This window comes from Cupressus sempervirens, chromosome 9, assembly GCF_028749045.1.
Source record: "Cupressus sempervirens isolate cs-2001-9-10 chromosome 9, ASM2874904v1, whole genome shotgun sequence".
In the NCBI taxonomy this organism is placed as follows: Eukaryota; Viridiplantae; Streptophyta; class Pinopsida; order Cupressales; family Cupressaceae; genus Cupressus; species Cupressus sempervirens.
Window position 1 is genome coordinate 316,562,021 of NC_143126.1, and position 288,358 is coordinate 316,850,378.

The window sequence follows — 288,358 nt, forward strand, 5'->3', positions numbered from 1 at the left end:
ATAGCTTCTTGTCTCACATGAGCACACTTTCTATGGCCTTGTGATTTGATGAGAAGTTAAATGTTTTTCGGTTATATTTTTGTTCCCATCGATGATTGAATCAATGGAATTGAGGAAGTGTTGATCCTATTTTTATTAGTTTCCTACCTAGTCTTTTCTACAATTTAACTCACATACATGTTATTACCGTGGTTTATGTCCATTAGGAATTTCTCTTTCAAGTTATTTGCTTTAATTTCTTATTACCTTATTTTTTTATTTTCTTTGCTGACACTCAGTTAAAATAGGAATTCATATAGTTGCATCGATCATAAAATATAAAATACCAAAAATATATTAATTTTGTGGTTACGTTTGAAAATAGTAGATCAAACATCTTATCCAAAATCAGTTGAACTAGGAAATGCCTCCTCATGAAGATACACATTTATCTTCAATTAAGTGGATTCCAGTAGGTTGCAAGATTGCCCAAAACCTTGGAGTTGATCCTAGATTAGCTTTCCAAGAGAGGAGTTCAAAAGGATTCCTTTTGTTAAGTATCATGCAAAATGACATCTCAACATGTAGTAAACGGGTTTTTTGGAGCAAGAAGAATTCTTAAGGAGGTTAACTCTGCCTTCTTGTGCCTAATTCCTAAAAATGTTGGAATGGATGCCCCAGAGCACTTTAGACCTATTAGCTAACTCAATATATAAAAGTATATCTAAAGTTTTGACCTTGTGAACCCTGGAGATTCTTTTGAATTAGATATCAAAGCAACAAAATGGATTTGTCCCAGGAAGGAAAATGTTGAACTCTATTAAAGTGGTGCATGAAAACATTCAATCTATGGTTTTCTCCAATACCCAAGGATTTGTGATGAAAGTGGACATTGCAAAAGCTTATGATAGAGTGGAATGGAGCTTCCTCTTGAGAGTACTGAAGACTTTTGGATTTGGTGAAAGATTTTTACAATTGATACCCCAATTGGTTACAATTGATTTTGTGGTTGTCTCGATTAGTGAGGCCTTGTCCAATTTTTTTAAACCCTCTAGAGGGTTGAGACAAGGGGATCCCATATCTCTGATTTTGTTTACTATTATGGCTAAATGTTTGGAAAGGTATATTAGAGGTATTGTGGAGATTGCAGATATTCATGGTATATATCCCTCCTCCCAACCTCTATCCTACTCCTATGAATAGTTTGTTGATGATAATATGTTTTTGGGTATGGCTTCTATTAAAGAGGCTAGAAAATTTAAAAGGGACAATAAAAAACCTAGGATTATATGCATATACACATAGACAAAGCTTAATTGATTCACTATTGTGTAACCTTGGGTTACATCTAAGCATAAAGAACTCAAGGTCCAAGTGTGGAACCAAGAGCTCTAGTGCTCATGGTGACAGATCAAACACCTGCACCCAGACATGTTTGTAGACATTAGCATGGTAGCACAAGACCCTAGGGTTTAAACACTGCTCTAAAACCATATGTAACATCCATGTCCTACTAAGAAATGCCACATCATCAAATGTGCAAGATATGCAAAATTTCAAATAAGAAAACTCTAGTTGACTATTCAACCATCCAAGTAATTAAACCATAATCAGGATTATCAATTAGTTATCCATGTTTTAGATCAAAATCAAAAATCAAAAATATTGTTTGTTAATTAACAAATTAGGATGTCAACTCAATGATGTTGACCTATACTTCATACATCCATGATATAACAATAAAAATCATATGTTTGGTTGTATAATGTACCAATAGATGCCTCAAATTATTAATTATAAAAATGAAATGATTTTATACATAACATCACTTGAAGAGTTTTTAAAACAAGTTGCTTTAAACATGTGGCCATCTGCAAGTCCCAATCTCCTCAACCATCAAACATTGTCCATCCACTATCTAAGATGGGAGTGTGGCCTAGGCACTTTTACCAAGCCAACCATAGAGTATTTAGCTCCCTCAAGGTTCTTCCTTAAATGAAGAATGCCTTTACCCTAGCACAAGAAGTCTAGCAATTCAAAACATGAGGATCAAATGAATCTGGTGCAGTCATGAAACATACCACTTTCCACATATGTCTAAGTAACCTAATCACACAATGTGGAAGGGAAAAATGTAACAAGATATCTAATCATATGTAGAAAATAAAATCAAACCTTATCTACTCATATGCAGAAATGAAATATGACATATCTATACATATGTAGTAAAAAAAAATAGATTGGCCAAGCATTTTTAGAGCCAACATTAGCTAAAAGAAGAAAAATTAAAACATAAAGAAAAACATAATGTATCCATCTCTAACCCTCCCTTTTAAAGCCATATTACACCCATCGCATTAAGTAGTAAGTAAAACACTTAAGACAATAACAAATAGTCATATCTCAAGGAAACAATGTGTAACCAAATATTATAATATAACTTAGGGAATTCTCTTCTACAATCAACATAAGGATTTCAATGATGTGTAACAACTCATGGGGTGGTACCTTAAATCTAGAATTTAATCAAATCCTAATGTTTTATCTAAGTATCCCAGATATGTTTCCAAAGAAAGTACTCATTTCTTAAGTGGACCTATCATATCACAATAATTAAGATCAAAATTTTCACAATCCTATATAAGAACAAAAGAAAGTATTCATTTCTAAATTTGTAATGAGTTCAATGCTCAAGACACTATAGGCTGAAGTATGAACTTTTCTGTAAATATTTTCCTCTACCAAAAGAAGTTTATGAATCACAATATCAAAAGATGTATCTTTTCTCAGTACGAACAATGTATTGACATCTTCTTTAATCATATTGGCACTCAAAATATGTATACTGAGATGCATTAATAGTGACATATAATCAACACTAATTATTTATAATGCTTTATAGACCTCAAGATGGAGTAAGAAAATTCACATAGGATTACAATTTTCTTAATTAGAGTGTTGGAGCAACAAGGAAACCCTAAGTTGTTTGTATCAGGACATAGGGTATGTAAAGATCAGTGTTAAGATTAAAAAAATAGAGTTTGTTATAAGCTCTGAAGCATAACACTACTTGTAATGTCAAATGGTTCCTATATGCTACCCGCTTAGGGTTAAGTTCACAATTGATAATCAATCTAAGCCTACACACTAATATAGGTTCCTCAATTCTTATCCATGAATAAAGATAAAGTAGAAGTATAGGTGTCACATTCAATGGAAGATGTTCCTATGTTACGTTGTCAAAAAAATAATAGTGTGATTCAAACAAGCCATCATATTCATGTGTTTCCTAGTGATAACAAGGTTTAAATTTTCTAAAACTTATTTAATCCTCATTGTTGGTGGTTTAATCCCAGCCATTTCCTTTTCAATTTGAAGATGACAATGGAGCAGGGTATTTATATAGAGTGTTGTTAGTATAAGAGTTTATAGCCATCAAGTTGAATAAAAGGGTTAATCTTCTTACTTCATTCTTGATTCATAACCAATAATGCATAGATAATAATGTCCTTGGTTGTTTTTATGATTGTTTCCCTTACTGAGATTTTGAAAAAAATATGGTTTCTATTCTTTATTAAGTGACATTTTACTAGTGTTTTCCTATAGGCATGAGTAATGGTTCTTCAACCAATAGTAACGGCATTCTCCCATCTTATATGATAGTTACGATATATTCTCTATATTTACTTGATGTGTACATCCCAGGGAGTGTGGGGGAATTACTTTAAGAAGAAATATCACAAAGTTTACGCATTACACAAATATGATTCACAAATTTTCCTTACTTGACGTTGTTGCGTAAGCACATCCTTTAGTGGGTTTAAAGGTTATGTTTTCAATTATGTTTTCAACAAATTACCTTTCCCTACAAGATCATTTGATTTTTTTTTTAGGGTTCACAATGAAAGTCACTATTATAACATTTGAAAAATGATATTGGTGTCTCCCTTTCACAAGTTTTGTGATCGAACCTTGAATGAGAATGAGCCAATATAGAGGTAAGATATGGTTTTTGGGTCCATGATTTCACTAATTAATATTCTCCATCCAATGATGGTTCCAGAGTTTGGTGTTAGGTTTTCCATTGATTTTTGTTTGAAGCTAAATACAATCAAATACATTTTCTCTAAGGTCTATCGGCTTCTTCTAATCAACAAGAAGTACTAGTAATCTTCTAAAAAATACATAAAGATTAAAATGATCTGATAAACATTTATATGTGAAAGTAAGACAACCATTAACAAATGCATCATAACAAGGCCCAACAAGCATGAAAACAAAAACATAGTAATGCATTCCAAGGGAAACTGGTAATTCGAAGGTTGTCCAATCAATTTCCCAGAATCTCTAGTTGCCAACACTTGTGGTGTTTCAAATCACAAAAGTTTATAATTAATAACCCCTAAATGAACAATTGGCATAGTTTCCCCTTTCCTTATCTGATCAAGATGATTACATCAAACTAATTATGTCATTAATGAAAGAAATAAGATTATTTATTAAATCAATTTGCTTAACAAAATCCACGTGGCAACAATTTCCCATCTTATTCGAGTTATGGAGTGACAAGTTCTTATACTCCCAAACATTAAATTATTACACTCCCAAGTCCTATGATTACTTTATATTGATTCCATAATTTCTAAAACTGAACAGAGAGCCTTACCAATTTCTATGAGCAAAATTCTTTTTCAAAATGAAGGTATGCTATGTTCTCTGCTTACGTGAGAATTTCAAATTAGTAATTCTAGCAATAGAAAATTTAAACTATTAAAAAATATATAAATTAAAATGTTTAAGAATTCATTTGTATTTTCAAATAATATTCATAAATTTAAATTTTAAATATCACAAGTTTATATCTTAAAGAAAGTAGAGTTATCTATTCATCTCTAATATAATTGACTAATTCCTTGTTGTTAAATTTGCCTAATTTAAAAGGAGATGATAAGTTTAATAAATATTTAAAAATAATTTATATTTTTCTAAAAATAATCATAAACTCAAATTCAATAATGTCTGTATGAAATGAGATCTGTACTAAAAGTCAATTGTATAGAATAAACAAAATCAATTTTGTTTTTATTTTAGTGTCTATTATATATATTTTATTTTAAGTATAATAAATCCATATATTATTATTTATAAAATTACATTAAAATTGAAAAATACAACAAAAAAATAAAACAACAATAATTGAAAAAATTAAACAAGTTTAAAAATACAATTTGTAAATTATATTTTATTTTAATGATTTTTTAAGTTTTGATTATGTAAAAACAAGTTTTAGAGGACCTGAAACCTTTAACAAAGTATCAAAGAGAAACTAGCTAAAGAGTTCAAAAAATAAAAAGCCTCAATGAACAGATAGACTAACACATAAACATGAGGCCAAGTACAACTATGCATAAAAAGACAACAAAAAGAAAGCAAAAGGATAGCACCCAGACAACTATAGAGTTTTCAACAGGTTCTTTGTTTGATATGCCAGAATGTTCATATTTTCTATAGTGGCTTTCATTTCCTCCAAATTTTTCACTCCCCCACATGCATTCTTCTTAGAGTTGGCACTGGTGCACTTGCTCAATCCCTAATCCTTGTTCACAACTAAGGAGTCAAGTCCCCTAGCCTAATCCATCTTATTTAGCAATGTATTGAAGTTATCAGCCATAGTTTTAAGAATGTTACAATTTTTGTCACCCAAATTCTTGATCATTTTTTCCATATTGCTTACTCTAGCTTCTAGGCTCTCCACCCTTTTTTAGATATATTTATTAACCTATTCCAAATTCTTGTTTTTGGTTTCAATTGAAGGCACCCTTTTCATTACTTTTTCAAACTCCTTTGCATTACAAATGACTTATGAAAGCCTATCAATATGTTGGCCTAGTGTGCACTCCCCCCTTTCTATCTTATTGAGCTGCTCAAAATCTTTTGAAATCGCCTACATTTTCTATTTAACGGTCCTAATCTCCTTCAAAATTGACCCTAGGTTACCTAGGATTCCCTTTAGAAAACCCTTCTTGACCTCCTCTCTGTTATGGTCCAAATGGTGTTCATGCTCCCCTTGTCTGTTGATGCCTAAATCCACCTCTTTTGGGACATTGTTCTCACCCTCATTTTGAGTTGACACCAGTTTTCTTTTTCTTTCCATCCTTTGAATTAATGGTTCATCATCAAAGGGATCCGAGACCCTATCCACATTCAAACCCTTATAACCTGAGCCCTTCCCTACAATTCCTCTCTTTTGAGAACGCTTTCTCATTTCCTCCTCATAGTCGTTGTCCTGATCTAACTCACTCCCCTTTCCTTTCTTTTTCTTCTTGGAACTGCTACCAAAATCCCCTTTCATACTTTTCTTAACATCCACCTCATCCCCTTCATCCTTAGTGTCCTTATCTAGGTCCTCCTCCAAATCACTGCCCTCTGTCTCATAGGCCTATCCACCTTTTTAGACTTCAGAAGGTTCATATTGATTTTTTAAGTTAGTGGTTTAAAGATAATACGTTTTAATTTAAAAAATCTATTTTTACATATATAATTAAAGAGGAAATATCTAATCGAGACATGACAAACAAATAGAAATAAGTCAAACTAATCCCCAACAAATAGAAATTAGCAAGTTGTAAGATGGAAGAGCAATCCAAATGTACCATCAATTAGCAACAGAAAATAAATGCTAAAAAGCATATTGGAAATTTAGAAAAACAAACATACCAAGTTTAGTGTATCATAGAGTATATATTACTATCGTGTAACCATTGCATCTCCTTTTGGTGCAAGTGCTAGTAATAACAACCATTTTAAAACACATTATTCCATTATGGTTAGTTTACTCTTTACATGCTCCTCTAAAGGTAAAACATAAGTCCATACATACACATATTAAACTTAATATGTTGTAAATTGGTACATTGTAATAGATTTGTTGTAAATAGTATTAATTTATTAATATTAAGTTTTAATTACATATTTTATAAACCTTAGGAATTTATTACAAGTTAGTAAATTATAGGTTCTAACATAAGCTCTATTTAAAGTAACAATCTTGATTTTTTTGTTTTACAATAAACATTATTTATTTTACTTTTCTTTCCACTATATCTTATTTTTGTATTTTGTACAGTTGCAACCACTATTTGACATATCAATTAAAGTCTACCTTTCAATTTAAATATCAACTAAAACTAATTTTGAACTTCTAAAGTAACCATTGTCTTTATTAATATTATAATTATGTTATTTAATTGTCATAAAAAATATCTAACATAGATTTGATTTTTTTATTGGCCATATTTGATTAGTTCATGAATTTGAAACTCATTCACTCTCAAGTGTAGATTTATAATTTTTTATAGATTTATAAATTTTTAGAGATTTTGTACAGTATAGTATTTTGATATAATAAAGAGACTTTAGAAGTGGAATGAAATAGATTTAGCATATTCAAGTCTCTTTTACTATTCAACAATCTAACATTGCATGTTGCTAGCTTAACTAGCCTCTCCTTGTCCCCTATAAAATTTTATGTTAATAATTTTAAAAACCTCATAATACCTAGTTGATGCCAATTTTCTCCACAAGCATATAGTATCTGACAAATTAAAGTGTTGGAGAAATCAAACATATTTAACTTTAAAAGGCTAACCTATTCAAATATATTTTGTCATCACCATACTACTCACTAAATTGATAATATAACTTCACTTAATGTTGCACTCTAAAATCTAAATTGAATTTATTTTCTTAAAATTTCATTTTACATTTCAAATAATATTTTAATGCATTTAACATGAATTTGATAATCACTCTTTTATGAGTTATATAAGATTTTTGTTGGAGATGTTTTAATTTCTCGAGTTAGTTCAAGTTAAAAAATACAAACACAAAAAGAAAATCTAAATGAAAAAGCACCTATAAATATCTTTGTGAATAAATGATATAATAAATTAAAAATTTCCCTCGTGACAAAAAAATAAGCATGTAATTTTATAACTTCTTTAGAAACCAAACATTTTACTAGAACCAAAAATTTATTATTTTTTATAGTTGCACATCTTGCACATCTAATCATAGTAATAATACTTCTCAACAATCCTAAAATGGTTTCTATTTAAAAAACTTGACCAAGAAGAAGAAGAAGAAGAACAAGGAGGAGATCAAACCCAAGATCCAACTACCCTCCATGAAGCTTTAGAAAACCTCCTAGATTTTCTGAGCTCACTCATGACAAGATCCCAGATCATCATAATGGTCTTCATCTGGTTTGCTTGTGCAATAGTTTACTACAACCAAGGCTTAAATGTGGTAAATATCAACAATAATTTGTACTTGAATGCTTAACTCAATGGAATTGTAGAAATTTCCTCCTTCACCCTTATGGTCTTATTCCTAAATAAACTGGAAAGAAAAGTAATGCTCGTTTCCACCATGTTGTTAAGTGGGTTTTATACTTTGCTTGAAAGTTTGATCTTGACACATTTGCACAGTTCCAATGTTGATTCTTCATTGGTGGGATTTCTAATAGCAGGGTAGCTTGCTAATGGTTTCTTAGGTATATCTAAATGGAGGGCATATATAATTTGTTGTGCATTTATGCTTCTGAGCTAATTCCAACAATGGCAAGAAATGCAATATTAGGGTTTACAAGCCATGCAGGGCATATTGGGGCTCTGATTGCTTTGTTGCTAGTTGTAATGGTAGGCATTTATCATTGGTTTTCTTTGGCTATCATTTGGGATTACAAGTATGGTGGGAGGAATTATGTGTATTATTTTGCCAGAGCTTATGAATTGACCCATATTAAACAATGACGAGCATGGAATATGGAGAAATATCAAGTACATAGGGTTATATATACATACACTAGAATTCATTATATAAAGTTTGAATTAAAAAGCCTCCTAAAATGGAGAAGATCATTATATTTTGAGATAATTTTGATTTAAAATAGTAGAGAGTAGAATAGGCAGTTCAATTGACTCTTTTTTTGTATATGTGCTTTGTAGCTCAACTAACCCTTTTTGTTATCTTGCTTTAACATATAATGAGATTCTAGATAGGTAGTTGAGTATTTCCAACATAGTTGATGGCAAGAACCCAAATGTTGTGCTGGTGGAACAAATGACATAAATGTCATAGATTTTAAAGGATTTTGAATGTGACAAACTTTGAACAGATTATTGCTTTACAACATGTTGTCAGCGGAGAGGTGTAACATTTTGCAAAGATGTGGTAGATTTCAAGTAACGGGTAGTTATTATTATTTACTTTCTACTTAGATATATTAACTAATAATCAGGTTCATGTGAGATAAATAATAATAATTTTAAGAGATTTATATTTATTTAATGTGAACAAATATTGACCATATAATTTTCTCCCCATTTGTAGAATTGGATATACATATCCACAATCTTTAATTTATAATTTAGAGATTACCTAAATAAAATTATGTCAAGGTTGAGTTCTTGATGGCCAATTGGGGCTGGTTGAATGAACAATTTAATTTTTCTCATTTAAATTTTTGGAATAAATTTAGATTTGACATATGAAAAGAAGGTTTTGTAGAATCAAATCGAAGACCTCCTCAATAAGAAGTTCACAATTTACCATTGCATGTTAGGCTCTTGCCTAATATAGAATATTAACATTTATAATAATATTATCATTTATAAAAAAAAAAACTTGAAATTATTTTAATAATAATAAATGAATGCTATTGTAGGAAATTAATGATGATTTTTAAATTTTATTAGAGAAGATTGCTAATAATACACACACATATATATGCTTTAAAAAAAGGTTGAATTTTAAAATTTAATTTACAAATTAAAATTAGAAAATACTTAGTGAATAAATAATAATTTAAATTCATGTAATAAAAAAAAGTTGTTATTGTGTGGGATTTATTTCTAAATATTAATTATGATCTTTTTATTTAAAAAAGGTGAGATTATTTAGATTGAACTTAGGCTAAAGTGGGAATAAAGGAAAAAAGAACATTTATAATGTAATTAAATATTATTTATTTTTAAAAGTAGTGGAATATTAAATCATAAAAATCTAGAAGAATTTATTTTAGCTACATTTAAAAGAACAAAGATTCCTTACGAGCCTTCATAACAATAATGGAAAAGGTTGTTCACATGTTATTAAAAAATAGCGTGAGCATTATAGGCTTGGGTCATGACCAGTAGAGGCGCATCACAAAAAATCATAGACATTTTGAGTAATGCAACAAAGACAAAAATGCCCCCACTTACAACACATAAAGAGGGGACAACACCAACTAGCTATTCTTCAATTGTGATTCACCCTTTTCACCTCAAGTAAAACAAGTTAGAATTGAGATTCTAAAAAATAATATATTTTAAAAGTAAATTATCTAATATAGTTTAAAATAAATATTAATTTAAAAGATCATTTATGCTAGAAACCTATTAATCAATGAATTGTTTGTAATTACTAATGTATTAATAAATAAACGAAAGAACCATTACATTATTAATCTCAATCGTAAATAAATTAACAACCACAATATAAAAATAGATTTATACGTATCTATGGATCATGAAAAAGTTGTTGTCCACTGAAGAAGATTGACATGCACATGATTAGTAACAAGTCTCGGTTATTTCATGGGAAAGAAGTATTCACAAGAGGACATGGTTCTTAATCAGAATTGCCACATACCTCCACAATATGAAATGCATGCCTCTTAATATTAAAACATCATGACCCTAGCCAAGCCACTCTTAGGTGTATGTTTTACCTCAAGTTTGACATACATTGTATGCCCCTTCTCCAATGCACAACACCCAGCCAGAGAACTTAAATATTTCATCTTGCAAGCCCTTGTTAATTTCCTCTTCTTTGTAATATTCTTCAAATTTCTTTCTCCTAAATTTTTCTCTCATGAATCCTCTATCCTTTCCAATCTCACATATTAAATTATATAACCTTTTAAATGGTGGTTTCCCAAATCATCATATCTTTTCAAAAAGGCTACCTTTATTTAACCTTTCATAATTATAACTTTTCTTTTTAAAGTAAGTTTTTATTAACATTGTTTTTTTTGTCTTCCTTTTAAAAGAAATAATTATAATGTTCTTAACTTTTATATCTTGTTTGATAAATAAAGGAATTTTTTTCTGAACTTTATCTTCTTTTGGAGAAAATTGTAAGAAAAAGTTGCATAACATCAGTGTAGTCGTTGGGTAAATGTTGGGACAATCGTGTAGGCCTTGCTAGCAAGATCACTTTGAATAATCTTGAAATAATGAAGGAAATTAGATCAACAAGCAAAAATTTACAAAATGTTCAGGACAAGAAGATAGAGAAAGTGGAAGAAGCAACACAATAACAAAATATGATGGGTGTGTTGATAGACACCTACTGCAATTTACAAAGAGAAATAAAATATAATGGGTATTATGAAATGAGAAATTTAACAACATTGAAACATGCGTTTCTTACCTTCTTAGAAGATGTCTAGAAAAAGGATATCTAAATAGATTGTACAGAGAAAGAAGCTCATTTTTTGAAGCTAAGAACTAGTATGTCAGAAAACTAACAATTTTTGGTGGCATAGAAATGTGTAAGATGAATGGTTTATATAATGTAGGGAATATTTTTTTATTGTACTCAAGATGAAAATGGAAAGAGATGGAAGTAAGAGTCATTTTCAATGTCTATCCAACATCTTACAACATCCTAGACAAGGACTTTGATAAATTTGAGTTGTATTGTTGGACCAAATTACTTCTATGCAAGTCATTTCAAAACATAGAGATTGAATTCAGACTTAGCAGGGATTCAATAATTACAAATTGGAGGCAAATAATAACAAGTGGGTATGAAATATGGCACATTAGTTGCATCACTAAAAAGGAAGAAAAATAAGAAGATGAGAGCAAGAACATTGCATGCACACATAAATCAATGGATCTAAATGAATCACAATTATTTTCATAGATGTGGCTCTTAAGTAGTACTAGCTTACATGAGCTTGATATTTTTGGCAGGCATGATTTGCGAGAAGAAAAGATCAGATCAAAATGCAATACCCAAGTATTTACATGCTATTTCAACCTAATTTTTAAATATGAAAAAGAAAAAAAAGAGTGATGGGAGCATTTTACATGCCCTTGGCACTCTACAATATACAATTTCCCTAGAACAAGAGAATGCACTAACACAATCATGGAACACATAAATGTTCATCTTCCCAACCATTATTAATGATCATCTAAGGAATGATACATACATGAAACTCTTATTTGATAGTGTGAATAAGAAATGCACTTAATAATGATATGGTAGGGGGGAAATGCAAATCCTCACATTGGCCCCTATGGGAATTTTTGCATTCAATATACAAGAAACAACTATACATTTAGTGCTCAAAATTCTTATTAAAAAAATGCAACCATTACAAGGTCAAGCATTGAAAATATTTTAAGAAGAATTAAAGGACACAATATACATTCTAATAGATGAACAAAACTTCATTAGGCCAAAACTATTATTAAAAATTGATAGCAGATTGAAGTAAGCATTCATGTACAATCAACACAAGTACTTTGAGGGAATGTCCATAATCATTGTCGGTGACTTAGCACAATTACCACCTATACTAGACAAGTCAATTTACATATCACAATAAATTGCAACAATAATATGGGAATAATTTAAGACAATAGTCACCTTAAAGACTACATATTTATAGGAATGTGAAAGTGGAAAACAAGAAAATTTTTAGTAGCTACTAATGTGAGAAGAAAAACCAAGACAAGAGGAATGGGAACTCTTAATGAAGTGCATAGACATACATATGACATTAAGTGAAAAAGAAGAATTTGGAAAATCAATGCACTTATTTTCCACTAATGATTTGGTCAAGCTACATAATTGGAAAATGTTAAAAATGTTAAATTGTCCAAATGCAGTAGGTGTTTCAACAAGCACAATAGAAAATGGTGTCATTTATGAATGACTAGAGAAGAAGATCCTACTTTGTCAAGGCCAACCTATAATGCTAAAAACTAACATATGGACACAAGTAGGGTTGGTAAATGAAGCTAATGTTATTTTTTTACAACCCTGGATCTAGCCCATTAGATGTTTCGACATACGTTGTAGTGAGGATCAATAATTATTGTGGTCCACCATAGAATAAGGATGACCCCAAGACCATACCAATAATTCCTATGTCACTAGGTAGTTGAAGCAAAATACAACTTACCATGGCAGGGGCTATAAAAATCCATAAATCCCCAGGGCTAACATTACAGAAAGAAACAATCAACATCATTGCACAACAGAGGGTCAAGGTTTGACATTCACAACTATGTAAAGATTCAAATCATTAAACAACCTTTGCATTCAACCATTGTTCTCCTTCGACACATTCTCAAAAATGAAAACTGGTACATACACAGTTCTAAGAAAAAAGGAGGAAGACCAATTGAAGAATCTTTCTTTGTAGTAAAGCAAAAAGTAAAAATTAAAAATTGATGCTATAATAAATAATGTTAAGGGGCTATATTTTATGTCGTGAAAGTGGGAAGATTCCTCCAACAAAGAACCAAGCTAGATCTAGCTCATGTTAAATTAGCCCTCAAAATAGAGGGACAAGTATATATAAATGCAAATTGTAGCACTAAACTTGAAGAGGAGTGGCTAGAAAGTTTAGCAATAGAACGTACAACTATTGATGGGGACACAACCCAAGCATAGAATGGACACAATAGGAAAGGGAAAATTTTATTAACTATGAAAATATGCTAGTACACTTAGTGTAGAGAAACAGACTCCAAAACATGCCCTGTGGGCTTACAATAGCATAAATCTGGAGATAAATTCTTCTCCCAGTACCTTCTCTCAAACTCCACTCCGAACTGCCTTTTACAATGCCAAAAATGTTCTTAAATAGACCCCGAAGGGTTAAGGATTAGGAATACATTCTAGAAAGTGCTATTTGGCATCCACCAACCAAATAGTAGGCTCCAAAAGTCGCATTAGAAGTCAGCACAAAATTAGAAGAATCCAAAAATGGTAACCGAACTTTCGAGAGGCATAACTTTTGAACCATAGCTTTGATTGACAAACCATTTACATTTTCGAAAAGCTCTCAAAGCACTCTATAGCCCTATGGACCAGCTTCACTCGTCCCCCATTTTTGGCCCTATTTGAGGTCATTTAATGCCCCTAACCTGACTTTGAAGCATTCTTAGGAGGTCTCCAAAAATCGAAAAACTGCAATAACTTTCAAACCGTGGGGCCTTTTGACCTAATTCTTTTTCTAGAATGCTCTAAATTACAATGACAATCATCCTACCAATTTACACCTTCTAGTTCACCAAAATGATGGTGCAATTACATAATCCTATTTTTCTAGCATTTACATGTATCCTAAGGTGATTAAAAACTCTAACCCAGAACACTAATAGTAGAACTGTGAGAGTTGGAACCTTTATTTGACCCAAATGGGTATCCAAAAATGAAAACACATGAAATAGAAACTAAGTTTAAGTACATTGTTTTTTGGGTGACACAGGATTGCCCTTATACCTCTGGATGCTCTTGCATCAACTATATTTTTTTCCTGATTACTCCGAACATTCAAAGTGAAATTTTGGCAATAGTTAATTATTTACCCCCTTGCTACCCAACAACACAATCTTGAATCCCACATAAGAAATAGGTTTCAACAAGGGGTCTAACTATGAGGAGAGAACAAAAAGAGACATCTCTTTTTGTTCTCTCCTCATAGTTACCAAAGAAAGGGAAATCTTGAGGATCCAAAAAAGTATTAAAAGAATAGAGGCGATAGAAGGGATTTAGTGGCAGTGCTGGAGAAAAAAGGCCTAGATTGGAAAGTATGAGAAGATAATTATCTAAGTTGGAATCAGCCATCAGTCCCATGTAGAACCACAACAAGTTATAACTAGGTATTAGTAGCCATATTGATAGAGTAGTTGGCCCTATGGCGGCTCTGTTGGGGGTTTTTGAGGTTGTTCATGGCTTCAAGAGGTCTAAGATTACCTATACACATATTGTCAAGTCTAAACTTTTCAATGACCACCAAAAAAGTGTCTAGAGTGAGACAATAACCTATCATCTTACTAAATATTTTATTATTAACTATTTTGAAGAAATTAGAGCTAAAAAATAAAGAATCTTAAATTTATTTTAAAAAATCTAACTTTTTATATTTTATTTGAAAAAATATTCTAAAGAAATAACTATAATATTATGTGATAAATATAAAAATATAAAAAACTCATAAAATAGTAATATATATATATAATCTATAAAAATATACTTAAACCATTTCAATATTCATATGATTTATTTGAAAAGATCCTAAATTTAATAACAATATGCATATAGAAGAAACTCATGGCAAAAAAGACAAAGAGAAAATCCTACAAAGTGATCTTTGATTTTGACAAAAGTGATCTTCGATTTTGACACTAACCAAAAAAATAAGGGTCATGGAGGAAAAATTAAACCTCAAACTCACTCTCATCCATATACAAATTGTTAACAGAGGCTAAGAAAAAATGCATCCTACAATCCTAAGCAAAAATAGTTTCAAAGCCTTAGCAAAACTTCATGAAATCAAAGAGAAATAAATAATTAGGGCATTGAAAGTAGAAGGAATCCCTTAGAACATTACCTAGGTAACTAGCATGGACATTAGCTCAAAGAATAATGCTAGAAAACAAGACCCCCTCAAAATCTCATGGATGAAAATAACGAAGGAAGACCAAGGAGAGGGATGGCAGATCATCCACAGTAAGAAAGTAGCAAAGGTGTTTAATTCAAAGCAAGAAAAGGAGAAAGATTTAGGATCATCTTTGCATTGTGATCAACATCAATATTACAAAATTAAATATGCAAAACAACCCCCAAATCTTGATCAAACCCTAAATCTTATTGGTCAGGAAATCTCCTTCCAAAGTCATGTAGAGTATCATGATTTGATATTAGCTTCAACTTTCCAAAGCTCTATCTAGTATCAAATAAAAACAACTCCAAAGTAGTGCTAGAAGCTTGGGCTAAGGAGCTTAATAAGCCATAATATGTGAACTTGGAAAAAACAAGTCTGTCCTCAAAAACTTTGGTAGGTAAATATTTTGAACATACCATATATGCAGAGAGCACCAGAGAAAGGAATGTAACTAGTGAGGATGGATGACAATGAAAAAAAAAATTTCTAGGGGGAAAAGAAAGTATCAGTCCATTCCCATATTGGCTAGCAATCAACATTCTCAAAAATTTGATAGGGTTTCACCAAGATCTAGGAAGAATTGGGTAAAAAAATCTTTTTAAATCATAGCTCTAATATGATTTTGAGAAGGACCCAACCAACTTGGAAACAAAGTATCAAAGCCCTAGCCATATCCATCCCCAAGCCCCTCTCCATATTAGAAGCAAATAAAATATCCTAAGGTCTAAAACTCCATGTCATTACTCTAGACAAACCTAGATCCCACATAAAAAAGGATTTCACTTGAGCTCACCCAATAATGACACAAGGAAAAGCCCTAGAATTGTTGAAGTTGATGAAAGATCAATCCCACAACTCCCAAGAATCACTTGCATATAAAAACCTATCATAGAAAGAGAGAAGCAAAAGCTATGGAGGCAAGAATTGCCAGATCCATAAATGAGACATTCTTGATGAGAAAAAAATAGATTGATATTATAAAAAAGTGAATTGCCTCAATTCTCAATGAATGTTTACAATGAGAGATTGTCCTTATAAAGGAGATTGAAACCCTAAAAAGGTCTAACCTAGATTGCATCATAATAATTAATAAAATAAATTAAAAAATAGATTGTATTCTTAGTATTCACCATATCTTGTGCCTTATTATACATGCACTACTTTGATTAAAGTGTCATGGGGGCTTGATATATTGCCTCTTTTTGCCATCTTCCTTTGCCCAGTGAGTGTCCCTTCTATGACATTAGCCTCATGTCATGTCTAAAATTGATCACCTTAGTACACACATATGTACTATTTTGTGCATCTTGATCATGGTTCCTTGACATACAGTTCTTTTGGCCCACTTTTCCAGTTGCCTGTCACCTACCCTTGTCTACATTTGGGGGGGGTTCTTATGTTGATTCTCATGCTTCTTTGGTTTGATTGATTAGCTCTTCAGGCTTTGGTGTTTTATGTCATTTGTATCTTCGAGTTCAGTTATTTTCTTTTATGTGCCTCCTAATTCAATGTACATTATAGTCTTCTCTACTTGGTCAAGTTCTATTTCAATGGAGATTCTTCAGATCAGTAGTTACTTTTGACAGAGATTTACATCTTCTACATGCTTCAGTGGTGTTCTTCATGATCATCTTTTGTTCCTATCTTCTAGGACATTCCCTAGTTTGAAGGCTTCTTCAATCCTTCACTAGTTTATTTTTAGCATGCGTTCCATCTCTTTTTGGAGTAGGGTTTTTTCCATGTGATTTTCTCTATTTCTCCTCTTTTTAGAGATATGTTGTGCTTGGGTACCTCATCAAACTTTGTTGATGGGACCCAAATCTACTTTCTACAATAGTTTCTAGGATTTTAGCTACTCCCTAAGATTACCTTAAGAGTGGGGGGGGGGGTATTAGAGTAATTATATATTTCCTAATTAACTCTAATTTTCTTAAGCTAAATTTTAAATATCTAATAATTAATTTCTTTTATTAATTATTATGATGCAACCTAGGTTAGACCTTTTTAGGGTTTCAATCTTCTTTATAAGGATGATCTCTCATTGTAAACATTCATTGAGAATTGAGACAATTCACTTTTTGATAATAGCAATCTCTTTTTTCCTCATCAAGAATGTCTCATTTATGGATCTCGCAATTCCTGCCTCCATAGCTTTTGCTTCTCTCTTTTTGTGACAAGTGTTTGCATGCAGGTGATTCTTAGGAGTTGTGGGGTTGATCTTTCATCCCGATGCTAGATCTCTCAAGAACAGAACAAGGGCATGAAGATCTAGATCTCTAATACCAAATTTGAGCTTTTAGTAGTTTTTTACTGGATGTAGGGGTCACTAATTTTTGAGGCACTTTGAGCAAAAATTGACATCGTCGTTGAGCTCAAAGAACTCAAAAAGCCTATTTCCATATAAAATACATCCAGTTTAGATGCTGTTAAAATCTAAGGATTATTTTTTGTACCCAAGCCATTTTGATCTGGACATGCAAACCAAGGCAAGGTATTTTTCCTTGATTTCATTTATCAAAGAAAACAATTTTCAAGGCATTACCCTATGGTACCATCTCAAAATTGCATTATGTTCTTGGTCAACGATTCTTGGAAGGTGCAGTTTTTTGGAGAATCCTATGACAATCTCTAGTTTCTTCATTTGGTTTTAGTCTAGAGGGTGCCATATTTATTTGGCATTGAATTGCATAGGTGATTCTTCGGAGCTATGGGGTTGATCTTTAATCAACTTCAACAAGAACCATATTGGAAACCAAAGATTACCTCAATACCTAATCAAACCTCAAACTCTACTTTCTGGAATGACAATGAAAACCATAACACAATTACATTCAACAACTCCCATGGTGAAATTTGTTGGTTAGAATGTGAAAAGTTGGGAGTTTTTACCTATTGGAATGGACCTCAATCTAAAAACATCAAGTTATTTGAATGGCTAGAAACTTTTTGTAGTGAATAGGTTAGTAGACTTTCCTTCTCAAATCATTTGATATACATTCATTGTAAGAGCATAGTAATAAAAAATAGTTTACTTTTAGGATCTTTACATTTTTTCAAAGGTTTTAGTGTAATTTTTTTTAATGGATGCCAAACTGTAATCAAGAAGTAATTAAAATATTAACAATGTTGACCTTGGTAGAATTCAAAGAGATCCCAGTAGAGCTTATCAAATTTCACAGTCTTCAAAACATAGGCTCCTCATGAGGAGAATATTTAAGTATAGATGCCAACTACAAACTCTCAAATGAGGTTAAAATCTAAATCAATCTAAAACTTAGCCTAGAAGATCTCATTCCAATTAAATTAATAACCAACGGATCAATATATGATCTAAAATATTCAAAATTTGAAAAAAGCATATATGAAATCATTTTTCTAGAACATAAGAGAAGGTCAGAGATATAAAGCTTCACATATAAGGGAAAAACCTTAGATTTAAGCCAAGTCTTACCAAGGCTTACAGTTTGGAATGAAAATTTTTATGTAGAACAAAGTAAAGAGGAAACCTCAATAGGTACGCTTATGAAGAAACCTTTAGAAACAAGAAACATGTGTAATCAAAAGAAGTCTCATGAAAACAAATCAAGTGAACTCAACCAAGAAATTGAAGAAGGAGAGATTATTAAAAAAAACCACTGACACTTAGCCACATGTCTCATTTAACAAAGAGCGGAATGGAGAACACAACAATAGAGCAATCTCAAGACAATGAAAGAGAATGGATTATAGTAAAAGATGTGGAAAATAGAACATATGGAATTCAATAATGCATGTAGTGTAAAGGTATTAATTCATAGAGTAAAGAAATCAAGGAAAATATGAAAAGATGTAGGCAATTGATTCATGAGAAACTCTTATTGGAAAGTGACTTAGAAGACCAAGTGACACTTTGAGAAGAAGCTCACCACGAGCACTAGAAGTTGGAAACAATGGGAAGTAATCTAGAAACTCTCAAAAGTTTAGTAATTAAATGGGAAACTAAAGAAAAATAAAATAAAATTCAATAAATAAAAGGATATATTAGAGATAAAATCCTACACTTTAGCGGATAATAAGGAAACTCAATCTTTGGATGAATAAAGGAAGGAATTAGTAAAACAAGACAACCCCGTGACAATTTAAAGAAACATCCCAATAGAAAGTAGTGATACAAATACCAAACAACTAAATAACATGGAAAACAAATAAAAATAAGAAAGAGAACTATGACAAAGGATTATAACAACATCACCTCTGAAGATACTAATTTGCTAATAAAACTAAGAAAGGAAGACATCATAAATAGATCTAAATGTTTGATGCTGACTCTAAATCAAGATATTGATTAGAAAGAGCTTGAGACTATTAGAGATAAGACTTAGCATAAGAAAAAAAAACAACAACAAAGAGGGGAGAAGTGAAATCCCCCTGGCAACATCAAAACAATGGGAAAATATAACAATCAGGAAAAGAGAGAAAAAAAGAAAGAGCTACAAATTTTGGAAAACATTGTTGGATGGGAAAGATCCCTTTTCCACACCTCTTATGTCACTAGAAAAAGAAGATAGGGAACTAGCAGTAGATCCTACGAATATACTCATACCTATAGAAGCAGAACAATAATGAGAAAATTGAATGAAGAGAGCCAAGAATACTTTGATTTATATTTGAAATATGGAAGTATACAAAAAAATAGGAAGGATATAACACAACACTAGGAAGAATATGAGGTACAAGACATACAAGAACAAAATAAGGGAAAATGGACTATAAAAAGTAATATGGATCAAAGGAAACCCTGAAGACAAACAAGAAATGAAGATATAGATGTAAGTGATCAAATTTTAAAAGAATTAAGAAAGGACGAAGGGGGGGCTCTTAATGAAGAAATAACATGAAGTATATGAAATGCAAAAGAGAAATCAGACAAATTAGGTATAGAAGAAAACATGGAAGATATACTAGCCCCTAGATGTGGAAAACAGTAAAAAAGGAGCGGTAGGAAATTGTAACACGCCGACAAGGGATCCAAAAGAATTAACCTAAAGATTTGCTAAGCTTGCCAAACATTTTTTTTTTGAAAGAATAATATACATATCAAACATAAAGTAGCGGAAGCAATACTATACAATCATAATTAAGAAAAACATAAAGTAGCGGAAGCAATAACATACAGTCATAATTAAACAAACATAACAGATTACATTCCTTAAGGATCCCAAGATGTTGAATCACATTTAAATATAATTAATACTAATTCTAATAAATACCACATCTACATGAAAGAATAATTAAAAGTCCAAAGTCCATTTAAATAATATACATTTGTTCTAAATGCCAATTGGCAATAAAATTCAGAATGCTTAATCATCCGTTGTACATGTCACAGGGTATGAAAGGCTAAAAGAATATATATCTATAAAAATAGAATTACATCATCCTCCTCGGATCCATGATACAAAGTACAATACAATAAATGAAATCATCCATCATAAAAGATATAAACATCCATCATAAGATATAACCATACATCATAATGATACAAAGATAGAATGAAACGAAATGTAAACAAGGAAACTCCAGCCACGGTATCAATGGATGGGTCTCGATGGTAAGAGTAAAAAGCTACACCACTCAACTACGTGGAACCTAAATGGCCCACTCCCACTGCGCTGAGGAGATAGTCTCAAGTCCCAAATAGGATATCAATCCAAATATCAAAAGTACTCTCTAAGTCTAGGAAATCCTAAAAGTAATCTAACTCAAAGGTACCAAGATAAATCAACATCTAGACCCAAAGGCACACAAAGACATGTAGGAAACCTACCATGTAAGTGGGCAAGTGTCATTGCACGAATCATGCTAGAGTTACCCTAGCAGTCTCTTAGGACCTCGGCCCCGAAGTGATCCTATGCGACACTAGTATCCTCTCATACTAACAAGGCATACTAACGATGCAAGGTCACAACCAAGCATTCTCTCTACTCCCATCCTAGTTTATACTAGCACTCAAGGCATGAACAAGAACATACAAAGACTCTTATTAGGTTCATTTTACTCTTATTTAGTGTAGTGTTTTCACTTACTAAACAACTTATAATGGGTTACCTTGGTAGCCACTTAGGGCCCCGGCCTCCATTGCAAGCCACTTCTCGACATTACATATAGATAACCTACCCTAGGCTCATAAAAGTACAAATCAAAGAATCATATAAAATCACCTCAATCCTATACAAGTGAATAGAAAGTATCAAAAGATAAATCACAATAACACATCAATTCTCTATGAGCAATTGGAAAGCATCCCAAAAATACTGATCAAAGACTCAAAATGGTTAAGTCAAATATGTCGTAACATGACATCACTAAGAAAAAATCATACCAAACACCTCATTCCTATAAAAGTGACTGGAAAGATATCCAAATACAACTGATTGAAGATTCAAAATGGTTATATCAGATAGGTCACACCTTTCACCTTAGTTTCACAAGAGAACACTGGAAGCAATAACAATCAATAGATCAACACAATTCATAAAGCATACCAGACACATTACCATGGTTGAGTATAAAAGATTGAAATCAAATCATTATAAAATCACAAACACAAAACCCCCATGCCTCTAGTAACATCCTAAGACTGGTCAACACTCTAATCAACCCAAACCCAAAACATAGACATCATACAGATAAACAAAGTGTAGGTTTCATAGTTTGGTTTGATTTTGAAAACACATGGTTGAGTTAAAAGTAAGGTTTCAATCTTCATTTCAATATAAGTTTTCGAGTAGATAAGATTAACATTTTAACCCTTACTATTTATCCCATTCTTGTATTAAAAAATCATGAGATGGCTTAAAAGTAATAATAATAATCATTTATTAAATTATTAAAATAATAATTATTGATTGTTAAAATAAAATACTCCCAATTCAATTAATAATCAAATTATTAAATAATAAATATAATTAACATTATTAATTGATATTTATCATTAATTCGAATCAATTTCAATAATAATTTTAAATTACTAAATTAATAATTATTAATTAATTATTAATCAAAAACTATTAACAAAATTCTTTAATAAATAATATTTACTAGCCATTAATTAATTTAATAATTAATAATAAAACTATTAATAAAATTAAATAAATAATATTTACTAATCATTAATTAATTTAATAATTAATAAATTAAAACAAATTTAATTAAAAGTAATATAAAAAATAACTTTTTTAAAAAAATAGTGCATATAATGAGGTGTTTAAGGCTTGTCGGCCAGCTTTTAAAGGTTGTCGTGTGGCTACCATGACGATTGTTGCCACAATGGTATGTGGCTTGTTGCAGGCCTACTATAGTACTCATTGCAAGCAACAGCATCATAACACCGCCGAGAGAAGTTAAGGGGAGTGGGAGGTGGGGGTTTGGTGGCCCCGCCTCCCCACTAAATTTATTTTATTTTTTATTTTTTTAAAATATTTTGAAATGAATTTGTTAAATAACAGCCCTTCCCTATTCATTTTTTTAATATAATTTTTTTTAAATAAACATAGCAAATTTAGCTTGATAGGGAAAATACAGCTAAATTTTTTAATCTAATTTGCAAATTACTAAATAGGGAATTTAAGATATATTAATCTCTATGTATGCAAAAGAAATCTACGTGCACACTAGTAATTCCAAATTGAAATACTCATCACAAAGAATTATTCAGATAACCATTTCACAGACACGAAGAAGATAGGAAAAGAAATAGCATAATAAACTATGCAAATCATCGCAAGAATCTACCTAGACTCTGATGCTAATCACTACATACAAAAAGATTGTGAGAGAAATTTCTCCTTTCAAAACCTTCTCTCTTCCAAAATTTTCTTCTTCCAAGATTTGCGGTCCCTCGAAAATGAACCCTCCAATTGTGATATGGAGTTCTCTCCTAAAATCGGGGCACTAATTGTGCGATTACCTAAGAGAACTCCTTCCTCAGCAAACTTTACTCTTTATTATCTTTCTTTATCTTTTCCATGCATGACTATTGAATTATATAATAATTTTATTTAATTTTTACTTGACTTCTCTTTTCAATTATTTTATTAAATTTTAATCTCATGCATACTTCATGCAATCTTAAAACTTTTAATAAATGAATATCTTTTCACTTTTTAATTTATTTTTGAAACGTTAATTAATGAAATATTTATTAACTTAAATAATAATAGTATTTAACATTTGTTTTAAAAATAAACTCTAAATATATTATTATTAAATTAAATTAATATTATCACATTCTAAAATTAAACTTATAACTTTTATCTTTAAATTTCATTCTTTTTATTTAATTAATTTCTCAATTAATTAAATATTAAAAATACCATAATAAATTTTTATTAAATTAAATCATTAATTTAATAATTTAATTTGACTTAATAAATAGAAAATCACCAAAGACTTATAAAATAAAATACGAAAACTCGTCATAGAAAAACACATACAAGATCAAACTAAAGGGTTATAATCACGAATTAACGTCATTCGACGTATTGGGAAGGTAATTAACTCAGATATGTGTCCTAATTTTCTAGGAAAAATGGGTTAAAGGTTTAGGATTTGGACTTAAGAATGTATCTCCCCTCTCTTACCATTGAGATAATGTGATAGGATATGCTCATCTTGGCAATTCAGAGAAGTTGATACCTGGTACCTGTAATATGCATAAATTCTACGCATGTACAAACACAATATTCTAAACTAAATAGAAAATGGAAGGAAGTGGTGCATCGTGTAGATCCTGACTAGCAAGTGACTACAACTCCCTTCCTTAACCACATCAGAAATACCATACATAAAGAAAACATACACACACACCATACACATGCAGTATGGGGTAAGTATCCATAAGAAAACACATGATAATCCATCTAACTAATCATCGTCAATAACTAAAATCACTAAATAATCATCATGTATACATGAAGTATGGAGTACTAAGTAATCTCATCATATATTCAACTAAATGTGAAACAATATCTGATAATCTCAAAATAATACTACTAATAATCAAGCATAAAACTGGCCTAAAAGAGTACGGCAATGATAACAAAAGTGTAAACTAGGGGCAAGCACTACATCCACCCCCCCTGGACTTAAGTGTACTCCTGGAAGCCTATAAAAAAGTAGGGATATAAATCATGTAAGCCAAATGCATCCTCTCATGTAGCTGATGAATCGTCAGTAGGGTCCCATTGGACCCTTACCTGCTCTATGATTTGACCCCTGAGGGTCAACTCCCATTGCTCCAAAATGCGGACCGACTCCAAAGTCAACTGCCCATCCTCTACTTGTAACACATTCCAATCAAGAACATGTACTATATTATAAATATACTGCCTAAGTATTGAAACATGGAAAACATCATGAATGCAAGCAAGGTTGGGCAACAAAGCAAGATGGTAGGCAACTGGACCAATCCTCTCAAGAATCTTGAATGGTCCCATAAAACAAGGTGCTAGCTTTGAACCCTTTCCATAATGGATCAAACTCTTCCATAGACACACTCTCAAGAAAACCTTCTCTCCCACATCAAACTACTTATCTGTCCTATGAGCATCAGTATACTTTTTTTTCCTATCATGTGTCGTAGTCATGTGCTCTCAGATGCGCACTACCTATTGCTCCATATCTTGAAGCATCTTCGGACCAATAGGATGTGATCCTCAAGACTGTCCCAAGTCAAAGGTGTACAACAAGGATGATTATACAAGGCCTAAAAAGATGCCATGCCAATAGAACTGTGATATCCATTGTTGTAAGCAAACTCCACCAAGTATAGATAGCCCTCCCAAAGAGTCTGTCTATCCATCACATACATCCTCAACATATCCTCCATTACCTAATTCACTCTCTCTATCTACCCATCTATCTCTGGGTGATATATTGAACTAAAATTCAACTATGCTCTAAGATCATGCTGCAATAATATCCAAAATGTGAAAGTGAATGCAAGATCCCACTAATACATTTGGTACCAAATTGCAACGGCAGTACCGTTGCAGTTTTTCTGTCACAACCGATGGTCTACTGTCGCAATTGCGACAAGAACAAGGTTGTGACAGAAAAACTACAATGGCACTGTCGTTGCAATTTGGTACCGAATGTATTAGTGTCCCTATCCAAAATGATCTAATGGGGAATGCCATGTAGTCTCGCAATGTCAAGCATGAAGACATTAGCTACAAAAGTTGTAGTGTAGGATGGCCTCATCAGTGAAAAATGTGCCACCTTAGTCAATTGATCAATGGTGACCATGATAACATCATGTTGACAAGCAGTCATAGGTAATCCTACTATGAAATCCATAGAGATGATGTCCCACTTCCATGAAGGAACGAGATTTGGCTATAAAAGCCCTGTCAGATGTTGTGCTCTTCTTTGACTCTCTAACACTCATGACACCTAGCCATAAAATCAACAATGACATGCTTCATCCCTGTCCAATAGAATAAATGCCACAAGTCTGCATGCATCTTCTTGACACCTAGATGTGTCGAGTAAGGTGCATGATGAGCCTCTAATAGGATCAATGTATGAAGCTCATCCAGTAGTGGTACATAAATCCTTCTTGAATATCTCAAAAGGCCATCTAACTCTAGAACATAGTCTAAAAACTTACCCTCCAATGGTCTCCTTGAATCTATCTCTCTACTCACCTCCTAATACCAAGTATCGGTAGGGAGTGCCTGAAGTATCTAGCTCCTCAAATCCACACTAAGAGTCATAGATAATGTCTCATGTCTTTTGTGACTCAAAGTGTCAGCTACCACATTCTCCTTCCCCTGAATATACTTCCCCTCAAAGTCATACTCGCATAGAACTCCATCCATTACCTCTGCCTAGCGTTAGATTAGGCTACATGAATATGTACTATAGACAGTGATGATCACTATGAAGTTCAAATCTATGTCCTAGCAAGAAAAGTCTCCATCTCATTGAGGCATGAACTACCAATGCTAACTCAAGATCATGTGTAGGATAATTTAGCCCATAATCCTTGAGTTTGCACAATTTGTAGGTAATCACCCATCCATCCTACATCAATACCACTCCAATCCCCTCTAGGGAAGCATTTGTACACACCATGAAATCACCTACTGGATCAGGTACTGCTAAGATCGGTGCACTAGTCAAAAGCTCCTTGAGCTTCCAAAATGCTTCCTCGCATTTCACCATCCATAAAAACTTATTTCCTTTCCTCTAAAGGGAAGTGATAGGATGTGTTATTCTGGAGAAATTTTGGACAAATCTGTGATAATAACTAGCTAGACACATGAAACTATGAATTTCTGACATGGTAGTGGGTGTGGGCCAAATCTACCATAGCCTAAATCTTCACAGGGTCTATAGAGATACCTTCACCTAATATGATGTGCCCTAAGTATTATATCTTTGATTGAAAGAAATCACACTTTGCCACATTGGCATAAATTTGATTATCTCTCAAGCACTACAAAACCAAATGTAGATGTTTCTCATACTCCTTTTGGGATCTAGAATATATTAGTATATCATCAAGGAAAATGAGTACAAATCTATCAAGGTAGGAACAGAACACTCCATTCATTAGATACATGAAAATTGATGGAGTGTTCATCAACCCAAAAGGAACTACTGTGAACTCATAGTGCCCATAGTGAGTTTGGAAGGAGGTCTTATGAATATCAGCATCCTTGATACGAAGTTGATGGTATCGTGACTTAAGATCGATCTTGGATAAAATTGTAGCTCCCTTAATTTGATCAAATAAATCGTTGATCCTTGGTAAAGGATACCTATTATTTATTGTCACCTTGTTTAGTTGTCTATAATCAATACAAAGGCACAAAGAACCATCCTTCTTCTTCACAAAGAGCATTGGAGCTCCCCATGGTGATACACTCGATCTGATACTACCCTTAGCCAAAAGGTCCTCTAGTTGTGGGTGTAACTCACTCGATTCTTGAGTGGTCATACAATAAGGAGCTCTAGAAATAGGTTTCACTCCTAGAGTGAGATCAATGCTGAAATTGATATATCTCTTTGGGGGCATGCCCAAAATCTCACTTGAAAAGACATCTACATATTCCTATAGAATAGGGTGGTCTAAAGTCTTTCCCGCAAGGTCTTCTTCTTCCATCTCGTTTACCATAACAAAAAATACCTGACATCCCTTACGAAAGCTTCACTTCAACTACATAGTAGACATCATCCATAGAGATATAGGCCTTGGTATACCCACAATCTTCACATCCTTCCCTTAGTCATCCTGACATACGATGGTTTTTTTCCTACAGTCTATACTAGCTCTATAAGAGCCAAGCCAATACATACCTAAGACCAAACCGTAGGAGCTAAGAGGAATAACCCAAAGGTCAACTGATGTCACAAATCCTCCTATTCTTAGCTCACACTTCTAAACTATAGAATCTTTGGAAACCTTAGCACCTAAGGCTAGTTCCACTTGCCTACCCACATCTTGCTTAACCACTTCCAGCTTACATTTAGCAACTAATGATGGTGAAATAAAAGAATCCATGGCACCTGAATCAAATAATACAGAGAGATTTGTACCTCAGATAGCTCTTGTAGTCTCAACCATAGTCCCCTAACTACCTGATGGTGCTCTACTATCACAAATACCTTGTGAGCTCTACCTGCATCTCCAACTGTGAGCTCAGATGCTCTTGGCCTAAAACCTGAATACTGAGATGCACGTTGTGGACAATGGGCTATAATGTGTCCAATTTTCCCACAAGAATAGCACCATGTGTCTCTACTAGATCCCCTTCCTATAGGAGTTGCACTTGACTATTGGTGGCTGCCCCTACTAGCAAAAGACTAGTTGCTCTATGCAGGCTGAGTGTATTGGTTTCACCTATTTTGTTGTTCATTGTGATTGTTCTTAGAGTTAGAAGCATCGCCACCACTCTGTGCTTGAGGGTATGATCCCTTTTTTTGTTGTGGCTACTGAGGTTGTTGCTAGTTCTAATTCCCTTTAGGAAAAGGAGGCTTCATGTTCCCACTTGAGTTATGGTTGCCCTTAGATCCTGATGTTGTAGGCATACCCACAAAACCCCCATGTCCTAGGTTGACATTCTGCTCTACAAGGATGGCTCAATGTACCACATCCTTGAGGGTTTTAGGCTCAAACACCTTAACACCCCCAACTAGACAATTATTCAAGCCTCTGATGAAATTTTGTGCCAACTATGTTGGGTTATCACTAATTCTTGAAAAGGGCATGAGCTCATAGAACTTGTGCCCATACTCTACTATAGTCATAGTGAACTGTCTCAGGTTGTGGAATTCATCTACTCTATGCTACTTCCATTCCTCTGGTAGGAATCTCTCATGGAATTTTTCCAAGAATAGCTCCCATGTGACATTGTTCATGTCTATGCCTAGCTTATTCTCTTTGATAGTCCACCAAGTGGCTCCAAAGAGTTCTAGGTTGGTAATAGCAAACCTTGCTTTAACATTATTGTCAAAGTCCTGAATAGAAAAAACCCTATCAAGAGCAATAAGCCACTACTTGGCTACATATTCTAAACCATGCCCATTAAAGGGCTTGACCTTGGACCTCTGAAGGTCCTTCATCTGAAAAGCTACTATGGATCTATGTCGATCCCTCTGAGGGCTCCTAGACTTAGGTCTATGCTCATGTCCTCTATGTTGTGCTCCATCCTAATTCTAAACAGGAGGTAGGCGATCAATGATGGTTTTCATCATTTTCTTAAGGTCGACCTCCTCAAAGTCAACCTACTACTCTCTATGGTTCTCCTCTTGATGCTCACTGACATACTCTTCCCTATTCTCTTCTTGAATAGGGTCTTCATGGACAGACTCATGTACACTGATGGCTCTACCTCGTCCATAGCCTCCACCATGGCCAAGGCTACGACCTCTAATAGAAGATCTTGTCCCAGATACCATCCAACAATAATATCCAAGATACGAGATGCTATAGTAACCATAAAACATACTACTGTAAAGCATACATAAAAGACACATGTTTTGAAAATAGTACGTTCAATTTTCAGTTTTGCCTAATTTTTAGGTTTAAGTAAATTTCAATTTTGAAGTATAAGTGTTCAAGTTTTGAAAATATACAACTAAAAGTTTAAGTTATGTTTCGATTCAACTAGTTCAAGTTTCAATTTGATATAGATATACATAACAGTTTAAATTTTTAACTAGAATAACATACACATCAAACATAAAGTAGCACAAGCGATAACATACAATCAAGTGATAACATACAATCATAATTAAACAAACATAACATATTGCATTTCTTAAGAATCCCAAGACATTGAATCACATTTAAATATAATTAATACTAAGTCTAACAAATACCACATCCACATGAAAGAATAATTAAAAGTCAAAAGTCTATTTAAATAATATACAATTGTTCTGAATGCCACTTGGTAATAAAATTTGAAATGCTCAATCATCCATTGTACATGTCACAGGGTATGAAAGGCTACAAGAATATACATCTATAAAAATAGAATTACATCATCCTCCTCAAATCCATGATACAAAGTATAATGCAATAAATGGAACCATCCATCATTAAAGATATAAACATCCATCATAAGATATAACCATCCATCATAATGATACAAAGATAAAATTAAAAGAAATGCAAACAAGGAAACTCCAGCCACGATATCAACTAATGAATCTCAATGGTAAGAGTAAAAAGAACTACCACTCGACTGTGTGAAACCTAGATGGCCCACTTCCACCATGCTAAGGAGATAATCTCAAGTCCCAAACATGATATCAATCCAAATATCAAAAGTACTCTCTAAGTCCAAGAAAACCTAAAAGTAATCTAACTCAAAGGTACCAAGATAAATTGAAATCTAGAGCCAAAGGCACACAAAGACACATAGGAAACCTACTATGTAAGCGAGAAAGTGTCATCACATGAATCACGCTAGAGCTACCCTAGCAATCTCTCAGGACCCCAGTCCCCTAGTGATCCTATATGGCACTAGTATCCTCTTGTACTGACAAGGCATACTAACGATGCAAGATCATAACCAAACATTCTCTCTACTCCCATCCTAATTTATACTAGCACACGAGGCATGGGTGAGAACTTAAAAAGACTCTTATTAGATTCATTTTACTCTCATTTAGTGTAGTGTTTTCACTTATTAAACAACTTACAATGGGTTACCCTAGCAGCCACTTAGGGCCCCAACCTCCATTGCAAACCACTTCCTCACATTACATATAGATAACCTACCCTAGGCTCATAAAAGTACAAATCAAAGAATTATATAAAATTGCCTCAATCTTATACAAGTGACTAGAAAGTATCAAAAGATAAATCACAATAACACATCAGTTCTCTACGAGCAACTAGAAAGCATCACAAAAATATTGATTGAAGACTTAAAATGGTTAAGTCAAAGATGTCGTAACATGACATCACCAAGAACAAATCATACCAAACACCTCAGTCCTATAAAAGTGACTGGAAAGCAATCCAAATACAATTGATCGAAGACTCAAAATGGTTATATCAAATAGGTCACACCTTTCACCTTAGTTTCACAAGAGAACACTAGAAGCAATAACAATCATAGAGCATACCAGACACATTACCATGATTGAGTATAAAAGATTGAAATCAAATCATCATAACATCACAAATGCAAAACCCCCAAGCCTCTGGTAACATCCTAAGACTGGTCAACACTCTAGTCAACCCAAACCCAAAACATAAACATCACACAGATAAACAAAGTGTAGGTTTCATAGTTTGGTTTGATTTTGAAAACACATGGTTGAGTTAAAAGTAAGGTTTCAATCTTTGTTTCAGTATAAGTTTTCGACTAGATAAGATTAACATTTTAACCCTTACTATTTATCCCATTCTTGTATTAAAAAATCATGAGATGGCTTAAAAGTAATAATAACCATTTATTAAATTATTAAAATAATAACTACTGATTATTAAAATAAAAGACTCTCAATTCAATTAATAATCAAATTATTAAATAATAAATATAATTAACATCATTAATTGATATTTATCATTAATTCGAATCAATTCCAATAATAATTTTAAATTACTAAATTAATAATTATTAATCAAAAACTATTAACAAAATTATTTAATAAATAATATTTACTAATCATTAATTAATTTAATAATTAATAATAAAACTATTAATAAATAATATTTACTAATCATTAATTAATTTAATAATTAATAATTAAACTATTAATAAAAATTACTAATTAGTAATAATTTATAAATTTTAAAAAACTAAATTTAATTAAAATAAAATAATATTTAAAAAATAACTTTTAAAAAAATAGCGCATATGATGAGGCGTTTAAGGCCTGTCGGCCAACTTTTAAAAGTTGTTGCGCGGTTGCCATGACTACTACTATCACAGTGGTCTGTGGCTTGTCGTGGTACTCACTATGAGCAGTAATGTCATAATGTCATCGAGAGAAGGTAAGGGGAGTGAGAGCTGGGGGTTTGGTGGCCCCACGTCCCCACTAAATTTATTTTATATTTTTTTTTAAAATATTTTGAAATGAATTTGTTAAATAACAACCCCTTTCCTATGTCATTTTTTAATATAATTGTTTTTTAATAAACATAGCATATTTAGCCTGATAGGGAATTTAAGAAATTTTAATCTCCTTTCATTCACTTGTTGAACATAGATCAGCAACAAGAAACAAAGGCAATCAAAGAAAGATCAAAGATATTTTAAAATTGGGAAAGCAAAAGTTCCCTCTCAATGAGCAATGAGGATAACCATGTGGAATGTTAGGGATTAAATGCCCCTAACAAGAGATGCTTTCTAAAGAATAGTGTATCATTATTTGAGTCAAAAGTTACAATAATCCAAGAAACTAAATTGAATAAAGAAGATGAATAGAATTTGTAGGAGCTTAAGGAGGCATAGGTACAATATGGGACCCAAGGAAAACCAATTATAGAAAAATAATGTCAAAGCTACAAAACTAATATTCAATTTATCCTTATCAACATATATGGACCAACTATAAGAAGAATGTATAGAGAGAGATCAACACTTTTATGGAAACTAACAAAACAACCTACTATTGCATAGGTGGAGACTTCAATGCTCTTCTAAATTTGGATGAAAAAATTGGAGGAATAAAAATAATAACACAAACTATGATGGATTTCAAAGGCTGGTTCACAACATAAAATTTAATGGATATCATGTCGTCCAATGGTTTATTCACATGGAACAATAGAAGAATAGGCTTCTGTTACATTGCAAAAAGTTTAGACAAGTTTATTTTAAAAGGGGATATAAGTAAGTTTAATTACACAATACACTCAACAATTTTACCCAATGCAGGATCTAATCATTTCCCATTTAGATTAGACATAGAAGAACAAATCAAACCTACAAGAAATCCTTTAAAATGCGAGAAAACATGGTTTCTCGATGATAAATTCATGAGCAACATCAAGCAATGGTGGATAGAGTGTGATGTTGAGGGACCAAAATGTTTTGTTTAGTATCCAAACTTAAATATCTAAAAGAAAATATACTAAGATGGAATATAAATCATTTCAACAATATCTTCAAATAAAAATTAGATGATGAAGAAGAATTAAGAAAACTCAATGAAGAAGTAATAAAAAATTATTTTGACAACAAAAAGTACAATAAAGAAAAGGAACTTCTTACAAAACAAGAAAATATATTGGCAAAAGAGGAATTATTTTGGAAGTAAAAATCCAAGGAAACTTGTCTCTTAGAAGGGGATCAAAATACTAAATTCTTTCATAATAGCACTATCAACAACATAAATATCAATATATTGACATGGTTCATAGTATGATGGTGAGTGTTGGAAAGGGAGGGAAGATAGATTTTCAAATTTTGAATTTTGTTTAGGGTGGGATTTCTCAGGAATGTTGGAATCGAGCCCCTAGCTTGGGGCACGAGTCACAAGAGGAGGATGGTCAGGGATCTTTTGGTACAGGGGACCAGGTGGAGAAAGATGATGGGGACCTAGTTGCCCGCCCCCCCCCCCCACAAAAGGTTTTGGAGAAGATTTTATTTGTTCCCAAGGTAGGCCTTCTAGGATTTGCTAAATGGTTATTTCTTTTTGGCATTAAGCCTATAGGTAAGTCCTCTTTTTCAATATTTAAGATTCTCCTAGAGGTGAAAAAAGGATCTTGTGCTATTGCCATTCCAAACAAGCTGGTGGATCATAGCATAGCATCAATGGCATCAACTCTAGTGGGCAAGTTTATAGGGCCAAGGCCAAATATTAATACGGTTAGATCATTCACTAAGAAGAAATGGGCTCTCAAAGGACAAGTATCTATTACGGCTATGGCAAAGGGATTCTTTTCCTTTGATTTCTCTTGTCTAGAACACCTCACAAAAATTTTGTGGAGGGTATGTGGACTATTGGTCATTCCATTCTAGTTCTCCAGAAGTGGACTTCAAAGATGAATATGAATGATTCATTTTTTGTGCAAGCATTGTATGGGTAAGGCTTTTAGAGCTTCCCCTAGAATTTTGGAATGAGGATATTTTTGTGGGGCTGGCTAGCTCCTTTGGGGAGCTCCTATCAATTGACTTAACTACAGCCTCTAAAATATGCCTCACCTATGTTCATATTTGCATAGGTGTAAGGAAAGGAGTGGACATGCCAGAAGTTGTGACATTCGATTCAAAGCTGGGAGTGCATTTTCAAAAACTGATTTATGAGATGGTGCCTTTTGCATGCTTTCACTATTTAAAATCTGGGCACAAGGCCAACCATTTTCCTAAAGCCAAAGCAGAGAGGAACAAGATTAAGCCTACCGCTACTATAGGGAAGGAAAAGAAATTGGTCTAGAAATAGAAGAAGACAAAAAACCCAGAGAGCTAGGTAGAGGCTGAGGGAAGACAAAGGCTTTTGAGCAAGAAGGAGACCCGAGTAATGCAGATGGTAAAGAGGAAAAGGAGTCAAAAAATGGGGATTAGGAGATTGACCCCTAGGCCAAAGTAGCAATAGAAAAAGATTCATCAACTATGCAAGAGTAGGGAGCTAGTATTTTGGGGGATTCTTAGATGGTGAACAAGTCCAAACCAAAAACTATGGACACAACCAGTGGAACAGGAGGACAATCTAAGGATAGTGTCCCCCCTCTCAATGTAGGAAGTAAAGGAGCAGAGGTGAGCCAGTCAAGAGAGGGGCAGGAGACAGTGGAAGAGGTGTAGGACCAAGGGCTCTCTTTCGATCTCCCATTGGTTCCTCTGGGGAATCTGCTAGTTTCTACTGATCTAGGGTTGAGGTTTTTGGAACTAACCAATAACTCTTCTCCAGAAAAGATTTCAAAATTAGAAGAATGGATAGATAGTTGTTCTCAAGAAAACAAAGGAAATTGGATTATGTTTAAAAGGAAGAAAAACTAAGACCATCCTCTAGTGTCACCATCAATGACCAAAAGTAGGGTCAAAGCTAATGTTGGGGTAAAACCTAAGACACCAGGTAGAAAAAGCTTAAGCCAAGCAATGCAAGAGGAGGCCAGAAGGAACTTGGTAGATGGGAGCCAAAGAACATTAAGGAATGCTCTGTTAAAAAGAAATGAAGATCATATCTTGGAACATAAGGGGCTTAAATGGTGCCCATAAATAGGAGATAGTAAGGAATATGGTTAGAGACCAATGACATGATTTTTTACTAATCCAAGAAACAAAAATGAGAAAAGACATGGTAGGGAAGTTATCTTTCAGTAGCAATATGAGTAGTGAGGCCATAGACTTGGAGGGAGCTGTAGGGGGGGTGCTTACACTCTTCAACAAAAGGCTTACTATATCTCCATAGTTCTCAATGAAGGTAATGCTCTCCTTTGCAAAGTTTTTCATATCCATAGCAATGACACTTGGTTTCTCTTAAATGTGTATGCTCCCAACTCCAAGAGGGAAAGAAGATTTTTTTGGGCAAAGATTGTTGATGCAATTGAAAGCAGTAATATTAATAAAGGTTTTATTATGGAGGATTTCAATACCCCTCTCTCAGATGATGAAAAATCAGGGGGCTTGGCCCCAGATCAGGATAGCAAACTGGATCTTTCAAATTTTATCAACAGACTAGCTTTTATGGATGTTGATCTCTTGAGGGGGCAATTCACTTGGTCAAGCAGGCACTCTAGAGGGGATTGTATCCAAGTTCATCTTGATAGAACTCTCATTTCTCCAGACTGGATGCAAACTTACATGTGTAGACTCTCTCTTATCCCCAGAGTTGGATCGGATCACTCGCCCATCTCGCTCTCATTTAGCCCTCTAATGGCCAAATGGAACTTCCCTTTCTATTTTGAGAAGTGGACTTTCCACCCATATTTAAATACTATGATTTCCTCCTGGTGGAACATTGAGGTAGAAGGTACAGCGATGTTTAGGATTGCTCAAAAAATTGAAAAATGTGAAAATAAATATCAAAGCCTAGAACAAGATGGACTTCAGTCATATCTTTTAGGACAAGGAGGAGAATACAGACTGACTTTGAAAAGTCTAGGAGATGATACAACAAGAAGGGTATAATGATCAGAATAGAATCAAAGAAAGGTCAATTCTTATAGAACTCCACAATATCATAAGTAGGGAAGAGCACTTTTGGAAGCAAAGGTCTAGAATCAACTGGCTTAAAGAGGGGGATCAGAACACCAAGTTCTTCCATCTCTCTACCTTAAAGCACCAAGAAAATAACAAGATTTTGGGCATAAAGAAGGGTTAGGCCATTTTGACAAATGATAGAGAGATTGTGGATGAGGCAATGCAATTCTTTTCATCTCTTCTTTCTAGGGAATCTTCATTATCGAAGAAGGACCAAGAGGAAATTTTGGCTTCAATCCCCAATCTATTACAAGACCATCATAATTTCATGTTAAAGACAATTCCTACTATGCATGAAATTAATCAAGCCTTGTTTTTACTCCCAGCTGATAAAGCTCCCGGGCCAGATGAATTTCGAACCTTCTTTTTTCAGATATATTGGGAGGTGGTCAAAGGGGATGTGGTAAAGGCAGTGCAAGAATTTTTTGGGGCCAGGAATCTATTGAAGGAACTCAATGCTACCTTCATGGTGCTTATTTTGAAAACCCTGAGAGCTGATTTGATGGATAAGTTTAGACCCATTAGCCTATGTAATTCTTTCTATAAAATCATTTTGAAAGTGTTGACCACTAGGATTCTCAATGTGCTCCCTTTGATTATCTCCCTGCAACAAATAGGCTTTGTCCCAGGAAGATAGATCCTAGACTCAATAATGATGGTTCATTAGGTGATCCATTCCTTAGAGGCATGGAAAAGGGAGGGCTTCCTCAAGTTGACCTCTCCAAAGCCTATGATAAGGTGGACTAGGACTTTCTTAAGGTTGTTCTCCTGGCTTTTGGATCTGATGCCCAGGTATGCAAAATTATTTTTCAACTTGTCTCTGCCCCCTCTCTTGCTATTATAGTTAATGGTGCTCCCTCCAATTTTGTCTTCCCATCGAGAGGAATTAGACAAGGTGATCCTTTGTCCCCTATTCTATTCATTATTATGGAAAAGTGTATTGAGAGGTTAATTTAGAGGAAAATACATGAAAGGACCCTGCATGGTATTAAGCCCTCCTTCGGACAGGTTTCTTTCACCCATCAACAATTTGTGTATGACACAATTATGGGTGGGGAAGCTATGGTTCAGGAGGCTAAAGTGTTAAATAATTTTTCGGACACCTACATGAGGGGTATAGGCTAGTCAATCAATTGTGAGTTTTCTTTGTTAACACCCCAAATGACCGACAAAGAAAGATTGCTCACATTCTTGGATGTGAAGTGGGATCTCTCCCATCTAGTTATCTTGGAATGACCCTAGAGTTAAAACCTCTGAAATCTTTCTAGAATGGAATTATTGATAGATTCAATAAGAAGTTGGTAGGTTGAAAGGAGCCACCCTTAGTTAGGCAGGAAAATGCATCCTAGTGAAATATTCTCTTCAAAACCTCCCAACTTATGCCACTGACTAGGGGAAAATCCTTAGGCCACTCTGGGGATGCTTCGACGGATACTGGGAGCTCAAATTTTTCTGACTCTAAGGAAAACCAAAGTCTTAGCTTGAAGGAAGAGGATAATACCCCCTTGACGGGTAAGAAGCCAAAGGGGGGTGAAAAAATTTCTCCCTCCACTAGTAATGTTCCAAGCAGGAAGAGTCCTAGAGGATTAACACCCAAGCCTGTGGAACAGGGGGAGGATGAGTATAATGACGATGAGGAGGAAATGGAGTCAGAGGATGAGAAGAAGGGGGAGGACATTACTATTTTTCCTGGCAATCCCAAGAAGAGGAAGGCTGAGGAGGATATGTCTTTGAAAAGGAGAAGTGATGATACACCTAAGATTCTTGGCCCTCCCCCTTCCCTCCCTTCACCCCAAGGGAAGATAAAGGAGATCTTGGTGGAAGATAGTGGTGAGGAGGTAATGAAAGAAAGGAGGAGGTCATGGAGAAACTTTAATACTAAAATTGTGAAGATGGGGATCGTTAGAGAGACCATGAATCCTCAAGCTCTCAAAGACAAGGAGTTTGAAAAGTTCATTTCAAGGAACTCATAGACCCCACTTTGGTTGCAATTTCAAACAATTCAAGGGAGATAGGGCTCAACCTACTCAATAATGCCAAAAATAGTATGATAGACAACTTCCACTCAATTAAGTGGTTGTTCCATGAGATTGAAGAGCTTAAGGAGAAAAAGGGCCAAGACGAAGGCCAAAGGAAGAGTAGCAACTAGGGTTTTTCAGCTAACCAGGAGGATTGTCTTTCTAAGGTTGAGAAAAGGGTGCAAAGGATGGAGATATCAAACCAAAATCTTTCCAATCAGGTGATTGCCACTCTGAATACTCTTAATGAGAACATCAACAACTTGGGCGAATTGTTGAAAAATGTGGGCATTGGTGGGGAAAAGGATGAAAGGGTCAATGAGGAATCCAAGCACACTAAGGGGTAAATGAACAAGACCAAGGGCCCGGTGGAACGTTCTAATGATCTAAACTAGGAGCATGCGACTGAGGGGATCCAAAGTGCTTATGAAGTAGCTGAAGAAATGCAGGATCTTGATAGGAAGACTGAGTAATAAGGGTTTTCTTTCTTGTCTTGTCCTTTTTTTGTTGGGTCTTTTGGCTTTTCCTTTTTGGTCGTTGGCCTGTCTTTTGTTATGGCCTTATGTAGGTAGAATTACTAGGTCAGGGCTTTATTTAATATTATGCGGCTAGCTTATTTGTAAAAACTTTTGGGTTTTAGGATCCCTGTAAAACCTATTTTTCTTAATCAAAAACAACATTAATATTAATGGAATAACTAAAAATAAAAATAATGCACGAGTCATGGTAAAAGAGCCAAACCAAATATTTGAAGTATTTGTAAACTTTTATACAAATATACTCAATAATTATGGAAGTTGAAACTTAATCACTCAAAACACAATCAAAAGAGCCATACCTCAAGTAATAACTAAATAAGATAACAAAAAATTGAAACAATGTCATCTCAATGGAAGAAATTAAAATACTAGTGTTTAGTCTCAATCTTGACAAGTCCCTAATTCTAGATGGATTATAAGCCTTTTTCTTCCAAAAATGTTGGGACATATTAGGGAAGAACCTTTGGGAAGTTTTTGAAGCAACTAGAAATGTGGGATCTTTACTTTTAGAAATTAACAACACCTTTATAGTGTCAATCCCCAAAAAGGACAAACATGAAGAGTCAGGTGACTTCAGACCAATAGCTCTTTGCAACACTGAATATAAAGTATCATGAAAGGCATTTGTCAATAGACTCAAAACAATCCTTCCAAACTTGATTTCAAAAGAAGAAATGAGATTTGTACTAGGTAGATCAATATTAGATTAAATCATTACAATTTAGGAAATAATCCATTCAACACAGTCTGATCTGAATCATTTAGTTAATTTAGAGAACAATACCAAAAGAAGAAATAATGTTATTATAAACACATAATAAACAATATCAAGAATTCAATTTACTCATAATATTAAATAAATGTTCATACAATTGTGGATAATCTCGTAAGTGAGATGTATGCCTGCAAATCAATTAAATTTGGACAAAATCATGGAGGAGTTGTGTCTGAGCTCATAAAAGTTGGGCTATACCATGAATGAGATGTGTGCCCATGAACTCTATAGGAGTTGGACAATCTCATGGTTGAGATGTGGGCCCATGAACTCTGTATATAAGATCTGATACAAATTGGCAATCTTAGCAAATGAGATGCATGTCCATATCATTCTCCCTTGTTCAATTCATCTTGAACCTCTTTATACATCTTCATGGAAGTTGAAAGGTCACACCATTTAAATCCTCATCAGAAATTGAATGAACAATTCAAAATTGAAAAGTCATTACTTAATATAATATACCAGCTTAATTTTGATCATTTCTCCCCTCTTACAAGGAAATGGACCTCATTGTTTGATCACCTTTTGCAAGATATATTCTCAATAATGATGCTGCCACGTAGATTGAAAGTAACATTATGCAAAATATTAATTCTTCTTTTCTATAACTGTTGAAAACCTATCTGATCACATGTAGCTTTGTAAGTGTATGTATAGACATTATTTTTAGCTCTGTAAATCCACCTCTAACTCATAATGACACTTCAAAACCCATAATTTTCCTTCAAATATTTATGTTTGAACAAACCCCCTACTAGAGTTTTGCCATTATGCAAATCATAGTCTCTAATTGCAAGTTTTACTATGGTTGCCTCCGTCAGAACATACTTTTTTTGGACATATGGAACAAAAACTCCATAAATTTCCAATAACACTATAAGAGATCCATAGAATTGGACAAAAAATATGAAGCCACTTGGGAATGAAGCAAGAGCCTCGGGTCGACATTCAAGAGATGTTCACCAACAATGGTATTGATCACTTTCTCCACTTCTAGGGACACAAAACAAAAGATTGTTTTCAGCTTCTCCAAATCAATGTAACCATTACAGGGCGGGGGCCCTAGCTCGGTTGGCTAAATCTTCCCTGTTGCAGGGGGTTGGTCGCGAGTTCTAGTCTCCCCTGTCCTCGTGGTACCGATGGGCGTGTCGCGCCAGCACTACCGGTCACATTAAAAAGTTTACCAGGCGCACTGCAATTTATAGGGGGGCCGTGTTGCACCGATTCCTGCAGTCTAAACAAAAAAAAAAAAAAAATGTAACCATTACATGGATATTCACCTTTAGAAATTGGAAGAGATTCTTTTGTTGATTTGAGTGAGTTCCAATTAAATTAAAGACAGAAGGGATGCATGTAACATAAGATCAAATGAATGAATGAGAAATCTTTTGTGTTCCCATTTGGTGAAGCAACTTCCCAAGAATTTTTGGGAGAGGGTAAGGATTCCCCCAATGGTAGAAAAGGAAACAATCATGGAGCTTGTTCTCTCTTCCATAATGTTGTTTCCACCAATAACTCCACTAGGTCCCCCTAAAGTTGGTGAAAGGGCGGATGAGAAGCACCTGACTGAATTTGAATTATTTAGCTTCCATATTTGAAGCCCCTTTTAGACTCCATTACTCAAATCCAACATTGTCAAGACCTTATATAAAAGGGAAAGGGTGCAAAATGAAAATTTTAAACAAATCCCCTTCATTTACAAATCCCCTAACTAGATCATTTACTAGCTCTTAAAATATCTTTTTAAAAAAGTACCCGATAGACCAATACCAAATCTTTAGCAATCTTTGGCAAAACATAAAAATAAATTCTTAGGCCACCGATTAGCAATAGAATTGATTAACATTATAACCAAATCTTGAAAACTCGCTTTTATTGTACATTTGATCTTCTTTTGAATAGATGCTTCTTCTTTGATGGCAACTACTAGAAAAATGGAAGATTCTTCATATTACAATTTGCCACAACTAGTCTGATATCTTCTTCTAATCCACTCATTCCAACAATATTTAGATGGAAATGATTGAACTTGTCTTTGATACCACTGATCTTAATCATTTTGCCAATTAAAAGGATAATACCAAAGGAATAAATAATGATATTGTAAACACATAATAAAAAATATCAAGAATTAAATTTACTCATAATATTAAATAAATTTTCATACAATTGTGGATGATCTCGTACGTGAGATGTATGTTTGAAAATCAATGAAATTTGGACAAACTCATGGAGGAGTTGTGTGTCTGAACTCATAAAAATTGGGCTATCCCATGAATGAGATGTATGCCCATGAACTCTATAGGAGTTGGGCAATCCTATGGTTGAGATGTTTGCCCATGAACTCTATATATAAGATTTGATACAAATTGGCAATCTTAGCAAACAAGTTGTGTGTCCACATCATTCTCCCTTGTTCAATTCATCTTGAGCCTATTTATACATCTTCATGTAAGTTGAAAGGTCACGTTATTTAAATCCTCATTAGAAATTGAATGGACAATTTAAAATTTAAAATTCATTACTTAATATAACATGCCAGCTTAATTCTGATCATAGTCTAACAAAGAAGCTTGCATGCTAATGAAATTGGATATACAAAAAGCTTACAATAAGGTAGATTGGTGATTTATTTGTAAAATATTAAAGGCATTTTGTTTCTCTCATCAATGGATCAATTTAATTTATAATTGTGTAGCAACCCCCAAAATATCAATCCTAATTAATGGTACTCCAGAAGGTATTTTTAGCATTTCAAAAGGAATAAGGTAGGGTGGCCCAATATCACCATTTCTCTTCATCATAATGGTTGAGGAATTTGGAAGAGCAATAAAAAATTCTCAAGTAAATGAAAAAATTAAAGGTGTCATGGTGGTAGAAGGAATCCCAAACATTACTCACCAATAATTTGCAGATGACACTATCCTCCTAGCACAAAGTACACTAGAAGAAGCTCAAGACTACAAGTAGATAATCAAAACATATAATGAAGCTTCATGATAATTGGTCAACACAGAAAAAATAGCAATCCTTATTCTATTTATAAAGCAAGAAATGGAAAGAAGAATATGTAACATTATGGGTTGAAAAAAAAAGAACCTTCCCATGTAAATGTTTAGGAATTCAAATGGAAAAAGATATGAGGGAAACCAAATCGTGGAATCCCATAATAGAAAAGATAGACAAAAAATGGAAAATTGGAAAGGAAAATGGTTAACAAAAGTTGGGAGAGCAACACAAATCAAATTAGTTCTATCTGTCATCCCTACATACCAAATGTCCTACTTACCACTCCCTAGTGGAACAAAAAAGAAAATCGACTGCAAACTCAAGAACTTCTTTTGGAGTGGAATCAAAGAAAAAGAAATTAGCATTAATTAAATGGGACACAATATGTAGACCTAAAGACAAAGGAGGACTAGGAATTAAAAATCTGAGCTAGAAAAATGAAGCATTGGGGGCAAAATTAGTCTAGAGAATGTATCACAAGTATGAAAACAAATGAACCAAAATATTATACCAAAATTACCTAAACAACGAAGACCCTCTATTTATATTTTTTTGCAAAAATCCACTAAAAGATTCTAAAACCCAGAATTTCAAGATGCAATGTAGACCTCTAATAAGAAAAAACTTAACATGGGATGTAGGTAACAATGAGGAAGCTCTTTTTTGGGAAGATTCGTGGGATAGGTTGCCCTCCTAGGACAACTAAAATCTCCCTGCAAGCATAAAATATACTATCACCACAATATGGGGAAAATCAGTCAGCAACTATAAACATAAAGTAGAAACCAAGTAGAAAAATGGGAATGGAAGTCTATAGAAGAAGTTGTTGGAATAATTTAGAATAACTGGGGGGGTGAATCAGTTATCCAAGGTCCAAATGTATAAATAAAACTTTTCACAGCTTAGTGGACCCATAAAACATTTGACTTCATGCATGCATCCTTAAGATTATACAGTCACTTAAAACTTGTAGGTTACTGTTAAATCAACTTACAGAAATGTAAACATAAAACATAATAGATTCATCAACACACTTGACACAATGATTTATGTGGAAACCCAATTTTGGAAAAACCACCAGTAACATGCTACTACTTTTCACTCTTCTAAAGTGATGCCCTGTGAAAGGTCAACCCTATTAAAGGTTACAATACACACTATTAAATGTGTCCCTATTAAAGGATTTCAATCACCCTATTAGGAGTGAACCTTGTTAGAGAACTTTAAACCATTCACTTGGAATGTCACTCGGTTAAAGGATTTACAAATGACTAGTAGGTCAACCTTAATCCAAAGGATTTATCCTAGATTGATACAATTATTAGAGAGTAACAGTAAGGCTTGATATGATAACAACTTACAACTCCATTTGCAGATTATAGATCTCAATTTTAGTCCTCCATTATGCTTGGCCTTCACTCATTGTAGCTCTAATAGCTTGTCCACCCTTCAAGCATTCATACTCTTAAGCCCTCTTGCTTAACATACCATTACAAACTTTTCTCTTAGGTCACTTGATGAAGAAAAACCCTTTGTCTCCTTGACTTTTTTAGGTTCTTGCACATGACAACCTTGCTTCATGATCAACCATTCCTATAAATGGGGAATTAATATCTTTTGTTGCTCATTCTCCATCATCCAATTTAGGGTTAGGATGGATTAGGTAGGATACAATGAATCTATCCCACATTCCATATCTCTTCTTGAAACTTCTCCTTGAATCCTCTTTGAATTTGCCTAAAAATATTTCACCTTGAATTTTGTGCCTCCAGCTCACCAATATTATCTTCCGCCCGGTTCACATAATCTAAGACAACAAACTTGTCAGCTCATATCCATCAAATTCATGATCTTTTAAATAATGTAGTAGCTCAACATTATCTAGCTTCTAATGCTTGGCACATACTGCATTGCTTGGCATCCTCTATAAAATCACTTGGTACAAACTAAAGTTTACTAGTGCTTGGCATCAACTAAACTTTACTTAGCATCCATTGTTTTGCTTGGCATACACTAGAATAGATGTTTACTCGACTCCAACTAATTTTCTATTCGGCTTGCACTGACTTTGCTCGGCACCTACTATCCACTCGGCCAAGCTTGGTAGACAAACTTTGTGTAACTTGTTCTTCTAAACTTTCTTAGTGTAACCGACCTTTATAACCTTAAGTAGATTAACAATACATCATAGTATCATTGTCTTAACTAATTCTTGTACTCCTTTACATAATCATAACTCAACCTTTCCTCTAGGTGTTATTGTTACATTTTTTGATCAAATCCTCTTCATTAATCAAAGAAACAATAATACTTAAGTCATGTAAGCAGTTTAGAAAATAGCAAGTTTGACATCAGTGACAAAACAATGATTGAAACATATTGATCATACTTGTATATTCTTAAAAATCTCCCTCAAACACTCTCCTTCTTCAACAATTTCTTTTCAATCAATTATCAACAATCTCCCTCTTTGGTATTGATGGCAAACCAAATTGATCAACCAAACTGACTAGGTTAAAATAGTAAGACAATAACAAAAAGAAAATGATTCCTTGTATTGAAATCTCTCCCTCTATCAGCAACTTTCATTTTCTGAATAGGTTACAAAATTCCTCCTTATAACTCCCTCTGAATTACTTCTTGTATCTCCCTCTTACTAGGCAAATGTTAAGATTTCATTTTCTGTGTTCTCCAAATCAACAACTACCTCTATCTTTCTTGTATTTATTATCTCCTTCTTTCCTACATTCTCCTTTGATCAGTAAAACTCTCCCTCTTTGACAACAATGCCAAAGACTTATCATCTTAGCATGTAGATATAAGCTTCTTTAGTTTCTCTAGTTTCTCCCTCTATCACCTTACATGTGACTGCTTTTTAGTTTTAGCTTTTTGATTACTTTAGGCAGCTCCTAAAGTAAGATCCTTTAAATCAATGTGTAACATATGAACATTAGCTTGTTTGATGTAGGGCACTCCTCTTGTTACTTAGATAGCCTTTGACAGGAGTATCACCCCTAGTTTACCTCTTAGATACTCATGAGCATCCTTAGGTAATTTTTTTGTGGAGATATCAACAATTTACTCTTTAGTGTTAACATATTCCATCTTCACTTCTTTATCTTAAACTAATTCCCTCAAGTAATGATACTTGATTGCGATGTGCTTAGTCTTTGTATGCATCACAAGATTCTTTGATATATTGATAGCACTTGTATTATCACAATAAAGTGTCACTGGTTCTATGATCTCTTCCTTCATACCTTTGAGTAACTATTTCATCCATGCAATGTTTGTACAATTTACAACAGTAGCAACATATTTAACTTTAGCAATAGATCGTGAAATGTACTTTTTTTTCTTGCTAGTCTATATAACTAGCCTCTTGCCTCAGAAAAATGCTCCTCCATCGGTGTTCTTTCTTTGATCAATATTTCTAGCCCAATCAGCATCATTGTAGGCTCTTAATTCAAATTTTTCATTTTTCTTGTAGTATAGACCCTACTCCTCTGTTCCTTTCAGATATCTCATTATTCTCTTCACAACCATCAAATGATTCTCTCTGGAATTAGCAGAGAATCTTGCAACTATCCCTATAGATAATGCAATGTCAGGTCTACTATGTACTACATATTGCACTTTCCCAATCATAGACCTGTACAATATTTGATTCACCTCAGGTGAATCATCATTCTTTAACAACTTGTGTCCTATCACCATAGGTGTACCTATTGGCTTAGAATCCTCCAATCCAAAAGCTTTCAATATTTTTTTGACATACTTTGACTAAGTGATGTATATACCATACTTCAACTGATATACTTGCAAACCCACAAAGAACTTGATCTCTCCAAACATAGACATCTCAAATTCTTGCTTCATTTGATTTGCAAAATCCTTACATAAAGCATCTTGACCTCCAAATGTGATAACATCAACAAAAATTTCAAACAACAACATACCTTTTCCTTTCTCCATCTTCATGTACAGATTGTTGTTATCATTAGTCCTTTCAAATCCAATCTTCACAAGATACTTATGAAGTCACTCATACCACGCTCTTGGTGTTTGTTTTAAACCATATAAAATTTTCTATAATCTACATACCATGTTCTTGTTGTTAACATCAACAAATCCTTCTGGTTGTTCTATGTAAACTTCATCCTCTAATATGACATTCAGAAATGCAGATTTAACATCCATTTGATAAACTTTGAAACCTTTGCATGTAGAATAAGCAAGTAATGTTCTTACTCCTTCTAATCCAGCAACAGGGGCAAATGTCTCTCCATAGTCAATTCCTTCCTTTTTTTGCATATCCCTTGCAAACTAATCTTGCCTTATTTCTTGTGACTTCACCATTTTCATCTAGCTTGTTTCTGAATACCCACTTGGTGCCAATCAAATTTTTTTCTTCTGGTCTAGGAAATAAAGTCCATGTTTTGTTTTTCTCAATTTGTTCAATCTCTTCTTCCATGGCTTTACTCTAGTCCACATCTTCTAAAGCATCTCTCACTGATTTAGGTTCCTTCATACTTCACAACCATGTATCATTTCTCAATCTATTTCTTTTCATTGGTCTACCATCTTTATCTCCAATAATTTGTGTGGTAGGATGATGTCTTTTGACATATTTGGACAATCTTGGTTCAACTCTAGTTTCCTCATTTTGTCTTTCAGCTTCAGAGTCAATAGGTAGTTTAGCATCTCTTTCATGTACACTAATATTAGAATCAAAATGTACATTAACTTCATTCTGTAACTCAACATCTGAATGTAGCTTGGCAACTGAATACAACTCGGCATTCATAGTCTATGATTCCACAATCACTGAAACTTGTTGTTGATTTGTAGCTTGATTTGCATCATCTTCTTCAGCAAGCATACCTTCATAAAAGTATACAAATGATCTATATTCTTTTGGTTCTTTCATAGGTTCAGCCTCATGTACTTCTTTCTTGACTTGCACACAGTTCAAGATATAGACAGCTATACTTATAGCTTCTCTGCAATATTTCAAAGAAACATTTTTCTCCATCATGAGTGTTCTAGCACAGTCCATTATAGATGTGTTCCTTCTTTCAACAATTCCATTTTGTGGAGGGGTTCTAGGGGTAGATGTCTATCTTTTGATTCCTTTGTCATTACAAAACATCTGAAACTAATGTGATGTGAATTCTCCTCCTCTGTCAGATCTCAAACACTTCAAAATTTTACTTTTTTCCATTTTAACTCTTGCTAAGTACCACTTAAAAACTTGGAAAGCATCAGATTTATGTTTTAAAAATATAACTATCATCATTTCAGAATAGTCATCAACAAACAACATAAAGTACTTATCTCCTTTGTAGCTTTGCACATCATTAGACCATAGAAATCAATATGAACAATCTTCGTCATTTCTTTAGAGGTATAAGCTTTACTCTTAAACTTGACTTTTTCATTTTGCCTAACTGACATTATTTGCACATTATATTATTAGGCTTCTTCAACTTAGGCAAACCTCTAACTCTTCTCATGTTACTGATACTAGCCAAGTTATCAAAATTGACATGACATAACCTTTTGTGCCACAGCTACACATCATCAAATTTTACAACTAGACAAGTAGCATCCTCTATATCAAGATAGAATAGATTACTCCTAGTTTGATCACCCTTTCCAATTAGTTTTCCATTTGTGTCATTTATCTTAACAATCTTGTTTTCAAATTTAACCTTAAATCCTGAATTATTCAGTCCTGACATACTCAAAAAATTATAGTTAAGTCCTTCAACATAGTAAGTATTGTCACATAAAATCTTATCTATGAGTTTGATAGAACATTTTCTCTTTATCAAACATGGTGCATCATTACCAAATCTTACACTATTTTCATCATACGATTCAGAGTAATGAACTTACTTTTGTCTCCAATCATGTGATGTGAACACCCAATGTCAATGATCCATTTGTCATTCTTGTTCACACAATTCACAAGTAAAATTGCCTCATCTTCATCAAATTTTTCCTTCATTGCAACATACACCACTTCATCATCATGTTCATTAGATTCATCTTTTGTTTCCTCTTCAACAATGTAGCATGACTTCTTACCTTTGTCTTTGTAGTCCTTGTTGTCTTCATCTCTTCTGCTCTTCTATTTGTCACCATCTCTGTAATTCTTCTTCTTTGGACATCTAGTAGCAATATGACCAACCTCATTGCAATTGAAACAAATTATAGGTAATTTACCTTTGAACTTGTCTTTACCTTTGTGGAATCTTCTTGCTAGTAGTGCTTCAAGTTATTCTACATCCTCCTCATTTGTATCACTGTCACTGGACACGTACTTCTTCTTTTTCTTCTTTTTCTTTTCATGAGGTTCCTTCAATGATACCTTAGCTTTAAAAGTAGATTCAATATTCTCTGGTCTATAATTATCAAAGCTAGATAGCTCAAAAGTAATGAGTCTACCTATCAGACCTTCAAGTGATAGTTTATTCTCTGGTATGCATCTTAGTTCTTGTATTGCAAAAACTCTAATAGCATATATAAGCAACAGTGTCCTTAAAACTTTTCTTAGTACAATATCATCATCTATATTACCAACAACTCCTCTTATTTCATTAACAACTTCTTTTATCCTTTCAACGTATTGAACAATATTTTCACCTTCTTCCATTCTCATATTATCAAACTAACCTTTAAGACTTTCAACTTTGGCTCTTAGAACATTTTCATCTCCTCCATAGATATTGGTTAGGGTATCCCACATTTTCTTTGCACTATCAAGACCTTTGATATAATCAAATTTGGCATAGCTTAGGGTAGAGGTAATATGCAACATTTCCTAGTTATTTTCTTTCTTCTTTTTTATATCCTCAACAGTTGGGGCACCAACAAGATCAACATGCTCAGCAGAAATAGTAGATTTTGCATGATCTCCAAGTCCTCCAAGGTGTAGCTTCATCAAACTTTTCCATGTAGGAAAGTTATCTCTATTAAGCTTGGGTACTTCTCCTTTTGACATCTTGATCTTTGTGCTTCTAATACCTTCAAGCTAGTTCTCTTAAGAAGATGGCTCTAATACCAATTGTTGGAATACTTTAGAATAATTGAGAGGGTGGAGGGTGAATCAGTTATCCAAGGTCTAGACGTATAAATAAAATTTTTCATAGCTTAGTGAACCCATAAAATATTTGACTTCGTGCATGCAAACTTAAGATTGTGCAGTCACTTAAAACTTTTAGGTTACTATTAAATCAACTTACAGAAATGTAAATATGAAACATAATAGATTCATTAACACACTTGACACAATGATTTACATGGAAAAACTACCAATAACATGCTACTCTTTTTCACTCTTCTAAAGTGATGCCCTGTGAAAGGTCAACCCTGTTAAAGGTTACAATATACATTGTTAAATGTGACCTTGTTAAAGGATCCAATCACCCTATTAGGAGTGATCCTTGTTAGAGAACTTTAAACCATTCACTTGGAATGTCACCCCATTAAAGGATTTACAAATGACTGGTAGGTCAACCTTAATCCAAAGGATTTATCTTAGACTAATACAATTATTAGAGAGTAACAGTAAGGCTTGATCTGATAACAACTTACAACTCCATTTATAGATTATAGATCTTTGTTTCAGTCCTCCATTATGCTTGGCCTTCACTCATTATAGCTCTAATAGTGTGTTCACCTTTCAAGCATTCATACTCTTAAGCCTTCTTGCTTAACATGTCATTGCAAACTTTTCTCTTAGGTCACTTGATGAAGAAAAACCCTTTGTCTCCTTGACTTCCTTAGGTTCTTGCACATGACAACCTTGCTTCATGACCAATCATTCCTATAATTAGGAAATTAAGATCTTTTGCTACTCATTCTCCATCATCCAATTTAGGGTTAGGATAGATTAGGTAGGATACAATGAATCTATCCCACATTCCATATCTCTTCTAGAAACTTCTCCTTGAATCCTCTTTGAATTCACCTAAAAATGGTTCATCTTGAATTTTGTGCCTCTAGCTCATCAATCTTATCTTCCACCTGGTTCACATAATCCAAGAAAAAAAACTTATCATCTCAGATCCATCAAATTCATAATCTTTTGAATAATGCAGTAGCTCAGCATTATCTATCTTCTAATGCTTGACACATACTGTGTTTCTCAACATCCTCTATAAAATCACTCAGTACGAACTAAAGTTTACTGGTGCTTGGCATCAACTAAACTTTACTCGACATCCACTATTTTGCTCGGTATACACTAGAATAGATGTTTACTCTATTGGTCTTAGGTTGGTTTTCACATTTGAGTGTCAACGCACTTAACCTATTCTTAAGCTGATACCAAGTATAATATAGTTGTCGAGCTATAGTGTGTGTCGAGCTAGAGATTCAATAGGTGCCAAGTGAAGTTCAAGTGTCGAGTGATAAGTGATGTCGAGTCACTATAGGTGTCAAGCAAAACAAAATTACTATAGGAGTCGAGTGAGATAGAATTCCAATATGTGTCGAGCATCAACAACTAGTAAGTGATGAGTAACACAGGATCAACATATGAGTTTGTATCTTCACAAACTCAAATGTAAACCATTTTTGAGCTGACATAGGATGAATCTCAAAAGATCTTGAAGATAAGATCGAATCTTTTGCATTACCTATGTAATCAGCATGCAGCCAATGAGAAAAATGGAGAAGGCATGCAACCAATAGGAAAAGTGAATGAATTGAGCAGAAAATGAAGAATGAATACAGATCGTAGATTCATACCTAACCCTAAGTCTTCGAAGCTTTTAAAATGAGGATGAAACCCCATTGTGTATACATGAATAAGAAGTGTATGGGTGAACTATAGTGAAGTTCAGAGGGGTGTTTAAAGACTTAGAAAGAGCATAACAACATTGTAGAATTTAGTTGATCAAGAATAGAGTATCAGAGTTTCAAAAAGAGACATATCAGATCAAGCAAGGATTAGAACAGACATAGCAAAACAAGGATCTAGAATCAATAATTGAAGATTGCAAGTCATCAGGTCAAGACTTTCTAATACTCTCTAGCAATTGTATTAGGAATGAAAATCCTATGATGATAGGTTGGTCTAGCAGCCATATTATAGATCCTTAATAGGATTGTAAAACCTTTAACATGGTAACGTTCCAAGTGAGTTTTTTGTAAATCCTTTAAATAGGTCACTTTTAACAGGGTGTAAAGTCTTTAACAAGATAGGCCTTTTATAGGGTAGACCATTGGAAGTGGTCAAACTTTGTAACCTTAAATAGTTACATATTGTTGCAGTGATACTTTGTGAGTGTCATCCCCACCCTAGTTTTACCTTCTCATTTTGGAGGGTTTCTGGGTTACCAAATTCTTATGTTATTTATTTTCATGCATGTCTTTACTTTCATGTTTATGTTTATTAGATGAATTAGATGCATGTGAATGTTTTCAGCTAAAAAAAATTAGAGGTTAAAGTTAGATACTTCTAATTCACCCACCCCCCCTCTTAGAAGTATATCTTCCCACTTGTAAATTCCAATAATTGGTGTCAGAGCCAAGTTCTCACAAGAAGGAGCCTTATAGCTTGGAGAAAAGATCTAGAAATAGAAGTCTACAAACTTGGGAAGATCATAGAGAATCATGTAATAGATATACAACTTGCTTTACATGCTTTGGAGGAAGCCAAAGAAGAACTGAGAAAATCCTTAAAGAGAAGAAGAGAGATTGCCATAGCTAAGAATGATACACTATACAAGGAGATTGACACCTCAAAATAGTTTGCAAATGGAGATTCCAAAGAGTTTGATGCAGCAATAGTAGACCTAATGGAGAAGAATAGAGCTCAAGTAGAAGAAATTAGAACACTCAAGATTGAACAAGAATCACAAGTCATGATTCTTTGTGAAGTGACTGAACAAAAGAAAAGAGCCACTGAAGATAAGGCTATGCTAGAAGAAGACAAGAGAAATCTTGCCAATAGATTGGAAGAAAAGTCCATTGAACTTGCAAGAATTTCAAACATGCAGCTAGACACCCTAAGCTAGATGATGAATGCACACCATGAACTGAATATCAATGACATTGAGATCTCTACACTAAAGATGCAAAATGAACAACTGCAAAATAACCTGAAAAGAGAGAAGGAAATTGCAGAGAGCTTCAACAAACCCAATGAGGCAATCAAGTACTTTGAGTAGCTACTGAAATCACCAAGGGCTAGCAATGATACATCAGGACTAGGATACAATAGCATTGAACAAGGAGAGTCATCCAAGATTGCAAAAGAAAGAAGTAACGAAGGTAAGAACACTAAACCTATTTGTCAATTCTGTGGTAAAAAGGGAATAAACCTAAGAATGTGGGTTACTATCATAAGTGTAAAAAAAGGACATCAAGCACATGACTACAAGACTATGACTATCAGAACACCAAGATTTGAAGGTCACTACTACAATTGCAAAAAGTATGGACATAGAGCTTTTGAGTGCAGATCAAAGCCTATGTGGACACCTAATTAGTCAGTAAGAGGAAATAATCATGGACATCATTACAACTGGGACTACAACACTAGGTATAGTTGTCATTACTGTCAGGAATATGGACACATTCCTAAAAATTGCATAAGAACACATTTCAGAGGAAACTACAACAGATGGCTTAGTCAAACCACATGCTTCAGTTGTTTGAAGACTGGACATATCAGTAGAAACTACCCAACAAGGTCAAAAGCACCCAAACCAGAGATCAAAAAAAGGAAAAGAGAAGGTGGATGTTGAACACATCAAAGGAGAGATGAATAAGACATGGAAAAAGAAAGATGGAAGCAGCCCATCAAACGAAGGGATCACTTCACCTAACAAGTCAAGTGATCACACTTCATCAAACTAAGAAAAGAAAAGGCACGAGGGACTGATATACAAAGATTTATCATACATCAGTTCCTAAACAAGCAAGTACTGAAAGGAAGAAATCAGCATGAATAGAGATGCAAAGTCAAAATTTCAAGATTTCACAAATGTTGTTGAGTTGCCCTTAGATGTCAAGTAAAATTCTAGTGCATGTCGAGTTGATTGTCAAAAAAAAATAGTAGAAGTCGAATGATTAGTAGCACCCAAGTTGGTAGCGGAAGCTAAGTAAAGAGAAAATTCAATTAAAGCCAAGTGAGTAATACACTTGTGGATGTCGAGTGATGAAAAGCCAATGGAAGCTGAGTAATGTAGAAATCCTTAACAAGCTGAGTGGACAATTGTAAATGCACTAAGCATTAAATGCAATGAAAATAGGGTATATTATTGCGTTTTGAATCATTTTTCTTCATCGTGAACGAAGAGCAAAGATGAAAAAGAGTGTAGAATGACTTCAAAGTAGAGAATTCAGTGTTTTAGCATATTTCAACAACAATTCAACCAAATTTATCAAATTTGAGGTATTTACATTTGTGTCGAGTTACGTAGTTTCACATTTTCTTTGAGTTCAAACCCTAGATCACACAAATGGCTTCTAGCTCTAGGAAAACATAGGAGAAAGAGTCATTTGAGGTTCAACTAGTGTCCAATGAAGTAAAACAACCAGATTTTTGGCTAATTCGAAAGGTAGCATATAAGAACGACCCAATTAGAGCTCTATTTGTCATACCTCCTAAGGTAGTTATGGTTCAAGATGTTAGACAATGTTACACTTGCAAAATTGGAGCCATAGGTGACATGGAAATGAGGGAAGCATACAAGAGATTGTGTGATAATGGAGTTTTGAAAGAAGAGTATCAAATTGTTGAGAAAAAGGGGTTGACGCATGCCCTAGAATTCCCTACAATTTTCAAGACTAAATGGATTAGGCTAGTGGTTAGTAGAATACATGATGGAAGCATATGGCTAGAGGATGGTCCAGTCAAAAATCACCAAAAGAATTGTACATAGAGTGACAGGGTACCTGATGCGGGAGCATCTTGACCCTTCATACATTATGATGAATTGCATAATATTATAATATTTAAATCATTTAGATCTCATATAACCATGTTGAAAAAATGGTTAAAATGTGTAACTTTGCATTGTGATGTATTAAAAAGTAGAAAAAAAAATACATTTTCATTGTAATGGGAGTGCTTCAAAAAGCATTGAAAAATGTACAAGGGTTAAAAGATTGTGTTGGGTTGGTTAAAAAGGTGGTTGGGAAGTTTTAAACCACCAAAGACACTTTAAAATCATTTTATTGGTCGTTCCAAATAGAGAGGGGTGAATGAGAAAAAAAAAAGTCATTTTGAAGCAATTGGTTTTCAAGAATTTGCCATTTTTGGTTGGTTTTAACTGTTTTAGTGCTGGTTTCAGGCCTTGTACGACCATGTACAGCCTGGAACCCTTGTATTTTCTATATATTTGAAGATTAGGATGAATAATATTCTCTCTCCTTTTTTTTTGGAACAATTTTATTAAGTTTTGAAGAAGTTAATCTAGTTTTGGTAAAAGTGGTCATTTGCAGATTTGAGGATGCCCAGCTATAGTCGGATTTATATGTTTGGTACGGGCATATTTAGATGAAAAAAAAGTTCTAGTTATATTCATTGGAAAGATATATGAATCAAATTTTATTTCCAATTTGTTTGAGTCATTTTCATTCAGATTTGTGTCAGTTATGGTCATTTTAATGAAGACTAGTTTTTAAAGATTTGTTTTGAAGTTACAGGCAATGATTGGTGCTTGTAGAAAAATTTATGAATTGAAAAATTTAATAGCTTATATATTCATAATAAAAACTCATATAAGGTTTCTTTAAAATTGGTTTGGTTTTATTTGGAGTTTTTTAGAGAAATTTATTAGGCTCCCAAGGAAGGGTTACTGGTTTTACTTCTGATTTATGACAGAGAAAATGGGTCTACATGCAGAGACTATAACGTCTAATGGATTGAGTTATTTTGGCTCATCTTTTGATATGTTTTAGAATTTCTAATTTAGAACAAATAATCCAAAGGGTTTTGCAAGAAAATGTAAGGATTAAAAGTTATTATTAATGTACTCGGGTATAGCAGTCAGACCATGTGAATGGCAAAGTATTGTAAACCAATGTTGGAAAGAGTTTTGTTTTGCCTCATGAGATGTCTAAAAATGGAATTTATTTCATGGATTTTTAAAGGATACTCATGTATCCCAACATTTTTTTTACTACATTGCTTCTATTTACATCAGATTGGTATCAAAGCCAGTGAAAGATCTGGTATATTTGTGGGTAGAGATATAACTGGTCATATGTGGATCCATCATAGCTACAAGAAGGATGCATTTGCAATTGTGCATGTGAAGATCTCAAGCTAGGATCTTGGTATTGTCTCCATCAGAGATACATATAGAGTAGGATGTTGAAAGCAACCACTAAGCGAGAGTGGGAAGTGCATCACCAGACCGAGTCTATTGTTGGGTAAGATGACAATAAGGTGGTATGAAGAAGCAGCATAAAGTCTGATGGCTAGCAGCCAGTATTTACTCCATTGATGGGAGTCATTTGAGAAAGATAGAATATGTAGAAGAAGCATGGACCTGGTGATAAAGACAAGGAAGTGAAAGATATGATTGCAGAACTCTCCACTACACATTTCCATGGGACATGGAAATCTTTTAAGCCTGGGAGTATGATGCGGGAGCATCTTGACCCTTCATACATTATGATGAATTGCATAATATTGTAATATTTAAGTCATTTAGATTTCATATAACCATGTTGAAAAAATGGTTAAAATGCGTAACTTTGCATTGTGATGTATTAAAAAGTAGAAAAAAAAAATACATTTTCATTGTAATGGGAGTGCTTCAAAAAGCATTGAAAAATGTACAAGGGTTAAAAGATTGTGTTGGGTTGGTTAAAAAGGTGGCTGGAAAGTTGTAAACCACCAAAGCCACTTTAAAATAATTGTATTGGTCGTTCCAAATAGAGAGGGGTGAATGAGAACAAAAAAAAAGTCATTTTGAAGCAATTGGTTTTCAAGAATTTGCCATTTTTGATTGGTTTTAACTGTTTTAGTGCTGGTTCCAAGTCTTGTACGGCCATGTACAGCCTGTAACCCTTGTATTTTCTATATATTTGAATAATATAATGAATAATATTCTCTCTCCTTTTGGTTTGGGACAATTTTATTAAGTTTTGAAGAAGTTAAGCTAGTTTTGGTAAAAGTGGTCATTTGCAGATTTGAGGATGCCCAGCTACAGTCAGATTTATATGTTTGGTACGGGAATATTTGGATGAAACATAAGTTCTAGTTATATTCATTGGAAAGATATATGAATCAGATTTTATTTCCAATTTTTTTGAGTCATTTTCATTTAGATATGTGTCAGTTATGGTCATTTTAATGAAGACTGGTTTTTAAAGATTTGTTTTGAAGTTACAGGCAATGATTGGTGCTTGTAGAACAATTTATGAATTGAAAAATTTAATAGCTTATATATTCAGAAGCCAAAATCATATAAGGTTTCTTGAAAATTGGTTTGGTTTTATTTGGAGTCATTTAGAGAAATTTATTAGGCTCCCAAGGAAGGGTTACTGGTTTTACTTCTGATTTATGACAGAGAAAATGGGTCTACATGCAGAGACTATAACGTCTAATGGATTGAGTTATTTTGGCTCATCTTTTGATATGTTTTAGAATTTCTAATTTAGAACAAATAATCCAAAGGGTTTTGCAAGAAAATGTAAGGATTAAAAGTTATTATTAATGTACTCGGGTATAGCAGTCAGACCATGTGAATGGCAAAGTATTGTAAACCAATGTTGGAAAGAGTTTTGTTTTGCCTCATGAGATGTCTAAAAATGGAATTTATTTCATGGATTTTTAAAGGATACTCATGTATCCCAACATTTTTTTTACTACATTGCTTCTATTTACATCAGATTGGTATCAAAGCCAGTGAAAGATCTGGTATATTTGTGGGTAGAGATATAACTGGTCATATGTGGATCCATCATAGCTACAAGAAGGATGCATTTGCAATTGTGCATGTGAAGATCTCAAGCTAGGATCTTGGTATTGTCTCCATCAGAGATACATATAGAGTAGGATGTTGAAAGCAACCACTAAGCGAGAGTGGGAAGTGCATCACCAGACCGAGTCTATTGTTGGGTAAGATGACAATAAGGTGGTATGAAGAAGCAGCATAAAGTCTGATGGCTAGCAGCCAGTATTTACTCCATTGATGGGAGTCATTTGAGAAAGATAGAATATGTAGAAGAAGCATGGACCTGGTGATAAAGACAAGGAAGTGAAAGATATGATTGCAGAACTCTCCACTACACATTTCCATGGGACATGGAAATCTTTTAAGCCTGGGAGTATGATGCGGGAGCATCTTGACCCTTCATACATTATGATGAATTGCATAATATTGTAATATTTAAGTCATTTAGATTTCATATAACCATGTTGAAAAAATGGTTAAAATGCGTAACTTTGCATTGTGATGTATTAAAAAGTAGAAAAAAAAAATACATTTTCATTGTAATGGGAGTGCTTCAAAAAGCATTGAAAAATGTACAAGGGTTAAAAGATTGTGTTGGGTTGGTTAAAAAGGTGGCTGGAAAGTTGTAAACCACCAAAGCCACTTTAAAATAATTGTATTGGTCGTTCCAAATAGAGAGGGGTGAATGAGAACAAAAAAAAAGTCATTTTGAAGCAATTGGTTTTCAAGAATTTGCCATTTTTGATTGGTTTTAACTGTTTTAGTGCTGGTTCCAAGTCTTGTACGGCCATGTACAGCCTGTAACCCTTGTATTTTCTATATATTTGAATAATATAATGAATAATATTCTCTCTCCTTTTGGTTTGGGACAATTTTATTAAGTTTTGAAGAAGTTAAGCTAGTTTTGGTAAAAGTGGTCATTTGCAGATTTGAGGATGCCCAGCTACAGTCAGATTTATATGTTTGGTACGGGAATATTTGGATGAAACATAAGTTCTAGTTATATTCATTGGAAAGATATATGAATCAGATTTTATTTCCAATTTTTTTTAGTCATTTTCATTTAGATATGTGTCAGTTATGGTCATTTTAATGAAGACTGGTTTTTAAAGATTTGTTTTGAAGTTACAGGCAATGATTGGTGCTTGTAGAACAATTTATGAATTGAAAAATTTAATAGCTTATATATTCAGAAGCCAAAATCATATAAGGTTTCTTGAAAATTGGTTTGGTTTTATTTGGAGTCATTTAGAGAAATTTATTAGGCTCCCAAGGAAGGGTTACTGGTTTTACTTCTGATTTATGACAGAGAAAATGGGTCTACATGCAGAGACTATAACGTCTAACGGATTGAGTTATTTTGGCTCATCTTTTGATATGTTTTAGAATTTCTAATTTAGAAAAAATAATCCAAATTTTTTTGCAAGAAAATGTAAGGATTAAAAGTTATTATTAATGTACTCGGGTATAGCAGTCAGACCATGTGAATGGCAAAGTATTGTAAACCAATGTTGGAAAGAGTTTTGTTTTGCCTCATGAGATGTCTAAAAATGGAATTTATTTCATGGATTTTTAAAGGATACTCATGTATCCCAACATTTGGTTTACTACATTGCTTCTATTTACATCAGATTGGTATCAGAGCCAGTGAAAGATCTGGTATTTTTGTGGGTAGAGATATAACTGGTCATATGTGGATCCATCATAGCTGCAAGAAGGATGCATTTGCAATTGTGCATGTGAAGATCTCAAGCTAGGATCTTGGTATTGTCTCCATCAGAGATACATATAGAGTAGGATGTTGAAAGCAACCACTAAGCGAGAGTGGGAAGTGCATCACCAGACCGAGTCTATTGTTGGGTAAGATGACAATAAGGTGGTATGAAGAAGCAGCATAAAGTCTGATGGCTAGCAGCCAGTATTTACTCCATTGATGGGAGTCATTTGAGAAAGATAGAATATGTAGAAGAAGCATGGACCTGGTGATAAAGACAAGGAAGTGAAAGATATGATTGCAGAACTCTCCACTACACATTTCCATGGGACATGGAAATCTTTTAAGCCTGGGAGTATGATGTGGGAGCATCTTGACCCTTCATACATTATGATGAATTGCATAATATTGTAATATTTAAGTCATTTAGATTTCATATAACCATGTTGAAAAAATGGTTAAAATGCGTAACTTTGCATTGTGATGTATTAAAAAGTAGAAAAAAAAAATACATTTTCATTGTAATGGGAGTGCTTCAAAAAGCATTGAAAAATGTACAAGGGTTAAAAGATTGTGTTGGGTTGGTTAAAAAGGTGGCTGAGAAGTTGTAAACCACCAAAGCCACTTTAAAATCATTTTATTGGTCGTTCCAAATAGAGAGGGGTGAATGAGAACAAAAAAAAAGTCATTTTGAAGCAATTGGTTTTCAAGAATTTGCCATTTTTGATTGGTTTTAACTATTTTAGTGCTGGTTCCAGGTCTTGTACGGCCATGTACAGCCTGTAACCCTTGTATTTTCTATATATTTGAATAATAGAATGAATAATATTCTCTCTCCTTTTGGTTTGGGACAATTTTATTAAGTTTTGAAGAAGTTAAGCTAGTTTTGGTAAAAGTGGTCATTTGCAGATTTGAGGATGCCCAGCTACAGTCGGATTTATATGTTTGGTACGGGAATATTTGGATGAAACATAAGTTCTAGTTATATTCATTGGAAAGATATATGAATCAGATTTTATTTCCAATTTTTTTTAGTCATTTTCATTTAGATATGTGTCAGTTATGGTCATTTTAATGAAGATTGGTTTTTAAATATTTGTTTTGAAGTTACAGGTAATGATTGGTGCTTGTAGAACAATTTATGAATTGAAAAATTTAATAGCTTATATATTCAGAAGCCAAACTCATATAAGGTTTCTTGAAAATTGGTTTGGTTTTATTTGGATTCGTTTAGAGAAATTTATTAGGCTCCCAATGAAGGGTTACTGGTTTTACTTCTGATTTATGACAGAGAAAATGGGTCTACATGCAGAGACTATAACGTCTAATGGATTGAGTTATTTTGGCTCATATTTTGATATGTTTTATAATTTCTAATTTAGAACAAATAATTCAAAGGGTTTTGCAAGAAAATATAAGGATTGAAAGTTATGATTAATGTACTCGGGTATAGCAGTCAGACCATGTGAATGGCAAAGTATTGTAAACCAATGTTGGAAAGAGTTTTGTTTTGCCTCATGAGATGTCTAAAAATGGAATTTATTTTATGGATTTTTAAAGGATACTCATGTATCCCAACATTTGGTTTACTACATTGCTTCTATTTACATCAGATTGGTATCAAAGCCAGTGAAAGATCTGGTATTTTTGTGGGTAGAGATATAACTGGTCATATGTGGATCCATCATAGTTGCAAGAAGGATGCATTTGCAATTGTGCATGTGAAGATCTCAAGCTGGGATTTTGGTATTGTCTCCATCAGAGATATGTCTAGAGTAGGATGTTGAAAGCAACCACTAAGCGAGAGTGGGAAGTGCATCACCGGACCGAGTCTACTGTTGGGTAAGATGACAATAAGGTGGTATGAAGAAGCAACATAAAGTCTGATGGCTAGCAGCCAATAATTACTCCATTGATGGGAGTCATTTGAGAAAGATAGAATATGAAGAAGAAGCATGGACCTAGTGATAAAGATAAGGAAGTGAAAGATTTGATTGCAGAACTCTCCACTACACATTTCCATGGGACATAGAAATCTTTTAAGCCTGGGAGTATGATGCGGGAGCATCTTGACCCTTCATACATTATGATGAATTGCATAATATTGTAATATTTAAGTCATTTAGATTTCATATAACCATGTTGAAAAAATGGTTAAAATGTGTAACTTTGCATTGTGATGTATTAAAAAGTAGAAAAAAAAATACATTTTCATTGTAATGGGAGTGCTTCAAAAAGCATTGAAAAATGTACAAGGGTTAAAAGATTGTGTTGGGTTGGTTAAAAAGGTGGTTGGGAAGTTGTAAACCACCAAAGCCACTTTAAAATCATTGTATTGGTCATTCCAAATAGAGAGGGGTGAATGAGAACATAAAAAACTCATTTTGAAGCAATTGGTTTTCAAGAATTTGCCATTTTTGATTGGTTTTAACTATTTTAGTGCTGGTTCTAGGTCTTGTACAGCCATGTACAGCCTGGAACCCTTGTATTTTCTATATATTTGAAGAGTAGGATGAATAATATTCTCTCTCCTTTTGGTTTGGAACAATTTTATTAAGTTTTGAAGAAGTTAAGCTAGTTTTGGTAAAAGTGGTCATTTGCAGATTTGAGGATGCCCAGCTATAGTCGGATTTATATGTTTGGTATAGGCATATTTGGATGAAATAGAAGTTCTAGTTATATTCATTGGAAATATATATGAATCAAATTTTATTTCCAATTTTTTTGAGTCATTTTCATTCAGATATGTGTCAGTTATGGTCATTTTAACGAAGATTGGTTTTTAAAGATTTGTTTTGAAGTTACAAGCAATGATTGGTGCTTGTAGAACAATTTATGAATTGAAAAATTTAATAGATTATATATTCAAAAGAAAAACTCATATAAGGTTTCTTGAAAATTTGTTTGGTTTTATTTGGAGTCGTTTAGAGAAAGTTATTAGGCTCCCAAGGAAGGGTTACTGGTTTTACTTCTGATTTATGATAGAGAAAATGGGTCTGCATGCAGAGACTATAACGTCTAATGGATTGAGCTATTTTGGCTCATATTTTGATATGTTTTAGAATTTCGAATTTAGAACAAATAATCCAAAGGGTTTTGCAAGAAAATGGAACGATTGAAAGTTATGATTAATGTACTCGGGTATAGCAGTCAGACCATGTGAATGGCAAAGTATTGTAAACCAATGTTGGAAAGAGTTTTGTTTTGCCTCATGAGATGTCTAAAAATGGAATTTATTTCATGGATTTTTAAAGGATACTCATGTATCCCAACATGTGGTTTACTACATTGTTTCTATTTACATCAGTACCCAACCCTAGATCAGGCAAAGAACCTTAGGACTAATTCTAAGGAAGCAATTGAAAAGAATACTGGTGCCAAGTGGAACAAGAGAGGGATGGCAATTGAAACCATTCAAAACCCTCTTGTTGAATTTTTTGTTAGAGTCATTGCACATAAGTTCAACCAATCCAACAGACTTAATAGTGTGCCTTGCATTGCAATAGATGTGGGTTACAAATTGGTGAAAAATGATCATACTTATGATCTTGAAAAACTGCAACTGTAGCAAATAAATGAGAATTTAGCAGTAATAAGAAGGAAAAAGAGAGCACAATGCAAGTTTGGTTTTATTTTGATTTGCATTTTCTTCTATGTACAGAATGAGTTTCCTTCTTTTGGGAAAGTGGTATGGAAGCCAAATAGGTCTATCATAGCTCAAGTTAATGAATACATTGAACAAATGGGATTTTGAGACCCTAATGACTAGCTATTTTGAAGACTTTAAGAAAAACCATGAAGCAAAGGCTAAGAATACAAATTTTTTTAGTAAAAAAGCATGTAAATGATGCATGCTTTCTTGTAGATATTGACTTCACCTACATACAAGTTGCCACACCAAGAGTTAGATGGTTAAGACCTCTTGGATATGAAATAAATATAGATGAGGCATCAATAGTTATAATTGCACTACTAGCTGAGGAAGTGGACAAAAGTGCACCACATTTTGGAACCTATGATGTGGTTAGGTCAAAGGTGGATATGGAGTTAAAGACTACCTCCACACTAAAGAAGAAAGAAAAACTTGTGATGAAACTTAAATGTTGGTGTAAATAAGTATTTACTTATTACACTTACTTATATTTACTTAGGTTAATGCATTATTTTATTATTTCATTTAGGTGAGACACTTAGGAGTTTGTGTACTCTCATGAGTTACACAACTATAATTATGCACATGGTGTTTACAACACAAGAGTTTGCATCATTCACTAAGTTGTCATGTTGACAATATAGTTATTTGCACTCCTCATTCAGCACATGTTGTCTACACCATTGATTTGTGTGATACACCATTGTAGGCTTATCCTCACATCATCGTACTTAGCCTTGTGCTTAATGGAGGATAACCCATATCTTGTGGACATGTGCCTAGTTGTATGACTTATCATGATGCTGACTTCTATGCATTCTAGAAGCTCTTCTGAGGCCTTTATATATAGGCACTCCTAGTGTACTCTCAAGATGGCATATTGAATGAATATCGTCATTCTGATCATACTCTCTATTTGGTATTGTTGTGCTTGTGTCTAAGTTCCTTGGTCTTGGGTGAATTCTAGCCTAAGCCAAATTCTTACATGGTATCAAAGCTGATGGAGATTCTCTACACATAGTCATTTGAGACATTCATGCTTCAACACCTTGACCTAAATCCGAAGGATCTGCAGAAATTTGGAGCATCTAGAGCTAGATCTGACCTCACTATTGTGTCTAGAGCATCAATTCGGTAAAGATTGACTATAAATTTTCCTGTGCTGGGTGAAAGTTGATCGTGAGGCAAAAAAAATTGCAAATTGGAACTCGGAGGCCCCAATTTGTAGTTCAGGTATGGTCATTTTCTTGATTTGATTATTTGTGTTTTAGATTGGATTTAATTATTTCTTTGTAATTCTACTGCATTTTTCAAATTTTTTGCCCATTTGGGCATTCAGGCTGAGAATTTTTTATTTGCAAAACTGGGCTGTCAAATCCTAGCTTTGCATTTCCAGAATTATTTGTATTAATTATTGCAAGGTTTATTCAAAATTAAATCCAGGCTCATTGTTAAATTTCCATCCACGAGCATATATTTCAGACTTGACTGTGGCCCTTGCACATTTTTTTACAAAGGACACTTCATGGCAAGCATATCTCACCCACCATAGCCATTTGCTTTGAAGTCGGTGGTGACTGTGTTTTAAACAGTCTGCAAACCAACATCCCACTCGATATGGGATTAACCCTTGTGCTCCTCCAACTAGTGAATGCACAGTCCAATGCCCACAAATATCATTTTTTGGTGACGTGAATCATAAACTCGACAACAGAAAAAATGACTTCGATAATGACACATCAACTTGATGACCGCTACTAGCCCTACATGCAGATCAATAAATGTTTGCCATGACAACAGCTAAAGGGTTTCACTCCTAGACATGCAGTGAACTAGGTTAGGACATGTGGACCAATCCACTATCCTCCTGCCAGCTCGACAGTCCATGTAGGTTGATCAATCATTATGTCTGTATGCCAACTATATGCACAATCAACCATATAGTCAGCACACATGGCTCCCATGCAGACATCCATACCTATGATGCAGCATCCAATCAGCAACATGTGGCAGCCTTGTCATTTTTTCTACCTCATGTCCTTATAGTACGTATAGTAAAAATGTATAGAGCCATACAGATGACATAATCATCCATACAGATGATGTCATCAGAGGCTTGAGGTTGTGCTGACATCATCATTTCCTGAGCTTAAAATTGACGATTGTCAGACTATCATTCTAGGGCCAAATAGAACTACTGTGATGATTGTATGATCGTCAAATTTAACCCTGTCATTCACTGATGAAACCCCTCTCCGGATTGATTTTTAATTTTACAATCCAACTTCAGGAAGCATAACTCGAACATCCAGACTCCAAATTAAGTGATTTTTTTTTAAATTGGGTCGAATTTCCTAAATTTTTTAGTGGTGCAGCTTTTTTCTAGTTTTAGTGCATGGATTGTTCATAAATTGCATTTTTTGTTGATTGTGCTTGCATAATCTTACATTTTGCAACTTCAAACGCTCCGTACAGGCACATCTAGAGTTGAAAACAGGTTCCATTTTTTTTGAAACTGCATTATTTTTTATTTACTTTCTAGATCCATAGTTAGATTATAGGGTTGAGTTGACAAAAGTGTCACTTTCAACAATAGGGCCTTTCTTTGCTTTGTAATGCTTCAAAATTTTAGCACATTGTAAAGTTCTAGATTTGTAATCCATTAAGAGGTTGTACCAAGAAAAATCAGAAGTCCATGAAGGCCAAAATTGGCAAGTGGCGTATTGTAATCACACTACTAATAAAGTGCCCAATGCATCTATTTTGGGGGGGTTTCTTGATTTAGTGAAAAAGGGGGGTGTTCTTGGTGTTGTGTTCTCTCTTTTCTGCACTTTTCTTTCATTTTTTGCATTATGAGCAACTTTAAGTTTCCAAAATTAACTCTTCATAACTATGCTACATGGTCCATAAAAATGTGGTATCACTTAATGCATAATGGAGTTTCACAATATGTAGATGGTACTCTTCCTAAACCATTAGGTGATAATGTATCAGCAAGTGATATTTCAGCTTGGGTAGTGATGGATAGGAAATCCCTAGGTGATATATGTTTGGGGGTTGATGATAAGATCATGTATCAAATCAAGAAGTGTTCTACATCAAAGGAAGCTTGGGATACCCTCAAAAACCTTTATGGTAGAGTATCTAAAGAGGATGTGTTCAAAATTGAAGATGAGTTTGTATCCTTAGATCCTAAGTCATATGATTCAATACAAGATTTCATCATCAAGGTGAATGAACTGAGGACAAAGCTTACTAATTGTGTGAGTTCTATCAAAGATGACAGACTGATTTATCTCATACATAACAAGTTGCCATCAGAGTATTCCACATTTGTATATTCTTTTAACACCTCAAAGACTGCCTTAGGGTCTACCTACAAGAAAGTCACTTTTGATGAATATGCTAAACTATTGGATGATGAAGAAAAGAAGTTGAAATCAATGGGGATTCTCAAATCACCTCAATCCAAAGCATTGGTGGCCAACAATGAGGGTTCTCAAAATTTAGTTGGACAATCTTCAAATAAACGAAAGGGTAAGAAGAAATGGAAGAACAAATCTAAGGATGCAGAAAAGACAACACCATAATCCAATCAACAAGGCAAGTCCTTGAATTCCAACAAGAAGGGGGACAACAATAAGGATAAGAAGAAGTGCGCTTATTGCAAGAAATTAGGTCATGAAGAACATGAGTGTTATCTTAAGAAGATTGATGAATTGACCAACATCATGAAGAAACATAATGTTCCATTGCCTAATGCTTCCAAGGAGAAAGGATCTTCTTCAGATTCAAAGGGAAAAGGGCAAGCACTCATGGAAAATTCAAATTCTTCAAAGAAATGGATATTTGACTCAGGTGCCTCTTATCACATGGGTTCTTCAAAGGAGAATTTTTCTTCAATGAAGCAATCAAAGGTACCACACATCTTCATTGGAAATGATAGCAAAATAGAAGTTGAAGGGAAAGGAAACGTGGAAATGGACAATGGAGAGTTTCAAGATGTTCTCTATGTTCCAAACCTAAGTTCAAATCTCCTATCAATCTACCAAATCACTCACCCTGGAGATGGACACAGAGTTGAGTTCCTTCCAGACTCAGTACAGGTGCACAGTCTTGACTCATTGGTTACAGTGGGGAAAGTGAACCATAACAAGAGGTTGTACTCTTTCTCCCATTTTGTGTTCAAGTCTCCTTCAAAGGCCTTGTTATCTCAATCAAATTCAACCATGCAATTATGGCATTAGCGGTATGGTCATCTTGACTTCCGCTACCTTCAACAACTTTGCACATACAAAATGGTCAAAGGTCTACCTCAAATCAACTTTTCTAAGGGTGAATATTCAACAAATTTAGTGGATATGCATCCAGAGGGGAAGTTACAGAGAGGGAAGTCTTCAAGAGCATCAGGTGTTCTACAGATGGTTCACATGGTATTAGCAGGTCCTTTTGCAGTCAGCCAGGATCGCTACATATTGACTTTGGTTGATGGCTTTTCAAGGTACACTTGGGTCTACTTTCTTCATAATAAGAATGAAGGATTGGGCAAGTTTCTAGACTTCAAGACTCATGTAGAACGAAAATTTGGAAAGGCCATCAAAGTACTTCGAATGGATAATGGAAGCATGTATGTGAACAGAAGACTAAAAGACTTTTGTAGACTCGAGGGCATTAATCTTCAAACTCTAGTAGCATTCAGTCCACATAAGATAGATGTTGCAGCATTGAGGATCCAAACTCTCAAATCTATGGCAAGTTGCATGATGAAGGCCAAGTCTCTAGATCCATCATTAGAAGTCGAAGCAATCTCTAGTACCACTCACATTATTAATCAATCTCCTCATCCAACCTTAGATGGAAAAACTCCTTTTGAGGCATGGTGCAGTAGAAAACCTATTGTGACACACTTCAGAGTCTTTGGTTGTCTTGCATGGGAAAATAGATCATCCAGGGGATGCAAGGCACAATCACCTCAGCCTTGTACCTTCATTGGTTATGAAGACGGTGTGAAGGCATATAGACTATTGCATCTAGAGACACATCAGATCTTTGTGGAGAAGGATGTTCACTTTGAGGAAAGTTCACCAAACTTGTCCTCTCATCCTCTTCACATATCATACAGTGTAGAAACTGATAGTGACACTAGCGATAGTGCTTCAACAGATTCAAAACATGGGGTTCTATCGACAGTTGCAACGAGAGGTCACTACATCAATTCAGTTGCATGCATACATAGCCATAGTGATAGGTCTAGAATAGTAGGGTACATCTAATCTTCTAGGTCTAGGTTCAGTGACAAATTTGGAGGACAGTATTGATGATCTGCCTCTTCTTCTTGAAGCAAAAGTAGCTTCTTCAGTTGTCATGAGGGTTCCATCCAACTCTCTTGTTCATTCTCTACATGATCGATCGTCACAGGTTGAAGTGATTGTGGATACTTATGATCAACAATTGTGGCAGGGTTCTTCATTAGTTGTAGAGATAGATAGTTCTTTGAGACAGGTTCTTCAACCAGTTGAGCAGGTTTCATAGACATCACTTATCCATGGGATTCTTTCCACACATAGCAGAAGCATCTCATTTGTACCCTTGGCATTGTTTCTTCCTAAGGCGAGGAACACCATTCTACAGTCTTGGATCAACTTCTTCATCAGAGCAGTCACTGTTCAGCATTCTTCTTGGGGGGGAACCTATCCTGTCTCTCTTCCTCTTCTCATCATTCTCTTATGTATATACTAGATGTATGTCGTAATGAGGGGGTCTTGATTACTACATCCATCTATGCATCCCTATTCATCTCTCTCTTTTTGGGGAGGGTTTTTCTGTGAGGTTTTTCCTCTTTCTCCACTTTATGAGGGATTGCATATCATTATGTACATTGGTACCTAACATGGCCTAGTAGTTGGGACACATTATGCACTGAATCCTAGATTTCGTAAGCTTAAGGGCATTCCCCTAAGTTGCACTTATGGGGGGGTGTTGGTGTAAATAAGTATTTACTTATTACACTTACTTGTGTTTACTTAGGTTAATGCATTATTTAATTATTTTGCATTATTTAATTATTTCATTTAGGTGAGACACTTAGCAGTTTGTGTACTCTCATGAGTTACACAACTCTAATTATGCACATGGTATCTACAACATAGGAGTTCACATGATTCACTGAGTTGTCATGTTGACAACACAATTATTCACACTCCTCAGTTAGCACATGTTGTCTACACCATTGATTTGTGTGATACACCATTTTAGGCTTATCCTCACATCATCGCACTTAATCTCATGCTTAATGGAGGATAACCCATATCTAGTGGACATGTGCCTAGTTGTATGACTTATCATGATGTTGACTTCTATGCATTCTAGAAGCTCTCTTGAGGCCTTCATATATAGGCACTCTTAGTGTACTCTCAAGATGACATATTGAATGAATATTGTCATTCTGATCATACTCTCTATTTGGTCTACTATTGTGCTTGTGTCTAAATTACTTACTCTTGGGTAAATTTTGGCCTAAGCCAAATTATTACATTAAAGACAAATTTGGTGAGGGCACTACAGAAGGAGAAAGAGATGAAGAAGCAGAAGATGATGAAGAGGAACAAGGATAGGAAGCACTTGCACTAACCCAAGCCATGGGTGAGGATGCTAAAGAAGAGGAAGGTGTTGACTAAGAAGCACAAAAGGTTGAACCAAAGAAAAGAAAAGTACAAAAACAACCAGTTGCACAGCCCAAGGGAAAGAAGAAAGCAACAAAACCAAGCCCAACCAAGCCAACTACAAGGGTAGATACCAAGGCTACAACCCAAGTGACAAAAGAATAGGGGAAGAAAAAAGCAATAGAGCAAGGAGGGCCTACAAAGAAAAAGAAGAGAAAAAAATATGTTGCACCCCCAAAATCATACAAAGAAAAGACAGAGTCTGATAATGAACAATATAGATTGGTAAGATGTTCTACCAAATCTAGGTTGGAAAATGTTTGTAATAACATTAGAGATAATGCAAATCTAACTAGTTTAAAGACCATTGATTTTTAATAAATTGTCAAGGGAAGAACAAAACATAGTGGAAGAGTCCATCTACATTATGATGACTAAGTTCAAGACCACCCCACTTGAACTAGACAATTCAATACCTAAGGAGCTAAGCTCCATTGTAGAGAGTAAATGGCATTACAACCTTAATATGGAAAAGGAAATAAGGGAGTCAACATTGGCTCATGTAATGCCAAACCTTACTAAAGGTCAAATAACTAAGGCTAGAAAAAAACATGGGAGCAAATTTGCACCCAAATACAAAGCCTTTAGTATCCTACAAAATCAAATTGAAGATGTTGTGCAAAAGTCCACACAAATGTGGAAGTTGATTTATGGATTAACTACTGTCAAGGAAGGGCAAGAAAATCCCTCTAAGGGAAGGAATGATGAGGAAGAAGAAGAAAATGAAAAGGATGAAGAGGGAGAGAAAGAGAAAGAAGAGGAAATAGTGGAGAAGACATAAGGTGAAGAGGCAACAGATAAAGAACAACAGGAAGAATAGAGTGTCCAAGACACCCAAATGGCACCACCATGTCCTCCACATACAACACCTACAGAAATAGTAATTGTCAAGGATGTTCTTGACACCTTAGGTTAGAACATCAATCCATTGACTGTAAAGGATCTCAAAAAGATCCTTCACCAAACCACATTACAATCACAACTGTGCACAAATCCTATTTTGGTGAGTGTGGAAGAGTTGCAAAAGGATGTAGCAGAGATCACTAGGGAGAAGGTGAACACACAAGAACCACCTTCACAACCTCCCATAGCTATAGCAGATCAACCAAAAGAGTAAGAAGCAAAGAATACAACTGCTAAGGTTGATCATACAGTCAAAGCAATAGCAATTTCCAAAGAGCCAGTAAAGGAACAAACAGGACAAGATGTTCCTACAACACAAGACCAAGGTGCACCTCCTCAAATAATTGTTATTAATCAAGGTAGTAGAGAAGATCAAAAGGAAGAGTAGAAAACCCCTAAAGAAAGAGATCAAGAGGCAATACAAACATTGGTGAATTTTCCTACTACGAGGACTCCTACCAAACAATCGAGCATTGATGTAGTACCACTACAAATATCAACACCAAGCTCGAGCTCCACCAAGGTAGCAAGGGTGCTTCACAATGGAGACCCTACACTTGATGAGGAAATAGTCATACCAAGTTATGACTCCAAGACAATGAACCTAGCTCAGATTAATGAAGTGCAATAGGGACTGGAGAGAAGAAAGAAGCAAGAGATACTCAGAAATGAGTATAGACAGAAGCAAGCATTGGTGGAAATCAAAGACATATTCCTTGATGCATTTAGCTTGCCTGTACCTGATGAAACCAAGCCCATCATGGAGCAACTGTCCAACATAGTGGACCAAGTACAAAATGAAGACCTTGATACAAATGTTAAGTTATTAGAGTGGTCTAAAAAGAAATTTCAAATGAAAGTCAATGAGAAGATATCTAGTGAAATAGCACTTTCACAAGTAGAATTGGCTAAGAAAATTGAGAAAGTTAAAATAGTACTTGGGAATGTATTCTCATTGTACTCCAAGTTGTGTGATTCATCATATTTCACACAAGAAACTAGCCAAAGGATACTGAGCTTGGAATGTAATTTTAAGATTTCTAGCACATAGCTAGCCAAAGATCCAGGTAATAGTGAGAAGCATTTTGCAACAATGCTTCACACCCAGAAGGAGTTAGTTGTACTAACAATAAAAGAAGCCAATATTAAGGCCAAATTAATACAGATTCAATCTTCTATTACTCCACATTTAGAAGTTCTACATAAGGAATAGGCCTATGCAGAAAATGTTCTAAAGAAAGACCCTAATCTTTCTACTTTAGAAGGCCTAGTACATCTTGCAGTAGAGATAGCCATCCAACATAAATCACTAGAAATTGCCTTAGGCAATTGGGATGCTTCTCTGAAGATGGTTATGGAGGTAAATAAAACATTTTTTTTGGCTAAATACTCTATTCATTCTTAGGACCCTTTGACATAAGTGTCAAAAAGGGGAGATATTTATTATTGCATATAATGAATGGGGGAGATTATAATAATAATGGGGAGATAATATGTTCTTTGATGGAAGTAATAAAGGATATCCAAAGGGGGAGATATTCAAGTTTTGAGAAAGCCAAAAAGGACAATAGAAATTGCAAGAAGATATGAAAGAGGGAGCAGAAATAGAGGGAGAGTACAATCAGACCAAGAATATGGTACAAAGAAATAGAGGCAAAGAGTATCAGATACATCAGCATGAGACAAATTCAACACAAGAGTCTTTAGTTGTAGGAATGAAATTTTGGTTACATAATTGGCATATCAGTTCAAGGGGAGTTACAAAACTTTTGAGGTATACAAATTTTTGAACAAGTTTTTGAAGTTTTGTACATATGCTGAACAGAATATGTATTATACTCATAGAGATGAGATCCATAATGTTTGGTTAAGTGTTTTTGCCACTCATGTCAAAAGGGGGAGATTGTTGGTCTTAGGTTGGTTTTGACATTTGAGTGTCAACACACTTAACCTATTCTTAAGTTGATGCCGAGTATAATATAGTTGTTGAGCTATAGTGTGTTTCGAGCCAGAGATTCAATAGGTGCCAAGTGAACTTCAAGTGTCAAGTGATAAGTGATGCTGAGTCACTATAGGTGTCGAGTGAAGTATAGATGTTGAGCGAAATAGAATTACTATAGGAGCCGAGTGAGACAAAATTCCTAGATGTGTCAAGCATTAGCAACTAGTAAGTGCTGAGTAACATAGGATCAACATATGAGTTTGTATCTTCACAAACTCAAATATAAACTATTTTTGAGCTAACATAGGATGAATTTCGAAGGATCTTGAAGATAAGATCAAATATTTTGCATTGCCTATGTAATTAGCATGTAGCCAATGAGTAAAATGGAAAAGGCATGCAACCAATGGGAAAAGTGAATGAATTGAATGAGAAATGAAGAATGAATACGGATCGTAGATTCATACCTAACCCTAAGTCTTTGAAACCTTTAAAAAGAGGACAAAACCCCATTTGGTATGCATGAGTGAGAAGTGTATGGGTGAACTATAGTGAAGTTCAAAGGGGTGTTTAGAGACTTAGAAAGAGAATAAAAACATTGCAGAATTTAGTTGATCAAGAACAGAGTATCAGAGTTTTGAAAAGAGACATATCAAATCAAGCAAGGATCAGAATAGATAGAGCAGAACAAGAATTTGGAATCAACAATTGAAGATTGCAAGTCATCAAGTCAAGACTTTGTAATACTCTTTAGTAATTGTATTAGGAATGAAAATCCTATGATGATAGGTTGGTCTAGTAGTCGTATTGGTTTAGTAGCCATATTGTAGATCCTTAACAGGATTGTAAAACCTTTAATAGGATAACATTCCAAGTGAGTGTTTTGTAAATCCTTTAAACAGGTCACTTTTAACAAGGTGTAAAGTCTTTAACAGGACGGGCCTTTCATAGGGTAGACCATTGGAAGTGGTCAAACTTTGTAACCTAAAACAATTACATATTGTTGCAGTGATACTTGGTGGGTGTCATTCCCACCCTAGTTTTACCTTCTCATTTTGGAGGGTTTTTGGGTTACCAAATTCTTGTGTTATCTGTTTTCATGCATGTCTTTATTTTCATGTTTATTAGATGAATTAGATGCATGTGAAGGTTTTTAGCTAAAAAGTTTTAGAGGTTCAAGTTAGATACTTCTGATTCAAACCCACCCACCCTCTCAGAAGTATATCTTCCCACTTGTAAATTCCAACATACTCAACTCCAACTAATTTTTTGCTCAGCTTGCACTGACTTTGCTTGGCACCTACTATCCACTCAGTTAAGCTTGGTAGACAAACTTTGTGTAACTTGTTCTTCTAAACTTTCTTAGTGTAACTAGCCTTTGTAACCTTAAGTAGATGATCAATACATCATGTTATCACTGTCTTAATTGATTCTTCTACTCCTTTACATAATCATAACTCAACCTTTCCTCTAGGTGCTATTGTTACATCTTTTGATCAAATCCTCTTCATCAATCAAATGAGAAATAGTGCTTAAATCATATAAGTAGTTGTCTTACTAGCAAATAGTAGGTTTGACATCAGTGACAACATAATGATTGAAACATATTGAATACTTGTACGTTCTCAACAATCTCCTTCTTCAACAATCTCTTTTCAATCAATTATCAACAGAAATAAATATATCTAAAGAAGAAAAAATAGCATATAACCAATTCATAAGATAAAGACAATGTAACCATAAAGAGAGAAATGACATATTGATTTGGGCTGCTTCACAAAATAGAAAATATAGTACGAAAAAGGGTTACAAATTATTCACAAATTCACGAAGATGGGAATAGATAGAGATACCTACTAATTTATGTGTTTGTTTACCAAAGGTAGGCATATTCCTCTAGGATTCCATATAAAAGAAGATTCTAAGACTAGGTAGATTCACAAAAATAGGTTTTGAAGGTCCCTCAAGATGCCCTCTCTACAAAAATGACACAGAGACTATTGAACATCTATTATACCAATGTCCCTTTGCAAAATCATGCTAGCAATAGCTTTGTCAGAAACCCAACTAACTCTCTACTTTCCCAGAAAAACTATGAGACCAATTAAAGAGCTAGTCCAAATATAGATACATTTAGATTTACAATATTTTTTTCAAAATCTCTCCATCCATCCTTCTCTAGAAAATATGGAAGGGAAGGAATAGGAAAACATTTTTAAACCAAGAAATGGCATTGCCTCCCCTCCTTAACAAAATAGAAGCAAGTATAACAAAAGTAATGAAAACTGACCTAAGAAAAATAATTAAAGAAGAGTGTGTCTTCTCAGAATGGGATTTAGACATGTGGAAAATTTGGAATAATCTCATCAATCCCCGTTGTTATATATGAAAGCAAGTAAATAAGCTAGAGAAAATTGTAGATGGGAACCCCCACCTATAGAATAGGCAAAATTAAATTTTGACGGAGCCTCTAGAGGAAATCCAGGGAGGGCAAGTATAGGATGCATTATTCACAAAGCAGAGACATGACAAATAAAAAGGGCAAAATATTTAGGGGATTTCTCAAACAACATGACAGAAATAGAAGCCCTCTTAGATTGACTAAGACTTAGCTCAAATTCCTATTCCAATAAACTAATCATAGAAGGTGATTCATATATTATTCTTAACACTGTTAGAAGTAGATTCACACCTAACTAGAAACTCAACTCAATATTAGAAGAAGCTTTGTCCTTACTAGACCATTTCGACGAAATCGAGATTCAACACATATATTGGGAAGGTAATAAAATAGTAGATGATTTAGGCAATCTAGGTGCTGATGGGGAAGACATTTTTATTCCCATTATCTAGAGTAGCATAACCAGAATAAGATTTTTCAAATAGATAATTTGTCTTAAAAATCCACCCTACCTTGTCACCTCTCTCTTAAATTCTAAATACACTAAGTCAGATCAACTAAAATAATTAACTAAACAAACAACCTTAAAACAAAAGGTAACAACTCAATAGGAATACAAGTTATAAGCAAAATTAATGTAGAACCCTTTGATCAAGACTCATTTTCTTCTCCTTTTTGGTTACTAATGGCCAAAGGCTTCAAATGAGTTTTAAGCTTCATGAAGGAAACAAAAAATGCAAAGGCTTCAAGTGAGTTAAAGACATCAAGGATTCATAAAGAGACTCAAATGCGGACAATAAATTAGTAAGTGAAACAATTAATAGAAGGGATCCACAAATCGCAAAGAAAAGATTTCCTTCTAAATCCCCAGCAAGGAGGGGGGCACTTGTATATAAATAAATAAATGAAATAAAAAAAATGATAAAAATATGCAAGCATTGAAATTACTTGTTAAGAAGGTATATCTTTCATTAGGCTAGGGAAATGGGGGTATGCCCATTTTAATTTTGTTCTCTATATAGGACCTTGGTCTTGGGCAAGACTGAAGGTTTTCTTTCTCCATTCTTTCCTACCAGTGCTCGTTTGAACAAAGAATCTATAATATTAATTTTATGTCTATAATATAATTTATAGGGCTTTAGCCTTTTATCGATAAAAAAACAATATACATATAGAAACTTGCATTTGTGATTAAATTTTTTATAGATGAATAATACATACAAAATATCAAATTAATTAATAAAGTTTTTAATTTGATAATTTCATTTTTTTAATATTAAATAAATTTAAATGTTTGATCAATGTATATAAATTCAATATTTTTAATTATCAACTCTTTTGAAAAAATAAGATCTAGAAAATAAAGAATATTAAATATATTCAAAAAATTCTAATTTCATATATTTTGTTTGAAAAAAAGATTCCAAACAAATAATAATATATAATAAAATATTGTGTGAAAATTTTAAAAATTTAAAATAGCTATAATTTAGTAATATATACAAAAATCTATAAAATTATATTTATCACCCTATCTATATTCATATATTTTATTTGAAAAAATTCTTAATAAATAACAATAGACATATAAAAAATTATATTTGTGATAAAAATAATTATAAATTAATATCGTATACAAAATTATTAAATTAATTAAGCAAGTTTCTAATTCATAATTTCAAATGCTTTGTTTTATTTTTTAAAAATTCTACATTTATATAAAATTTATATTATATATATTTATCATAAATATATATCAAATCATGGCTCAAATGGGTTGGGAATGGATTTCCTGATGGGCTTTCAATGAACCAACCGAATATTTTGTCATGTCCCCTATTTTATCTTAGTCTAGCAAAGACATGTGAGTCAGCATATTATGGGGTCTTGTAGGCTGACAGGGTTGGATAGAGACCTAGTATGGTTATTCAGTGTTGGGGACTTGATGTTCTGGTAGTTATTGATCAGTTGGAGACGTTCCTTGTTTTTAGGAGATAGTTCCTATTTTTTAGGAGGTGATAATGCCTAGGGTTGGGTCTCCATGAGATTACTCTTTGTGTTCAGTTTCAGAGGGATAGGGCTTGTTTCCTAAATTTTAGGAGCATCCCTAAAATTTAGGGATGAGACTGCTAGTGGATCCTTGATTTCCAACTTTAGTCACAGGTAGGTGACAAGATGATTTTATGTTTTGTGATGTCAAGTGGGCATTTTGTGGCTATTTGGGTTATATTTTTAATATTTCCTAAGTTAGCGCTTAATAATTAAATAAGGCTAAGTTATTAGCCATTTTGGAGAAATAAGTGGTTTTTGGCCTCATCTAGATGCGCATCCTATGGTGTGATAGCTCGTTGGAAAGGTCACAAAATTCTCTAAATCTTTCTCTTTGGTCTCATGGCAATTCAATGAACATATTTCTGTCTATGAGGAAAAGGTCATCTTCTAGTAACATGACCACTTTAAAATAAGAAATTATAACACTTTCACTACCTAGCGCCACTTGGAGACACTTAGGGTTCGATTTGCAATTGAGAGGGGTTATAAGGAGATAGAAGCTTCATTTTAAGATCATCTTTGGAATATTTGACGACTTGTTTATGATTTTCTCTGAATGGGCAATTTCTAGTATGGGACGCAAACCCTAGGTTAGTGATTGGCTGGGACGTAGCCCTCAGTAATCTTTGGCACCGAATCTCTTAGGCATTGTATGTGGTGATTAAGGACAGAGGCGTCAATTCTCATTGGGGTTTCAACATGGCATATCATCTTTCCAGTTGGGATGTGGTTCATTGCAGCCTGTGGGACGCCATTTGCAGCAGATACACCACGTGGTGTATAGAGTATTGCTTGTATTCACCTCCAAATGTATGTTGGTTTCAAGAACAATCTTCACCTTCCAGTTTGACATCAAATTTGTATGTGTGCTTTGGGAAATGCATTGGATTTATTGCTTGGTTCTATAATTCAGACAAATTTGCCTAGTACGGTTTGCAATAATTCTGATTTTTACTAAATACTTTATTTATTTTACTCTTGTTTCATGGTTGTTTTTCCCTATTCCTTTCTATGTTATAAAACCATAAAAAACAAACAAACCTTTCTGCACTTCTATCTAGTTCTGCAAGAAAACATAAATAAATAGGAAAATAGATTTAAAAATATAAAATAATATTTGTTGGTCTCCTATTTTATACTTGCAAGGGCTCTTGCAAAGCTTCTAGGGACTAGTGCTCTGCGCTTTCACAAGCATGACATTAGGACTTCTCGAGATATTTTTCTTGAGCTATTATGATCCTTCATTCATGGGAAGATATGTAGGTTTAGTTTCATTTGACTCATCCTAATCATCATACTTTTGACCTGCTAGTCTCAACTTTATTATTGCAACTTTTGCATAAGCCTGGGATAACCTATGATAAGCCTTGGTGGAAGGACTAGAAATGGTATCTTTGTACTCCTCTTTTTAGTTATAAGCCCAAGTTGGGCTATAATTGGTTGGTCCCTCATTTTCCTATAACTTCCACCCTTAATTTGCGATGACATTTAATCTTCTTTGAAATCTTGACATTTTAGGTTCATTTTTGTGTGGTTTGCTACAACTGAACTTAAAATTGCCCACTTTGCTTTGTGTGTTATGTTCCAAGGTTTGTTTGTGGGTTCCAACTTGCAGTGTTTGAGTATATTTGATCCTCGATGCCCTTTTTGTAGATGACCATTAATGCAGGAAGCTCCCCTTAATACCATAAACTCATAACAAAAACATAGAAACAACAAAAAATGTGAGAACAAAATATGGACTTCTTATTTGCACAACAAATGCATAATTATAGAATTCGTAAGTACAATATGCTAACCCACATGGGTGCCTTCATTATAACAATTTGCAAGACAAACTGCCAACTATCACCTAGAGTTGTTCTAGACAATGTTCAAGCCTTTCTTAAATAGACAATTTTATGCTGCCCGGGAAGGTTCTAGAAGCTCAAACTTAATACCTAGGACCGATAAACCCTAACAATACACATAGAGTCAACCAAATACATCTTTGACAAATTATTTTAGAAATTTTGGTAGCCCAAATTTCGAAGGTCATAACTCACGAACTATTGCTCTGATTGGCTATTATAACCACTTTTCAAAAATGCTAGCTCGTGATCTATAGGCCTAAAACAATGCTAGCACCCTTTTGTCGAGGTTTCAGACCTCATTTGGGCACTCTGAGGCCTCCAACGATGAGCCTGAAGATTTTTTAGCAAATTTTTCCATCGAAAATCTACAATAACTTCTCTAATACTTATGCCTGAGCAATGAGATTTTTATGGTAGGCTTACAACTCTAAATTGAACCTTCCTGTAGAAAACGAGAACATTCCAAGCTCATATGACAAACTTTCTAAAAATAGCAAGTTCCCATAAATAGTAACTACGCTGTCTACTAGTCCTTATTAAAATAGAAAAGATTGAAATACAAATATTTTTGGGGTGATACAAGATTGCTCTTACACCCAGGATGCTCCTGCATCAACCATAAAATTTTATACATATCTTATGGTTTTGCCATAGAGCTTAACAATTTTGGAGCTGAATTCATGACTTTTTTCAGCCCTTCAAACTTGAACCCTTCTATTGGCATATGGATTTAATGGGAGACCCAACCAAACTTTCCTTCAAACATGCACAAATTTGGCATGCTTCAGGATGAAGATCCTATTCACAATATGGAAAGATCAAAATGTTGTCATTTTCAGTCAAGTTGTTATGGATACTCATGTTTTTATGTACTCTAAAACATGCATTTGTAATAATGTGATGTTACATATTCAAGTGCAAGCTAATAAATTTTCTCTCGAGCTAGCACACCTATAAGAGCTCTTAGATCATTAGGGTAATGCCCCTTGGACGATGGATTGGGTGTTGCTAGTTGCTTCCTCTGTTGACCACACTCCTCCACCATGGGGATGCTACTGCTACAACCACAACTCCCTTACTCACCGCTTGCCTACCCCAAGATCCCAACCCCTCACCATTCTTTAGGTGGAGGTGGAGATGGAAGCCGTCATTGCTCTATTTCTCCTCCTCAACACGGGTTTGGCTAGTCCCCTGTTGCTACTGTTCTGGATCTTGCCTCTGTTTCTAGGTGGCCATCTACCACTAATAAGAAGTGTTTTCCTAAAATGAAGCTTGCTATTTCACCCTCTCGGAGGAAAGAAGAAAAAGAAAAAGACAAAAAAAGTACTGATGGGTGGTGCATTCCAGACCAACCTCTTAACCCCACTGATATATGTAGTTTTGATGACAAACACAAACACGATCCTTCTCTTTTGGCTGGTACTACTCTTGCTATTGGTTTTTTGATGAATTGTTGGTTTCCAACCTTGGTTTCATGCCACTGTCTCGATTTTTTTTTATAAATGTGCAACTTTATATGTTATACTAATAAAAAGAAACTCTTCATCAAAATTATATATATTATTTAGCCGATAGGCTATTTGTGGGAACTTTGTTCCCATAAATTAAATTTTTGACAAAAAATTTGCACGTTAGTCCGAAAAGTTGTCAATTTGGCTCGAAAATTGAAAATCCTTCCCGTTAATTATTTACCGGCATTTTTTTATCTCCCTCCACTTTTAACTCTTGTTTAGATATTTATTAGTTGTTATTTTTAGTTTTAACTATTCTTTTTCCTTTTCTATTTATTAGTTGTGATCTCCACATTAGCTCATGTTGTGATCTATTCATTTAACTTTTAATTTTAAAATTGATTTAGATTTTAGTTTTTAAATTTTAAATTTTTTATTTTATATCAGTTTAATTTTTTCTTTAAATATTACTTTTTAGTTTCTATAATTTATTTAGTCAATAGAATATTTGTTAGACATTTATTTTTTCTTTTATTCATTTTTCATTATAGATTTTTTGATGGATTTTTTTAAATGATTTTTTTTTTATATTTGATAAATTTAATTTAAATAAATAATATTTATTAATCTATTTAAAAGATTTTTTATTTTTTGATCGATAAATGGCCAAGGCCTTGATTATATTCATTAATAAAATAAAAAAATCACATCAGGGTATTCTCTGTTCAAATGGGAATTGCTAGGAAAGAATGGAGAAGAAAACCTCTAGTCTAGCCGGGGACCAAAGTTCTTTATTATTACATCATAAAAGGGGCATACCCCAGTCAACTTGCTTTCTAATATATGCTTACAAGTTTCATGCAAATAATACAAATACATACAATCATTAGATAAACTGATAAACCTCAGTGACTAAAAAACATCATTTATCCATTCTTTGATTGCCTTCCATTACAATGTTGAGGACTTCAACCTTGCCTTTGGACTTATCAATCAGAGTCGTTAGTAATCAAGTTTCATATATCTTTATTAAAACAAGGATACCTTGAGAAATTAACTTTTATTTCCTATTCTTAATGTCAACTATATCCTATTGAAGGAAGGTGACAATATAAAGTTTATTTTTATACCTTTATTAAAAAAGTCCTTAAAACATCAAACCTTACTAACATATAAATGCTTAACAACCAAAGATGATTCTTAACCATTCTTTACTATGCTATACTACAAAGTAATTCAATATCCTTGTTAGAGATCTCTTATAATACAAGATCTAAATCTGAAACCTATGCTACTCTAAAAAGCCAAAAAAGTTATACTTAGTTTGCCAAGCAAACACTAGTAGCATATTTAACTAATTTAAATTGTATATATTATTGTTGAGTACCTGTAGGTATCTTAGAACTCAAGACCTCAAGCTCGAAAGCCCTTCTAATATTGAGCTAGCAAAAGTGCCACATCCTTACCTGTGATATGCATGCAAGGTTGTTTAAAAGTCAAAATAATTAGTATATTACTTGCTAATTAGGTACATAGGGTACCCTGAGCTTGACAAAATACTTATGTCTGCCTTGCTAGATGTTAATTTGTAATGAATTTGACTTTCTTAGCTATGTGAATCCTTCCTTTACCATATAATCTAAATCAATACTTTCACATCTATGAATCAGAAACATTAACCTTTTTTAAAACTTATGGCATTACATGTAATCTATCTTAACATGCTGAGCTCAATCCAAATTCTGGATTCTCGATCACATTTTTCTGTCACTCATGAACCACTTTACAAAGTTTTAACATAATTTTCTCATATTATACTAGAAATGTACCAGAGGTGGTGCTTTACTAGCTTGGATATTATAATACCAGTCCGAACCTCATAACCTAGATTCTTTACCCAGAGAATTGTTCACATGCATAAGACAATATAAATAAAATGCTACGAAATTCAAAACCAGTTGCTTCCTTCAAATTGGGATTTTGAAGTCGAGAACCATACTGAGTCTCTTAGTTCATTATGCTGCCATGCTTCTTTTGCTTTAAAGGAATTCCAAAAATCTATGATTAATAGACTGGAGCCCAAACCAAAAAAGAAATATCCATATACATAATTAATATCAAGCTAACTAGTAAAATACCCTAGTGCCACAGATAAAAGCATCCACCACAAGACTCGTAAAGCAACAAGTTTTGAAATTAAACTTCAATCATTCTATATTCATATCATTCATAAATTTACAATTGTTTAGTGATATATAGTAGCATTACTACCAGACCCAGAGCAATACCCATTTCCAACCCTTGTATCTTTATAAAACGAAACCCCCTAAAAACGAAACATAAAACTATCTGCAGAAACATATAGTTAGAACTAGGATTTATAAACTATCACCATATTTTAACCTAGGACCTTTTGTAAAAAGCTACAAGCCTCTAAAGTATTCTAAAATACAAAAAAGCCATTGTCAATAGCAAACTGAGTTCTATCTTGAAAATTCATCAAACCCTTTACTTCTTCCAAAAAACCATTATCACTTCTGAAATGTCATTTGGGGATTCAGACACGAAATGAGGAGGGAACTCAAACAAGGTCCTCTCTCTGCTGGATTTCTCAATATCAGGGGTTGCAAAAGTCTAGCCTTTCTAGGTTGTCGAATCTAACACTTGGATGAATATATGCCTTGAACATGCTCAAATAGTTTGTTAGCCAAAAAAGGCCATCATCTATTATAATCCTTCTCCAACAAAGGAGGAAATGGAAGCATGACTCCATCTTCGACCATGCAATGTTGAATGCTAGCGAATCCCTAATTATCAGAGCTGGCCGCCTGGGTATATTTGCCACTACCATGCTCCTTGGTGGATGTTTCATAGACATCTTAGGAAGGGGGACATGTAATTGTTCATCTAGGTTCATAATAACTTCAATAATACCATGACACCAGACCAAATCAAAAATATTTAGGCATAATCTTACCATAGCCCATTTGGAGACCTTGTTCTAGCCATACATCCAATGAAGATGTTGATGATATCATTGTTAGTTATCCAAGTATACTCGTAATCAAAGAGACCTTTACCAATAGCTCCACTAATAGCAATCCGAGTCATTCCATCTACACGTTTGAGGACTCTATTCCACCTTTCTGGTTTAATGGTGCCTCAGAAGGCCATGGTACACACCTCTTCAATGTGGAACACACAGATGTTTGTATCCATGATATACTCCGAAAGCGTTTGACAAAGATAGAACACTAGAATAAAAAAGGGAAAATCTCGACCCTGAAACGAAAGTCCTCAACATCCCAGAACAAAACAAAATGTCAACTCAAAAAAATGATTCGGGAAATCATAGGGACAACACATGAATTACTAAAAAGGTGTACAAAGCCTAAATTTTCGTGAAGGCATAATTGGTGATCATAATTCGATGATTGATTGCCATGATACCTTAGTGTAAATTGTTATCTAAGCCACCCCACTTCTTGATGACCCAAGGGGATTAAAGAATATAATAAATAAATTTTAGAGAGTCCCTCCTTGTATTAATCTTCAAATCATCTAGAATTAATAAACTAATTAAATTTATAAAAATACTAGGAGTCCTTATTATGACCATTGAACTAAAAGAAACATGTATTCAAATTAAAAAAATTAGAGTTAATTTCTAAAAACCAGTAAATTCTCACCATCTGCTCCTTTATTAGGAAAGGAGTCTTCCTTTTGATTTCCTCCTCGAAAGATGTGACATATTCTAATATCTTCAAAGTTATCTAGAAAATTTGAAACTTCTTCTAACTTGGAGTTGAGGACCCAATTTGGGGTACCTCTGTTTCTAATTGCATTTAATACAATCTAAGAGTCACCTTTAATTAGATTTTGGAAACACCTAAAGAATGACAGAGCTTCAAGCCTTCTTCCAGTGCTTTGATTTCAGCCATGTTATTAGATGTTGGTCTAGTAGACTTGGCTGTTGTAGTGAGCCACTAGCCTGTGAAATCATTGATGATGCATCTGACTCCTATTATCTTAGGATTTCCTCTAGCTGCCCCATCAAAATTAAGCTTTACCCAATCATTTCCCGGGGGGGGGGGCATCCATTTGCATTGTTCCCTAGCCTCCTTGCTCTTTTTTAGATAGAGAAGTGGAGGATTGATTAGATTGAACCATGCTTTTTTAATTACACCATCCCAGATTGTAAAGGAACCTTCTTCTAATCTTGATCTCCTGAGATGAGAGTTAATAGTTTCCACTATACTAGCCTTGATTTTTGTGATCGACTCTTCAAATTTTAGCTCGAAGTCACTAAAAATTCATTTATTCCTTTCTTTCCAGACTTCCCATATCACAATAGAGGGATTGATATTCCATAGCTTGCTATAGACACCTTTGCATAAATTAGAGGGCCAACTTTTAAGCAGGTCGGGTAAAGATTTAGGAAATGGAGAGGACCAACCTAGCCTCTGTCTAAGCCATTCCCAATAGGCTCGAGCATACAGACAACTATATAAATATGATTAGCATCTTCACTGTCATGCTTACACAAGACACACCGCAAAGGGCCTTCAAACTCTAATTTTTGAAATCTTTCTACCATCAATATCCTATTTTGGAATGCCACCCAAAGAAAGAATCCTACCTTTGGTAAACATGTTGGGTCCCAACAAAGATTGAGTGGGATTTCCACCTCATCCCATCTCTTGGAGTTGATTAGAGCTTTATATTCATTTTTCACACTATACTTACCATCATTTGAGGCTGCCTAGACTAGCTTGTCATTCCTATCAAGCTGCTTAACTTTTCTATCTTTCATTAATTTTTCGTATGTCTTTATTGCAATTGGATCAATCCCAACATCTTCCAGAGGTTTCCAAATCCATCTTGGGTGTCCTTCCACGTAGATCTTAGTTTTGTAGTCGCTAACTTTGCTACCCCATAGATTGATTAACTTCTCTCTAAGGTTACCTGGGATTAGACTATTATCTATCGGGGGGTGCCCATCCCAGGAGTCTTCCCAAAAAAGGGCTTCATCCCCCTTACCAATATCCCAAGTGAGATATTTGCCAACAAGATGGCGACATTTGATTATGAAGTTCCAACTTTCTGACCCTTTAGGAAGGGTCTTCATATAAATATCGAAGAGAGATCTTCTTCATTTAGATATTTATTATACATAATCTTTGCCCATTTGTGCTCTCTTCCAGTATATAGATGCCATACTAATTTGGCCCCTAAAGCTTCATTTTGCCATTGTAAATTTTTAATTCCAAGAGCTCCACATTCTTTAGGTTTGCAAATGTTATCCCATTTAATGAGGGCTAGTTTTTTGGATTCCTTGCAGTCGTTCCATAAAAAATTCCTAAGATAAGTTTCTAACTTATGATTGAGATTTTTGGGAAGAGGAAGACAAGACATTGGATACGTAGGAATGGCCATCAGCACCAATCTAATCTTGGTACTCTTACCAGGTTTTGTAAGCCACTTATCTTTCAACTGCTAATCCTAGCTTCCAATTTCTCTATTATATTTTGCCATACCTTACTAGACTTAACACCCTTTTCTAACTCTATGCCAAAATATTTACATGGGAAAGAACCCCTTTTATAGCCCATAATATGACAAATTTCTTTTTCCATCAAGGGATCCATTTTAATGAAATATATCTCTGATTTCAAAGCATTCACATATTGGGCAGAAGCCCTCATATTAGTATCTATAACAGACTTTAATGCCCTCGCTTCCTCTACTGAACTTTCGTTAGGCATAATAGTATCATTTGCATATTGTTGATGGGTAATATTGGGGATATTCCTAGTGACTGTAACACCTTTAATCTTATGATCGACATGAGCCTTGGCGATGGATCTCTCAAAGGCTTCAGCCATGATTATATACGAAAATGGGGATAATGGATCGCCTTGTTTGATTCCCCTTGAAATGTCAAAGAAACCTTCGGGGGACCCATTCATAAGGATATAAATCTTAGTAGTGGATATACACTTGAATATAAGGTTAATCCATTGATGGGAGAAACCAAATGCTTCTAATGTTTTACAAAGGAAACACCAATCCACCATATCATAGGCTTTTTGGATATCCAATTTCACAAACATGCATGCCTCTTTGTTATTTTGGGCTGAGTGAATCGTCTCCTAGATAGTAAGAATACCATCCAAAATAGATCTACCAGGAACAAAACCTGTTTGTTCCTCGAAGATAATCTTCGAAAGAATTAATTTTAATCTATTTGCTAAGATCTTAGAAAATATTTTGTAAATGGTATTACAGAGTGCAATCGGTCTAAAATCACTTGGATTCTCCGGCTCTGACTTTTTGGGAATCAAGGTGAGGAAGGTGTAGTTGATCTTAGATAACAGAGATCCACCCTTTCTAGAAGCTTTGATAGCATCCCAAAGATCTTTTCCTATGATATCCCAACACTTCTAGTTAAAAAAGGCCTAAAAGCCATCTGGACTTGGTGATTTATCAGGATTCATGTTGAAAACAACCAATCTAACCTCTTCTAGTGTAATAGGATTATTTAAAGCTTTATTTTCCTCTGCATAAACTAATTTTTTTTTCTGAAATCTAATTTGGTTTATCAGTTAATATACTCGTACGGTTTTTAATACAAGGTATTTTACTTTTGGCTCTATTATAGAGGGTAGAGTTGTGAAAGAATTTAGTATTTCAATCTCCCTCATCCAATCACCTTTCTTGAGACTTTTGTCTCCAAAAAAATTCCTCTTTGGAGAGGACATCCTCTTGTTTTGTGAGCAATTCTTTTTCAAGGAGATAGTTGTCATTGTTCATGCCTTTGTTAATGATTTCTACGTTTAATTCTCTTAGCCTCTCTTCAATGTCCAATTTTTCTTTAAAGATATTGTTGAAATGTTCTTTATTCCATCTAAAGATCTCTTCTTTTAGCATCTTCATTTTAGAGACAAAGATAAACATCCTAGACCCTTTAAAGTTACCTTGTGACCACCACCTCTTGATATTGTCTAAGAAACCTAGATCTTGGAACCACACTTTTTCACATTTAAATTAACTTCTCACGGGTTTATGAGGCTTTGAAAATTCAACTCTGATTGGGAAATGATCATAGCCAACAATTGGAAGAATCATGGAATGAATGTTTAAATTATTATCATCAAGGTCTCCTTTGATGAAAAACCTAACTAACTTTTCTGCAATATAAATAAAATCTATCTGCTTGTTATTGCAAGTATAATTCCTATTCTTACATGTAATGTCTAAAAAATTATGAAAGTCACACCATTTTAAAATTCTCTAGAAGATTGAGGAACTTGTTGAGATCCCTCGACTTTTTTGTTTAAATTTAGAATGGTGTTAAAATCTCCTCCTAACACAATTAGGTTGTACTGATGAATCTTCAAAAACTAGCTAATTTCTTCTCATACTACTCTTTTCTCAATATTGCTAGTTGGACCATAAATGTTAATTAAGATGAACTTAAGATTAGATTTTAGACTAGAAATTGCACTGCTAATCCAATTACTATTCATACTTAAAATTTCTAAAGATACTTTCCTATGGTTCTAGATAAACCCTAAACCCCTAGAAGCTCCTGCAGATTCTTGTAAAGCAGTGTTCCAATTACCTAGCTGCTTGTCTAATTTGAGACCTTCTATCCTATTTAGCTTACTTTCTTGTATTAAAATGATTTAAGATTCAAATTGTTTTAAATTTTGTCTTAATAATCTTTTTTTGCTAGGGGCATTTAGACCCCTAGCATTCCACGTAGTGATCTTCATGGCTCCTTGGGAAGGATGTTCCCTTTCCTAATATTTAAAAGCTGATTAATTTTTTGTTGTTCATGTGGCTGGCCATCTGCTCCTCTTAGTCCTTGAGGGATCTTCTTCCTCTTTTTGGTTTAATTTTTCCAAAATTGGGGGATTTGACCCCTTCTTGATTCATCTTTATGCCTAGCTACTCCATATTACCATGAGTGTTTTTAACTATTTCTATTTGAATGTTCTCCATAATCTCCTCCTCTTCATTAACCAGCTCATGTAGAATCTGTTCTATTAATTTTTGGTGATCTATGGATGTTCTGTTCTCGGCCTTAAGTATCCTTTTGTCTTCCACATCATGACTATCTTTGTTTGATTGATATTCTGCTTCAAACGAAAGAATGTCTCTTCTAAGATCTTCAAATGTATAGTTGTCCCCTCCCAATAGTAATACCTACTGTAGCAAATCTTCTTTTTTTGAAATATTATTCTTGTCTTTGTTTTCCGTGTCAAATACTTGAATCAACTCCTTTGAGAGCCTTTCTCAGTTTTCCTTCTCATCAGCTGCTTCTTTTCCTTGTCTTCCAAATCTTTATTTAGGAAATTTTGGAAATCCCACCTTGGGATGCCTTTAGACCTATTTATTTATGAAGTTGTTGTCTTTGGATAGACTTTAGGATACTTTCTCTTTAGAGAAGGAGTCTGCCAGAATTTGGTAAACCTCTTTGGGGGTTCCTTACCTGAAACTGATGAGTCTTTGAACTACTGCTCGTTTGTCTTTAGATTATCTTTCATTTGTATAATCTCATTGGAGCCTGAGTCTTTACCATGCAGGGGTGGAAGTTCTTTTTCATTTGTATCTCTAAGCATATCTTATGTGTTCTCAATGCCCACCATTTTGTTTCCTGATTCCAAGTTCCTCAGACCATTTGTAGATTTCGAGGAGCTTCTCCTTTTCTTCATTTTCTTTTCTTTCTTTTTGTAATCTTTGTTGATAACTCCTACTTTCTAAATGTTGGGTAACTCATCTGATTTGGAGAACTTTCCCAAACTCTTAGTTGAATCTTTCTACTTCACCCTACCTGGAGAATGTAGTTTGTTGAATTTCTTATCTATACTAGTTTGGAGATTTTCGATGATATTTTGTTGAGCCCTCCTGATTATTTCCTTCTCTTTACCGTTTGATTGGAGATTCTGGTTGCTATTGCTTTCCCTCATAACCTTGTTTGACCTCTTTGTTGATTCTCTATCTGCATTTTGTTTTATATTTGTTATTACTTCTTCCTTGTCTAAGTGCTCATCTTGTATCAATCTCTCATACCTTGTTTTGATTATGGGGAGGGAGATATTTAGATTTGAAGTGGCTTGCTGAATTCTAAAGGAGGAATTCCACTCTTTGTCAAGCCTAATAATTTCTGTCACTATACCTTCGTATCTTTGAAATTTTAGTATATATAAAGATCTGTTGGTAATAATTTTTATTGGTTTGAGGATTAGATTATTCACTTTATGATTGAATAAGAGCTTTATGTTATTATAACATTCAAAGGAAGCATCTAAACCAATCAGATCTCCCATTGAGCATCCGATCTTTTTGATAATCCCTATTTGGTTTAGCTCTAGGGGGATAGGGTTTATAGAAAACCAAGCAGGAATTAAAAAATCTAAATCTTCTTCTTTATAATTAGGTATCCGATTAAAGAATTTGACCGCATGACCCTTGAAGAAACAAACAAAATTATCAAGAAAATCTTTTTTAACTTCCTCCTTATAGCAACAAATGTAAATAAGTCTATTAGAATAGTGAGATATACCTACCTAGTAACCGTAGAAGTCCTCCAGCCATCCAATTAAGTTATGTAATTTAGCTTTAGGGCCATTCCAGAAAGCAAACAATCCGACCTCTATGCACTCCTGCCAACACTCCTCGCTGTCTTAGTCGCTGATAATGATAACCTTATCATATTGATTTGTAGGAGGAATCTGAAACGACAAATGGGGGGAGCACAAAGACTGATGGTTAGACAACCTTGATGAGGAGAGACATAAGAATCCTTTGGCTGAGAAGATAGGCTCCGCTGAGCAGGGAATGATGACTCAAAATCAAGAAGAATGGAGAAATTCGACTGATTTAGAAGAAAGGGGTTAAAATTGGTCTTAGCATATTTGGTTAGGTTAAACCGATACATTTTCTTGTCTAGACTGTGAATAGAATGTATCTAGGGAAGATTACTATCCAGAAGATGGCTAGAGCTGGGACGAAAGCTGCAAATGTTAGCTTCCCAATTCGCATCCAACTCCTGAACAAAGCGATCTTCTACCTCCTGCTCACAGGCCAAAGGGTTGAACGGATTCAAGGTTTTGATTGCAAAGGATGAAGTGATTTGTCTTTTGTCTGCTGCTTGCCCCTGTTTGCTTCCAGAAATGGTTTTCCTCTAACTGTTGGCTGGATGTGACTCTGAGTTGTATTCTAAATACCCTAGGTTTTTTGCTTTTGCCTATGATCGCCTATACTGATAGTTTTCTTTAGAATGCAGAATATTCAGAATTTTTTATTATTCTGCTTTTCACACTACTTTTTGCATTTTTTGCCATTCTAATATGGTTAAATTTTATTCGTTCTATTTAAAAGATTTTAGTAAATATTATGTTATTTAAATTAAAAATTATTATTAATCTAATTTGTTCACATAAGATTATATTTTAAATATCCACTTTTAACTTTTTTTTTTCTTTTTTTATTTATTTAAAAAAAAATTACTTGTGATCTCCACATTAGATTATGTTGTGATCTTTATTTATTAGACTTTTAATTTTTTAAATTGATTTAGGTTTTAATTTTAAAATTATTTAAAATTATTTTTTTATTTTAGTTTAGTTTTTTCTTTAAATATTGTTTTTTCAATTTCTATAATTTATTTAGTCAATAGAATATTTGTTAGAGATGTCACTATTTTTCATTTTATTTTTTTGTATTTCTTTTATTAATTTTTCGTAATAATTTTTTTGATGATTTTTGTTTTAATTTTTTTTTTTTTCATATTTGATAAATTAAATTAAATTGTACAATCTTGAAATTATTGAACACGTTTCTTAAGCAATATTCAAATTTCCTAAATATTATAAATTTTATATCTATATTTTAATCTTTAACTTTTTTATTTTTGTATTTTAATTAAAAAAATTATATTTACATTATTTAATGTTCACTCTACATTTTTCAGCTGCTAGTTTTAATAAATTTAACCATCATATGTTTTCCTAAATTTTGAACATGTGAATTTATGGGGTCTAATGAATTGCTTGAGATTGTAAGGTGATCTACGTCAGCTTTGAATACTGGTGTGGTAGTTGACTTAGTAACGTTGAGAGTGCAAATGCCACCACATATTCACCCGACACGAACGCCAACCATACTAAACAATTCATAGTTTCCAGAATTGTGGGTGTCTGAAGATTCCATCCACGTAGGTATTAGTTTTTCCTCGAAATTTAACTCCAATCAAGATCTTGTTCCCATACGCAGACAACGATTGTTTATTCCATGGGAGTTGCGAATTGTAAGGCTCCAAGTGGCAATGCCGTACATGGGAGCATCCTCTGTTAACACGTAAACGGTTCTCACTCATGTATTGAACTTTCAATATATTAATTTGCAGCTTCAATCTACCCTCCCGACTCATCCCAGCTTGCAGATCTGGGGAACAAAGATATATAAGAAGAATAGTAATGACAAACCGAAAATGAGACGTTGTGATAGGGTAGACGATTCCTCGGAGGGTTTGGCGGCTGGGAGGGGGAATAAATGCAAATAAAAACTAGGGTTTTGAGCAAAACCTTGGTAGATTAGATCTGTTGACCACCTCACCCCCGTAGCAGGTAACCAAGAAATCGATAGGGCAATGGCCAATCTTGCGAGGCGGGCGCTGGGAACAGACACGCCGGTCATGATCCATGTATAAATTTCTTCACCGGATCTTAGCTTTTTAATTTATATATTGGAGTCGACCGGAAAACTGTGTTTTTTTCGTGTTTGATTGACAACAATATGTTTGGTTGATTTTTGGGCTCCATGTAAAAACTTTTTTGGAATTGTTTTATCCAAAGAAATAAAAGCGGCAACCAAATTTGTAAAGAAGCAACTTTATCTTAATTTCAGCCCATTTGGATAGTTGAGAATCGAGCCAACTTTTACCTTTGCTACCCCAAAGACTTAGTTCTTCAGGACACAATTAAAATCAAAATTATTCCATTTCATATATAGGTTTATATGATTAATACTCTCTCAACTTTAGTACAATTAGAAAGAGAATTCGAACTCCCACCCATAACGCACATTTGAAGTTGAATATTTGGTAAAGGTGACGATTTTATTTTGGCTTTGCATCATCCAACTTCCTGGTACTGAGTGCCTATATATTTATTTTTAATATGTTATCGAGCTAAATTGTAATACTCATTCTTCAATCACCATCTTTGCAACACATCATTGTGAAATCTACTATCAAGCTTAGAACACTTTCGGGCCTATTTTGTCAAATTCCCCCAGGAAATGCATTGACTATCTTATGAGTGGCCTGTATTGGGTGTGTTAACATGAGCATTATCTCCGGTAATTGCTCAATTTCTAGGATGAACAGCAGTGTAAATTTTCATTGGGGCAAGAGTATTTCCCAGTTTGCGTACACCCAGAAATTTTGGTAATCAAAGATGTCACATTACTGGGTACTTATTTTCTAAGACTCCTACCGGCTAAAAAATTGTATTTTCAAATTATTATGAAGATTTGAAGTTTCTCTCATTCCACATTGTGGTTGCGAGTTTTACTTGAAAATATCTGTGCAGTAAGGAAAGTAGCAACGGTTATTGGAGAGGCATGTTTTCAACATGCGACTCAAATGTATATCACTGTGGGTTTAGACAATTAAGCTCCACAATATTGCAAATGAATCATAGTTAAAGGGAACTAAGCACAAGGCAGATGAATCCACTTAAATAAATAATTTAATTAATATCTTTTGTTAGTAGCAGTTGAGATGCAAGCAATTCGCAAACCAAGAATCCACTTGTAGATTAGTAGAGTTGTTCTTTATGAGTCATCTCTGGAATGTAAAAGAATCTCAATATGGGAGACACATCAATGTTGGGGAGTTGTGTGTCAACTTTGTTTATAGACAGCACTACCATGGATTAGGCCCGTATGATGTACTCAGAGTCTGAGACACATTCTTTTGCCAACATAAAATGCCTACTTGGCAAGCATTTAGAATTATTAAGTTAAATTAGTATCACATTATGTCAGACTGCTAATAGTTCAATGCATAAAATCACACTGGAAACATGCTTTAAAATGGCAATAAAATATTCTGACTTCTCCTTATGAGAGAACTTTGTGTGTTGAATGCCATGGTCCACCGGTGGTTATTTATGTTGACAGAAAGCCTTAGTAATCATTAACAAGCATTTTCAAACTCACTGGCCATTCAGTGTACAATTTTCAGATTCAAAAAGTTGCCTCCATTTTATGTGCTTGACATGAGAAATATTTTGGTTTGATGTTTCTCTTATGTTCATCCATGTCTTTGCTTTATTTTTGCTATATTTAGATTGAAACCTTCAGTGCTAAAACAGTCTTGGCTTGTACTTTTGTATGAACTGAATCAACGTGCTATTGAGATGATGAAATCATTATGCTTTCACCTATGCTGTTTTATTGGATTAAAGTTATTTGTAATTTGTTTTATTCCAATGTGTCTTTCCTTATCGCATGTCTACTGATACACATCTTTGATGAACATCTGTGAGTCTAATATTAATGTTTTTGCGTTCTTGGTTTTCTTGAATGTTCTTGTTTTCTTTCACATTAACAATTATGTTTTGTTTCAATTGGGGTTCCTGTTAGGTATTTCTGCTTGCTATGAAACCTAAACATTTAGAACTGTTTCTGAGACCACGATTTACTGTTTCCAGCTCCAGAGTTTTAATAAATTATGAGATATGCATTTTGATGGTTGAGAGACTTAGCCAGCTTTTATGCTTCTACAAAAAGAGTCTCTTGTTCTAAAAGATTGTCACTTGTTGTGACGGGCCAATGCTTGGAAACTACGGTGTTCATATTTTGAAATCTCTGTGATTTAATTAATATAGAATTTTATAATAAGAAACAAATAAATACAACTGCAAATTATAAGACAGTTTTTGATGTATCTGAATGTCAAAATATCAAAATACTGTTGGTTTTACTTTCATAGGCATATTTTTTTCCTATGGGAAACTAGTAGTAAAGTGATAAAATGTTGCATAGTTTAATTATCATTAATTGAGCACAGTGGTGGGAAACTTCATAAAATTCACCCATCCACATTTTATTATGTTTATGGTTCTAGTTATAGAAGGGTTTGGATACCTGCTTATTACATTTGTTCCAAACTGCAGATGCAACAACTACTCCGCGGAGCCAGAGATTGCATGTCTCTTGCACAGGTATGTACTAATCCTTTGTGTTTTGATTTGAGTTACACAAATGAAGACTCTTGTCCTGATTAACAGATGCCTATGGAAATGCCATTTAATATTGATTAAAATGAGTTTGCATATTTTATGCTTGTTTTTAATGTATCGGGCTTTCAATATACAGTTATCACTTGAACATACAATTCATCATGTAGAATATTAATCATGGGGAGTACCAAATGCATTTTCAATAAAAGTAGACGTCATATAAAAAATAATCAAGATAAAAGAAACCAAACTATAGGTTGAGAGCCAGTAAGATGCAAAAGCTTGATATAGCCTCTCAACCGTTCAAGGCCTGAAAGGGAGTAACTGTTATGTCTTTAATAATCTACCCTCTCAAGTGTAGTAAGGTTATTGTGGCCTACTTATGGTGTTCATATCTTTATTTTTTCATTCATTAGATCTAAATGTTTCTTCAGCTGGCCTAATTAGGATGACTGGGTGTGACCCTTATAAGTATGTGTATAAATAAGGAGCGCGAGGCTCTGTCAAATCATCATAAGTATTTTTACTGAATTCGTTACATTCTTATTATGCTTTCATGAGATTTCAGTCTTGAAGTATCCTTTTATATAATCAATTCTACTTTCATTTGTGTGGCATTAGCTTTGGATTTGTGCTCAATTTCAGCATTCTATTCACTTTTAAGAAATATTTTAACAAATGGTATGGAATCTTCAATATGAGAGAAGTGGAAGAAGATGTTTTCTTTTTTTTGTGAGAAACATAGTTTACCTTCTTGAATGTTGTTCTCCCCCACATAGGTTTTTGATTAAGCGAATATTGGAAAGAAGGTTTCAAGAGATTTCTAGAAAGTGATTACTAAGGATTCTGAGCTAGGGAAATATTGCGATCTGTACTTGACTGTGAATCTGATCTTTTACTTGATTCTTACCAAGGTTCATATTTGTCAGAAAAGCATAATTGTTTATGGTTATCACTCACACTGGATACTTTTCTCCCCAACATGAACACAAATTGAGCTCCTCATAAATATCCACATTTGTGGCCATGTCATCCTCCCAACTTTTTGGATCGTATGACTTTTCTATAATTATTGATCCTAAGGACTCTTTTTATTGTTAAGCACCTAAGTCAAGGGAAATAGTCACATGAAATGTGAAAATATGGTAGATCTTATCGTAGAATTTCATCATTGCTAAATAAGGTTTTGAATACGTTTAAATAGCTATTTGCGTAATTGAAGTCTCAAAATAAGCAGCCTTAGGGATCTTGGACCCATTGGTGCGAACATTGTATATCACCTAACTAGTTTTATATTAGGTCTTATTTGGACTTGCATACTTAAGCTTGCTTATGTCATTTACTTTTTCTGTCTCATATTAGATTTGCACGCTTGAGATTAAGGCACTGGTCATTATCTTAGTTTGTTCCAGGTTTTCATTCTTGTCTTTATAAATTATAACAATGTCTTCCTCATTCTATCTTACCAAATTTACTTGATGCTTTTAATGAATTCTTTGAATTCAGAGCATTTTTACTTCTCTCTTGTGTGGAAGGTGGTTTTTGTGGAGTTTGTCAACAACTCTTATAAGACCTGGTAAAGTCTGAATCTTGGTACAAGTACGGTCTGGGTACGGTAGGGTACAACTAGGATATTTCTTGGGAACTCAAATTCACTATGGCTCATTCTCTGAAGGATCCACAATGAATCAAGGTGCCTAGGCAATACTACCGACCTTATCTAGGCATAGTTTGAACCATAGTTGGAAAATTCGGACTTGCGTTGGACTTGTCAGACCAAAAAATTGGACTAAGACTCAAACTTCGAAAAGACGTGGGAAAGGACTCAACAAAAGAAAAAATATCCAATATTTGAAACTTTAAAATGTATATCAGCAGCTTAAATTTATAAATGTTCACAAAATAATATATAATGATACGTCCAAATGTGAAAAACAACAAAGTACATACTACATCTTCCTTTTTCCTTTCCTAATATAACTCAATTTTCAGGCCTTGAACTAGTAGGTGTTGAGGTATTAAAAATGAGGAGTTAATTCTTCTTCTTCAACATCAAAGTCTTCGTCTTCATCATCCTTCATTTCATTAAATCATCCAATGCTGCTACTTCTGCTTCTTCCATTGCTTCTCTCTTTAATTCTGCAAGATCTTCTTTAGTAAGGAGGACATCATCACTATCATCTTGTTCACTGGTAGTCCAATCACTATATAGATTGATAAGTCAATGAACTCATTCGAAACACCCTCAACCTTTCTAGTGCAAAGGCAAAGATTTTACCAAACGAAGACAAGATCATTGAATCTCTTCTGGGTCAACCTATTTCTCTTCTTTGTGTGAATCTTCTCAAATAAACTCCAATTTCGTTCACACCTAGAAGCACTACATGGCTAGGACAAAATATAAATGACTATCTTTTGAAGATTAGGTGTGCCAACACCGTAATTCTCCCACCATAAATACACAAAAAAACATTTATTGAAATTAGAAATTTAGAATTGAGTAATAAGTTTGTGACAATCATTATCAAGTTTCTAATTTTTTCTTCTAGTATTGAAAAATGTTTTTACTTGTTTTCCTCTCCTGTCAATTGCCTGTTATGAAGAGAAGAGTCTCCCCTCCGCATCCTTGTAAATCTGGAACAATGAACATTTTCAAATTTATAAATAAGGATTGTCAAACTCAACAATGGACATATCCAAATTCATAAATACGATATAGCAAATGTTAAATCTCACCTCCAACTCATGAAGAACCTTATCTCTCAAGTCACAGTAAGTAGCCATCTTATCAATGCATGCAGTAACACCTGCCACAATCTCCCCAATAGCCCTAAATGAATGCAAGAAGTAGAATCTCGGGTTCAAAAAGTACACCAATGCATGTATCAATAGGCAGAGTTGGTTTGTCCACCTACAATCACTGATGCGTCAAAGGATTTCATATTTTCTTGAATTTTCACCATAGTAATGTGAACTGGCCTCTTTGGCCTGTTCCATGGCATCATAATTGAAACCCATTAACATATGAAGAACCTTTGCCAAAGGATCTGTCACCCAAAAAAATGAAAACAGATTTTAAATCATTACAAAATTAACCCCTCAAAGAATAAACAGCAAGTAGATTATCTTGTATAAAGTTTGTGTATGTGCTTGTTATTTACCTTGCTCAACTCGTCTCCACTTTTGTTGAACCTATCATAAAAAACAACACAATCTTTTCCGGCTTAGATTTTTTGGAGTATACAAACTCCAGCCAAGTATCAAACACAAACATCTGCTTAAGATAAGGAATGGCACCAAGATTGCTTTGCAATGTGAGGAAATGGCTAAAAAATTGTGTCACTCTTGGTCGCAGAATCTCCTTGCCATTTGTGTATTTTCTCATCTAAGAGAGGACTCAGGTCTCATCAAAGAGAGGACTCAGGAATGGTTTTAGATGATTTTGATGACACTTTTAGCATCTTCAACCACCAATTTCCCCCATCTAATCTTCCTAGTGTCCTCTAACAGCAAGTCCAAGCAGCGTGCAACACAAGGACTCCATGTAATTGTAGGATGCCTCTCCATAAGCTTTCTACTTGCAATTACATATGCAGCTGTTTTGTCCATGATATAATTTGGACAACATTCTCAACTTCAACTTCCCAGAACACCCCATCTAACGAACTGCACAAAGTCTCAACATTTTTCAATTTCATTTGAGGCATCTATAGACTTGAGGAATATCATTGCACCATTAGAAGTCAGTAAGAAGTTGAGGAGAGTCCTATTGCGTCCATTGGCCCATCCATCAGATAAGATGTTATCATTTTCTCCTCCAATTTGTTTTCTAATGATTGACCACAGCCTGTTTATTTTTCATATCTTTCTCTAGCAATGACCCATTGAAGTCTTTAGTTGTTGGGCCCTTAAACTCCTTGCATGCAACTGTAAATACGGTAACCAAACCTTCCTAATATGGGTTGTTCGCCTCATTGAAAGGAAATTGTTGTAGTACCAAAAAATTTCCTGCTGCTGTCATTGCTTGCTCATGTTTTTCTATTTTCCATCCTGTACCTTCAAGTGAAGGTTGTGCTCCTGAAACATTGCATGGAATACATTTATTTGGGTTGGATAAAAGAAGATTTCATGTCTCAGTGACCTCAACCTCATTGTCAATAATAGATGGATTTAGTTGATAGAAGCTTGCATTTTTGCAAGTGAAACCAAGGGAAGCCGAAGTGGATGCATTCAGATTCATTGCAGCTATCATGGCTTGTTTTGTTTCTTCCCTTTCTTCTTTTTGCAATTCATATTTAGCAAGAAGGATCTTAATGTGTCTAATAATCTCTAGAGTTGTTTTTGGGCAACCTTCCACATTTTGTCCAGGTATTTTGGTAAGGTGATATTTTAATTTGTTCACTCCACATGTCATCAATTTGCCACTTTTTGTGAAAGTTTTCTCTTTTTATTTTCTTTATACCATGCTTCCATGCCTCATCTTTTTTTCTTCCAAATCTTATTGAAGTTGACATTTTTGTTATAACATGTAAAAAAAAAACAATCAATAAGGTTTTATGAAAATAAACAAAAAATTGGCATTGAACCATTTGATAAAAATTGTATTCAAAAGCAAGATAAACGTGCAAGGAAATAAGTTGAAAGGGAAATGGAGTGTTTTTTGTGAGCATTTCCCCTTGTTTCTTAAGATTTTATTGATCTATAGTAGATGGAAATGAAAACAAAGAGAAGAAAAATCCTTTACTTGGATCTCTTTTTCTGCTTTGATGTTTCCTCAACTTCTCCAAACCCTAAAATCCTATGTTGAGCAACACCATATAACAAATGAATCAATAAGTGAAAAAAATGAAGTTTAAATGAAATTGAACATCTAGAGGTTGCAGTGAGAGTCCATCAGAAGGACTTGCGAGGCCCGATAATGGAGTCACCCGAGACCATGAATATAACTCCCGAGTCCAACAAGGATGTCTCGTTTGGACTTGACTTCTGAGTCTGTGCCGATTTTAATTTAGGCAAGTAGACTCGGCACATCACAAAACATATCAACAATAACATATAGCTGTCAAAAGGTACTTATACAAGTGAACAGTGTTAATACTAATGCTGGCAGAAAAAAAGCAGTGATTATTCACTTTCCCAAATTCCAACTACAAAACTGTAACACCCAACTAGAAATATCAACAAAGTACCTTGAATTTATGAGATGTTGCAACCATGAAAGGTCTCAAAAGACATTATTAACTACTGTATGGATTGATAGCTCGGATATCCCTTGAATGGGCCCTGTTTACAGGTCTGGGACAGCCACTATCAGCCCAAAGAACATGCCAAACATCCCTCCAATCAATCACCAACAATGTAGTCTGTTAATCATTATCAGTTCATCTCTGAAGATGGAGTTAATAAGCTGGAAATAAGATATAACATTCTGCTATAAATTGCTTAATTTTCAACACAGAAAAATTGCACTGGAAATAGGGGTGATAGGCACGAAAATATTTAGATTCCTCCAAACTACAGTTGTCCATTAGAGTGATAGCAAGGTCCAAGGTGCCACCAAAATCACGAACAGAGGTCCAAAGGAATAGGCGTGCCAGCATAGAAATTCCATGCCCAATCACTGGATGCTTGTACAGCTAGCAAGGACAACTGGTAGATACATAAAAGGAACTCTGCCTAGTAAGACCTATATGGCTAGCAAATCAAATAGAAATGGCACTGATAATAGGTAGTACGATCTACAAACTCATACACTTGCAAAAATGATACATCTAGGTCTGAAAGGAAGGGTATGACTAGTAAATTGTCTTTGCCAGTCACCCTGCACAAGCTTTAAACAATCTCTGCAAATAACTGGAAACTTCACTCAAAAATTTGCAACATCAAAACAACTTGAAAATCTTTATTTGAAATCCAATGGAACTCTATTGAAGAATAGTGGTGATTCATGAGTAGAAATCTAGCTAGGGAATATCTCTTAAATCTGAAACTAGAGATCCAATGAGGGTTTTTGTCCTCAAAGGATTAGGAAAGAACACACAGGTAGTAGCATAACAATATGAGAATTCTTCAGCATATGAAGAAATGAAACCCTGAAGCTCCTTTATAGCTTTCTGGAGGGAAAAGAGCAATTTGAAATTAAAAAATAGTTCATCTTTCTCTTAAATGTCTTTTATGTAATATCAAAAATGATTTTATGTGCAAATCTCCTTCACTTTTCCCTGAGCATCCCTTTTGAGGGGACATAAAACAGCTGATATCAAATATTATACTGAAGTAAACAATTTAACATCTAACATTGGAAACTTAAGTGTATATTTTAAATACTCCACCTGAGGTGTAGAAAGTACTGCATGGCATGCAAAATTAGATCTGATTTTACAGTGATGTAACTGAAGCAATTTGATGTTTATGAGTGCCAACTCAGAGACTTACTAAAAATAGACATGCTTTCCAAGAAGATTAGAGAACACACTTTGAGTTTGAAAACATTTCTGAAGGCATCACTGTGATCCATAATGCCAACTGAGCTCAACACCACAAATAGAGACCCTGAAATATTGAACCTGCATCCTCCAGGAAGTTTTCTGTTCTCTGCAGTCCCCCTAGAAGCTTACAGAAAAGTTGAAAACTGGTTTAATGCTCATGAAACAATATTACTAGAAGTGGGGATGTTACACTTTATAAATTGAGTCTCCAAGTTTTTTGGGCATGCTGTTGATGGGAAACAACTCTTTTGTGTAGGTAAACACCATCGTATCAGTTCCCCAGTGGGGGCTTATTAGTGGATTCATAAATTTTGCCATCCCAATTGGGACAATTCATATATATATTTGAGTGTAATTTCGTAAATAATTCAAAGCAATCTCAAATTTTTAAGACTTATTCATGAGTTGTAGTGCAAATGGACACAGGTGTTGGAAACTACAATTGGAACAATTGTTATATTGTCATTGATGTAAAACCTTACTAGTAAGACATTTGCTAATATTGTAGAGTGCCATATTAGTTGATTGATGAAGAGGGTTAGAAAAGAAAGATCAAGATGAACTAGTGAAGTGGTTGAGTAAAGAGGAGTAATAAGTATGATGTAATTAAAATGGGCACTTGATCGGTTAGTATTTGATAAGATAATGTGTTGTTTGATCATTGTATCAAGTTAAGAAGAATGATGAGTTGATTGATATAAGTCAAGAAGTTGAGTAAAACACTAAGCTTGACTCAATGACATGTTACTAGGTCAATGAAGAAGTTGAAGTAGAAGATTAAGGAACTTAAGTATGACTCGAGCAAACAGTATTAGGCAAGTGTTGGTAGAGACTGAGCAAGATGAAGGGAACTGAAGTATTGACCGAGCGCAGAGTTGGCAAAGCAAGCCAGTGTAAGCCGAGTGAGACAAATTAGTAGTGACCGAGCTACCCAATAATGATCGAGTTGAAGAATATAGTGATGAACGAGTGTCAACAAATTAACAAAATGTGAAAGAATTAAGTTTTGAGGTCGACACAGTTGAATTTACGAATTAGTGAAAATGCGTTAAAGATAAGGATTGATGAGCTGACATATTTAATGCATGAATTGAGTTTGTTAAGCGATCTAAGGTGAGGATTTAATGAGTAGTTTCTATAAGTTTCAAGGAAAGGACAAAACGATGAATAGATTCAATGAATCAAATCAAACCCTAAGATTTGCGGTTATGTTTAAGTGACAAAAGATTAAACCCGTATATTTAAGGAGGTATAAGTGATGTTTAATAGTGGTTGTTAGAATCATGAATTTGTGAAGAACATAGTTGCAAAAGAAAAGTGAGAAGTTGGTGATAGTGAGATTGCTTAAAGCGTTGCCAAGAAAATCAAAGATGGAGAATGCGATGAAGTCCAGTCAATAAACCAGGAATGAGCCGAATGGAGATCTGAACTTGCTAAGTGAGTTGTATTTTATTAGATCAATGTAGTTGCTACTTTCTAACCATTGTGGCAGTAAAAATATAATCAAGGTTAACCTAACAATCATATTGTGAATCCTTTAATCAAGGTGACATTCTAATGGAATGTTTTAAAGACCTCTAACAAAGGCACTCCTAACAGGCGATTAAATCCTTTAACAGGGTTACACCTAACAGTGTGTTTTGTAACCTTTACTAGGGTTGGCTCTTAACCAAGCTCACTTTAGAAGGGTGAAAAAGTAGTAGCATGTTACTTGGTGGTTTTTCCCAAATTGGGTTTCTATGTTAAATCTTGGTGTCATACTTGTGTAAATGTTATTTTCATGTTTCATGCTATTTACTATTATATGTTTATGTTATTTGGCATACACTAAACAGAGAGCTAAGTGATGAGATGAATAAGTTGGATTACTGATGAATTGCTATATTGACCGAGTGGATTTATGAGTTTGATTAAGTTGTTTGAAGTTGAATTGGTACATCTGGTCCTGAGGATAATCGATTCAACCCCCCTCCCCCCCTCTCGGTTATTCTAATCATTCTAACAATAGGTACAAACTTGTTGGGATGGAATCACCATCAAGCCAATTTAGAAGTTTTCATCAGATGGAGAAATTCGTAAAAAACCTATGTTCACTCCTGCAAATCTTAGTCGGCCAAAGGACAAATTTCTTCTTTTTTTGTTTTTTTTTTTTCCAGATTATATAAAGAATACAAGGAAACACTACAATTAAAGAACAACTCCAGAATTACTTTGAATTTATTGATTAAATAAAGGCAAGGTTTTAATCAATTTCATGAACCAAATTTGCAAGATTTAAATAGACAAAGAAACCTGATTGCTGTAAACAATCGTAGGTATTGCCAATTTGTGAGAGGTGTCCAGAATGCCTTAATTACAACATCCACATACACATCAACTAACTCTAGCCTCAAACACAATTCCCAGGTTCAAAACGTCCAATGCGAAACAACCAATTTCGCCTCTAATTAATATTGGCGGCCAAAATGATTGATGACTGATGCCAATCTGTTTGCACAGGTTGTTCACGTTGATTGTAGGGTGTGGATGCAGTGCCTTGCTAGCCGTATGCAAACGCCTAGACCTCTTGTGATGTTATTTGATGTCCCAGCTATAATCTAATGCCTCACGTGCTTCCAGAAATGCAACCGCATCTAGTATTAATGCCAATTGATTTCCCTTCAATTGCTGAACAATATCAGTCAGTAGCAATCAATTTGTCTTCAGAATGACAGTCTCCTTAATCACAGAAATTATAGTAGGAGATTACAACAACTGTTTACCTCAGCACATTTGTTTATGAGAAACTCAGAATACCTTCAAACCCTTAGCCATATGAAATTGAGCAAGGAAAATATATATATCAAGATGCTTTTTTCTTTGAAATGAAGTCATATTTATAAGACTTTGTGCAACTTGTCCTTCACCTTGACACTTCTCACTTAAACCTTGCTTTATAATATAAAGTCCAATTACTTTATAGTTTATACTATAAAGCACCATAATTAATTACCAATGCATTAAATAATCATTAAGTACCACTGTAATTGCAATTTGCAGTAAATATGATTCCACCAAATCAATTCATCCCGAGTCCAAAAGCAAAATGATAAGTGACCAACATTGTCAGAACCGACATGACCAAAATAGAAATTGGCCAAAAGTGACTTACTAAAAATAGTAAGTCCAAAATAGCAAATCCATATCAAAGACCCCTAAAACCAAATGTCAACTCACGGGGGTCGTGCTGATGAATTAACAAAATCCAAACTCCAGGAACCTGCTAAATTGGGGACATTACAGTGCTCCCTCTCCAAGATTGCTTGCCCTCAAGCAATCACAATCCGGGATGCTGTAGAATATCCTCAGGCTCCCAAGTGGCATTCTCATCTGGAAGATCTTGCTACTTAACCAAAAATTCATGAATAGTCCTCCATTGCAACTGCCTTTCTCTAGTATCAAGAATCGCTTCCGGAATCAACTCCAATCTTCCTTCATCGTCCAACGGAGGCAATATAGGAGAACTGATGCAGGAGCATCCTGGCCGTCCCATTATCTCGCTGATTCTATTGGTCATTGCTAAGTTGCTGCAATTGCCGATTGCCTGTAATTTTGCAGTTTATGTCGAGTTGAGGTTATCCCATGTCGTGTTAACACTCGGGTTAGCATGTTATCCCATCTGACTTTGTAGTGTGTGTCGAGCTATTCTTCATGTGCCGTGTGATCCTTCATGTGCCATGTTTTCCTATTGATGCTGTGTTAGCATTTTGGACGTGTTTTTTGCGTTTTTGGTGCGAGTCAACTTGCATGATTTATTACGATTGCGACATTTTGATTGGATCTTGTCTTGGGATGTGTCTAGATCGTTGTTGGGTCGACCTTTCTGTTTTGTAATGTTCTGGAAGCTGTTTTGGCAAGTATAAATAGGGTGTTTATGCTTAGAGTTTGGCAAGAGATTTGGGGGGGGGGAGTGATTGGATTGGAGCGATTTTGGAAGTAGTTAAAGGGTGAGTTTTCCTGAGTCTATTCACAGAGCGCCAAATGTGAGGCAGTTTACAGCAGGATTGTGATGGAGTTGTGAGTGTGGACAGAGCGCCGAATGTGAGGTAGTTTACATTTGGATCTTGGATAAAGTTGGAGAAGAGTTAGGCTGCGGCTTGAGAACTAGAGAATAGCTTGGTGGACCTAAGGTTACAAGTGTGGATTCTTTTTGGTGTTCTTATCCAGTTGTGGATCTGGATTAGCTAGGGTTTGGATTGTATCTTGAGGGATCTTGCAGAACTGTTATTGTATTTGCTGTTGTATTTGGCCCTAACCCGGAAGGCCTTACAGCTGGGCATATTGCATGTAATCATTATATCTATGAATAAAGAGTTGTGATTTGGTATCAGAGCTTGTAATATTGCTTTTTGCTGTTGTGTTTCCACTATGTGGTTATTTGTTGGGGGCTAGGACATCTCCTTTGGGGATTCTCCTACCTTGCATTGCGTTAGGTGGTATCAGAGCGAAGGTTGTTCTTGAGTGTGTAGATAGATTGCCAAAGTTGTGGCAGTTTGCACCAGGATTTGGGTTGAGAGAAGTAGATTTGAGAAGATCTTGATCTGGTGGTGGATTGTTCTTTCTGGAGTCCTAGATCTCTTGGTTGTGAGGTGGCAGATCATGGTTCTGACTTGTAATTGCAGAGGACTTGCAGATGGATCGATGGATGCAAAGATGGAAGACTGATCTTGTTGAGGCATGCTCATAGAGAGTTTGTGTATTGCAGATCTGTGGTCTTGGACTTGTGATGTGGTTCCTGATTGTTCATGTGGGGTAGCAGGTTGCGATCTGACTTGCAAACAATTCGGTTTTATCACAAGGAGCGTGGGAAGGATTTGTTGTAGAGGGTTTACGAACATCTTGGGAGATGGCTCCAAGAGGATTGGATCCTGAGATGATTGCGAATCTCTGTGATGTGGTGGAGTGGAGGTTTTCTGAGATGTCTACTTGGTTTGAAGCTAGCTTGGCTGATTGAGTTAAGGACGAGGTGAGGAAGGCATTCCGTAGATGTTTGTGGAGTTGGAGTATACTAATCCAGAAGAGAGTTGTCTCACTGGTTAAGAGACTTGTTCGAGAGAGAAGATGGCATAGCAAGGTTGAGGTTGGTTTTGTTGATCAGTTTGTGGAGTCTGATACAAAACTTGCAGAGCAACTCGAGGCTGTTGATGAGGATATTCCTAATCTTGTTGATGCTAGGATGGAGGTTGGTTTTCATGATCAGTTGTTGAGTCTGACATGGAGATTGTAGAGCACTTGGTCGTCAATGATCTGGTTGCTATTGGTGGTGAGTTGTTTGTTGCAGAGCATCTTGTTGTGAGCAATGAGATTGTTGGTGTTGTGAGTTTGGCATGCATTGATGGAGATCTACATATTGCCGCTAATGTGGAGTTTGTTGTTGTTGGTGTTGATTCACTAGTTGCTGTTGTGGATGAGGCTTTGCTGATGAAGCATTATGTTCAGTTTGTTCCTGGGAGTGAGTACGTTGATTGGATGGTTGAGATTTTGGTGTTTGATAGAGTGATGTAGGTATGGATGATGTGCAGATTGGATTTCTTGTCCTTGTTGGAGTGGAAGCCTTTGGTGAAGAAGAAGTTGGTTGTTGATCTTTCTTTGGGCATCAAAGTGTGGGACACACTTTTCTATTTACTTGGGGAGTCTGATATAGGAGCATTCTGGCCGTCGCGTTATCCCACTGATTCTTGTTGGTCATTGCTGAGTGCCTGTAATTTTGCAATTTAAGCCGAGTTGAGGTTATCCCATGTCGTGTTAACACTCGGGTTAGCGTGTTATCCCATCTGACTCTGTAGAGTGTGTGAGTTCCACAGTGTGTGCCGAGCTATTCTTCATGTGCCGAGTGATCCTTGATGTGCCGAGTTTTCCTGTTGATGCTGAGTGTCAGCATTTTGGACTTGTTTTTTGCGTTTTTGGTGCGAGCCAACTTGCACGATTTATTTCAATCGCGACATTTTTGATTGGATCTTGTCTTGGGATGTGTCCAGATTGTTGTTTGGTCAGCTTTTCTATTTTGTAATGTTCTAAAATGTTTTGTAAGCTGTTTTAGCAAGTATAAATAGGCTGTTTAGGCTTAGAGTTTAGCAAGAGATTTGAGAGGGGAGTGATTGGAGAGGAGCGATTTTGGGAGTAGTTGAAGGGCGAATTTTCCTTAGTCTATGGATAGAGCGCCAAATGTGAGGCAGTTTATAGCAGGATTGTGATGGAGTTGTGAGTGTGGACAGAGCACTGAATGTGAGGTAGTTTACACTTGGATCTTGGATAAAGTTGGAGGAGAGCTAGGGTTGCGGCTTGAGAACAAGAGAATAGCTTGGTGGACCTGAGGGTACAAGTGTGGATTCTTCTTGGTGTTCTTATCTAGTTGTGGATCTGGACTAGCTAGGGTTTGGATTGGATCTTGAGGGATCTTGCATAATTGTTATTGTATTTGCTGTTTTATTTGGCCCTAACCCGAAAGGCCTTACAGGTGGGCATATTGCATGTAATCAGTTATATCTATGAATAAAGAGTTGTGATTTGGTATCAAATCTTGTATTATTTATTTTTGTTGTTGTGTTTCCGCTGTGTGGTTATTTGCTGGGGGCTAGGACATCTTCTTTGGGAATTCTCCTGCCTTGCACTGTGTCAAGAGGGTATCACATGATGACCCAAAGCCCCCTTGAGGCGTGAAACATGAAACACATTATGAACTTTTCTATCATCAGGCAACTGCAACTCATACTCCACCTCACCAACTCGCCGCACAATCCGAAAAGGGCCATAATAATGCGGCTTAAGTTTCTCAGCCCCACTCTTTTTGATCGAAGATTGCCAATACGGCTGCAACATCTAGTAGACCATGTCACCCACTTGGAAAGTCCGAGCTGTTCTCTTGTGATGTCCCCTTCTAGCTAGAGACATCACTTTAGCTTGTGATTAGCCTATCAGAGACCCTCGTAGGCTAGTAGGATTGGTTAGAGGGTCACCTTGGTGTGGAGATCTTCCAAGGACCTGAGAAGAGTACACTTCTGGGTTGCCAGAGTTTGTTTATTATGAGTTTGGCTTGGTCAGGCTATTTTTAGCAATTTTGGAGTTATAAAGGTGGACCCCTGCTATTTTTAGAAAAGGGGTATGGTCATATGCAGCTCTATCATGTTAGCTCCCGGTTCAGACGACATTCAAAAATGTTGAGTAATAATGGAGATATTAATGTTTATTTAGTTAGAATAAACATTATTGGTTTTGAGCTTATATTATTAAGTTATAATATGTTTTTATATTATAACTTAAGTGAGGGTCATGATATCATAAAAGGGGGCCATATTTCAATTAATTGTGGGTCCAAGCTTATGGGAAAATTAAAAGGGGTTTTCTAAGTTTTAATGTAATAACATTTTTTATGTTATTATTATATTCTTTTATCCCACATTGAGCGTAGAGCCTCATTCTGGAGTTGAGGAGTCTTTATAAACAAACCTTGTCTTCCTTCAAGAGCATGTTATGAGAATTATTTAAAACCAGGGTTTCTACAAATTCGAGAAGAATTCAGACTGTGGAGGACGTAGTTTCTTCAGAGTTGATGCAATTTGAAGGTGTGAAATATCACCCGAATTTTGCCTGTGAGTTGGCTTCATCCAGAAGTCAATATTGTGTTTCAGTAGGAGAAAATGGGATGGATCTGTTTGCAGATTTATAACAGCAGCTACAGTACCGTGAACAGTGCGCTACAGTGTCGTGAACAGTGCGCTACAGTACACGTGAACAGTGCCGTGAACAGTACCGTGAACAGTGCCCGTGAACAGTGCCGTGAACAGTACCGCGCTACAGTAAATTCAAAATCAGAGATTTAATATTGCAGATTTTGATAGGCGCTGCCTAGAGAGGGAGCAATCAGCAGCGTGTTTGCATTTTGGAGTCAAAAATCAGGTTTTTTTCAACTATTAATGCTGATGTTTTTTTTATGTATTCTTCCAACAATAAACATTGTATAAATTGTATGAGCCATCTGAATAAATGAGTTCGATCAGCATTATAATTAGATTTGAGTTATAATTTTGGGTAAATTAGTTTCAATATTTGTATTCTCTTTTATAAACTCAAAAAAAAACCAGAAGCAGCTTGAAACATTCAAGAACCAACAAAAAACAATCATTACACTCAGGGAAACAAACAGTGATCAGCATAGAGCCTATTTGGGGTTCTTACAGTGGTATCAGAGCCTAGTTCCTGCCATCCTGAGGGTTTGGGAGTCATATGCAGCCACTGGAAATTGGACCACACAGGTACTATACCCGCAGGAGAGCTTTGATTGACAGAGAACAGCTAGAGGAAACAGGAAATATGGAAGAGAGGTATGATGGTAGTCCACCTAGAAACAGGAGGAATAATGATGATCAGGATACCAGAGAATTCTTTCGTGCAATGGTTACAGGGCAGCAGCAGATGACACAGGCATTACAGGCACTCACTACTATGGTAGAAAGGATGAACCCACCTGTTAGACAGAATGGGGAACAGGGAGTACAGGGAGATAACAGGAGTGCTACAGGTAATCAGAGACCACAACGGACCCATTCTAGAACAGCTGATAGGCCTACACGCCCTACATTTGTTCCGGAGGAGCCAGAAGAAGCTCCGACAGAGGAGGCGGTAGGAGACCCCATATTTGCAGATGCACTCATGGCTGCAAATGATGAATGGGAATTATTAGCTCCACAGGTTCGGGAGAGGATGACCTTTGAACGCTTTGTTAATCAGAGGAGAGAGCATTACAGGTCACTCAGACAGGATAGGAGGCCTAGAGGTCAAAATAGTGAGCTGAAGAGGGCTACAGGCAAGCTTACTATGCCTACATTTGATGGGAGTGGTAAGATGACAGCTCAAGCTTGGATTCATAAGCTTGACACATTTTTGGCACTGAGGCCAATGACAGAGATTGAAGCTATCAAATATGCCACCTTGCATTTGGAGGGAGTAGCACATGATTGGTGGTACCATGGTATGGTAACACTTCAGCATAACCAGGTGACAGAGTACCAGGACTTCGTGGATAAGTTGGTTGAAAGATTTGATAAGAAAGATCCAGAGATTTACTTCCGAGACTTAGCACAGTTGAAACAGACAGGCAACTTGGAGTATTTCATTGGTGAATTTCAGCGGTTGGCAGTGATGGTGCCAAACATTTCAGAGCGTAGATTGATAGTTCTTTTCATTGAGGGCCTATCCGAACCACTGAGAGGGTGGATAAAGGCATTTGATCCTATTTCTTTACAGGAAGCGATGAAAAAGGCAAGAAGTATGGAACATGCAGTCCCAACAAACAAATTTCAGTCCAAAGGAGCATCTTCTAGTAAGGATAACAAACCATTTTATAAAAAACCAGAGAGGACTGATTTTAAAAATGATTCTAAAGATAAAACTCCAGCACCTTTTGACAGGGAAACATTAAATGATTTGAGGAAGAAAAAATTATGTTTCTACTGTAAGGGACCCTATGATGCAAACCATGATTGTCCTCTTAGGCCAAAGGGAAAAGCTAACAGAGTTATGTGGGCATACTATGAGGAATCAGAATCAGATAATTCAGATCAGCAGTCTGATATAGAGGAAATGGATGGTGGAAAAGAGGAAGACAAGGCTGAAAACTTGTTTGAAATGGAGTCCAAGGATGGGGAAGGAGATGGGCAACTTAGGGAAGCTCGTCTCACTAGTATTAAGCAAGAAGGATCATTCCGGATGAGAGGAGTACTTGCTGGACAGCGAGTTATAACTTTGGTTGATACAGGTGCCACTCATAATTTCATCGATGCTAGGATGGTGGAGAAGCGTGGCATACAAACAGAGGAGTTTGGGGGAATTAGAGTGAGGGTAGCGGATGGCTATGTTCTCAATTGTGATCGTAAGATCACTAGACTCCCATTGAAAGTTAATAATTATGACTTTAAGGCAGATTTCTATGTTGTGCCTATGGGAGATACAGATATAGTTCTTGGGATGAGTTGGTTGCACGATATTGGTGAGTTCACTCTTAACCTCAAGGAGATGGAGATGAGGTTTAAAGTGAATGGGAAGACACATATCCTTAAGGCAATTAGGGATAGTGATCTCAGGATGGTCTATTTTCGGAGGATGGCTAGATTGATTCGACATAATCAGGTAGAATGGGCAGCAGAGTGCATGTTAATGCCATCACAGGAGGGACAGCAGAAGATTGAATATCCTCCTGATATTCAGGAGCTTAGAGTTAAACACTCTAAGGTGTTTAGTGACATTCCACCAGGTAGACCACCAGACAGGGGTATTGAGCACATCATTGAGTTAGAGGAGGGGGCTAAGCCCATCATGATTACACCTTATAGGCATCCGAAGAGGTTGAAGGATGAAATTGAGAAAACCATAAAGGAGTTACTTGCTATGGGCCACATTAGACCAAGTAAGTCTCCTTTTGCTTCTTCAGTGGTGTTAGTAAAGAAGAAGGATGGGACATTGAGGATGTGCATTGATTACAGGGTGCTTAATTGGAAGACAATTAAAAACAGGTACCCCATTCCCAGGATCGATGAGTTGATAGATGAGCTTCATGGAGCTTGCTTCTTCTCAAAGATAGATTTGAGATCAGGTTATCACCAGATTAGAGTTAGAGAGCAGGATATTGAGAAGACAGCCTTCAGATGTCATTGTGGCCATTTTGAGTTTGTAGTTATGCCATTTGGGCTAACTAACGCACCCGCTACTTTTCAGGCAACAATGAATAGGGTTTTCCATCTTTAGTTGAGGAGATTTGTACTTGTCTTCTTCGATGATATCTTGGTATATAGTAGATCTTGGGAGGAGCACTTAGTTCACCTTGACACGGTGTTGGATATATTGGGCAGAGAATCCTTGTATGCAAAGGAGTCGAAGTGTGATTTGGGCATGACAGAGTTGTTGTACTTGGGTCACATCATCAGTGCAGAGGGCGTACGCATGGATCCTGAAAAGATTCGTGCCATTGTGGAGTGGCCTTCACCGGTGAACCTTACACAGTTGAGGGGCTTTCTGGGACTATGTGGTTTCTACAGGAGGTTTGTGGATGGATATTCCAGGCATGCAACACCCTTAACAGATTTGATGAGAAAGGGAGCTTTTTTGTGGACTCCTGAGGCACAGGAGTGTTTCGAGAAATTTAAGGAGTTGATGACTTCTTGTCCAGTGTTAGCATTACCAGATTTCAACCAACCTTTTGAGCTACACTGTGATGCTTCCGGAGAGGGCATTGGAGCGGTGCTTATGCAGGAGAAGCACCCTATTGCTTATGAGAGCAGGAAATTGAGAGGGCCAGAGCGGAGCTTCAGTATATATGATAAGGAGATGTTAGCCATTATGCATGCTTTGGCTAAATTCAGGCAATATTTGGTAGGTAGCAAATTTTGTATCAAAACCGACCATAATAGCCTAAAGCATTTTCTAGGGCAGCGAGATCTCAATGATAGGCAACAAAAGTGGGTGAGCAAGTTACAGTCCTATGACTTTGATATTACATATTTTAAGGGGACGCAGAATGTAGTTGCTGATGCCTTATCACGTAGGCCCCATTTGAGCTTATTGACAGACATATCGGAGGATTGGAGACACTTGATCCTTGCAGAGTATGCGAAGGATACTTGGGCAACTGGATTCATAGATGGGACTATTCAGGACAACAGATACACCCTTGTGAATGAGCTCATCATTTACAAAGGGCGAATATTTTTGGTCCCAGGATCAGCGGTGAGAAGGATGGTTCTGAAATCTTTTCATGATTCACCTATGGCAGGACATCCTGGTTTCTACAAGACTTACCGGCAGATTAGAGAGCGCTTCACATGGAAGGGGCTCAAAACAGAAGTACTTCAGTATGTTAGGGAGTGTCTCACTTGCCAGCAGAATAAGCAGGAACACTCCTATCCAGCCGGTTTACTGCAGCCACTTCCGATTCCTGATAGGAAGTGGGAGTGTTTGTCTATGGACTTTATCACAGGACTACCTAGAGCCCAAGGCAGGGACTGTATATATGTGGTTGTGGATCGCCTTACGAAGTTTGCACACTTCTTTCCGATCACTGCTACATACACTGCTACACAAGTGGCAGAGTTGTTCTTCAAAGAGATATTCAGATTACATGGCTTACCTCGGAGCATTGTGAGTGACAGAGATAGCAGGTTTATGAGTCACTTTTGGCAGGAGTTATTCAGGTTGTGTGCGACAGAGCTCACTCCGAGTACTAGCTACCACCCTCAGACAGATGGTCAGACGGAGATAGTGAACAAATGGGTGGAGGGATATCTCAGAAATTATATAGCAGGGCAACAGAAGGCATGGGTAAAGTGGATTTATCTCTGTGAGTATTGTTACAACACCACTTATCACATGTCTATTCAGATGTCACCCTTTATGGCCCTGTATGGGTATGAGGCACCCAATTTTATGGATCTGCTTTTGAGTGACAGTAGAGTGCCCAGTGCAGGTGATTTGTTACAGGAGAGTCAAGACATTGTTAAGACTCTCAAGGATAATATAACTAAGGCACAAAATCAGCAGAAGCAATACGCAGATCAAAAGAGGACTGAGCGGACTTTTGAGGTTGGAGATATGGTGTATCTTATGTTGCAGCCATACCGTCAATCCACTCTCAAGAAGAATGGTGCCGAGAAACTTAAGCCACGATACTATGGTCCATTTAGGATTATCAGGAAAGTGGGAGAGGTGGCTTATGAGTTAGACTTACCGGCAGAGAGCAAGGTGCACAATGTTTTTCATGTGTCACGTCTCAAGAAGGCGTTGGGGCATCATATTGTGCCTTCTACAGTATTACCGCCCCTGGATGATGAGGGAAAACTTGTTTTGATTCCGGAGGCTATCATTGATTTCAGAGAAAGGAACTTGAGGAGACGTACCATCCGGGAATATTTGGTGAAGTGGAAGGATTTGCCGGTAGAGGATGCTACTTGGGAGAGCGAGGAGATTTTACAGCATCCAGAGTTGATATTGCTTGAGGACAAGCAATTTCAGGGAGGGTGGACTGTGATGTCCCCTTCTAGCTAGAGACATCACTTTAGCTTGTGATTAGCCTATCAGAGACCCTCGTAGGCTAGTAGGATTGGTTAGAGGGTCACCTTGGTGTGGAGATCTTCCAAGGACCTGAGAAGAGTACACTTCTGGGTTGCCAGAGTTTGTTTATTATGAGTTTGGCTTGGTCAGGCTATTTTTAGCAATTTTGGAGTTATAAAGGTGGACCCCTGCTATTTTTAGAAAAGGGGTATGGTCATATGCAGCTCTATCATGTTAGCTCCCGGTTCAGACGACATTCAAAAATGTTGAGTAATAATGGAGATATTAATGTTTATTTAGTTAGAATAAACATTATTGGTTTTGAGCTTATATTATTAAGTTATAATATGTTTTTATATTATAACTTAAGTGAGGGTCATGATATCATAAAAGGGGGCCATATTTCAATTAATTGTGGGTCCAAGCTTATGGGAAAATTAAAAGGGGTTTTCTAAGTTTTAATGTAATAACATTTTTTATGTTATTATTATATTCTTTTATCCCACATTGAGCGTAGAGCCTCATTCTGGAGTTGAGGAGTCTTTATAAACAAACCTTGTCTTCCTTCAAGAGCATGTTATGAGAATTATTTAAAACCAGGGTTTCTACAAATTCGAGAAGAATTCAGACTGTGGAGGACGTAGTTTCTTCAGAGTTGATGCAATTTGAAGGTGTGAAATATCACCCGAATTTTGCCTGTGAGTTGGCTTCATCCAGAAGTCAATATTGTGTTTCAGTAGGAGAAAATGGGATGGATCTGTTTGCAGATTTATAACAGCAGCTACAGTACCGTGAACAGTGCGCTACAGTGTCGTGAACAGTGCGCTACAGTACACGTGAACAGTGCCGTGAACAGTACCGTGAACAGTGCCCGTGAACAGTGCCGTGAACAGTACCGCGCTACAGTAAATTCAAAATCAGAGATTTAATATTGCAGATTTTGATAGGCGCTGCCTAGAGAGGGAGCAATCAGCAGCGTGTTTGCATTTTGGAGTCAAAAATCAGGTTTTTTTCAACTATTAATGCTGATGTTTTTTTTATGTATTCTTCCAACAATAAACATTGTATAAATTGTATGAGCCATCTGAATAAATGAGTTCGATCAGCATTATAATTAGATTTGAGTTATAATTTTGGGTAAATTAGTTTCAATATTTGTATTCTCTTTTATAAACTCAAAAAAAAACCAGAAGCAGCTTGAAACATTCAAGAACCAACAAAAAACAATCATTACACTCAGGGAAACAAACAGTGATCAGCATAGAGCCTATTTGGGGTTCTTACATCTCTTCTGACCAGCATATTGTTTTTGCTGATTCTGTGCTATCTATATATTATCTCTCAAGGATCTTACTACATCCTGACTGTCCTGCAACAAATCTCTTGCACTCGGTACTTTGCTATCACCTCATAACTCTATAAAACTAGGTGGATCATACCTGTATAGAGCCCTAAAAGGCGACATCTATGTAGTCATGTGATGAGTGGAATTGTAATAATATTCACATAAGTGAATCCACTTTACCCAAGCCTTTTGCTGAGAAGAGACAGAATATCGTAGATATCCTTCTATCCACTTGTTTACTATTTCCATCTGTCTATTAGTTTGCGGATGGTAGTTGGTGCTAGGAGTCAACTCAGTCCCACACAATCTAAAATTCTTCTTCCAAAAATGACTCATAACTCTGCTGTCACGTTCACTCACAATGGTTTAAGGTAAACCATGCAACCTGAGGATTTCTCTAAAAAATAATTCAGCCAACTGCACGGCTAAATAGGTAGTGGTAATAGGGAGAAAGTGAGCATACTTTGTGAGCCTATCTACCACCACATATATGCAATCCCATCCTTGGGCTTTAGGCAAGCCCACAATGAAGTCCATGGAGATTCCTTCCATCTTCCTTTCAGGAATAGGACGTGGCTGTAATAAACCAACAGGATATGTGTGTTCATGTTTGTTTTGCTGACAAACTGAACACTCTCGGACATAGTGATGAACATCAGTCTTCAATCCCTTCCATGTAAATCTCTCTCGAACTAGTCTATAAGTCTTAAAAAACCCAGGGTGACCAGCTATGGGAGAATCATGAAATGCCCGCAGTATAATCTTATGCACATCTGACTCTGGAATCAAATATATCCTCCCTTTGTATATAATCAACTCTCCTGAAAGCGAATATCTATCATCTTGAATGCTACCATCCACAATACTTGTTGTCCTCTGATCCCTGACATACTCAACTATAATCAAATGTCTGCAATCCTCTGAAATAACAGAAACTATATAAAGGTGAGGTCTCCTCGAAAAGTCCCCTTGATATAGGAGATATCAAAATAATAAGACTATAGCTTGCTGACCCATTTCTGCTGTCTCTCATTCAAATCTCTTTGCCCCATGAAATGTCTCAAAGCTATTATGATTAGTCTTAATGCAAAACTTGCTGCCCATCAAATTCTGCTTGAATTTAGCCAAAGTATGCATGATAATAAATACTGAAAGTTCTTTCAGGACCCTGCAATTTCCTGCTCTCAAAAACTATGGGATGTTGATCCTGGGACAAAACAACACCAGTGCCCTCTCCGAAAGCATCACAATGCAAATCGAAAGGCCTAGAAAAATCAGGTAAAGCTAATACTGGACATGAAGTCATAATAGTCTTAAACTTCTCAAAACATTCTTGTGCCTGAGCCAACCATTGGAAAGCACCCTTACGGGTCAAATTTGTAAGGGGAGCAACGTGTCGTGAGAAACCGGCCACAAAACTACGATAAAAGGCACAAAGTCCAATCAACCCTCTCAACTGTGTCAGGGTCTCAGGTGTAGGCCACTCCACAATAGCGCGGATCTTATCTGGGTCCATGTGAACCCCATTAGCACTAATAATGCGCCCCAAGTAAAGCAACTCTGTCATATCGAGAGCACACTTGGACTCCTTGGCATACAAGGAAGCCCTATCCAATATACCCAAGACTATATCGAAATGAACAACATGATCATCCAAAGTCTTGCTATAAATTAGAATGTCGTCAAAGAAGACCAATAGAAACCTGCGGAGCTGACTGTGGAACACCCTGTTCATAGTAGACTGAAAAGTGGCAGGAGCATTGGTAAGACCAAAAGGCATGACCAAAAACTCAAAATGCCCACACTAACACCTGAATGTTGTCTTCTCTATATCTTGCTCTCTGACCTGGATTTGATGATAGTCGGATCTCAAATCAATCTTGGAAAAATACTTAGCCCCATGCAATTCATCAATTAGCTCATCAATCCATGGAATTAGATACTGGTTTTTAATGGTCTTCTTATTCAACATTTGGTAGTAAATGCACATCCGAAGGGTGCCATCCTTCTTCACCAGAACAACTGAAGAAGCAAATGGGGATTTACTTGGCCTAATATGCCCCTGATCAAGTAGCTCTTGTATAGTTGTCTTAATCTCATCTTTGAGTCTCTTCGGATGGCGATAGGGAGTAATCATAATAGGCTTAGTGCCCTCCTCCAACTCAATAATATGCTCAATCCCATGGTCCGATGGCCTACTAGGGGGTAAATCATTAAACACTTTAGAGTGTTTAATTCTCAACTGTTGGATATTTGGATGATATCTTGCCTCCTCGATATTCTTTTGAGTAGGTATAATCCTGCACTCCACTACCTAATCAATAATATCTTCATGACGAACCAAATGCTGCATGTGCCTAAGGGAGATCTGTTTCATCTCATCATTATGGATTGCTTTAAGAACTTGGGACTGCTCGTCCTTAGTGAATCTCATCTCCATCTCTGTACTCAAGTAGATATCCTTAAGTGTGTGTAATCGAGCCATACGAAGAACTATATCTATCCCCCTCAAGTCTACCGCATAAAAATCCATAGAGAAAACATATGTATTAAGTTTCACAGGAAGATTTGTAATCATCTTGTTACACTTCAAAGTGCAACCATCTGCTACCTGTACTCAAAGACCCTTGAAATCCTCAGTTTGCATACCTCTCGTTGTAACCAAATGTGCATCAATAAAATTATGAGTGGCTCTAGTATCAAATAAAGCAACAATACCCTATCCAGGTATTAGCCCGCGCATCCTGAAAGCTTCCTCCTTCCTCATATTGGATAAGTAAGCTAACTTGAGGTTGGAGTCATCCACCTCATTATCAACATCATCACTCCTATGCTGATCTTGATCACAATCCCCAAACTGCTTGTGAAACTCAGCACTGCAATCATCATCGTAGGACCACTCCATCATCCTATTTTTACCCTTAGGTTTCATAGGACAATCATGATCGCCATCATAAAGACCTCTGCAATAGAAACATAACTTCCTTCTCCTCAAATCACTAATTGGTTCTAGGTCCAACAGTGCTGCAGCAGGGCGCTTACCCTCAATCTTCTCCTCTCTCTGGTGAGGTGTTCTATCATAGGAGGACATGGCAAGCTTCGAGGAAAACTTGCCTCTAGGTGTAGAGACCTCTAAATTACGAGCCTTTTTCATTGCCTCCTGCAATGAAGGGGGATCTAATAACTCAATCCACCCTCTAAGTGGCTTAGCAAGACCTTCAATGAAAAAATAACCCTCCTCCACTCAGATATGTCATACACCATCACTGACAACCTTTGGAACTCACTGATGAATGCCTCCAAACCAGCTATCTATCGTAACTGAGCCAACTCCCTAAAATAAACCTCGGGATCCTTCTTGTCAAAATGTTCTATCAACCTGTTAACAAACTCCTGGTATGATATGATTTGATCATGATGGAGAGATACTAAACCATGATACCACCAATCGTGCGCAACTCCATCAAGGTGTAGCACAACAAACTTGATGGCGTCCTCTTCAGTCATAGGACGCAAAGCAAGGTAGGTGTCGAGCTTGTGGACCCAAGCTTTAGCAATCACTCTACTGCTCCCATCAAAATGAGCCTATGTCATCTTACTAGCTGCCTGTTGGAGCTCAGTATACCTGGGCCATTGTTTGTCAGAAGCAGGCCTACCCCTGGAATGCTCAGGCTTCTGTGTCAGATATTTGTCAAAACTCAAGTTATCCTTTAATACCTGAGGAAGAGCATCCCGCTCATGAAAATGAGTCAGTACATCATCAACAAATGGAGCAGTGTCAGAAGTAGTGCTACTTGCATCTAATTCGGGTCTCAACAAAGTGGGTCTTTGTGGCCTATCTTGAGCACAAATAGCTTGTCCTATCCACCCTATCATCCATTCTAACATGATCCTCGATCCTGTGCTTGTTATCAGCCTTGGGCCTCGTATCCACACATGACCTGTGGGAACCAACAGAAACATCTCGATCTATCTCTCTACCCCGATCCCGAGGCAAAGCTAACTGTTGCAAGCTATTAGACAACTGTTGGAGAACACCTGTCATCTGCTATTGCCTAGCTGCGATATTCCTAAATGCCTGCAAGGTGTCTCTATCAACCTGAGCATCTGTAGCTTGTTGCCCGATGCCACCAGAACCTCACGGATTACCCACCGAGCCCAATTGAATCTTTGGCTCTCCCTCTTCAGGAGGTACATTCTGATCCCGTTGGGTGTAGTGCATGCCTGGCACAAACCTTCGATCACCATCCATGTCTCAAGATGTAGAACAACAAAGATATCCCTTTGAAAATTCTGAGCCCAATTTCTGCAGGTTGGTAGGAAACCACTCTGATACCACTGTAAAAAACCTATGCTCACTCTTGCAAATCTTAGTCAGCCAAAGGACGAATTTCTTCTTTTTTTGTTTTTGTTTTTATATATTCTTTTGTTTTTGTTTTTTTCCAGATTATATAAAGAATATAGGGAAACACTACGATTAAAGAACAACTCCAAAATTAGTTTGAATTTATTGATTAAATAAAGGCAAGGTTTTGATTAATTTCATGAACCGAATTTGCAAGATTTAAATAGACAAAGAAACCTGATTGCTGTAAACAACCGCAGGTATTGCCAGTTTGTGAGAGGCGTCCAAAATGCCTTAATTACGGCATCTACATACACATCAGCTAACTCCAGCCTCAAACACAATTCCCAGGTTCAAAAAGTCCAATGCCAAACTACCAATTTTGCCTCCAATTAATACTGGCGGCCAGAATGATCGACGTTTGATGCTAATCTGTTTGCACAGTTTGTTCACGTTGATTGCAGGGTGTGGATGTAGTGCCTTGCTAGCTGTATGCAAATGCCTAGACCTCTTGTGATGTTATTTGATGTCCTAGCTGTAATCTAATGCCTCACGTGCTTCTGAAAATGCAACCACAGCTAGTATTAATGCCAATTGATTTCCCTTCAATTGCTGAACAATATCACTCAGTAGCAATCGATTTGTCTTCAGAATGACAGTCTCCTTAATCACAAAAATTACAGTAGGAGATTACAACTGTTTACCTCAGCACAATTTTTTATGAGAAACTCAAAATACCTTCAAACCCTCAGCCAAATGAAATTGAGCAAGGAAAATATATATTTCAAGATGCTTTTCTCTTTAAAATGAAGTCATATTTATAAGACTTTGTGCAACCTGGCCTCACCTTGACACTTCTCACTTAAACCTTGCTTTATAATATAAAGTCCAATTACTTTAAAGCACCATAATTAATTACCAATGCATCAAATAATCATTAAGTCCCACTACAATTGTAATAAATATGACTTCACCAAATCAATTCGTCTTGAACCCAAAAGCAAAATGATAAGTGACCAACATTGTCAAAACAGCCTTGCCCAAAATAGAAATTGGCCAAAAGTGACTTACTAAAAATAGTAAGTCCAAAAATAGCAAATCCATATCAAAGACCCCCAAAACCAAACGTCAATTCATGGGGGTTGCGCTGATGAGCTGACAAATCCAAACTCCAAAAACTTGCTAAATCGGGGACATTACAAAATTGATCAAAAAGGGACTGTATGGCATAGTAGCACAATTACATTTCTAAGAAGCACATGATGTGGAAACTTTGATTCCACCAGAGCTTCAAGAGATCATTCAACATCAACAAAATTTCAAGAATCAAATTACATACCTCTAGCCAAAAGTTCATAACCATGTCTTCGAATTCAGGACGGAGAGTATTTGGGCCTAGCATTAGGCACAAAAAAATTGAAATAGAAAAGTGGGTGTAGGAAATTTTGGGCATAGATGGAACCAAGAAAAAGTACTTATTTATCTCTAGTGGTCATGATTAAGGATGATGATTCATGTAGAATGTTTTCAGGCTACATGAAATTCAATAAGAATACTCTCAAGGATAAGTTTCCTATTCCTATTCTCAACGAATTATTGGATGAGTTAAATGGTATGTTCTTCTTTCATTAAATTAGATTTATGTTTAGACTATCATCAAATATGAGTCACAAAAGGTCCATGAGACAACATGTAGTACACATGAAGGGCATTATGAATTCTGTGTTATGTTCCTTTGTCTCTCTTGTGCCCGCCCACATTTCAAAGTCTCACAAATTGCATATTATGTCCATGTCTTAGGACATTTGTTTTGATATTTTTTGATGTACAAGAAGTTATGGGAGGAACACTTGCAAGATGTGGAGAAAGTATTTTAGGTTTGATAAGAGAACCTAGAAAAAACAATCCAATGTGCATTTGGAGTAAAAGGAAGTGGGACACTTAGGACACGTATTGCAGCAGGGTTTTAAAGTTGGTTTGAAGAAGGCTACAATTATCAAAGATTGTTTACTAGCTAAAATAGCCTTTTAAGAAGATTCTTGGGGTTGAAAGGATACTACAAAAGATCTGTTCATGTAGCAACACCCTATAAAACCTTATTGAAAAAAGATTTGTTTGTTTGTTTGTAAGAACGACATAAGTAGTCTAACAATTGAGAGAAGCACACATGGACACTTGAATGCTTTTGATTAAGTAAAACCAGGTTTTGAAGGGACCTTAAAACCCTTTACAAAATCAAGCTAAAGATCTTAACCATTAAAGCACAACCATTAAACAACAACACACAAAACATACATGACAAAGGACAAAATCCAGTCAGAGCAAAAGACAACATGACTAGAAAGGGCAAAGCCCTTGATGGAGCTCAATTTTTGAGCCTCCATTTGTGCACGTTTTCACTATGGACCAGTACATATATTTCATCTAGTCTGCAATCTATTACAAGGTAAGGGCTGACCACCAATGACAACTTGAAGATATGCAGACCTGTTGATCACAATTGTTGAGTTTGTCTCATTCAGGATAAAAGACCATTTTTAAAACATCATAACTAGCCCTGGGCATTCATTAAACAGTGCTTTCATTATTGGATAGTTACTGTGATATTACAAAAAGGATCTGTTTCAGTATACAGAAGGAAATCCTAATAATCTTTACTACAAGGTCCCCTATTTGATGTCAATCATCTTTACTTCCCAATGAAAACTATTCCCAGTATATATTTTGTAACAGCCTGATCGTTCTTCAATGTCACATATCTATTTACCAGTAGCAGCTGAAATAACCATAGTTCCTATATGGCAAAGTAATGGCTGTGAATATAGACAGTGTTTCAAAGTTATTGAATGGAGTATATGTGCATCAACAACAAAGAGCAGTAGGGAGTAATTGAAGCATTCGAATGAGTGAGTATACACACCAACAATTAATGATCAATGTCAACCCAAATAAGGTTTATTTCTTCACAGACATCAACTGCAGCATATTAGAAAAATGGTGGTTTGATTAAACTAGTTGTGACAGGTTCAGAAAAAATGAAATAAGAGATGTGTTTGAGGTAGCGACAAAACAGGACAATGCAAATACCAAACATTGAGGGATTGACAATAGTATGTAAGGATGGTGTTGGTTCTGAAGACGAGCAATCTACCTAAGACGCACAACTCAGTGAATCTAAAGACAAAACTTCTGACATCAAAGAAGAGGAGAGTCAGGCAAAGACTATGCAAGACCCGCACAGAGTGACACGTGAAGGCGAAGAACTCCAAAGCCAGGAGAGAAGTCGAATTACAAAATGAAGTCACCCACGTCCAAAGCCGTAAAACACATAGGCAATGATACTCATCGCATATACAAAGTAATTAAAATATTTTGCAGTAGACTGTCGGGAGATTTTATGTGGTGGAAGAGAAAATACAATAGAAGCTATATGCATTAAGGTTTTGCGACTTTAACTCACAGGATTTTTATTTTTTGAAAGAGCCCTGATAAAATCATGCAAAAATGCCTAATAATAAAAAAGCTCTGCTTCAGATTATTTCTCAGACTATGAGCGCCCTTTAGAAGTTCACGACATTTATGAAGCCTATGGTAGTGATTTTTTATTATATTAAATAAGCTTGCGGTGGAGTTTGTTATCATTTAGAGGTAGTGATAAAACCAATTCATGGTATGTGTATGTCTTGGATGCCACAGGAGTTGAAAATAAAACAAGGACTTTGATAAAATTAATATTTGCTGGCAAGGTTAATATTTAATGGGCCGTACCATGTAGCCCGGTAACATACAAGTTCTTAGATTTATGATTAAAATTATCGTTAAGAAAAAGTATGTCACAAATTAAAATGGAGGAGGTGCGGTTATGAAGCAAAGAGGAATGAATTATATTTTAAAAAGATAAGAGCCTCATTCTAAAGGGTATTACCTTTTGGAAAGATATATAATAAGATCCAAATCTATTTGAAGTAAAGAAGAAATATACTCGGAAAAACAGTCATATTCTGGAGAAAGTATTTTATATTTATTATTGTATGGAGGGATAAGGAGCAACATTATGATTTTGTAATATAAATTCTATTATAATATTAATAAAATAAAATGTCTTTTGTTTATTACTAAATGGCATGGAGATTTAAATTGCAGATGAATCGTCCTTTCTAATTATTTTTTGGAATTCTGTATACAACTTAAATGTCGGATAAGTGGACATGGTCATTTAGCATTTAAATTTGATCATCACAAATATTGTGAAATATACAGTTGTTTCCGTATTTGTGTCTAGTTTGTCTCCCTACCAGAGGAGTTAAAGTTCAATCTGAACTAATTTAAGATTGTGTAATATTTGATCGGTCGCATCTTGATGATTTAATTGTTAGCAGTACAAGTGCATAAGAACTTTATGAAGTTGTATGTGAAAATTCACTGAAGTTGACTCTATTGCCCGGATGAGCAGAGGCATTAGTCTTTCTATTATTGAAGTCAGAAAATCTGTATCTTCCTTCCTACAAGCATCAAATTCATTATTAACAAACCTTATACAAAACATTCAATTATTTCAAGTAGTCAACATTTAGTTTCAGTTTCATCAAGTTCAAGGACCTTGCCAGCCGGAGAACTCCAAAAGTTTAAATTTGCTATAGAAAAGTCTTGAACCAGACAATCAGCGTTTGAGGTGAAGGTTTACCCACCTAGGTGTAGCGGAGCATAAGTGCAGGGGAATCGAGAAGTATTCCCATTCGTTGGCCAGAACTGATTGAGAAGTCCTATCGGAGAAGTGGCAGGATCTTGGATTTCCAATCTGCGGTTTTGGGAACCAACAACCCCCACAAAAAGACCACTAACTAGAACACATAGGGACCAAACAAAACACAGCTAGTCCAGGCACTTTGGCAGCTCCGCAACTTTGTGCTCCAACTTATCCATCTCCTTAGCAACTTTCCTAATCTCTATGGTCTCTTTAGCAACAGTGGAATCCTTCTTCTTAGTGTTGGCTCTAGTCCTTTTGCTAGGGCCATATTGAGCGTCCTAGAGTGAATCCTTTTCATTTGCAACCTGTATAATGGCCTTGTCTGTGTTGGCTACCCTTGATTTTTCTATTTTTGTTTGGTCAAATTCAATGTTTGAAAGAAGATATTGGAGCAATAATGATGCAAGAAGGGCTTCCCATGGCTTTTATTAGTGTCAACAAATTGAAGGCAAACATTTGGTAAAATCCATTTATGAGGAAGTTTGACTTAACATTCACAGTATAAAACAATGACACCAATATTATATTGATTGAGATCAAAATGGACCATAGGAGCCTAACGCATTCAATTGAACAATGATTAATATCATACAAGTAACATAAATGAATCACCAAAATGTTGGTTTGACATTGGAATTATTTACAAAAAGGGAAAGGAGAATGTTGCTACTACTAGTGCTCTCTCTTGATTATATTATGATAATAGATAGTTTCTATTATCTCTGTGTAGTATTTAATGGTTATCTATTGTAATCTCTTGTAAAATATTAGAATGTTTCTAATATTTAGTTTTCTGTTTCTAGAATATCTATTCTTTACGATTGTTTCCTACGGAAACATCGTTTAGTCTCTTGTATAAATTGATCTCTAACCTCCGTTAATATCAAGCAAATATTTTCCAAAAACTCCGTAATATGGTATCAGAGCTAATACTTTAAATTTTTTCGAAAATAATTATAATCTCTTGGTTGAAATTATCTATCTTTTATTTTTGAAATTATTTTCATGCATATTTGCTTCCAAAACCTCTAGTTTGACGAGGGTTTTTTGCCAAAAAATTGTGCCATTTTGTTTGTAACTCATGATTTTTTCTGGTCTACAAACTCACGCCCTTTTATTTGCAATTGGCGAGGCTGAATCCTCTGAAAATCGAGGGTTCTCTGCTGTTCATGTGGAGGTCCATTGGATGCCATTTCTCTACAACGTACACCCAAATTTTATTGCCACTTGCATACAGATTTCTCTGAAAATCATGTGTTTGTTTTGTGGCCCTTTTTTTCCATTTTTTCTGAAAGTGAGGCATTTAGGTTTTTAACAAACCTCTGTTGTTTATTTACGCTCATTCTCCAATTTTCTCTGCAAATCTGCCATTTTTCTAAGCTTTTTTGCAGCCAAGGCCTTTTTTCGAAACTCTAAATTTCTATACCGGATCAAAAAACTTTTATAAATACTTGGTGGGTTTTTTGAGAGCTCAACTGGGTTGTCATTAGATTTTTTTGGGTGCCTCGAATTTCGAACCAACAGATCCGCAAACTGACAACATATTCTTTTTGGGTTTTTTGAGCTCTCTTTTGGGTACCCCTTTAATTATTTTGGGTCTTCTGTTGTTTTGCCTCAAAGTATGTGCCTTCACAGATTTTCATGCATTTTAATTGAAAAGCGTGCTATGGCATCTCTGACTACTATTTTGCTCGAGGGAAATCAAAAGTTCAATGATCGAAATTATGGCACGTGGAAACAACGGATGCTAACCATCTTCGAATATCGTGACAACAATAAGGTGGTTTTGGTTCACAATAGTCTTCTCAATAGAGGTCCTTTACTCCAACGTCAGAAGGCTCGAAGAAAAAGAACATTCAATGCAACTATTGCCACAAGTATGGGCACATGAAGGTTGAATGCCGGAAGCACTTAGCTGCTCTATCTAAGCAATCTGGTTCACAGCTCACAGCTCATAGTGCAAAGCACACTGAGCAGACAAAATTTGTCTTTTATAATGTGACATGTATTATATATATATATACTTAGTCAATCATTTGAATTGTTATAATGTGATATATATACTTAGTCAATCAATTTGAATTGTTATAATGTGACATGTATAAGATATATATACACACACACACACATTATACATAAAAAATAACAAAATAATTATATTGAAAACAATATAATAATATATTACATAAATATATTTATATTTTCAACAATAATTTTATCCTGATTGAACCAACACATTAACACTTCCTCTTAGTTTAGAAGGATAAACACATGAAAATAGAATACCATTGGTAATATCTAGAAATCACGCATCAAGGAAATTTTTGATCAAAAGACTCCCATTATATAATATCATGTAGGTATTGGCCTATCATAATGTCAACATATGACATTCGCCAAATACACTTTTGATATCATATTAGGTAACATGAGTATTGGCCTATCAGAACATCAATTTAATGATATTCACCAAGTACTTTGAGTAATGGCCTATCAGAATATCAAGGCAAGATATTCACCAAATACCTATCATATATCTACACAAACAACTTATCGACCGTCAATTTAATGAAATCTAACATAGTTGTTGATTTACAAGATAAAGCCTTTCATGATCTATTTCAACATTTACATAAATGTATATCATGATTAAAATTATTGTAAGATCGTCACCTTTCAATAGCTTCTGCAAATACAAGTGATAATCATTTGGAAGTTTTCACTGCCTCATGATGTACATAGGGGGCAAGTTCATACACGCATGACATTAGAAGTTCACGTGAAGTTGCCACCGATATTGTCATGCGGTGTTGTCATGACATTCACCACGAAACATGTTAGAGAATAAGGTTTTCACCTCAACATTATCTCTCATAGACAAGAATGTAATACAAGGTTCTCTCTAATGAAGTGTCAGACTCCGTTGAATCTGTTATCATCCTTCTAACCTCCTGGCGATAAGTCATGCCATGCTTCCCTAGTTCAATAGGTATCCTAATAGCATAAGGCCTTCCAACCTACATATATGAAATTGTATCCCATGAATCATAGTCCTTTATTTGTTATAGTTTCTGATCACTTGAGAATCCATCTCGACATGGTCTACTCCTGCTTAATATAGAAGGATACTTCATAGTCTTAATCATTAAGGATATTCACTTCAAGAGCCTCACATTATCCAACATGATCATTAGAGGACTAACAAAATCGAGATTAAACCTTCGTTGGAGCCACTGTCATAAGATTGGGTTTTGCACAATATTTAGTAGCATACCTAAAGCACCAATCTTCTTCTCTTGAAAGAACATCCTTGCACATCCTTGATGGTGTCTCCTCTCTGATATCTCCCTTTTGAAGATAGTTCAAATGGGAATGAAACATTGTTTATTATTCCCCTTACAATGTAAAATTCCCTCTTATATTGTCTCGCAATTTTACATCACATCACATATGAAAAACCTCTTTCTTTTCTTCTTCATAATTTTTAATTTTAATTTTTTTTGTAAAGAATCATCTAAGGGATCAAGGAAAAGAACAAGAGCATTATAAAGTAAATAACTCTTATATTACATGCATGGATTAGTTACAATAAATAAATGTACTAATCAAGAGACAGTGAACTTATCTCATTATTCAGGAGCAATTCGAACAAGCTTTCAACCCCAAAATCACATCATTATTGTAATCAAAGTCCTTAAGGCCTCCATTGAACTCAAGAACTCGTGTACTGCATATTCAGTTGCTATAGTATTCATCTTCCTTCAGTAATTTATTTAGATGTTGTTATTGTTTAGACATATTCCCAAAAGTTGGGAGAGACATGTAGTCTAATAATTGAAGCCATTGCTTTGTCTAGATCTTCGATGAAACCTTTACTTTTGAATTTTGTTGTCATTTTCACCATTGGTTAATCTAGCGCAAGCCAAGCTCTCCACAAATATCTCCCAAAGTCCCAACAACCTATTACAATCATTGCCCAACAATATTTTCCACTCGGCCTTTAGCTTGCTAATTCGAAACATTAGAAAATATTGACTCTTATCCATATTAATTCTTTCGCCTCATAACCATAGCCATATTAAGTTTGCTAGAAGCCCTTATATTATCTTTTAACGTGATCAACTCCTTTTAATTTACTTGACAATTGTTAATGCTTAGCCTTAATACTTCTAACATTGCTACTCATGGAAACAAATAGTGAATCACTCCATGATTAGCTTCTGCACATTTAGAGCGATCCTTCTTCCTTGAATATCTATTGATTAAGTGAGGGTTTGATTGAGTTTAGTTGCATAACTCAACCGTTGAATTTCCTTTGCTAAGATCAATTTTACTATCTTGTTATTATTATTATTATAAAATCATGATACTGGAAAGATTGTGCGAAATAATTGGAGAGATCCACTTGTGATGAACCTTGTTCCAGTGTGAAAGGGCTTTAGTAAGGTGGTGGGTCCATTACACTCAAAGTTAAATTTGTCTCCTCGATTTACTCGTAGATGACACATACTTGAATTCTTTGTGTTTGATTGCTTTCCCTTTCTATGCTTTAAAAACATGATGGCTCGTTGGTTGCTTCCTTGCATTTGGTAGGGTCTTCCCAACGTGGCCCACTTTTATGCCACGAGTGCAATCTCCCTTCTATGTGTTCGTACTCAGTCCTCTCTGTCACTTATTTTCTCCGCTCCCAAAAACAATTCAGATGATTCATGACTAGTCATTCATAAAGGATTTGGTTGCTATTCTAATTGCTCTGTATATTAATAGTATCAGATTTTGGAATTTTCAAAAGCCTTATTCCGTGGGTAAACATATTTCAATCTTCCATGTAAGGCTTGCAAACATTTAATTTAACAATCATACCAACCAATATCATCAATCTTACTTCAAGAACTCACTACTATATCTTCTTCACTTAACCCTTTTTGGTTAGATCTTTGTTCCTCCAAATACAACTTAATCTCCTATTGGAAACTGTAAGAATTTGGTATAGCTCTGATACCATGTAAGAATTTGCTTAAGGGAAAAATTCACCCAGGAATTAAGAACTCAAACACAAGGACAACTGTAGACCAAAAATGGATATGATCAATTAATCAGAGTATGTTCTAATACATTGCTCTGTTCATTATATGATGTGATGTGCAAACACACTAGGAGTGTTTGTATATAAAGGCCTCTTAGGAAGCACCTAGAATGTCTCTAGAAACAATCAAGGGATAAGATAAGCATTGACAACTAAGCACACACCTTATCCAACATTCTAGATGAGTGGATAAGATTGGAAGATTGTAGACACCATGTGCATAAAAGAGGTGTGAACTCCTGTGTTGTCAACATGACAACTCACAAGAGTGCACGTACTATTAGGTGAATAATAAATAAATATTAAAATATGCATTAACCTAAGTAAACTTAAGTAAGTGTAAATAGTAAATACTTATTTACACCAACAGAAACTTCAGGAAATTTCCAAGATTAAGGTACACTAGGGTAGGATATTTTCGCTCCTGAAACTACATGTCCCTCCGCATCGAGTTTCCAGTAATAGACAAAGTGAATTCAAAAGCTTCCACAATCAAATGCAGATAACTCCATCAATGTAGATTTGACTATGAAAATTACCTCTTCGAAATTGTTATATGCTTTGATACCATGTCAAAATATATTAGACTTTACCTTTGAGTGAGTAACTTTTAATTTCTTATTCAAATTCTCTTAATCTAAATCCTTTCACAATATCTTAAGGTGCAATGATAGATATAAAACTGAGAACCTATTGAAATATGAGAATGATAATAGTCAAATAGAAACTAGAGAACGGTATATAGATATATATATGTATACATACACACACACACACACACACACATATATATATGTAGATATATGTAGATGTATATATATAAACACACACACACACACACACACACACACACACAGATATATATGATTGAGTTCGATCTGAATAAATAGTGCAAATATGATAGAAGTGTTTGACTAGTTGCTGTAAATACTGGAGGACTTGATAGATCGATCGCTGTAGATATTGGAAGACTTGATAGAGCATGTGTTCGTTATGTACTGGAGTGAATAGGGAGTGTGGTTAAGTATGACCACAGGGAGCCATGTCTTTGATGGGGAGCGACTCCACTGTGGAGTCACATCCCATCGAGTATGTGGCTTCTGATGCTTGGTAAGACTAACTGTTTGCCTTCAAACTTGAACGTTGACCAACTCGGTTGTTAATTAATAAGCCGGTTAGTGTAAAAACTTTAACTTCGATACTCACACTAGTTTGATTGTGCAGATCGCACATTCCTCTTCTCTCAAAGGCTATTAATACATTACCCTTGGATAAGCATGTTCGGAAATCCTTGGTAATGATCATTTGTTAAGCATTAACATTAACTAATTAGTTATGTTTGTTAAACATTAAACATCTCCTTCTAGGCACCGATTTTGAGAAGGTATTTTGGGCCGACCTAGATAGGGTCATGTCCTTTTAAGGGACATGCCCTTTGGTTATGGTATATGAGGTGGGTGTAGTTGTAGTTAAAGGAAAGACAATTGAACACCAAGTTTGCTCCTATAAACAACTCTGCCACAAATCGATACTTGCTGTGATAAATATATATTTCAGAAGGACAATCAATATTGTCATCTCATTTCAAAATCAAAGATAAAGGAAGATCAGAACAACAAGCATTTTAAAAGTATTATCACAAATCTGGTCATTTAGAATTTGCAGAAAATTTACATGGTATCAGAGCTCTGGTAGTTGAACCTAGGCTCTGCAAATTAAATAATTAGACTTATATATATCTAGCATCATTCTCCTATCTTCAATGGCATACACAATCAGACCCGAGGATAGGTTTGATGGGAAATAACACTTTGATACTTGGAAATTTAGAAACATGATGATTTTTGAAGAAAATGACGTAAAACAATTTGTTGATTCAACAACCAGACAACCTGCTGTTGAACCTCATAAAACTATTTGGAGGAAAAGAAACATGAAAGCCATATAGATCATATTAGATGGAGTGAAAAATGAAATAGTACCCATGCTAACGAAACATCAAACAACATTTGATATAATGAATGCATTATTAAATGCATATGAGGTTAACAATGCAACTAGAGTTCTCGAACTAAAAAGGCAACTAAATCATATACAAATAAAGAAGGGAGAATTGATGAATTCTTACTTCCTAAGGGTTGCCAGTCTAAGAGATGAACTTGCAAGTATAGGAACCATCATTAATGACACAAAAGTAACACTGATGGCTATAGATGGATTACCAGATTCATGGGAAACATTCGCACAAGGAGTAAGTGCCAGAGATAATCTTCCTGACTTCAATAGACTTAAGGGAGATTTTCTTCAAGAAAAATCCAAAAAATTTAAGAAAGGGGGAAAGTTGAAGACTGAAGATGAAGAACTTCATGTTCTTAACATAAATTCCTAGAAAGGCAAGAAGAAGCACTTCAAGAAGACAAAGGGTAATCAAAAGAATGATAAACCTAAGAAAGATCTATCCAAAATAAAATGCTTTAGATGCGAAAATTTTGGACAATACAGATCTAATTGGCCTAAGAATTCTAAACAACAAGTAAACTGTACAAACATTATTAGGGAAGAAGATAACTATGATCCTGAGAATCATGTATTGTATTTGGCACACTATCAAATGAAATCTTAAGTAAGGCATGGGTGATTGATAGTAGATCATCTCGACATATTATAGGATACAAAGAAGCACTAGACTCTATATCAGAAAAGATTGATGGCGAAGTCACCATCGGTGATAATTCAGCACATTGTGTCAAAGGAATTGGAAATTGCAGCTTGAAACTAAAGTCGGGTTGTTCTCTTCTCAAAGGAGTACTCTATGTACCACGAATAAAAAAGAATCTAATCTCGGTTACAACACTTGAAGATGATGGACATAATGTTGCATTCATGGACGGTAAAGTAATGACCTGGGCTAAGAATTCCTCAATTAAGAAAGCAAAATTGATTGGTCAAAGAAAGGGGTACTTGTATGAATTAAATTCAGAACCCAATTGACCTATTCGAGCCTTAATTCATGAAGCTACTGATATAAATGAAATATGACATAGAAGGGTAGGACATCTAAATTTCAAAACCTTATCAACTATGGAGAAGATGATTACTGGTTTACTTAAATTGAATAAAAATCACTCAAGCATAAGTAAAGGATGCGCTCTAGGTAAGAACACCAAAAGTCCATTTCATGATAGCACTAGAAAAACTAACAATGTTTTGGAATTAATCCACTTAGATTTTTGTGGACCTATGTCTGTTCCTTCTCTTAGAGGATTTTGGTACTATATACTTTTTATAGATGACTTCTCTAGAAAAGCTTGGATTTACTTCTTAAAAGGTAAAGAATCATAAGAAATCCTTGAGACATTTAAATAATTTAAAACCTTAACTGAAAACTTATTAGGACATAACATTAAAACTCTTAGGACTAATGATAGAGGGGAATATATCTCAGATTTGTTTAAAGAGTTTTGTAAAGAAACAAGAATTAAGAGAGAGTATACTGTTCCTTATAACCCACAACAAAACAGGCTAGTAGAAAGCAAGAATAGGACAATTATAGAAGCTGCAAGAGCTATGATATTTGATCAAAATTTGGAATATTATCTTTGGGCAGAAGGCTCTTGTACAGTTGTCTATATTCAAAACAAAAGTCCTCACTCCTACCTTAGAGATAAAACTCCTGAAGAAGTCTTTACTAAGGTTAAACCTAATAGAAGTCATCTTAGGATTTTTGGGTGCCTAGTATATATACATGTTTCAAAAAAAAAGAGAACTAAGTTAGAGCCCTCTAGGAGGAAAGGTATTTTTGTAGGGTATAGTGAAACATCTAAAGCATATAGAATTTTCACACCTGGTCAGAAAAATATTGAACTCAGTAGGGATGTAATTTTTGAAGAAGATTTAGCATTCAAATGAGCCTTAAGTTCTAGAGATCCCTCTTCCTTATCTAGTTCTGAAGAAAAACATTGAATCTGAGTCAAAGAGGGAGAACATTGAAGAAATTGAAGATGAAATTCAAAATCTCAATTTTGAAGAAAGTCAAAATTCTAAGAAGAGAGTAGTTTGGGCCATTAAGACAGTAGAGGAAGCACAAGGCTTTGTTGCACCATCTGGAACCTCCAGAGAAAGAAAAAGGCCCAAAAGATTTGCTAGTTATGCAACAAACATGAGTTATTTGTCTAAGTCAGAACCAACCAATGTTTCAGATGCTATTAAACAAACAGCTTGGAAGCCATGACGGTAGAATACTAATCCATTATGAAGAATGATGTTTGAGAAATTGTTCCAAGGCCTGAAGGAAAATCTGTTGTTTCTTCCAAGTGGATGTTTAAAATCAAGCATGCTGCTGATAGTAGCATTGAAAAATATAAAGCCAGATTCGTAGCCAGGGGATTCTCTCAGAAAGAGGGGATTGATTATGAAGAAACCTCTGCTCTTGTTGCCAGATACACCTCCGTAAGGGCAGTCCTAGCTATTGCAGCATCGAGGGATGGAAAGTACATCAAATGGATGTAAAAACAACATTTCTGAATGGAAAGATTACAGAAGAGGTATATTTGGAGCAACCTGAAGGATTTGAAACTCATAACCCTAAAATTTTTGTTTGTGGGCTCAAGAAAGTTCTCTATGGGTTTATACAGGCTCCAAGGGCTTGGTATGAAAGAATTGATAAGTATCTCACTGGCATAGGATTCTCCAAGAATGAAGTTGATCCAAATCTATATTACAAAAGGGATAAAGTGAAATGGTAATTTTGATACTGTATGTTGATGATTTACTCATAACAAGTGATGATCATCTCATAGATCAAGGTAAGAAAGATCTAACCAGAGAATTTGAGATGAAAGATTTAGGACTCCATTACTTCCTAGGACTGGAAGTATGGCAGAATTCTGACAACATCATACTTAATTAAGGAAAGTATACAATAAACATCTTGAAGAGATTTGGAATGTGGAACTGCAAGTCTATGTCTTCTCCAATGGAGACTAATCTACATAAACTTAAAGAAGCAGCAACATAATCACCTTCCATAGATTCTACTATCTATAGATAGATGATTGGGTCTCTTATGTACTTGGTGATGGAACTCTAAAATTTCTAAAATTTTGGAGAATTTTAGAATCCGAAGCACCATGGGCATGAGAAGATTTTTTTGATCTTATCCACTACTTGTATTTGAGAATTATGCTTCAATCATGAGCAGGGCTGTTGCATGATGATATTTGTGAAGCTTTACAAAATGGACTTGATATACTCATCTATGATGATGCCCATATGATTAGGAATACAAAAACTGATATAACTCAAGCATTGAAACAAGTGAAGACCCAACGCAGAATTGCATTGACAGGTTCATCTCTGCAAAATAACCTAATGGAGTATTATTGCATGGTGAATTTTGTAAGAGAAGGTGTTCAGGGAATTAAGCATGAGTTTAGGAATAGGTTTCAGAATCTTATAGAAAATGGCCAGCATGCTAATTCAACAGCAGATGATGTGAAAATTATGAACCAGAGATCACATATTTTGTATGAGCAGACTGTGCTTGAGAAGTTAGGAAAGATTATGAAGTGAAATAACAAACAAGAATGAAGAAGGATTGCCAGCGGAACTAATAGCAGATGTATAGGCAGATTTAGAACGTAATGAAGATCTGATGTTCCTATTTTAAGTGAAGGGTGTTGCTTGAGATGGAGGCCGGTGGGAACTGGAGATAGATGGAATTCGTAGGTGATGCACAAATAGATTTTGCAGACAGTGTAAACAAATAGCTAGATTTAATGCAAATATATAGGACAAAGGAGTAGATCAAACCAACACAATGAATATTCGCAATATGATAATGCTCTGACTTGCCAGATCCGAGCAAAGTATTACAGGCGACAGAATAGGGTGAGGGTTGAATCTCACTGAAACCGGAAGAGACAAGTAGGGAAGATCTTTCACTTCCGAAATGGCGAGTTGCAGAGAATCCCAACAGGAATTCACAGTACATGAAAAATAAGCCAAAAGCATACATATAGACTACCTACAAGCCGTGCTTAAATTCCCGTTGGGAAACTTTCTGAGGGTGTACAAAGATAGCTGATGGCGACACAAACTATGGAAACAAAATAAAAATGGGTCCGAGATACATTAAATCAATCAGCCCGTTACAAAAGTTTGATTTATTATTTATTTTATAATGGGAACATTACATCGTCATATGAAATATAACGATTAACCATCTTACCATTTTACATGATCATAACTAATTTTACCTGTCAATTGACTTCATATGAAACCTCAATGGCTTTATGAACATTTTAAAATTGAGCCAAAAATTGGGATGTAACATACCCTTGCCCTTGTGTTTCATTGTCTTCGATGAACTATGAAATTTTTAACGAACACGACAAAGGACATTTAAAATTGGGACAAAATTTGGGATGTAACATTTCCTATTTTAATTTAGTAGCTTTCCTTGCCAAAGTAGTTAAGGCGGTATAAAAAAAGTGACCAAATTAGAGGTAGGATTAGAAAACACAACAGATACAAAAGTATAGAAAGTAGAAACCTCCACCCATATTGGTAGGAAAGGTTGATTGAACTTCGTTTTGGATATTTGAATGTCGTTATCTTCATCTTTCAGATATTGACTTTCTTGATCATGGTTAGGAGAGGATGAACTACAAGTATCATGCTGCCATATGCATATGAGATTACAAATTTATGTCCTTGAGAAAGAGTAAAGATTTTAATTAACTCTGAGGAAGCAACCATGCATGTTACTGAGTTTCTATAATGTGATCTTCGAAGTTGTCAGTATTAAGGGCAATGGATGTTCCTAATAGTGGGAAGAAAACGTTTTCTGTAAATTTCTTGAGCAGCTCTAGTTCTTACTCGAACTTGACCAGCAGGCTTCCCATATAAATTCATAATAAGGGATTAGTAGCAATAAACCCAATAATTTCTCTTTAGAATAAAAGATATTTAATTGCAGTTAAAAAGGCTTTGCAGAACTCTACAAAATACCAACATATTCAATGCCTGGTCTCCCTTTAAGTTGGCTTTAAAGACTGAAATATGATTACAAGTATGATGGTTACTCTAAAGAAGAATTGAGATAAATATATTGCGTGGCTACAAAAAGTCCAAAAGGAAAGAAATGATCCAAATGTTGTCAGCCATGAAAGGAGCTTTTGTTTTATGTCCAAGTTAGATTCATTAAAGTACTAAAAATAACACACCTACTTGTGGCAGATTTTGGCTTGATATGTGACTACATGTCATAGGTTGTCAAAACTGGATTGCTGACTTGATGAATGTTGATCAGATATGCTTCAAGTTAGATTAAATTGTTTGAATTCGCTAGATTAGAAGAGCCTCTTGCATTGTAATTGTCTTTTGTTCCTTTTTCTTATGCGTCCTTTTTATGAGTTTAGGTCCCTTCAGAGTGATTTGGCTTGCCTCAAATGTTTTTCTTTATTTTTGTTTGATTCTTCCTTTGAGAGCAAGCATTTTTACTATTTTTAAAATAAGATTTCTTCCTTTGAGAGTTTATTAGTCACCACATAAACTGTCAATGTCCATTTTCTTAAAATTCAATGTTTTTTGAGTTAGGCTAAAATGGAAGAATTATCTAGTCCCCTTCTGTTATTTTTGTCTTACGTTGCTGGGTTATTTGGCTTGCTTGCCATGTTTTGTTCTTAAGTTTGATGTTTTTTCCTTTTCTTTCTTTTGAGCCTTGTCAATTCACAATCAACAAATATCTATGATTTTAATAAATACGTTGTAACTGTAGTAAGAGAGTATTTGATGCTTTGGAGCTAAAGCATTAAGTAGCTGGATGGATCCTCTCATTCTTATGTGTCTATTTATTGTCCCCTGTTTGGAGGTGATTCTTGCACACACAAGAATTTTGGATGTATCAGGCAAACTATCCTGGAAATTGTTGTACAGATTTTTGGTATGTTTCCAGCAGCAGCAGTAGTGCATTACTCACTAAAGCCATGACTTTTAATTAACTAGACTTACACTTGAGCTTTGGTTATTCCGAGTTGCATTCTTATGTTCTAGTGCTAATGATTATTGAAGTGTTTTTGGTCAAGCTGCATTTCCATTTCTTTTACGAGTACCAATATGTGGGATTCTACGAATACATGTTAGTGAACACCAAATATTTTTGTCCCAAAATAAATACTAAGTACACTTTTGACTGGAATCTTGATCATCAATTGGATTGCTATGCAGGGTGTAGTTTATTGGCAACCACCACAACATGCCCTTGAAAAAGTGAAGGATGCTATTTGGGAACCTTCAACTAGCAATTATGGTCCAGATGATGGACTACCTCAGCTTCGTGAAGCTTTGGTTAAGAAGGTATTCTTGTTGTTGGCCTATGCTTTTTTTTCATTTTTTATTCCTCATTATATTTTAGCAAAGAAGTTATAGCGATATTGCATAGAGGTTAGACTTTTGGTACGTCATACTTGCACCTATCATTACACATTGGCTTGACACTTTTCATTGCCTTTTTGCCAAATAAACATGTTTATCTGTGAATAAGGATATTCTCTAGTTTGTATAGATTTTAACTTCATTTATGGTAGAATATTTGATAAAACTTAAACAATGTAATGTCCCCTTTCTTGAATAGTATTTAATAATAAAATTAAAATGATGAACTTATAATTAACAATAAATTATAATACAATTAAATTAACTATATTATTTATAATAATAATGATAAATAATTATAATATAAATATTAGCATATAGTATCATAATATAAATATCTGATCTTATCCTACATTATAATATAAATATAAAATTATATATCCTCATAACATAAAATATATTAATTTGATATATCATCATATACCTGAAATATATATTAATTAAATATTAACATAATAATCTGAAATATATCACATATAATATATAAAAATATATTATATCTTAAACATTAAATATAAGAACCAAACATTTAATATGATTATAAATACCTAATAATAAATATATTAGTATAAATAAAAAACAGATTGCTTGAAGTCTTTCATCAATCTCTTTTATAACACAGAACTCCAATATTTCCAAACATATGTTTTAGCAGATATCATAAATGATAGCCAATGAAGGATTAATTGTCAATCGGTCGTAGAAGCAAAGAGGAAGAAATAAAAGACCTTAAATTTTTCCAGGAGATTATTTGGGATCGATGAAGACTATAATCAAGTATAAATCACTCTGTGGGATCATTGTTGATTTCTACACAATGATCATTAATGGTGTGGTCTGCAAATGGTTGATATCAAGGTCACTAGGAGACGGAGAGACTTGGAGGTCTTCGATATTGGTACTGGTACGACAATTTTTCAAAAATAGGAGACGGGGGTACTTGGAGACGACAATTTTTTTTGATAGTTTAAAGAGTCTAATACTAAATACAAAATAGTAATATTGTAAAACCAAAAGACTAAAGTAAATAATAATAATAGTAATGTCACATTAATATTGAGTCAAATATTTCAAAACTCACATAATCACATTACTGTATCTCATCGTAATAATTATTTTTCGAAAATTGCATATGATCATTATCATATCAAATTGATAATTGCAGATATTATCACTACATATTCAATTTTAAATTAAAAAAATTATAGTTTGATGCTAAATTGCCGATATGCAAACAAAAATGAACAAACTTACTACTAGTATGTTGATGGTACTATCATCTACTCCACAAGGTTGTGATCATCCATCTCAAGGTCTTCAGCTATGATGTACCCAAAATCATTTAAATTATCATTAGTCTTAATTTTTGCATCAAAAAACATTAAAATGAGGGCTAAATACATAAAATAATTTAATATTATATTTTACATTTATTTTTTTTCAGGAGACTATAGGAGACCACTTTTTGGATTAGGAGATTGGGAGACTTCAAGAAACTTTGTTACGAAGTCTCCAACCTTTTTTGAGGTCTCCGAAGACTCGAAAAGTCTCTGAGACATGTCTCTGTCTCTGAGACGTGTATTTTAGGGGGGAGACGGGTCCCCAGATAACCATGGTTGATATCTAACATCAATATTGACTTCAAGGGACATTGATACATTCCCAATAAACATCTATATGAGACATCGATTAACTTTGTGGTAGAAGATACAAGGACAAATACTGGTTCTTCCAGCAAAGTTTGTCTCAATGAACTAAACAGTTTGATGCTAGAAAAATCTTTAGGACAATTATGAATGTCTAATAATCATGAGCTAATTGTTAATGAGCGTTGAAAAGTAACGGGTATATTGTATATAGCGATCCATAACAGTTAGCAACAACTAATTAATATTAAAAAAAACATGTTTAAGGGGACACAATGTCTACAAATGAGCGTGTTTCTTAACACCAACGGTTATTGTGTGGCTTATCTGTAGTCATTAATAATTATCATCGTAATAAGTAGGGAATCATAGAGGAATTCATTTTCAGCAACCCCTCGATCCATTCAGGGCCATTTAGCAATCAGCAATCAAGTCAGAACATTTTATATTTATATCTGATCCATCATTTAGTAACTTATGGGGGATAAGAGAGAATACAAGGAATAATAGATGTACTCCAGCAAGAAAGGGAAAGAAATATATCTTATATCAGGACTGCACATTGAAAAGTTAATACATATATAGAAGAGATGTTAACACAAATGCATTGGATAAAGGACAACAATCTAAAAGAACCTTTTGTTAAAGTTTTGCCCAAAAAAATGATAAACAACAGCAAAGAAGAGCAGAAATAGGAACAAAAGATGCAAAACATTTATCTTGGGAACACCCTTCCACTTGAAGGGAAAAGCCTGGTCAAAAACTTGAAGCACTTGGTGTGCACACGCACCCGGTGCGGGTGCGTCACGCACCCAAGTACCCCCACTGGCCAAAATTGCGCCACCACAACTCGGCCGCACTGGTCAAGCACCCGGCTGGTTTGCAAGTGCTCGGGTGCGTCACGGGTGCTTGGGTGTGGGGGTGCTCCCAAGGTGCTTGCAGAGTGCTTCCAGGGTGCTCCCAAGGTACTCATGGGGTGTGGCCGGCTAAATGGCCCAAATAGTTTTAAAACAAATATTTTTTTCATTTCTATTTTAATTTGTTTTTATGCATGCTTAGAGAGCACTTGGGATGATTCTATTCTCATTATTGACATTTTGTCATTTTGTTGATTGTACTCACTTTGATATGGCTACGGTACATTATTTCATTCCACTATTTCATGCTACTCAACTCATTGTCATCATGAGCATCTTTATAATATATCATATATGATATTCATATTTGAACAATGAATTTTGAATCTTGCATCTTGAACTAAGTTAATTTGTTAAATGGTCATTGGTAATGGTTATGAAGTTTCAAGTTTGAACTTATGGTTTGTGAATCACATTTCTTCTCTATTCAACTATATTTGGTATGTATATAACATATTGAAGTATCATTTCATAATTAGCATTTTCAGTCATATATATTATATATTATGCAGCCACCTCCCCCTCCTTCCCTCCCCTCCCCCCCCCCCTTTCGCAGCCTCGCCGCCGCACCCCCGCCGTCCCCCCACTGTCCCCCAATTGAGGCCATTTTTTTCCCGCACCCGAAACTCGTCCTGACGTCCCCCCGCACCGCCGCACCCCTATGCCGGGGTAACACTGGAAAAACCCAGCCACACTACTAAAATATCATTTTTATTGATAATAAAATGATCTAGTACAATGCTTTTCGCTTGATACAAAACTTAAAAAGTAGAGAGACTCTTCATTACACAACTGAAGGTCTCTTCAATTTCCAAATATAAAACTTCATATTTCCATACGCATGCCTCTTTGCATGACACATCTCTTCATATAACATTATCTTAAATATCTTCTCCAGCTGAAGCACAATATATAGGTATTTTCAATATATAGCAAAATCAGAGATAAAGATCTCTATTGCAGCTACAATCTTCAACACTTTCTCTTAGCAAGAGAGAGATCTTTAGTATGGCAAACACAGATAGGTGCAACCAAAATTTCAATGATATATTGACATCACATGAAAAAACATGTTATCTTAACATAATATAATTCACCATAGTTACTTCATAAGCACATAAAATAATATTCATGGAGTCACACACACAACTTCCACCATGCCTACTCGCAGAGGGTGGTTTACCATACCGGGTGGAATGAGGGCTTTCACCTCAGACTTTCCCAAAGAATGCATTTCCACCATGCCTACTTGTAGAGGGTGGAACCGGGGTTTCACCTCAGACTTCTTCTAGAGAAGAATGCATTTCCACCATGCCTACTTGCAAAGGGTGGAATAAGGAATTTCACCTCGAACTTCTCTCACAAATAAGAACTCATTAACAACATGTGTAAGAATTGCTAAGGTTCTCTCTCAACAGAGACTCCCTCTTAGTAGGGATGGTTTTGATCACCAAAATAAGATGCCCGATTCCAATTGTTTTACTGTCACATAAGCTTGCAAATGGTTAGACATCTCCGTAGGTAACGTAGCCTACTTCTAAAGCTGAAAAGCCCTCTGGATATCATTTCCTATATATTATCTTCCTCTTTTAATGAAGATTCGGTCCCATGAGTACTAGAATCTCTCATCATCTCATTGCATCTTGATGCATCTTATATTAAGGAGAGATTAGAAATGATTCATAAAATTATTATATAATAAAGAGAAGTATAGCATACACTATTGTAAAAAATTCATGATCTATCATAGAATATTTATCTCTTTCTAGTCTAGATGCATAAAAACTCAGCTCTGCAGATGCATAAAAACTCAGCTCTGCAGCAAAATTTTCTCATGCTGAAAGATGACAAAACCGAATATGGAAGATCCTTCATTTGCTTCATCCTCAATTTGTTCAGAAAATAAAGCTTCCTTGTATAGATTGACACTGTTTGCATTATCAGCAGGATTCTCGAAGCATACTAGGGCACGAATACAATAAACTCTTCACTTCTACATAGTTGGTAATCGCATAATCATCTTGGACATAATCAGTAAAAAAAAAAACTCATTAAAGAAGATTTTTAAAAGGTATATCAGACACATGAAAACAGAAGACTTCATCCACAAAGATCTCTTCTTGATTCACCCAATAGACACACCCTGTAGTTGATTCATTACTCAACTGACACCAATGCTTAAACATACATGAACTGGCTTCCGTAGATTATTAAAATAAAAAATATAAATATTCAAATTATCAGCAAATAGAAGATTCTGATTTAAAATTATAACAGTAGAGGAAGTAAAATACTAAATACAAATAGAAAAATTTTAAATACCAAATACTAAATGCTTGAACAATGAATAATGGAACACTGCATATCGAATTACAATTTAGAAATTAGAATACTAAATCCATAAAACTGTCAAAGGGGCGAATGGAAGATTATAATTATATGAAAGATATCTATATCATAAAGATTATTACAATGATTAGCATGATAATATGATATCAAAACAAGTAGAAAATGTCAAAATGTAATGAAGGGAGGCTTCTAATCATTCCGCAAAGAGAACTTCTCATCTCTGGAACTGCTGAACTTATACACATTTCCCCGCTGTCCCCCTACATCCTCTTGTATCCCCTGCTGTCTGGGGGACTTCTGTGCCCCCCCCTGCATTCCCGCATCCTGATAACGCGGTGGTGGGACTTGGGAACGCAAAGTCCACATCCTAGGGATGTCCTTGACCCGGGTGTGTGAGAGTTGGGGGGGATGTGTTCTCATGTCACACTGGCTGAGACTTTTTAAAGATTAATATGCACTTTCTATTTGACCATTGAATTGGCAGAATGGGATGCTCTCCAACTCTCTGTTCTATATTTCTAGGTCAATGATCTCTCCATCATCCACCATCCCTTTCGGAACTTTGGTCAAGATCTATGATTTGCTCCAAGGTAGGTCTACTGTAATCCATCCTTTTGATGTCATCCTCTGTACAAAGATGAACCCAGATGTCCTTAAAACAATAAACATGAGTAAAAGACTTAATTGATTCTATCTTTTGTCCCTTGATAGTCAAAATCTCTTCTGACTTTGAATTTTTTCAGTTTGATCTCTTGGAGCCTTGTCTTGTGGCTTTGGCTCTTACTGAAGTTGTCAAGGAATCTCTTCCAATTGGGAGTGGATTATGAGAAGATATGTTAATTCTTGACTTATGTTGGGTTGGCTGATATGCACAGACAACCATCAATTGCCTTGTGAATTCCATCAAGATGATCTTATAAGTAGAGTGCAAAGGAAGCATTTAGGGACGGTCATCAAAACTACCAACTCTCATGTATGTGAAAATTGGAAACTGAAGGAAGAGGCATTTGTATTCATTCACTTTTTTCCAGGATGCATTAGACACTCGCCTTTTCAACAAGTGTTTTGTCAAACAAACACATAAAATGACCAAAGAATGTATCCTGTGCTCACCTAAAATTAGTCTTACTGGGTCTTAGAGTCAGTTGTTCATGGTATTCCCACACTAGCACTAGTGATTTGTGACCTCTAGTAGAAAGGCCTGGGAATGGCCTTAGTGGTGCTGCTATGTACAGTTGGTAGGAATTCATGTTAAATGTTAGAGTTGTAGGAACTTGTGAATGCTGCTCACACAAGGCATCACTAATTATGTCACCCCCGAAGATGCGTTGTTCTGCCTTCCTAATTATCACAATCCATCTATACATCTAGGGCTCTAACTTATTAGACTCATTCAAACCCACTACTCTACTCAAGAGGATGATCATGTCATTCATTTCCTCTTTGAAGTGAATATGGTATAGGTTAGGCCATCAGGATTGACAAGTCCTCTTATTAGAAGCCATTTGTTGTTGATGTGCTTTATGCATTCCTTAGTTTTCTGATAATAATGATTAAGAGGCTTTTCCACTGTTATTTTTCCATGTACTGGGGCAACAAGAATTTTGAAGATCTTGTCAATGGTTTCAGCATCCAACTGGATAATGACTTTACCATTGACAAACTTGGGTTCCAAGGCAGCCACTAGGAAGGTATATACCAAATGTATATGGCTGTTCAAAAGCAACTGCATCCTTTACTGTCTTCCCAAGAAAATCAGACATCAATGTCCAATCTCGAAATCTTTGATCTCATCAATGGGAGAGGTCATTTGAGTAGATAGATTTGCAATTTAATATTTGTGATACTTGTACTACATCTTTTGTTTCTGGGGGACATTCTCCAGACATCAAACAAAAATAAACCAGGCTGCAATGGGAACTCCATAGGTTTAGGACATCATCTTGTGCTATAGTAGAAGCCATGGTACGCACTTCAAGATGGTAAAAATCCACAGGATTAGAACATCATCTTGCATTATTCCTACCTGCGCCTGTGGCTATGCTCATACCTACTCCAACGACTAAGGAAACAACACTACTGGAAATTCCAAAGTTAATGCTTGATCTGATTTTTTAATATTTCTCAAACATAATAACTTTCCATTTCATAAAATGACATAGCATATCAAAATTGCACATACCTACAAAATGCAACCAAGAAATAACTCAAGCTGCTCGCAAAAGATGCATTTTGAAGGTGCCAAAATGTTTCCATAATGGATGGCTAGGTCTGGAAATGACAAATAGCAGAGAAATCCTCCAATAAACAAGAGATTCCAGCTCTCACAAACCACAGTAGCTGCCCTAGCAACCTTACACGGCCCTTCAAGAAATGGCACAACTCCAAGGAGAAGATGTAGCTGGAAAATAGAGATAAACCCTTTACAATCTTCCCTGAATTTGTTCTCTTAGAATCTGCTATACAATAAGCTCTGAAAACTTTGATATGTAACCTTCAATATGTTGATGTTTTGGTAGCTTTAGTAGGATAAACCTGTGAGATCAGAGAGAAATTAATATAAACACACACACACACAACTATAATCAAGTTTGTCATTATATTAATTATATTGATGAATAGATATGCCTCATGAAGGGACGTGTCTCTTTTTTTGGTTTATTCCTCATACAAGTAATAGAAGACGCTGTCGTTTGGAAAGTACATACCAAACATTATGGCAGTGCTTGTAATGTTCCCAGTACGATAGGGCTGATGTGTTACAGAGATAGAGTTATAAATTTTCGTAATGCCAATGGAGGGATCCGTATGGTTTAAGAACAATGCACAGAGAGCTGAACGATGCCACTAGGGAGGCCGTACAGTGTATTGAGTTGTGTTAGTATGGTAACCTGTGTTCGTACGGTGGCTGCTGGGGAGGACTGAATGTTGTACGCCAAGGGAGGGAAAGGCCGTACGTCATCTTGGTACGGATGGGAGTATGTACACTAAGTAGCCATACGACAGGAGAGACCAAGACTGTACGGGGTGGAAATGATTTGTCATCCGTATGCTAGGATATCCAACAGCAGTACGGTGGCCTGTGCTTGGCCGCCCGGTGGCAGAAGATGAATGCAAACAATCTCCCTTAATAAAATATACATCGAAAGATGGTGAGTGGCCGTACGGAAGGGATGGAGCTGAAAGTGTATGGCGGTGTAGAGGACTAAAACGATGGTGCTAGGCAGTTGCCGTACTTATGATTGTAATTACCAGAGATACCTAACAATGCCAGTACAAGAATGGAAGAACATTCAAAAATTGATATAAGTATTTGCAATAATGATGGCACTCCAAATTGCCAGATACAAACTGAGCCGAACACCGATGGAATAGGGTGAGGTTGAATCCCACCGAAATTGCACGAGCCAAATAGGGAAGATCTTTCACTTCCGAAATGGTGAACAATCCAGAACTCCAACAGGAATTCACAGTACAGAGAAATATAATCCAAAGCACACCTATAGACTTCCTACGAGCCGTGCTTAAATACTTGTCGGGGAAACCTTTCCGAGGGTGTACAAAGATAGCCGACGATGACACAAACTACGAAAACACAATAAAAATGGGTCTGAGATATACTAAATCAATCAGAACCCCTAAATACAAACATAAATAACTTGGGCCCAAATTAATTAAAATTGGGAACATTACAGTGCTTAGTTCATTTGTAGCAATCTTGGAAAACCAACATGGTATTAGAACCAACTGCAAATGTAACTAAGTGCATGATAAATAGATTGAAGTTTAGAGACTTAGTAGATAATAAACAAACTTACAGTAAATTAAAATCGGGTATGACTGAATCTATCAATTTTTGCTACAAACCTGTCGGATTTTATGAATGGCAACAACAATTATAGCGTGTCAACTGTTGCTAATTCGGATAGATAACTGTTAATGTCTTCTCATTTAATGAGCATAATTCATATGCTATATTTGTCTCATTGCAATGTCAACAGTAATGGTAGGATGACTTTGGAATTCTGCAGAGCAGGGTGGAGACCAGGTTAGAGTTGTTGAGCTTTAACGGCTCATGCAAGAGTGGTGATAACATTCAACATAACTGAGGATTCAATTCACAGGCGAGAAGCATCAAATCATAGACTTGGGGAAGCTTGTCAAGAGTTATATTGTGTGGAGCACTACCATGAATATTTTCCTTTTGAATTGAATCGGAAATAGTATGCTATGATCTCTTGCATGGTCCTCTTTTTTAATGGCGACTTCTTACATTACTGTCTTCTATATTCTCGTCCCATTGGAGTGATATATTTTTGGCCATCATATAGCTACCAATTAGATCATTGCTGAGTCTGTGGTGATGTGAATAGCTTGCACTCATCACAGTGGTAGAGACTATATTACTTGCAGCACTTCGATATCTCAAACCATTGGCTATCATACAAGGGTTTTATCAGTATTCATGGATTGTCACTCATTGGACATATTGATTCTATGTAAAAATAATTACCAATATACTCCTATTCAAGATCCAATTGAAGACATCTTTGTGACATATCTACAGAATCGGGATATATAATTGTATGTTGTCCAAGTCATATGTATCAGGAAAATTTGGAACAATTTAACCATTGCAAGTGATTGATAAATTCAGTTTGTCAGTCGAGATTGGTTTGTGGGCATTGGGAACTGCTTACATCTTGCTGAGGCATACATGTGTGAAGTTCTATTCTAGGATTCAGCCTCTCCATGTGTAAAGCTCTATATTGAGATAGCCTACAAGCTTTGTATTGCTATTTTTTGGTTGTGCTCTTGGAGTTAAGAGGGAGGTAATGGGAGATAGGGGATAACAAATACAACTAGAGCAAATGGTTGTGCTCAAGAGAGGTTGTCAAAATAAATACCGACAGGTGAAAAATGAAAGCCCGATAAATTTGAAGATAGCAATGTGATATAGACTCCACGTCACTTATGGTAAGAACCAAAGGAAGCGATTTACCCAATAGAGGTATGTTTTATTGCTGATGTCTATATTATAAATGAAATATAAGTTGTGATAAATTATAGATATGATTGAATATATAAGAATAGGAAGGTTATATGAATAAAATATATACATGTGAGAATGTATAAAACATTGTTAAGCAAATAATGTCTATTTAAGAAATGATTGATGTTTTTTTGAGATCAATTTAGAAGATTAATATCTTTTAATTTAATAATTTGATGTTATTAGATGTAAAAGGATTAATTAATGGGGAGATATGTATTTTCCTTAAATACTACATTTATCTATTGTAGTTCCTCTCTTATTTTATTTTTATTTCAATACATACTATGAGAGCTATTTTCCTTGATTTTTTCCTCCGAGATTGTTATTACAAGAAGTGGGAGATTGAGATTCAAAGGGAGCCCGACATTTCATTGAGGAAACCTGATATTTCATTAGAGGCAACCTTGAAAGAGAGAGAGGATATAGAAGATATGATTTAGTCAACCTTTGGTGATCTCAGTCATATTGATTAAGAGGGAGTAAACTATGTTGAGATGGATTCTTTAGTGATCAATAAATTGTAGCAGTCAAGAGAACTGTGATTCATGAATATACCTCGTGACTATGATTTTAATGAGCCTACACCCTATGTACATCATGAGGAAGTGGGGATTTCGAAATGATTTCACTTGTATTTGCAGAAGTAATTGAAAGGTGACAATCTTGCAATAACTTAATTTTCTATAATGATGGATATCTTATGATGGCTATACAGATCATGATAGATTATATTTTGCATGGTGGATGTTTATATGGTTTGCATTATGAGAATGCATGTGCACATACCTTATAAACATTTTTTTAAGTACATGGTGAATGTTATGCAAATTGATGTTTTAGAGGCCATTACACAGAGTACATGGTGAATATCATATGACTTGATGTTCTGAAAGTCATTACTCATAGTACATAGTGAATATCATACAACTTGATGTTCTAATGGCCATTTCTCACAGCACTTGGTGAATATCTTGCATCTCATTCTGGAGGCCATTACTCAAAGAGTATTTGGTGAATATCATATGTTGATAATCTAGAGACCATTGCCTTATAGAGAATATCAAGTGTTGATATTCTGGAGACCATTACTCAAAGTTTTGGTGAATATCATATGTTGATATTTTGAAGGCTAGTACTCTTGATATTATATGTGATATCAAATGGTGGATATCTTTTGATAAAAAATATCTTTAAAATTTGCCATACCTAATATTACCAATGGTGTAATACGTGTCATGTGTTTATCTTCCCTAGCTAAGAGAGAGTATTGATGTTTTGGTAGCTTTAGTAGGATAAACCTGTGAGATCAAAGAGCAATTAATATAATTACACATAAATATGCAACTATAAATATTTTTGCCATTATATTAATTATATTGATGAATAGACTTATTCCTCATACAAATACAAGAAGATGATCTCATTTGGAAAGTACATACCAAACATTATGGTAGTGCTTAGTACAGTTGCAGCAATCCTGGAAAATCAACACAATATTCCTAAATGTGACCTTTGGATGAAACCACCTCATATTCTGTATGTCATCGGTAGAAACTGTGTCAGCCAACTTGATTGTCGTCGATGTTTTTGTATTCTGTAGCCGACGTCGTCGGTAAAGATTTTGTAGCCGACGGGTAAATAGTTTGTAGCGGACATAATGTGGCCGACGGACTCCTTCGGGAAGGTTCAGCAGATAGTATTTATACCCCGTTTGGGATCATTGTAAATCATCTTATGAAGCATAATGTAATGTTCTGGCATATGCGAATAATCTAAGGAGTTCTGCTGTTCGTGTTCATTGTCTGTGTGCATTTCTTAATTAACCTATGCGGTAAACATTTGGCGCCGTTGCCCTATGAACCTAGAAGGTGGGAGGAATGAAGATTAATGCCAAATCAGCTTAACAAGGATCGCAATAAGGTGAAGGGGAGAGATGAAATTCGTACTGTGCAAGAGAATTTAATTCTGGCACAGCAAGTCGAACGCCGAAGGAGATTTCAGAAGATTGCCGACGGAAATCGGACCACGGAAGAATTGTTGGAGGAAACTCGGCAACGGGTGGAATTGGTGGAAGAAGCACGGGAGGAGTTTTTGAATTTGTGTTCGCAGAGGGAAGAGAATCCCAATGGAAGAGCATCGGCTCGCACCTCTCGGAGTGCCGACGGAGTGAGAGCGTGGAGTGAACTCTTCGTCCGGGATATACTTCCGCATGAGACAACTTTAGAGGATCCTTCTTCACCAAGGTTTGCAGGTATTGAAACTGCAGGAGAATAGTTTGCCGGTGTGGGAGTGCAGTCTGCTGGTGTAGGAGAACAATCTGGCAATGTGAGATTGCAGATCGCCGGTGTGGGAGTGCAAAGCCACGGTGTGGGAGTGAATAGTGCCAGTGTTGCAGGACCGAGCAACGCTTGTTTACAAAAACCAATTGTGATGGCGGGACCAAAAGAGAAACTGCCGAAGTTTGATGGCGATGGTATGACCGATCCCATTCGACATTGCAAAACATGTGAAACGATCTGGAAGGCAAATGGGATAACTAATGAAGACGACTGGATGAGGCAATTTCTGGCCACCCTACGGGGGGTGGCAATTGATTGGTTTACTGATACAGATCCACAAAAACTAAACAGTTGGGATAACATTAAAAAGGAGTTTCTGGCAGAATTTAAACTGTTGTGGGATGATAATGAAATTGCAGTAGAGATCTTCAATACTAAGTAGGGGAAGAACGAAATCGTCCGTGTTTATGCCAGAAAAGTAAAAGATTTGATAAATAAAATAGAAAGTAAGCCAGCAGATGGACTTCAGAAAAGATGGTTCGTGGAAGGCCTACGCTCGAAGTTGTGAAAGAAAATGAAAATTGTGCTGTCGTCGTCATACACGGAAGCTTATAATAGAGCATTGGACCTCGAAAGTGAACAGAAAACAAAGAAGAAGAAGAACACTAGCTCATCTGATTTTGATGACGACGAGCCTGCCGGAGAAGATAGCAACGACGATGAAGGCAGTAGCAAGAAGGTCCGCGCCTTACAGAAGGTCATGATCTGCATGAAGGAGTTTAAAACATGCAGAAAGAGCCAAAAGGTAGTGAGCCGTGGTGCACAGAGTGTAAGACCAACGGTCACACTAAAGGATCCTGTCCCAAGAACCAATTCTGCAACATTTGTTAGATCATGGGCCATTCGACAAAGGAATGCCCCTTTAACATGAAAACCAGAGGATCTCCGCAGGTGCTTCTTACACAGGCAGCTTCCACGTCAGGAGGGAACGGAAATGCAAACATTGATGGTGCCACTTCGGGTGGGTACAAGAATAATAGCAGAGGGCAAAATAACAACAATGCGAACAATAATAATAATAATGGGAGCCGAAGTCGAAACCCAGTATGATGCAAATGGACGGTCGATTGTTCAATGTTGAGCATGTAATTTGTGGGGTCATTTTGTGCGGGATTGTACAATGGCAAACACACCGAAATTATTATGCAGATGGTGCGAACCCGACGACCATGAAGATGCCAAGTGCCCAAAGTCTGGAATAAATTTGATCACTGTTGGCATGGATGAAGAGGAGGTTCTAGCAATTACACAGAGGCAAGTGAAGGTGTACGCGGACCTGGCAAAAGAAAAGAGAAAATTGGGGGAAGCACGGGCAGAAATTGAAAAGGCATTTTCTGCGGAGACATCTCAGTTGGAAGACATCATCGGCACCTTGGCAAGGAACTCCGCGGAACAAAACATCGTACGACAGATCTTACAAATGGAGGTACTGGTCAAGATAAGTGACCTTCTCACAATACCCTAGTTATGGATGGCCATTCTAAATCATACACCGTTTTCGAAAACAACGGAGGACACAGGAAGGGACAATAGGGAAGTGACGACAACAGACCCAATGCTGTTGCCACTCACAACTGGAAGGCATCTGGCAGTTGTCGAGATGGGGATTTTGGGACATGTTCTGACAGACACAATTGTCAACGGAGGGTCCGGTGTGAATGTATTACCAGAGGATACCTGGAAGAAGTTGGGAAAGCCGACGTTGTGCCCACCTACATTCCAGTTGCTCACGGCAGACCAACACGAGATCAAACTGTTGGGAACCTTAAGGGCGCAACCGGTAACTATTGGAACACAACCATTTTTATTGGACTTCGTGGTCATTCCATTGAAAAGAGAAGGATATGATGCTATTCTGGGATGGACTTGGTTGGTGTAAGCAAAAGTAAAACATGATTGGAAACGAAATACCCTAAAACATGATTGGAAACGAAATACCCTATCAATGGAGCGCAGAGGCAAAAGATTCATAATTGACCTGCACACACAAATGGTAGGTGAGGAGGTAGTATTGTTAGATTCAGAAGGTGAAGGCGACATTGACGACGAAGGAAAGAGGAGAATGGAACCGGATGGAGTATTGACACTAGGAGGATCGAATGACGACGACCTAGACTCGGTGAATGGCCTTTACCATTGGTAAATAGAAGACTACAAACTCTTTTCGAGTTGTAATATGCTAAGGGTCGATGAAGGTGAGAAAAAAGAGGAAAATGAGTGTCCGAAGGAATACAAAGAAGCAGATGACGCAAAGGAGGTTACGGCTGAAGAAGGGAAGGACATACAATACAAACCCAGAAAAAAGAAAAATTTCACTGTCCGGTACACGGTGAACGGACCGCACAGGAAGAAAAGAATGCATCGCACCATAAAATTACTTGAAGGGTGCCGACAGCAAGCAAATAAGCTAGATGCGCAACGACCATAGGCACAGTGGGCGACGGAGGTGACACAGAATAGACATAAGGCGTGGCATGACAAACTCAACAGGTTTCAGCCGGGGCAATTGGTACTCAAGTACGATGGTCGGAATGAAATCAAATAGGAAAGGTTTAAGGCAAGATGGGTTGGACCATATTAGATCCGGGAGGTCGGCGACAATCGAGTGATACAGTTGAGGACGTTGGATGGGCAAGAGGTACCTCACACAGTCAACGGATCCTACCATGCCAGGAAGATGTCGTCGCTATCACCGTCACAGAATGATCAAATGATTCCCTTGTTGTTGTCGTTGCAGAATGACAACGCCTCGAGGCAAAATTAAGGTGCTGCAATTTTTTAATTGTTAAAAAAAAAAAAGTGTGGCTATGTGTGCCGCGGGCACCTGTCCGCGGAAGGTTGTACTGCGGGCACTTGTCCACGGGCAAGCTGTCCGCGGAAGGTTGCTCCGTGGGCATCTGTCCGCGGGCAACCTCCACGAGCACCTGTTCGCGGCCACTCGCTCGCGAGCATGCTGTCCGCGGAAGGTTGCTTCGCGAGCATTTGTCCACAGGCAACCTTTGTGGGCACCTGTCCATAGGAGGCATTACTGGCGGCCGTGGGCTCAGTCTCCTCCGCTTATCTGATTCCCTTATGCGGATTTAAGCATGCCTTTCCGCGGGCTTTCTTCCGCGGACTTCTTCATCGGTTACCTGCAGAGGTTTGTTTCCTAGTAGAGGGATTATTTTGGCAGCCAGACTTTGGTTTTAATACCACGTTTTTGCCTTTTTTCAACCGCGGCATCCATTTGTGTGATTTAAGCTCGTGGAAGGGAGTTTCGATCTTTCAAATCTGGTGTGTTTGATGGATAAATTTGGATCATGGTGTGACATTGGTGGGTTATTGGTCAGCTTCCCACATTGAAGATGTGCCCCGCGGCTAGCTTTCTCTCTCTCGCGGATGGTTTTTTACGAGTTTTGAGGGTGTTTGTGAGTTCGACGGGTTGCTACACTTTCACGCTGAAGGACAAATTCAACACGGAGGAGTTAATATCAGTTTCATTGTTGAAAGGTACTCGGTGATGGAGCCCAAAAATTCAAAATTTTAGGCGACCATTTGGGCATATTTTATGAGTATCAGCCTCCATGATTAAAATCCATTTCTGCAATGCATCTAAAGATGATATTGCTTCAAGGGATATCAGAGCTGGTCAAATAAATGATGGAAATAACAGTCAGCAGAAAACAGATTGTATGGAAGGTGGAGGCAAATCCCAATCTGAATATATGGGAGAAGAAGCTCACAGATTTTAGAGGAAAAACTGTATCTTGCACTTCTTACAATTGTTAGAAATCTTCCTCTCCGAAGATTATGCAAGCTTTTAGGAGCAGACATCACTTGTGGTGAAATGACAGTGTGTTCCAACCTTTTGTAGGAACAAGCTTCAGAATGGGCATTATTAAGACATTATTCTAGTGAAGATTTGTTGGGGTACTAATTTATGGCATATCCAGAAGGTCATAAAAGCTGCTGCTGCAACCATGGAGAAACTTCTCACAGTTAAGGTGCAGACAGGCTATCTTGAAAGGAGGAACCTGATCCATTCACGAATTTCAGATATTAGTAAATCAAGCGCAACAGCACTAACAATACATGGAAGAGCTTGGCAGCAGAATGTAAGAGAATTGATTTTGTTGTCTATTTTGAGGAGTAAAAAACAAAAATAGATATGTTGAAAAGCTTTCAGACAAATGCACTCAGCAAACATAGAGAGATTTTCTGCAACTTTTACCAGCATCCTCCTTGTGTAAGGATGTAGAAGCACAAATTGTGAACTGTTAAGAACAAAGATGGAATCACATAGCAGGCAAAAATATGGAAGCCCTGGAAAGCTGCACTTTTATATGATTCTTTTGCTACAGGAAATACTACACTTGGGACAGGGTATGAGTCATGATTGTAATAAGCTTGTGCTGGCAGTCATTAACATCCTGTGCATTATTAACCTGTGATGTTCGAACAAAAGTATCCACATCCCTCTGCCTGACTTGAAGATCTTTGAAGGCGAGGATACTTTTCTTACTGAAGTAATTGAAGCATCAGATAATCTGTATGCTTCTTTTGTTGGAATGGGGATCCATTTGCATTGTTTTCTATCAGGATCATCAGAAACCACAGATAATATAGTTTTGAACTGCATCAAAATGGCATGGAAATCAACAGAAGTTTCTTATCCTGCTATGATGGAATCAGAAACACTAGGAGAATTCTTTCTCACAAGATTTCCTTCAATCAACCCTGTTACTGCCCATGCAGTATTGTCTTGCGCAGGTTCTCTCTCTGAGTTTATATGTCAGACGCTTGAACATTGACTACATTTGATGGCAAAATTTAATGTGCTCAAGCTAAGTGCAATTTTATTCAGTATACAGTGTAAATATGGTGAATTGGGAGAAACACAGTCTTGCACGACTGACTACTCATCAACTTTGACTTCACCTTTTAATGCAGATAGAGATTATGTTAGAACATAAATAAACTCGGACAATCTGGATGCCACAGTTAAAATTCATTCAGAGGACATCCTTGTAAATGACTATTTTGATACTAATACGCTATCACTGTCCTTTGGATTCAAAGAGCAGCCTTCAGAGATATCTCAACGATCACATAAACAAATTTCAAAATCACGTGAGTGGGTTGATAACCGTGATTATCACAAAAATAATGAGCATATCACAGAACTAAATTGGGGCTGTACATTGGATAATGCTACTGGATATACTAACAGTGGCTTAGTTGATGAGTTGAATCTTTCTCCAGGCATTGAAGAATCAGTGAGCATCTGCAAGAACTTCCAGCAAGGAGCCTTTGGCAAACCCCAGTATAACATTTCTAGTGAGTTTTCTAATAGCAACTTAAATACTGAATATCCATTATTGGCATCATCAAATATTAGAAAGACGAGTAAGCCTTCAAACTTTGATGCTTTCAACCAATTGGAGCAGTTTCAGAATAATCTCTGACAGTATCCATCATGGTAATCTCACGGGTTAAGATTGTGGTGAAATAAGGCTTGCAAGGCTTGGAGAAAATATAAGAATAAAGCTAACTGTGATTGAAGAGGAAGCTATCTCAGAAGGCTTTGTCTTGTTTTCAATTTCAAAACCCATACCTTCTGTTGTCAGGCTTGATGCTTAGTTAGAGATCAAGGAACTACTGGAACATTAGACAATATTTACTACCAGCTATAAAGCTGTATTGCAGATGGACTCCATTGTGGAGGATTGTGAGATTATGGAATTGTTATATGAAATTGATCAAAAGACCAGAAAACCGCTAAAGAAGGTCCTTTTGTTAAACCCGGTTCAGTTATGGGGTGTTGTGTTCAGACTCATGTAACGTGTATGCAAATGAGGAGCAGCGGATTCCTTGTGCCCGGACCGATTAGGAAGGAGGATTTATTCCTTATCGTTGACATCTCACGATTTGTATTTTTGCTTGCAGGATTCAGGCTATGTGTCGGAGGGTGAATAAAACTCGACAAGAAGGCACCAAGGTTTAAACACCTGTCTGTGAGGAGAGTCCAATGATCATTCTGGTGCCAGTTAAGAAAACGTCTACTCCAAGTCATGATCGCGCCAGCCTTGAGGAGGTATGCGAGTAGATCGGTTAGAGGAAGCGTTAACGGGATGTTCAGTCTTGCGCAAACATTAAGGAAATCTCAATACGCGTTTAATCCAAAAGATGCAGATGATAGCCGATAGAGATATGTGAAGAAGAATCTGCAGTTACATTTCATTTTATTTAAAATCAAATTAAAACTATAGTGTTGGTTAGTTTATTTATGAAAAGGTGCGATCTTTTAAAGAGCAATTGACACCTTTTACCTTCTTATACATATAAGATGTAATATCAAATGAGAGACACAACATTCAATTTTCATACTTGAACCTTTTTTCTTAGCCTATCTTATGATATATTTTCTCATCGGCAAAAGAGTGACTTGTTGAACTAAGCATGTGGATGGTGGATTTTTGAGTCAATTTCACTCGGTTCCGATAAATTTACTGTGGATAGATCACCCTCAGGGAGTGTCTCTACTTATAATTTTCTCAGGCATAATCTGTAAGTGCATTTATTTTATTTGCATTAGAGTTTAACTTATTATTGAGTTGTGTCTTTTATAAATATCTTTCATTTATTTTTATAAATATTTTAATATTCAAATAAGTGGATTGGATCATTATCGCATTTTAAATTTGATAAACATAAATATTGTGAAATAATTTATTGTTTCCGTATTTATGTCTAATTTGTCTCAGTAGGAGTTAAAGTGCATTTTAGACTTATTTAAAATTGCATTTAAATAATTGATCCATCGCGTCTGATTATTAAAATTGTTTATAGTTTAATATATTGAACTTTATAAAATTGTACGTTTCAACTAATAATTTTGACTCTATTGCCCATCTAATTAAACACTGGTCTTTTGCTCTTAATTTATAATCCATATGCTAGCAAATGTCTTACTTCTTGCCTTTGAGGAATAAAAATATTCGTCTGTTGCATTAATCTACATTCATACTTTATTTCAATCATTAGCTTTTCTTCTCAGTTCATAAATCGGAAGTTTGAAGTTTTCCTATATTTCTTGCTATTTGGAAAACATTTATTGTATTCGCGTTCTAATTAATCTGCTTTAAGCGTCTTGGATATAGGGCTGTTGTCTAGGATTAGGTGCACCCTCCTCGGTCTTGCAGAGTTGGAAGTGCAGGGAACTCGGACTTCCTTGTTCAGTTCCGTCAAGTTGGCCTCAACCGGTTGGATATCCCAGCATCGAGCAGGCAAGGCTCGTAGGATTCCAATCTGCAGTTTTGATAAGCAACACTCGGCAAGATAGGAAAGAGGCACAGCAGCGGGTGAGCAGAGGAAGGAGCTAAAAAAAAGAAAAAAGGAAAAAAAAGAAAAGAAAAAACGACAGATTCAAATTGTTCGGAATGAGTAGCAGATGATGTCAAAGGGAAGGGGAAGCATCAGTAGTTGCCAAAAAGAGTATGAGATTAGAAGAAAATGACAGAAATAGTGTGTTCCATGCAGTTTTGTGTGGGTTTCGGAGTGCTAATTTGGTCTTGGCGGCGAGGGGCGCTGCCCCTCGACCCTGCCCCTAATCCTTGCAAATATCAGTTGTGAAGTGTGACCAATTGAGAAGACTTGAAGTTGTTGCAAGCATAGAGTGTTTGTGTACCAGAGGCACTAGGAGTAGGTGTTGGCTGAGAGGCTGTCTTGGTGGATGCGTAGAGAGCTCGGGAGGAGCTAATCATCCAGTTGGAGGCAGTGTAGCGATACTTGGCTTAGGGTACCGAGGAGTTGAAAACAGAAAAAGCAGCACAGGTGGCTATCAAGGTCAGCTTCATTGAGGAGGCAGTATTGTGTTAGTAGAGGCTACAGGCACGGGACGAAGGTGAAAGTGATGTGTCAGAAGCAGATTTATCTTGTTGTAATCAGTTCGTTAATATATTTTGTCTTAGATATTTTGTAATTGTCGTCCGGAGACGACTTTTTCTTTTGGGGGGGATGATGTCGTTGGTAGAAACTGTGTCAGCGTACTTGATTGTCATCGGTGTTTTTGTATTATGTAGCCGACGTCGTCGGTAAAGATTTTGTAGTCGACAGGTAAATAGTTTGTAGTGGACATAATGTTTGTGTCCAACGAACTCCTTCGGGAAGGTTCGACGGATAGTATTTATACCCCGTCTGGGATCATTGTAAATCATCTTATGAAGCATAATGTAATGTTCTGGCATATGCGAATAATCTAAGGAGTTCTACTGTTCGTGTTCATTGTCTGTGTGCATTTCTTAATTAACCTATGTGGTAAACACTGTAGATTGTGTCTCTCAACAACATAGAGGATTTCTTACAAGGGCTTTTGTCCTCACAAACCCAAAATGAAGGAACTCAAATGTGATGATGAGTTTGGAGTTTTTATTGTTTTGGAAGTACATGTAATCAGTCGCGTGGGACAATCACCCATTTGATTGCAACTTAAATGTGGATTGTCTATATCCATGAGAGTCAATGTTAATATACACTATTATTTGCAAAACTATAAGTCTCTCTAAGTTGCTGAGTACTCTATTTTTTTTGTTGGGATAGTTTTCAAAAATTTAAGTTAGGCTTTTATTGACACAAAAAAATGTGGATAAAAATGACAATGTAGGTAAATCATTGGTTAACATGTCCCTTTCACATGTTTTTGCTATACATTCTTGCATCTTCTCTTTCAAGATGTCAATTTTAAATTTTATACATTTTGTAATTGAGTTTTCAAAAAAATATGTTTCTCTAAGAGATTTTAATTTTTAGTACTTTCTAAGTTGCCAAGATTTTGCTGAGTATTTCCAGAGTTGAAAATTTTGGGCTTGCCAACTACTCTTTGAAGCTGAGTCTACGAACTATGATGTAGACTTTGTTAGTTGGCCTTGTCTGCGATCATTTGTGTATTTGTACGTTGCATTTGAGATAGGAGAATGTATATGAAAAATCTTGATTGGAGTTTTAGGTCAATTTAATGATGCCACGAAGTTCTATTTATAATGGTTTGAACAACCACTTTGAGATATGTTTGGCTTGGATGAGTTACCATTGTAGTGGTTTCTATTTTAACTTGTATAAATAAGGTAGCTACTCATTGAATTTGATGCTTGTGCTCATGTAAATATTGGTGCAAGTCTTAACGACCGTTGATATTTTATACCTTGGAATGAACAAGTGGGTGACATGATGTGAGGATTTTTTTCACTTGATTGGTGGTTATCATGGTTGTTGTAGGCATGTTGTTGAAGCATGGAAGCCCAGTGGAGTCAGTACATGATTGGTCGAGAGATGTTTTCCCCTTGTTTGTGACTACTATAGGTGTATTTGCGATGTCTTGTTCCAGTGGGAGAATGTTATGGTTAAAATGCTTGTAAATTCTACATCATATTGCATGCTTCCAACATCCTCAAAAAGTGTCCCTAGGTAAGGTGTGTAATAATTTTAGTATTTATTTTCACCATTGCTTGTGATACATTCCTAATTGATTGAGGGCTCCAATAGAAGTGATAAAGGTGATTTGTGCACATAAAAATTTAATTGATATTCTTCAAATGTGGATGTGTAGAATAGGATGGTAAGAGACTAGTGAAGAGGAGAAAACGGTGACTATTGAGCTTTTTCATGTGGTCATTTGGAAAGAGGCGACATGCATCTCTTGATATTCCTTCATTTTTAGCATTTCATGTGATGTTTTCATGTTCCATTTCCAAGTTTTGTTTCCTAGGTTAGAGGGAATGTGGTTGGAGCCAAACCTACGTCCTTAAACATTCCTATGAGGGAAATCAAAGGATGGGATGTTTGGAATGACGAGTTATCTTTGAGCACTAGTTTGGTACTTAGGACCTCTTTACAACTTTATCTATTCAACTCTTTGGATGTGGAAAAAATGGGGAACAATTGAAAATAGAGATATATTGCAGATACAGGAACCTAAGAAAATATAAATTGGAGTGAAAGAGGTTGTTCACATGTACACACCTCTTGCCATATTGGAGGTAAAGTGGAGGGTGAAACTGTGCGATAAATTGTAATCTTGTTTTAAAGATAATGCATACTTGGCTTCTCTTCTTGGCGGAGTTTTGTCAAGCTCCAGCTAAATCTTGTGTCATGTAATGCTTTTATGTTGTTGGTTTGTGCCTCTTTGCTGCTGTCTTTTGGTGATGCTATCTTTTATCTATTGTTGTTTTAAGTTCACCTAAGGTGTTGTTAAGAATGTTATGTTGGCTAGCTTTTTAGCATCATGAAAACGATGGATCTAATCTTGGTAATTCCACATTAAGTTTACACACAAATCTCAGATTTTAATATTTTAGTAGTCCAAGCTTGGCATCTCACCAATTGATATCATAACATGATAAAAACTTAGTGCAACCTTTCAGTAGGGCTATCTCTTAAACCAATGGGTTTTTGTCCATTGAGCTCTATCTTATATGTGTTTTCATCCAAGAAGAAAATGTAAAGCACGAGTGCTATTAAATTTTTTTTGAGTGGATGAATTGACAAAAGTTATCAACTATAAAAGCTTCTTAGTTATAAATCTTTGCGCATAAATCCTAATGTCCCATGATGACAAAATAATCATTAATTAAAAAATGTTTTCAAATATTTCCTGTCAAAATAAGCTCCATAAAGAGTTGATAAAACCATCATTTGATTCGTATATAAAAATAGTCAATTACTCCCCTTTTAGAAGCTTTCATAAAAGTGTCATAGTTGATAATCCATGTTTGAACACCTGGTTTTACATATTCTTCATTACAAGAATCACATCCAGAGTAACCTCCCCTGTTTTTGCTTCTTTAGTTGTTAGAGAATCTTATACAACTTTAAAAAAAATAGACCACCTGTATTGTACCACTAGATGACCATTATAGTAAAAAAAGAAAAATTCAAAGAAATGACAAGACCGTTGAATATATATATATACACAGACACACACACACCCACACATATATCATGCTCCTTTGATGTCCAATTAAATATATAATATTTAATTTCTCAAAAATATAGGTCTGTGATTTATGGGAAAATAATTAATATATTAAATTAAATATTTTTCCCTTATTACTTTTCCTTATCCTTGAAAAATATGGAAAGGCTATCTATTTATTCAGATCAATTTTATTTGAAAAGGAACATGACAATGGACTTGAGATATATTGGCTCTGTTTTAATAAAAGTAGTTTGGATCCATGAGTATAAAGTGTTGAGAGTAATCTACTAGATTTCCATACAATGAGTTTGTGAGTGGATATTATGTAACATGTTATTGGCAATTGCTATGCATGTGCTCAGATATTAATCAGTGCTCTGCATACATTTGGAAAATACTCAATTCAAACAGCTTATGACATGTACTGATTACATTCTTTCCTATCCTTACAGTTAAGAAGTGAAAACAATTTGTCCAAATCATCAGTCATGGTCACGCAAGGCGCAAACCAGGTAATTGAATTAGTTTAATATATTTTTCTATCATGCATATAAGTTCTTACAAATGGCAAGGCACACTTTCAAAAGGGAAAGAGATATTCACATGTTGTTTTGTAAGTTACAACTCTGTTGTCCCCTTCCATCTCTCCTTTGCTCCTTCCCTCAGCATTAGAATCCGTCATTTGTGCTCTTCTATATTTATAGCTCAAGAATGTCTTGAAAGGGCAGTGATTGTCATTATTTTATGTGTTCAATGGATCATTACACATTGTATGAAGCTTCTCTCACTACTTGCAGCATTCTTAGAAATTGACAGTACTTTGTCGTAGATTCATAAGAAACATTTTTAAGTGTTATAATTGTCAAATTCCCTAATATATATATATATACACACACACACACACATACATATATACATACATATATACATACATACATAATATATATATATATATATATATATATATATATATATATATATATCTTCAAACCACACTGTAGAGTGCATCAAGTGAATAAATGAAATCAATGACACTTGTAATTCACGAGGAACATATTTCCGTAGTGCAAGTACTGATAATTTAAACCATACTTATAGTAAGTAAATAATTAAAAATTAAGGCCAGTTCACTTACATTTCTTAGTTTCAGCTTCAACAATGACATGCCTTGCGACATGTCACGATTCATCACAAAAGTTTGGATCTCAGTGGCATATGCAGATATTTTCCCAATTCATGGAATTTTGTGCAACTTTTGTAGCACTAAGCTGGCTGAATGGACACAAAAACTGTCTCAAAAACATGCTCATATCTCACCTCTAGTAACAATGCAAAGGCCTTACTATTTTTCTTGATGTTTAGTATGACTTGGCTATTTTCTCAATTCTCACTGGCTTAATGGCTGTGAGATTAAAGACACAAGTCTATATTGTATAGACTATAATCTATGTTTCATGACATTTTGGGGCCAGCAAGTGTAGCCTGGGGTAATGTACCAAATTTGATACAAAAGTTAAATCAAAGATTAAAATTTAACACAACCGCTAACAGTCTAGCAGCAACACAAAATTAGAATAGAAATTTCTGATTTTTCTGTCCAAGCGCAAGGTTTTTGATCGACATTAGTATTTAAAAAAGTGTCTAAAGCTTAATATGGTCTTTCAATATACTTGAATTTTATTTTATCGATTTTTTTTTTTTGTGGGCAAACTTATGAAGATGAAGATAATCTGCTGTGATTATCTTGTTCTATTTTAATACTAAATAATACTAAGTACTACAATTGTAGTGGAAATGCAGAAATCTTAATGTTGAATCTAGACATTAGACCTGCTTAATGATATTCACAATTAGTAAATGCATAACCATTTTTGGATCCCCTAATATGTTAGCAGATGTTGATGAAATACGTAGAAAACAAACTTATAGTGGGATGTAACAAACTGTGGGCATTCATGTGCTGAATTTGTTTTTAAGACATTAGGAATTTTGTTTTTCCATCAGGGATGCCTGGACATCTCCAAAATTGTCAAGGGATGTCTTAGATTCCCCCAGCCATCCTGGGGAAGGCCAAACATTCATGTAGCATTCTGGTGTTTTGAATGGCATCCCAGAGACATGTTGTGACCTTTTCACACATCACCCCATTGCAAATGGCGTCCCCCTGCGTTTTGGTTTACTTTCCCTTTCTAGCTTTGTTTTAATTGGTAGTTGTAATGTCCCCTCTTTAGTACGACATGACATTGTTCCTGGATTTGCCTATTACAGACTCTCGTAGGCAGATGGGATTGATGAGAGAGTCATTTTGGTGTTTATTTGGTGATTGGATGGCTCATTATGCTCTTGGAGATATTATTTTATTTATATTTTATCATCATTTTTATACGGGCTTACATGTTATAATTCTAAGTTGAGTTGCACTTTTTTTTATAAAGTTATTTATTATAAAAGTGCATTATAATGGGATTTTATAATGGATGTTTCTAGAAGTTCTTAGTAACTTCTTAGAAAAGGATGCTTCTAGAAGTCCTTAGTAACTTCTTAGAAAAGTAAATAAATAGAGGGCTTGGCCTCTCATTTGGACAGATGGGAATTGATGATTCTACTACCATTCTCTTTGAGCATTTGTGGCACCATCCAGGTCTGCAAATATTCAGCATAATCCTTGAGAACGATACCTCTCAAGAGATTGCATAATTGAGGAAGTGAAAGACCTTTTGAAGGGTTGCACATTGGAAGTGGTATTCAGCCATTTCATGTTGAGCTCCATTGATGTATTCAGTTTTGGATAGAGACTTGATTAAGGGTTTGAGGCTTTTGTTGCAAGTAACCTTGTGCTTCATTGATACATCAAGAGGATCAGTTTTGGGAGAACTTTGGATATAAATCAGGGCATTTCTTAGGTGTTTTTGACAGGTCCTGTTATACAACGAAGGCATACATTTTTGCTCATAACTTCCAACCGGCTAGGAGTCTAATTTTATAATTTTGGGAGGACATTCTACCACCCTAGGCGCCCCTTTTCTTGGTATTTTCGGCAGCCAAAACTCCAACATTTATTTTTGCTAGGAGCTGTACAGCCAGTGCGGGTATGGCTGTACTTGTTGGTAGAGCTGGAACTGGTTTGGGAGTAGATTTTTTGGGTGCAGCACAGTTGCTATTTCATCAGCGTGGTCATCAGTATTTGATTAACAGCACACTGCATGTTCCAGGTTCCTTCATACAAGTTTAATGATATTTTATGTGCATTCATGGTAGCTGCTGTAGTTGAACATTTTGTATCAGACCTGTTTGGAATTATTATATGAGTTGTAAGCCAAGAGTCTTGGCATTGGTATTAACTTCATTGTTAGACAATTGCATTTTTAGGTTATCACTTGTTGTTTTGTGCATTGAATGTTAAATCGGAGGGTGTATGTCAATTGTTTGATATAATGCCTATGAGCTGTAGCTGCACATTTAGGTCATGATACTACATCTATTACATTTCAGAATACAAAAGAGAAATCTACATTGCATCAAGGACCTTGTCTCAACATCATAGGACTCTTTGCAATTAGTAAATATCTTGAATATCATTGGTATAACATTTCCGCATTTAGATTAGCAAGTTACAGGGTTGCATGTGATTTGTTTGACAAAATTACAAGCAGCAAATTTGGACAAATTGTGATCAGTTTGAGCAAGGGTCTTTACAGTAGTCTCGTGTTAGTCTCCTGAGCCTCTTTGTGTTCCAAGCAAAATGTGATGAATTTGGCTAAGTTTCGAATGGAGAGTTAGTTCCCTGCATTTAAGGTTTCAGTTTTGAAGCATTTCCTAACTTAGAGTTTTGGATTTGAGTCAAGTGTCAAGTTGAGAATCCTTTGAAAAAATGAGCACTATCCAAAAATTCTTCAAAAGTTCCAAAATCTCTTGTAAGGGCCCAAATGGGCCCAAGCTGAAGAAGATATCGAGCAAGAAAAAAATTGATTAAGTAGGAGGAAGTGGTAAAATGACTATGGATCATAATTGCATAAAGGAATAGCACAAATGATCAAGCTTTAATCCAAAGAACATGGAAATGTAAAAATGACTAAGTCGTGAAAATCCTCCATCACAGCCCGTCTTCACCCATGAGTGCGAGTGTGCAAGCACCAAGAAAAGTCATAAATCCAAAGAAGATGTTCTAAGTCCACAAATTCCTCCTCCATGCTGAAATGCAACCAAAAATGCTAAATCTCTAGAGGTTGATGAATTTTCAAAAGCAAGTTTGATTCACACACATGAGCATTGGAATGATTAAGGCAGGGAGTCGTTGCAGAATTTTCCTCCATCAAAGCCAGTTTGCAGAGAAAGTACAAATGAATTTCAAGGAAAAGTTAAGACTCAACACCCATAGACAAGAAACTACTAAAAACTACAAATCCTCTGCCATCTCTAAGTTGCGGCTAGGTATGAACTTCATCGACCTGGATAAAGAGCCCCATGCAAACACTAAGTCATTGTGGATATAAACTCTACTAGAGGAGCTAAAATGTTTTGTTAGGTCTCATTTGCAATCAAGGTCAAGGATTCTATGAAGTTTTAGTGCACAAGGATATGCTCGAAAGCTTAATGTGTGCCTAGGAATACCTAACTTGAAAGGAATCAATCTGAAAGTGAAATCCTTTACCATAATTGATTTGCATCCATGATCAATATGCAAGAGTTCTTTCGCATGATCAAAGATACATCTAGCAATGGAGTCAAGGTTTTTGACTAGACACGATTTCTATTACATCATCCTTTTTGGTCTTCATGCTGCTAAAGGAATGCTTTATGGTTGAAGTTCCTAGGTTTGGCAGAAGCATCTAGAGTTGGAACATAAACTTGCATCCTTGGTCACTCTGTAGTATAATGGTGGTTACCTCTAGAAAAGCACATTTGTTTCTTTCCATCTTCGTCTTGAAAACATTTTATGCATGCAATCATTCTCTCGTCTCATTGTAGGCTACATTATGTAACCATTCTTGCCTCGCGTCCCTCTTTCTTCTTTGCATGTCTAGGGTTGTGTATTTTTTTGTTCTTCAGTTTCTAAAAAAATCCTTGCTATGGTCTTTCAAGCTCAAAGTTTCCAGATCTGGAAGAGTATGCTTATAGTATATAAGGGGAAGGCCTTTGGGCAACAAAGGGTGTGTTGGTTCCCAAAACCGCAGATTGGAAAACCAAGAGCCTGCCACTTCTCCAATAGGACTTCTCAATCAGTTTTGGCCAACGAACGGGAATACTTCTTGATTCCCCTACACTTTAGGCTCCGCTACACCTAGGCAGGTAGACCTTCTCCTCGAACCTGATCACTTGGTTCAGAGCTTTTCTAAAGCAAATTTAAGCTTTGGAGTACTTGAAATAATTGGATGTTTTGCATACGGTTTGTTAATAATGAATTTGATGCTTGTAGGAAGGAATATATAGATTTTCTGATTTCAATAATAGAAAGACCAATGCCTCTGCTCATTCGGGCAATAGAGTCAACTTCAATGAATTTTCACGCACAACTTTATAAAGTTCTTATGCACTTGAACTGCCAACAATGCAATAATTAAGATGCGACAGACCAAATATAATGCAATCTTAAATGAGTCTAGATTGAATTTAACTCCTGTGGTAGGGAAACAAGCTGGACATAGATATGGAAACAATTTAATAGTTTACAATATCTGTGATGATCATATTCAAGATGTTAAATGACCATGTCCACTTATCTGACATATAAATTGTATACAAAATTCCAAAAAATAATTACAAAGGATGATCCATCTGCAGTTTAAATCTCCATGCCATTTAAAAATAAACAAAAGACATTTTATTTTATTATAAAAATAAAATAATAGAATTCATATTACAAAGCCATATTGAGCCCTTATTCCTCCATACAAGTAGATATAAAATTCTTTTTTGTTGAATGTGTGAATGTCGAATCTTGTCCTATCTCCCCAATAAATCTCATATATATAAGCTTGTGCTTTAGAGAGTGTGACTTTTCAAAGTCATACTTCTTAAAATATTATTACACTTTCTAATCGCACCTTTTCTTTTAAACACAGATTTAGACTATTATTATAACTTGAATAGGATAATATGGATTTACTAAAATATGCATATTAGCCTTCGTATTTTTTCTCATATTTTGGCAGGCTTTGAAGGGCTGTCTAATATTTGATAACCATTGACGGTAAAGACCATCGAATGCCCTTTCCTCTAAGTTCATCCATGTATAATATATGTATCAATATTTTTTCCAATTAATTCTTTGCAAACACATCATTGATGGCACTTGGACGACTATGTGGCAAAGATTAATTTGAATAATATTCATCCTGCCCTGGCCATATATCGTTCTTCATCACCGACTTCGTGGCTTCCCATATATTTTCGTTGCCTCAACACAGACGATGCAAACAGTATTCTTTTGAACATGATAAGGATAATCATTGTTGAGGGTGAGCATCTTAGACTGTATTTCTTCAAAATAGGGTCTCCCGCACTAACATCTTCATCTTGTGTGCCATTCTATGACTTGTGTTTGTAAGATTCTTTGTGAGAGTAACCATCTTTGGAAATAGTTCACTTGCATTAGGTGGTAAGCCAGTGCCATCAATCATCAACGGAGTTTCTTCATTAACAAAAGAAGGCTTTTGAATGATTATTATACAATCTTTCCTTTGGTTCATCCATACATATTCATTCTTGTATTCTGATAATGTCTCAGATGTATTCCGAAGTCTGTGTATGTTCTTGGCTAATTGTCTTTGATTTTGGAAGAAACTCACACTAAATCCATTTGGAGGGATAATGTACATATCTAAGAAGTTTTCTTGCAGAGATGTACCATATAAACAGCTATCAATTAGAGGCTGTGATCGAGTATTTCATAGCTGAAAGTACTTGCACTTGGTCTGAGATCAGAACACCGTAATCTCTAGATATTATGTTGCTGGCTGGGTGCTATACTTAGACCCAATAGAGCCATGCATAGCTGATAAACATAGACGGAATAGATTTGGGATGTTTGGCGTTACAGCCTTGGGTCTAGTTTTATATTTCACATCATAAAGACACTTTATCAATCATTGAGTGGCTACAGCAAGATCACTAAGGCTGGAAAGCATCTGGAATGAACAGTGCAGATCTGAGGTGTATTTTGGTAGCAGCTTAGGTGGATCTTATAAGGTTAACTACTGCTGCAAGAGTTTCTCATGAAGAGTGCATTCTGGAGCATGTATTGGTACTATTGAGCATGTTGAACTAGGCTTTTAGTTTCTTATATGTTCCCTTGAACATCATAATTCTTCCATGATTGGCTGCATCTTATTTGCTGCTGCTTTGAAGCATACATAAATAACAGATGTCTCTGCACCATCACGAATGACATCCTTTCTAGTTTCTACTGGTACTTGAGAAGCAGTATTCTTTAGGACTGATAGTACATATGAGCACACCGTTCCTAATGCTTGAGACTGAAATTGTCATAACTTTACAAGGTAAAATCCAGACTCTGCATATTGTGGATTGTTTGCAACATATGAAATATATTCATCAAGCCGTTTCAGCAAAGGAATAATGACCACTTCCAACACTCATATTTGGTGAATAGAATCGTGTGGCAATTGTCTCCAACATCATAAATGGAGGCCCTCATTTTTGCCAAAAAATTTAGGTCCCATTAGGGTGAAGGAAATCAACTTTTAACATGAGTAAATAACTTAAAAATGGGGTTCTCTGGGAGCATTGGATGTGAATTGAAAGTAATTTTTAGGCGAGGAAATGAAGCATGGGTGGATCCATTGCACGGTTCTGATGTACAAGTATGGATTTTGGGATTTTGGCATATGGAGTATGGCTGAAAACTTTTTGGACAGAGAATGGATACATGCAGTTAAGCTCAAAATATGTGCTTATATGGTGGAAAAACCCAAAAACGGGCACGGACAGCAAGCTTGATGCGTGGAAAATGCATAGCAAATGGGCAGCATAACATATACTTATAATGATATATTATGTTTTCATCACAAGCAAGTGTGCAAGCAACCACCATCATGAGTTTAAGTCACATGAGAATGATATAACAAGTGCAGATGAAGTGCATGCAAGTGTGAAGGTGGGCTGTTAGGATGCAAAAGCATGTTGCAAAATGAGCTTGCTTTCCTTGGTAGTTTCATGTAAGAGGTTTTTAATCCTGACTGCATATGCAAGCAAGATGAGCACTTGCATTTACAACTTGGAGAATTTAGATGGAAAAGATAGAAGGAGCATGTCATATACATTATGAAAATCTGAAAATAGAAATGAAATGACATGCATAAACATAAGAACAAATAAATACAACAAAACCCTATGAAATTGGCAAAGAATCTTACCTTTTTTCCTCAAGAACCAAAGGAAGAATCTCTGTAGTGTTTAATGCAAAATCTGAAAATGAATTTGATGAGATTTTTGGATTTAGAAAGATTGCATGAATGAGAGTTAAATAGATTTCAAATCTTGACTCAATCCTTGCAAAACAAATGCATTCTTGAGTCAAAATTCGTACTTTGCCAAGTGTGTTAAGTTTGTAACTATGATAAACTACAGGTCTGAATGTGCGGACTGCACTTAATCTTCTCCATCTTAAATATCATATGAATGGCATTAAGTATATTCCTATACGCCTCTTGTGATAGGCGGCGACTTCTAAAGATTGATTGATATTTTATGCTAACTTAACAATTGTGTTAGTTACTGATTGTGTTAACAATTCTTGCAAATTGCCGACTTCTGGGAGAGGGTATTTGTGCTGACTTAGGAAGGGTCATGTCCCTTTGAGGGACATGCCCTTTAGTCATGATATTTAGGGAGGGTATTGTTGTAGTTTTGAGGACACACAAAAATACATTAAGTCTGCTCCCTCAAGCAACAATATTTGGTCGATTTATTGTAGAGATAAAACTACTTTTAGATCAAAATAAAAGTTGACAAGTACTCTATACTTCAGAATTTTAAGAAGTTCATATTCTAGTAATAAAGGATAGATTACAAGTCTGATTAAAGGCATAGAATTTGCAGAAACTTTACATGGTATCAGAGCTCTGGTAGTCGAACGTAGGCTTTGCAAAATTCAGTAATCAGACTTTATATATATATATATCTAGCAACTATCTCCTATCTTCAATGGCATACACAATTAGACCCGAGGACAGGTTTGATGGGAAAGAACATTTTGATGCTTGGAAATTCAGAATCATGATGATTCTTGAGGAAAATGATGTAAAACAATTTGTTGATAAACATCCAAACAACCTCCAGTTGAACCTCATAAATCTATCTGGAGCAAAAATAGATAAGCCATTCAGATCATATTAGATGGAATAAAGAATGACATTGTACCTATGCTAACTAAACATTGTTTACCGTTTATTGCATAGATCAATGGATTAATGCACACAGACAATGAACAAGAACAGCAACAAACATCAGACAACATTTGATATGATGGATGCATTACTAAATGCATATGACGTCAATAATGCAACAAGGGTTCTTGCACTGAAAAGGCAACTAAATCACATTCAAATAAAGAAAGGAGAATCAATGAATTCTTATTTCCTAAGGGTTGCTGGCATTAGAGATGAATTGTCAAGTATAGGAACCATTATTAGTGACATGGAACTAACATTGATGGCTATAAATGGATTGCTAGATTCGTGTTAAACTTTTGCACAAGGAATAAGTGCCAGAGACAAACTCCTTGACTTCAATAGACTTGAGGGGGATTGTCTTCAAGAAGAATTCAAAAAATTAAAGAAGGGAGGGAAACTGAAAATAGAAAATGAAGAACTTCATGTTCTTAATACAAACTCGTATAAGGGTAAGAAGAAGCATTTCAAGAAGAAAAAGGGAAATCAAAAGAATGACAAACCCAAGAAAGATCTATCCAAGATAAAATTTTTCAGTTGTGAAAAGTATGAAGTTCTTAATACAAACTTGTATAAGGGTAAGAAGAAGCATTTCAAGAAGAAAAAGGGAAATCAAAAGAATGACAAACCCAAGAAAGATCTATCCAAGATAAAATTTTTCAGTTGTGAAAAGTTTGGACACTACAGTTCTAATTGTCCTGAGAATGCTAAACAACAAACAAACTATACAAATATTACTAGGGAAGAAAATACCTATGATCCTCAGAATTGTGTATTGTATTCATCACTATCAAATGAAATCTCAAGTAAAGCATGGGTAATTGATAGTGGGTCTTCCAGACATATAACAGGATACAAAGAAGCACTAGACTCTATATCAGAAAAAGTTAATGACGAAGTTACCATCGGTGATAATTCAGCACATTCCGTTGAAGAAATTGGAAACTGTACCTTGAAACTAAAATAAGGAAATTCTCTTCTCAAAGGTGTACTCTACGTGCCAGGAATTAAAAGAAATCTAATCTCAATTACAACACTTGAAGATGTTGGGCATAATGTTGCGTTCGTGGATGACAAAGTAATAACTTGGGCAAAGAACTCCTCAATCAAGAAAGTGAAGTTGATTGGTCAGAGAAAATGATATTTGAATGAATTGAATTCAGAATCTAGTCGACCCATTCAAGCCTTAATTCATGAAGTTGCGGACATATATGAAATATGGCACAAAAGATTAGGGCATCTAAATTTCAAAACCTTATCAACTATGGAGAAGATGGTTATTGGGTTACCTAAACTAAATAAAGACCACTCAAGCATATGCAAAGGGTGCGCTTTGGGTAAGAACACCAAAAGTCTATTTCATGATAGCACTAGAAAAACAAATAATGTTTTGGAATTAATTCGTTCAGATCCATGTGGACCTATGTCTATTCCTTCTCATGGAGGATTTTGTTATTATATTTTGTTTATAGATGACTTCTCTAGGAAAACATGGATTTACTTCTTAAAATGTAAGGAATCAAAAGAAATCCTAAAGAGATTTAAAGAATTCAAAATATTAACTGAGAATTTATCAGGACATAAAATTAAAACTCTGAGAATTGATAACGAAGGGGAATACACCTCAGATTTGTTTAAAAGGTTTTGTAAAGAATCAGGAATTAAGAGGGAGTACACCATTCCTTATAATCCAGAACAAAATGGGGTAGCAAAAAAAAAGAATAGAACAATTATAGAAGCTGCTAGAGCTATGATTTTTAATCAAAATCTAGAATATTATCTTTGGGCAGAAGCCCCTTATATTGCTGTCTATATCCAAAATCGAAGCCCTCACTCTTACTTTAGAGATAAAATTCCTAAAGAAGTCTTTACTAAGGTTAAACTCAATATAAGTCATCTTAGGATTTTTGGGTGCCCTATATATTTCTATGTTCCAAAAGAAAAAATGACCAAGTTAGAACCCTCTGGGAGGAAAGGTATTTTTGTAGGGTATAGTGAAACATCTAAGGCATATAGGATTTTCATACTTGGGCAAAAAAGTATTGAACTTAGTAGGGATGTAATTTTTGAAGAAGATCTAGCATTCAAAAGAGCCCTAAGTTCTGAAGGACCTTGTCCTTTACCTAGTTTCGAAAGAAATAGCGAGTCTCAGTCTCAGAGGGAGAAGATAGATGAAATTCAAAATCGAAATCTTGAAGAAACTCAAATTTCAAAGAAAAGACCACTTTGGGCCATTGAAAAAGTTGAGGAAGATCAAGACTTTGCTGCACCTTTTGGAACAGTCAGAGAAGGCAAAAGACCTAAAAGATTTTCTAGTTATACAAAAAACATGAATGATTTGTCCAAAATAGAACCTACCAATCCTTCAGATGCTATTAATTATTTAGCTTGGAAAGAAGCTATGATAGAAGAATACCAGTCTATTATGAAGAATGATATTTGGGAAATTGTTCCAAGACGTAAAGGAAAATCTTTTGTTTCTTCCAAATGGATTTTCAAAATAAAGCATGCTATTGACGGTAGCATTGAGAAGCATAAAGCTAAATTTGTAGCTAGAGGATTTTCTCAGAAAGAAGGGATTGATAATAAAGAATCATTTACTCCTGTTGCCAGATATACCTCCGTAAGAGCAGTCCTAGCAATTGCCGAATCGAAGGGATGGAAAGTACATCAGATGGATGTAAAAACAACATTCCTAAATGGAAAGATTACAAAAGAAGTATATCTGGAGCAACCTGAAGGATTTGAAACTCATGATCCTAATATTTTTGTTTGCAGGCTTAAGAAAGCTCTCTATGGGCTTAAGTAGGCTCCAAGGGCTTGGTATGAAAGAATTGATAAGTATCTCACTGGCTTAGGATTCTCCAAGAATGATGCCAATCCAAATTTATATTATAAAAGAGATAAAGATGATATGGTAATTCTGATACTGCATGTTGATGATTTACTAATAACAGGTGAAGATCATCTTACAGATCAATTCAAGAAAGATCTAACTAGAGAATTTGAGATGAAAGACTTGGGACTCCTTCATTACTTCCTAGGATTGGAAGTACAACAGAATTCTGACAGTATCATACTTAATCAAAGGAAGTATACATTAGACATTTTGAAGAGATTTGGAATGTGGAATTGCAAGTCTATCTCTTCTCCAATGGAGACTAATCTCTGTAAACTTAAAGAAGCAGCAACAGAATCAACTTCCATAGATTCTACTCTTTACAAACAGATGATTGGGTCCCTTATGTACTTAGTAAATACAAGATTGGATATTTGCTATGCTGTTAATGCCTTCAGCCAGTTTATGTGTGAGCCAAAGGAGATTCACCTAGTTGCAATTAACCACATTATGAGATACTCACAAGGCACTCTTAATTTTGGACTCAAATACAAGAAGGTTGGCTTAGATTTACATGGATTCATTGACTTAGATTGGGGTGGAAGTGTTAAAGACAGGAAAAGTACTTCAGGATGCTGTTTCAATTTAGGATCAGCTACGATATCTTGGATATGCAGAAAGCAGTCTTTAGTAGCTCAAAGCTCCACAGAAGCCGAATACATTGCAGCAACAATGGCCTCTCGAGAAGTAGTTTGGCTAAGGAAGTTACTTGTGGGATTATTTGGGCAAGCCATGAATCCTACGATTATTCATTGTGATAATTAGAGTTCCATCAAGCTTTCAGTTAATTTAGTTTTCATGACAGGTCTTGATGGAACCTAAATTTATAGCTTCATATGTAAAATTATGCTAATGAAATGATAATCAGGAAATTACGGTATCCAGTATTGGAATAAAGGATACTAGATTAAAGGCATCCAAATGTACAAATGATTTGTAAATTTTATAATAGAGGTTATGTTGGGTATAGGGCAGTCATGAGACATAATTTGAAACATTCATGAAGGCCATTCATCTGATCAATTTGGTGGTGGACTTTGACAGGACTCATGGGAAATTTGAGGATTTTATTATAACATATGTGAGCCGACTAATTAGGTACAAATTTCCAGATTTTCCAGATTTCTTGAGGCAGAAATTTTGAGGGGTGTTTTAAGGGGATCGGAGGCCTTTTGGTCAAGATTGAGGAGGCCAAACACAACCTGTAAAATATAGAGATGCTTAAGATATTTAAAAAAAACATATTTATAAGGAAATATGCAGGTTGTTTATATGTTACTATGGGTGGATTTCTGGTTAGAACCAGTTTTCTGAAGGTCCAGTTACATACTTGCAGCAGATGAAAAGAAAATAGAGCCATATGTTAGAATAATATACTCAGAAAACAATTAAACATGTGGGACAGGAACAAGCTTTCGTTGCATATAAGATGGAGGAACATCAGATTTTGAAGACGGGAATAAGTGTTTTAATTCACAAACACTTAAATATAAGGAATTTAGATAGATCTATAACTGCAAGAGGAGGTTGAAAGGCTTCATTGGTATTTGAATGAAGGTGACATAATTATGGATTTTTGTTGTGGAACTAATGACTTCATGAGGTTAATGAAAGCAAAGCTTGACTAAACTAGGAAAAGTGCCTTTTTAAGAATTTTGACATGATTCAGACTAAGGATGATTTTGAGATTATGAAACGAGATTGGATGACTATGATATAAAAGATCATTGATAACAGGTACAAGATTGATAATGGGATTGAATCCTCCATTTGATGTCTATGCCACCCTTGCGAATAAATTTATCGACATGACTTTGGAGTTCCTTCCAAAATTAGTCATGCTTCTTGTTCCGAAGGAAACAAATAGACTAGGTGAGGAATCAAAAAGATATGATCTTGTTTGGGAGGATCCAGAGTTATTGGGAGATGAGTCATTTTACCTGTTGGGTTCTGTAGATGTTGATGACAATCAACTAAGCTAATGGAATACCATTGCACCACCACTTTATCTCTGAAGCCAACTTGATTGGACATTAGTACACAAGGAATTTGTAGTAAAGCAAGGACATTTAATAAATCACTGATAACTCGTACGGGTGTTGGTTGAATAGAGTTTGTTCTTTTCAACATTAGCGACTTCTGTAGGACCCTTTGGTAGGTCTTTCCCATAAAACTATTACTTGTATTCTTTTTTATAGTGCTCTGTGTGTTTGATGTAGGGAATGGACGGATTGAATAGCCACTTACAGCGATGTATGCAAAGGAATGATGGAGTCGAGAATGTGAGTGGACGAGTCTGCATCGTGTCTCCCGAAAATTGAATTGTGCTTATCAAAAAGGGCCACAATGGCGATCCTATATTGGGAGGAGATTGCCAGTTGTATTTTTTCAAGTTTCCTCATGATTGGAAATCGAAATACTTGAGCATACGAGCATTGAACGTTTATGTTAGCGGCTATATTGGAAAGAGCAGTTTCTTGGATCTTGGTTGGAATGGATATGCATAGGCATAAAACGTTCGCTTTTTCCAAGGAATCACGTTTGAGTCAGGTAGAAGAGGAAATTTAGAGGTATAAAATGCGTATCAAAGCCTTGGATGCTAGGAATGTAAACACACGTTGATGGAAAAGGAAAAGCAACGATAATAAAACTGCCGGTTGTGTTTGGAGTTAATTAAAATATATTAATACTTAAAAATGGTCAGTTATTAATTTTAAAGAGATGCAACGTGTGGGGTGGTCACCAATACTATTTGGTCCTCTATAAATATGTGTAACAAAAAATCAAATGACTACCATTCATATTGCTCCAAAAAAGAACTCTGCATATTCTGGCATATATATGTAATTAAATATTTTCCTAAGGAAAGATTGAAGTTTGAACCAAGCCGGTGGATATTGAGATTATTGGGCATAAACTTTGATATTGTTTGAGATCAAGTTGTGTTGAATAGAGCATCAGCATCTAAGTGTCTTCAATACAAATTCTTCTACAATATAATCAATAAGAGTTTTATTTGTTCTAGAGTTAAAATCTATATATTTCATCCTTTGTGATCATTTCCTTCTTTATTTATAATTCATTATTACGATAGGTGGATCAAATTGTTTGCTGCTATTTAAATTTGATAAATACAAATATCGTAAAATATTATTGTTTTATTTATTTGTATCCATTTTTTCCATATAAGGGTTAAAACATCATAGATTGGTTTAAATACGCATAAAAGTGAAACAATTTGAGGCATTGTGATAACTGAATTGTCTATGGATACAGTATACCTAATATCATAAAGTGGTATGAGAGAACATATATTTTTGACTCTATTGGCCATTTAAACTTTGGCACTAATCATTAATTTGCTTATAATTCTCAATCCATATGCTGGCAATAATCTAGTCCCTTTCCTTTAAGAGTTTGATACTTAGTTTTTTAGTAATTCGTTTTAAATTTTTCTTTCAGCAATTCTCAACTCTACTAAATTTATCAAAATTTGAAGATTAATATTCACCATTTGTAATTTAAAAGCTTTCCTTAAAATCTTGCCACTTAAGGAAATTATATTTGCATTATATCTATTCGCTATAAAACATCTTGGATCCAAGTTTTGTTGTCCAGGATCAGGTGTACAGGCCTTGGTTTTGCAAAGCCAAAAGCGCGGAGGATTTAAATCAAATTGATTGATCCTGTCAAGTTGGCCAAAACCGATTAGATATCCCAACATCGAGTAGGCAAGGCTCGTAGGTTTCTAATCAATAGTTTTGATAACCAACAGGTCCAAGCATATTGAAGTTCCTTACCATTATGTAAGAGATATGGTAGACAGGAATTCTGTAAAATTAGAATATATTTGCACTGCAGATTAGACAACAAACATTCTCACCAAACCTCTATCTAGAGTGAACATAGACCACTTCAGGAGAAGACTTGGTATGGTTGAATTGTAATCCATTTGTATTCTTTAAATTATTAATAAAATAATTTTATTTGTTAGGCTATTGACTGTTATGGGCTCCACCATTTGTATTTATTATTTAAGAGGTGACCATCTCTGAGATAATGAACACTTGTATAAAAGACATTATGAGAGATGACGATCTCTTAGGTAATTTGCTAAATAGTAGTGTTCTACTATGAGATCTAGATAAGTTCGAGATTATATTGTGATGTAGACATTGCTATGTCTATAAGTCGCAATTTGGATAAATGAAGAATTTTATTATTCTTCGGGGTTTATCCTATGTTTTGGTAGATCTTAACTCAGGATCATGTTGTGATATAGGAATACCAGTATCTATGAATCACAACTTGGATAAATGAAGAACTTAAATTATTCTTCAGATTTATCCTGTATATTATCACTAGTAGTAGTGATTTGTCATATCACAGGTTTAGTAATATGACATTGTATTATGTATTCTATGATACCACATTCTAAGAAGATTCAGATAGATATAGAGTATCAATTCTTACTTGTTCATCTTTATTGATGTTGCTAGATATGATATCTCTCTGTATGATTATCAAGTTAAGAGGGAGTGTTAAGTTTGTAACTATGATAATCTATAGGTTTGAATGTGCAGACCATACTTAATCTTCTCCATCTTAAATATCATATGAATGGCATTAAGTATATTCCTATACACCTCTTGTGATTGGCGGCGACTTCTAAAGATTGATTGATATTTTATGCTGACTTAACAATTGTGTTAGTTGCTGATTAAGTGTTAACAATTCTTGCAAATCGCCGACTTCTAGGAGAGGGTATTTGTGCCGACTCAGGAAGGGTCATGTCCCTTTGAGGTACATGCCTTTTAGTATTGATATTTAGGGAGGGTATTGTTGTAGTTTTGAGGATACACAAAAATACATTAAGTCTGCTCCCTCAAGCAACAATATCCAGTCAATTTACTGCAGAGATAAAACTACTTTTAGATCAGAATAAAAGTTGACAACTACTCCATACTTCAAAATTTTAAGAAGTTCATTTTTCAGTAATAAAGGATAGATTAAAACTTTGATCAGAGGCACAGAATTTGCAGAAACTTTACAAAGTGAAGGAAGTTGGAGATTAAAAGTGCACAATACTAGCAACCATTTTGACCAAGCAATATGCAATGCATATTAAAAATGGCGTCCGAGGCATCAAATGCAACTTGAAAAGAGTTGTAAACAAGCTGAAAATGAAAGGAAATACCTTAGAACTTACCTTGAAGCAACTCTTTGTAGATTTGATGGAGGAAAATGATCAAGCATGAGATGTTGTCGAGCAAAAAATGCCCTAAACAGTTTGTATTGTGAATACAAATGCCTCCAAATCTGCACTTTTGATGAGCCAAGAATGATCCTTGAGGGATTTAATCCAAAAACGACCCTATTGGAGGAGCAAATCTTGAAATTTTGGTGATGAATCTTGTGATATTTGCTCCAAAAATCCGTTTTTGCTGATAACACCCAAAATAAGTGGGCTTTTACAACTCAAAAACACATGTTTTTCACTTGGAAATCACCATCCAAGATAGTTTGATAAAAAATGCAGGAAGTAATCAGTAAAGACAAGCTTTTTCATGGCCAAAACATGTGCTTTGTACCCCCAAATGGCCACTCATGCTAACAAAGCATTCAAGGAAAGTAAAAACGAGTTTTTGGAAGAGAGAAGTATGTGATTTTCAATCTCAAATCACCACTTTATGTTCAAATGATTAGAAGCTCATTAAGGACACACATTTTGATGTCAAAAACACTTGTTATGTGCCTCAAAAGCACCACCTATAAGTATTTTAACTAGAAACGCCTCTATTATTAGTAAAGACGTGCTTTTTAGATGCAAAGCATGTGCTTTTTCTTTCAAAAAAACCATTTTAAGAGTTTCTAGTGTTAATGGAAGTAATGATGTGCTTTTAGAATAGAAAAGCATGTGCTTTCACTTCAAAAGTTCCACCATATGCATTAACATATCCAAATGCCTCTATCGGAGAAGTATAGACATATTTTTAAGATGCACAAACACTTGCTATTTAAAATACAAATGCTTTTGGGGTTAAATTCCTCACCATTATGTATTTAAATCATAACTCAAGTCAAAAAACACATTAATGAGCTTTTTCATGGCCAAAACACCTACTTTGCACCCCCAAATCGCTACTCATGCTAAAAATGCATACAAGGCAAGTAGAAAACAAGTTTTTGGAAGAGAAAAGCATGTGCTTTTCAATAAAATATCGCCACTTTATGTTTTAACGGTAAAAAGCTCATTAAAGACGCATTTTTTGATGACAAAAACACTTGTTATGTGCCTCAAAATCGCCACTCGTAAGCATTTTAGCTAGAAACACCTCTATTATGAGTAAAGATGTGCTTTTTAGATGCAAAAGCATGCTTTCAAAAATGTAATTTCAAGAGTTTGTAGTGTTAATGGAAGTAATGATGTGTTTTTAGAATAAAAAAGCCTGTTCTTTTCACTTCAAAAAATTCCACCATTTGCATTAACATATCCAAATGCCTCTATTGGAGAAGTATAGATGGATTTTTAAGATGCAAAAACACATGCTTTTGGGTTTAAATTCCCCACCATCATGTATTGAAATCATAACTCAAGTCAAAAAACACATTAACAAACTTTTAAAGTGCAATAACATGTGCTTTTGGGTTCCCCACTTATAAGCATTTAAGTGATATAAAGATGTGTTACGACATATAAAAAGTTCACCTATATGCTTTTAGGACATATTTTATTTGTAGTGGGTTTTTATAAGGTGATTTGCATGTTGATGATATGTAATGAGTGATAAAAACCCCACCTTTATGCATTTTAAATGTCTAATGCATTTAAATTTAATAAATAACTATAGTTTTCAATAAAGTAATATGAAAATAGACTTAAAAAGACTAATTTTCATAAAATATTAAAAAACTATGGTCAAGTCAACTCAGAATGAGCAAAAATTATTTTATTTTGTGCTATTGCCAATAAAAAGCCCACTTTTGAAGGTTTTTTAAAGAAAATGTGTTGTCACCTTGGAAATTCCCACCATTTCCTTTATAACTCAAGCTAGTCAACTCCATTTGAGGCCTAAGTTAGCTCGAAATGAGCGGAATTTCAAGGGCTATTAACCTACGGGAAAAACAAGACTAAAAACTACTAACAAGAAAGATAAAAATGAAGAAAAGACATGAAGTTTACCAACAATTAAAAGCTTGCAGTTAAAGAGGAAAAACTTTTGACTTACAAACATTTGGGGATTTAACTTAATAGAAACCTTCAAAAAGAATACACTAATAAAGTTACATCAAGTAAAATTCAGTGATGACAAATTGACCTCATGACAAAATTGAGATAATTACATAAGGTTGCCACCGTTGTGCGATGTTGAAATTGAGGACAACAAATATCCCATGTCTAGCGTTCATCACATGATGTTGTTGTTAACCTACTTCCCCATGGTCCTGCAGGCTAACTAGGACATTAAAGGGACTTAGAGTCGATTTGGCCTAGGCAATTTGAGTCACATGCCTTTTTGAGGTATTTAGAGGTAGTTTTGGGCACACTTTCTACTTAATAAGTCATTTTGGAATGATTGAACCTCTAGTGGTAGTGACATATTGATGGTAATTGTCAGAATTGACATATTGATTTGTTGTGCATTAACAAAGTTATTCTATAAAGTTCCCCTTTATTCTGTAAAAAGAAGTGTTTGGGAACTTGAAGGAAAATCTTGTTGCTTGGCATGAGAAATTAAAGAAAATAAAACCGTGGTAAATTAGGGGCGAAAAAAGTAGTTGGGAGAAAAAAGGGGCGAAAAAGCAAAATTCTTGAAAGAATAGGAAATGACAAAAAGATAATTTGGTTTATCTCACATTGACAAGGTGAGTGAATGAGCTCTTAGAAAGTGCTACAAAAGAGTTTGAAGAGCCCTTTGCTTGGAGAATAAAGCCTCATGAATAGCATGCTTCTTTGAAGGTTTCTGAGGACGTAAACCCTCATGAATAGCATTCTTCTCTCTGTTGAAAGATACAACCAGGAAGATTGTGGAGTATTTGAGCAGCAAGGTAAAGTTTGATTATTTACAATAGTTGCTCATTCATTTGGCATCAGTGTTCCACGTGGACGCGTCCCCTATGTTTTGGGGTCATACTTGTATCGGGGACGAAATGGGGACACGGGGAGGGATTTTTGCCTTCCTCTGAGTCGTCCCCTTTTTGGTAAATTTGGATTCGTCACAGAAACAACCAATTTTTTTTGGCAGGAAACTTGGGGATGGCTAGTACTGGGGACGGTTTTTCCGTCCCCTATCCGTCCCCGAAACTGCTGGCTGTCCTTTTTTTTCCAGCAATCTGGTAAAGGCAAAACATCCCCCAAAAATCATTTTAATTTTTTTTTGTTGTCTGGGCAGGCCCCTAGTCGTCTTAAAGAAATAATAAAAATATGCAAATCATATTTGGTCCATTAAAACACCAACTCTTCTACTCATTTTTATATTTGACATACTTGCTAAGAGGAAGAGAAAAACATAAGAGCAGTAGCAGCAGTGAAGAAAGATTGTGTTTAGTATTTACTAACTATTTTAGTTGGACCTCTTTATTTCATTCTGATTTCATGCGTGATACTTGGAGCCTTTAGGCATTTTGATTTTTTCTATATATGTATGCAATATTTTTACAATGGAAGTACTTAGTATTTGCCACCATTTGATAATATTCCATGTATTGATTTTCTAAAATGTGTATGGTAAATTGTTTATTAATGTTATGCATATTTGAGACATATTAAAAAATCCCCTATGTTTTTTATCACCATCCCCTAAGGTCCCGTCCCCTAAATTTTGGCTTCGACCCATACCCTTACCGGAAACACTTCCCCGTCCCCTAAAACGTCCCCGCCATAGAAACTCCGTGGAGCATAGTTTGGCATTGTTTCAAAAATCTAGGAAAGGTTCGAATTGAGTCTGAGATTTGAAGTGGGAGCTAGAGGACCTGATATATTATTGACAGGGGAACCAAGTCTCTATTCACAGCAGACTGAGGCTGCCATATATGCTGGATACTCTATCTAGGGTGCCATACCTGCTATAAGAGTGTCTTACAAATCAGAACTAGTCACACCAGCCACGTGAGCTTTATGCAGAGTCAGATCAATCAGGTTGTTGCCATACATCTTGAAAATACATGGGATGTGATGCTGTACAGGTCTGGGACTGATAAGAAGGGTACCATAAGGATTTATCAGAAAATATGGAGTGCTGCAGCTGCCTGCTGAGGCTGTACCGGGTCTGTTATGAGTGTGGGCAGCATACTGATATGCTTTATATTGTATTTACTGATTAATATCTACTTGTTCATTAAAGCATCATTGCTTCAAACCATAATTCAAATATAGTTATTGGCAACTTATCAGCAAGGGCAAAAAAAATAATATCGGCAAATATTGGAGATAAGTCGGGAACTTCTTCGGAAAATATGTGGAACTTAAAAAATTGCTTAATTTAATTAGAAATGCATTTTTTTAGCAAAACTCAATAAGGACATGCATCTAATGAGACAGTAAATGAGTAAACAAACCAAACAAGCTGATCTAGATATATATAAATGCAAGTAGGATAAAAATTGCATCCTCATGTGGAATTACTATGGCTCATAGACATAGCCTGATAGTCTGAACTCTAAAGCAAACTATAAATAGAAAATTGTCTTTCAAAAACTATAAGCAAATACAAGTCTCAAGTACAATATCAAAATTGTCTACATCTTCCTCTTCCCCTTCCCCTTCCCCGCAGCTCTAGTAAAAACTATTGGAATGGGAGGAGGTCTAGCCCTAGAGATCTTTTGTGGCTGTGACTGTTGCTGTCCTCCTAACCCTTTCTCTCCTCTCTAAATCTGCTCCTGCAAGCCAAAAAATGAATTTTTCCCTTTTGCTGGGCCACCACTGTCTAAATTGCAAGTGTGGGCGATATTTTATCAACTTATTGCGATAACTTGGAGATGTATCGTTGATAAGTGCCTCAAATATCTGCGGTATTTTTCAAACTTCTCTGCAAGTACAATCTGTGATAAGTATACAAGTTTTATTGCCGTCTTTAACTTATTGTGGTAAGTTGACTTATCTGCAATATCTCAGAGATATTTTGAACTATGCTTGAAACTATTGTTAGAAATAATTCGATATTGATATCAAAGGTTGAAGATGTAAATGAAAAAGATGACATTGTTATTTGACTTTTAGTCTAGATTTGCAATTGCCTATTTGCTGTTATAATTGCATTACAGGTATCTCGCCAATTGAGTTTATTACGTTCTATAACTGCTTAAAACAAAAACAAAAAGTGACACAAAGAGCCAGCCCCGTACACTTTCCTATGGATCCAAAACTTGGAAAAAGCTAGAGAGCTGTAGAAATGCACTAATTGATCTATATTTTCTAGCAAAAAACTTTTTTTTTGTTGCAGTATTTTTTTCTTATAAAACACGGGACAGTAGCATGAACATATATAGCAGTAAGGCTTAAGATGTGCACAGACATTGAAATTTTATCAATTGATTGAAAATATAGTCATCTCCAAGGACCCTTGTACTATGTTTTTAAGCTAAGTTATCATATTCTCTCCAGTAACCCTTAAAGTCTGGTTTGATTCTGTACAAAGTTTGGCCGTTGTCACATTCTCTCCAAATTCGCCTTCAAAGCTACAAATAATGTCAGAGGAATCCAGGCAGAATTTGCAGCGAATTTTGTAGAATTTTCTGCCCAGCAGCCAAACCTGGGCTGAATATGGTCTCAACAGTTTTTTAGACATTTTTTTGCATAATTTGGTCAATTCAGTCCTCCCAACCCTAAAGTGACTGCTAAAAAGACCAAACAAGATGGTTTATAAGATATGTCATTTATGTATTTGTGCATGTAGATATATTGACAATGGCTAACATCCAAATTGACAATTATAGAGGAATTTCTTTAAAAAAGATATGATATCTTTGAATCCAGGGCTTAAAATTTGAATCTCAACTTTTCATCTAGCCTGTTTAGAAATCCTATATCTAATACCAAATAAAAATTCAGATAACTGCACTTATCTTTTGACAACTCCTTTCATTCTCAAACTGCCCCCTTGGTATCAAAATATGTTCCATGCATGTGACCAAGCAAGTGTATCATGTTGTATGTATGGATAAAGGACGCAGTTAATATCCCATTGAACTGAAACAAATATATGGTGGTGTATTTTGCTATGTTGCTTTACTATTAGCATAGTGATGTATGGACTTATTTGTTGTTGCATATATATGCCCACACATACATATTTAAAAAATAACATATGTTTTTGTACAGATGAACCCAAAATAAATCTGAACCCATCCCCTAAAAAAATTGGACGAATTTAGAATCCAAATCTCGAGCCCGCATCCATACCGGAATCCAAACTGGCAAACTTAGTATCTAAGTATTGGCATTCCTCTCCCAGTCTTTGTCCACCATGTCTTAGGTGATTATGTTTTAAAATAACTTCATATGTTGTGATGATGATTATCAAAAATATCAATGTAATTAATCTTTTCTTACTTTGACATCTATTCAATACATAATTTGTATGTGTGAATATATACATATATATTATTTTAATCACTTTAGTATTTTACATTCTTTAAAGTTGCATATTCATCGTGTTTTTATTTATTTTATTTTCTAAAGTTAAAATATACAGAAATTTTTATTTCTATTTCGCTGTCTCTAAATACCCATCTCCAACATATTCTGAAAATGGCATACTAGTACCCATCTATGTCTCCCCCACCAGGACCCATCTGCATCGTCACTTCCTATCAACTGTGATGATGTATCATAAAATAGGCCAGGTTACTGACAGGCAGTCTTATGCACTCTATGCTTAGATGTGAACTCATTTTGCAGTATTATGCATGCATGTATCCAAATCTCTATGTTTACTATTTAGCGGCTGAGTTTCTTCTTGTTTCAAAAAAAATATTTTTTGTAGTTTACCATTTGATTTGTCAGAATTCTTTATTCACTTGCAGGCCTTTGTGAACCTTGTCTTAACACTTTGCGATCCAGGCGATTCAGTGGTTATGTTTGTACCATATTATTTTAATGCATATATGTCCTTCCAAATGACTGGAATCACAAACATCCTAACTGGTCCTTGCAATATTGAGACACTTCAGCCAGATGCAGGTATTGATTGTTTCTTTCCCCCCCTTTTTCCAAACATGCACGATATGAATGTCGCAATTGAGAATAACTCTATATAGTGAATTTTGTCCAAGGCCTTGGAGCATCTTAACACCAATTTCAAGATTCTGTTAAATATGTTTTGCCCTTTGAAGAGAATGCTATTATGCACCAAGCTGTTTCACAGTCTATAACTTTCAATACTGCAGGTGCTCATCAGGTTAGTGAAAGATTAAAAAATTATACATGATAAATAACTATGGTTGGACTGTTTATAACTTTATTCCTCTCTCTAAATCTTCGCATGGCTCAAACTCATATCTATGCAGTTCTATGGTCTATATCTTCATATTGCTTTGTTAGACTGTCATATTTTGGGATGATGTTGGTCTGAGAGCTTTTTAAAACATTGTGTACACTGATAATAAGGTAACTGGATTTCCTAATTTCAGTTAACTACTATGGTCTAGTCTATATTCTACATTCATTAATTTGGAGGTTACTATATTTCTTCAGGAGGGAAGATTGGTAACATTTTGGTCTAAAAGGTTTGACTAGGGTCTTATTCTAATGTAAGCTCTACAACCTTCATTCTAGGAATAACAAAATGCTTGGAAGTTGACAGCCTCAGGCTTGTGACTAGAAATGGATAGATTTGTTTAACCAAGAATAACCTAAACCGTTGGCTGGCTCTGATACCACAGAGTAGGTAAACTAGCGAAAGAGGCTGTTGGCCGAATGGATATGGCTTCTTTCCATTATAGGAAGGTTGTAGAACCTACATTAGAATATGACCCTAGTCAGACCCTTCATACCAAAATGTAACCAATATTCCCTCCTGAAGAAATAGAGTACATTAGGAGTTGAAGAGATTTCAACTTTGTCCATTCTGGTGCCATCCAAGTTACTATTGGGTCTCTGATTGCATAAAATATCAGACCTATTTGTTATTTGGCCTGTGACAAAAGACAGGTGGACTACCACCATGCTTGCCAATTATCTAGCCTTTCAGAATGACAAAAACGTCTGTGTGCTTCAGTTATTATCTGAACCCCACTCTCACTGCTAGAGATAAATCCAGTGCCAAAGTAAAATATGGATCCTTGAATTGCTGGGGTGTTTTCAGTTCTTTGTATGGTATAAATATGTTTGGTCCCTTCAAGTATGCCTCACTACAAATTCAGGTCCTATATAGCATGAAAAATACAAATAATCCTGCCGTAGTAGATAATTTGCCTTATGCAAGAACACTGAATAGAGAAGTTCAGCTACAAAAAGGCCATGTCAATATTATTGAAATACCTGTAGGATGGAGACTTAACTGGATGCAGCATGTAGCTCCTAGACTCTTAGAGGCCACTAAGAATGTTCATCATCTATCACAATTTTTTTTTGATATTCTACCTATCCCTCTCTTCCAGAACCTTTAATCCTTCTGTAGAACAATATCAAGATGCTCGCCCCTCTTTTAGCTCCTCTGGTAGTACCAAGAGTTGTAGAAAGGCTCATCTGGTAGTTGAACTGGAAGAGAAGTCACCCATTAATACTGGCCCTACTATCCCAGAACCAGTCCAAGCCACAAGAAAAGCCAAAGAAAGGGTTAAGGATCATCCTTTCTATCGTATGGTACATCCACTGCCCAGAGCAGAAACATTAACTTGGATCAAAGAACAAGAACATACATATTATCAGAATGGTATGGTCACCATTAAAAGAAGAATTTAAAACAAAACATGGTCTCCAAAAGCGATCAAATCCACGTCCTCAATCTCAGCAAATCATTTGCTATATCTGCCATAAACCTGGCCACAAAGCCCTTGATTGTTTCTGTCGTAACAAAGCTCTTAAAGCTGTTTATACTGATCCCACTGCAACTGTGTGGTGGGATGTAGTAGATGAAGAAGACGATTTCTACATGTATGATAATATATTTGAGCCTGTCATTGAAGAAGATGAAGTCTCTGAAAAAGATGATGCTCTTTTAGAGGATCTTGCAGGTACTCTACAGGATACAGAAAGACAGCTTGAGCAAGAAGATGATGAGGGTTTACCTACATTAATGATGAATTATACACACAGAGGAAGAGGGAGAAATAATTGGTAGAACTACAGAGGAAGAGGTAGACACTCTTTTGGTTACCTGCAGTCTTCTAGACCACCTGTGATGTCTTATTAGCCACCATTTCAGAAAGATCCATAATTTGAGGATTTTAAACAAGATTTTCAGGACTTTGGTATGTACTAGACTAGAGAGCCCCTAGACCAGGTATGCCAAAGACCATTTACTTTTACACCTATTTCTATTGAACAAAAGGAAGGAAAATTCTTTAAGAAAACCCAAGAAGATGCCCAAATTGATCCTACCTAAGTCACTTCGAATTTGAGTTTGCCGATCATAAAATTTGGAAGAAATTCGGCAAGGGTAAAAATTCGGAAAACAAAATGATATTAAATTGAACTTATATATATTTATCAATTTTTATATATGAGAGTTATATATCCACAAAATTGTCAACATAATTTGACATTACTAAATAATTAAACTAAATAACTTAATTTTTTTTAATGGTAAACTAAATAACTTAATATTATTTTCAAATAAAATAATCTTATTATAACTATCAATATTTTATTAAATATCATAAAATTCGAACAGGGTAAAATTTCGCAGAAATTCGAAGTTCATGGATGAAATTCGGCGAATCCTGTGACTTAGCATGCTGCGTCTAATTAGCACATTTATTCCGAGTCACCTCAATTTGTCAGATCTAAACCATCTGTCATAATCCACAAAACTCTTGAACCTTCTACTTCCTACTGTGGCTCAAGTCATAACCAATTTACAGTTAGAATCCAAGAAGAATACAGTTATGAAGAAGTCATGTCTCCTAGTGTGCCAGACCCTAACAATGTCAGAATGGTAATGTCTGTCCTACCTGACCCTACTCCTAAGCTAGAACCCCAGTATTTGGTCCATCTACTCAGTGGCACATTCTCTCAGTATATAAGTGGGATTATTAATGGCAAACAATATGATGCCCAGATAGATACTGAAGCATCTGTCTCTTTCTGTAAACAACAAGTATTAGACAACTGGGAACAATTGACACAGAAGACTATTTACACTGCTTGTGATGTACAAGGAAATGAATTTTGTTGTGACAAATACAGTCATCAGCAAGTAGTACAATGTCTTTTCCATGCCACAAATGCCAGTAGATATATTGCTTGGAAGAAACTTTACAGACAGATATACTCCATCTGGGTGTACAAAAAAGAGTATCATGTTCACACTCCTAGGAGAATTTTTTTGTACCCCTAGGCTTTTCTATGGCTCAGAGAAATTCCCAGCTATCAATAAGATACTGTTGAACCACTCACAGATTTAAACACTGCTATAATTCAAGATGTTTTCTCTAAAGACCCTCAAAAGTTTTGGGAAAAGGAGATGGCGGAAATGCAGATAAAACTGCAACCAAATGGCAAGGTGAAAAGCGGGAAGAAGATACCAATACCTGCTCATGACTAATGCCGATATGCAGGAAGCCATTGAAGAGCCTAACAAGGGGAAGTATATCGTCCATTCCCAATTTGACTTTAATTGTTATGTATAAATGGTAAATAAAGAATTTGAAAAGAAAAGAAAAAAGAAAACAATGGCTATGAGTTATAGACCATTAAATGCAATAACAGTACCTTTTCCATATCCTGTACTAGACAAATCTTATTTGTTAGGAAAGGTTGCTAATGCTAAAATCTTCTCATAGTTTGACTGCAAATCAGGATTTTACCAGACTCATGTATAAAAGGAAGATCAACACAAGACTGCACTTAGTTGTCCTTTTGGACACTATGAATGGACAGTTGTGCCATTTGGACTCATGAATGCTCCCCTGTACTTCCAAGAACGGATGGATAAAATCTTTTAGAGCTGTGAAGAATTTTTGCGTGTATACTTGGATGATATTCTTGTTTTTAGTAAAGATATTGATGAGCATAAGTCTCATCGAAAAACATTTAATAGTTTATGTTTGAATTCTGGGATTATTCTGTCACTATCTAAAAGTCAATGGTGTTCTGAGTCTTGTAAATTTCTAGGGATGATTGTAAATTATTGCAAACTTGAGATTCAGCCTCACATAAAGACCAACATCCTTGAATTTCAGTCTCCTCTTAATACGAAGGAGCTGCAAGGATTCCTAGGTATCTTTAGTTATGTAAATAATTTTTAACGAGATGTAGGTTTTGATAGAGAACCACTCCAACAACTCCTGACAAAAAAGAAAACCTCAGTGGATCTCTATTCATAATGAAGCTGTCAAGAAAATCCAGCAGGAAGTCCAAGATCTCCCTACTTTGTATCTTCCAACGACGCAAGATTTTAGCTTGTATATTGATGCTTCTGATAATGCTTGGGGAGGACATCTATGTTTTGTCAGAGAAGGAAAAAAGAAATTTCTGAATATGCCAACAGTGTGTTTCCTGAAGAAGTGAAAAGATGAATCTCCTCTGATAACGGGATCTGTGGCATCATTAAATGCTAAAACCATTTTGCTTCAGGATTGATACACCTTCCAACATTCATGATTCAGACAGACTGCACAAGATTCCTAACATTCAAAGAAAAAGACCATGACAGAAAAGATGATTGAGGTAAGTATGTTCACTGGCAAGAATAGTTGAACCAGTACAACTATCATAATGTTGTTGCTGATTATATGAGCCGAAAACTTCCCACTGTGTTTATGTAAAGTCCACTTAATCCTCCTCCTTGTACAGGATTCCATCTTTTTAAAGATTTTAATGTCTATTTCAGAAACTTCCATGAAATTGCTCAGAGAAGCTGTCTGATGAGTGGTGTCAACACAAGTTCCTACACAGTGCAAATTATGCAGTAGAAACACTCTCTAATTTGGGATGCATTATACATTATATAACCAGTGACTATCAATGATGCCTATGGAGAATTCACCATTCTTTGAATTTGGACAGATATCAATATTGTTTTCCACATCGTTAATCACATGTGCTGCCCTGCGAACTGGACAATTTTGGATTTCTTTAGATGTGGTGGCCCAGATAAAGTAAATCCCAATCATGACCTCAACTGAGAAGTCTGTGTATGTGCCATTACAAAGTTAAGGCTTAAGTGGGAATCTTACTTTTCCTCTGCACTTGATGTATGATGATGATTGACAAGATTGGAATATTTGCCATCAGTTTAATCTATTGGCTCAGTGGAGACCACTCACATGGGAAGACGTCTTTGATCATGGGGAATTGACACCTTTAGTCCCATCACCAGCGTCCAGCTCATCATCCACTAACACATAAGGCCATTAAAGGGGAATCTTTGTACAAGGTTGTCACTATCAATAATTGATATTGAATAAACCACCTATTGACCGGATCTACTGGGTATCCCTGTTCCAAGTCATTTCTTACTTGCTATGTAATTATAAATAAGCTCATGCAGAAGCATATTGGAATTAGGTTTTCATTTGAGTCCCAGAGTTTAAGCATTGAGTCCTAGAGGTTTATCATCTTGTGTATGCTCTCTGCATAAGTGCTTCGAGAAATCTTCCCTGCAGATCAAAAACTGAATGATTTAGGTTCTTAGTGAATCATATTGTAATCTTTTATTCCTATAATAGAAAGAAGTCGTATCCATTCAGCCAACAGCCTCTGTTGCTGGTTTTCCTACCCCACTGGGCTACGGGAACCCGATGATAAGCGAAGCCATACTCAACTGCCTATCACCTAAGAAGGGTTATTACACGATATGACATGACTTGACCATTGGGATGTTGGTTGATAGAGATAGTATTATTTATTGCCACATTGACATGAGCAATGCAATTGATTGATTGCCACGTTAGTGACAAATGGAAACATGTAAGAAAGCAAGGTGAATTAATATGGTAGTCTGGTATGCCACATTCCCTTGCTCAAAATGCCTAAGTTTTTATTTGAAGTTGCTAAGTGCGAACTGCACAACACTAGAATTAAAGAAGTTGATTGCAAGTCATTTGCTCGATGCTAATAGTGCAAAGATGGTTGTATTACATCAACATGACTTGACCATATGGATGATGCTGTACATTGATGGTACTGTTTGTTGTTGCATAGAATTCTAACTGTAATTCATCTAGGTTCCACGGTGTTTCAGGGATGAGGATGAGGGATGTGTTTTGGGGAGGGCAGTACGAGAGCTTTTTTCTAGGGATAGTGTGGGGACGACAATAAATATTGTTATCAATGTGTCAGAAAATCATGACAGTAGTAGTGTAAAAGCATAATAAATGTCAATAAAGTAAAACAGCAGTGCAACACTTAGTATACGTGTAAACATTAGTTTTGTATAACAGCAGTCTCTACTATAAACCAGCAATAAAATCAATGATGAGATCCGAAACGACAGTATTAACTATAAATTATTTTAGTCCTCATTCGGGTTGTCAATATCCAGAGATTCAAAACCATCTGTGTCTCTATCACTCTCTGCCTGAATTGGATCATCCAATGGTAGCCCATTAATTGGGCTACTGGAGAGATATTTGGAAAGAGCCAAGTTGGTGGATGAAGGAGGAACGAGTATGGTGGAGTCTTGGTTTGTTGCCTTGACCATCAGATTGAGGATACTTGAAGAGATACAGAATGAGATTACACAGCACACCCTGGGTGTTGACACTTCTATTTCAACCATGTTGGGCGATGTTGGGGTTGCACTTGATTTTGAAGATATCAAAGAGGAGAACGTGAATGAGACAGAGTTTGGGTCGAGATTCGATGAGTTGGGAAAGGTTTCCATCAAGAAGAAGCATTTGGGCACCCTTGCCTCCCTCAATGCCTTTATCGGATATGCGAAAGAATATGAGAAGGATCATGAGAAGACACTGCAAGTAGCGAGCAACATGATGAATTCAGCTGAGCTCAAGATGAAGCACATGCCTTGCCCTCCCATGAAGGAAATTAATGACAGGTTAGCCAAGCTCATTGCTTTGGCTAAAAAGATGAAAGAAAAGGGTAGAATTATATTAGAGGATCATTTGATGTAAGCCCAAGTGGCAAATTCTCTTTCTTTTTGGGTAGGATAGGTGTCTGATTTTGATTGGCTACCATTTTGGTGCCTTCTCATTGGCTGCCACTTTTCCTTTTTTTTCATTGGTCCATTGATGAGGTGGCGTCTTCTCATTGGCCTATGGGGTGGTAACCCTAATTAGGGTTTTTGGGATTCGATTTGGAGCATTGGTTTTGCCTCTTAATCTCTACCGTTGGTTGTAATTTTGGCCCCTATACATTTGCTCTCATTTGTAAAGGGTTGAAGAAAATTGCTACTTAAGATAATACCAAAATTGCTTTTCTATCTTTGTTGTGTTTTGCATGGTGATTAAGAACACTTGGTGTTATTGCATGGTTTCTACTTCCAATAGTTAAAGTTAAAGAGGGTTGAAGAAAATTGTTGCTTAAGATAATACCAAAATTGCTTCTTTATCATTTTTGTGTCTTGCATGGTGATTAAGAACACTTGGTGTAATTGCATGTTTTCTACTTCCAACAGTTAAAGTTAAAGAAGGTTGAAGAAAATTGTTGGTTAGATAATACCAAAATTGCTTCTCTTTATCATTGTTGTGACTTGCATGGTGATTAAGAACACTTGGCGTTATTGCATGGTTTCTACTTCCAACAGTTAGAGTTAAATTTCATTGAAGTTGTTAAAGTAGATTTTATTTCAAGAAAGTTGTTAAGAGTAAGAGTAGATGGGTAGTTGTATGGTGATATTAGTGGATGTTTGATAGGGCTCTATAAACTAGGCCACTAGCATCCTAGCGGTTGGTTAGGAAGCCTTGTGTGGTAATCTAGTATTTTTTCCCTTGAATCATTGCATCAATGGAGGTAGAGCCGCTGGTAAGCTTTCATCAGATTTGATCCCCGTCCATTTGCTAATCTTTTTATTCATAGGAGTAGAAGTAAAGTAGCGAGTAGTTCAATAGTTGGAGTTTATTTAAGAAAAAAGAAAAGGAGAAGCATCATTGGAAGACATACCCTCCATCATCATCACCATCAACATTATTGGGCACTTACATACTTTACAAAGCTAGACATCATCACCATTACAACGAGAGTTCGACAATCCTTGAATTAACAACGTAAGGCCACCTATGTGATTAACTAGCAAATGACATTAATATAACTAAGTTAGTATCCACAGGTGTAAGGAACATTGGAGTTTTTCTCATGTCTTCATGAGTATTTACTTTTCAAGAGAGGGTTGAGTGTTTGATATTCCGTATCAAGTATTTAATTCCTATATGTTATGTAGTGGTACAAAACTGACATCAACAACTAGTAGGCGGTAAGGATTTTTTAGTTACAATTTTTTACTCTATTGTTTTGTTTAAGAAAAAGATTTTATTAATATGTTTATAATTTATATGTTAAACTTTTTATACAAGTTTTTAAAGAATTCTGTTAACATGTTTATAACAATTTAAGTATTATGTTTTATAAAATACATAGTATTTTTAATTTTACAATAATAACATTCATTGTTTATTACTATGTATTATAAAATCTATATTGTAATTGTTGTATTTAATATACAGTAGTTAAAATTTAACACTATGATTAAAATTCATAGGTTTTAAAGAATATTTTAATAAATTGTATATTTTCAAATGTTCGATAAAAGTGTTGATTTATTGTTGATTTTTTCGCCAAGTTTTCAAAATTTTTGGGCGGGCCGAGATATTGCCAATACTGAGTTTTTAAACTACTCTTGAGCTTATTTAGATCAATAATTTGCTGCAAAGTCAACCTGCAGTAGTCCATATTCATTATATCCAACTTTATGTGCATGTCAATCCAGATGTCTTCTATTCGATAAACATGAGTAAATGCTCTCTTAATTTTTGAATTCATCTCTCTGTAATCAAAATCATATCTGACTTTGAACTTCTTCAGTGTAATCAACTAAAGTTCTGCTTCCATGGCTTTTGCTTTGTGTACATAAATGATCAGATAATGATTGATCGCCAAGGGTTTGGCAGAGGAAATACCAAAACCTGGTCTACGCATAGGATGTTGATCAGATTGAACCTCCACGAGTTGTTTGGCCATATCCATTAGAATGATCTTGTTAGTAGCATACTTAGGTAAGGTATACGGTACTTCTTTGAAATACCCAACTCTCAAATAGGTAAAAGTTGGAAACAGAATAAAGATGCAACCATATTGATTAACCTTATCCCAAGCCTCATCAAACACTCTTTTGACAGACAATTGCTTATGAAACAAGCACCGAAAAATGTCCAAAGAACGCATCTTGAACTCTCCTACAGTGATACTTACTATTTGTCAAAGTAATCTGATCATAATACTCCCAAACTGGAACTTGAAGATGGTCTCCTTTAGTTGAAAGTCCTGAAAACGATCCCATAGCAATAGTAGTATAGACAAGATAAGAATTCATGTAGAATGGTGCTGATGTTCCTACATTGAGTAGTTGCTCACAAAGCATAGTGCTGATAAGCTCTCCCCAAAAGATATGTTCCTTATTACTGATGATTTGAAAAATGAACTTGTACATCCATGGCCCAAAATCACTTGAATCCTTGAGACCGCATATTTTGTTGAGAAGAGTAATCAAATCTTTATATTCTGGCTTGAAACTGGATTTATGAATGGTTTTAGTCCATCTTGAGAAATTGTTTCTCATGGAATCCAACCAATATAAATTAACATATTTTTGATAATTTTCCTTGTTTTCATTCCATATTTCCAAAGATGCTTCTTTTGTCAAATCCACACATTTTGCACTCTGTGGTACTTTGAAAATTTGTTCAATGAGCTCAGGATAAAGACTAATAATGACATTACCTTCTGCATCCTTGATTGTTTTAGAGTTTGGATTGAAACGCTTTGCACATCCTAGAACAAATTCCAGTTCTAGGGCAGCCATACGAAATGTGGACACCAAATTAATATTACTCCTTTTGATGCATTTCATTTCATGATTTGCAGGAGCTTCTATTCTTCACGAGAAATCAACAATATCCACATGTCCAATCTCTGTATCTAACACACTATCAAGAATAGATGTGACATGAGATGGAGTTGTATGAGCCAATTCTTTATCATATTGATATTCCATTTTTACTTTCAATTTTGTGGAGAAGGGCATTTCTTGTGCTTTTGCTGCAATATGAAAATTTCAAAATGTGAACACATCATCAGAGGATATCATTTTCATAAAAACGTTGATTCTTGATCAGCAACAAAGTTCTGGAGTATGGATTAGACACTTCAAAGATCTAGTGTGATGATCTTGAAAGGAGATAACATGCATACACAAGAGCTGAAATATGGCTTGAGAAAATGGAAACATGAGGTAAAAGTGAGCATTTATGGATATTCTTTAAGGGATGAAAGTTGAATGCATGGGAATGCGTGTAAATGAATTTTTTTGACTTTTAAAGAGTGACTTTAAGTCAAAAAATGGTTTTCAAGATGTCATTACACGAAAAGTGATTTACTTCTATATGTGACATGCGATTGGGAACGAAAAGTGAGATTGTATGTCAATCTGGATGAAGTGTAATTGCATATGAAATGAATGGATGCAATATGCCTTGGCATGTGATGGCGAATATGAAATGAAAAGATGCACTTGAATGAGATGATGGAAGGTGGAGTGAAGTGAAATGTGCTCAAGCTCTTGGGAAAGGACTTGCAACTTCTTCCAAATGAATAAAAACTAAAAAGCAAGCAAACAAACAACGAAAACAAACACAAAAGAAACACGTACCTTTCGTATTAGTTTCAAACATGTCAACAAGCAAGATACTTCATCATGCAAACTCGAATTTGGAATTTGGGAAAAAACCAAACGTATAAAAATGAGACTTTTCATCATTTTAAAAGAGAAAATGTAATTTTTATGGCATCTACATCAACAAGTGTGTAACATCAAGCTAAAACATGCATCAAATCAGCAAGATATGCATGAACTAATTAGCAAAATGGAAAATGTCTACTTGAAGATTAATATGCCAAGAATGAAGGGGAAGAAGTTACAACTTTGAAAAATTCTCAAACCTTTTGGGAAAAAGGAAAAAGTATGAAAATGAGACTTTTCATCATTTAAAAGAGAAAATGCACTTTTTATGGCATCTACATCAACAAGTGTGTAACATCAAGCTAAAACATGCATCAAATCAGCAAGATAAACATGAATTAATTAGCAAATGGAAAATGTTTACTTACTTGAAGATTAATATGCCAAGAATGAAGGGGAAGAAGTTCCAACTTTGAAAAATTATCAAACAAACTTGGACCTCTTCAACCTTGCAATGATGAATTCGAAAAAAACATCCAATGAGGCATTTTTGGGTAAGAATGCTCAAAATGTGCCCTATGATCCCTCAAAGCTTCAACATTTCCAATGAATGCAAGCTCATGGTTTTATCAAAAATGTGGGCTCAATCTGCCATTACATAGATCAGTTTTGGCATTCAATGTCAAAAATATGACTTCCAATAGCAATGGGATGCATCAATACCACAAAACGCCATCCATATATGCAAAAACGTGATCCCAAAATGCCCAAATCTGGGTTTTTTTACCAAAACGTGCCCTCAAATGGAATGCAAAATGACGTTTATTGCATGGAGATTCAACGTTTAATGCATGGAAATGCAAAAATGACCCTAGGTAGAAGATTTCCTTAGCTTGGAATGAAGAAATTTGGAGATCTTAAGCAAAACCGTGTTCTTGGAGGGCAAGTGCATGAAAGTTTCTCTTCAATATTCAAAATTGGGTTTCTTGAAGACAAATGCATGCTCTTGGGAACAAATCACACTTTTTGGGTGACATTACATGTTTGAATCTTCAAAAATGACTCCCTATCAAAATCGCACCTTTTGGGTGCAACTACATGTTTAAAAAACACATGAAAGAGAGTATATAGGCAAAATCACACCTTTTCGATGCAATTACATGTTTTAAATTTTGCTTAAAAATGACCTTTAGTGCATAATCGTACTTTTTGGAGGTCACTGCATGTTTTGAAAACATCCAAATATGCATGTCTTGCCTTTTGGGAGTCATTGCATATTTTGATGAAAATGTGCTGAAGACATGTTATGCACAACTTTAATGATGAATTAAGTACATGTCAATTTAATCTTTGAAGAAATATTTATTCAAATGGGTCATAACTAATATTTATACTATATAATTAATATACTATGTGCAAATATCATCTTAATAGTAATATTTATTAAGATGTTTTGATTTAAAACTCAAAAGTTAAATTAAACTATATAGTTAATATAGTCACGTAAGTGAAAAATTAAAAAAAACTCAACTTAAAAATATAACATAAAGTGCACTATAGTTACTTTAAGTGAAAAATTGAAATGATAAAGTAATTAAAAAAATAACATAAAATGAATTTATGTTATATTTTTCAAAAAGTGAATGACAACTTCAAAATATAACATGATAGTTTTAATTTGTGTAGGTGCACCTAAAATGTCCACTTTTTGGGCACTAAAATTGTCGTATTTTTTGATTGCCAACTCCGATTGAGCCCTAAGATATATCAAATCATAGGGAAAATTGAAAGCAATAACTTGAGCAAAATCTAAGGACCAAAAACCAACAAACTACTCAAACATGAGGAAAAGGATGTTGAATGCTTCAAAAATCAAGCATAGGCTCAACAAATAGAAAAACTAAAAAGACTTGATGAAAGCCTTTAGTAAAAGGATTCATTATATCAATTGGAATTGATTGGTTGATTAATACTAACCAATTAAATAAAAAACTAAACTCAAAGAAATGCGAAACTAAGCTGAAAATGTTTCGTACTATTACCTGCATTTTGTGGTGACAAAATGCAGGACAACACAACTTACAATTTTATTAGGTATATCAGATGGATGTTAAGTCTACATTCTTGAATGGTGAGTTAGAGGAATATTGAACAACCTGGTGGATTTTCCCTAACTGATGAAGGAGATATGATTTGTAACTTATAAAAAGCTTTGTATAAATTTAAGCAAGCTTCTAGAGCTTGGAATGATAGATTGGATTCAATAAAGGCATTGTTGATAGTAACTTATACTATTGTTGATAGTAACTCATACTTGAAAGTGATTAATGATAATATCTTGATTGCTGAAGTTTTTGTTGATGATATCATATTTGGTGGTGACGATAATTTGAGTGAAGGTTTTTCAGATGAAATGCAAAAAGAATTTGAGATGTCTATGATAGGAGAGATGAAATTCTTTTTTGGATTGCAAATTACACACTTGGACAAAGAAATTTTTATTACACAATCTAAATATGTTAGACAATCGTTGAAGGAATTTGGTATGAAAAATTCAAAGCATATTAATACTCCTATGGTAACTTGTTGCAAATTGACTAAAGATGATGAATTCCCTTGTTCAAATCAAACTAAATAAAAATTAATGATCAGTGGATTACTTTACTCGACTCCGGCTGGACTAAATATTACAAATGTTGTTGGTATTGTGGCTAGATTTCAAGCTAATATGAAGAAATCACATGTTATTTCTACTAAGAAGATATTCAAAAACTTGAAAGGAACAATTGATTATGAATTATGGTTCGGTAAGGACAACGATGTCACACTTTGTGCTTATACTGATGCTGATTGGGGAGGAAATGTGGATGACAAAAGAAGTACTAGTGGTGGCGCAATCTTTTTGGGTAAGAGAGTAATCTCTTAGACAACTAAGAAACATGATTGTGTTTCTCAGTCTATAGTTGAAGATGAATATGTTGTTACTGCTAACAATTCTACACAAGTTGTTTGGATGAAGCAAATGTTGAAAGACATGAGGATAGACATTTTTGAACCTATTACTATTCACTGTGATAACCCTAGTGCTCTAAATGTTTTGAAGAACCTTGTGCAACATTCAAGGACAAAGCATATTTCTAAGTATCATTTCTTGAGGGATAAAGTCAGTGATAAAGAAGTAAGACTAGAATATGTGCCGACTCAGGAAAAGATTGTAGATATTTTTATGAAGTCTTTATCAAAGGATACATTTGAGTATTTGAGAGACAAGCTTGGGGTTATTTCTCTCCTAATTATAGGTATAGATGTTAAGGATGGTATCAATTCAGTACATTAATCAAAATGTCATTCCCTAGATTGATGTATTGGGGACTTCTCCTTAGGGGGAGTAGTCGTATTTGGTTCTCTTGGAGATCCTTAATTAGCCTTTTGAGGTGAGTTTAGATTTTTGATATCTTTGATCCATTTCCATTGATTTCAAATGGGGAGAGGTGTAAAAAACAATGCTATGGAAATATATCTAAGGGGGAGAGATGTATGTTAGAAAGAGATATATTTTTGATTTTGTTAAGCTAGATATTTAGAGGGATCATATGGATATATTAAGACTTTGTCCATTGGTTGTTTTTTCACTTCATATGTTAGAGATTGCTGATGCATGCTATAACATCCCCTTTTTCCGGGCCTTAGCTAACAGCTAGCATAACATAAAAAATGTAGATACTACTTCACATTCATGAGAAGATAGTTATAAAAGTTATGTTCATGCGAAAGAAATTAACGGTTATACTCAGCTTTATTGAAATATCATAACAAAGAAGGCATCATCAATAAACCTAGATAGAGGATTTAAACTTTCCATACCCTAAATTCCAAAACCGAAATCTGCCTAGGGAAGCATCTACAAAACCCAGGTTAGTCCACATATTCCACTCAGGGTACAAATATTTATACCATTGTATTGTAATGATAGATATCATTTAGGGCATCAAATACCACTGAATCATAATGACAAATACTACTTAAGCATCAAATACCACTATATCATCCTTTTTTCTTCTATTGCTAAGTGTGGCAATAACATATAGTTAAAAGATATGTTCATATTCATTATTCAAATTTCACATAAATGAAAGATAGATATAACAATCGTCTGGTAAGCCTATCTCATGCATATAGATACATTTCATGTTCACTTGGAAAATCAACTGACTTGAATATATTAAGAGGAATTGATTTCCAAAATTAATCAATCTAACATATCTTTAACTTGTAATTTCAAATTCAAGAAAGTAAAATACTTGTTACTAGAAGATAATTAAATTCATAACTTATCTTTGTCTTATGCATGTCTTGGCATCTGGTGGAGAGGAGAAGTATTGTTAGGGGCTTGACTTCCCAACCATAGACCCTTAAATATCCCCACACAATCTCAACTGAGAAAGGCCCTCCCTACCCTGCGAATTGGCCTGGGACACCACAATCCAATCATTGAGCAACCTGGAGCTAGAGTAAAAAACCATTGCTCAACTTGACAACAAGAATCATTACAAGGATTTCCATGAGCTATCATTATATTTGATTTAGATGTTAAATTGGTTATGTTCTTTCTATCTTTGCAGGAATTCTTCCCACTCTTTCCTCCCTTAGCTCGACCCTGTTGGTCCTTAATACTTGGAGGAAAATCTCAGGATTTCATGATTTTTTACTCCTTTTTTGTGCATCATGCCTTCATTGGCATATGGCATCATAAGCTAGTATTCTTTATTTTTGTTTTATCATATCAAAAGAGGGATCCCTCCATCTCAAGGACATATCGATTATGCCCCTATATGGTGCTCCTATACTTAGATCATATGGTTAAAGAAGATCATGACACAATGTCAAACTAACAGAGTGTAGCAAAGAAAACAACAAGAAAATTGAGATCATCATAGATAATATAAGTTCGGCTCAGAACTCTTGCCAATGATTAGTATGCAAAATAACAGAGCAGGTAAAAGAAAACCATATCATATACGATAGTTAATGACACAATCATTCCAAAAGGATTCAGAAGTCATGACCTGATGTCTGATATTGACCTGAAGCAATGGAAATTGCAAATTATTTTCGGCACCAAGACCTCTGTACGGGTCGATAATAAATTGCGGATCAGAGCTCACGAGCTTCGGCTCTAGAAATGCATTTGAATCAGCCAATTCAATGTGGCTTTCGTATACCATGGACTGTGTAAAACAACTTCAATATGCTCGGAAGTATTTGCAGAGAAAGAGAGATGGTTCAGAAGGATGATAATAACAGCATCGAGAGCTTCTCCACAAGACTATGGTATAAATAATCAAATATCGGCCAAGATTCTTATGGCCTCCCATGTGGGTTCAGTTATGCAAGAAAGAAAAGGTGGTAGAGAGTTTCAAAGGAAACAATGGAGCCATCGACTATTACTTGGCAACATTTAATAAAGAAAAAAAATAGAGGGGTCATCTGCACAAATATTTAAAATGGCCATCTCAAATTATAGGGTCTAAAATAATATAGAAATATGAAAGGTTTCCACCCATGAAATAACATCAAACTGTAGCCAAGGTGAAAGAAATAATAATATTGTCATAATATATAACATGGTACCTATAGATACCTATTTATGTATGTATGTATATACGTGTACATGCATAAACCTTGACCATATATTTCTTACATATACACCAAATATCAAGCATGCATATACATCCTTATATATATAAATTGGTTTATGTATATACACATATATGTATAAATATTTAGGTATCATGATGTTGATATGTTAGGACATGCTGATACACCAGGAGGCTCCAACCAACAACACAATTATAAAGGTACCAACTTGTTGATAGTTAATTTATGATATTATTAAGTGACAGATTTAACTAGTTAGCTCATGGTCGTCCAACATACACTCTTGCTTGTCTAGCCATAGTGGTTCATGACTTGTACCTATTTTCCTAGTGATGGTGGTGTTCCTCCTGCTTGATTCCTTTTTGACAATGCTTCCCCCCTTCAACGTGCTCATGCAAAAAAGAAATTTTCCATGAGAGTATCATATTTCTCAATATAATCACAATTACTATAGCAAATTATTATTATCAAAGTAACGAGAATCGAAATTGGCAAGGCCGAATCGAATCGTGAATTGGCCATGAATCACTCATGAATCGGCTATGGATTGGCAAATTAAAAAAACCCCTTTAAATTTAGAGATTTTAACAATTTAAAACTTATTTTAGGCACCCTTTATTGAATATAACTTAAACACACTATAACATCATCAAATAGAAGTTTACATAAACATGGAACATAAATGATAAATCCATCACATACGTAACCATGTTACATGTAAAATCTAAATTGTAGGCTGTATCTGAAGTAAATAGAAATCGTATGATCATAATGATTCAAATCATAGAATGTATGTAAGATGAAGATCCATGAAATGTATGTCTATCAATATTTGTAAACAAAACGAAAAAACAAGGCTCCAGCTCAAGCCTCATCATCATCCTCAAGCTCGGTCACAACCTTAGCCTCAACCTCAACCTCTGAGTATCTAGTCTGCCTACTAGAAAGGCATCTAAGGTAGGTCCTAGAGGGCTGCCGAGCTATATCCCTCACATGTAAGATGGGCTCATGAACAACATCACTACGACCTGTTTTTGTGCGTGCACATGTGCGTCTACTAGTGCTTGAACGTGCTCTAGCTGCCTCCTATACCATGGCCAGAACCTCACCCTCTCTATCCACCTCGTCAACCCACTCATGTTCTTCCTCAGTGAAAACTAGATCTATAGCCTCAGTGAGCCACTCTGATTCTGGATCAATCTCCTCCAGAATGATCAGAGAGGAGTCAACGCCCAAAATTTGTCTGATCCTAAGACGAAGGTTGTAATGAACAAAGACAAGATCATTCAACTTTTGCACAGTCAACCTATTTCTCCTCTTCGAGTGGATGTGCTCGAACATGGACCAACTGCGCTCACATCCAGAAGCACTACTTGGTTGACTCAGAATACAAATGGCAATTTTTTGAAGTTGTGGTGCTGTGGACCCAAACATTTGCCACCATCTATCTGAAATAAGGGAAAACAAAAACAATTAATCTCATCTACAACTTTAAAATTACATAATCAACAATTAAAATGCACCACTTATAGGTCATAAACTTTAGATTCATGAACATATTATTTATTTTTTACCTAGTTGTATTTATTAAGATAATATCTTATACTTCCTATAATAGTCAACTACTTGTCTGTAGTCCGTCTTTCAGTCTAGATAGGAATGTTTCCTATCCCGTCTCTTTTTTCTTCAGTCCAAATAGGAATGTTTCCTATCCTGTCTCTAGTTTTGTTTCTAATTCCGTCTTCAGTCTACGTTGTTTCTTTTAGAAACAACGTCCTTGTAATTCTTTATAAGGAACACATTTGTTCCTCTATTAATCAATGAATCATCCGGAAATCCGTTAATCTGCCAACTCTTCTTGAATCGTGTAACATTGAAATTTTTTATAAATGTTTCCTATCCTGTCTGTAGTTTTGTTTCTAATTCCGTCTTCAGTCTACGTTGTTTCTTTTAGAAACAACGTCCTTGTAATTCTTTATAAGGAACACATTTGTTCCTCTATTAATCAATGAATCATCCGGAAATCCGTTAATCTGCCAACTCTTCTTGAATCTTGTAACATGGTATCAGAGCTATTACTTAAATTTTTTTGAAAAAATTTATAATTTCTTCGTGAAATTATTTGTTTAAATTTTTTCAAAATTATTTCTGTTGAATTTCTCTAAAACCCGCTTAGGGTTTTCGGCCTAGAGAAATTCCCGAACTTGGGTTTGCCTGTGTTTGTTCAGCACACTCTAGCCCCATTCGTCCATGCACATCGATCCTTGAAGAAAAATCTGCCATTTTTTATCAAGAAATCTGAAGTTTTTTCAAGCTTTTTTTCAGCTAGGGCCGTTTTTTTTCGAAACCCTAATTTTTGGGGTCGAAAAAATATTTTTTTTGCAGATTCTTGGTGGGTTTTTCGAGAGCTCAACTGGGTTGTCCGTTTTTTCTGGGTGCCTTGATTTTCGAGCCAGCGGATCCAAAAAAGACAGAAGGTTCTTTCTAGGTTTTTCGAGCTCTCTTTTGGGTCATTCTCTGATTCTTCTGGGTCTTTCGTATTTTTGCCTCGAAGAACGTGCCTTCAGAGATTTTCACAGTTTTTCATTGAAAACCGTGCCATGGCATCTCTGACAAATATTTTGCTCGAACATAATTCCAAATTCAATGGTTGCAATTATGGAACCTAGAAGCAGCGCATCATCGCAATCTTCGAATATCGAAACACCGATCAACTTGTTCTAGGTGTTACGCAACGTCCGACTTCTCCAGGTCCTGATCAAGGCGTAGCTGCATTTTTCGCCTTCTGAATTTGTTTCTGTTTTTAATGGGTTTGTTGATTTTCTCCTCAAAAATCATTTCAAGTTGTCTGTAATACACAAGGTTGCGTGAGATTCTGGGTTTGTTGATTTTCTCCTCAAAAATCATTTCAAGTTGTCTGTAATACGCAAGGTTGCGTGAGATTCTGGGTTTGTTGATTTTATCCTCAAAAATCATTTCAAGTTGTCTGTAATACGCAAGGTTGTGTGAGATTTTGGGTTTTACCGTTTTTTCCACAAAAACGTGAAGTTTTGTAATTGCAACTTATTTTGAGTCATAGCACTCTTCTGGCAAAACTTCTTGGTTTCAGCATTCTGTAGATCCAGGGAGGGTCTCAGTTATCACAGAATGTTCCGACATCCGTACGTTGACCATTAAGGGAGGGTATTAAGATAATATCTTATACTTTCTATAATAGTCAACTACTTGTCTGTAGTCCGTCTTTTAGTCTAGATAGGAATGTTTCCTATCCCGTCTCTTTTTTCTTCAGTCCAGATAGGAATGTTTCCTATCCTGTCTCTAGTTTTGTTTCTAATTCCGTCTTTAGTCTACGTTGTTTCTTTTAGAAACAACGTCCTTGTAATTCTTTATAAGGAACACATTTGTTCCTCTATTAATCAATGAATCATCCGGAAATCCGTTAATCTGCCAACTCTTCTTGAATCTTGTAACAGTATTATTGTCCAAGCATGTATGGCCATCCTGCCAGAGAAAAGTGGCCCTTCTTTATTATTGAACTTGTCGAGCTCAATGGTTGTAGTTGCGCTATCCTCATCACTACTCAATGTAACATCCGGTTTCCTTGGGTCTAAATTAACATCTAACATACTCAAAGAATACAGTTATTACTTTGTTTCATAGGAAGATAGTTATATCATTCGTGTTCATGTGAATAAGATTTACTGTTAAAAACAGGTAGACAAAATTTCTTAACTAAAAACTTGAAATACCATCAAATGAAATTACTACAGAAATTGAAAACCACATACCTTGGAAAACTAAGATCGAAATCAAACTAGGGATGCTTCTGCAACCACCCGGGTTAGTTCACAAATTCACTATAACAATTTCACATGACGGCTATCATCTAAAAACTGCTATCTCAAAATCAAATGATGATCACTATATTTAAAATTAGGGCATCACATACCACTGTATAATTAGGGCATTGTTTACCATCGGTTCATTTTGGGCTTTTGATACCACTATATCACATAGGGCTTCCGCTACCACGGATTCAATTAGGGCTTCCGCTACCACTGATTCAAATAGGACTTCCAATACCATTGATTCAAATAGGGCTTTCGATACCACTGATTCGAATAGGGCTTCCAATTCCATAGATTCAATTAGGGCTTTTGATATCACTGTATCATTTAGAATTCCAGCTATCACTCAATCAATTAGGGCTTCCAATTACTTAATTGTTGCGGGAATTCAAGATACCACTGTATCATTTAGAATTCCAGCTATCACTCAATCAATTAGGGCTTCCAATTACTTAATTGCTGCAGGAATTCAAGATTAGAAATATGCTTTTATCCGATATTCATATAAATGAAAACAACCCATAATTCTATCTATTGCATCTAGGTGTAATAATGAAATAAACTCAATTAATCTTACCTTCTTGCATATTAATCATAAAAGTGATAATACATGTTTTCGACAACCAATTGAATGTATGACTTATCTTTGTCTGATGTGCGTCTGGTAACTTGTGAAGAGATGAAACATTGTCAGGGGCTTAACCACCCACCCTCGGACCAAATCTTATCCCCACACGATCTCTAGCGAGAAAGGCCCTCCTTACCTAGAATAGATAGGGGTCATCTTGCCATCCACTGGGCATCCTGGTATTTAACTCACGATACGACTTGGTAGCAGGAGATTACATTAACAAGATTATGCATGAGCTATTAATTAATTCATATTAAAATGATAAACATTGAATTGTCATAACTGATTATTGTTTCATGTTATTACAGAGTCCTCTTTTTCACCTTGTCACCCTTTTTCTTGGCTACACAGCCAGGTGAGTCCCAGGTGTAAGGAATTCTTAGAACAACCGGTTCTGTCAACTATTCAAGAAGATTACATGCATCCGGCATCTCACAATCTGTGATTAAAAGATTTTAGAATTTGATTGTTTATTTCTAATCTCTATCGGTAAAAAGATTATGGATTCATACTATGTTTTTCTTGACTTCTCTTGCCATACACAGGGCTGAATTAAAGAGATTTAATTTGTAAATTCAACAAGACATCAAACTAGATATCATCATGTTAAATGCTAAAACTTATTGCAAACTACTTATGCACAGAATTCACTAATTGGGATACTTATCATAATTGTGGCCATAAAGATCACGATCATTCTATTTATTTTTATACCTCTTCACCTTTCAGGGCTTCTTTGCCAATGATTTCCTTGGTGTTCAGACTTTATGAAATTATTATCATTTCAGCATGATTGAGAAAAGAAAAGATTTTGAAAAACATTCGAGCAAATTCAAAGGCTTTCATTTTTAATTCATCTTCCAAATGCTTGACTGAGATTATTTATCTTTAGTGAAACAGCAGGTGGCTTAATGACTAGACCCCATGGATTTCATTTAAAATAGAGCTATGATAAAGTGTCTATCAACATACTGGATTCAGACTGAGATTGTTTTTGTACATTATTAACTTTTAACGAAAAGGGATATTGAAACACCGACTGTGCTAACATTAAGGAGTACAAGAATTAATAATTCAGAATATTTTTGGTTATCTTATGTGACCTTGCACTTAGTTCCTTCTTCTGCGGCTGGTGGTACTTGAATCACACTATCTAACAAAGGTTCCACAGCTGGTTGTTGTCATGGAAATGGAAGGGAAACAAAAGATATCTTGGGCCGGTTCGATCTCAAAATTCCTTCTATCAAAGACGCATGAGCAAACGCAAAGAACAGATGGAGGAAAAGTTACAGCTTTCAGAGATATTAAAAGTTATATACATACAATCAAAGAGACTCTAATAAATGGAATAAAATGCCAGCTCACATACAAGCCGTCCAAACCCAGACATAGGACAAGAATGTAATGCAGTACTAAGAAGAGTTACAGGATTGCAAATAGAAGAAAAAGAAAGTTATATCAAAAACAATCAATGAGTTTCTTATTAAATGGCTGGCCTAGGCTCTATGACTTCCTTCGGTTATCAAGATGGCCATACGAATGCATCACAAACACAAAATATATGGGAAAGAAATAAAGAGGGAAAAGAATAAGAAGTTGAAGAGAAGTTGGAAACACAATTCGAATTGCCAAATATTAATCGATTAATCATGCCAAATGTTAATCAATTTAAAAGCAAGAATATTAAAAAGAAAGAATAAAGTTGGAAGATTATAATTCGAAGATTATAATAATTCAAATATTATTATAATTCGAAAATTATTATAATCTTATATGTACATATAAACATCACTCTATTAAATTATTAATTTGCAATGGTGCCAAATCATTTTTATATTATATTAATATGCACGTATATAAATACTTATTAAAATAATATGATGAAAGATAAATTAAAATCCTTTGAGATATATTTTATATTTTAACTCAATTGTTTTAATTAATTAATTATTTAAATAACTCATGCAGTTCCACAGATGTATCTTGTTTCAAGTCGTTAGATCCTCTACCTATCTGCCCAGTGATGGTGATGCTCTTGTTTAATTCTTTTTTGACAATGCTTCCACCCCCATCGGCATGTTTCTTGCAAGAAAATTCCCCATAGTTAAATTATATTATCATAATGAATTATTTAATCTTAATTAATCATAACAGTTAACCATCTTCTCAATTCTATGAATTCGTGATTAACGATCAACTAACATGTTATCTTCACTTGAAATCATAACGACTAACTATCTTACCATTTCGCCAGATTATAACAAATTAAACTGCCAACTGACTTCATGTGACCTCAACGGCTATATTTCAAATTAGGGCAAAATTTGGGATGTAACACTCAACCTCTAGATCACTATATGTAAGTTGGTGAGAACCTCCTCATTTGCCTTGAAGTCAAGACGAAAACGAAATGTCGGATTCAAAAAGTAAGCTGCTACATGGATGGATCGGTGGAGCTGACTTTGCCATCTCCTATCAATGATATCCCAAATAGGGGCATACTTTGCCTGTACTTTTGCATACTGGGCTTTAATGGTCTCCTTGGCCCTATCCATGCCCTCATATATGTAGCCCATAGAGGGCTTCTCCCCATCAGCAGTTCGTAGCTGAGATACAAGGGGCTCAGTGAGTTGCATATAAAGTAAAAAATATATTTGAGTCAAAACTTAAATATAAAATAATATAACTTAAAGTAAAACTAAATCATTAAACAATTAAATATTTAATATTAAATATTAAATAGTAAAATACTAAATGTTAAATTGCAATAAATTTACCGTAAGGATTTATTTAGCAAGTTTAGAAAAACCATGATCATCAAAGATGCAATTCACCACATCTACCTCTACAGTGGTCATAGCATAGGAAAATGAAATCCACTCCCGCCCAACAAACATGCTCCTCAAATCGTCCCTTGATGTCAACAAGGACTGCAGTGTGATGAAACTCGAGGCAAACTTTGTGATGCCTAGATGAGCTAACTCCTTGCCTCTTGTGTACTTCCTCATTGTGCTAAGGACGAATGAATGATTATAAATAAACTTGCGTACATTTTTTACCTTTTCAACACATGATTTGACCCACTCAAGCTTGCAATTTTCCTCCAACATGAGGTCAATGCAGTGTGCCACACAAGGAGACCAAAATATGGTGGGGTGCCTCTCCATCAAAAGTTTACCTACAACAATTTTAAGTTAATTAGAAATTCAAATATGTTAGAACTAAAGAAACTTAGAATTAGAAAAAGTTCAAAATTCAAATAAATTTATTTTCAAAATTTGAAAAGTTAAAAGTTTACTTGCAACAACATAACTTACTGTGTTATCCGTCACCACCTGCACCACATGTTCTCCCACCTCTACTATGACTTCCTCAATAACCTCACATAAGTATGTGGCGTTTTTTATATGAGCAGAAGCATCAATGGATCGAGGAACATGGTATATCCTACAAAACAATGAATTATAATGGATCATCAAGAAATTAGCAATCAATAAATAAAATTTTGAAATATTCAATCACGATTCACAATTATGTATGCAGGAAAGTAGAATGATCAATCACCTCCACAGGAAACAAGAAAATTGAGGAGTGTTCTATTCTTCCTATCTGTCCAACCATAAGTCATGACGGCGCAACCTTTTTCGATCCACTCCGTTTGGTGCTCCTCAAGCTCAACCTTCATATCCTCTACCATTTCATCCAAGAGGTATCCACTCAACTCAGCGTCAATTGGGGCTTTAAACCCCGGATCACAAATAACAACTGCATCTATCATGTTTTGCCAATAAGGAGCCCTATCACAAATAGATTATGATTAGAAATCTAGATGTCAAATCATTATGTGAGCTTGTAAAGTGAATCTATGATTAATCAATGAATCATAAAACAAGTAGATATAATTAAAGTTTTACTTTAAGTTTAACCTTAAAGAAAACAAAGAAAAAAGAATCAATTACCTAGCTGCAACAAATAGAATGTTGCAAAAGTACCAAAATTTGCAAATCTCTTTTTTGGCAGCATCATGAATCTCGTTGTTCAAACCCCGATGCCGTCAAGTGTAGGTTGTGAGTTAGAAGTAGTGTAGGGCACAAAGCAACTACCCATTTTGTCTTTCCGCACTCTAGGCCGCAATAGGTTGGAGTTGGACTCAATCTCAGTATAAGACCGACTAGCACTAGCACTTGCATGAGCGCTAGAACTAGGACGAAAAGGAGGCTTGGAAGAACCCTCTCCAACACAACCTACAGATGTGGAAGCTGATGCAGATACAGATGCGGCTATGGGAGCATAGGAGCCAACATCCCTTAACCCTTTAAGTTGCATTTTCTTATTCAATTGCTCTTGTTCATATTTTTCTAATGCCACTAAACAAGTGTGTTTTGCCTCAACAGTTTGGTGAGTGCAAATTGTAATATCATGTTTAGGTATAGCAGCAATGTGGTATTTGACTCTATAAATACCACCAGAATTTATTTCTTTATATAACATACATTTTGTTTGAAATTTGTTTCTTCCAGGAAACTCTTCGGTATATTTCCAACATTCATCATTTTTACCCATTGTAGAAAATGAAAGCAAAGGGCTGCGGCAATGAGAAAATTCAAGTAAAACATCAAAGTTTGAAACTAATAAACAAAAGCTACAAAACAACAAACTCTAGTTTGCAATTTAGTAAAACTAAAAATCATTCAAGAGTTGCAAATGAAAACAAAAAAAAATTTAACAAAAAATGCATAATACACTAACATGCAAAAAAAAAAATTAGCACTTACCTCTTGCAAATGAGTTGAGTGTTGCTATTGACTTCTTAATGCTTCCAATGCAATTTATGGCCTCCCCAGATGGACTTCTGATCTCTTTAGTGCTCTTCCTTCTTGCTGGTTGGAAACTTGTGGTTTTTCTTTTATCTTCTTCTCTCTCACTTTTCCTATCTTCTACTCATGCTTAACAACTAGAAGGCCCTTTAAAGTTAAAACAAAGAGGAAAGGCCAAAAAGAAAACAAAAAAAATGTGTTTTATTAAAAAAATAAGTCCACTTTATGTCCTGCCGTGCAGCCAATTTAGGTATTTTTTCCATGAATCACATGAATTGGCATGAATTGGCGATTCAGGTGATTCATGAGAAAAAATCGGCTAATTTGGTTCATTACTCATGAAAAATCGCCCAAGCTGAATCAAATTGCCAAACCGGCGATTTAGGCGATTTCATGGCGATTCTCGGAACTCTGATTATTATACATAAATTATCACAACGGCTAACCACCATATTACTTCATCTTTACAAGTTTTCAAGATAATAATAATAACAATTACCTAACAAGTCATCTTCATATGAAATTATAACGATGAACCAAATTCCCATTTCACATGATCATAACTAATATTACCTGTCAACTGACTTCACATGAAATCTCAATGGCTATATAAATATTTTTAAATTGAGCCAAAAATTGGGATGTAACATACCCTCCCCCTTGTGTTTCATTGTCCTCGATGAACTTTGTAATTCTAATGAACACTATAAAGGACATTTAAACTAGGGCCAAAATTTGGGATCTAACGTGCTAAAATTAATGGTTTGTCTTTGATGTCAACATACTTTTTCTATTGTAGACAATGAATTTTGTTTGTTCAGAATATTTTCAGATGATTAGATGATTCATTGAAGATCTAATGTTGTGAGTGTAGATAGAGTTTTTGATATGTCTATAGTTGATTCTTGTCAACTTACAAAGGTTCACATGACTATTTGAGATAGCTATGACAAGTTTGCTGATTATTGGTATTATAGTGTTCTCGTGATTAGCGGTTGAGTATTTGCTCCAGTATGGATCAGATTTGATGTTTCAGAGGTTGTGAAGTTGGTGTTTGCATTGGGACTTATCATTGTTGCCTTAGCTAGTGTTTTTCATGATTTTGAGACAACAAGCTATATTTAGATATGACAGAGTACGGTATATCGATGTTCTTGTTGGTCAGTGTAGAGATGAGGTTGGATTTCAAGTTAGAGATGATGCGAAGGTTTTGGATAGTACTCATGCTGGTTGTTGTTGTCCTTGGACTGTGTTATTGGTTCATATTGATTGAGGTGATCAGATTTGCTATTTTGGTAGTGCGTTGGCATTTCTTCATTTGTGTCCTAACTGAATTGTTGAAGTAACGTGTCATGATTCTTTGGGCTACTTTGGCAGTGGTGTTAATGTGTTTGAGGTTTATGATTTGGGTCCTATCGAAGTCTTGATTGACTTAATTTGGATTGATTTGGAGATTGAACATAATGTTTATATCTTTTATGGTGTCAGGTCAGCTCCTACACCTAGTTGATATTATGTATATAAATGAGAGATAATCTTATGATTATGAATATGTACATGGATGAGATATGTAGGAGTGGATGATGCGAGAGTTGCTAGTATTCTACACTTGAGGCACAAGTTGTACTTCATTGGAAGTGTATTAGCATTGGAGATGTTTTTCAGTTCGGTTGTAATGGACTGCATGTCCACTCTATTGTAATCGAAGATTTAATTGGTAAACTTGATTGTGCGCCAGATCTGTGTTGTATTGTGAGCAGTGAGCTCTTGGTAGTGTGCCTGCTAATTAGACTGCATCCTTTTGTCCTCCACTTTGCTCTTAACCTTGCAGTACTTTTAGCACAGTACATTCAGCTTGTGGGTTTGACTCCCACCAGTGCTTCCTCAAGAACAAATACAGTGTTATGTGTTATATGTTGTGGATCTTGCATTATTGTTTATCATTCAGATTTGTGATTGGTTTAATTGGGTTAATGTTCTAATTGATTGCTCACAATTGATTCACCCCCTCCCCCTCTCAGTTGTTCTTGTCATCTATTGGGCCTAACATGGACAAGTAGCAAATCCATTTGAATGCCCTCCAAAGTCTTGAAAAAATATGCAAAGGACTCTCTGAACAATAAAAAGCCTCTATTCCAACTTGTGACAGTTGTAGATATCAAAAATAAAAAAAATTAAAGGGGAGTAAGGTGTGGTTGTGTCACAGTTGTAAGACAAATAATAGAGGAAACTGTGCAAGAGTATGATCTCATTTCTTGAGCCTTACGTGATGTGGAGTTAAAGTTTGTCTAAAAAATAATGAAGGACGAGAAGTTAGAGGCTTATGGATTGCACATGGAGATGGAAATGAGGTCTCAGGTTGTGAATGTATTGACACAATCTTTTGTAAGTGTACAATTAGCTATGCCCATGACATTCATGATTGGAAGTGCTATTAGTGATATTGCCACAAGAGGAAAGAGTAAAATAAGTGGCGATGAAAGACTAGGAACAATTGTAAGTATGTTTAATGCTTAGGCAATGGATGCAAAAGAGTCTTCCATTGCCAAATTCTTTTATGCTGTCACATTTTATGTGGCGTGTTCCTCTTATTTCAAAAAAGTGATCGAAGATGTAGCCTTTATTAGTCCCTCTTTTGTACCTCTTGAAGATCATACACTTTGCACTACTCTTCTAGATAAAGTATATTCTAAGGTTAATTTGTTAATGGAGGATGTGAGACAAACATGGATTAGGACAAGTTTTATTGTGATAGATGGGTGGATTGATATTACCTATTGGCCACTCATTAATATCATAGTCACATGCCCTACTGGCTCATATTTTCTTATAGTCATGGTTTGTTCAAGGATGCACATGGATGCAAACTTCTAGTTTAGCATTTTGACAGAGGCCGTAGAGGAGGTTGGGCTTCTAATGTTGTACAGCTGGTCATCAATCCACACATGTATGCAAATCAGCTGGTATGATGGTGGAGGGTGCTTATAGGCACAACTTTTAGACCCTATGTGCACTCGTCCATTGAAGAATGCATTGAAAGACATGCAAAATGGGATGGGTGAAGCAAGTTGTGAAAAACGGCTTGAGATATTCAAATATTCATTTACAACCACCACACCTCACTTGCTCTATTTAGGAAATTTTTAAAGGGGTTCTCGCACCTATTAAAATGAGATATGCCAAATACTTCATTTTGTTAGAGAGGATACTTGAGGTGCATGAGCCTCTATAGTTGATGATGGTGAATTTAGATTGGAGTTGATGACCTAATTCAAGCTCTGTTGAAGAGAGTGCCATCAAACAATCCTTGATGATGATTTATAGTCCATTGTGATGTAAGATATTTTCTGATTTATTATTACATTGCTGATTTAAACAAATTCAAATATTAAATTACTAATTTTTATATTTTAATGTTATCGTTCATTGTTTTAATTTTTAGCTTGTCAATTACTTCTTTGGATTTATTTATTTGCATATTGCAGATATGTTTTCTCTTTCATCACTTGTTGTAGATGTTATTAGATATGCCACCATAAACTCTCCTATCCTGGAGAGATGTATGAGACATTTGACAACATGCTTAGAAATATAAAGAAAACAATTTTGGTTTAGAATCTTACGATGGGATTATATGAGCAGAACTTTAAGCCCTTTTGGGATGCAAATGTGGCACACAATGAACACCCCACATCATATGACAACCTTTGTTCTAAATTAGTATGCACCAAAGGCTTGAAGGTTGCTTCCATGTGATGATGCAAAGGTGAAACAAGGGCTAATGAAGGTTTTTCCAAAGATGTATTCAAATGAGGTGTGGTAGTTGTAAATGAATATGGATAGTAGCTTGCCTTGACACATAGTACATAGTAGCTTGCCTTGACAAATCTTCATGGTCAAACATGTACTAAACTAGAGGGGAAGAGGGATAGAGCTACATTAACTCAAATTGATCCTATTGTGAAACATCCTTGATGAATTACAAGTACTCTAAAAGATTTGAACAAAGAGTTTACTCGGTTAAATTCAAATTGTAACATGAGTGCAATCACACTGACAATCGTAGACCAAATACATAACGAAGGTATAGTCATTTGAACACTAATTCGCAAACTATATGGACAATCCACAGCGAATTGCACCTAATCTTGCAATGGATGAAACGATTGATGTTTGATTTGCGTTGGAAGTCACAGATTATTACTTTTTGTTTTTTTTGGATTGAGGGGAATTCCACAAGGATGGAACTAAATTGATCACCATGCTTAGGCAATCTACAATATTCACTCACCACTTGTTGTTGCTCAATTAGTCAATGAATCTATGCTCCACTACTGAATAGTCTTCTTGTGTTGAAAGGTTACCCCTTGCAATAGAGGGTTTGTCAATTAGGTCATTGATTGCTTTCTGGATGTTCTCGCAGCTACAAATTCTAATGATTATGGTCCACCTTTTGAGATTCTAGATATTTTACTGAGGGTGTTAGTGTCCATCACCTTGTGTTTCTGATGTGTGGCTCACTGCTTTAGAATATGTTGTTGCATTGACTGTGTATGATATCTGTAGGTCTTAGATAGTCCCGCACCTGCTATATCCCCAATGTGTTAGTTGCTTTTGCTCAAATTTTCCATGGCGATGTCGAGTGATGCAAGTATACAGATTGGATCCTTAATTCTACTTGCTTCGACGACAAAGTAATTGCCTGATAATTTAAATTATCTCCTTGTAAACTGGTGTTCTCTGATGCCAATATTGGCGCTTCCTTGATAGAGGTCTAGAGCAAGAAATGATACACTTCTACCACTTTGATATTTTGCTTGGTCCAACTGCAACTACACTACCATATCCAATGATAAAGGAATTTACAGCTGTTTAGTTCCTGAATCATGTAGCAATCCAGTCTCATTATGCTTGATGATCATTATACTCTGCATTAGCATCATGATGACTTTAGGATGTTTGTACCATCAAAATCATGAAGCTGCAACATTGCTCTATCTTGTCTTGGATGACCTATAGCCGTGAAAGATTAGTAAATGCAGTCTTTGCTATTCAGAGAGATCAGATTTCCACAATCCATTAAAATTGTTTTCCACAATCCATTAAAATTGTTGGCAATTGCTTCTGGATTAGATTTTGTTGAAATTTTTACCATCAACTTCAAATCACACTACATGATTGATCATCAGGATGAGAGAGCAAGAGTTGCAAAACAAAGTAAGTTGCAGATTAAGACTAATTCCAAAGATATAGGGGACTGCAGAGAGAAAAAGCACACAAACCAAGGGTACCTTAAATGTAAAAATAAAAATGAAAATGAATAAATAAATGAATAACAAAAAGAATAAGACATAAATTAAAGTAAAAAAATAATAATAAATAAAGACATAAATAAGACAAAAGAGCAAACTGAACAAAATGCCCACTCCAAGAAGCCTAAGAAGTGATACACACACACACACACACATTCCAAGAAGCCCAAGAAGTGATATATATATATATATATATATATTGGGCGTTTTGTTCTGTTTGCTCATTTGTCTTATTTATGTCTTTATCTCACTTCTTGGGTTCTTGGAGTGGGTGTTTTGTTCGGTTTTCTCTTTTGTCTTATTTATGTCTTTATTTATTATTTTATTTTTACTTTAAATTATGTCTTATTCTTTTTGTTATTCATTTATTTATTCATTTTCACACACACACACACACACACACACACCTCACTTCTTGGGCTTCCTGGAGTGAGTTTTGTTCGGTTTGCTCTTTTGTCTTATTTATGTCTTTATTTATTATTTTATTTTTACTTTAATTTATGTCTTATTCTTTTTGTTATTCATTTATTTATTCATTTTCATTTTTATTTTTACATTTAAGGTACCCTTGGTTTGTATGCATTTTTTCCTTGCAGTCCTCTATATCTTTGGAATTAGTCCCAATCTGCAACTTGCTTTGTTTTGCAACTCTTTCTCTCTCATCCTGATGATGAATCACGTAGTGTGATTCGACGCTGATGGTAAAAATTTCAACACAATCTAATCCAGAAGCAATTGCCAACAGTCTTTGCTATTGTTCAACTTCTAAGTGATATTCCACACAATCTGAAAGGAATCGTTGTTAGCTTTTGTGTCCTGGTGATTCAGATTGTTGTATAGGACTTGTATATCATGTGCTCTATCCACAACAAATTACAATCTGCCCATAGTTTGGTTTCAGGATATCACAACAGACTTCGATGAGGACGGGAGACTCTGAGAGGAAATCAAATAGCTCCTTACGTAGGCCCGGCTAGATTGAAATACATATCATTGTTGTGTAGGATTTGGCAGTTTCATGCCCTTACGATTCTATCTTACAATAGGTAGTTCACGTTATTAAAGATAGACAATTATACCAGATTATATCAGTAGAGTAGTCTGATTTACTGTTGAAAGATGCAGATTAGAGGCGGCAGTGTACTTTATTATTCATTTGTTTATTTCCATATTGTATTTGACAATAAAACTTGTAACCTTTGTGCATTTTGTTGGAACTTGTAATTCAAATGATAGTTTCTAATATTGTGTGCATATTGACAATAAATTTTGAAAGCAATTTTAATTATGGTTTGAGTTTTGCTATTTGTTTTGACTTTGACTCACATGTCAGCTCTCAATTTAACACAAATGTTTATATATTAAGGATCTATAATATGTATATATGTATATTTTATCAATGTTATCATCTGAGGGTTTAAAATTTTCCTTGTATATTTTAAAGTCTTCCATTTTTAAAAATAGATGCTCCCATTGTCATCCCCTGTTGTCCCCAAAAATGATCCGAAAAATAGGGGACTCCTAAATGCATCCCACCATCCCGTCATCCCTGTCCTGAAAACTCTAAGCATCAGGTTGTGTTTTTTATCTTAAAAACAGTTAGGACATTTCCTTTACATTTTGCAAGTCAGGGGAGTAGGGGAATGTTTTGGAGGTGCTTCTGCACCCTTGGAATGGGCACATCTGTCAAAAGGAAGGGGACAGCTCCTTTTTACTCTCGAACCCTTGCTTTTCCCTTCAATTTGACTTGTTACATTTTCTGATCATGCTGATCAGCCCTGTTTACATTTTAGGCATTATAACCAACTTCAAAAGGTGAAAAATAACGTATTTTTAAATTTCATGCCTGGTTATGAATGCTTGCCACTAATGCCACTTAAATTCCTATCTTTAATTGGATTTGGTAAACTTAAAATGGCAACTCTGTTGTGATCTCTGAGCACTGCCAACTTAAAGGGCAACTTCCACTTGGTCTGGACCTTTCAACTCATTGTGCATTACAGTCACTCTTGCCAGTATGGTCGTGCCTCTTACCTGGTTAAAGTACCCTTATATTGTGCAATGAGTTAGTTCCTCTTTCCTTTAGTTATTGCTCATTTCATCCATTGTTGCTACCCTAGTCACACTTTCTCCTTGGCATAGCCACTCAATGTGTGAAATTACTACTGGGAACTCTTTTATATTGGCTGCAGTCTTTTGCCATCATTGCCACCTGAATTGCCATTTAGCCTTTGTTTTATATATCATCTTTAATTTCTTCCTGTAGTCTTTGACTGCTGGAAGCTTGAATCACCATACTTTCTTTATGTGGGAATGGCCCTGCTCACATGTTTAGTGAACACCATAGACAGGATTTTGATAACTTGACAGATTGGTAAAATCATTGTCTTTTAACACTGGCCACTCATCCAGAATTTTGACTGTACATTTAGACATACAATTTAAAGTCTTCTACAGTTACAAACTTTGGTACTAATGTAATGCAATCTTCAGGAACCAATGATTGCTGCAACTATTTCTAGACAATAGTATTCATTTTTTTCTTTTTTACCGATGCAGGTATTCTGTTAAAGTTATTACATACCCCAGTCACACATTCTCCTTGGCATAGCCACTCAATGTGTGAAATTACTACTGGGAACTCTTTTACATTGGCTGCAGTCTTTTGCCATCATTGCCTTCTGAATTGCCATTTAGCCTTTGTTAGAGATATCGTCTTCAATTTCTTCCTGTAGTCTTTGACTACTGAAAGCTTGAATCACCATACTTTCTTTATGTGGGAATGGCCCTGCACCCATGTTTAGTGAACGACATAGACGGGGAATTGATAACTTGACAGATTGGTAAGAGCACTGCCTTTAAACGCTGTCCACTCATCAAGAATTTTGACTGTACATTTAGACATACAATTTAAAGTTTTGTAGGGGTACAATTTTTTTAGGAACCAATGGTTGGTGCTACTAATTCTAGACAGTAGTCTTCATATGTTTCTTTTCTACCGGTGTAGGTATTCTGTTAAAGTTTTTACTTAATCTGTTTTTCTTATATGACATTCATTGTATAGGAATCAGGTAGAATCCATGAATTCCTCTATCTGATGTATTGAAATGGATGCTTTTTCTTTGAGTAGTTCCAAGTCATTAAAAAAGAGGCACTTTGTCCGTTTCTTGAATCAAATGCACATGGTGCAATTCTCCTGTTCTTCCGACTGATTGAAGTCAGGCTGGGACAATAGTATATCTTTTTGTTAAATCATTTTGCAGGTGCTGCATTTTTGGGTTTTAATTAACCTCAATGATAATGTTCTTTCTCTATTTATAATACACTTCATCTCCAAGATCTTACACCTTATGTTTATTGTAATATTTGTCAGTACATATCTTAAGTATATCATTGATTATCTTTGTTCATATGGACTCAAGAACTAGACACTTTTAACATTTTAATTTATTTCCTTTTAATTTTGGGAAAAGATGGACTTATTATTATGGTGTGGTGCATATTATTGTGTACTTCATATGCAATTTTTCTTTTCCCATACACAACTGAATAAAAAAGAACTAAGAATTCAAAACATTACAATTTGGTCAGTTGTAGCTGTGACTTCTAATAGCCTATTATGGCTAATATTTTTTTTTTGATGTAAAGAACTCTCATCTCATCCAGGAACTTTTGTGTATTTCCTATACAGATTGGTTGGAGGAGAAACTTTCAAGGAGAGGAAATGACTCGATACCAAAACTTGTGACAATTGTGAATCCTGGCAACCCTTCTGGGTCTTATGTTCCAGACCCTCTTCTGCGAGTTTGTACCAACCTTATCTGTATATCTATTGCTTCTAGTCTACATTGAATGTTAACCATGCTTATTTGATATATAATAAACTGAGCATTATTTTAACTACTCTTTTACTCATATCTGTTCAGAGAATATCTGAGCTTTGTAAAAATGCAGGGTCTTGGCTGGTAGTGGATAATACTTACGAGTAAGTTCAACGTATTATCATAAAGTTGTCTTGAATACATAATTCAAATTTGGCTTGCATTAAATAATGCTGTTAATCATTACTTGTGTAAACGAGAAGTTGCCACATTGTTGATTGTTACAAGCACAGCATTAACTAGAAAATAGAAATATTCTTCTGCGTGCCTACTGTTTTGCTTGGGCCATCACATGGTTCAATCAAGGTCATTTCGATTTTGAGTATTGGGATACAAGTTTTCAAGTTAGAATGTGTTGATAAAAGTGGTCTACACTTGATAAATGGTATGATATGCTTGATGTGTCAAATGCACGTGCAGGTATTTCATGTATGATGGGCTGAGGCATACATGTGTAGAGGGTCCTCATGTTATCAATGTATTCTCATTTTCTAAAGCCTATGGAATGATGGGTTGGCGCATTGGTTATGTAAGTCAGCCCTCAAGTAAAAGAAAGATGCAAGATTATGATATATGTTGCAGGATTAAAGTTAACGTTTGATCTTTTCTACTCTCTACAGATAGCATATCCATCTGAAGTTGACGGCCTTGGAGCCCAGCTACTCAAAGTGCAAGATAACATCCCAATATGTGCTTCAATTATTGGCCAGAAGCTTGCTTTGTATTCACTAGAGGCTGGGTCTGAATGGGTTAGAGAAAGAGTACAGAATTTGACAAGAAACAGAGAAATACTTTTGGATGCTTTGTCACCTCTTGGTTCAGAGGCAATTAAGGGTGGTCAAGGAGCAATTTATTTCTGGGCAAAGTTACCAGACAATTCTGACGATTATTTGGTTGTTCGCTGGCTTGTGGAGAGACATGGAGTGCTTGTTGTCCCTGGCAGTGCTAGTGGAGGACATGGATATATTCGTGTTTCTTTTGGAGGCCTTGTTGAAGATGACTGCAAAATTGCGGCAGCAAGGCTCAAAAAGGGCTTAGAGGACCTTGTTAACAATGGAATGGTTTCTAGTTAATTTTCAGGGGAGATGATTTGCCTGTACTGCTTTGATTAGGAGAACATAAATTATTCCAGGTGATTATTTGGCAATATGTCTGAACTTCGATGCTGGCTGCTATCAATTCCTAGATATCTTTAAATTTGACTTTGCCATCATGCATGATTGCAACTGATGAAAACAATGATTCCAAGGATCAACTTTCATAGGCATGAAAGTAATCATACTAATATTTCAGTCAAAATAATCTTCATTGGTATGGTTGATATTTAGCATTTCTTTATGTAGGATATACATTTTTTTATCCTGTTCTGATCCAAAATAATAATAATGTATCCTTTGCAAGAGAGCTGATGTATAGCGGTCTTTGCAGGAATAAAAAATAACTATTGAACCTATTCGTCAGACCTTTGACTTTAATATAAAGAAAGTAGTTTACTTGGAATATGACTTGCTTAAGGGTTATCAGAAGTGAAATGTTAGATTTTATAAATATACCGAGGCAATTGTTTCATTGTCTCAATGCTGACAAATGATTCCAGATGCAGACCTTTTGAGCTTGTAGACTCGTGGAGTGAGCCTAAAAATGGAAAAATAAAGCCCCATTTAACATTTTACAATATGCTTTCAAGTTCAAGGAGTGAACCTAAAAATGCAAAATAAAGGTAACTACAAAGACCTATTCAAGTTCCTCAGGGAGGACTGGAGCCATGTGCTCTACCAGTCAGAGTGTGATATTAAATCTGCTTTCCATGTTTAATTTCAGGCTGGTTATGGTTTTTAACACTTTTTGCCCCTATAGGGTTTCCAGGAAAACTTTCTAGTTGATTTGTTATGTTAATCTGGACTCTGGCTCCAGAAGGAACTCTTCTCTTGTTGATAGTTGTCTGTTTTACTTCTTCTAGTTTTAGCCTTTTAGGTTTTATACGACTTTCTTATTACATACAATGAGCTGAAATTTAGAGTTGTGCACATGCTGGTTGACCATGCTATTCGCAGTAGCTTATACTTGGGTTGTTTCTTTAGGTGGTTTGTGATGTTCATCTTCTGTTAGTGTGTTGTTTATCTTTACACCCTTGGACTGGTTTTAAAAGGATGAGCACTCCTGTTTTGTTGCTGATTAATGTCAAAAGCATTTTACAATATTCATTTGCACATGCCATCAGTAAATTAAAGTATTGTTCTGATAAATAAATCATCTATTTCAAAATTAACCTTTATAGACAACAAATCACGATTTTTCTGGAGCTCGCTATAGCATATTAACTTCCATTTATTTGATTTTGCAAAACATGCACAATTGCCACTAATGAGAATGTTGAGGATCAACTTTCATAGGCACGAAATTGATCTACTAAAATTATACTTGATAATTATGGGTTTGTTTGACATCAAAATTATTTTTTGTACTATGGACATTTTTCTGATCCTATTATCATGCAAAATAGGAAGAATCGTGCAAGGAAATTAATGTGTAAAAGTATATAAGCTATTCATCAGGCCTTTGAGATTGACTTCCTTGAAGGTCTGATTTCAGTGATCAAGCTTCTTTTTGAGTTTCCTCATAGGATGGTGGTGTTTGACTTGTGAGAGGTAGAGCGCAGCTGCAAGAGGTGATTTATAAGGGATGAATTGGACCAAAACATATTATTGTGCAGTTCACTAGTTCTCTTCATATATTGCATGTCGATTATTATTGATAAAGTAATGCAAGTTTGAGTCATGACCTGAGTACTGGGAAAATATCAACTGTACTACAATTAGCATTGTACTTCCACTTATGACACTCGCACGCAATGCAGGGACCACAATAATTGTGCACAAGAGAACTTAACATTCAACAAGGCACATAAGAGGGATATATTGTTCAGCATAGCTACAGTCATTTACAAATGCCTCATTAAGTATTAAAACACCCTAAATACCTAATATGCATTAATACGTCATAATATGCATTATGACCTAGTCACCTTAAAGACAACCTGAATAAAATTAAATTGATGAGTTTGTGTAGTGATAGATGTTCAAAATATGCAGTGTAATTGAATATGAATATGGAGCAGACAATTGACAATGTATGTAGAATTGCCTGAAGAAAGATGCATAATGTTAGTTATGTACAGTATTTGTGAGAACAAATATATGAAGTCCATGTGTTGTATCTCCCATTTGAATTTTTTTAACTGCAAAGTGTAACAGTGCATGTTTTCATAAATAAAGGAAGACAATTGTTGATTGGTCCAACTCATTTCATATCCTCATTTACAACTATCACAACCACTGATGACATCCTTACTTGTAGTACCATGGAACTCTAACTAGGATGAGTGTTTCAGAATTTGGTAGTCCAACATGGCAAGGAAATTTTTTGAACCACAATGTTGCCAATCAATAACTAAGATTTGTGGCATGATTGAATGACACAAATCCTCTTTGTTCAACCAACTCTTGAAGAGCATACACTAATGGAGTGTAGCTGTGGCAAAAGATTTGCAAACCAACAATTTCCTTACCTTTGTTACTTCAGCAGTTATAAACTTATAATAAATATGAACATGAAAGCACAAAACCATCAACACAATGAACACCGGAATTTATATGGAAACCCAAGACGAGAAAAACCACAAAGAAACTAATTATCATGAAAAGAACATCGGTCAAGGCGTTTTTTACAAGGGCTAGCTGTCAGTTTTCTTACTACATGTAGGCTTACTGCCAGTCAGTTGAGCTAACTATCCAGAAAATGGTAAGGTTCACTGCTAGCACAAATAGGCTCACTGCCAAAATAATTTTTTAAAAATAGAATCCACCATTGAAGCCACTGTCACTAATACTCATGAACACAAGAGTAATATAACAATCTGCTACTAGTTGCACCAACTCACATATACATCAATACACATATCTTCCCTTGTTAGATTCACAACCACTTTGTATATTGCTTGCATACTAGCATACTTTTATAACATAACAAATAAAATCGTCGTTCTCTAATATCAACCCATGCCAACAACTAGGTTGGCCAAATGCAATTTGAAATAAGTCACATAAAGGATTTTCACAATGGTAAGGAGTGAAATGTGGACCACTCACCACAACATGCCTATCATTAGGATACTAGGAACCACAGACATGGATGAAAGCACAATGACCACATCCAAGATAGGTTTGGGCCCAAACAAATGAACTATACTATGCTGCAAGATAAATGGGGCGAACACTGACATGTAAGTTAAATCTTTATGACACATCATTTAGAGCACACTCTACTATATAACTAAAATATCCAATCCACATTTATGCATAGGATATGTTGACATCAAGGACAACAACAATGATATCATCAACATTGCATTCTAGCACAAACAAATTGACAACTAACAATTTTTTGTTCTTGGGAAGACAATTGACCTATTTTAATGATATGAATACGACGCGTTCATTTGACATTGATGTCAACATCTTGATCCAATTATATGAGAATGTTTCTTTTGATGGACTTGTGCTAATCGAACAATCTTTGCAACATTTGAAGTATCCAATAGAGTTGGAAAATAAGGGCACAAGAGTTTGACATTGAAGACTCATTGCGACACAACATAAGAAGGAAGATTTAGCTCAAAAACCTTAAGTTCCTTGCTTGGTGATGGTGTATGGCCTAAATTTCTAGCTTCTTGTAGGTTCATGTTAGTCTTTCCTTTTGAAAGTGTAGATAGACTTGATCATTGATTAGGAGTGTGTGTGTTGCTTGATGCTTGTCGTAACATTGCTTATATTTTGCATTAGTTGCTTTCAGAATGGTCTACACTACATGTACAATGTGCTCAATACATTGAACTTTGTTAACTTCCTCCAAAGTTGAAGGAGTTGCTCTCTTTGTTGGCAAAACATGATAAGCTATGCCAATAGGTGCAATGGGTTATAGATCCATGAATATTTACCACTTATATATCCATCCATTCGTTTGTAAATATGTAGTAGACTTGCAATTTTATACACCACAATTGTAAAACTCAAATTTGGCAAAACTTAGTACATCTAAAACTTTTAAAAACTTGGAATTTTGAGAAAAACTTAGCAATTTATTGAACATTCAAAATTATATAAAGTTTAAAAATGTTCTTAAAAATCATGCATATCAAATTTTTGTGACATCCCTTGTAAAGATGATTTTGGATTCCCATAATTTCTCTAATTTAGAAGAGACTTATTTCTTTCTATTCTTTTACTTGTAATCAATGTATGTGCTAATGGTAACATACAAATAGATATAATAACAATATCTTCGTACAAAGTGTTGGCCATCTCAATATCATCCGATCATACTTTGATTCACACTCTATCCTGTTACTCGTTCCATGTCTTCATATATTAGTTAGACTTAATTATAGTTCAATTATAATATTCTTCCTTGTGCTTGCATTGGTATCTCCTTAATAGAATTGGATTGCAATATATTAATTATTATTTTATGCTCACTAGTGATACATAGGAATCTCCCTCCCTCCCCCCCTACTTCCTCCCTCCCTCCCTCCCTCCCTCTCCTTCTCCCTCTTCCTCTCTCTCCCTCCCTCTCTCCATTATTGTTAAGACATTGTTCCATGACTTCCTATGATGTTAAAATAAACTCTCCTCATAAATTCCCTTTCTACATGTAATGTATTTTCTATTATAATTATAATTATAAATATGGATTATTCCTTGAGACAAGTCAATGCCTATCAATGATTGGAGATCTTTTTAAACTATTACTAATAGCAGACAAACACTTAAAAAAGGAGCAACAAAAACAAGATTTAATATACCAAAGATGGAAACTAAAAATTTATGAATTTATTAACAAAAACTTGTGATTTTTGTTGATTGTTTGCAATTGAGAGGAATGCTCTTATCATAGAGCTTATACAAATTTGTAGAGAGTTCTTGAGAAGTTGAAGAAGGAAGCATTCTAGAGAATATTTTGTACTTCTAATTTACATATTCTACCTAGATACAATACCAATTGTGTATTCAACATCTTGTCTAGTTATATTAAAATAAACAATATTTTCGATAAGTTGCCTATACAATTTTTCATCCACCTTTTGAGTAGAGTTAGCACTTAATTTTAATCCAACTTCACATGGTGTATTAGATGGTTTATAATCACACTTGTTAAATTTCTTTAGTCCAACAAGATCATATTCGTTTGAGATAGTATGATCCTTCTTCTTGTCATACTTGCATACCCAAAATATAGTGCATTAACCCTAAATCTGTTATTTCAAAAACTTGTTTGTGTTGATCCTTAGTTATCTCAATGTTATGTGTGTGATCTTCTATAATAATCAAGTCATCCACATACAATACAATGCTAACAACTTTATCATCTCTATATTTTACACACAAATCAGGATCATCTATATTTCTTTTAAATCCAACATCTAGAAAGTACTTGTTTATTTTTTAGTAGCATGCCCTTGGTGCTTGCTTAAGACCATATATTGACTTTCTTAATTTTACACACCAAATTTTCTTCCCCATATTTTATAAATCTTGGTGGTTGTTGCATGCCAATTTCTTCCTTTAAGTCACCATGCAAGAGTCGACTTCTTACATCCATTTAACATTTTTTCTAGCCAAACTTTGTGGCTAAAACAAGTATTGTATGAATGGAAGTCATTTTAGCTACTGGAGCAAAGGTTTCAATATAGTCTATACATTCTCTTTTTGAGAAACCTTTAGCCACTAACCTTTCTTTTTATTTTTCAATAGTTCCATATGATGTGAACTTGGTTCTATAGGTCCACTTGCAACCAATCACATTTTTTCCTTCTGGAAGTGTTGTTAGTTCCCATGTTCCATTTATTATTATCAAATGGTTGTATTTTTATTTAATAGATTCTTCCCATTCATCTTTTCCTTTTGCTTCTTTATATGTGTTTGGGGTGTTAACCTGCATCACCTTAGCTATAAGAGCATAGTTAGTAAAAATATTTCTAGGACCTTCTTGATCAATTTCTTGGATGCTTCTAGTTTTTTGTGGATTTTTATTATCACTTTCAGTTGATTTTTGAGCTCGTGTCTCTTCTCTTGTAGAAGATTGTACACCTTGACTTTGACCATTGGTAGTAGTAGACTTTTCTTCTTCAATCAAAATTGGATAGAAAGATAAATATTGGGAAAATGTTCTTCTTAACATCTTCATCAAACCATGCATTTCTTTTAAAATGACTTTCATTTGTTTTATGATAGTATAACCTATATCCTTTTGATTCCTCACTATATTCAACCATTATGCACTTCTGAGTTTTCCTTGCAATTTTTCTTCTTCTCTCATTAGGAATGTGAGCATGTGCATTACAACCAAAAATTCTAAAATGAGATATTGTAGGCTTTCTTCCGCTCCATGCCTCTTCTAGTACTATATTCAAAACTAGCTTAGCAGGTGTTCTATTCAAGATATATACGACATCATCTACTACTTCAGCCCAAAATGTAGCTTCTAGATTTCTATAATGAAGAATAAACCTATCCATTTGTGTTATAGTTTTACTTTTTCTTAGCAACCTCATTTTGTCCGGCTGAGTAAGAGACGACTGATTGTTTCTTTATGTAATTTTATTTATGAAAATCTGAATAGGCTTTATTCATGTATCCAATCCCTCTATCAATTCTTATTATTTTAAAACATTTTCCACTTTGTCTTTCAGTCAAAGCTTTAAACTCCTAAAACTTTTACACTTAAACTTTTTCTTCTTAAAATTACACTCAAATTCTTCTACTGTAATCATCGATAGTGAGAACATACCTTGATCCTTCAATTGAAAGGACCCATAACATCACTATGAACTAAATGTACATGAGTTTTTGCCCTCCATGATTTACCTCGTGGGAAACTCAACACACATTGTTTCTCATTGCACATCCCTCACATACCTTTACACTTGGTGATATCTTTAGAAGTCCATGCGCCGTTCATAATTGTTGATTTTCATGGATTGATGTAAATGTACTAAGCACTATTAGATTTTTTGGTATGTGTTTTCCAACTAGCAACAATCACTTATTTATATTTAGATTATATCAAGAGGAGACATGTTCTTTCATGAAACATGTCTTCATTAAAATAACAATATATATATGTATGTATGTATGTACATGTACACACACATATGTGTGTATATACATACACACACATGTGTGTGTATATACATACACACACATGTGTGTGTGTGTGTGTGTGTGTGTATGTCTATACACACACACACATGTATATATGTATACATAAGAATAGGGATACACACACACAGTTGGAAACTACAATTTGAACAATTATTGTGTTATCATTGATGTCAAACCTTCTTGGTAAGATAATTTTCTATTTGATTTAAGTGTCATATCTATATGATTGATGTAGAGGATTTGAGAAGTTAGTCATAACAATAGCACTTAGAAGAAATGTTGAGTTATGAGAAGAAACTACAATGGGAATTTGATTAGTTAGAGTTTGACAAGGTAAAGTGATTGTTTAAATCATGCTACAAGTGAAGAAATAGTTGTACTGAAGCTTTGAAGAAGTGTTCAAAGAATGACTAAATGCATAGGCTTGATCGAGCAACATAGCAGAAGATTAAGGAACTTAAAGTATATGTCAAGTGATGATAGTGTCAATTGAGTGTTAGTATGTGTTGAGCAGAAGTAATGTTGACCGAACATTAGTATTGACTAAGTGTTAGTATATGTGTTGAATAGAAAATTTAGTAGCGACCGAGTAACCTAATGATGACCGAGTGTCATAATAAAATGTTGGCTAAGGGACAACATTTTAACAGATTATGAGAAAGTCATGGTTCCTAGTCCACAGAGTTGATTTCTTGGAATATGTAAAGCATGTTAAAGATAATGATGGATGACTTGGAACATTTAAATCAAGGAAAACTATGTTTGTGCATTTCTATGGAAGGATTCAAGGAGAAGTTTCTAGAAGTTTCTAGAAAAGTAAAGAAGAAATGAAATGTTAGAAGGATTTGATGAATCTAACCAAACCCTAATATCTATGGTGGTGAAAGCTATTAGATTTCCACAATCCATGAAAGTTCTATTTTCTTTCTGGGAAAGATTGTGTAAGCTTTTTTCTCATCAACATTTCAAATCACACTACATACTTTATCATCAATTCTTTTGTTCCTTGAATCTCTTCCATCTTGATGATGGATCATGTAGTGTGATCCGAAATGTTAACGAGAAAAAGACTTACACAATCTTTTCTAGAAAACAAATAGAATCTATGGTGGTGTTAAAGGAGAAAAAGATCATAATTACCTATTTAACTAGTAATGTTGGAGTAGTTGTTGATGCTATTGATTGGCGAACTTAAGCAAGAGACTGTGAAGAGTTGTGAAGAGGTGAAGAGTGATTGCTTGAAGGGTTGCCAAGCGAATCAGAGACACAAATTACAATGAAGGTCACTCAGTGGATCAACATGTGAGCCGAACTATGATAAGTATTTACAAAGTGAGTTATATTTGTTAGATCAAAACCTGATGTTACTTTTTGACCATTGTATTAGTATTGAAATCATTTAATCAAGGTTGACCTACTAGTCATATGTAAATCCTTTAATCAAGGTGGCATTCTGATGAAATGTTCTCAAGTCCTCTAACAAGGCCACTCCTAATATGGTGATTATATCATTTAACAAGGTCACACTTAACAATGTGTTTTGTAACCTTTAACAAAATTTTCTCCCAGCATAGCTCACTTTAGAAGAATAAATTGGTAACATGTTATGGTGGTTTTTCCCAAATTGAATTTCCACATTAAATCCTAGCATCAAACTTATGTGGAGGTTATTTGTGATGATTTATTGTTAAAGTTTTACATTTTGCATGTCTATTTTATTAGGATAGTGGACTTCTAGTTGATGTTATTGATAATTTGCAATAGAGGCTGAGCTAATTGATGTTAATATCTCAAGTAGTTGAAGTGTTTGTTTGTTCAATTGGTACATCTAGACCTTGGATAACTGATTCACCCCACCCCCCTCTCAGTTATTTTAAAAATTCTAACAATTGGTATTAGAGCATTGGTGCTTGTAGAGAAAATTTTGAAGCTACTTGAAGCTAAAGATCAAGATGTACAAAAATGAGGTGTCAAGGTTGAACAAAGAGAACTTCCTTGTACGGAAAAGTTTGATGAGGCTACATCTAGCAAGAATTGGAGATTGTACAATACATTTTGTGGATAATGCATATGTGCTGATAACAATTCTTCCTCTAATAGCTCAACAACTAAAGAAGAAGAAAGAACACAACCAAGCTATGTTGGAGATTTCATGAGCCCTAATCTATGCCAAGTTTGATGACATTAAAAATTGCAAAAATTCCAAGGAAATGTGGGATACACTGCAGACCATCTATGGAGGAGACAAAAATGTCTTGAGGGAAAAATCAAAAAGCTTGAGAGGTAAGTTTTATGAAATGAGAATGATGGAAGGTGAGAATATTGTCCAGTATTCTAGAAGAATCAAAGAGGTTGTTAATGTTATAAGAGGAGAAAATGGAAAGATTGATGATGAGACCGTGATCAACAATGTATTGAGAACTTTACTTCCTATTTATGCCATTAGGGTCTCTGCAATACAAGAATTGAGATGTACTCCTGGTAGTAACCTAACCTTAGAAGGTGTTAATGGTAGATTTACCACTTTTGAAATGTCAAATTTTGATAATTTTACTCCTACCACTATTGAATTTGCTTTTAAATCACAATTAGTTATTAGTAAGAAAGGAAAAGGAAAATGTGTAAAAAGTGATAGTGATGTTTCTGTAATGTCCCTTCTCGTATCTTGAGCATTTGATAATATCTATAAAAAATGTTAGTAGATGGAGAAGACAACATAAACATATATGAGTATACAAAAATATTAGAAATTAACGAGATGAATATTATTAAATAATCTAAGTAATAATTCCCTTACTAAACCCACCTAATCCTTTAAAAGAGGATCTACTTAGATTTACCTAACTCTCTAATGAGAATAACTCTTAGTTAGGAAACCATCATGCTAAGAGCACCTTCTAAGGCCTTTGGGATCTCTATTAACGAGCGAACTCATTAACAATACATGCTTGTTAGAGATCCCACCTCTAACCAAGCTTCTTGTTTCTAACATATGCATATGATTAACCACTACAATATATATTTTCTCTAAGAGACTATCTACAAATCTCTCTTTGGGTTCCAATTTGCAATCCCAACATTCAATCAAGAATGTCCTCTAATATTTGAGTTGTCTTAAAAGAAACTTGATATTCTAATTAATTGCCTCTACCAAGTTCTTACTTAATCTTTACGAGAACTATAAAGTTCTCATCTCAATCCTTGATCTCCATAATTTTATCTATCAAATAATTCATATTTATTTGTGAAATAAACATATCAAATGAACACACCTCTGGTTCCTTTTAGTTTTTCATTTTATAATCCTTCATAGAATATATATTATTTCAATTCCCAACATTCAATATTTATTAGTTTAGTTTCCTCACTTTCTCTATTCTAATGTAGTTCTGTAAGAATTTGATATAGCTCTGATACAATGTAAGAATTTACCTTGGAGAAAAATTCACCCAAGATCAAGGAACTCAAACACAAGCACAATAGTAGATCAATAAGGTATGATCAGAATAACAATACCCACAATTGATTTATTGCTATCCAATTCAATGTGAAAGTACACTAAGAGTGCATATATATAAAGGCCTCTAGAATGCTTCTAGAATGCCTAAGAATCAACAACATGATAAGTTATACAACTAGGCACATGTCCACTAGGTGTGGGTTATCCTCCATTAAGAACATGAGTAAGTGCAATGATGAGAGGATAATCCTACAAAGGTGTAGCACATAGATTTATGTTGTAGACACCATGTGCTAAAATAGGAGTATGAATAACTATGTTGTCTACATGAAAACTCAGTTAATTATACAAACTCCAGTGTTGTAGACACCTAGTGCTGAATTAGAGTTGCTTACTTTTGTGTTGTCAACATGACAACTCATAAAAGTACGCAAACTCCTAAGTGTCTCACCAAATAAATAATAAAATAATACATCAACCAAAGTAAACTTAAGTAAAGTGTAAATAGTAAATATGTATTTACACCAACACCCCCCTTAAGTGCAATGTAGGAGAATGCCCTTAAGTTTACAAAAACTAGAATGAAATGCAAGATGGGTCATGGCTACTAGGCCATGTTAGGTACCCATGTACATAATGAAATGCAATATCTCACAAAGCAGAGAAAGAGGGAAAACCTCACAGGAAAAACCCTCCCCCAAAAAGAGAGATAAAAAAATAAGATGCATGGAGGGATGAAGTAATCAAGACCCCCCCATTACGACATACATCAAGTATATACAAAAGAGAAGAATGAGAAGGACAAAACCCCATAAGAGGAAAAAATCCCCTCCCATAAAAGAGAAGAAGACCACTATGTATGACTCCAAGTCTGCTATGTATGACTCCATAAACAAACCTGAAATGTTTGTCAAGAAGTCATCTACAGAAGTTGGTGCTAGAAGACAAAGTGTACCTTGTTGTGTTGAAGGACATGAATCAATCACTGTGGCAATGGATGAAGTATTTGCCTTAGCAAAGAGAAGACAAATATCATTGATGATGTCTCCTACATCGCCAATGTGAGACTCCACAAACAACCTTGCAATGTATGGAAGGAAGTCGTCCCATGAAGCTGAAGTAGGAAGACATGGTGTTTCCTGCTACACTGAATCGAAAGCATCTATGGATGGAACTGGATTAGTAGTAGCAACAAGAGCATCAGGAGGTGTGATCTCATCTGGAGAGGATGCAGTTGCAACTGGAGGTAAAAGATCTTTTGGGAATGGAGGAATGTGTGGATCTCCATACAGCTCCCAAAGATAAATCCAAAAATCATATGGATCAGTTGACTTAATGTCATCAAGTGAATCCATAACCTCCATATCCATAAATAGAAAGAGATTACGAAAAATAATGGAAAAAGTGTCACCATCGTATGAAAGACCTTTCACATATGGTAATGCATTATGCTGACTAAGATAGATGATAACCAACTGACTCCATTGCTGATAGTTTTCTGGTGTCAAGATAATTAAATCTTCCCCTTCCATGATGAACTAATCAATGTACCCCCCAAAATCCAATAGCCAATTTAGGGCCTATTTTTGAAAGCAATATTTTAGTCCATAGAACCTATAATGTAATTGTAGATCTAGAAAATAGACAAAAAAATGCACTTTAAAAAAAAGTGGAACTTGAAAATGTGTCCAGGTGAGCCCGTACTAAGCATTTAAGGTTGCAAAAATTGAGATTTGCGAGTTGCAAAAAAATTTAGGAATAGAGATCTCAAACCACCTACACCAATGTGTAGATCACAAAATTCTACCCCCCCAAAAAAAAATTGCTTGCAAAAAGGAGTCCGTATGAGGGAGATATCACTGTTTGAAAATCACTGCTGTAATTATTTTCCCTGAATCGTTGCCTTCATGCCTCAAAAAATCAATGGATTTAGATTTTTCCTCAGATATCCAATTTGGATGAAGCAAAATCCAATTTGGGGTTTTTTTGACCTTTTGAATGTGATGCAAATATTTGATTTGCACCAGCAAGTTTCAATCTTCACCTACAAAAAATCTTCCCTATAGGGCTGATGGCCAATTTTTTTGGAAAAAATAATATAGATCCAAATTATTTTTTATAGAGATGCAGATAAAAAAAATGTAGATCTAAAAATTAAATGTACAGATTTGAAATGATCATACCAATTTCACAAATCAGGCCTTTGGGTTGCAAGTTTGCAAAAAATTGTTGCCTCAATTTTGACTATGGCCTAACATAGGCAAATTTATACTCAATTCATCGAATCAATGTTCTAGATGCAATAGAAAGGTCTACTTTGGCTCTAGACACTCCTAATGACTGTGATACTCTAGATCTAGGTCGAGGTGCTGAAGCAAGAATGGTCTCGAACGACTATGTGGAGAATCTCCCTGAGCTCTGATACCATGTAAGAATTTTGTATAGCTCTGATACCATGTAAGAATTTTCCTTAGGAAAAAATTCACCCAAGATCAAGGAACTCAAACACAAGCACAACAATAGACCAATAAGGTATGATCAGAATAACAATATCCACAATGATTTATTGCTATTCAATTCAATGTGAAAGTACACTAGGAGTGCCTGTATATAAAGGCCTCTGGAATGCTTCTAGAATGCCTAGGAATCAACAACATGATAAGTCATACAACCAGACACATGTCCACCAGGTGTGGGTTATCCTCCATTAAGCACAAGAGTAAGTGCGATGATGAGAGGATAAACCTACAAAGGTGTAGCATGCAGATTTATGTTGTAGACACCGTGTGCTAAAATAGGAGTGCGAATAACTATGTTGTCTACATGAAAATTCAGTTAATTATGGTAACTCCAGTGTTGTAGATACCATGTGCTGAATTAGAGTTGCTTACTTCTGTGTTGTCAACATGACAACTCATAAAAGTACGCAAACTCCTAAGTGTCTCACCAAATAAATAATAAAATAATGCAATATAATAAAATAAGGCATTAACCTAAGTAAACTTAAGTAAATTGTAAATAGGAAATACATATTTACACCATCAAGTTCAACTCTCTCATGCATAATTATTTTTTAATCGTCTCATATTTTATTTATCATTCATGTCCTTTTCAAAGAGTTGGAGACCTTCATAATCACAATCCTTTGGAAAAGTCATAACACTTCATAATCAAAGTCCTTTGAAAACTCATAACACTTCATAATCACAATACTACCAAAAAGTTACAACACTTCATAATCATAATGCTACCAAAAAATTATAACACTTCATAATCACAATACTATCAAAAAGTCACAACCTTTCATAATCAGAACCCTTTTGAAAAGTCACAACTCTTCATAGCTAAAATATTTTTCAAGAGTCACAACCATTCATAATTAAAACCCTTTCAAAGAGTCACATCATTTCATCATTGAAAATATTTGAAAAAGAATCACTTGTTTTCTTCTCATTCCTCTTCTAATAATCCTTATTTAACTCTTCTCTCCTCCTCCTCTTCCTTCTTTTTTAAAATGAACTCTCCTCCCTTTTATACCTTAATTTTTAAAAATCACATCTTTTCATTTCATCTCTTGACTTTTTATTAGATTTAGTTAATTTTTATTATATTATTTATTTACTTGTCTATTTTATATTTATTATCATTTATTATTAAATCTTATTTAGAAAGATAACATATTTTCTACAATATTATCTTGTATTTAATTTAATTTTTTAATTTATCCATTGTACAATTATTATTATTTAATTATTATGAATATTATACTAAATATTATTTTATTAATAACATATTATATATGTAATTTTTATTTCTTATTTCTATATATATTAAAATGAGGACATGAAAATCCACTCTTCCTCAAACTGTTTGTCCTCAAGTAATTAGATAGTTTCTTCTATTGATTTGAAAGATGAATGTCCTTTATTCTAAATTTTTAGGTTGCTTTCATTGACATGATTGATTTTATTCCAATTTTCATTCTCTTTCTATATTATTCTTTCATATGAGTTATTTTCCTCCTTTTTTACCATACACGATGGAAAGATCATGCTTTGATACCACTGTAATGTCCCCTCTTCCTAATTAGGGTCGAATGTTGTAACCTGCGACCTTTTGTCAATACAAGATAGAAAAAATAAATTAAAATAAATTAGAAAGATTGAACTAAATAAATATTAGTCTAAATACTACCCTCGCTACCCTTCCTAATCCTTTGAAAGAGACCCTTCTCAAATCACCATACCCTCTAGTGAGAATTATATTTCAATTAGGTAATCATCATATAAAGAGAATCTTCCTTAGGCCTCTTTGGGATCTCTGATAACACAACTTGGTAGAGATTATACCTCTAACCAAGTCTCTAATTTGTGACATATGCATATGTTTGACCACTACAATATGTATTGTCTCTAAGAGATTCCCTACAAATCTCTCTTTGGGTTTCGATTTGGAACCCTGACATTGAATCAAGAATGCCCTCTAGTCTCTAAGTTCTCCTTTAGAGAAACTTGCAATTCAAGGTGAATGTTAGTCTCTGAATTCTCACAGTGAGAAGTTTGACATTAGATTATGAATATCCTCTACCAAATCTTCACGATCTGTATAAGAACTATAAATTCTCATTCCAATAACATTTAGATATCTCTATATTAATATTGATATATCCCTCTAGTTATTCTTGATCTCGTATTATTTATATCTTCTTAGAGTTATATATAATCAATTCTTATTTTTCTCTTCACTTATTTAATTTCTCTTTTCTCTTCTTGATTTATGCCTCCTTTCCTTTAGAATCTATATATATGGACCTTATTATTTATTTGTTTCATGTTATTGACCTCTAGTTTGGTCTTTTCAATAATCTACCCTCCACCTTTGTGTATAACTTTCTTTAATGATCTTCTTTCTTCTTTGCTATACTAACTTCACAGACACTATATTCATTCTTTTATGCACTTAGTTCTCATTTATTTGCAACAAACATTGAATGTAGGTCTGTGAACTTCCAGCCGACATATACTAGTTACTTCTTGGTTTCTAGAATTATCTTTGTATTACATCCTCTCTTATAACTAATTTCTTCATTTGCATGTTTAGTAGAGTTGATCTAGCACACTCCACTCATTCTCCTCTAGGTGAGCTAGTGACTCTACCATTCTCTTTGATTTCTTCTATCCCATGTTTTCTCTCTATTCTTCCTCACTTATGCTTAGTGAAATCAATGAAGTCTTTCTATCTATGCATCCCACCTTACATTTTTTTCTCATGATGTTGGTCCTTGTCTATGATGTTAACGAAATCACCACATATCATTAATAATTTTTTATTATTTGTTTGTTTCAGAACCTTTTATCATTATCTCATATCCTTATTGTCATTGTTAGCTTATTATTTACCATTTTTCAAGTTATTTTTGGTCTCACATCTTCCTTCCATATATTCATAGTTTTGAATTTTGTGCATATATATAATTTTTGAATCACTTCAATTGCTTAGTGGGGAGTTTGGTCTTTCTCTTACAATTGGCAGAGATGGTAATCTAATGTCAAATAATCATTGTTCAATGGAACTTCTTATAAACTCTTTGCTTCATGTCATGATTTATTCTTTATCTCTCTATTGATCTATGCATTGTATTCAGGTGGATTGTTTCATTATTCTAACATATTTTTTTGGTCCGATGGCATTTCTAAGAAATCATGGCCTTAGGAAATACTTCCCTTGAAACATATATTTTCTCTTTTTCTTTCCTCAGATGTTCCATGTCTCCCCCTTCGATCCTTATCTTATATGAGTGCATTTTCAATGGTCACTAACCAATGCCATGCCCTTTGATTGTGCCTTTGGTCAAGTGACCAATATCCTTATTAAATTTTCATCACTATTTATAATTACTAATTTATTACATTATTCAAATATATTAATATTGAAATTTATTGTATTATATTATTGGATTATATTCGTATTGATTACATTTCTAGAATAGATATTAATAAAATTTAATAAATAGAGTATATTTATTCATTGTTATTATATAATTGTCTTATTTTATGAATTCAATGATTAGGTATCTATTATATATATTAGATTTCATTACTAGGAGGGCATATTATAGTTTTTGATGATGAGCTTGAAGCACTGATGGCTAGAAGACTTCCAAGAGGCAAAGGAAAATACAAAGGTAAACTTGCTATAATATTTTTTTCATGTAACAAAGTTGGTCATATTTTTGCAAGATGTCTTGATAGAGAAGATAAGGATGACAAGAGGGACATAAAATACAAAGGAAGAAGAGATGATCGAGTCAATAGGAGAAACAAAGACAAAGGAAAGAAATCTTGTTACATTGCTAAAGAAGAAATTGACAATGAATTCAAAAGTAATGATGAAGAAGTTGTCTATGTTGCTATGAAAGAAGATTTTGATGAAAATGAGAAAACTACATTAATCTCATATGTAAGTAAAGGTGATAGGTGGATAATTGATAGTGGTTGTTCAAATCACATGACTGGTAATAAAAGTGAATTTGAAACTATGGGACCATACAAGGGTAGTTGTGTTAAGTTTGGTAATGATGAACCATGTCTTGTGAAAGATAAAAGATCAATACAATTGACTCATAAGATCAAGTGTTACAATGTTTATTGGGTTGAAGGACTTAACTATAACTTGTTGTGTGTTTCATAGTTCAAAAAATCAAGATACATGGTTGAATTCCATCACAAAAGGCAAAGATATTTGGTGTTGATGGTGAACTAATTGGAAGTACTGATCAAACAAGAGGTAACTTGATTTTTTTGGATTTATATGATGAGACATGTATGTTTTCACAATATGAAGACAAATGGTTATGGCATAAGAGGTTATGTCATATGAACTTTGACAATTTGGTAAGCATTACTAAGATGACAAGAGTAAGAGGTTTGTCAAAACTAAAGAAACTTGATAATGATATGTGTAAACAATGTCAGTTGGGAAAAAAGACAAAGTTTAGTTCTAAGAGCAAGACATATTTATATAATGATATTTTGGAACTAGTTCATACCAATCTTTGTGGACCTATTGGTATTCAAATCTATTGTGGAGACAAACACTTCATTCTATTTGTTAATGACTATTCTAGGATGATGAATGTGATGCTTCTTAAAGAAAAATTTGATGCTTTTCAGTTGTTTAAGTGGTATTTGGCCAGAATTGAAAAGGAAACAGGTAAAAGTTTGAAGTGGTTGAGATCTGACAGGGGTGGATAATTCATCTCTAATGAATTCAATATATTCTGCAATGATAGTGGAATCAGAAGGTAGATGTTAGCACCTTGGACCCCTCCCAAAAATGAAATAGCTAAAAGGAGAAATAGATCAATCATGGATTGTGCTAGAACATTGACGATGGAAAATAATGTAATACATAAATATTGGAGAGAAGTTGTAAGTACAATAGTTTATACTTTGAATAGAGTACAAGTAAAGAAAGGTACAAATGTTACACCCTTTGAATTGTGATATGGATATGCACCTAATGTGAAGTATTTTAAAGTTTTTGGAAGAAAATGTTATATACTGAATGATAATAGAAATGGAAAAATTGATACTAAAAGTGATGATGGGATATTTCTAGGATATTCCACTAAGAGAAAAGCTTATAAGTGTTTGAAATCTGACACTAACAAAGTTGTGGAAAGTGCAAATGTGTAAGTTGAAGAATATGCAAAAAAATAATGAAATTTAATGCAAGACAAAACTTGAAGATTAAAACTCATTTATATATGTGAATGAAGGTGCTCCTTGCACTCTATCTGAGAAAGATAACAAAGCTACAAATTAGAAACAAAGTGTGAATGTCAAGTTGCAACAACCAGTTGTTGAATTACAGACTATGGTTGCTAAAAAACAACAAAATGATGCTAAGGAACACATAGAAGGTGCCAAACATCATGAAGACAATGCCGAGAAAGAAAATATTGAACTAGAACCTGAACTAGAGAGCCAAAATGAACTTGAAATAATTTTTCAAGATGAACCTATAGAAGAATAAAGAAGGAAAAAACATGTAATAGAAAAATATGTGAGAAGACATCATGCACCTTAGAAAATCATTTGTGATAAAGAATCTAGAGTTATGAGAAGGAAAATAATCAGAAGTGAGACATGTCTACTTTGTGTATTTGAATCTAAATTAGTAAAATATGCTTTGGAGAATGAGGATTGGATTCAAGCAATGAATGATGAAATTGACCAGATAGAGATGAACAAAATATGGACACTAGTACCTAGACCTAAGGATAAGAATGTTATTGGAACAAAGTGGGTATTCAGGAACAAGCTAAATGAAAAAGGTGAAGTCACAAGGAACAATGCAAGATTGGTATGCAAAGGATATGCACAAAAAGATGGAATTGATTACGAGGAAACATTTTCCCCAGTTACAAATTAGGAGTTAGAACACTATTTTCATATTCTTCTTATAAATGAACGCATACCAAATGGATGTCAAATATACATTTATGAATGAAATACTTGAAAAAGAAGTTTACATTGAACAACTAGAAGGATCTATTGACCTGAATAAGAAGAACATGGTATGTAAACTGGAGAAGGTTGTATATGGTTTGAAACAAGCTCCTAGAGCATGGTATGTGAGATTGCACAGTTATTTGGTGAAGATTGGATTTGCAAGAACTAATGATAACTTCAATTTATACTTGAAGACTAGTAGTAACAATGAGGTATTGTTATCTGAAATCTTTGTTGATGATTTCATATTTGGAGGAAAGGAAGCATTATCAAAATCTTTTGCAGATGAGATGAGGAAGGAATTTGAAATTTTTATGTTTGGTGAGATCAAATTCTTTGTTGGTTCACAAGTATATCAAATGAAGCAACGTATTTTTATTTCTCAATACAAATACATCAAAGAGATAGTAATTTTTTTTGGAATGGAAGATTCAAGACTAGTTATGACACCTACGACCACATGACATAAGTTATCTAAGAATCATGATTCAACTGATGTAAACCAGACATTATATAGATCAATAATTGGGAAACTACAATATGTTGTTCACAACAGACATGATATTGCATTAACAATTGCGATAGTTGCAATATTTTTTGTAAGTCCTAAGGAGAATCACATGATGACAATGAAAAGGATAATGAGCTATCTAAAAGGAACCAAAGACTATGGATTGTATTACAAGAAGAATGATATGTTTGAATTGAAAGTGTTCACTGATCCAAATTGGGCAAGAAATGTTAATGATAGAAAGAGTAATAGTGGAAGAGCTTTATTTCGAGGAAAGAGACTAATTTTATGGACAAGCAAGAAGCATAACTACATTTCTCAATCAATAGGTGAAGTTGAATATGTGGTAGCAATAGTGAATTGTTCAAACATCATATGGATCAAGAAATTGTTGAAATGAATGAAGGAAGATATCAATCATCCACTTGTTATCTATTATGATGAAACTAGTGCTAGAAACATATCAAAGAATCATGTGATGCACACAAAGACTAAGGATATTTCTATCAAGTATCATTACTTGAGAGAGTTAGTTCAAGACAAAGAAGTGGGATTGGAGTATGTGAACACTAAGGAGCAAATAATTGAGATTTTTTACTAAGACATTACCTAAGGATTCTCATGAATATCTAAGAGGTAAATTAGGGGCAATTCCCCTAGACAAGGATACTTAAGCTAAGATGGAGCTCTACATCAAATGTGTTGATCAAAATATCTTACAAATTGATGCAGATAGTCCTACTTTAGGAGCTTCCTAAAGTAGTAAAGGAAGGAGGACAAAATGTTGTATCATTCATAGATAAGATGATAGATGATGAATTCTTTATTGACATGTAGATATCTACATGATCAAGATACATGAGATAGATGAAGTATCTTTGGAATTGTTGTCAAAGAGGGAGATATTGTGAATTAGTTACCTATGAAATAACAAGAAAAAAGAGAGATAATGTTAGCTACCATGGAGAAGAGAGTGTAAGTAAGAGAGATTATGAAGATGGATTTATTCAGTAAGAGATGTTGCAAAGAGGGAGAATGTATGCAAGGTGTTACCAAGAATCATGATCTATGATAAAGTGAGCTTATGTGTTGCATATCAGAGTTGCATGTATGAGAATTAGAATGAAACTGAGAGATAGAAGATTGTTGGACACAGATGAGAATCAAAATGAAACAAAGGATATTAATGAAGATTTGATACTAAACACAGAGGGAAATTTCTCAAAGTAGTACATGTTTTGGATTGTATAATAACTAGAGCTGGTGCCACCAATGCCAGAGAGGGAGATTGTTGTAAACTACAATCGAAACAATTATTATGTTGTCATTGATGTCAAACCTTATTGATAAGATATTTTTTGTATGATTTAAGTGTCATATCTAGATGATTGACAAAGATGATTTGAGAAGTTAGTCATAACAATAACACCTAGAGGAAAGGTTGAGTTATGAGAAGAAACTACAATGGGCACTTGATTAGTTAGACTTTGACTAGATAAAGTTATTTTTTAAATCATGCTACAAGTGAATAAGGAAATTGCATTGAAGCCTTGAAGAAGTGATCAAAGAATGACTCAATGTATAGGCTTGATCGAGCAACTGATCAAAATATTAAGGAACTTAAAGTATATGTCGAGTGATGCTAGTGTCGACTAAGTACCAGTATGTGCTGAAAAAAAGAAGTGTCAACCAAGCATCATTATTGATTGAAAATCAATATATGTGCTGAACATAAAATTTATTAGTGACTAAGTAACCCAGTGATTACTGAGCATTAGAATATAGTTTTCGCCAAGGGACAACATTTTAAAAGATTATGAGAAAATCATGATTCCTATCTGTCAGAATTGATTTCTTAGAATATGTAAAGCATGTTGAAGATAAGGATGGATGACCTAGAACATTTAAATCAAGGGAAACCATGTTTGTGCATTTATATGCAAGGATTTAAGGAGAAGTTTGGAGAATTTTATAGAACAATAAAGATGAATTAAAATGTTGGAAGGATTTGATGAATCTAACCTAACCCTAATATCTATGGTCATGTTTAAGTCAGAAAAGATCAAAATTATCTATTTATGGAGGTATAAGGGATAACATAGTAAGGTTGGAGCATTTGTTGGTGCTATTGATTGATGAACTTAAGCATGAGGCTGATAAGAGTTGTGAAGAGGTGAAGAACTCAATTGCTTGAAGGGTTGCCAAGAAAATCAGAGACAAAGATGACAATGAAGGCCATTCCATGGATCAACATGTGATTCAAACTGTGATCTGTATTAACAAAGTGAGTTGTATTTGTTTGATCAAAACATGTTGTTACTTTATAACCATTGTATCAATATTGAAATCCTTTTATCAAGGTTGACCTAATAGTCATATGTAAATCCTTTAATCAAGGTGGAATTCTAATAGAATGTTCTCAAGTCCTGTAACAAGACCACTACTAATAGGGTGATTAAATCCTTTAACAAGGTCAAATTTAATAGTGTGTTTTGTAAACTTTAACAGGGTTGGCTCCTAATGATACTCACCTCCTAATGATACTCACTTTGTAAGAGTGAAGATTGGTGACATGTTACTAGTAGTTTTTCCCAAATTAAGTTTCCATGTTAAATCCTAGTGTCAAACTTGAGTGGATGTTATTTGTGATGATTTATTGTTAAAGTTTTACATTCTACAAGTCTTTTTTATTAGGGCAGTGGAGTGCTAGTTGATGTTATTGATAATTTGCAATAGAACCGAACTAATGGATGTTAAGATATGGGTAGTTGAAGTGTTTGTTTATTCAATTGGTACATTTGGACCTTGGATAATTGATTTATTAGCCCCCCTTAGTTTTTTTAAACAATATAATTATATATATGTATATATATGCATATATATATATATGTATGTATATATATGTATCTATATATATGTATGTATATATACATATATACGATCTTTAGTCTCATAGATTTATTTGAAAAAAGCTACCAAAAATCAACACTCCCTCTAAGCTAGGGAGGATAAACACAAGATATATATTACACCATTGGTAATATTAGGAATGAAAAACTTTAAGGATATCTTTGATCCGAAGATATCCACCATTTTGATTTCACATTTGATATCATGAGTATTGGTCTCCCAGAATATCAACACATGATATTCACCAAGTACTCAAAAGGTTTGATATCACAACTGATATCATGAGTATTGGTCTCCCAGAATATCAACACATAATATTCACCAAGTACTCAAAAGGTTTGATATCACATTTGATATCATGAGTATTGGTCTCCCAAAATATCAATGATATTTATCAAATACTCTTTGAGTAATGGCCTTCTAGAATGTTGAGATGCAAGATATTCACCAAGTATTGTGAGGAATGACCTTCCACAAACTCAATCACCATTACCGCTTTGCATCCCATTACCACTCAGATTTGAATTTTGAATTTGTTCATGGCAGACCCTAGGCCTCTGGATCCTCCACCCTGTCTGGATCTACAAATGGTGCTAGCATTGCATAGGGATTTGGAGGACACAACGGGTGGAGGTGGGTGAAGTTGGGATGACTTTTTTCAACATTGTGGTTTTGGATAGTAGGAGACTTGTTAGTTCTCCACTAGAAGGTGGTCAGAAGGTCACAATTGGGACACTAAGAGGTTGGAAGAACACACTAGTGGGTTCTTTAGTGGCTAATGTTTCAATGGAGGATCTCAAGATTGCTCATGGCATAGATGGGCTAGTGATATCCCTCCTTGATACTTTGGGGGATAACATTACCTCTCTCCTTAAACTTTATGTTATGGGCAGATTCATTGCCTTCAGGCCTACAATTGAGATGGTTCGTAAATGGGTGAGTCAAAAATGGAAAATTAGGGGTAGTGTGGGTGTTTCAGCAATGCCAAGTGACCTCTTCTATTCTAAGTTCATGTTAGAGGAGGATATCAACCTCATACTCTCAGGAATTTGGTACTATGGGAAGCATTGTCTTGCCCTAACAAGGTGGCACCTAGGCTTTGATGCTAGTGCAGAGCTAAATAAGCTAGCTCCAGTCTGGGTAAGGCTACCTAGACTACCCCTTGAATTTTGGGATGAGAAGATCCTAAGGTGGGTGGGGAATTCTTTTGGATACTTTGTTACTATTGAAAAAGTAACCATGCAAAAATCATGACTAGTATATGCTAGATTCTGTGTGAACGTGGCATTGAATCGGGCCCTCTCGATTGTGGTCACACTCAAAACCAAATGGGAAGAGAAAGTTTAACCCATTGAATATGAGAATGTGGGCTTGTTCTGTCAGAAATGTGGTCAATTTGGAAGGGAAAAATAAAGGAAGGTTCCCTGGGAATCATAATGGAAGCTGTGGGGGAACCCTCAAAAGCCCCAAGATTGGAGGAGGAGACTGCTGATGTACAAAAAATGGAGGATAACTTGGTGCAGACCACCCCGAGAAAAGGACCAAGGGGGGATTTTTGATCTTGGGGAGGGGGAAGTTTTTGAGGATAAGAAGAAAATAGATGAATATCCCTTTAGATGTGAGCTAGAGGAATTATTGAGTTCACCAATGGGCGAACTTAAGGAAGGAGAAATGATGGAGGAAGTCAAAATAGTGATTAACCACCCTCTTCCTCACTCTCCAATAAAACATGGAGGAGAAAGCCTCTAAGAACTAATGGACATAGAAGGTGCTACCCAAGAGAAGGTATGTACTCCCATAAGGATGATAAAAGCCTCTCTAGTAGAGATAGCAACTAAAGTGATGATAAGCATTGAAAAGATTGAAAAAGAACTAAGCCCCATTTCACCATAGAAGGGGGATAATGGGGAATGGGAGGTTCAGAAAAGGAAGAGAAGAGGGGGAAAAAACTAGATGTAGGGGCATGTGGGATAGTTGGAAGACCAACTAGCAAAGTAACCTGGACCAAACAAGCAGCAAGGGACATGGCCAGTGGTAAGCAACTTACACTAGAGACTATAACTAGAGTTAAGAAATGAAATTGCTCTCTTGGAATCTAAGGGGGTTAAATAATCCCTAGAAGCAATATTCTCTAAAATAGTGCATATTTTAGGAAAAGGTTTATTGTGTGTTAATACAAGAAACTAAAATGTCTAGTGCTAATTTTGATAGAATTGCTAGTCATGTTTGGCTGGGTGCTGCTTACATGCGTATGGATGCTGAAGGAGCCTCGAGGGGAATTGATATCATGTGGAACCCATGCTTTATGATGGCGGTTGAAGTATGGAAGGATAGAAATTTTATAATAAGAGAATTCCAAACTAGTATTCAACATTGGGGGCTTATAAATATATATGCTTCTAATAATAAGGTAGGGAGAAAGGAAACATATGATAAGCTGGTAAGGATTCTAGAAAATATGAAAGATAAACAATTAATGTGTATGGGATATTTTAACACCCCGCTTTATCACCCAGAGAAATTAGGAGGAAATAGGGATTGCCCTAAAATTTTGCAAGATCTTAATGACTTTATGAGTAGAATGGATTTAATTGATGTGAAATTGAGAGGGAACCCATTTACTTGGACCAATAATAGAAAAGGGAGTGATATTATCCAAGTTAGACTAGATAGGCTGATGGTGATAGGGAACTGGAATCAAATTCCCTGCTGGAGAACCTTACTAGAACTGCTTTAGATTATTCCCCTTTAATCTTTCAGTGGTAGGTGGTTTAAAAGGTGCACCAAAACCTTTCAGGTATGAAATAATGTGCCCTGAATTCAAAGAAAGAATTTACAAATGGTGGAATATAAGGTTAGATGGCACTGCAATGTATAGGTTGACCCAAAAGCTTGATAATATAAGGAGAAATGTTAAGGGCTAGGCTAAGAGTTCCTTTGGAGACTTGTTCAAAATCAAAGGAGAAGTGGAGGAAAAACTTAAAAAGCTCCAAGATGAAATAACCTTGAAAATGCACCTCAGGAAGAAGAGGAATATAGAAAAAAATGGAAGGATATTATGTTGAGAGAGGAATTTTTTTGGAAACAAAGATCAAGAGTCCAATGGTTAACTGAGGGTGACAAAAACACTACCTTGTTTCATAGGTCAGCCTCCAATCGTAAAAGAAGAAACACAATCAATAGATTGGAAGGAGAAGGAGGAAGGGTTTATAAGGACCAGGAGGAGATGGGAAGACATGCAGTGGAATATTTTAGCAAGGCTTATATTAAGGATAACAATGCAGGAAATCAGGTTATTAGAAGAAGTCTAATTAATACGATCCAACAGGTGTTGGGTGCGGTGGAAAACAACCACATTTTAGGAAACATCACGGAGGAGGAAGTGAAATGTGCTATGTTTTCTATGAAAGAATATAAGGCCCTACGTCTGGACTATTTCCCTCTAGCTTTTTTCCAACACTTATGGAAGATTATTAAAAGTGAACTGGTTTGGGCTATTAGAGGCTTCTTTAAAACTAGGAAGATGCTAAAAAGGATTAATAAGACTTTTATTGCTTTAGTCCCCAAAACTCCGACACCCATTAGCCTAATGGATTCTAGGCCTATAAGTTTGTGCAATACAATATATAAGATCTTTGCCAAAATTTTAGTCAATAGGATAAAGCCATTTCTGGAAAAAAATATTGGTACTCCACAGAAGGGATTTGTTCTAGGAAGACAAATCCTAGATGCAATGATAACCACACATGAGATTATTCATTTAATGGAAAAAAATAAAAGACCTGGAATGACCTTAAAGTTGGATATCTCCAAGGCTTATGATAAGGTGAAGTGGGAATTCCTCTATGATGTGCTCAAAAGAGTGGGGTTCAATGACAAAGTCATAAATCTAATTAAGATGATGGTAGGCTCGGTTAAGTTTTTTGTTCTTTTAAATGGCTCCCTCTGGGGCAATTTTGGAGTGGAGAAAGGACTAAGACAAGGTGGCCCACTATTGTCCTACCTTTTTATTATGGTTGCTGAGGTCTTTCTCTAAACTTGTTAATATAGGATGTGTTAAAGGGATTAAGCCTGCTCTCATTGCTGATATTGAAGTACTGCAACAATTTATTGATGATACTTTCCTTTCTGGAGAATCCTTGGTTATGGAAGCTAAAGCTTGGAAGACTAGTTTCTGTAATTATGAAGAAAGTTCATTCCAACAAGTTAATTATTATAAAAGTAAGATCTATTTCTTTAATACTGATGCCTCATTACAAAGGAAGATAAGAAAAATTTTAGGTTGTTAGTCTGCCAACCTCCTAGATACTTATCTTGGCCTATCATTAACCACTAAGGAGGTGAATAATGACTTTTGGAATACAATAGTGGAAAGAATTCAAAGGAAGCTTATAGGATGGAAAGGGAAAATTTTAAGTAATGCTGGTAAATTACAATTGCTCTCAACGGCTCTATAGGACATTCCAATTTACTTCCTATCCCTTTTTAAAATCAACCAACATATGGCAGACAAAATTGAGAGAATATAGAGGAATTTCCTCTGGTCAAGGATGGAGGAGAAGAAAAATTGAGCCTAGTTAACTGGGATGAGGTTTGTAAGCCAAAGGTGAAAGGGGGGTTGGGAGTAGGAAAACTTCATGATCTAAATAGAGCCCTCCTTACCAAGATAATCTAGAGACTAGGAGAAGATAATAATAACTGGGGTAATATAATGAAAGCTAAATATTTGTCAAATTCCCTTTTCACTTGGAATCTCTTCAATAATGATCTCCCAAGAGGCTCCAAAATTTGGATGAATATTGTCAAGAGTAGAAGCCTACTAAGGGAAGGGACAAGGTGGATTGTGGGAAATGGGTGTAGTATTAGATTCTGGGAGGATAATTGGATGGGGGGGAAACCGTTGGTCTACAACAAGTTCAAAAGACTAATGGAGTTACTAAAGGAAGACATAGGAAGGAAGGTGGAGGACTATATTGACCAAGGGAGGAAGTGGAAGAAACTATGTAAAGATACTTACTCCTAGGAGGATATTCAACTTCTTAAGGAGTTGGAAATGCTATTAGGAGCACAAAGACCCACAATTTTGATCTAGGAGGATACTAGGGTTTGGGATTTAACTTCTAGTGGCCAATTTATAGTCAAATTGTCTCATGAACACCTCTTTAGTAAGGACTTCTGTCCACCATTATGGAGTAAATTTTGGATCAGTAATCTACTCCCTAAAATTAATTTTTTCTGGTGGATTGTTCAGCATAGTAAAATTTTAACTATAGAAAATTTAAAAAGAAGGTTTTTTATTATTATCACAAGCCAATGTTGTCTCTACAAAGAAAAGGAGGAGAGTATCTCTCACCTATTCCTTGAATGTCATTATGCCTTAAAGATTTGGGCTATAGTGTGGGAAAAATTTGGTCTAAATTGGGTTTTGAAGGACAAATTATGTCAATTTGTGGAGAATTGGAGCTGTCCCTTGACCACCCAAAATTTGTTTTTCTATGGAGAATTGTTCCACCATATATTTGTTGGCATATATGGAAAGAAAGAAACAAAAGAGAATTTTGGGAGGAGGAAAAACCCGTGGAGGTGGTTATGGGAATCATGGAGAAATTGTTGAAGGAAAATATAAGGGTAGCCAAATGTAAATTATCAAAGGAAGAACTAGGTAGGCAAGAAGGTTGCATCACTGAAAAATGGGGTTTTCAAGAGGACTTTTATCTCTTTGATAACTCAAAAGTGTTAAAGAGATGGAAAACGATATGGAAACCACCAACACTAACACAATTTAAACTAAACTTTGATGGTGCTACTAGAGGGGGTATAGGAGTGGCGGGTGGAGTGCTGAGAAATGGGAATGGTGATGCATTGTTAGTTTACTCTGGGAAGGTGAGGGTGGAAGTAATAATTTGGCTGAAGCTATGGCTCTACTTTGGGGTCTTTAGCTGATTAGTGAAATAAAAGTTAAGGAAATAAATATAGAAGGGGACTCCAAATTAGTTATTGATATGGTAAATGTAGTGTCTCAACCGAGGATGGAATGTTCAAACTATCATCACAGAGATTAGACATATTTTAGAAGGGATGGAAAGGGTCCACCTGCAACACATCTATAGAGAAGGAAATAAGGTGGCTGATGCGGTGACTACCATGGGGTTTGAATTAACAACAACCATGTGCTAGAGAAATATGAAAAATATAAACAAGGATATTATGTCTTTGATTCGCAAGGAAAGAGGTAGGAGTATTAATTAATTATGACTACAAAATTTAAGGCCGAGGCCAAATATGGTAATTTCTTCCTTAGAAAGTTGAAATTTGATAAATTTAATAAAAGTTTTATGGAAATGAGGAGAAGACATGACCATACAAATGGAAAAATAAATGAATGCAAATTAAGGAGAGTGTAAATGAATGCAAATTAAGGAGAGTGTCATTTCACCATTATGGTAACATACTGCAGAATTCAAATTACTTCCCCTTTGAAAGTACGAATAATATCATTATTTAGATTGTCAGAGATTTTAGGGGTGTAAAAATTATGATGTTAAATATGCATGATTCTCATAATGAATTCACATGGGATTTTGAAGTGTCTCAAAAATGGGCTTCTAAAACTATTCTACTCTTTGCAGAGAGATCCAAGGCCAATAGTATTAGCAGTGATATTGGAGATAAGGAGGTTCAAATGCGCATCACTAAGGTGGGGGAATTAGAAGAAGGCAGGAAAGATATGGGTGGAGACTTGAATAGGCTGGAGCCCACAAAAATTGAGAATTTTAAAGATAGGATGACTACCTGGTTCCTATTAAAGGAAGGGGGATTTCTGTCTTACATGCAGGCAATGATGGGGTATGATGAGAATTGTGCCCTCCAGTTCATTAATGGGTGAATGACCGCAAGGTAACCATAAATGGCATTACTTTTCAAGTAAATGAGGAAGTAATTGCCATGGCCACTATGCTATCTGTGAAGGGAAAAAATGGAGAAAGGTCACCAAAATGGCAGATGAGGCTAGTATGCATAGTTTTTTTGTGGAAAACAAAGAACCAGTGCGCTACAGAGGAGGATTTAAGAGGGATAGGTTGCCAGCTCCGTGGGACAACTTCTGCCTAGTGCACATGAAATATCTTACACTAGAGAGTAGGTTTGGTGTCTACTACTATTACCACTTTCCCCTTTTGAATCACTTTAGAATTAGGAATTTTATTTCTATCCCATTTTTTTGCTACATTCTTTGGAGGATATGGTTAGTGATGTAAGGGAGAAGAGGAACAAGGGGCATAACTTCACCATTATTCATCAATGCCTAATTTTTCACCTATCTTTCCCTTTGTCCCCCTAGGGTGGTGGTGGTTGACAACTAGTGCTACTGCCAGAGTTTTCCCCTGAGTACCAACACTGGTACTAGAATTCATACCCTGCGACCTTCCCCTAGCCATGAAAATAAGAAAAAGAAGAAACCTAAAGTGGTTGTGGAACAAAAGGGTAGTAAAAAGATTAAAGTGAAAAAACTAGTGGAGGTGGAAGAGGAGGATTCGAAGGAGGTGCGAGGTGGAAAGGGTAGGAGAAGGTTAGGAGAACTTGCCTAATCCTAGGCAAGACATAAGAAAAAATCTAATAGATTCAAGGTAGAAGAAGTGGAGGAGGAGAGCTCTAAGAACAATGAAAGGGAGAGGAAGGAGGAGAATAACTCTGACTCCAAGAGATGAAAAGGGAAAGAGGAGGTAGAAAAAAGTGATAATTCTATTGACAAATCTATTGATAATGCCCAGATGTTTGTTGGAAATACTTAGGTGTTAACTGGAAATCCCATCACTATAGAGACTACCCATGTTTTGGCCAACTTCACCTGACAACCCATTACCTTTTGTGAAGATAGTAGCAAAGTGGATACCTCCCCCATTACCATTTCCTCCCTGGTCAAGGAAAAATCTAAGGTTTTTACTAACTCAAAGGTGTTGCAAGATGATAACCAGGCGAAAAAAGATAAAGATGAAGTTCAAAAGGCGAGAACTAAAAACAAAGAGAAGGTCAAGGAGAAAAAGGCGGTGATTGCCCAATTGGATCAAAGGGTTAAAATTTTAGAGGAAGGATTCTCCACCTTATCTAAATTTTCCCTAAAGGTCACTCATGCTGGTTCCACCACCTTCCAATTGCTGGCACATGAGAAAGAAGAAATAGGGATGGACATGGAGGATCATAAGCTCCTCTTTAAGTTTCTTGCTGATGATTGGGATTGGGTTTTATTGGCTTTGAAGAGAAAGGAAAAAATTGAGAAATAAGTCTATAATTTTAATGAATCATTGGATCCTTGTTGTTTTATGTTATTATGTTGTTACTTGGTTTGCAGGTATCCAACTGTTACTAAAACTTGGGTTGGCTGGACCATGCCAACATTTTTTTATGAACTCCAGTAGTTTGGTAAACTGTATAGACTTCTACTATAGATTAGTTTTTTCTATTCATAGTAGTATGTTGGCTAGTAGTTTGGGTAGAAATGATGTGGTTAAGTAACCTCTTAGTTTGTTTTTGCTTCAGTAATGTTCTCTGTTGGTTTCTACTAGTGATGTGTTGGTTACCAGCCTTTTGGTTGTAAGGGAAAACCCCCTTGTTTTTGGTCACTTTTAATTTCAAAAACATCAAGTTGCATGATATTCACCAAATACTTTGTGTAATGGCCCTCTAGAATATAAACTTGCATAACATTCACCATGTACTCAAAAAATGTGTATAAGGTATGTGCATAGGCATTCTTATAATGCTTACCATACAAACGTCCAATATGCAAAGTATAATCTATCGTGATCTTTATAGACAACATAAGATATCCATCATAATAGAAAATTAAGTTATTGTAAGATTGTCACCTTTTGATAACTTTTGCAAATACAAGTGATGATCATTTGGAAGTTGTCACTTCCTCATAATCTACACAGGGGGGTAAGCTCATTAAATCATGTAGTCACACATGCATGATACCAAAAGTTTGCATATAGTCAAAAATTCCCCTGATTCTGACATGATCAAGATCTTCAAAAAATTAACTAAAACATATCCACAATCTGCTCCTTTAGATGGATGTGTCAAGATCCTTTTGAGCATCAATATTCTAAGATTCTTTACCTTTGAAGAAGTGACAAAATCCCTTCAAATATGATAATGATCATCCTTTTTTAACAAAAAAATTGTCAGAAAAGATTAAGGCAAATAGCTCTTATCGTGCGTATTGGAATACAAAAAATAAGAGAAAGACTGCAACAAATAGATAATTTTAATACTCAAGAAAAATAAATACTTATCTTGGACATTAAAATCCTTGATTGTCCATATCATCAGTGATGTGGTAATTATACACGCAACACTAAATTTCTTTCACCCTTCTTATAAGATATATTGATCTTTATCAAGTCTTTACCTGATGCCTCTACTTCCCTAAGACCCTCATCTATATTCTATATACACCATATGACTACAATTAATGCTGGTCTTAATTGGTTGGGACCTAATACTTCTATTTCATTATAACTTGATTTTACTTTCCTATGTATAAATCAACATCCTTTCCATTGAATGGTCCAAATGTTGGTGACTTTTATCATTTGGTCTATTCGATCTAGATGCTACTTTTATCACTAACTTATCCCACATTTATTACCACTGTAGTGACTCTCAGATGTGTGCATAGAGTATGACCATGCCTTATGGAGGCAACAAGATTGTAGTGGGTCCATTATTCCGTCAAAATATCATTTTCCAATTTTTTGTATTTTTCATTATCCTTGTCACCTTCTTGGGACAATGACTTTATAGGTGCAATCCAAAGTTTCACACTATGCATTCATCTTTTTTTGGCAATAATAACCATATGTTCATATTTGGTGCCTTCATATGTATTGTTCACATCTCTCATAATAGGCCCTTTACCAATCTATTGGTTCTTGTGAGAGGAGGCAATAAAAGGTGGAAACTCTTATTAACATGTCATAGGCATATGGTGGTGGGTTGTCCATTTATCATGATGAGATAGATATTTTGGTGCCCTCTAGGAGGTATCCACATTGATGAGCTAATGGTCATGTATAACACTCTCTTCTTCTAAGGTGTAGGGTTGATATCCCTATACATAGAATGATGATGATGACATTGTTAATTAATTCAATTCTTAGATTCTTGTAGTGTGTAAGATGTGATACACACATATATATCTTAATAGATAAATATATCATTCCAACCCAATTTAAGAGGGTGCGACTATTGTAGTGCAAGGCAGTAGAATCCCCAAAGGATATATCCTAGCCCCCAACAAATAATTACACAGTGGAAAAAGAACACAAGATACAATATATGATACCAAATAAAACTCTTTATTCATAAAATAAATATTTACATGCAACTATAAGGCTTTTCTAGTTTTGGCCAAATACAATAGAAATTAAAAAATATTTCTTCAAGATCCTTCCAGATCCAATCCCAACACTAGCTAGTCTAGATCCACACTAGTAGAAACCTCCAAGGAAGATCTAAACTTGTTCTCGCAAGCCCACCAAACAATCTCTTTGTTTCCCAAGCCTCAACTTACTAGCCACTCTCAAAATTCACAACTCCACCACAATCATGTTGTAAACTACCTCACATTCGGTGCTCTATCCACAAACTCATGAAAAATCACCCTTTAGCTACTCTCTAGTTCCCAATCTAAACTAAATCTAACTTGTTCCTCCAAATGAATTCTAAAGTAGTCATTGAGAAAACCCAAGAGGCTCTTGCATCAGACTCCCCAGGTAAATAGAAAAGTGTGTCCCACACTTTGATGCCCAAAGAAAGATCAACAACCATCTTCATCTTCAACAAAGGCTTCCACTCTAATAGGGACAAGAAAACCAATAAGAAAATCATCCACATTTGCATCCATCTATCAAACACCAAAATATCAACCATTGAATCATCATGCTCACTCCCAGGAACAAACTGAACATAATGCTTCATCAAAAAATCCCCATCCACAATCAACAACTAGTGAATCCACACCAGCAACAACAAACTCCACATCAAAAGAAATATGTAACCCCTTAGCAACATATGCCAAACTCTCAACACCAAGAATCTCATTGCTCACAAAAAGATGATCTGCAACATATAACTCATCACCGCTAATAAGCTAGTTCTCCATGATCAAGTACTTTGCAATTTCCATGTTAGAATCAACCCACTAATCATGAACTCCAATCTGCATCCCACCATAAAAAAGGTTAGGAAAATCCTCAGTAACAACCTCAAGTTTCTCTATAGGTTCTACTTTAGACTCTACAAACTGATCAACAAAACCAACATTTTCCACCTCGAACTTGCTATGGAATTTTCTCTCTTGAAAAAGTCTTTTAATTATCTAGAAAATTCTCTTCTAGATTGGTACACTCCAACTCCACAAACATCTAGGGAATGCCCTTCCCATCCCATCCTTAACTCAGTTAGAAAAACTAGCTTCAAACTGAGTAGACATCTCAAAAAACCTCTTCTCCACCACATCTCAGAGATTCACAATCATATTAGGGTCCAATCTTCTCAGATACATCTTCCAAGATCTTCAAAAAACCTCTACAAAAAATCACAAATAGATCAATCTTCCCCAACAAGATCAACCTTCCACCTTTGCATCCATCGATCCATCTGAAAGTCCTTTATAATTGCAAGTCAAAACTACAATTTCCCATCTCACAACCAAGATGTCTAGGACTCTACAAAGAAAAATACACCACTAGATCAAAATCTTCTTAGGTAAACTTCTCACAACCCAAGGTCCTGGTGCAATTGCCTCAACTATGGCGATCTTTCTACATGCTTAGGAATAATTGTGCTTTGATACCATTTGATCTAGCACAAGGTAGGAGAATCCCTAAAGGAGATGTCCTAGCCCCCAAAAAATAATCATACAATGGAAATATAAAACAAGATACAAGACTTGACACCAAATGTAACTCTTTATTCATAAAATAACTATTTACATGCAATGTGCCCGACTATAAGGCCTTCTGGGTTTTGGCCCAACACAATAGAAACTAAAAAAAAGTTCTTCAAGATCCCACAAGATCCAATCCCAACACTAAATAGTACTCTAAATGCACACTGGTAGAAACCTCCAAGGAAGATTTAAACTTTTTCTCACAATCCCACTAAGAAATCTTCTTGTTTCCCAAGGCTTAGCTACTAGCCCTTCTCAAAATTCACAACTCCACCACAATCCTACTGTAAACTACCTTACATTTGACACTCTATCCAAAAAATCAAGAAAAATCACCCTTTAGCTACTCTCCAGTTCCCACTTTAAACTGAATCTGACTCCCTCCTTTGAATGAATTCCAAAGTAGCCACTTAGAAAACCCAAGATTCTCTTGCATCAGTGATGAGGGTAATGTGGGGTCAAGCATTGACATGTTGTTAGAATTCTTTAGAATAACTGAGAGGGGGGGGTGAATCAGTTATCCAAGGTCTAAATGCCCTAATAATAATTTTTCTCAAATTATAGTGAGCACATAAACTTTTCATCCATCCAAGCTTAAATCAATCATCTTAGCAAGTTACAAAAAATCAACATGCAAGGATAAACATGCAAGATCAACACATGACACAGTGATTTATGTGGAAACCTAATTTGGGAAAAACCACCAGTAACATGCTACTTAATTCTCACTCTTCTAAAGTGATGCCCTGTTAAAAGCCTGCCCTGTTAAAGGCTTACAACACACTATTAAATGTGAACCTATTAGAGAATTTCACCATACTGTTAGGAATGAGCCTAGTCAAAGGACTTTAGAACATTCTCTTGGAATGTCACCTTGTTAAAGGATTTACAACATGGCTATTAAACCAACCTAAGTCCATAGGATTTAAACTAACTGTTACAATTGCTAGAGAGTAACAATAATAGCTTTTTGATCTGATACAACTTACAAGATATTTTGCAAATTTTAGATCACACTTCAGTTCAATCCTTTGCTTGGCTTTTAATCACTTTAGCTCCGACAGCTTGTCATCTCAAGCTTCGTCTCCTTGAGTCTTCTTACTCATCATACCAATGCAACCATATCTGTGGTCATCTATTGAAGTAGAGTAACTGTGCTCTCTTACTCCTTAGTACCTCTTTTAACACTTTATGCTTTCATGCTTGACCTACTCCTCTCTTTTCTTCATAGCCTTATGACTCCTTAAATAGAAATATAGATTGCCTTACCCGCTCGATTCTCCCTCTCCAACTTTAGGGTTTCAAATAGATTAGGTAGGATACAATGTATCCACCCCATATCTTGCTCTTATCTAGAGACTTCGTCTAAAGTCCAGTTGTATTCTCCAAAAACATTTTACATGGTGTTCTGTGCCACCAGCTCATTACTCTTATCTTCTATTTGATTCACAGAATTCTAGATAACAACCTTGTTGGCTCAGATCTGGCGAATCTTCAATCTTTGAAATAATGTAGCAACTTGACATTATTGGTTTATTGATGCTTGACACCTTCTATGTTACTCGGCACTTGAATCTTGCTCGACACCTGATCTTCACACAACATCTGATCTTTACTCAACACTTGATATCTTGACTCTGCACTTGTTTCTTTACTCGGCACTTGATATTCACTCGGCACATACTAAAGTTGAACTTGCTCGGCTTCAACTAAGAATCTGTTCGGCACTAACTAGCTTGCTTGGCTCTCTCTCTAATGAACTTAGTTAGACTTTACAAATGACTTAGCTAAAACCTTACATCTTTGGTCTGTTTTAGTGTGCCCATTCTCTGTGTCTTAAAGTATATCATCAATACACTGTTTCATCAATGGCTTAGCTGATCTTTGTAATTCATTGTAACATCATAACTTCAACCTTTCTCTAGGTGTTCTAGTTACATCTTATTGATTGACTCCTTCTTGTTAATAAACAAATTGATAGTATTTGGATCACTAAAGCAATTGTCATTCCTGCAAGTAGCAAGTTTGACATCAATTACAAAACAATGATTGAGAACATTCTTTACCAGTTCCATTACTTTTTATGTATGATCTCTTCAATCATTTCCAACAATCTCCCTCATGATCTTTTCAATCATTTCCAACACATGTTTCCCTTGTCACTCCCTCTTGTCCCTTCTATCCCAATTATCTTAACCCTTTCTTGGATTTGTAGGCCTTTGTTGACTACTAGTCACAATTTCATGTAACAATTTTGAAGAGTTAGAGTGATTTCAATATGAGATATCCAATCATTGTATTTTTTCCATTTAATTTATCTGTAGGAAGAGTAACACTAAGTGATTCCATTGTAAAGTTCTCTCCTTTTGGATTAGAATGAAAGAGTTTTAAGAAGAAAATTAATGCCGAAATTGAGATTAAAACATTTTCACCAAGTTTAAAAAAAAAAATATTTTCCTTGCTATAGTATTCTCTTTTCTCTTTTTGCCCAAAAGAAATGGTGATATTTCTCACTCTTAGATTACAGCCTACAAGTATAAACATTCATACAAAAAATAACATAAATGCATAGCCCAAAAAATTGAAAGTACTCTAATACCATGTTAGACTTTTAATAACAAAAAACAAACACTAAAAAATAGATCAACAAAAACAAGATTTAATATATCAAAGATGCGCACTAAAAATTTATTGCTTTATTAACAGAGCACTATATTTTTTGTTGATTATTTACAATTGAGAGGAATGCTTTATTTATAGAGCTTATATAGATTTCTAGAGAGTTCTTGAGAAGATGAAGAAGGAAGCATTCTAAAGAATTCTATGTATTTCTTAATTTATAATGTTCTACAAAGAAAGAAGATTCATGAACTGATTGGAAAATTCTGGAGAATTCCTACTACTAATAATAAATAAATATTATTCCAACAAATCTAAGTTGTTGGTCAATTTTGAAGACCCCTATTTCTTGTATCCCTTATGTTCAATTTGGAAAATATATCACTTATTATGTATTTTTATTATTAGATTAGCCCTTAATTGCTAACTGTATTACTTTCATTAATTACCAAATGAGTTGGTTACCAACATCATAGTCTCCACACAAATTATTGACAGGGCAGTATGTTTGGTTAAAAGCAATCATTTTCCATCTCCATAACTGGCTTCATCTCTTATGATATTGGAAGAGAATGACGACTAATTGCTTCATTGATATTATTTGACACTTGGGTATATGCAGAATCATGGTGGGCCAAAAAGTGGTGATATGAAAAATTTATAGTTTTAAATTTTCTAAAAGCATTTCAAAATTCGTTCTACTTGTTTTCCAACCCATCTTGATACCAAAGAAAAAAGGTGATACCTTTCCTAATAGGGTACCCAATGTCATATTAGGAATTTGATATTTTTAGGTACCCAATATGATATTAAATGTCCAAAACCTGCAACTACAAAATAAAATCAAACAAGCTCGAGAGCATTATTTTCACAATTTCTTTTGTTATTTTGGCCCCTATTTCACGTATACAATCCCAAATTAGTTAAAGGATTTTCATCTACCTTCAAACATCAAAGGTAACTTAAGTTTTTTGTTTTCTTGATTGTTTTTATTGTTTTTAATTTAAAACTAGGTTTTTTTAATGGAAAGGATTTTTTTTTTTTCATTTTAATATTAAACTATGAATACAATTAGTAATTTTTTAATTCTTGCAATTTCATAAGCACGGATGACCCAAATGATTTTGATAACATTGAGCCACAAAATGATGTTCCTTGAAATCCTCTGGCAAATGTTCCACAACCCCATCAAAATCATCAACCTTTGCCAAATGATCCACTAACCCCTCTAAACTCTCATTGAATTAAAGATTTGATAAAAGAAAATATTATGCAACTAAGGGTTTTTGAAGCCACATATAAAAATATACCTACATTGGCTTCCATGTTATCCATGTTAAACACCATAGTGGATAATATTCAAACACTTACCTAGAGACCTATTCCATTTGTTCATATGGTCCATAGGGGTCCTAGGATCACTAGGGACCTATTATAATTGTCCATATGGGTCAAAAGGGGTCATAGGATCACCTATGACTTGATCCTATGACCCGTTTCAAAAAATAAGAAATAATATTTAAATTATATAATATTAAATAAAATTATATTTTTTTAATAAAATATATAATACAATAAAATAATTCTTAACACTATGTTAAAATATATATCATAGTACATATATTTAATAATATATGTATAATTCTATATCTATATATATATATATTTAATATTATATAGATAATATTTATAATACTGTACATAATATAGAAATACTATATAATAATATATAGCATTGTTGACATATCAGTCATGTTTGTTATTAATGACACATACTTATTCAGATTTTGTATGGTTACCAAGCTCATTGAACAATCTACAATGTTTTCATATAATTCAGTAGCCACCAAGCTCTATAGTTTCTACCGAGTCTTCTGGACTAATTCTAAGTGGCCACCGAGCATTCCAGTGGTTACCGAGGGAATTTAGTTGGTGTGAAGTGTAGTGGTTCAAACTGAGTAGAATCAGGCAGTGTGAAGTCTAGCATTTCAACTTGAGCACTTTAGTGGTTACCGAGCTTTACAATTTCTACCGAGTTCACAGTTCATGTGATGTGAACCTAGTGTTAACCGAGCCATATGCGAAGCTAGTGTTAACCAAGTTGTATGATGATTAGTGTTTACAAAGTGATTCAGTTTATGTCAAGTTACACAGTATTGATAGAGTCACTAGTGCAAATTGAGTTCAAGACTACCTTGAAGTGATCAGTATGGGCCGAGCTTCTACTTCTATCGAGTGCATGATGATGCTGAGTAATGAACGTGGATGCCAAGTATCAGAACTTCATCAAGATAATCTTTAGAACCCAAGTATCTTCATTTGGGTTAACTTTGTAATATTGGTGTTAACTTATATGATGGTCAACTTTGTAAATTTGTAAATTGGATTGGTATATATATGTAATGTATTGTATCATATCCAATGTAGTAAAATGGGATGTAATGCAAGTACATAAATGCAAATGTAAGCAGTAGATAAAGATTTTGAAGGCCATATCAGCATAAGGAGTAGTAGTGACAAATCTATCACAAAAAGGTGATCACTGCAATCAAGGAATCTCTATTAGCAATCTAGTTGTAAGTTAGAGATCTACTATTTCATTCTAATAGGTGAATCAATCTAAATCCTTTAACAAGCTAGACTTGACAGTCTTTCTCAAAATCTCTTTATTAAGTGCAAACTTTATTGTGTGTTTGTAAATCCTTTAACAAGGTGGACCTAGCAATCTTAATTGCTCCTAATAGGGCAGATCATCAGAAGTGATTAATGTAAGCCTTAACAGGCCAACTTTATGCTGCAATATTGAAGTTTTGTGGGCATCATCCCCACCCCAATTTTACTTTCTATTCAGAAGGTTTATGGGTCACCAATTTATTGTGTTCAAGTGTTATGAATGTTTTATGTTTTTAGTTTCTCATGCATGCTATTAGATCAATAAAATGATAATTGGAATATTGCTATAAAGTGCTGAAATTGATAAAGTTTTAGAGGTTACTGATTCACCCCTCCCCTCTCAGTAACCTAGCTTAGTCTTGAATATTTCCAACAATTGGTATCCGAGCTTTGTGTTTCTTAGGAGAAAGTTTAACAGCTTGAGCAAAGATCAAGGATATGGAGATATTTAGACTTGATAAGGCAATTGAAAATGAAAAGTTGGATCTAGAAATGGCCATTGCACAACTCAAAAAGGCTAAAGAGAAACTTTCCCAATCCCTAAAAATAAGAAAGGAACTTGCAAATCAAATGAATGACCATCTCTACATTGAAGACTTTTTCCCTTCAAGTAGTTTAGATGAAGCAAATGATGCAATCAAAGAACTCCTAGAGAAGAATGGTTCCCTGCAAGAAGAAGTAAGAAAGCTGACAAGAAGAAATTTAGTCAGTAAGGCTATGTGAAATCTTGGAACAGAGGAACAAGATAAAAGAAGAAATAGATGGAAGAAATAATGAAATCCAGAACCAATCCCTTCAACATGTAGATCTTATGGACCAAATTTCCAATGCAAATGAGGAAATCATGAGCCAAAGACAAATCAATAAAAGATTAAGAAATTATCTAAATTTGGAAAGAAAAGTCAATGAAAGAATAAGAAATGAGCTGAGGTTAGAAAATAAAATCAGTGAAAGATTGAAAAATGACCTAAACACTGAAAAAAAAAATCAATGAAAGAATGATGAAATCCTAAGTAGACATGAATCAATTACATAAATTGAATGAACATAATCTCTATAGATAAATGGATAAAGCAAGAATTGGATACAAAGAAGAAGGTGAATCCTCTAAATAATGTGCTCAAAGGAATCAAAGACCTACTTGCAATCACTGTGGTAAGTTAGGTCATATATCAAACAATTTTTGGAGTAATGGCAAAGAAAAATTTAATGGAAAATACTATAATTGTAGTTAACATGGTCACAAGGCTAATGAATGCAAAGAGAAACCAAAATTTGAGGGCAACTGTCACAAATGCAAGAAATAAGGTCCCAAGGCATCAAATTGTAGAACTAAGTTATTCAATCTAGTAGAACAAATTGTAAAAGAAAAATTTAGTTGGGAAAACAACACTTGGTGTAGATGTCATTATTGTGGTGAATTTGGACACATTGGCATGAATTGTGTTAAACATCACATGAGAAGAAAAGATACCACCATAAGATGTTTTACTTGTATCGAACTTGGTCATCTAGCCAAGAATTGCATGAACACAGGTAAAATTGAAGATGAAAAGAAGGCAAAAGTAGATATCATTCAAAAGTAGATGAGGTAGAAATGGATCCCTAAATATATCGAGGAAGGTAGTTAAAGTAATGATAGTCATGTCACTCAAGAAGTGGGTGACTCCACCATTTTCAACTAGATTTCCAAAGGAGAACTGGAACTGTGTTATCAAGATCACATTCAAAAAGTTCTAATTGAAAGGTGACAAAGATCCAAATCAGTATTTAAGATACAAAAGGATCACAGAGGAAGATCAATATCAGTTATCATTGAGTTACCTTCTCTACCGAGTAAGGTCAAGTCATAGACTCTACCAAGCAAAGTCAGGAGTAAGAAGACACACATGGTTATTGAGTCACAAAATTTTCAACAAGTAATCAATAGAATAGTGGATGACAAGCTGTCAAGCATGATGTCAACCTAGCTACCTTTGAACCAAGCATTAATGGAAAAGCTTTACCAAAAGCATGAAATCAAATTCATTTTTCACTGTGAAATCTAAGTGCTATTGTGAAGAAGCAAATTCTAGTGCGATCAAGAAAATTTAAGTGAATTTGTAGAAAGTTATCAAGGTTTTCATAATTTAATGAGTACAATGGCATCAAGCAGTAGCAAAGTGAAGAAAGGGCCTGAGACATTGGTTCAAGGAGTCAAGTGGAAAGTGCCAGATTTTAAACTTGTGCCCACAATTGCAAAAACTCTTGACTCAGCTGGAGCTCAATCACAAATTCCTCCAAAGAAACTCCTTATTAATGATATTTGTACTCATTTCAAGTGTTCTATTCAAGAAATTGGAACCCTAGAAATGGATGATGCCCTAGGTGAATTGTGTGTTAATGGAGCTCTCAAACCCAAGCATAAACATTTGGAAGAAAAAGGTTTGACCCACATTCCTCACATGCCTCAAGATTTTCAAATAAAATGGATCAAATATATTCTAAGTTGAGTGCATAATGGTCAGCTATGGCTTGAGAAAATTTTTATGATCACAAAGAAAATGATTCATCGCATTGCTAGCCTCCCCATGCTCACTAAAGCCAAAATCACCAAAACTCTAGGTCAGGCTGAGCTAGAAAAGAAAACCCTATTTGAATGGGATGATAGAGGCATGAAAATCAGTAGTGTAACTGATGCAAAACTGAAATTTGGGATAAATTTGATAGCTCACAAGATATATAGTTCAGGCTGCCTCAATAGTGTATCATGTGAAGCTATGGACTTAGCTTACAAAATTGTGAAGAACAATTTGTCTTATGACTTGGAAAATCTATTGTAAAAGAAATTCAACAAAAACATGGAAAGTATTTGGACTTCCAAGAACAACCCTTGCAAATTTGGCTCTCCATTGACTTATTTTTTTTCTATGTTCAAAAGTTCTTCCCTTCCAAAGGCATAGTAGTATGGAGAAAAGATGTGCCTGTACTATACCAGATTAACGAATACATTGTAGAAATGGGAGATAACTTTGTTAGCATTATGGACAACTAATTCAAATTTTTCAAAGAGAAAATGAATTACAGATTCATAATACTTAAGAAGCTAGTAGAATATTACAAAGATGATGTTTGTTTCATGGTTGATTGTGACAGAGTCTACATTCAGGCAGTAAAACCTAGAATTGTATGGGTAAAACCTCTTCCTTATGAGGTGAACATTGATGAAACAAAGGACATTATTGAAGCTCTAATTAATGAACCTTTTGATCTAAAGGAATCATACTTTGGAACCTATGATGAGGCCAAGGCAAGGATAGAGATGAAGATAAAGCTCCCACAAGCAGTTAACAAAGGTAAGAGGAGGATAGCAAAACTAAAATCAAGCACATCTCTTATGTTAACTGAGGGCCAAGGAGAAGATATAGATGAAGCAAAGGATGAGGATGAGTTAGAAAAGGAAGAAGAACCTATGAAGAAGAAAGGAAAGGTGATCATCACCAAGCCACCTAAACCATCTACTGTAGTATTCACAAGGAGGTCCAGGAAGAAAGGTGGTGGTATTGTCTTTAGCAAACCTCCTCCCACCTTCCAAGAAAAAATGAAACAAATGAAAGAAGGTGCAGGTATAAAAAACTTCAAATCTTTGAAGTATGAAACTAGGATAGAGGTAGAGAAGAAATAGGTGGAAGAATTGGTGTTGACCAAAATGGGACAATGGAAGTATTCACTAGATCAAATCACCTCTCAAATCTCTAATGAATTGTTAGAGAAAATAAAAGTAGGATGAGACTTTGCGATGCAAACAACAAAAGATATTTATGCTCAAACCTTGAAGCAATTGCTACCTAACATGATAGATGCTGAGGTAAAAGAGTCTTTGAAGAAAAATGAAGGCAAAATGACTCTTAGATTTAATACATGTTAATTTTGATCAAGGATATAGAGCATGTGGTTAAGAATGCCACAAGCATGTGGAAAAATGTTTATCATCTACTTAAACCAAGTGACTTCCTAGTAGATGTAAAGGATAATGATGATGATAGTGATGGTGATGAAGAAGAAACTTACACTGAGCCCACACATTATGACAATGAGGAAGTTGAAGAAGATAAAGAGGAGGAAGCTACCAAGAAAGACAAAGAAGATGATGAGGAGACTGACCCAACGAAGATAGCAGCTACAACCATTTCCTCACTTCCTAATTCTCCAAGCAAACTAGTAGCCATATTAAGCTCGAAGACAACTTCAACAAGTTTGATTGTGGAAACCATAGACACTTCAAATGTCCAATCACTCTTCACCCCCACAACACTCAGCACATCATTGATAGAAGTGACTACCACTTCATCTATCAAGCTACAACCTCTCACTTCTTCAGCTCCTGAGTCATCAATCATGAATACATCTTCTACAATTTTGAGCTCTTCAGTAGTAAGTACTTCAATTTTGAATACTACAATTTTTTCTACTTTAGTTTTGAATTCAACAAGCATTCCTATTAGTATTCCATTGGTTAGTACTATATCAATTTTAATTGCAAATCCTAGTATATATACAATTGTTTCCATCCCAAATTTAAAGACATTATGTAATAGGACAGTTGAACCTAAGGCTCAACCAAGTACACGAATTTTGAGTAGAGGCAAGGAGATAGAAGAGGATATAGACCTAGATGAGGAAATAGAAATTCCCAAATGAGACTTTTATAATCTTACTACAGATCAAATGCATATAGGTAGTGAACTCCTCTAGAAGAAGGAAAAGTAGCAAAAATTGAGAGAAGAAAGAGATAGAGAGTATAAGATTATTGATGATGCTAAAAACATTTTATTTGAGGCAATAGGTATTGAGGTAGATTCTTCTCAACCTATTTTGTTGTAATTAGTAGATGCAGTCCAAAAGTTTAATGAGGAAACTATTGGTCAAGATAAGTTAATTGAGAAAGTAGAAAATAAATTTGACAATAAAGTGCTTGAGCACATTGCTCAACAAATTGCTATCCATCAAGTTGATCTTTCCTCAATTTTGACCAATCTTGAGACGTCTTGCACCAATGTGACATCACTTTTTTGTGAAGTTGTGTGGTATCTTTGAGTTCACAAAGGAAATACAAAGCAAACTGACAAAGATTGATGAGGATTTGAAAGCCAGTGCACAAAAATTGTTGCAACTTGACTCTAGTTCAAGCTCTACACATCATATGAAGATCAGATTTCTATTAGACATGCAGGTAGAGTTGTTGAGAGAAGAAGCAAGGATCCTGATACATTGATAGATATTCAAAATGTGATCCTTCCTATCATGGATACATTGCAGAAACATATTGTTTACTCAAAAATCTTGATCCATGACATCAACTTCTCCATTGCAAATCACATGATATAACTCTCTGCAGAAGTGAAAATTGCTCTAAATACATGCAAGATTTTGGAAGAAAATTGGGATAAAACCCTGGCACTTATTCTTAAGGTACATTATGAGTTTCTATCTCATTTTTGTGTCTCCATGTAAATAAGTTTTGAATAAATCTTTGGCATTATTTTCAAAAATGGGGAGAGACTATGTATAGTGAGATGCTATGTATATTGTATGGGGGAGAATTATGCAGAGAGAAAATATACATAGCAAAGGAGAATTTTGTAGATATGTTGTATAGTATAATGTATATACTTACAAAGACAAATTTTGAAAATCTCAAAATAGTATACCTTACCGTATAAGTTTTAGTTGATAAGTGTTTTTGTCAGTAATGCCAAAGGGGGAGATTGTTGACATCTTAGTCAAGTTTGTTATTGATGACACACACTTATTCATATTTTGTATGATTACTAAGCTGATCAAACAATCTACAATATTTTCCATATCATTTAGTAGCCATCGAGCTCTACAGTTGCTACCAAGTCTTTTGGACTGATTCTAAGTGGCCACCAAACATTCCATTGGTTACCAAGTGAATTCAATTAGTGTGAAGTGCAACAATTCAAACCAAGAAGAATCAGGTAGTGTAAAGTCTAGCAATTCAACTCAAGAACTTTAGTGGTTACTGAGCTTTATAGTTTCTACTAAGTTTGCAGTTCATGTGATGCGAAGCTAGTGTTAACCGAGCCATATGCAAAGCTAGTGTTAGCTGATTTGTATGATGATTAGTGTTTACAAAGTGATTTAGTTTATGTCAAGTTATATAGTATCTACTGAGTCACTAGTGCAGACCAAGTTCAAGACTACCTTGAAGTGATCAGTATGGACCGAGCTTCTACTTCTACTAAGTGCGTGATGATGCTGAGTAATGATAATGGATGCTGAGTATCAAAACTTCACCAAGATAGTCTTCAGAACTTGAGTATCTTCATTTGGGCCTACTTTGTAATATTGGTGTTAACTTGTATGATGACCAACTTTGTAATTTTGTAAATTGGATTGGTATATATATGTAATGTATTGTATCATATCCAATGTAGTAGAATGAGATGTAATAAAAGTGCATGAAATCTAGTTGTAAGTCAGAGATCTATTGTTTCATTCTAATAGGTGAATCATTCTAAATCCTTTAACAAGGTAGACTTAACAGTCTTTCTCAAAATCTCTTTATCGAGTGCATACTTTATTGTGTGTTTGTAAATCCTTTAACAAGGTGGACCTAGTAGTCCTAATTGCTCCTAATAGGGTAGATCATCAAAAGTGATCAATGTAAGCCTTAACAGGCCAACTTTATGCTACAATATTGAAGTTTTGTGGGTATCATACCCACCCCAATTTTACTTTCTATTTGGAAGGTTTATGGGTCACCAAATTATTGTGTTCAAGTGTTATGAATGTTTTATATTTTCAGTTTCTCATGCATGCAATTACATCAATAAAATGATAATTGGAATATTGCTATAAAGTGCTGAAATTGATAAAATTTTAGAGGTTACTAATTCACCCCTCCCCTCTCAGTAACCTAGCTTAGTCTTGAATATTTCCAAAAAGTACTATGATTCTTATATACTATGTAATTATATTTAGTACTTTATATAATATAATAATAATATTTATTATATAATATATAATAAGAAGATAAGAAATAATAATGTTCATATATTATTATATCTTGAATGCAAAACATATTTAAATATGTTTGTAAATATTTTTGTTTGAAATCTACAATGTGGTTCCCAATATATCAAATTTGAAATCTTGCATTTTGCTGCTAGTTTTTGATACCCAAAACCAATTCGGGTAGCCATTATTTCTGGTACTTGATTAGGCTTTGTATTTGCCAAGCCTATTTGGTCAACTCAAAAATTTGTTTGAGCCATGTTTATTTGACATCCAAACTTTGATTGACCATCTGATGACTCTTTTACATCTAAATTTAATGAAATGAAATTTTTTTCTTGAGGACACTCTCAAGATTCTATTGATATAAATGATATCAAATTATGAGTTTGATAACTATTTATTAGTCAATTTCTAATAAAGATGCATGTAAAGTGTTGACTGACATATTGATTGAAAAACAACTATAACTTTCAAATAGTATAACATTTTTGAAATCCAAAAGTTGCACCACATTCTATGCTTCACCTACTATAAGAAAACAAAAACAAAAATTTAATTTTTTAAAGTTTTCAATTAGTTAAGGTGGTCAGACACAGGAGTTTTTATTTATTTTGAAAATGTTATAGTAGAAATTTCATAATTAATTATTTATTTGGAATAAAAATGCCCAAAAATATGTGTCATGTCTGGGCATGAGTCTACATATATGTAAATTTATATTAAAAAATATTATCATTTAATTTTGATTAAAGTGGCTAGACATACACCTAATTTTTATTTTTGCTCTAAAGTTTTTGTACTATTGCATTAAAATTCAAAATTTTGACCAATCAATGTTTTTTTCAGACAAGGCCTAGTAGTTTACAAACAAAATTTTGTTTCCTAAAGATTCTTTTATTTTCTTACAATTTTTTGATATAAATTTCATTACTACTTTAAAATAATACATCAAGTTGACATAACCTCAAATTGCTGATTTTCACTACCACTTAAGGCCATAGTTTGGTTGAACATGATCTTGCACATACCTGCTTCTTCCTCTTTAATTGACATGACTCTTGAGTATGGTTTTCTATTTTTTGATAGAATATTATGAATTTTTAGTTGGATGTGTAGGCATTAACCATATGCTCCATTTTCTAACCCGTGTTTTTTTTTTGTCCAAGTCTATGCCAATTGTGTTGCTTTTGTATTACTGACTAGAATATATGCATGTTTCTCTTTATTCCATGTTTTTTTTCTCACCTATGATTTAATGGTAATACTCATATGCTATCCATATATTGGTGTTTTCCTAAGTATAAACTTCCTATTAATCAAAACTATTATTTATTTAGTGGGGATAGCTGGTGAATTTTATTAGTCTAGTTTCTCGGTTTGTGAACACACATAATTCTAATTTGTATTTCCTTCTTTGCCATTGTGCTGATCACATCACCCATTTTCGCTTACTAGACATGGACAAATGTTAATTTGAGTTAATATTGGCTTACTTGATTGTTGCTCACTATGATTATTTCTCACTGTGATTCTTAATCAGCCTTAATAAAAAAGGATCACAATATGTTGACAACTATTCTATATTATTAATGGTCTTTCTCATTTAAGGGTAGGCCATTCTTAAATATCACATACTAAGGAAAATTTAAGTTTGAATAAAGTAAGTCAATTTTAACTATTAACACTTTAAGCTTAGAAGTCAAATCTTAGTCTATGATGTTTGAGCCACTTGTGATGGATGATGCTTGGTGTCTTCACTATCACTCTATTGATGTATTGGTTATCTAATACAAACTCATAAATATCTCCCTCCAATGCTATAGCTTCATGATTCCTCCTTTATATTTTTTAATTATTGGGTTGCGACCTATGATCAAAGTTGACTAATTTAATTAATTAATAATTGACTAAATGTAAAGTTTATTATATGGATGAGATAAAGAAATGTGCTCTACTAGGGTTTGTATGGCTTCTGTTTGAGCCCTCACTAGTTTGTTGCCTGTCATACCACATTTACTATGGGAATAGTTTTCATTTATAATGGCCTCAGCCTTCTTCGACATAACAGTTGATGATGGTGCTGGAGTTGCTACTATTGGAGAGAATGACACCACTAAACAAAGGACCATGAAAATTTGTCCCCAAGGTATTTAATGAGGTAATTCTTGTCTTGATATTGTTTTGAATGTCAAGGAATTTAATAGTGCATGTACTTGGTTAGAACAAGAAACCCTCATTGGGTATTTTGTAGGTTGCACTCCTTCTAAAAGCATGTTGTAGGAATGGGTTTCCAAGGTTTGGAAACCTCAAGGTGTTCTCCTTGAAGGTGTTCAAAGCCTTACCAAAGGCTTTTTCTTTTTTTCACTTCGGCAACTTGGGCCAAGTTGAACATGTGTTTGTTCAAGGTCTCTGGACTGTTAGGTTCTCCCTCTTAGTTTTTCAATGTTGGTCATATGATTTTGTTTTTTCTAATGATAGAAAGGTTAAGGTACCTATTTGGGTGGAGTTACCTAGACTACCTATCCCATATTGGTCATTTTTGTCAGCTATTGCACAAATTGTCGGCAAGGTTGTTTACCTTGAACTAAACTAATTTTTCAACACTCGACTCCAACATAGAGTTTGTGTTGAGATTGAACTATCTAGGGATCTCAAAGAATCCATAGATATCTCAATTGGTGGTACCACCTTCACTTAGAAGGTGCTTTACCTAAAACTTTCAAATACCTATTATCGGTGCTAGTCTGCTAAGCACAAGATTAGGGATTGTCCTTTGTTGGACTGCAACCATCCACTCACTTTAGAAGCAAAGCCAACTACAACCACTAAGAAATATGAGTAGAATATGATGGTGAAATAAGGAAATGGTTTGACTATGGCTAAGGCAAGCTCTTTTCTTGTAGACAATGGTAGACCTAGCTCAAGCCTGGTTCAACTAGTGCCTTTCATCCCTTTGTTTCCTCCATCTCTTGTTTCAAAACTTGGAGTGCAGAGGACAATAGGTGTTCATACTCCTGATCCTCATCCTTTATGGATTCAAACACCACTAGTGGCATCGATGATTGCTCAAAAAACACTATGTTGGTCTTGTAGCCTAGATTTCCATGATGAGTATCTTGATAATGGGAAGAAGATTTGGAGGGTCATCTCTCTTGATGACTCCTGATTTGATGCTCCCACATTTTTTCACAATAGTTTCTCCTCTCTTGGAGATGAGGATGAAATGCAAGTTGGTTTACAATGAATTTCCTCTCATGGAATGTGCGGGGACTAATAGACCTCCCTAGAAAATATTCTATTCATGACACCAAGCATCAACTTGGTACTCTTGATGTGTTTTGTCTTCAAGAAGTTAAAGTTATTGGGTTTCTCCTTACCTCAACTTGTAAGGTTATTTGGTCAAACAATGGCATATTTTCTTCTTAGCATAAGGCTAGTTGAGGTGGAGTTGTTACTTTTCTTTCCGCTCATTTACTTTCTTCTTTTATTTCGTGTGGATCTGACCCTCTACATAGGGTGCTTTAGCTTTGTTTTCTTTTTAGAATAATTCTTTTGGTAATGTTAACATTTATTCCCCTAATGATTCTATTGAGCATTCACACCTGCAACATTGGTTGGCAGATCATTTGCCACCTACGACCTAGGTTTTTTGTGGGGACTTCAACATGGTTGAGCTAGCCACTAACAAAGGACTTTTTCCTTTTCAATGGGCTTTTGGTGAAAGAGAGGCCTAGTTTTACATGCAGAACAAGCTAGGTCTTTTTGATCCCAATGCTAGTGGCCACCGCCCAAATGGGGTTTCACATACTTGGTCTAATTTTTGAGTTGGGTCAGATAGAGTCTTAAAGAGACTTGACAAGGCTATGATTTTTATGCAGTCCTTTTTTTTCATTTTCTCACAAGTATGCCTTACCTATCACACCTTTTCCGGATGTGATGTTGTCAAATCATTCCCCCATTATCTTTTCTATCACTGGGTAAACAACTTAACTCTGTCCTTGTAAAACCCAATTTTATCTCAATACTTCTTTGCCATCCCATCCACTGACTATTTCTCATATTCTTCAAGTTTGGAATCTTGAGCCTTGGGCCCACACTTAGGTTGGGTGGATTCAATGGTGGAATGATGCCATCCTTTGTACTATGAGGTTTCTTCCCATTTATGGTAGATAGTTGGCTAAGTATCATAGAAGATCTTATGAAGCTATAACTAAAGATATGCATACAACCTCAGAAGCCCTCACCATGAATCTATTTGATATGGATCTCTAGGTTTGGCTTGCAAACCTTTAACACCAAAAGCAAGTTGCAAACATTTATGCTGCTCAAGGAGCTTAGATCAAGGCTTGTATCCATTAGTTGGAGGTCGACGATCAAGCTTGTAAAGAATTTTTTAATGTTGTATGAGCTCATCATTCTATAGTTGGCATCAAATCCATACAAGAAGAGCAATAGGTTCTTACTAACCTGCCAGACATTCTCCAAGATTTTGTGTGCCACTATGAGCAGGTTTCATAGCTCAGGGGCCATTTGCTAGGCATCACCAAGCTTTCAAAGCTTGCCTTGCTATCACTTCTAATAGGATTTCTCCTAAGAAATATGTCCTTTGTGAGAAAAAGTTAACACTTGCAGACTTGAGGGAAGATGCCATTTCAATGTTTGATGACAAGGTGTATGATGGTTTTCCTTATTTTTTTTACAAAATCCTATGGGATGATATCAACCCTAATTTACTATAGGTGTATTGCAAAGCTTACAATTCTAATTCCCTAGACAACATTATCAACAAGGGTAATATAAAGTTCATCCCTAAAGCTGGCGATTCTGATGAAATTTGCAACAAGAGGTCCATCACTTTGCTGAATCTCTCCTACAAAGTCATTACCAAATCCCTCTCTCTTAAAATTCAACATTTTCTCCCTTTGATTGTTCACCTTGAACAAACCAATTTCATCAAGTCCCAATATATTTTGGATAACACCATTGCTATTTGGGAAGATATGGAATGGGCCTAACAATCCAAGCAACAAGCTTTATTTCTCAAGATTAATTTTGCCAAAGCTTATGACTGGATTGAGTGGCCTTTCATCTTGGCCATGCTTCAATCTCTCGAATTTGGTCTAGTCTTTGTACAATCTGTGTAGATTCTTTTTGGTGATTCCTTTGCTTGCATCACCATTAATGGGATGCAATCTAAAGCTTTTAGGATCTTTATATCTATTTGGCAAGGTTGCCCTCTTGCACCTTCACTCTATGTGCTAGTGGCTAAAGGTTTTGGCTATCTTCTTGGCAACACCATTTCTTAGGTCTTGTGCATGGCATCTCTCTTCCAGAGTCCTCCATGTAGCTTGTTAATGGCCATTTTTCCAACACTTCCTTCCTTACTTTGGTGGAATATGAAGACAATATTACTAGTGCCTTATAATGCTTGGATACTTTTTTGCCTTGCTTCTTGGTCTATCATTTAGTGGCATAAAACCCTTCGTTATAGACAATATTTCTTACTAGGACCTCCATGGTTCCAATAGTAGTGGTGTAAATGGGTACAACATGGAGAAATTTTTAACTTTTTGGGCATTCCCTTTGCTTTTCAAGCCTCCCCCATGGAGTTATGGAATGTTGTTCTTGCACGGATTGAAAAGAAGTTAGAATATTAGATCACTAAGCCACTCTCCCTTGTGAGAAAGTTTCAAATATATTCTAAAGTTCTTGTTTCTACACATGTCTACTACTCATCCTAATGAGCCCCTTCCAGAGCTTCATACCTCAAGCTTGAGTGTCTCCTTTGGGACTTTCTCTAGGCCTTTGATGATGTGCATCATGACTTTCACAAAGTGGCTTGGGACTATTGTTGTTTGCCCAAAGATTTTGGTGGGCTTTGGATGCTTTCCACTCACAAGAAGGGGATTGCCCTTTGTGCAAAGTGGGTCATTTGGGTTCTCATTGGAGATGAGGCCTGGAAAATTTTATTATGACACTACATTTCTTTAGGCTTTCTAGTTAACTAGCTTGCTTGGAAGGGGATTGACTTTCAAAATATTCTTATGACTTCTAAACCTATTCAAATTTAGGGCACTTTTGTTCTTAAGAGCATTTAGAAAGCCTAGGAAGCCCTCAAACCTTGGCTTTTTTGGGTAGGTAATGGGTTAGAGACTCTCAATGGACCAACACAACCTCTGGTGGTTTCCCTTATTTGTAGCCAAAGGTTTTCCTTTAGCTAAGATACAAGGAGCCAAATCTCTGCACTGATTTTGAAGGGGTATCAAAACTCCCAAGGACTTATTTTCTTGAGTTACTATGAGCATTCTCTCATGGGAGGACATGTAGGTGCAATTTAAGCTTATCCATGCAGATCGACAAACAATTGATCTTCTAGTTTCATGGTGCCTCCCAATTTGTTACACAAGCTTGGTATTTACTCATCTTGCCCATGGTAGAAAGATTGAAAGTGGTATATTGTCACTCCTATGATTAGTTACAAGCCCAAGCTAGGGTATCGGTGGTTGGTTCCCTATCTTGTGATGGTTGATACTCTCAATTAGCATTGGCATTTGCATTCTTCCTATAAGACTTGCAATAAGAGATTTACCACTGTTTGGAATTTCATTATAGAGCTAAATATTTCTCACTTTTCCTAGTTCCTCCTCTTCTAGGGCTTTCCTTTGGGCCCTTAGCTCAAGCATTTTGGATTCTTGGATCCTTGATGCCCTTTTTGTGGCCAAACTGAGAGCTTCCTACACATTTTCTAGTTCTGCAGAAGAGCCCAAAAGTATTGGCTCTAGATCCATGACATTTTCAAGCCTTTTCATCTAGAGGATTTTACTTGGCATATGGTTGTGCTAGGAGATCTGCCTAGGCTTCCTTTTAAATATGCCTAGATTTGGCATGCTTTTAGAATGGAGATTTTATATAATATTTGGAAGGACCGCAATGTTGTTTTATTCTCTCACAATTTTCTTGATATTTATGTTTCTATGTACTCTAAAGAATGTATTTGTAATAATGTCATGATGTATATTCAAGTACAAACTAACAAAGTTGCGTTGGAGGTGGGTCACCTACAGGAGTTATTAGCTCACTAGGGAAATGCGTCCTGTACGGTTGCCCACATGACTACATATGCTTTATCTAGTGATTGCACTCCTCCTCATGGTTACTAATGAGGCCAAAACAAATCTACATGTTTCTCACATAGTCCTTGGTCTTAGCCTCATTGTCGCTCTCCTAGTGGTTTTGGTGGCCATTACTACTTGGCTTCATCTTCATGGAGGATGGGCTCAGGCTATTCCTCAGTGGCTCCTCCTACTACCTGTGATGTGGGTTAGCCATCTGTGCAATGTGACCCTAAATGGGCTTTCCCTCACTTAGACTTAGCCATTTCTCTACCCAGAAAGGAGGGAGATAGATGCTGATGCTATTGTTGATGATGGTTGGGCTCCCCCTGAGCCAACCACCAACCCCAAGGACTTCTGGGGTTTTGATGATAACGACCCACCCTTAGCTAGCACTGCTCTTGCTGTCTAAGAGATTTTATATTTTTTTGATGAATAGTTGTTAATTTGGCCTTCTGCTATTTGAACTCGCGGGGTGATCTTGTATCCCCGACCCATTTTTTTGTGAATATGTATCTTTAAATTATAATTAATGGAAAAGGTCTATTTATAAAAAAATAAGTTTATTTTATATTTTAAATATGATTACTAATATTTCTTAATAATAAGATTATAATATATTTTTATATCAATTGTATATTACATTATTATTTTAATAATATAATATTCATATTTATAAGATTATATATGATATATTATATTATTTTTATTTATTAAATTTAATTTTTCTTTTAAGATTGAGATATCATGATTTCCATCATATATAAATCAAAATTTGTGTTTAATACACAAAAATGAGATCAAACTTTGATACAAATGCACTTAAAAAAGTTATAAATCATAAATTTTTTGTAATGCCCTACCCAGAGATCCTTGGAACAAGGATAAATAAAAGCCAATGTTTTTTTTTGAACAAGCATGGAATTAAACAACATGAACATACAATCAATCATAAAATTGTAATAGAAGGCTTAACCAACCAATCCAAACAACCAACAAATCTCCAAGTGACACTACTAACCAAAATGACAATGCTACAGAGGTCACAAACACATTCGGATCTAAAATATCTCAAATTTAAAAAGTCAAACCCTAGAATTTAAGAAATTTGTAAAGGTTAGCCAAATCATCTCTTCAAAAGTTTTGGTCAAGTCAAAAAGTGCCCACTGGTCGCATGAGCAAGTCTACTCCCAAGCAACACTTTTTACTATGGCTAGGTGATACTTTTCACTATAACCAGATGATACTTTACTATAACAATGTGATACATTTCTCTATAGCCAGGAAATTTTTTTCATCTAGGTGATACTTTTCACCATAGCTAGGCAATACTTCTTAGTATGGCCAGGTGATAATTCTCAGTATGGCCAGGAAACACTTTACTAGTGTCATACAATATTTCTCACTACTATGCTGCAATACTTTTTAGGTATTGTCTAATGCTAAAGAAATATCATCCAAGTTCAAAACCAAAAAGGCAAGACAAGAAGTTTAGAAGGAAAACAAGGTAAACAAAACTCCACATTGGGTAGTTCCAGAACCATTGTAGTCAAGGAAATGTCAGTCAAAGGCATGAAATACGAGACACGATGCAACAGGAAGAAGAAATCACCTAACCATCTCATCCATAACAAGATATGAAGTGACATGCAAAAAGAAACATCACAATATGCATACATGGTTCATAAACCAAACATCATATGAATAAAACATAAACAACTAAGAATGAAAACCCCTAAAACTTGTGCTCAATTCCTCCCAGCCATAACAACATCATGAGACCTTAAGGATCCTAGCCATCCCCTAAGCGTAACATCCTAGGCTGCCAACTAGCTAGTCAAAGTTGTCTTATGAGAATATTACTACTACAACGTAATAACTATTGGAAATATGAGTAAAAATAAATCCTAGATCCCTTATATGTTAATATAAATCAAAACCAAACTCTGTTGTAGCTCGGTAAACACACAAGAAAAATGTTGTAACTCAGTAAACACTGAAATAGCTCGACAAATTCTTAACATGAAAATCTTAAGATATTATCTATGGTTGATATTACTTTAACTTAGTTGCAAACACATAAGAGAAATAACATTAACACAAGATTCTAACATGGAAACCCAATTTGGGAAAAACCACCAATTGCAACTAGTTACTAATTTTCACTTTTTTGAAGTGAGCCCTATTAGGAGCCAACCCTATTAAAGGTTACAAAACACACTGTTAGGTGTGACCCTATTAGATGATTTAATCACCCTGTTAGGAGTGGCCTTGTTAGAGGTCTTTAGACAATTCATTAGAATGTCACCTTGTTAGAGGATTTACAAATAGTTGTTAAGCCAACTCTGTTAAGATATTTGGATCACTACTAAAATGGTTAGAGAGTAACAATGAGATGATCCAATTCTTGATGCAACTGAATAGTTGATTATTGATCTCAATTCTGACTTATATACTTGATCCTTCTTGATCAAATGTATCTTTGCATCTCAACAAGGATATTCTACTTATCCTTCTAATTCGCTTCCTCTTAGCATCATCAAATCTTCAATTATGTTCCTCACATTCAATCCTCAACTTAACCTTATAATTATATTGTATGCATTATCAAGGCAACTTGAATACAACTTAGAATAAGTAATATTCATCTTCTCAGTTGGATAGAACCAACAAACAATTTAATTAGACTCAATATGCCAAAACAAGAAAATCCTTTGTTAGCCAACCCTACTTGGTAGATACTAACTCAAATCAACAAATTTTACTTTGTCACCCAAGTGAACTTGATAGACAATATCTTATGAACTAGGCAAACTTTGGAATGCTTGTCAGACACAGGAAACAATCTTCAATGATTGAGTGAGCTCGACATACATTGGCTAACAATGATATGACATTTTGTATAACATTCAAGACAATACACAATTAATCAATTGTCTCCAATAATCTCCCTCTTTGACATTGTTGGAAACACAAAATGTGCAACAAAATTTTAGAGGTAGAATAATCCTTAGTTTAATTCTGATTCTCATCCATGAGAAATCCCTCTATCAGTGTGAACTTCCTCTGCCTTCAATTTCTCCCTTTGTCAACAAACTTCTACCTTTGATATCTCCTTCTTTGTCATCTCTTGAAGTGATAATTTTTTTTTGAGATATGACAACAAACTTCTCCCTCCTTGACATCTTATGCCAAAGAAAATATTCAATATATATCAATGTACGTCATGTACTAATTCACTTGCAATATGCCCTTGTCAATACTACATCAACTGACCGATCTTCAACATGCTCTAGTTGATGCATCACTAAACTTCATTTAGTGAGCTTCGAATAGGGTAATGGCCCTTAACTTACTTATTATATACAAAAAATGCATTCTTAGGTAATGCCTTAGTGAATATGCCTGCAATTTGTTCTTTAGTATTCACATATTCCAATCTTACCTCTTTATCTTGTACCAATTCTCTCAAAAAATTATATTTTATAGGAATGTTTTTTTTTTTGTTATGCATCACTAGATTCTTTGATATATTAATTTTACTAGTGTTATCACAATATATAACCACTGGTTCCTTGATATCTATCTTCATTCCTATCAACAACTATTTGAACCATGTGAGGCCTCACCCCAACCCATCATGGCATAGATGTTCTCACATGCATTTTGATATTTAGGACTTTGATATTTTGACACTTATTTGAGACTTATATGGACAATGGATTGTTTTATCTATTGATTTTGATCTTTTAGTAGTGTTTGAAATTATGATATGTACTAAGAACCTAATTATGTGTATGGGATGATCGAACACATATGGATGTAACTTTATGACATGATAGAATCAGATTAAAATGCTATGCGAAATGTTAATTGGATTATGGCGATTTATGATATGTAGATAGATGTTAATTTGAATATGATGGTTTATGATATGCAGATTTGATATTCTAACATCTTGAATGATTTATTTGAAATGATTAGGAAAATAAATTTAATTGAATTATGTTAATAAGATTATGTAACATTTGCAATTATATGCATTTTATTTATTCCTTGGACTATTGATGCTTGAGTTTAATGTCCAGGAAGTGGATCCATGGAAATTTTGGGGGAAACAAGATCCAAACCTATGTGAATATAGTTTAACCAAGACAAATCTTTGGAAGATTCAAAAGCCTTGTTGTGGTGTATTTTATTTCATAAATGTAGGTTTGTTTATATGTGGAAATTATTAATCATCAAATGCATTAGGGACATGTCATGGTGATGTGGAATGTGCTATTATATGTCGCTTGACACTTGTGGATTTTGGGTGCAATGACATGTCATCTAGGGCTTTGGTTATGGTGGTGTTTTACCCTAAGACTAATCACCTTGTTATGAGTAAGTAAACCCACTTAAAAAGGGGTAGGATGGGTCATAATCAAAGGAAATTAGAAATTGGACTTGGCTAGGGTTTTGAGGGGTCATTAGGTGGTCCCAAAGTGTCTTTTGTGTTAAAATGAGCTACCTTTATAATAGTATAATAAGTTAGGGACCTAATTTTGACCATGTTAGTACCTAGATAGCCTTGGGGGCCCCTTTACTCATGCATTCTTCCACCAATTCGAAAATGGACTTGTCACATGTGTTCTCTCCCATGTTTTCACTAAGTCAAATATAGAAAACTTAGAGGGAGACAAGTTTTTAAGAAGAGGTGACTTGGTGTCTTTCCTAAAATAATTAGTGGGAAGTCTTTATTAAGGAGTCTTGGTCAAATTAGTGGGTGTTCACCCACTCTCTAAGTTTAGAGAAAATTAGAGTTTTTAAGGGAGATTAAGGGAGCTCTACAACAACTATCTTTACCTTTAGCTTGGACCAAGGTTGGTGTTCAAACCATGTTCATCTCCTTCCTTTTTGTATTGAGTTATTAATCTTCAAGCATGGAGCATTGGCTATGGGATCATGTATTGTATTGTGAATCTTTGGATGGTGGATTTTGGTATTGTGTTATGTCATTGTGAATCTTTGTATTGTGTTGTGGTGGTGTGATTATGCATTGTGTATCATGTAATTTCTTGATTTTTTTTCTTTCTTGAATCTCCTTGTTTTGATTTGAATGTCAAGTGTTGTTATGGGTGTGAGGGCTTCACTCACCCTTTTCGAAGAGAAGAGAAGTCTAGGGTGAAGGGCTTAGTTGTGCTTGAAATATAGTAGAGAACCTTGGAGTATGGGCTCCATTGTATATTCATTCATATCATGCTTTGGGGGCGATAAGGGAAAGATGGTGTTGGTGGAAGCTCAAAAAGGGCATGGAATTTTGATTTAATTGTGAAAAGCCCTGAAAGGGCATGAAAAATTATTATTGTAGATATTGTACATGATATGAAAAGTCTCCTTTTTGAAATCATGCCTTCATCCTATGTTTAATAGATCCAATGGTGAATCATAATGTAAACCTTGGAAGGGAGTATTATGTGTTATCTTGTAAGTCTCTCATGAATTTGTTGTATGTGTGTATCCCATTTGGGTCTTGTTTCCCCTACTCGGTGGGTGGCTTCATAGAAGCCTACAATGGGAGGTGAGCCTCTATGGTTCCTAGTTTGTTGGTGTATGCAGGTTTGGTGAAGATGGATTTCTTGAAGATATTATGGTTTCACCCTTGACACGTTGAAAAAATCAAGTGTATAATGAGAGACCAATGTTCCATGCTATCATAAAATGTATTGTGATATTAAGTTTCCACCTTATTTTTTATGTGATGTAAAATAAAACTTTCATATTATTGCATATTGTTGAAATGGTGCAAGGAAGGTTGAGAAATATTATGTATTATACTTGTAAGAAAATATTCATTATGAGACTTGATGTATTGAAAAAGTTATGTAATGAGATCCTTCTTCTTATGTTTATTGTAAATCATTTGGTATAAATAATTTATAAATGTTGTGTGGAAGAATATTATAGATATAGTTGATTCAATTCAAACATAAATGTCTGCATTGTTAATTCATATGTTATGTAATGGAAGGAAGTTGTAATACCTTGATATATCATTTTGTGTATGAAAATTAGATCATTTTTCTTTGCAAGTTCTAATAGATTTCTAGGTTAGATAACACCATCACATCATTAAACATATTGACAAAAAAAATTCCATGGTAGAATTATGAGAAAACTAGCTTGAAAATGAAGACATAGTCCAAATGCATAAGTAAACAATTCTGTAGATGCATTTTATGCCTTTGGAAAATGTATGGGGAAGGAAGATAATTTCCCCCCTCTCCCAAGATTACAGACCAATAAAATAATAAGGAATATTCTTGATACTCCTAGTAGGAACCTATAAGTTGAGGGGTTATCATGTAAATTAAAAAGAATGTGACTCCTAAATATTTCCCCAAGAAGATCCACATGATCTTAAGGGGGATGTACAAAATCCACTCTTAACACTTTACAAAGAAAAAGATGAATAAAAATTAAATATTCTTAAAACTTGAACCAAAGTAAAATAAAAATAAGATATAAAAATAATAATATATATACACCAAACTTCATTATTGGTGAACCAAACTTGTATAGGCATCACATTAATACTATGTTCAAAACAAAAAAAGAATGAACATGGAAAGAAGTGGGTTCTCATCCCCACAAGGTGGCCTTTTCCTTGGTATATGTTGGGCTCATGAAGTGGACAACGAGTTGACCTTTTTGCTGGTCTGACATGAGTCAGACCCCTTTCTCTAGGTGCCTAAGGGTGAGGATGTAAATTTTTTTAATTGCTTGGAAATCTCCCCACCTTCCATGCCTAGGGAGGAGTTGTTCAATGTTTGGGGAAGTGGGAGAAGTAGATTGGTGGGGAAGAAAAGTGGTACATGTCAGATTTTACCTTGGGATCATTGTTAACAACCCCTTCCATCTAGGTACATTAGGGGGAGGTGATGTAACCTATGTCTACACATCATTGGAGAAAGGGGTAAAGTGGGCACATGACTCATGGTATGGGGATTCAAATTGGGAAGCAGAGACTTGCAAATAACCAAGGGAGATATTATGCATGTGGGCTTTTTGACAAGATCCAGATTTGGATTATGGGGTGATTTAATAGGAACTTAAGAAAACTTTAGGTAGGTTAGTAGGTAATGGTAATGGCATTAAAGCATATTGTTTTATTTTTATTCTTTTTTTGTTTATTTCATGTCTATGTGAAGTGAAAGGAATATATTTTTCATTAATTGGGATTTAAAAAAAAAAAAAAAATGTTGGGGTTATTAGGATTTTAGGAGAGCTCTCATTAAATAGGATTAATAGTAATGTTTTAGGGATAATATTATAGCATAGGGTAAGGAGTTAGAAGTTATTAGGATTATGTTAATTCTGTATGGGATTATTAGTAACATTTTTGAATTAATATAGTAGTTAAAGGCATGTGTAGTAGAGCAAGCTAGAATGAGTATTAGGGGTGGAAGATTCAGGATTCTATGATAGCATTGTCTAATATTAATTATACATAATTAGTGAATAAAATAATTTTAAAATAATAACAAAACTAATAAATAATTAAAATAAAATAAATAAAGGGGTATGTATGAAAATTACATTTGAAATGAATGTCCTAATAAATAATCTACATAATATCAAGATTACGTACACGAAACTAAAATATGGAAGGATGTGAAACATATATGACACATTATAGTGGGGAAAGAAATTTTATGAATGCATCATAATTAAGCACCAAAAAAGATGGTAAATGATAGGGGACAATATAATATTCATGAAAATAATCAACCCTATATATAGTGTAGTAATAATAGGTAACCTATTAACACCTTGTTGTAACCTAAAATGTTGCATGTATGCCTCCTGTGCTAGCTCTTCCTCAACACCCTAGTTTAGGTTCCAAAACAAAATAAATTGAAATAAAATTAGATATGCTAATGTCTAACTAGAAACATATCCCTTAACTTTAACTTGGAATACTAGCAACCTGACCCTAACACCTAAGGCCTGGTTAGAGTATCAACATACCTAGAAGTTGCTAAGTATTACCTCCAACCCATGATTGAATTAGTGATACCCTAATCTACTTAAGAAACATGAATTGTAGATTTCAATCTTTGTGTAGTTCGATAAAATATATTTATTATACATAGGTACATGTGTATTATTCCTTGATGTACGTTTCAAAAATAAAATAAAATAATTTTGTTGGTTGTGTTTTGCCCTGTTAAATTTAAGGCATGACAAACCAAACAATATTAGAATAATTAATTGCTGTTGCCACATATTCTGCCTCTAATATGGACTAAGAAATACAATTTTGTTTCTTACTTGTCCAAGGCACTAGCCTTTTACCAAGAAAGAATGCTCCACCACTGGTGCTTTTTCTGTCATGAATACTTCCTGCCCAATCAACATATGTGAATACTTTTAAATCCAAATTGACTTCTTTTTTGTAGCATAAATCATAGTCTTCAGTACCTTTTAGATATCTCACAATTTTTTTGATTTCCATCATGTGATTTTCTTTGGGGTTTGTTGAGAATCTTGCCACCATACTGACTACGAATGCAATATTAGGCCTTGTATGCACTACATACTACAATTTTCCAATCATTGATTTATACATGGTTTAATCTACCTCCTTGGAATCATCATTTTTGGAAAGCTTATGTCTAGTAGACATAGGATTTCAAACTGGTCTTGAGTCTTCCATTTCAAATTTCTTTAGTATCTCCTTGATATATTTAGATTGTTTAATGTAAATACCATCTTTATTCTGTTGGATCTGCAATCCAACGAAGAAATTTATCTCTCCAAACATAGACATCTCAAATTATTTAATCATTTCTTCTAAAAATGCTTTGCCCAAGTCATCATTTCCTATAAATAAAGTGTCATCCACAAATATTTATACTAACACAATGTTCTTGTTTGGTCATTCTTTGATATACAAAATATTATTATCATTGGTTGTTTTCAAACCAATATATATCAAGTAGTTATGAAGTCTTTCATACCAAGCTTTGAGAGATTTTTGAGACCATATAATGCTTTGTGTAATTTGTAGACCATATCTCTTTTGCTAAGATCTACAAAACCTTCAATTTGTTCTATGTAGAATTCCTCATCAAGAATTCCATTCAAGAATGCAGATTTTACATCCATTTGATAAACTTTAAATCCTTGTGAGCCGCATATGCTAGTAAAGTTCTAACACCTAATATTGCAACAAGAGAAAAAGTTTCACCATAATCAATACCTTCTTCTTGAGAATAATAACCTTTACATACTAACCTTGCTTGGTTAATGGAAACTTCTCAATCTTCATTTAGCTTATTTCTGAATACCCACTTTGTACCAAGTACATTTTTATCCTTGGGTCTAGGAACAAGAGTCCAAATTTCATTTTTCTCAATCTGGTTCTATTTCCTCATTCATTACTTCAATCCAACTTTTATTATCCAAAGAATCTTTAACATTTCTAGGTTAAAATTAAACAAGCAAACATGTACCTTTCAATTTGTTTCTTGTCATTGTTCCAGCTAACTTGTCTCCAATGATCTGATTAGGTGCATGATGCCTGTTGACATATCTTGCTAACATAGGTACTTTAGATTTGAATTTTATTTGATTGATTTCTTTAGGGTCTTCTGTATTAATCTTGGGTCCGACTGTCTGTGACACAGGTCCATCCAACTCGGTTTGCTCTAGCAATAGCTCAATAGCTTCTAACTACAACTCGAGTCCTTCAAACTATGACTTAAGTTGTACTAATTGCAACTTGGTAGCTTTTGAAGACTTTGGGGACTCAGAAGGTGAGTTGTCCTCATTTCTAGATAGATTTGGCAAAGTATCAGGTTCATAATAAATTATTCTTCTATAATCTTTAGGTTCTTTGTTTCTTTCTTCTTCACTCTTTTTTGCAAACTCATCAATTCTCACATGTGCACTTTCTATGATTTTATAAGTAGAAAAATTCAAACATTTTTATGCTTTACTTCTATAGGAGTATCCTAGGAATATGCCTTCATCACCTTTGCCATCAAATTTAGCTTTCCTAGATTCTTTCAAGATATAACATTTTATGCCAAATACTTTCAAGTAACTTACATTAGGTTTGTAGCCATACCATAGTTCATAAAGAGTTTGATTTGAGTCTTTCTTCAATTATACTCAATGCATTTTTGATTGCTTCCTTCCAGTATTTGATTGCAACATTCTTTTCTATCATCAAAGTTCTTGTACAATCCATCATGGATCTATTCCTTATTTCAGCTATATCATTCTATTGAGGTGTACCAAGGGCTGATACCTATCTCTTAATTCCTTTTTCAATATAGAATTCATTGAACTCATTGGAAATGAATTCACCACCTTTTTCTGATCTAAAACATTTCAACCTCTTTCTAGTTTCTTTTTCTACTCTTGCCAGATATTGCTTAAGTTTTTGAAAAGCTTCAAATTTTTCTTTTAGATACATTACAGTCATCATTCTAGAATAATCATCAACAAACACAATGAAAAAATTATCTCCATTGTAACTCTCTCTTGCAATAGGTCCACATAAGTCTATATGAACAAGCTCTAAGACTTCTTCAGAATGATAGTTTTTTCTTTTGAAACTAGTTTTTCTCATCTTACCAATTTGATAATTTTTGCATAGACCCATATTAGGTTTCCTCAGGCTAGGAATGCCTCTCACTCTTCTATTTTTTCTTATCTTGACCAAGTTATCAAATTTTACATTATATAATCTTTTGTGCCACAGCCAACTTTCTTCTACTTGAGTAGTAAAACATGAACTTTCACTAAGATCTAGATAGAATAGATTACCTTTTGTTTGTTTTCCAAATCCAACTAGAATTCCTTTCCCATCTAGCAGTTTGGCCTTCCCATTCATAATTTCTACCTTGAATCCACTTTTATTCAACTATGCCACACTCAGTATATTATTCTTTACCCCTTCAACCCAATAAGCATTGCCATATCTAAGTTCATTGGTTAATGAGATACACCATTTTCCCTTTATGTAATAAGGTTCATTGTTTCCAAATATCACACTACCACCATCATAATGTTCCATGTGCTCAAACCATTTTTTTCTCCATTCATATGATGTGAGCAACCACTATCAATAATCAATGTATCATTTTTTCTAACATGAAAGATAAGTTTCATTTTATCTCCTTCATCATTAGATTAATCTTTTACAACAATATATACCATTTCATCTTCATTGTTATCAGAATCTTTAGCCATGAAACATGATTTCTTACCTTTTTCCTTGTAGTTTTTGAATTCTTTCTCTCCTTTGTACTTATTGCTTTTCTTTTCATCCTTGTCTTCTCTATTTGGGTGTCTTGCAACAATGTGTCCAATTTCTTTACAAGGAAAACAAATTAGAGGAATCTTACTTTTGTACTTTCCTCTACCTTTGAAATATTTCCTTGCAAGTAGGCCTTCAACAAATTCAAGATCACTCTCTAAACTTTCTTCTTCTTGTTCACTTTTTGATTGATTGGCTTTTGATTTCTTATTCTTTTTCTTGAGTGAAAGCTTGGCTTCAAATGCAGACTCAATATCTTTGGAACTAGGGACATAGTTATCATAGTTATTCAACTCAAAAGCTATCAATCTTCCAACTAGAGCATCCAAAGTTATATTTCTATTTGGATCAAATCTCATCTCTTGAATAGTAGATACTATAATTACATAGATAGGAAGAAGGGTATTGAGTACCTTTCTCATAACTATTTTGTCATCAATATCTCCTCTAGATGCTTTGATTATGCTTACACTTGCTTTAATTCTCTCAACATATTTTGCAATGTTTTCATCTTCTCTCATCTTCATCTGATCAAATTCTCCTCTGAGACTTTTGGCTTTAACTCTTCTTACATTATCATCTCCTCCATAGATGGCTTTTAGTTTGATCTACATATCATAAGTTGTAGTGCAATTTTTGACTTCATCAAATTCAACATAATTAAGAGTAGAAGTAATGTCAATCATCATGATGTTATGATTTTTCTTTCTAGCAATATCTTTAGCTGATAATGTTCTAGTAGGATTCTTGTATTCACTATCAAGATATTTAAAACTTGAATCACTGATAGTTTCCAAATGTAACCTCATAAGTCCTTAGAATGCTGTAAAGTTGTCTCAATTCAACTTGGGAATCTATCTTTTGTAAGACATCTTGATCTTTAGCTTTGGTCCTTAAAACCTTCTCTGGAAGCACCAAAAGCTCTGATACCAATTGTTGGAAATATGAGAGGTGTAACTGAGAGGGGAGAGGTGAATTATTTATCACAAAAATAAATCCCAAATCCCTTAGATGTCAATATAAATTAAAACTATACTCTGTTGTAACTCGGTAAACACACTAAAAAAATGTTGCAACTTGGTAAACACTGAAATAACTCAAAAAATGCTTAACATGAAAATCTTAAGATATTATTTGTGATTGATATTTATTTAAATTAATTTCAAATACATAAGAGAAATAGCATGAACACAAGATTTAA

The 288,358-nt window shown here is 35.0% G+C and overlaps 1 protein-coding gene across 3 annotated transcripts; it reads left to right on the top strand.

The window, feature by feature from the left end:
- Positions 1-91,475: 91,475 nt before the first annotated feature.
- On the top strand, positions 91,476-222,344 carry LOC149538648 (Pyridoxal phosphate (PLP)-dependent transferases superfamily protein). Of its 3 annotated transcripts, none has more exons than XM_089799960.1 (9): positions 91,476-91,700; positions 94,526-94,573; positions 137,909-138,037; positions 161,826-161,885; positions 185,707-185,863; positions 220,655-220,767; positions 220,890-220,948; positions 221,265-221,373; positions 221,465-222,344. In XM_089799960.1, exons 2-9 carry the CDS (start codon positions 94,526-94,528, stop codon positions 221,915-221,917), a joined length of 1,128 nt encoding a protein of 375 aa, XP_089656086.1. In that variant the 5' UTR covers positions 91,476-91,700; the 3' UTR covers positions 221,918-222,344. The 3 variants fall into 3 exon arrangements, with proteins under 3 accessions (XP_089656086.1, XP_089656085.1, XP_089656087.1); XM_089799959.1 differs by lacking the exon at positions 91,476-91,700 and adding an exon at positions 91,722-92,046; XM_089799961.1 differs by lacking the exons at positions 91,476-91,700; positions 137,909-138,037 and adding an exon at positions 91,722-92,046.
- The last annotated feature ends 66,014 nt before the right edge of the window (positions 222,345-288,358 follow it).

What these genes read in the sequence shown, in the direction of transcription:
- LOC149538648 (XM_089799959.1), top strand. Translation starts at nt 91,993, where the DNA reads ATGGCCAATCTTGCGAGGCGGGCGCTGGGAACAGACACGCCGGTCATG. An exon ending in GACACTTCAGCCAGATGCAG is followed by an intron (nt 185,864 to 220,654) that starts GTATTGATTGTT and finishes TTTCCTATACAG; the next exon opens with ATTGGTTGGAGGAGAAACTT. An exon ending in TGGGTTGGCGCATTGGTTAT is followed by an intron (nt 221,374 to 221,464) that starts GTAAGTCAGCCC and finishes TACTCTCTACAG; the next exon opens with ATAGCATATCCATCTGAAGT.